The 223,284-nt window shown below is 39.1% G+C and overlaps 6 protein-coding genes across 12 annotated transcripts; 4 read left to right on the plus strand and 2 right to left on the minus strand.

Annotated features, from left to right (window-relative positions):
* The first annotated feature begins 6,315 nt into the window (after window positions 1-6,315).
* LOC102787293 (uncharacterized) lies at window positions 6,316-13,983 on the plus strand. Its single transcript, XM_087830913.1, has 7 exons — window positions 6,316-6,406; window positions 8,184-8,589; window positions 9,972-10,085; window positions 11,105-11,169; window positions 11,513-11,674; window positions 12,394-12,507; window positions 12,597-13,983. The coding sequence occupies exons 2-7, from the start codon at window positions 8,193-8,195 to the stop codon at window positions 12,630-12,632; spliced, it is 888 nt and encodes a 295-aa protein (XP_087687039.1). The 5' UTR covers window positions 6,316-6,406; window positions 8,184-8,192; the 3' UTR covers window positions 12,633-13,983.
* A 599-nt stretch (window positions 13,984-14,582) lies between these two features.
* rassf3 (Ras association domain family member 3) lies at window positions 14,583-90,019 on the plus strand. Its single transcript, XM_087830577.1, has 7 exons — window positions 14,583-15,084; window positions 26,746-26,858; window positions 83,632-83,739; window positions 85,355-85,513; window positions 86,088-86,175; window positions 87,923-88,038; window positions 88,593-90,019. Exons 1-7 carry the CDS (start codon window positions 14,583-14,585, stop codon window positions 88,740-88,742), a joined length of 1,236 nt encoding a protein of 411 aa, XP_087686703.1. The 3' UTR covers window positions 88,743-90,019.
* Window positions 90,020-96,085: 6,066 nt separating this feature from the next.
* zgc:194209 (adipocyte plasma membrane-associated protein) lies at window positions 96,086-108,600 on the plus strand. Its single transcript, XM_006780910.3, has 9 exons — window positions 96,086-96,129; window positions 101,778-101,867; window positions 102,289-102,410; window positions 102,499-102,600; window positions 103,220-103,372; window positions 103,451-103,566; window positions 104,696-104,856; window positions 104,998-105,193; window positions 107,051-108,600. Exons 2-9 carry the CDS (start codon window positions 101,779-101,781, stop codon window positions 107,258-107,260), a joined length of 1,149 nt encoding a protein of 382 aa, XP_006780973.3. The 5' UTR covers window positions 96,086-96,129; window position 101,778; the 3' UTR covers window positions 107,261-108,600.
* A 516-nt stretch (window positions 108,601-109,116) lies between these two features.
* On the minus strand, window positions 109,117-125,447 carry gnsa (glucosamine (N-acetyl)-6-sulfatase a). The gene is made up of 14 exons (XM_006780911.3): window positions 125,133-125,447; window positions 122,432-122,491; window positions 121,549-121,755; window positions 119,946-120,011; window positions 117,050-117,148; window positions 116,476-116,643; window positions 116,245-116,327; window positions 115,083-115,201; window positions 114,660-114,763; window positions 113,552-113,653; window positions 113,127-113,237; window positions 112,903-113,013; window positions 112,250-112,410; window positions 109,117-111,872 (listed from the first exon to the last, which is right to left on the minus strand). Exons 1-14 carry the CDS (start codon window positions 125,301-125,303, stop codon window positions 111,797-111,799), a joined length of 1,638 nt encoding a protein of 545 aa, XP_006780974.1. The 5' UTR covers window positions 125,304-125,447; the 3' UTR covers window positions 109,117-111,796.
* Window positions 125,448-126,617: 1,170 nt separating this feature from the next.
* tbc1d30 (TBC1 domain family, member 30) lies at window positions 126,618-155,865 on the plus strand. 5 transcript variants are annotated; one of them, XM_006780912.3, is made up of 15 exons: window positions 126,618-127,303; window positions 131,900-132,064; window positions 140,074-140,135; window positions 140,693-140,758; window positions 141,317-141,442; window positions 142,693-142,878; window positions 143,059-143,128; window positions 143,936-144,034; window positions 144,155-144,323; window positions 145,821-145,926; window positions 146,015-146,121; window positions 146,587-146,726; window positions 147,818-148,057; window positions 149,175-149,264; window positions 151,337-155,865. In XM_006780912.3, the coding sequence occupies exons 1-15, from the start codon at window positions 126,790-126,792 to the stop codon at window positions 152,608-152,610; spliced, it is 3,414 nt and encodes a 1,137-aa protein (XP_006780975.1). In that variant the 5' UTR covers window positions 126,618-126,789; the 3' UTR covers window positions 152,611-155,865. The 5 variants fall into 5 exon arrangements, with proteins under 5 accessions (XP_006780975.1, XP_006780976.1, XP_006780977.1 ...); XM_006780913.3 differs by lacking the exon at window positions 149,175-149,264; XM_006780914.3 differs by lacking the exons at window positions 126,618-127,303; window positions 131,900-132,064 and adding an exon at window positions 136,827-137,792.
* A 7,415-nt stretch (window positions 155,866-163,280) lies between these two features.
* prkcq (protein kinase C, theta) lies at window positions 163,281-195,879 on the minus strand. Of its 3 annotated transcripts, none has more exons than XM_006780917.3 (19): window positions 195,818-195,879; window positions 187,335-187,446; window positions 186,572-186,949; window positions 178,900-179,099; window positions 176,403-176,463; window positions 172,119-172,299; window positions 171,991-172,022; window positions 171,825-171,910; window positions 171,365-171,494; window positions 169,459-169,568; window positions 168,696-168,825; window positions 168,435-168,604; window positions 167,313-167,486; window positions 167,114-167,205; window positions 165,923-165,985; window positions 165,694-165,832; window positions 164,441-164,629; window positions 164,135-164,263; window positions 163,281-163,810 (listed from the first exon to the last, which is right to left on the minus strand). In XM_006780917.3, the coding sequence occupies exons 3-19, from the start codon at window positions 186,687-186,689 to the stop codon at window positions 163,652-163,654; spliced, it is 2,163 nt and encodes a 720-aa protein (XP_006780980.2). In that variant the 5' UTR covers window positions 186,690-186,949; window positions 187,335-187,446; window positions 195,818-195,879; the 3' UTR covers window positions 163,281-163,651. The 3 variants fall into 3 exon arrangements, with proteins under 3 accessions (XP_006780980.2, XP_087686568.1, XP_087686569.1); XM_087830442.1 differs by lacking the exon at window positions 195,818-195,879 and adding an exon at window positions 188,703-188,972; XM_087830443.1 differs by lacking the exon at window positions 187,335-187,446 and having other exon boundaries at window positions 195,818-195,842.
* Window positions 195,880-223,284: the final 27,405 nt, after the last annotated feature.

Genomic DNA, 223,284 nt, shown 5'->3' on the forward strand with positions numbered 1-223,284 from the left:
TCTGTTTAAAAAATGGGAGATTTAAAGTATTTTCGTTGCAATGTTTCTTTCAAACTAAGATTTTAACTTTTCACAGTTCGATAGTGTGTATCTGGTACTCCTGGTGTGTGTGTGTGTGTGTGTGTGTGTGTGTGTGTGTGTGTGTGTGTGTGTGTGTGTGTGTGTGTGTGTGTGTGTGTGTGTGTGTGTGTGTGTGTGTGTGTGTGTGTGTGTGTTTGCAGCATTTGTCTAAGAATAAATTAAAATCTGAGCCATATTCAATGCAATATGAATAGATTATGTCTTCTTGTTTTTGCATTTCTATGTTACTCATTTACATTACATTAATGTTTGTAACACGGTCGAGCATTTAGCACCGAGGAGTATTGAATGTGCGGTTTTGCTTCAGTGCTGGTTGGGAAAATGATTCTTGTTTCGTTCGTTCTTTTCTTTTGAGAACACATATGTCAGTGGACTGAAATGACCCTGTGAGCTCTGCAGTAACCTGTGCTGATATTTGCAGGACATGATGCTTTCCCAATTATTTAAGGGGACATTGTAAAGAGTCATGATCAGCCATCATAGAAGTCTGGCTCCCAAAGTCCCAGCTTACGTTTACTGCGGTGGCTTTTCTCCCTTTCCCTCAAAATTCAAACTATTAGTCGCCAACTTGTGTCCTCAGGTCTGCCCTCAGGAGGTTGGTTTGAAAGAAGGTTTCCGGTGCATCACAGATTGGCTCTGGAGTCCCTTTAGTGTCATAGAAAGCAGATATCCTAATATGGTTATCTCAGGAATGAGTAAATATGTATTAACAGGGTGTTGGTGCTTTGCAAGCACAACTATTCCTGTGCAAAGACAATCCCGCAGAGGCACCTATTTGTAAAATATATGGAAAATTTAAGAGCGGTAAAAACATTTGGAGTAGGAATACAGCTTGGGTCTATTTTCACTGCACTCTTATCAACCAATCAGATCGATCAGATCTCTCTGCCCTGTTTTACCAAGGGTTAAAACGTATGATGAGTAAAGACTCTTTTATTCCAGAGCTGTGTTGTTTAAACCCTTCGAATGTTCTTAGAATTTCTTGACTGAATCCACACTTTAAACATTCAGAGCCGATGTCTCGCTCTCTTTCTCTGCAGAGGTTTCTTGTTGTAGGATGGCTTCCACAAGCCAGATATCAAACTCGGTGGCCTTCCTCCGAATTTCAGCAGATTACGTAACGGACAAAATGTGTGTAAAATAAAACCACAAACTGATAATTTCCAGAAAGTGACTGTGCTCATGTAAGCTACGTTCATTCTGAGCAGCACACACACACACACACACACACACACACACACACACACACACACACACACACACACACACACACACACACACACACACACGCAGGCTTGTTATCACTCTTTCTATTTAGTAGAAACAAGACTTTGAATTAAACTGTGTCTATCATCAGCGTTGGTTATGCATGTTCTTTATTTTCTTACCTCCCTGGGATTCTGTTCTGGTAATGGCATAAAAAATGGCATTATTGATGTTTAAACTGTTCAATTGTTATAATTTTAAATGATTTATACTAAAGTTTCTTCTAAGGCTGGGCACGTGGTTTTGTTTTGTTTTTGTTTTTTTGCTTTTGTATTTTATTTTTCTGCTACTGATGATGATGATGATGATGGGATTACTTGAAGTTTGTTGTTTTTATTTTGTCATTTGGTAAAAGAAGATGTGACGCTGTTGTCTTGGTGTCTGACCTCATTTCCTGTTTGAGCGGTTGCCAGGGAAATCCCCTCAACACCAGTTGTTACTTGTCAAAACAAGCTGCTTTTTTAAGGAAGACACATCTTTGCAAAGTCATGCTGACAAGTGCAGAAATTTGAAAACAAACAGCAGGTGCGAAGGAGTTCACATGTGGCTCCTCAGTTCAAGATTACATGACAAAAACAAAAGCAACACATATATATAACTCGGTATGTGTTAGCAACACTCAAAAAGGCTGAAATATGCTGATGTTTGCTAAATGTAAGACAGCACTGGATAAAATACTGGATCAAGTGGTGACACATAATGTACAAATCTGACACCAAAACTGGGGAAATAGAATTTTTTTAATGGAATTTATATCTAATCATGTCTAATTAATATCAAGGCCTTTCTCCAAAAGAACTCACAGCCTCATGGTGGCAGTGAATAGAAAAGTCATGAGGTGCTTAAATCTCTGACGTAACTACTCTAATGACAAGACCATAAAAGCTATAAAAAGTCCCCAGGGTGCACCTGGCCTCCTTATCATTGTGTCGCAAAGGGCAGAATTAAATATCAGTGTTTGTGGGATGGAGACTCGTGGAAGGTGATGGGAAGTTGGAAGCAGGAATGACCTTCACCAGCTGTGTAATTTACTGGCAGGGTAAAATGGTGAATGGACTGATTCCTATATAGCGCTTTTCTACTCTCCTGGAGTACTCAAAGCACTCTGTACAACATGCCGCATTCACCCATACACACCCATTCACATACGCAGTATTATCTATACTTTGAGTGCTTTCTAACTATCATTCATACGCTGATGGATGGATCAGAGAGCAAGTCGGGGTTAGTATCATGCCCAAGGATATTTGGCATGCAAACTGCGGGAGCCAACCTTTCGATCAGCAGCTGACCTGCTCTTCCTCCTGAGCTACAGCCACCCCAATCTGGTTCACCAGATAAACCAGGCAGATGGTGGTTTTGAGGGTAAAACAAAATTATTAAGGAAACAAGCTCTCTGAACTCTCTGGAAGGAGTGTCTATCCCCACTCGTACATCTTAAGCTCCTCCTACCGTGACACCGTGCATGCTGTTTTATCATTTAACTCATTTCATAAAAAAGAAATCCAATGACCATTTCTAGCACAGTCTCACAGAAACATCCACAACTGTCTGCTGACAACATTCTCCCCTCTGTTTTCCATCTATCTGATATCCTGCAAAACTCTACCATAAACAGTCAAACAGGAAAAGAAATCCCTGTTTGATGGGCTGCTCTTCTTTCGCCTGCTTCCTCCAACCCTCTGCGTGGCCTTCACTACATCCAAGAATCTTCTCTCAGGTCTTCCTCTTTTCCTTCTGCCTGGCAGCTCCACCTTCATCCACAGCCTCTCCTCTGCACCATCCCAGCCTTACTTCTCTAACCTTCTCTCCAACCTTATGCCTTCCTGGTGTGTTAATCCTTTCCCTCCTGGACTTTCTCGATAAAAATCTTCAGCTCTTCCATGCAGCAGAATGATAACAACTGTGCAATCTAGTCTTCAGAGGTCAGGGGTTACCACCGTGACAAGCCTGGAGCCTGAGCCTCTGTTTGGATATTAAAAACCAGCCATGTTTAATATGATCATGAAGTTTAAAAGTGACACAGAATAAGAAAAAGCATAAAAGATCCAATTTAAGCCAACATTAGTCTGTTTGGAGCACCAGGCAGGTGGGTTTAAGTGCATTATAATTATATATGAAATAATTTTATTCATCATGATTTTATTTTTGCACCTTTGTGGATACAAAAGTGTCTTTGAAGCACTCTGACTGTTTCACATTCATAGCCCAGATGTTCTCCAGGATTCAACAAGCAGCCACTTGAAGAAATTCTGCCCCGCCTTTCTTTACCGTTTGATATCTGAGTCATAAACTTGTTCTTATACAACATCAGGAAATAAAGCAGTGTGCATTTTTAAGTGTTGTTAGCCCCTAAAGGCGACATGAACCTTCACCCATATTACAGTTTAATAAAGAAGAAAGAAAATCCCCAATGACACATGGATGAGACATTCCACATGTAGATATCCCTGATTCACACCTGGGAACGAATGTGGAACTTCTCTCAGCAAAAAACTGTTACTGAGTATTTTCTGAGCAGTTTAAGGCCTTCTTTTAAGAACTGAGATCGATTTGATTGGTTAAACTTTAAAAACCTCCAGATTTGGTTGCATACTTTGTGAAATACTTCCTCTTTTTAATTTAACACAAATTACAATGAACATCAGAGCCAGCTCACGATCATGTAGACTTCCTCTCTTCAGTGTGAAATGCTCATGCAGAAATCGATTCTTTTACTTCCCTACATCAAGAATCCATCCAAATTCCACGGATCCCAGTCGGTCACAGCAAGACACACATGCCCACAGTGGGCACAGAGTCACCGACTGACCCAACGCAGATTTCTATGTCTTCCTTGTGTTGTTTTAATTGCTTTTATGGGCCTAAGATCACCTAAACATGATTTGGTAACTGAAAGGAAAGTTAGATGATTATGAAGAATCCTGCAGACACTTCAAACTGTCCAAGTCTTAAGCGATTACTAATTTTTCAGGCTTTATTTATCCCAGTGGGATTGTTTTTTTTTCTTCATATGGTGTACAATCACCACACCCCACTTCCTTTGTCCTCCACTTGTCTGCTTTCAGACTTTGTAAAGGACACACTGCATGCCATGCTGAGATATGCCAAGTTATCAGATACAACTTACCAATGTTTGTTTGGTAAGGTGTCTGTTATCTGACTAAGTGTTTTTTGGTTTTACAAAAGGAAATTCTTCTGAACTTCTGAACTTCCTTATAAATAAAACCATGGTTTCTTGGCAACATTATACTCAAGCTCTCCTTGCAGTGACGTGCAGGAGCTTGGGGATTTTTTCCTGCCTTACCTGCTGATTGTGGAGCTTGATGATTGTCTGGTAAGGGCAGGCCTACGGAGGTCCTGGAATGTGGACACGACTACTTTTAGTCTGAGCTTTCATTTCTGCTCAGATCAATGTTTCTATGCACAGTGGTGTCACTCTCACCTTTATGTTGCAGCAGTTAAGCAAGCATGAAGGCAGATTTAGAGGTTAGCAGGGTAACCTGTTGCTGTAATAACAGGATGGGTTTATTTTTTTAAAAAATGAACAAGAAAACTTCCAGTTTATGATTCCAAACATTGGATAGACAATTATGGGCGCTTGTTTCTTCCACTAATACATCAAATTTCAGGTTAAATATCTCAAAATTTTAACTCAGTATTTCAAAATTGAGGTTACGATTGAGGTTAGTGTTCCTCTGAGACTAACTTGAAGTGCTGGAAAAATAAACTTGAAATTTTGTGCTATGTGAAGTTTATGGGAATTTAGAGCAGTTCAACTTTTGTTCTTCTTTTTCTGCCTAATTAAAAGGTGTAATACTAGCAACGAATCTGTGCACTGGGGACCATGGAGGCCCAGGCGGGGAATTGTATCTGAAGAAATAAAGTTAAGGCCTCCCTTGGCCTGTGTTTGTTTGACTATTTTTGTTTTTAATCGTTAATATAAGCTTCTTAAAATCTTCCCCTGATAAAGACCCTCCATATTATAACACCTACTGAAACCATCTAGTCAGTATTCCTTCATTTTTTTAAAAAAATGTTTTTTAAATAAACTAATTAAAACTAAACTTTCTTTCTATCAGAAACTAAACTGCAAGCTCTGGAAACGGACTGAAATCCACTCAACTAAAAACAAAAACTTGGAATTACCCAAGATTCAATTTTGGGTTTTTTCGGGAAAAACAACAGCAAGTTTAGTTGGAATTATTAAGCGATTAATCACGGAGGATAGTTGTAGTTGTGAAATGCACACTGACATTATCAAAAGATGAAAGTGATGCAAGTGTACAAACATGCGTAGAGGATTAGGGGGGTTATTTTGTCGTGAATTAAATACGTTTTTTGTTCATTAAATGTACAAGAACAGAAAAATGTGCAGATGATCTGTCATAAAAGAGTGCTCAGGAATGTGATCACCCACTTTTATCCAGAAATCTAGAAGCTGCGCTTTGCAGTTTCTAGCAAAGTGATTTATAGATACGGACTTGAAAAACATTTTCAAGAAAAATTTGGCCGAGAGGACAGCAGAATGTGCAACAAATACAAGATAACACAGGCAGCGTCGAACACAGGGTTGCTGAGTCATAATACCTGCGAAGCACGTCATCTTATTTATTCCATATAATTGATCATCTTTGATAAACTGTGCTGAATACTGCCTGTTTGCGGAAATCACCGTTTTCTGACATTTACAGACAACTTCTGCCTGTGTGCAAGAGAAACTCAGGTAAGAATATACCCTTACCACATGCATTTAAAAATGTTTATTTGTGTATTTTTTATGTAATTACTTGTAATCGAAAATTACCCCACCACGCTGCGCTGGAAAATAAGTTAATCCCCCCTCCAAAAAAGGTCTTACGAGATACGTAAACCGAAGAAAAGGTTTGTCTCGTCGTTGCGTTTTCAGCGGGGGCTACGTCATAGCACGTCAGCACGTGACAAAGTTGCTTAAAAATGGCTCGTGGACTCCGACCGGCAGGTAGTTCACTCAGTGACTATACGAGTTGGTGTGGCAAGTGTTTTTCCTTCGTTTAGCGTCTGTTTGACCGCTTGGGCCGTAAGTATATCTGTTTTTGTGTATTCTAGGAGTACTTTAAGTATTTAAAAGTGCTTCCGTGTAGCTGACAGGTCGTTTTAACTCACATAAAGTACACATTAAGTTTAACTCTCTAACTCTTCTTCTTCTTTTTATCGTGTTGTTAAACTCAGGGGCAGTCTCGGTTGGGTTGTTGTTGTCTAACATTTACAGCCACTTCAGCTCAGTCAAACAATGGCGACTCGAGTTTACAGCTACTTTTACACAAAAGTAAAGTTTCAAAGTCGAAAGAGTACAATAAAGTTTTTTTTCATGGCTAACGTAGAGTAGCTAGCTAGCTAGGTCGTCTTTACACGGTTTTATGACGGCTTTGACCCAAAGAAACACGTCGCATCACGGTTAGTTGTGGCTTCAGGAGTTCCCGGTGTATTTCATTGAGTTTGGTGAAACTATCAGCTGTTTGCCGAGACACGCCTCGACAAAGTCCTGAAGTCAAGAGGAGGAGCCACACAACAACACTTTAACATTAAGCTGATTTTAATTACAGGAATATTACAGATGTTCAGTTTGGACATGATGATTTAACAGGTACCAGTTGGACTACATTTAAACACGTCAGGGTGATTTATCCAGTAAAGTGTGTCAGTGTTCTCATTTTACATTTTAAACCTTTTTTATTGTATATTTTTGTAATCAGATGTGGGGGTTTTTAATGTTTAACTAAAGCTAAAAACTAAACTATGAGTTAAAGTCGTTTTTAGCAACTAAAGTAGAAATACTTTTTTTTTTAGGTCAGGGTTCAGATTGGTCAAATTGCTCAGGACAAGTTGCCGGATGACGCTTTGGCGTGTATTATTTATTTATTTCAGAGTGCGGATGACGACTGAGTCACATGTCTTCACAAAGTGAAACCAGGTGTTTGTCTATTTTAAATTGTAATATCTAATCTAAACTTCTTAAAATCTTCCCCTGACAAAGACCCTTCATGTTATAATACTTACTGAAACAATCGAGTCAGAATTCGTTTATTTAAATATATTTTATAAACTAACAAAAACGAAACTGAAACGAAATTTCTTATCCAAATCTAAACTGAAAGCTCTGGAGACTGACTCAAATCAGCTAAGCTAAAAACAGAAACTGGAAATAGGCGAGATTAAAACTTTTTAGACTAAACTACAGCAACCTTAGTTGGAGAGATTAATCACTGAGGATGTAAATTTGATCACATCTGACATTTTAAAATATGAAATTGATGCAAGTGAACAAAGAAAGTATGATTAAAGGATTCGAGCACAAAATATATTTTTGTTCATTAAATGGATGAAAGTAACAGGAAAATGAACAGATTTCAGTTTAATCTGTGTTACACAGTTATTACCTTAAATATTAAAGACACTTCATGTGCCAGAAACACTGAGCACACTTATTAATTATACAGCCAGCAGGTTGTGCAAAATAACACCAACAAGCAGAGTCATGCATTTGTTACAAATAACATGATATATGCTTAAAGGAAGAATTTTCCTTGCTCAAAATGGGATGTGATTTCTCAGGAAAGCATCATTGTTTTGCTAATACTTGAGACAATAAGTCTTTGTTGCCTCACTTAAAGGAAACCACTGCATTTTCTTTCATTTCTGCCTTTAGTCAGTAAAACCATGCTTAGAGAAAATAGTTCAGATATGTCTTTAGCTATTTGGGTAATTTTTACAGGAAACCCCCACTTCCATGAAGAAAAATACCACTCACATGATGGCTGGGTCTCAGTTTGACTCTTTTTCTTTTTTCGTAACAGTAAGCCAAGATGACAAACGGACACGTCGAAATCTACGACCCCATTCCCTGCCCTGCTGGTCGCTCCACTGGTACATACCACGACCCCGAGTCTACCCCAGACGTGGCGAACATGGAGGACACAGTGGAGTTCAGAGTCCTAATGGCCTACGCGTCGAGGAGACGACCAAACACACAGAGGAGCCCGGTCAGGGAAAGCGGTGGGGATGACGCAGATGGACATGTCAAAAAGCCCACAGAAAGGAAAAACAGAAAGAAGGGGAGGAGATTGAAACGTATACTGAGCATTTTCAGCTGCACCAGGCCTCAGACGAAGAATGAAGAAGACGAGGAGGAGGAGGAGGAGCAGCAGCAGCAGAAACCAATAGAGCCTGCTGATGAAGTCGCATTCAGATGTGCTGCTACAGGTGAGGAGAATAAAGGTGTAGCCTTAGATAACACGACAATTAGCCTCGCTGATTAATGTGCACCATAGTTTTGTTTATAAAATGTTAGTTCACTATCATAAAATCATTCACGGTGAAACTGATGCCTGAAATACACTAGAAGACTGACATCTGGCACCGTCTCACAGATAAAGACTCCAGGTTACATGTTTTAGTCTTAAATCAGCAGAGAGGGAAAAACCTGAGGTAATCTTAAACATGTTGGATTTTTATTGAAACAGTAAGGCAGGAAAAGTACCAGCTCCGACTGGAACTTAATCATTGACAACTTTATCAACGCTGTCATGATTTTTATTATAGGGAGGGGCATTGACATTGGTGTAAGGTTCACAGGAAAAATCTGACAACGTTCTAAATTTTTATGGAAACTGGAAGAAAGTTTTTGTGCTGCAGGAGCGCTGTAGAGGCGGGTAAAATGAAGAAGATCCTCTTGTTTTGTTTAGAAATAGGTGAAAGTCAATACCAGGTCGAAGATGTCACACTAAGAGTCCTAAACTCTCAAAAAGTGTTCTTTTATAAGTACGAGAGGACAAAAACACCAGCAAATATTTACTTGTTGCAGAACTTTTTGTCTTAAAAAATGTCTCTGAGTCGACTGTCAACAGCATGCCATAAAAATATTACAAAGGTAATTTTGTGGACCTCAGACCGTTTTATTTCTTTTTAGTGCAACGGGTGAACATCCTGCTGGTTTCCACTTAAACTAGTTTGAGTCCAGTTTGAATTCTGCAAAGTCAGCTGACCTGAAGACCGGTTTTAGTTTCTCATAAACGCTCATAATTACAGATAAGACCAACTCGAGGTTCTCAAAATGTAAAAGCATGGACGACCAGAAAGTGAAACTATGCTGTAACAAAAGTGCTGCCTGATACTTTAATGCTCTCCTTTATTTCAATTCAACTTGCTTTTTTGTTTTTGATAGACACATTTTTCTGCCGGAGCCAAAAAGTTAGACAAAGCTTATGAAATAATTTTAACCTGTTTTTGTTAGTCAGGTTTTCTTGTGGCAAAGCAATGAACAAAATCAGTTTATGAATTGGACATTTTAACCCCAGTAAATGTGCTTGTATATTCCACCCAGTTAAATAAGGTCAGTCAACTATTTGAGTCATTGCAGTTCCCTAAAAGGTTTTGAGCCTCTTTGTAAAGTCACCGGGATATTCCAGGAAACTTTTGAGGAGCACTGGGCTGAATCACTCACTTAACCATAAGATGTATTGGTTTCTTGCGTTCCTGTTTCACAAGCGTATACAGGCGTATATTTTACCCGGCCGATCAGCCACCGCCTGCTGTGATGCCATCCTTTTAGGGTCTGATTTGATATGTTTGTTCCATTTTTCCAGATGAGCCTGAAAAGAAGGACGAGAAGGCGAGTGAGATAGCAAGCAGACTGATGGAGCTTGTTGATGAAATCCAATTAAGTCCTCCAAATATAGAGTCGGATAGCCCAGAAAATGGTGAGTTTCTTCTTTTAAGCTTTTGTATCTCTTAAAAGGATTGAAACCAACCTGATGAGTGACACAGAATACGCATGTGAGCGCTCTCACAGGAAAAACCAAAGAATTACCCAGGAATGGTAAAACATTTGAGGCTGTCAGAGAGCCAATAGAAACATGGTATGTAGCCTTAGGAGAAGGAAGTTAAATTCTTCTGTGAACTCGGTCAAGATGGGCAGTGCTAACCCAGCAGGTTCTCTGGTAACAGAACAAACAGGAGTTCCTGGAGGAAACAAATCAAGCACAGGGGGAACGTGCAGAACAAAACAAAAGGGCCCCGTCTGGGTTCAGATGGCTGACTGCTGGGTCACTTTATGCATCTAGGGCAGATCAGATCCTAAATAATGCATGTGTAATGTTTGCACATCACATTGTAGTTTGCCCAGTTTAGCTGAAGTTAAGTCAATATTTGGGTAATTGGAAGACTTAAAGATAGTTGGCGTTTTAATAAGGCATCCATTTCCACCTTAATTTGGTTGAAAAGTAAAATCTGAAGAGTGTTTTCTAGCTTGTAGAAACTAATTTTGATAGTTTGCCCACTGAGAACAATCGGTTCTAAATGAATGCTGTAGTAGTTTAGTTTAAGATCCCCAACAGCAGCAGCTGTTGGTTTAGGTTCCAGATTCAGTACAAAAAGAAATGTGCCCACCAGTAATACCCCTTCATGTTTCATAGCCAGGACTCCACCAAACAAGTTTTACTAGTTTTACACGACAGACATTTATAGAAGGGACTGCGAAGTTCTGGGTCTAGATTCAGCGTTGTTTACACGCCCCACGTGTTTGTTTGTTTTTTTTGGTTTTTTTTCTGTCTTTGTAATCATGGCAGCTGAAGTTGGTGCCTTATTAAAGCAATCAGCAATTGCAATATATGTTTTTTCATATATATATATATAGATAAAAGTGTGCGCCTTTAATCCCATAAATGTTGGCTGTCTTGTGTTGTTGCTGCTGGTAATCGGGTCTTCTGTTCCTTTTTAGATGTGGAGGTGGAGACAATAATTGGTCTGCTGCTGAGAGAAACTGGAGACAAATATGACGGCAAGGTACAAAAACAACTTTGATCTGATGTGAAAAACAACAGAATATCTTTCTTTAGGAAGTAGTTTACCACCAGTTTGTGTCATGTGATCGCGCTTCTGCTGAGTGGTTTTGGTTTTTGACGCATCCTCACGTGCAGGTCACAGATATTTCCATTATTTGTGAACATATAATTAAAAAAATGATATGTTCACATTCCTCCAAATCAGAAACTTTATTATTACTTTGTTGTTGTTGGTGGGTTTTTGTTTGTTTGTTTGTTTTTTTCTTTCATCTGTAGTGATTGAACTTTATTTGTTTTTTGTTCTTTGTTTTGTCTGTGGTGTGTGTGTGTGTGTGCCTTGTCAGGTGCTGAAAGATGCCAACATAGCAGCAGAGCTCTTCTGGAATTACGATTTCTTTAAGAAGTTAATAAACACCTTCCTGATACGAGTGGGCCTCAGGACCCCCTCGCCCAACTCTCCAGGGCCGCAGGCGTCTCAAAAAACCCAGATGGCAGTGATGTGTGAGGTGAGAGCTTAAGCTATCAGTGAAACTATGAACGCTGGAGGAGTTACCAGAGTAGGAAACTCTAAGGGGCCATTATGCTTTCCATGTTGCTGGTGTGACGAGACAGCTGGACATGCACGTCTTGATTTGGCCGCCGCAGCTGGGTTAAAGACGCAAGTGTATGATCCTGTCAGTGTTTACTGCCATTTTTAATGACAGTGCAGTACAGAGGCTCAGGTATGCAGATATATAGAGGGAGATGTTGGAACTGTTCGAAGACTTCTCCTATATCAGGAAGCTGTCTCCACAGCAGCTTCCTGTGCCTTAATGGCGGGCATAAATAAGAGAGGCTGTGAGCTGCAGGAGCTGTGGTCAGGTAGCACAAATTGCTGTAGTTTCAATAACAACCACATATCGTTTATCGGTATCCTCGACTACGAACAAGTGATATATGCCCTGAAAAATTAAGAGGTCAGTCCCTAGTTAGCAGTAAGTAAACCTAGGAGCAAGAAGACTATTCACTTATAAATCAGATTCTCTCCAGGATAAAAACAGTTTTAAAAAAACAACAAAAACAAACAAAAATCAAAACTTGAAATGAGTCTGTGTATACTTGGGCAGGTGTGGCAGTGTGAGGGACACCTGTTTGCTGAGTTTTGGGAGTCATCTGCAGGTCTGCTGACTCATTTTCACATGACTGTCTTGGCTTACCTCAGACATCTGTTTTTCTTGTGTTTCAGGTCACCACTCGTCTGTCAGCTGTGGAAACGTTGCCCACAAACCGCCTGCTGAACCATGGTGCTCGATACATGCAGGATAACTTTTCAACCTGGGTGCAGGACCAAGGAGGATATGTACGTTTAAAACAAAAGCCTTCTTAATTAAACCATTAGCTTGACCTGTTGAAGTTTTGAAAACACTCAAGTATCTGCTTATTTTGCAGGATGCAGCGTTTGATGAAACTGAGGAAGTCGACTGAGCAGAAGGGACGTGGTTTACAAGCTCCACAGCTCCCCCTGTTGGCCAAAACCTGCATGGACTGTAGCTTCAGGAGCTGCTAACATTAACAATTAACTCTAACAACACAACAGGACATCTTGGAACTGTACAGAGAATAAAAATGAGTTTACAGACTGCAAAACATCAGAGCCAATTTCTCACAGATCATGTAATAGTTTTTATATTTAAGTTTCAGTGAGATTTAAATAAGACATTTCTTAAGACATTTGTTTTTTACATGTCTTAAATTGTTTTTGTATAAATGCATTACATGTTTTGCAAACTTATGCACTGATTTATTTTTTTTCTGTGATCTGATGGACCAGCACATTGAATTAAAAAAGGGAAAGTTGAATAACGAAGCACTTGCACTTTTCCCTTTAAAAAAACAAAAAAGCCCCCAAACAAATTGAACAGCAGTGACAAAGCATTCATGTGTTTCTAATGTTGTTTACTATTGTTTCTAATATTTGCACACAAAAAAAGAACTCAGGAGGAGACACGGATCCCTGTGGCGTTTTCATATGGAAGTAAATATCTGTTAAACATGTGAAGAAAGGCCCCTGCTTATCTGGGGAAAAAGTAGCAGCCAAAGAAAGTTTGTATCTGTGTCCTGTAACAGATTTTCAGTATGTAAAGGGAATATGACTATGGAGGGGGGAAAAAGCTCAGGTTAATTAAAATCAGTCTTTGTTTGTATTAAGTGCTTCCTGGTCACTTTAATGTGCATATTTATAGTTCACCTAAACCCAAATGACCATAAATTTAAAAAAGCCTTGTATTAATATTCATGTCAAAAGCCATGACCTCAAAATAAAAAGGCATATCAAGATTTCTACTTCTCAAATATGAGATAAGGAACTTGAAAAAGGCTTGTGGACAGTCGAAGCAAGCTTCCATAAGTTGGACGCTTTATAAAGTCTGGCTTTTGCTCACTGGATGTGAAGAAAAAAAAAATCTAAACTACTACAAAGAAATTCAGTTAAAACAACATCGAACAGTGAGAAACTACTTGTAGGTGGGTAAAAGGGCATCCTGAAAGATATTTTGTTTACTAGAAATTTTTATAGTCTAAAAGTCAAAGATGAGAACACTAAACATCAGGGGGAATAAACATGAACGATTTTTGCACGAGATATGAGGACAAACTTCAGCTTTCTTAGTTTAGTTAGTTTAGTTGCACGGGTTGTGTGATTATTTTTTAAAGCTGGAATATATGAAAATTTTGCGGTTGTCAGTCAGTGTGTAGTAAAGAAGTCCAGGACATGTTTTATGTTTTTTATGTATTCAGTTAAACAAAAAACAAAATCCAGATGTCTGGCCTTTGGTATGACCCTATCTTACCAATGTTCCCCTGCCAATAAACATTTTCTTTGTTTTTTACCTGCGGACACCTGATCTTTGTTCACTGAGTGGAATGGCACCATCCTGTGGTCAAAAGAAGGACTACAGAATGATGCTGCAGCAGTTTGACACAAATCATATTGACTTGTTTATATTTCCCCCGATGTTAAATGGTTACGCTCCGAGTACTTGCAGACATATTTGGTTTGCATTGTGGAGAAGGTTATCTGACAGAGGAGGCAACAAGTTTTATCAGGTACGAATTAAAGGGCCAACCGGAGAAACTGGATAAGTTGTTTCGGACTTGCTTGGGAGGGAGATGTGTGATGATAATGAGAAAGAAAGCTTAAATTTGCATGTCTGTAAACGAAGTCTGGGACGCAGTCCTTCCTGGAGCGCCTGTGTTTCATGTCTCCCAGTGAAATGAGATCCAACCCGTTCTCCAGCACACCTCCGACCGCCTCAACCTGCTCTCCGACTGCGAGCACGTTATCGACGGTGTCATCGTCACACATAACAAGACATCACCTGTGTGACTCTGGCGAATACACTTCCACGCAGCGGCGGACTATGAAAAGTGTGCGTAATGATTAAACACCACGCTCGGAAATACGCCCCCCCGCGCTCATCGGTCACAGATGACTGTTCGCTGGCCCTGCAGGCTGTCCATGTCAGCAAACACCACGACACGCTGAACGAGGGAACGTGGCCGCAGACGGGCGCCAAGATGCGGATCTCTAAGGCCAACAAGGGCGCGGCGGTGGTGAGGGCTGTCCGGCGGCAGGCGTCTCCTCAGCCGTCCAGTCTGGAGAGGATGTGGAGCGACAGAAAGCTGTCGAACTGTGGACCTGAGGGGAGAGACGGGGCAGAAGCTTCTGGGAACGGGATGGAGGGACACGAAGGGGGGCCGCCCCGTGGGAGGAAGAAGGCATCCAAACCACATGTGAAGACCATTTTCTCCCCCGAGGACAAGGACCCCAGGGTGAAGGAGGAGACCGGAGAGGGACACGCCTTCGAACCCGGAGGGGAGAGAAACTGGTGTGATTTGTGCTGCAAGTACATCTTCGAGAATGGTCTCACCTGTGCAGGTGAGGGTGCATGTGATTAAGTCAGGGGTGTGGGGGAGGTGGTAAAAGCCCACAAGATAAGAGGTCTAAATAGAAGGTGGAGGAATCCCAGAAGATATGGAGATTTTAATCTAAGAGGCTTGAAGCATTTAATGCAAAAGATCTCCCAAATATCCAATGTTTTCCTTTTGCTGAGCTTCACATATACTCCACCACAAGTCTATGATCCATATACATATGCTTTGGGAAATACTGTCAGTTATTTTGCTGACCAAAGAGGTAAAACATTTGCAACAGTCCTACATGATATTTATGTGGATAAATTAAAGAAACATGCAGGTTTTCAGCACTATAGGCAGAATTTCGCCGTTTTGCGGTTCGGTTATTTTTTGGCTTGTGTTTTGGGGTTTTTTTTTTACAGTCAACAATGAACCAGTTGTTCATCAGGTCTTTTAGGGAAGTTTAACTGATTTGAATGAACAGGTACACTATCAGTGACATCAGCATTTTCAGGTAGCGCCATCTGATATGTAGTAATCGCTCCTTGTTTCTGTGCTGGTGATGACTTAAATAGGCAGGGCTACGAAAGAAGCCCAGGCTGGAATGCATGTTGGCATCCAGAAGGACCGGTTCAGGTGTAAATGAAAACTGGGTGACTCCTCAAGGGCAAACTCTGGACCTCCCTGTGTGTCCACTTCTGTCGAGCAAACAATAGAAATAGGAACCTTAGAAACAATTTCTTCTTCCCTAATGTGTAGAGCTCCAAACATGGTTGCAGTAGTATTTGTTTTTCGATGGAAATTAGATGGAAGATGGAAATATTTGAATATCTGCTTCAAATACATTAACCCTTTGTACTGCATAACTACATAATCGTCCTTGTAGAAATTCCTAACTTATTTTATAAAATGATAAAACGCGTCATGACTAAGATTTTCTGTCAGATCTTCAGTTTCTGTTTCAACCTCAGTTGTGTTGTGGAATTCAAACAATGCTCAGTTGTTATGAAGGAATAAGGTATCTCCCCTACATTATAATACTACCAACAGCTCGAACTAAAAGGCAGGATCCATGCTTTCATGTTGTTTACAGCAAATCCTGACTATAACATCTAAATGCCGCAACAGAAATCGGGCCCATCAGAAGGATTTTTCCACTCTGATGTTGTGCAATTTTGGTGATTTTGTGTTAGTTGTAGCTTCAGTTTCCTTTTCTTAAGTAGCAGAAGTGGCACCCTGTGTGGTCTTCTGCTGCTGTAGCTCATCTGTTTCAAAGTTTCAGACTTTGTGATGAGTGGTTAGGCTATTTCAGTTACTCTTACCTTCCTATCAGCTCAAAGTAGTCAAGCCAGTCACCCTCTGATCTCTGAGATCAACAAGGCATTTTTGCCCAGAGAACTGCTGTTCACTGGATTTTATCTTTTTCAGACATTTTCTGTGTGAACTCTATTTCAACAGCTTCTGAAATACTCAGTCCAGCCCGTTTGGCACCAACAGACACGACATCTTCAAAGTCACTTAAATCATCTTTCTTCTCCTTTCTAAAGCCTGGTTTCAGCATCAGCAGGTAGCAGTTGCCTTAGTGCATTGTGTTGCTACTCTGTGATTGGCTGATTAGATAGCTGATTAAAGAGAAGCTAAACAGGTGTACCTAATAATCCTTTCAGGAGTTTGAGACTCAAATGGTTCTGATTTTTGAAAGGTTTCCAATTTTAAACCACAATTCACCTTGTTCTCACTGTACTCATTTACTTCATCTTATAAGGATGGATCAATTTAAATGTGAAGATATTTAAAATATACTCATTTGCCCATCTGCATATGTATCAATGATATAATTAATGTTAGAGACAGAAAAAAGTTTGCATTAGTCAAATAAACACTTTTTATTTTATAAAATATCCCATCCTCAATTAAGTATTATCATTGTTTTTATATTTTTCCTCTCCTATAGTAGACTGGCTAGCTATTAGCTAAAGTATGCTAATGTTAGCTAGGATTAACAAATTCAAGATCTATTTATCCCGGTTAGCTGAAAATATCTCACATAGAAGGCCTTTAATATCCAATATTTTCTGTTTTATTCCTTTATTCGCAATGTTTTTAATTTTTCTTATACTTGATGCTAGAAAAAATATTATCAAAGGACATTAGCTAGCTTTAGCTATAAAACTATTGACCTGCTAATTCTGATTAGCTAACATTACTCACTCAGATTTTATTAAGAAAATATGTGCTACTTTAAATAGTATCATTCATAACTTTGGGACAACCACAAACAATTCTGATAAGTAAGTAAAACAATAAATAAAATAAAACAACTAAATATGAAAAGAGAAGAAGACATCATATGTTGTTTGTTAGCATCATAAAATTGAAGTTGGTGTTAAAACACTAACTGCAGCAATAAATACGCTTTGCAAATCTCCAAAACTCCCTCAGTAGGCCTGATTTTAATATCAATATGCATTTAATCTTCTGTAATATTATACTTAAACCACATATTGTACTGCATAAAAATCTGAGAAACCCAACAGATACAAAACAAACTGTTTTACTACTCTATCTCTCGCCATTTAGCTATTTAACTTCATTAGCCTACTTTGAATGTATAATGAGTGTGCAGCCATGCTGATGGAGTTTGTGTTTGTGCCTATGGCTTTTTTCTATCAGCAGCCGCTCACAGAGTCTGTTACAGACCCATGATTTCACCTAAATTTTAACAACCCCCCCTCCCCCCAAACATTATTATGCCTTGCAGTTGTCCTGCAATCCTCTACAGAGCACTGTTAATATCCGTATCTGTCACTCGCTCACTTATTAACACACAGAAACAGTGACTTATAAGGTATCCAAGCCTTGCAAGAGCATGGTTCAGTTATTTCTTTCAAAGGTTAATTTTTCAGCTGAATGTTGAAATTAAAGTTTTTGCACAACACAGTGTTTGGTAAGACTTTATTGAAATATTATAGCTTTTACTGGGGAATACATGCTCATGGTTTTGTCAGAGTAAATCAGCAACATAAGAGAGAACTGAAGATCATTGTGATGATAATGATTGCTGAAAGGTAATATAACAGGAATCACTGTTCGCATGTTTTCCATTACACTCATAACTGGTACCAATAGAGTAATTTCCAGGAAACTTCCAAGAAAATTATTAAACCATGACAAGCCTGTAAAGGAAACAATACCAAGTCCTTGCTGGGGTTTTTTCTTCGCTGAGGAAGAGGTTGGTATTTTAAAGAGTATTTATAGACTTCATGTCACCTTTATGCTGTAGCTTCCTGATTGCAATGTTATGGGTCCATTTGGCCTTACATTTAAATGTTATTGCTATAAAAACTAGTCTAAATAATAAAGTAAGTAAAAAGAATAAGATTTAGGAATGTGAAGCTGTAATATAATAAAAAACAAAGTTTTATAATATAAAAAATAGTTTAAATAGCTCAATATTTTAACCTAATCTAAATTTAAATATTTAGAGTTTCTCTGACATTTTTCCCCATTTAAGTTAAAAATAAACTGGTTATCTTTGATTAACTTGACCAGTTTTTCAGATTAAGAAACCAGAATTTAAAAATAAACTTCACTGTACTGATTTCTATTGTTTCTCTGTTTCTGTTGTTGGGTGAGGATTCATGGAAAAGAGTCAATATTAGCTTAAAAGTTAGCTAAAATGCGTAACATCATACAACACTCAAAGATTTGTCCATAGTTGTTCTGTGTCTGTTAAAATGTTTGAGTTTCCAGTGTACTCTAATATTTTATGCTTTTTAAACAATAACTGGTTCAGTTGGAAAAGTGAAATGAGCTACAGAAAGGTATCGTGTTGTCCTTGGTTCAACTTCTGTATGAAAGCGGTTTAGTTCATGCTCTCTCTCTCTCTCTCTTCCTGTGGGTCTGTCATCCTATGGCTCTTTCTCCGAAGTAACAGGAACCACCGAAGAGAGCCGGGGATCTTTGTCTGATTGGGTTTAATGTTGCATTAGTGTGTGTATTCATTAGTCGGCTCTGTAGAAGGGATTTCTGTAGGCGGCTGCAGCTTGTTTCCAGTCAGTTTGCTCTCTATTTTTGATGTGACAGAATAGAAATAGCAGCACTTTGTCCTCTCTCAGTGTGATTCTTCTTCTTCTTCTTCTTCTTCTTCTTCTTCTTCTTTAAATGGCTCTTTATTGTTAAGCTTCTGCATCCTTCAGTTCAAGCTTGTCCTCTACATTTAAATATGGTTTAACCCACCGTTCTTCCTTTTTTGTCTACTTGTTCAGATCTAGAGCTCCTTTTAAAGAAGCCAAGTGCCTCTATAGCTTACTTAGCATTAGCCAATAGATGAAGCACTCAGGCTAATGGTTGCTGACATCCGTACTCCATATGAAGCTACAAGAGCTGTCAGAATACCAACAAATGAAAATATCCCATTAATTGTTTATTGTTGTTTACACTGTCTCCATTTTCACAAGCTCAAAAGGAAACACACAACAGTTTCTCAGCCGAGTGCAGGTTTTTTATTTCATGACTAATCAAGAAGATAAAAGACTCATTTAACAAAGTGATGACTTTGTTAATGGAAACCTTCAACATATGTCATACAATAGTGCCACTTTATTGTGTATACATACATAATATATTAGAAACAGATATATATTTGTACTTTGTAGCTCTTATTTATGGTTATTACATAAAAAAAACAATGTTTCCAGTTAATAAGCAATAGCAGCAAATGATAATTACGTTACCTTTAAACAAAGGAGAGATTTTAGGAAATGGTGTAGGATTAATTTCTTCATTGTAGTATAGTGTTATAACTAATGAAAACATCAATCTATATTAGTGTTTTATTATAAGGTAATAATACAATCACATTGTTGCTATATTAAGAATGTTTATTTCCAAATACTACACAGAAATGATGATTTTTATTGCTCACAAGTTGTTTCTGCCTGATGGTATTGCTACATTTTTTCACATTATCACTCCTAGTTATTATCACATTATGTAAGTTTCAGTCCAATATTACTCAGCTAAAACCTACAGTTGATACTAAGCTATTACTTACTTATAATTTGATATCTAGCGACTACTTCCTTTTAATTTCCACATCATTTCCTCATGTTACTACTGGGCTGTGCCATAAGAATAACAACATGCAAGTATGATCAAAATGATTTAAAAAGTAGCAAAAAAGTTGACATTTAGTCATTAATACCTAGATGGAGGTTTGTTAAAGAGGCGAGGATAAAAATCGACAGATTGGCGTCTGAGCCGGACACAGTGGAGAGGTTTCATAGTTCAGAGAGTCATTTAGAAGCACTGTGAGAAATACCAAAGCTCATTGTTCAAACCTCTTCAGTGTAGTCTGCCTTCACCTTGTGTGTGTGTGTGTGTGTGTGTGTGTGTGTGTGTGTGTGTGTGTGTGTGTGTGTGTGTGTGTGTGTGTGTGTGTGTGTGTGTGTGTGTGTGTCAGCTGCTGTCCTGTTGTTTGTTCAGTCGCTGTGACAGTTTGGCTCCACAAGACACTTTTAGCCTGTGGCTAATGACACACACACACACACACACACACACACACACACACACACACACTACAAACACAAATGGGTGACGGTGACTCTGGGAGGAGGGACCAGAGTAGAGCAGTTACTGCAAACAGAGACGCATCATGGATGGCAGTGAAGGATGACTATTTTGTGGAATTATATCAAGTTATATTTGGATATGAATCACTACCTGAAGCCTGCAGGAACCCAGAAAACCTCAAAGCAGTGTATGTGTGTGTGTGGGGGAGACAGAGTGTGTGTGTGCAATGGGGTTTACCAAAAACTTTGGGAAACCTCTGAGGAGAATGTCCAGATTTTTCTATCGCTTTCCAAAAGTGATGCGACGTTCTGGACGCCTGGAAGTCAGTCTGCTGTGGAGAAGCTCTGGTGAGTTATGAGCGATGAACAGGACAGACCATTTATGTGGCCAGTATTCACCACGGTCAACTTCTCTTACGCAGTTTCTTTTCATTCTCCTCGTCTGTTAGTGGAAACTTATCCTATAGTTTACAGTAAACTGAACTGTTCTCTGGTAAGAGGAAACCTGAAATATCATGCTGTGGAAACAAAAATTAAAATAACTTGTTAACCCGTTAACTTGTTAAACAAACACACCTCAAATGTCAGTGCCCTGCTTCATTTCTGCTGCTATTAGTGTGTGTGTGAATGTGCTGAGGTAATGTCAAACCTCTTCAGTCTTTATTTTTCTCTTATACTTTTATCCTTTTTATACTCTGACTGGCTCAAGGTTTGATTACATACGCCCAAGCGCGTGTCCAGACATGTTGACAGGAACAAAAGAGACAAGACTAGAAAGATAATGAGGGGATAGCAGATGGCTGCTGTATTCAGCCCACACCTGTCCTCATTCACGCACCTGTCTTTGTCTTCTAACTTGTGTACAAGTATTTGCAGTTAGTGGACACAATATGTAGTCCTACCTACATATTTCACGCCGGATACTTAACCCTTTCTGCAGGAACTGCATTGTCTGATTTTACATTCCTTGTTAATGCTTTCTCTTTAACTCCTAATGCACCAATCTAAGGGCCACCATACATGGCTTAAATAAACAAAGTCACTTCTATTATCCATCCATTCATCCATGGATGTGGAGCAGTAGCAACTACCTCCCAGTCCACTAGTCCCCAGTTGTGTTTAAAAAGTTATTCAGTTATCTACACAGCACCTGGATGAAAGAAAAAAAAACCAATATATCAAATATGTTTTTTGGCTTCTTCCTGGGCACTCATGCTATAATAAGCTGATTTTGGTTTATGTGGAAAATAATGGAGTGGAACAGCTAAACAGGTTTTGAGGAGTGGAAATACACAAGGACATCGCTTTTATTTTTATTGCACAAAGGAGCACGATGGTAAAGGGGAAGCTGCATCCAGGAGAGAAACAGCCGCATTTTACTGCATTTTTCAGCTCCTTTAAGCACCTGCACAGACAGCATCCTAATGCTAAGCTAGCCAGGAGCACAGAGTCGTGACAAAGCTGAGTGAATACCAACCCCATCCCAGCAGCTAGACTCTGAACTTCAACAGGTAAAAAAGAAGTGATGAGCAGTCAAGCTGCATTCCCATCACTTCACACTCGGCTGTGAGCTGCTCCAGTCTGAGCTGGAAGCCACCACCTGGTGAAGCCAACAGAACATCATCATCTGCAAAGAGCAGAGATGAGATCCTGAGGCCGCCAAAGTGGAAACCTTTCGGCAGTGGATGAAGTGGAAATTCTGTCCATAAAAATTATGAACACAATCTGTGGCAAACACTTTACCCTGGCAAAGTCCAACGCTCACTGGGAACAATCTGACCTCCTGCTGCTAATTCAGGCCAAGCTCTCACTGCATTTGTAAGGGACCGAATGGCTTGTAGCAACCGACCAGATGCCCTATATGCCCATGTTTACTTATGCCATAAGTAAACATTTTTCTCATTAGTTTATAGTCCCAGTCACTTGATTTAAGTCTTAATAAAAAAATGAAGATTATTTTATAAATAATGACCCAGTTAGAATCACAAAGGAAGACAAAGTAAGGCATGTTTTAAGCTAGCCCAACTTTATGATTGACATGTCTGTGCTGTGTGTGTGTGTGTGTGTGTGTGTGTGTGTGTGTGTGTGTGTGTGTGTGTGTGTGTGTGTGTGTGTGTGTGTGTTTCAGCACATGAGTGCTAAAGGAGCCGGAGCCTCATGGTCCCTCTCGCTGCACACACAGAACAAATTATAGAACTCGTGCTAAAAAACATTTCACTTTTCACACACGGGTGAAAAATCCATAGTGTCTAGCCAGTTTTGGATTTCTGACTTTTGACCTCTGATGTGAGACCCTGCTGAGGTTTAATGTAAGATGCTAAAACCCAAACTGAAATGGTAGTTTTGGCTGCAGTCAGTCAAGTTTCAGATTGTCCAGACTCATCAAAGCATTTTATTATATTTTGGACAAAATAAAGAGAAAAGTAGCGTTAAATACAACAAATGTATTTCTAATTTTTGATAAAACGTTCCTCAATCTGACTTTCCTAAATCAAGATTTTCATATTTGAGAGATTTTTTTCTATTATGTTTTGAAATTGCTGTCTTAACCAACTGAATCAGAACTATTAATTCATAAGAACACAACGAGACAAATACTTTTAATATACAACTCACTTATTAAAATCTCAATAAAAGTTGTACATTTTTCACTCTATTAAAAAATTGTCTCGTGTTTATCTTTTTAAAGTAGTTTCTATGTATCTTTAATTCAGTCACTTATTATATATTAATACAGTGACAACTCACTGTAAATGAGCCCTTTCTCAAAATGTGTTTTCACATGTTTGTAGGCTTAAAGTTAGGTGTAAAAACTTTACCATTCACGCTGCATCGGCACTGAAAAAAAGAAAAGGTTACAGAGTTTATGTGTGTGTGTGTTTGAGACATTCCTCCAGCGGACTGATTGAGTCTGATCGATTTGTGGAGTCTGGGAAATGCTTTTATCCCTGAGACAGCAGATGAGGCAGATGGAGAGGAAGATGATGAAAAAAGGAGGAAGAAAAAAACGCAAAAAACTATCAGTTATATTGCAAATGCAAGGACATTTTTTGGTATTCCTGTACACAAATTTCCATTCATCCATCTGTTCTATTTTCCAAAGCCAGTATCAGTATTGAGTGATACATAACGACTGAAGACTCCTGAGAACATTTCGCTTTGTTGAAGTGATCATGTCAAGTCATGAACACAAACTAATAGGTGCTTTTCACCTTTTGCTATTAGACAGGACTGTGAACATGCCATTAATTATTTCAGAATAAAATATGAATGCAGCCTTCACCCATTGGTTAGTTAAGACGATGACGACGAGGGGATGATGGCATCATTGGCTAATGATCTATGAGTTGCGTATAGCAAACAACATACCCATAATCCTCCTTTCTGACACTAATTATTTTGCCATAATTTACAAAATTAATTTTAACGGAAGTGAGCTGTTTCTGTTTCACAGCATCTTCCAGACTAAAAAAAGATGCAACACTTCTCACGGCATTAACAGCTGAGGTAAACAGTGGCCTGCCACAGATGGGGAAAAAGTCTGGGGCAAATGTGAACAAGCCAGATGACCGCGGCCTCGTGGACAATCTAAATTTTATTTTTTTGATCTCTCATGCCTGACTAAAACATGTTTGTCCTATAGCAGACACCGTAGCTAGGGTGATGCACCTGAACTGGAAGGGGTAAGACAACAGAACCCAGTTGACTGCAATCTGCAATCTACTAACATCTAGTGGTGAAAAATGTCACACACTGTAACGTTTAATTTTAGAATCAGAAACACTATTTTTCCCAAGGGGCAATTAGGATTTAGAAGCTAGATCCATCTTTTATTCTTTCTGGGGTTTTTCGTTTCAATTAAAAGTAGAAAATGCAACTTTATGGCGTAACCAAAATCTTTATCATGTTTAAAGTGGTGCACTGACTTTTATGTGGTTTGGTTTGACGCAGCACCTGCTATGTGTTGATATCTTCTTCATGTCCAAAAATAACCCTGCATGCTGCATAATGGTATTGATGGATGGACGTACAAGGCTCTTTATGACTTCCTCTGTGGATCAGGTTCATTGTCAGAAGGGATTGAGGTGGATGATTGGGCAGGCGGATGACTGGATGGGCAGGAAACTGGATAGGCCGACCCAACTGTAGTCATAACAAGCTACGAAAGAGAGCAAAAGAGAGAGGGGAGGAGAGAGTGGCTGCAGATGGCTGAGTCAGCAGTCCTACGTCCATCCATCCATCCACCACAGCCACCCCTCCTCCTCCACCTCTCCTGTCTGTGTGCCCATCTCACTGTGGCCTCCATTTGACTGTTAAATCACCCACTCAGCACAACAACAGAGAGAGAGGCAGACGGGGAAACGGGGGTGAATGGCACATCAGCATCTGAAGCACGGCCGAGAAACACCGCAAAGGGAAAGAAGAGAGAGTGTGTTGGCATGTGTGGTTCCATTCAGCGCGAGTGTGTGTGTGCAGGAGGATGTCACGTTGAGGCTCGTAGACAGGATTTCAGTGAGTGTATGAGTTGAAGATGGGAGATGGGAGCAGCCATGTGCAAACTGTCGGATAAAGTTGGACAGCACGTGAGAAAGAAGTCGACAGGTAGGATCATGGGACTAAAGACACACACACCTGCACGCACGAGGCATGTGTAGGGTTGTGTTGGAGTGAATAATGTTTGATAGATTACAAGAAGTGACTAGAAACAACCCTCCTCCTCGGTTCTATTTGTTTTAATGGTGCATTTGGGTTGTAGGCAGTTGTGCAGTTGTAGCTAGCTCGGTGTGTGTGTGTGTGTGTGTGTGTGTGTGTGTGTGTGTGTGTGTGTGTGTGTGTGCCACTTAATTTAAAGTTATAACAAAAGTTGGGCACCACAGGGAAGAAGATATGACTTCAGTGGCTACATTTAGTCTGCAGCTAACTTGTTTTCATGTTGATTTAGCCTTAAATATTTTTATATATTCCTGTGTCATGAGAACAAATCTGTAAACATTGCTTAATAAGCTCTGTTGTGAGGCAAAGACTTTTTAAAATGTGTTTTATGTCCAATCGCAAAAGTTGAAAGCCCTAAAATGATTGACTTAGTGATTAAAAAGATAGAGGAAATCTATATTTTCGTTGTTGGAACAAACATTTTCATGTTTTCTTTGATAAATGGATAAAAAGATGATTCATCTCTTACTAATTGCTTAATTTCTATCAAATGACTGGAGTAAAGCTGCAGCAAACAGTTTGATGTGTTAGAATCTGTAAGCTGTCTACAATTAGATAACTGAATTAATGAGATCATATGTTTATTCCTTAAAATATAAGAATGGTACATGAACATTGGAGGATCAGATGAGCTCATTCAGCCAAGCTGAAGCTTCAAAGCTGCTGCTCAGTGTTTTTGTCCCATGATTGTCAAACTTTTTCAGTTCATGGAAACATTTTTGTTTCTAAAGCTTCTCACGTTGTGGCGATAGGACCATCCTGTGGGATAGGCTCCAGCCCCCCTGCCACGCTGAATGTGATGAGTGGAAGAACATGGATAAATGGATGGCTGTTTGATTTTTCTTTTTCTTTTTTTTACGGAGTGAGAAAGCCAAACTTATTTCTTTAATTAAGAAAAAACACTTCTATAATCAAAGAAATCATGCTGTATTTGTGAGCCACCACTAGTTTGCAAAGAAGATGAATTTGACACAATCAGTATCATCCAGAAAAAGTCATTTTAAAATTTTCCTACAGGTTTTGCTCATCTGAAGTATCCTTTATGAATGTGGAGCCCAAATCTTGCTCACTGACTTTTTGTTTTTATTTAATGGTCATTTGGAAAAGAAATTGTCATATTTAATTCCTCTTTATTTGCATTTCAATGTTAAAACATAGTTTAATCTCACCGGATTTTATTCTGAAACCTCTCCCTCCTCCATGTCATCATTTGCATATCGTTGTTTTCCATTTGCAGAATAAGAACCTCAACCGACACGCTGCCCTTATCAAAAGAGCATTTGCATATACGTTACAGAAACTTTTTCCCGTATGCATATCTGCTCCTTACTGCTAACCCTATCATTTATACTTTTATTACCAGTGAATGAATCTATAATCAGGTCATTTCTCTGCAGGTTGCAAGTACGCGTGCCACACTGCATGTCGGGACAAAGTTGCACTGGACTGCCATCCTCCAGCGTCGCCCGTCAGCCAGGACCAGCTCAACAACAACAACACGCCGCTCCATGTGAGTACACAAAACGCTCTGACTGGGATTTCTCGCTTTTGTTTTCCAGTCAGCTCAGTCTAATCCAACTCACGAGAATCTCTTTGTGTGTAACTGTGGTCCAATTATCCACAAATATGTACTACAGTGTGTTTAAAAAAAAAAAAAAAAAGATTATTTAGTGTTATGTGATGGTGAAATAGTGTTTAAGGGGAACCACACCTGATTTTCAGCACTTCAGTGACCTCCCCTCTGTGCTGTCTGATGATTAGAGATTAGTGTTTTATTGTTAGCCAGTAACAGTAGTTAGTTTTATTATTATTATGTGATCTGTTATTCTTTCCAAAATCTTCTTTGTCTGTGGAAACAAAAACTACATACATTTATATGTTATACTAGAGGAGTCTAAAAAGTCTCCTGCGTTGTAAAACTCAGGTTATTTTAAATTTTATTTTAAATTTCGGTTTATTTGTCACTGTAATACTGTTGATCACCTCTGGATTGTGCTGTAGGCTCATTTTTTAGCTGGTGCAGTTTGCCGTTTCCCACTTTTGAGCTATCCACACACACAGTACAAGAGAAAAAAGGAAGCTAACAGTTTATTTCATTATCTTTTGTTGAATGGTGTTAATGCAGTGCTGTGCCTCGTTACCTGGCAGAACAGGCAGAGTAAGACACGCAGATCACAGGCATAACAGGAAAATATTTACTCTTTCATCTTCAGAGAGATGCCCTCTACCAAAGGATAACAACCAAATATTAGTTTGAAAAACATTTATTTAAAACTAAAATGGGCACAAATATATATTTTCAAAATGTCACCGTAGTTACCAAAGTTAGGATATTATTGCTTCAGCAGCCAAAACTTTAAGCACAACCTGTAACAAATTATCTTAAAGAAGTAGAAATAAACTTAAAATGACACAAAAAAAGACAAATACTGACTGTAAATCCCTAAAATAAAGTAGATCAATAATTTTATAGTTTTTCAGTCACTGATCAGACAAAACAAACGTTCTGATATATATATATATATATATATATATATATATATATATATATATATATATATATATATATATATATATATATATATATATGATATAATATAGGTTTTAAGAAACTTTGTTTTGTAAGTACTTTGCTACTTTTCTCTAATGTGTGCCTTTCTCCCATTTTTGTATATCACTCTCTTGGTTTTATTTCTGTTTCTTCTGTCTGCTGTGTGTTCCTGCTGTCTGTTTATACCAGCACAGTTGGTGTGGAGCACCCACAATTTCATTGTACATCTACAATAACAATAAAGGGCTATTCTATTCTATTCTATTCTATTCTATTCTATTCTATTCTATTCCTAAAGTGCATTTTACAGACCTAGTTCATGAAGTGATTAGTTAATTAGCTGATAATGTGATGGATGTGGTATAAAATGATATTTATCTGAGCTGGAAAACGTGTTGGAGTCTGTTTTTGATTAATCCCAGTCTGCTTTGATATAAGCTCGCTACACTCGCACACACCCATCATGCATCACTCACCAAGAATGGTGTGTGTGTGTGTGTGTGTGTGTGTGTGTGTGTGTGTGTGTGTGTGTGTGTGTGTGTGTGTGTGTGTGTGTGTGCGAGCGTGCGTAATTCCTAAAAGACAGCTGGGTGTGCAGGAGGCCTGGTTTATGTAAAGTGTTTTTGCAGACCACATGAGGCTGTAGAGCAACACCATACAACTGTATCTCTGTATGCCTTCAATAACTTTAACTTTGTGTGTGTGTGTGTGTGTGTGTGTGTGTGTGTGTGTTAGTACAGCCAGCTAGAGTTATTTCCTTCATAGGAAATAGTTACAGGATGTGTGACACTGGCAAAAAGAGAGAGATCAGCATGCAAACACTCACGTGTTCGAATCACAACACTTCTATTAAAATAAACAAACCACTCGTCTTTCTCCGGTCAACAGTCACATTCCGTTTTGTACAATGGAGTTAAAACCCTCCCATTATTGTATTCATGCACTAATACACATTTTAGTGGATAAATATTTATATATGCACAGATAAGTTAATGATGAGTCAGCAAATGAACAGAACACAGAGAGGAACTGTGATATAACAGCACTAAAAGTTAGTTTTTAAATGTATTTTAAGTGCAATAATCAATGAAGTCTTCTTCCTGAATCCATAAAAAGGGGTCCTATTGGGCTTTTTCTTCTTTTGTGATATAATATATCTAATGTACAAGTAATCCCTGTGAACAAACAGCTCAGACTTTAGATTGCTCTAAATGTTCAGATTCAGATATTTTTCTCTATGTTTGGCTACTGTGTGAATCATGCAAAGCTGCAAATAGAAGTATGGCTGGCTCTAAGTCCCACCCTGATGAAAGATAGCTGGGAATTAAATGGAAGTAATGTAATGCTTCTGGATTTTGAGTTTTTCTCTTGTTGAGTTTTTGATCCATCTATCCCTCCATACATACAACCATTCCCAAGCCAGTCGAGAGGCTTAATCTCTCTATCTTGTCATGGCTGTTTTCCTGGCATCTTCCCAGTAGGAAATGCTCACTGGTATCCACGATTGAGTTCTTTTGGAATGGGAACCTTTCCGTAAAGTGACCATCACCGTCAAACTTGGCTCTCTCTTCACCACAACGGATTGGTATGTCTACATCACTGTTGATGTCACACTGATCCATCGATCCATCACTCACCTGCTCCAGTCTCCCTTCACTGGTGAACAAGAGCGTGAGATACTTAAACTCGTCCACCGATCCCAGCAAATATTTAGACGTGGAATAACCAATCTGCTGCTGGTGGTAGTTCCAAAATAAAAGTTGCGCTGATGTCAGAGACACAACCTCAACATCGTTTCGAGCTGCTTATTGAAGGTAGCACACAGACCTTTGTTAGGCCTTTTAGCAGGAAAGCTGACACTGCAAAGATACCTCAGACTCACGCCCTCTCACTCTAGGGCCCATTTCTGATCCCACTGATTACACGGTCAATCCAGCACATCACAAGGCTTATGCTGCTGACATCAGGGATGATAGATAAGACAAAGTATAAGATAATATCCTCCATTATATCCTCTTTAGATTCCCATCATGTTCTTGATCAAACCAACGTCACACCTCACTGCTTACATCCCGTCTGGCAGTGACATTGTTGTAAACTCCACTGTGTTTCTAAGAGTGGTTTTGGCTCTCGTGTTCATCAACACTGGTGTGGGTTTATTCTTCGAGGAGGAGGAGGATTAGCTCAGCATAATTTCAAACCAATGCTGAGCACATTTGCTTTCTAATAGTGCTGAGTAATGCTGAGTAAAGAGCTTTTGTGGGCTTTTAGGTGTCAGTTATTAAAAATACATTTCTGGTGTGGTTGTGGTGTGTGTGGCCACAGATGTGTAGCAGACATGCATGTGTTTTCAGTTAAACGGATTGTATGTGTGCTGAGTCACTGATTGATAATGAGCATGTACTTTTCTTTTAATAATACATTTAAAATTCCCCTTTTTTTGTTGTTTTTGAAAACGTGTCAAAAATGCAATGTTGCCTGTAAGGTTTTTTAAGACAGCTGAATCATGTGAGAGAGCGACTGTCTGTCTGAGGTCTGTGGCGGAGACGTCGTCTACAAACCGAATGCCTGAGATAACGGCGTGATATGCAGTCGTAAGCTCTCGTGTTTTAGAGAAAGTAGCGAAGTCTGAGTGTGTCTTTGTGTATGTGATCAAGTCAGTTGTGGATTGTGAACCTGCAGTCATTTCTTCGTCATTTCAGGTCCATCCATGCATTTTCCTAACCACAAACAACCATTCACAGGCACACTACAGCCAATTTAGACTCACCAATTCCTCCTAAAGTCCAAAGACTGTACGAGGAAGCCACAGAGAACTCACACAGACACACTGAGAGACTGCAAACTACACACGGAAGTCTGATTTCAAGCCCTATTTTCTAAATTTTCACCTTTTTAAGTGTCAGAAAGAAGGATTAGCTTATCCAGGTTAAACTCATTGGCTAATGGCTTTCAAGGCAGTTTTCTTTATATAGTGATCCAATAACAGAGAGAAAACCCAACCCACTTGGTGACAGTAGGAAGGAAAAACTCCCAGGAAATCTGCATTATGGATGAACTGGAGACAGTTAGCTTTTACAACACAATGACAAAAATGAATTACAGTAGTCCAGCCTAGAAGTAATAAATGTATGAACTAATTTTACAGCATCATTCTGAGACAGGATATTTCTAATTTCTGAGATATTTCTCAAATGACAGAAAGCAGACCTTCATATTTGTTTAATATGCACATTGAAGGACACATCCGGGTCAGAAAAAATTCCAAGATTTCTCACAGTCTTACTGAAGGACAAGGTAAAGCCGCAAGGTGTAAGCATCCGGTTAGACTCCATGTTTCTAAGATTTTTAGGTCTGACTACAATAACCTCAGTTTTATCTAAATGTAAAAGCAGGAAATTAGAGGTCATCCAAGTATTTATGCCTTTAAGAAACGCCTGCAGTTTAACTAATTGGTGTGTGTCATCTGGCTTCATGGATAGATAACGCTGGGTATCATCTGCATAGCAGTGAAAATCTTTATCTTATCTCACTGTCACTTGTTATCCATCATTTAGAGCTGGTTTGTAACACCCTGGACAGCTCAATACAAACATAGTTACAGGTACAGAAAAACAGCCACCTACCTGTATGTATGTATGCTATACCTTTAACCTAAATTGGCTCACATAGCTAATAAAAATAATCCCAAAAAAGCCACAAGGATTTGGTACATTTGTCATCCAAAGTTTGCGTTGTACTACCACACAGCTGCAGTTGTCGTGAATCATGTCTGTTAGAGCTGCTGATTGGCTCTTTGGGGGCAGGAATAAAACAGCCCTCCCAGATTAGATTTCTATTCCGGGTTCTCGCTCTTGTAATGTTTATTGGAGTTGGAAGTGTAGATGCATGTGGATGCCTGTCAGCAATAGCTGAGCTACACACACAAACCCGCATACACACACACCTGTGTTAGTTATCACAGTGACAGTGATCTCACACAGCAGCCAGCCAGTGTTTGGAGGCATTTACTCAAGAGTGTAATACTAGCGTCCCGTGAGAACAGCGTATCAAGAAGTAGGTCAGCAGGCATCAAAAACAGTGCAAACACCGCACGCGAAACTCAAAACAGCTTGAGAGGAAACACTCGAAGTTTAATGTTAAACTACTGAGTGTTTAATTAGGTAAACAGTCAACTCAATAAGCTAATTCTTCTAGTGTATTTTACTCTATGTAGTATACTTTGTACATAGTACAATTTACTCTTTTCTCATTGATTTCTTTTCTTATTGAGTTTTCTTATCAATTTCTTTTTGTTGTATCTTATTTTTATGTCTTTTTTATTTTCTATTTTTATTGTTTTTGATAATATCTCTAATTTAGTTTTACTGATTCACTTTATAATATTTGTACTGCTGAAACAAGGAAATCTCCCTAGTATGGGATTAATAAAGCTTATATCTATAAAACATAGAAGTGAAAACTGTCACTATGTGCTTTTTTCTGTACAGTAGATTCACGTATGTCCTAAATTACCTCTAGTCATAACAGAACTCTTAACAGACAATAAATATTGACCAACCACAACAAGTTATTTTTCCCCCTTGAGGCCTAAAAATGGTTCTTCTTTCTTTTTTTGTGTATCTTTTGTTATTCTTGGACTTCTTTCTGCGATCCTTTATCACACTTTCCAATACAAATGTCATTTTTTGAAAATTATTACTTATAATCTCCTGCATTTGATTTTTATTCAGTAAAACTTTTGCAGAAACATCTGCGGGTTTGTGTTCCAGTCAACTGCAGGGGCGTCAAAACGTTAGTTATTTTTGAAACTGACAAAAGATACAAGCCCGTTATTGCTTTAAACTTTAGTAACCGGAGATGACATTTACATAACCTCCTCTGGAGAGGCCGTACAATATGTGTACCAGTTATAGTCCTGCCATGTGATAGGTTTAGCTGAAGGGGGAGACAGTTAATGAGTGATGGGGAGAAAGAGGGAATCAGGTCTATTTCCTCTGTGCTGGGAAAGACAAACATGGGCAGACGAGAGGAAACCAAGACAGCACAGGGAAGGAGACTGAACGAGGAGTCGGGACTGGGGATGATTGTTCATGTGTTTTCTCTTTGGCTCTGATGGAGCCTCTTTAACACCACCCAGTCAGTGGAGGATGATTTATTGGGGCCTGATGTCACATTAACTGCCGCGTTGGGTTTTCAGGAAAATAGCCGGAGTTACTGTAAAGACCATTAATGATAGGGAACACTGATTTCTTATCATTACCTTCAGCTTTTCCTCCTGTGCTGCTGTCCCTGATCATTACTGGTGACTCCCGCTGTCTTAATAAAATAACCACAAACAAAGCAGAAAGAAAAATGATTGCATTTCATAGTATACTGTACAATTAGCAGATGCGTAGTGGCTCAGACACAATATGGCACTGTATGAAAAAACAGATTTTCTGGCCCTGAAGTGAGTCCCAGCAGTTAACAGCTGTTTACAGATCATGAAGCCGACATTTAAAGGAGCTGGAAACCGTGGGAAATATTTCTGCACACAGGAGGAGGACTTCCAGAGTTAAGTGAAAGTTGCGTCAGGGCCACATGAAGCTCAGTTCGATCTCAAGTGTGCCAGAAAAGTAGAACCACTTACCCAACTCTACCGAAAACTCTCAGCAAAAGAAGGTATTTTTTTGTTTTGTTTAATTAATTGTATAAAAAGCCTAAATCCTCAAGGTGCTTCATATTATAAGGTAACGAGAGAACCTCCCAAAACACTGCAAAGATCATTTAGCAGGCTGCATGTTAGACACCATGTCTGGTTTCTAGGGGTGTGAAATAGTATGAGGCGATTAGCATTACTGCAGATGAATTCTTGCCCACTTGTGTTTACAAAATTGTTTTATTTCATCCACACAGAAAAGTTTTCCAGCATGAACAATCTCTTTAAGGTCACGCCAGCACATCTCAGTAGGATTTTAGTCCATTCTAAATCCTTAATTTTGCTGTTTTTGAACCACTCCGAAGTGGACTTGCTGGTGTGTTTTGGATCCTTGTCCTGCTAGACTAGCTGAGGGTGCTTGAGCTTCAGGGCATGAACTGATGGTGAGGGATTTTCCTCCAGGATTTTCTGTTAGAGAGCAGAATTCATGGTTTCATGACCATCACACTACCAACCCTTTCCAGACTCATGGATGTCAGTGACTTTCAGCTTTTTCAGCTGTTTCTTTAGATCATGGCTTCATGTGTTGGTCTGCTTCACTTTGTCACACGGGTTCTATTTAAGTGATTTTTGGATTCAACAGTGTAGTTTGTATTTACTCGGCCTGTCTTTGCCTAATATTAAAATTAGTTTGATGAACTGAAACAAGTGTGACAAATATGCAAAAGCAAAGAAAACAGGAAGGGGCAAACACTTTCACAGCACTGTAGTCCTCGCCACAACGTCACAAAGTCAGAGTTAACAGTGAGAAACAGCATGAATCTCAGTGTGCAAATATTTATTTGAAAGGGTTTTATATTGTAACTCAGTAGGAAGGAGAGCGGGAACAGAACTCAAGGTAATGGTTTTAAAGTTAGGAAGGCAACTTTAAAAAAGAAAAGAAGGAATTTTAATGGGTTTTCCCTCTGAGTTTTATGGTTGCTCATTAACAGCTATATGCTAGAGCCGGGGTGAGGTCACATTAAAGTAAATACACACAAACACACACACAAGCCAAACCAGTGGAGAGCAGCTGTAAAATCAGCATGGGAAAAGGTTTCTGCTCTTTTTTTCTACATTGTTCCTCCCAGAGTTTATTCTGCTGCTTAATTTGGGGCTTTATTCTGTTTCTCTGTCTGTCTTTTGTCAGTTGAGCTTTAACCTGAAACACAGCAGTGTTTGAAATCCTATTTTATGCTTTGACCTTGACGGCTCTTACTACTGTCTTGGTGTATTGGCACATTTTGTGAACATTATCCTGCCTGCAGTCAGGACAAAACTAAACTATAATTCAGTGTTGCCGACTTTAGACTGGAGCGAGATTCACAGAAATTGGTTAACAGCTTAATACTTTTAAAGGATGAAATGTGTAGGAGGTGAGACCTGTATATCCTGACCATTCCTGTGTCTGTGTCAGGGATAATTAAGGATCCTGCAGATCTGCAGATGTAAAGCTCCTCTGGCAGAGTCCAAAAATAAAATATAAATATATAGATCTGGTAATGAGCAGTTCTCTTTTCAGTAACATAGCCTTCCTAACTGGTTGATGAGTCCCCAACCTGTTGGTGCGCAGTTGGTTGAGGTTGCTGTCATTCGCTAGGAGAAATTGGTTCAAAAGAGGTATATGGTGCTGCCCTAAAAAACCTTGATTGCCCTAGTTACCTGTAGTTTTGTGAAAAACACTGGCTTTTCTGCAAAAAGTAGCTGATCAGTAGTGAAACTGTAAAAACTAGTCATTGTTTATAGTTATCAAATTTCATGTAAACTACAGGCAAGTCTAGCAGTGCTAGCAAACAAAAGCAATTTCAGGGAGGTTATTGATGCAGCATCCTTTCTGTGACTTATTCTAGTGACAGCCTCCAGCAACCACCTGTCAGCCACTTGGGGATACACATTTTCCCCAGTAACCAGTGGTTACCATAATCATTTAGAGGAAAGACTTCCACAAACAGCTGTAAACAAAAAAAAAAAAGAATTTCAGGTAACATATTTTGGACACTTGAATTATAAAACACTCTCTGCATTAATCTAAATTGCCAAAGAGTTTGTCTTCAACTTGTAGAACGAAGTAAATGAGATAAAACTATATGAAATATAATTTGACAGAAGTGTAGGTGCTCACGTATCTGCTGATTGAAGGATTCTGTGATGCAAGTGAACCTTTTCTGGCTCTCCTACTAAAGACACTTTGTTATATTTTAGTCCAAACCAATAGACAAATGTTGGTACTGTTTTGCAGATATGGAACCATATATGTGACACGATCTTCAAAAATCCTAATATGCAATTCAATTCAACATTTGTAGTATGAGAAGAGGATTTAGACTTGCAGCATTTCCAAACAATTTTATGACTTTTATGAGTTCCTAAAAAGCTGAGTCTGTCGGCTGCGGAGACGTTTTCATTAACAAACAGTGCCAAACAATTTTATGTAGACAGCAGACGACTGAGAAACTGTAACCGTTTTTCATTTGAAGTGTGTGTTTGTGTATTTCTGGACATAAATAAACAGTTGCTCAACAGTTGTGATGTTTCTTGGTATGGAAAATGTTAAACTGACATATTCACTGTGGCACCAAAATGTGTAAACTCAGCAGAAGCTGCTGGGGTGGGACACACACAAACACATGTGGATAAAGCTCATAACTACAACAACTAAATCATCTGAGACTGAAAAAAAAGAAGTTATTCAGAGTTATTCTAGATGTTTCACCTCCACACAACCTTTCAGCAGAGCTAAAACAGCACACACACCTTTTTTACTGCAGTATTGACACTTAAGATAAAGGTCAGAGTACGCAGACTTCATTCTTTTTTTCAAGAAAATAAAATACCACTAAAACTGTTAAAGTTTAATAGCTACTCCATTTTATGTTATTGACTGAATGTTGAACAAGGAGTTCAAAACATAGGCGGAGCACGCTTTAGTGTGTGGTGCCCATGGCCCCAAGTCTGGACACCTCACACAATCACAGACAGCATAAATACGGATGTAGCAACCATGATGTCACTCGCTGGTGAGCAAAGTCGTGTTGTGAAGCCTCATGATGAGTTTTCATCATCGCCATCTTTTGGAACTGGGCATGACAATCACTGGGAACAAATTGCCAGTCAACAAACGTTAGCTGCCGAGCATAAATGATAATCGTCTTTACGGACACTTAGAATACCTCAATTTACAGAATGGATTTAATGCCCTGTGTTAAAAATGGAGAAATGATAACTTTAGCAACTGTTTAAGATAATTTTTTTCAATCATCTGAAGGTTAAAACAAAACTTAGACGAGTCTTTATGTGGTGGGAAAATCAGTTTCAAAATCAGAAAGCTAGAAATAGCTAAAGCCCAGTGACCGCTATAAAATGTGCACTTGTCTACAAAAAGTTGTGTTGTTTAAGCACTTTTGGACATTTGTGTAGATTCTCTATACACAGGCTTTTCTGCCAATGCCACCCCTTTGTATCTAATGCGGCCAACACAAACAACAGGGAAGGAAGCACATTGAACTACGGTTCACGTTCATGTTCAAAGTAAAACAGGAAGTAAACTCAGAGAGACGAAGACAAACACTAAGCTAAACGTGATGGCAGAGACACAAAGCAGGAGAAACTAGAAAAACAATGATAAACTGGCACAAAAAGATAAAGAATAATATAAATAAAACACGTGTGAGGCCTTCACTCGCATGCTCGCTCACTAAATCTGCACTCAGATATCAGGAATATAAGAAGCTCGTGTCTCCAATGATATTTTGCTTCATGCTTGAATCGGGATTTACTGTGTAAATCAGACAGGATTAAGAGTTGGATTGTTGCACGGAGGCAAGCTGCTTTACCCTGTTTGTAGTCTTAGACTAGACTAAGCCGACTGTCTCCCTGGCTGCAGATTCACAGTTAGCGTACGGATACCAGGGAACTATCACAGCTGTCTTCTAAATCACTGAAAAAGGAGGAATAAACATCCAAAACTTGTTTACTGTTACATTAAACCTCTGAAACAGTATTTTAAACCTTGTTGGGGTATCGTGGCAGTCCAGATGAAGCCAAATCATTTAAGTGCAGCATTGAAACAAAACGTCAAAAAAGTATTTTCATCATGCAAAGCCGAATTTTTCCTCCTTTTTTTCCTTGTAAGCAGTTGTTCAATCAGTTAAAAACATAGCTGCTTCAGTGTTTCTTCTCACAGGCCAATGAAAGACTCTTGAATTTCAGGATATCCCTCAGCCACTCCGTCCTTATCTCACATCTGGATTCATGCAGTTGTCCCTGTAAACAAACATCATCACAATCCATCTTATCGTTCCACTCTTCCTCTTCGTGTATCTTTCCTAATCTTCCCTTTTCTCGGCTCCTCTCCTCTAATCAGACAACTATTGTGTTAAAGAAAACACAAACGGATCTGAAGGCTTACCTGGAAACAGATAGAGACAAGGAGATGGAGGAAGAGCCTGAGAAAAGGTCAAACCTGTTGAGATAAAATATGTTTGCATAATAAGCAACTAAGGAGTCTGTGGTGGCATGAATCAAGTTGTTGCTTTTCCACTTATCCGATTGGGGAGCTTGGAGCAGACTGGACGTTATTCCAACTATCATAGGCGAGGTACACTGTGGACAGGTCATCCATAACAGCGGTATTGCTGCTCATATTAAATATCAGTAACAACTGCGCTGTGATTGGTCTGGTTTAGCTGTAAGGGAAGGTGTCAGTTAAGTGTAGGGTGCAAATCTGTTAGCGATCAAAGGGATTGAAAGGAGGTTTTTGTGTAGTATTTAGAAAGAAATCACTTAGAGACAGGCAGCAACCTCCAGCAAGCACTCACCAACCAGTTGGGGAATATTCACTAACCGGTCTCTAGGCCTCTGTTACTGAGGCCTGTGGCTGAGAAAAAGATCTGGTTTTGGGTTAAAATAAAGCTAATAGCTCATTTTTCTTGGAAGTCAATGATAACACGATAACACATGTAGACTGTTGATTATTTTTTAAATTCACAATTCTTAACTAACAAGTTTACAGAAAACCATCTCTCACTTATTTTTGTAAGAATTGCTCTAATTGTTTTATATTTAAGGATAAGGGGTTTATTTTTAATGGTTTCTACTAATATTTTATTTGACCTTTTTTCAGCCAAAGGTGATGCAAAGAAAATCAGTCTAAAAACGATGATGAGGGTTTTAAATCAATAAACACAGAGACAAAGAAACTCAGGGACAGTATGGAGGCAGTGGGGGGTGAACTGTAGCAGCCAGCGTCGCTCTGTAATCTTTGTGGATTGTGCAGGATTAACTGCACAGTCGGATGCTGGTCTGACAGACAAAGCTCCCCCATCATCAGCTGCCTGTTGCAGAAACAGGACACCAGTCGACAGCTTAGAGACCCAACAACAGACGAGTCCCAGAGATTTCATTCATATTTGCCTCCCAGCGTGTCCTGACATGGCCAACTGTGCAGCTCATGCATTTTAGACCAAGTTAAAGAGAACACCACCTGAGCCCCGCGCTGCTCTGTGGGGACTGTTTCTGGTAATGCATCTCAGAGAGCTTTTAAAAGGTACGTAAAGGTGGCAAATTACAAATAACATGCTTTTCTTATAAATAAAAATCTCTGCTTTTAGTGGTTTCAGCCCCTATGCAAGTGATCTTTTCAAAGTGATTTCCATCCGTGAAAAAGCCCAAACTACCCAACCCTAACATATAAACTGCTTTTTTATACTGTTGCCTGGCCACTCTGATCTAATTCCAAGGGTGTCAAATATTGCTGTTTTATCCAAGCTGCAGGCATCACAGTCTGTCCTTTGGCGTTGGTGTCGTCAAGTTTAAACGCACAGGCTAAGCTCATCTTTCAGTGTGTAGGGTGTGTGCTGTTCTGATCCAAACCATTATCTGTTTCTATACCTAACCAGGTCATGAAAATCTAACCCACAGCAAGAGAAAATAAAAATGAAAACGTGACGGGACATTAACCATTCAAACTCTGTTATTGACACAGCCACCAAAGGACGCTGCTTGTGGTTTGCTTTTTCTCTTATCCTGCAGGTAAAACTTGTTCTGACAGTGAATCCATCCTCTTGTTACCCCGTGTTATGTTTGCGACTAACAGAGCACTGACCTTTTTTCCCTTTTCAAGCTATTATTTGAATACAAAGCAAGAGCTCAGCGTGCCTCTCTATGTGCTGCTTCTGCTTACGTGTTTAATGTCAGTTTTGGGATTCTTTCTTTTGTCAGGCATCCAAGCAGACAAGTACACAAGAGAGGTAAAGAAGAAAGTGAAGGCAGGGTGGAGACGAGCATCATGGGTGATTGGTGCCAGAATAATAAGAATCACTTTATTTGTATGGCACTTTTCAAAACACACAGCTACCTGCTTCACAGTTTGAATACAAGTCATGGGTTAAAAATAAGTGTACATGCTCGAGCATACACACACATTCATCCAAACAGACATGCACACAAATGCACGAAAATCTATCTTAACCTAAGTTGATTAACCTGTGAACCGTGACTTGTAGTGAGCCCGATGAGCTAACGTGTCACTGGTGTTGTGATTATTGCTTCATTCAGTGTTTGTCTGCATCTTCCTGTGTGTCTCAGTGTCTCAGTCCTCTCCTGTTTGTCCCCCAGTCTGCCTGCAGTGTATAAATAGGTCATCTTCTTCTTTATCACTCCTTCTTGTGTATGTTCGTGTCCCTCTTTACAGCCTCCCTTTGCTCCTGTGTTTTTGTGCATGATTCTCAGCCTTTTTTCTATCTCTGGATTTCTGTTTTACCAAATAATTTATATCTAATGATAAATGTACTCATCATGTTTTGGGTTTCATGCTTTTGAACACAGTCTTTAAATCAGCCATTAAATGTCTCACTTTTCTTATTCTTTTCTCTAAACTTCGAAACATTGGATCCATTGCCAACTGTACTCTGTGACCACTTTACGTGGCTGTAGACTTTGACCTTTTATCCTCATCTCTTCTCTCTACAGCACTCTCTTTAACTCACCTGTATATTTAGAAATTACATTAAAGTGGTTCCTGCTGGTTTATAAGGTTGAGCCTGCAGCTTTTAATATGGTGCCAGGATGTTTTGACTCGGGAACAAGGTTGTTAGAATTGGAATTGTCCAAAAAGTCGGCTTCCCAGCAGATTTCTTTATCTTCTCTTGAAGATGAAGCTGATGTTTTAATGTTTATCCAGTGGAGAGTTACAAAGAAACTACAGAATTACCAACGTTTGATAGTGTCAGCCTAGAATAAACCCAACCCAAGCCCAACACTCTATTAAGAAAGGACTGCAGCTATTTTATCAGAAAATAAACCCCAGTTTTATCTTGTGCATGTGCGCAGAAGTCAGGAGCAGAGCATCAAGGGGTAAACCGAAACCCATTGGAAGTAATTTTTCTGCTCAGTTTGTGGGCGTTTCAAAGGAAAACACAGATCTGCATCAGGGTGGAACTCAACGTTAGACTCCTGAGTGTGTTGGTGTGTGTTTGTTTGCGCTTATCTGTCCTTATCCAGGCGGACGATCTCAAACCAAGATACCAACGGGCCGAGAGGAGAGTGCACTGTAAATGACCCACATTCAGCATTCATAGAGGCCACACAGAGCAGCGGCACAGTGACCCTCCTGCCAGCAAAACGAAAAAGGAAGATATGCTGTTAATCGACCAAACTCAGATTAAAACAACAGACAGAGAAAGTGGGGAAAAGAAGAGAAAAAGGCATTTAAAGTAAACAGAAGCGTCGTTGTTAGTGTGATCATTTAAAAAATCCTGAATATAGCCAAATTCTAAAACTAAACAATGAATGAAAGATTATATTCGTTAATTTATTTATATGAAAAGTCTGAGTGGAGGTTATTATTTTAATCTGAGTGCCTGCTGACGTCTGTGGGAAGGAGGGATGGTGAAAAAGCAGGAGAAAGATTGTGTTGGCAAAGTCAGAACTTCTTATCGTACCGATGAATCTCCTCTTATTGAATTAAACTGTGTGTGTGCGTGTTGGACTTGTGACTCTCACAGATCTCTTATTATGCTGCTGCTGCTGCTGCTGAAAAGCGGCTTCTTTCCGAAGTCTGGCTTTTAGACTTTCTGTTTTTCCTTATCGTGTTTGAAGTAATTTAATTTAATATTCAGCTCAAAAATATTATTTTTTATGAAAGCTCTGTTTCCTGTGATTGAACCAATGCTATTACAGCTGCCAGCAGCATGAAAATGTTGTGATTGTACTGTATTAATGCTCACTTAGTGCTTACGTGTAAAGAGTTCATATCATCAGAGAGCAGCTGTGTGGTTTTTAAGCTATTGCACAGTTCACATGCACAGACTGTATAAAAAGATGGATGTTGTTATGCGCAGTCCATGTTCTTTCTCAGATAATTCAATTAATAATACCTCCAAAAAATGCAAAAATAGTCAACAGGTCCAGTCACCCACCATCCAGCTGTAATGAAGGTGGCAACTATTGGTCTTTAATTGAACTGAAAAGTTAGACTAAGCTTGTGATTTTACTGAAGGTGCCTGAAGCTGATGGGAATGTCATTTTTGCAGATATTTGATGAAAACTGAGCAAATAACTGGATGAAAGATGGCACTGCTTGACAGCTCTGAGGAGATTTCCTTGAAAACTACATGTCATATTTGCTGGAGTCAGTACAATGAGATGTGTATTTGAATACCATGGTAGTCAATACCACGTATTGTACCATTGAACACTGTTTAGCTACAACTAGCATAGTCTGAACTTGAAGCAAATAAGCAAAAGTGTCTCAGTTTTTAGTGTCTTCCCTTCATTTCCCTTCCCAGCCTGACCTGCGTTAACCTTGTTGTGTGGTTCGGATCATCCAGCTGCAGTGTAATCTACACGGCTGCTGTGTTTCAGTTTAAGCCTGCATCCCTCCTCTCGCTGTGTGTCAGTGATTATGTGATACACCGAGGCAACGTGTGATCCTCCAGCAGCATTCCTCTGCTCTTTGATCACGAGACTCTCGGTGTTTTGTCTGTCAGGATGAAGAGCTGTGGCTGCAGGGGAAAACACACACATGCACACAGAAGAGGCTGGGAAGCACTGAAATCCACACAAAAATATACTCAGTCTTCTCATATGTATATGCTATGGATGGATAATACTCGCGAAGTGTGACTTACACTAAAGCTTTCATACATTTAGAATTAGTTTCACAGTCCCTGAGGCAGAACTGAGTTTGGCTGGATATTTAACACCTTTTGACACCAAAGCAAAAAGTACCGGGAAGGCCTCACGGTATGCCACATTAATGTTAACTGTCCTGCACCCTTAAGCTGTGAATCTTCTTCCTTGCCTTCCTTTTATGTAAGACGTTTGCACCTTGAGGCTTTGGCTTGATTATATCCTGTATTTTACCAGCTTGAGCGCTCCCAGACCACAGTGGAAAACCTTTAACACAAACCCTTCTTCAGGATATAGAAGTGCACTTTTGACTCACTGCAGTTCTGAGCTACTTTTCTACCTGCATGTGGGGCTTTTGTCATCATCGTGGCACACAGAGTTGCAATTAGATTCACAGAATCTTTAAAATACTTGGCCTGCCCTTTGGTCTCATGACCACATAACTTTTATTCTTTTGGATTTATCCCTTTCATAAGTCTCAATGTGCTCCTGGGCAACTCCTAGGTGAGGTATTTCAGGCATGTGCAACTGAGAGGAGGCCCGGGGCCAGACCAGGACACCCTGTAGAGATCACTGGAAGGATAATTTATAGGATTAATAACCCCTAAACATTAACATCTCAGATGGGTTTCAGCACGATTTCTGTCACGTTAAAACAAAACCTGCACATTCTCCTTAAAGAGGCTTTTTAAAATAAAAATAAGAATTTATGTAAATACTTAATTTACATAAAAATATGAGGCTTTTGTGTCACTCCTGCCTTTTAAATTTTGGGGATATAAATTGAAAGTGTTAGTCTTTGATCTAGCAGTGATTTTGCCCTTTTACAGAAGTTCCTTTGGCTAACAGGTGAGGTTCTCTAGTTTTACAGCAGACACGCCCACCCCCTTTAAAACTCACAGTGCCTTTAAATTAGGAAACAGCTACACACCCACCACCTGCCCAAAAATAATCAATAAGCACACACCTGGACGTTTGTGCAAATAACAGGGTGACGACATCTTCACTCAATGAGGTCATGGGAACTTTTAACACTCCTCTCTCTTCATTTGTCTTTGTCTCTTTCCACTTTGGTTTTCTAAATATGACATACTCTTCACAGTTTGACCTATCACCTTCATCTACCTGCTGGAGCCCTGACTTCTAGCCTATGTACCAACCATCGTGCACCCTGTGAAGTCAACATTAGCAGTCAGTACCCATGCCGCAGAGCTATATTGTTAGACATAAAGGAATCCTTACTTTCCCCAGGCTCCCATGGCTATGCATATTCAATATCCAGTTTTCTGCTTTTCAAGTAAATCTTGATTTACTTACGTGAAACAAATCTGTTTACAATTTCATGAATATGTAACCAGCCTATACTAAATCGTATCAGTTCTTTTTAGTAATGAGCGTAACTTCTGGAGCAGCATTGCCATTTACAGGGTAAAGCCTCATCTAAGCTTAGTAAATTAGGGATAAACAGTCAGTTTTCTCTCATAAAATTCCCACAAAATTAAATTCCATGTTATCTTTTGGCAGGTTCAGGAAGTTGTGCTGATCTGCTTCCAAATTCCTGTCAACAGTCGTTACCCTACACTTCCACAGTATTTTGCAGTGCTGCTTACTGGCAATGGAATCAATGCAGTTAAAGTTGTTGTTTTGTTTTCAGCAGCAAACCCATGTGCCTCAAGGCTAACGCAGAGGCCATTGTTCAAGGCAAACCCCAAGGCAATTTACTGTGAGTTTTTCTGGTCTATGAGGCTAAAAATCCTAAAGAATTTAACATAAAAATATATATAATATTATGTAATATAATATAATATACCATTAAAAAAAAACGTAGCATTTTGTTGACCCGTCCATCCTCTCCAACCTCCTCCCTAAGGCTTGGATTGTACTCAGTTGTAGATGCCATGAAACCACTAGAAGGCGCTATCATTTCAACGTAAATGTGCTGTTTGTGGTATAAGCTGCTTGCCAAAACTCTGAGTTTATACCACCGTCATCTGGCATTGTAATTTTAACTGTCAAGGGATCAAGTGACAGCTACTCAAATGTACAAGCAAACCTTTGCTATTTAGATGAAAAGCCTTCAGTTAACCTTTGATCTTCTGGTGCTGCTTTCTATCTCAGCACCCAGGATACATGTGGGATGTGGGTACTGGGTGAAGCAGGGGTCTGCAAGAGCCTGCTCGTACTTTGGAACTGGATTAATGTTTAACTTGACATTCAGCTGCACAACAGACTTTCTCATCTTATCTTTGGAGTCATGGAGTTTAAAAAAAAAAAAGAAGCAGTTTTCTGTATGAAACATGCAAATACAAAAGCCAAGCCTCTGCTCCAGTTACATGCTATCAACTACAGTAAAAGCTTGATAAAATGGGTAATTAACCTTTTGCTGTAGATGTTTCTGCTCTAGTTCAAAAAACAAAACGGGAAGACATTAAAGAAAAGTAAAAACATCTAGAAGAGAAAACTGCACCTAAAAACATAAAATCAAGACTTTAAACTGTGTTTTAAACCAGATTTAAAGGAAATATGTGATTCTGCAACATAAGCAGCACTTCCTTGAACAGTTATTATTAAGTTAGTATTTATCTGTACATTTTTAAAAAGCTTTACATGCTTTACATTCAGACTCAAAGTCATGTGAATACATGAAAACAGAAAAAGGTAGCAGTGTTAAATGAAGGTAACATGTGGAATTTGGTTGCATGGAAACAATATTGAAGTTAATTCATCAAAGCACATGCATGAAAGAAACTTCAGAGTAGATTTAGACTTTGAGCAACATATAAAGAAGAGCTGTCCATCCCAGATTCTTCCAAATAAGATCTAAAATGAAATGGATGCTCTGAAGAACCAACCTGGAGAAAGTAATTCATGCTTTTATTTACTCTAGACACATCTCTAGTAGGTACATCTCACCTATCCCGGCTTTTCTTCATTGGCTCCCTGTGTGAACTGACCCAGTTGATCTGAAGATTTTCATACTTTTAAAGAAGTCTATGTCCGGCCACAAGCCATGCAGAGCCTTAGATCCTCAGGTGGAGTCCTGCTATTCAAAAGGAGAGCTTTAAATCTGAGGATGACAGATTTATTAATTATGTTGGAAATATGCATATTTTGTTCTCTTTTTTTAAACTTTCTTTGACATTATTCTGTTATATATTTGGCCCTAATATGTAACTGTCTCTCAAAGCATTTCATAAACGCTGGTTTTAATATAAATGTAATTATTACTGTTGCTTACTTTTGAATTAATGCAGAGACAGTGAATACCTCAAATACTTCCTGACTAGTTCTGTAGGCTGTATGTAATATATGTAGTGTAACTACGCCTGCAGTGCTGTAGATCATCCATCTCACAGACCAGCTCATAGTACTCCTCCAACAAAACTACTCTGCTTTATCTTGTCCATGATTATATAACTGTAACCTTTCATTCACTTCATGTATGACCATAGAAACCAGTTTAACAGGCCACAGTACACACGCAACAAATTATATTTCTCTTTCTCTCATTAATTTTTCCACACTTATATGAACTAAACATTAAATTGCTGAGAGGATGCATCTCTTTATGAAGGGTTTAGCATGGATTTAACTTGACGGGCCAGAAAGGAGTACATAATCCTCTAACTTATCTAGTAATTGGTTTGACCCAGTAGTAGAGGCAGTATTATGCATTCTGCATAATAACAGCTAAATTCCCAGTTTGACTCCCAATCTGTTGGATTTTTAGCGCATGCCACTTCCTCATTTCCTGTCAATGTACACTGCACGATCTAAACAAAATTGCCAAAAATATATTATAAACGTATCGGGAAATCTAATATATGGACAGTTTCATGTTACTGTCATTTGCTGATATTTAAGTATTTTTAAGGTATTTGAGTCCTGGAGAAATTTTTGTCTTGCGTTTTTATTCAGATTGAGTGCCGTGCCCGTTTTGGTGCTGTGGGAAACCTTTTAATCTCCTAATCGCTCCACACAGTTACAGTACAGTGACTGTATGTTAGGTAGAAGCTGCCCTACTCCTGGAATGTCAGTAATGTGTAACCAGACTGGCTCCAGGCCAAAGTGACTGGACAGCAGATTAATACCATTCACCACACGCACACATGCACATAAACAGAGCTCTGTGAGTGTTTGTCCTGGGTGTGGCTTTCAGTTCAACTCTCTGGTTTGACCACCTGAAATTTGACACCACACCGAGCACCAAAGACCTGTAGACGTTGTTTTATTCTATTTGTATTATAGTCAACTTTTTGCAAAGTTTTTTTTGTTCTATTTTTTTTTACTTTGTTAATCTTTATTTATACATTTTTTAAAACTTATTTTTCTGTGTAAATAATATAATTTACCCCATTGTACTATTTATTTAATTGTGTTTTTGGCTTGGTTGTGTTTTATGTTTTGACTGCTGTCACACAGGAATTTGACCTAATAAATTCCAGTTGCTAGGGAAAAATGTATTCTCTGGCTGGTTGGCAAGTGGTTGCTGGCCGTTGCTAGGTGTAATTAGTTGCAAAGAGGAGTACATTGGTGCTTTACAAACCTCTTTGTGCATTCTGAAGAAAGAAAAAAGGACTTTGATACTTGATATTTTTTTTTAAAGGTTTTTTTTATCTACTTGCCAGAACAAACCACGTTCTGATAGGGTTAAGGATTAAAGGACTTATCACTGATGGTGTTTTAGACCTCACAGGTTTTACCAAATCTCAACGCCTCAGTCTTTTTAGTTTGTTTTTGCTGGGTAGCATATATGAGAAACCAGATCAGGAGCAGACTAAATACAGTGTATTTGTCTTCCTCTAAATGTTATTATGCATTTATTAACATATATGACTCAATATGGCAATTGCACACCTGCTGTATGATAGTAAAACACTAAATCATCATATGAGGAAAGAAGTGCGATAAGCAATGACATGTAACAAAAATCCTTGATGGCTTTAAATCCCTGAACCTCTAGACCGGGATTCTGTCATGAATTAAGGCTCGACTAGGCTAAAACACAAGTCCATTTGATTTAATTCATAAAGGATTAGAACGCAAGTTGATCCAAAGTATGTTTTTCTTTATTTACACTCCTTCTGCACCAATACACTGAAGGCAGCATGGTGGCAAATCTGCTTATCTGTGTGTATGTGTGTGTGTTTTGGATGATCTCTACAGAATTTGAAAGGTATTTTTGGTTTGGCTGCCCCAGATGTGCCATATTTATTTTTGGTCTCTTCTCTAACTCCGCTGGTTTTAAATTAGAGCCTGTATGTCTAAAAAATCTCCCAGCTGTCCACTGGTTTTTCCCATGTGTGAGCGGGTTAGGCTTGATTTAGTGCAGATGTACTGTAGATTTCAATCTGATGCTTAACCTGCTTTGCTGATGTTTTGCACCTTTACTGCAGCTGGGTGGGCTACAAATGTACAGCGTGAAGTTAACAATCTTTAACTCTGCATGCAGCAGAGTTAAAGTACCCAGGAGGTACTCCCCAAAACAGAAGGTACTTAGACCATTAATTGCCCTGCTGCTCCATAATAGTTTCCAGTTGTAGGGTGATGAAAGCAGCTTTAACACCACCCGCTCAAAACACGAGTGAAACTCCATCCATTTAACAAGCACATAAACTCAGCTGTCGGTCGGGTTTCCTTTGAGCGGAACATAATGTATAAAACGATTTTACTCTCTGACATGTTTTATGACGCCGAATGACGGCAGCATACAGGCTGTAGCTTCATTTCTGGTGAAACTCATATTTAATTAAAAACACACAGCCAAAAAGGATGTTATAAATAGCTATACATTAATATTGCTTGCAGGTTATAGCTGTAGAATAAACATGTTCCTACATGTGAACATGGAGAAGTTGTAGGAAAGAGGAAAGAGTTTTATGGTGTAGGGAGCCTGCTGGTTTATAATTTACTTGTGGTCAAGCAAGCAAGCAAAACACTAGTAATCATGTGATGACCGTTCAGTAGATTCCATCCATCCATCCATCCATCCATCCATCCATCCTTTGTCTTCTGGTTATCCAATTCAGGGTCACAAAAGGGAGGGTGGAGCCTATCCTGTACAGGCTGCCAGTTTATTACCGGGCAAAAGACAGACAGACAACCATTCACACTCACTTTATACTTAGAATTACAAATGAATCTTTGGACTGTGGGAGAAATGCCAGGAGAGAACCCATGCAGTCACAAAAGGAACATACAGCCTCCACACAGAAAGTTCAGGCTGGATTTGAACCCAGGACCTTCATACAGTGTGGAGGTGCTGAACACTGGACCACAGCATATTGCAACTTCAGATTTATCTGAATTCATAAAAAAGGAAGCCACCAAATATTGATAACTGCCTATGGAATAAACCTACGCTATAGGTATGGTACAACCACAAATCCTTCTAAAATCCTGAGACCATGGAGTAGCTTATAACAATATAAAGTAGAAAAGTCTTTGGTGCGCTGTAATTTGACCTTTGTTAGGTTCTGGCTCCAGAAACGAACCTTCAGCACTGATTGAACACAGGAACTTTTTTGCTACTTTTATTTTTCAGTGACATTTCAATCCACTGTTTTTGTGAAATGTTAAATGTCTGGCTCCATCTCTCCACCAAAGACCAAGTCTTATGGTAATACCAAGACACACCCACAGAGACTTCTCATTTGGGTTTGGCTGATTTTATTCTGAGCCTCTCATTGTCCGGGGCAAACTTTTTCCTGATCCCAAATCACATCTTGCCTCAACAGATTTATACAATTGACATATTACAGTTATTAGTAGAGATAATACTTGAGCAACTTAGTTTTAACTTTGATATCTTTAGGATTCTGCCATCATAGTTGTATTTCAAGGAATTTGAAGTGAGAGTAATTGCAATGGAAAACTTAACTGATGTTGAACTGGGCTTAAAAGCTGTCAGGCAGCATCTTCTTGCCTGCAGCCTTATTTCAAGTGAATTAGAAAAAGAGCAGAAGGGACAAATGTCCTTTTAACTAGGATACCTACCCCCTGAGTTTCTAGAACATTCATCACAGGAAAGATCATCTCTGTGGATAATCAGTTAACCCTCTCAAGGCAGGCGTTGCAGATTTGCAACAAGTAAAAACTAACAACCTGATTACCCCACATACATATTTTATGAGTTTTTTTTACTCAGAAGTACCACTGCAGATATTCTTTTGTGCATTAGCAACAAAAACTTAATTTGAGCCTGAGAGGGTTAAAAGGCTGTAAAGACTGGTTCCACCCAATGACGACTGGCCTTTTTCTTCTTCTGCATTTAGATACTAGCTGGTACATGAAAAGCATGCTTAGAAAGCTATTGTTAATTTTCTACCTGTTGATTGAGGTAAGACACGGGGTTTTTCTTATTTATTTTTAGTGTTTAAGTAGATTAACGAGGAAAGGAAAATGTAAAAGCTCCAGCTGCAGATCAGTGCTCCATAAATGACTGACCTCTGACCTTTTTTGTGTTCTTTAGGAATGTGGGTAACTTTATTCTTCTCTGTAAAGGGTTTTTAAGACTTTTTTGCACAGTCTGTGGTTTCACAATGACAGTTTTCCTAGGTGACATTTTCAGGAACAAATGAGAGACGGTAAAAAGGCTCTCTATCTTTGCCTTTGGGTATTTTGAATATCAGCAGGTAGTGAAGAGGCTAAAAAAAATGCAAATTGGAATCTGCTCTCTGTGTTGAAGTATTTTTAGAAATATGCAGCATCCTTTCACAGATTAACTGTCAACTGTCAAAAAAGGAAAATAAAATAAAAAAATTATCAAGTGTAGAACAAATATGCTTGTTTTGAAATACAAGAGAGGGGAGATAATTACATATATATATTTTATTTTGCCAAATTATTTGATCCGCGCCACTCAAACTGGGCATCGGAGCGCTGATTGGCCAACCTGTTGTATTGGGCGAGGTTTTATTAACTGTCAGGCAGTGGATTGGCTGGCTGGAGTTATCGCACCTAATGGGCGTGGTCTTACTGTAGCCTCGCCTTGCTGTCACACCGACTCATGCGTTTAACAGTCGGTGGGACAGACAGCGTGTGAGTGGAACTTGTGGGATTTCTTCATTAGCACTTTCGAAATTGGTCTATTAGTTATAGTTGCTGATATTTCTGCTTCGTAGCAGCTACTAGCTTCATTTTCTGTTTAAAAATGGAGAGGTTTGATTGAGTTGTTTTGACTATGCCGGTGGAGTAAAGCGAGGAGGAGAAGAGGAAGGGAAGAACGGGAGAGAGTTGAGCGGATTTGAAAGAGGAAATCATCCCTTGCTGGTCGAACAGCGAAGCCTGCGGACAGAAACAGAGGGAGGTTTGGCCATTTACTGAGGCTGGAGTTTGTTTAGAGCTGATATTTGTTTTCTTTTGGGTGGTTTTTTGATGTGGCCGGTTCTCAGTGGAGAAGTTTTTCCCGCAAATGACGTGGAATAGCACGATGAGCAGTGGCTACAGTAGCTTGGAGGAGGACTCCGAAGAGTACTTTTTCACGGCCAGGACCTCTTTCTTCAAAAAACCCTCCGGAAAAATCACAGAGAAAAAGGTAAAGATTAAGAACACACACACACTCTGTCTACACAAACTCCCTGTAAGCTGCTTTTCCTTATAAAGAAGTTGTTCTGTGGTAGAGAAGCTTTAAAGTCCAGCTGTCTCATTCAGATATGGGCGTCGTTCCGTACTGCATTAAAAAAATCTCTCAAACCTACATTTCCCTTATTTCTAAGAGATGCTCATATTAAGAAGAAAGTAAACAAACAGATTTTTTACGTCTTACGTAGCTTTACTTAAATCCGGCATATAGCCAAAGTAAAACTAAGTAGCCCTTCAAAGTTTATCCACCACTTTTATATTTTATTCACCTGTTGTGTCCCTTTAGCTTCACCCAAAAGGTAAAGGAGCAGAGACACTTTCAAATCCTGCAATCTTGTGAATTGTTCTTTGTGCTGAATTTGTTAGCGGGAGTAAGTTTTCCACTTTATATTTTACCATGTTGAGCTGTCCCTGTAGCGTCCCTTTAGCTCGAGCTATGAAGTTGAAAACATAAAATCATCAGAATTGTTAATGGGGTTTTGTCAGTGTACAAGCAAGTTTTCGGAATATTTGCATAACAATCTCCCATTTGTGGCTTAATCCCTTTTTGACAGTTTTAGCAGCAGGTTTAACCTACATTAGATTTCATAACAGGTGTCCTTTGTTGGTTATTATATTACAGGAGGTCATTAAAATGAAGAGACATGTATAATTTCAAGGATTGTATCCATTTTAATCACTGCATATGGGAGATTATTTCAGCAAAACAACTCTTAAAATACATAAGTATGGGACTGTAATCAGCATACTGGTGATTAGATGGTGTCAGATGAGACCACCACACCCCCAAGTCAAGTCTTTTCCCTGCAGATTGTATAAATTAGGGCTGGACTGAACTCAGGATTGAAGTACAACCATAAACATTCAGCTTTATCATGTCTGGAACTTAATAAACAAGGTCGCTTTTCAGATCTTTGACTTACTGCACTCCTAGAGTCACACACAGTATCACAGACAGTCCTGCAGACACAGCTGGTTTGTTCCACACTCAGCATACTGTAACATAATAGAGCTATTCTTCTTGTCTGCCCACTTAGAGTGTGTGTGTGAGAGATGAGGAGCTTGCACATTCTGCAGCAATGCATGACCCTTCACGTTTCCATAACAGGCCTTTAACACAAGCCCTCATTCCTCATGGAAGTGTGTGTGGAGTGAGGAGAGGATGCACAATGTGGCCCACAGAGCGCTGCGAGAGAGTTTGGGACCTGTGGTGTCTTAAACTGGACCTGAAAAGGGGGCGCTGGCTGCTGTGTGGCGGTTTCCCACATGCCAACAGTAATTACAACTACAGTGGGGACGTGTCCCCTGGGGAAAATGTTTGCCACCGCTGTATAAAATTGCTGGTTGTGTATCGGAGAATAGATGGTTATTAAGAGAAGATGTATATTTGTGTTCACCGCTGAGCTGTGTGGAGGTAGTAATTGATTACTTTAAATACTGGCGATGGTTACAGCTGGGGAATGTGCTCACTGCAGTAAAGACGGTAGTGTATGAAACTGGGGTTATGTCAGTATACCCAGGGGAAGCCTGTGTGTCTGAGGTAGACCTAAAGACACTCACATAATGAAAAAAATTAAACTATGCTGGTAAATATGTCTCTTCTAAGTTGTGGCCACTCCCTGCAAGTCCTGATCTACAAATGCATTTATTTTGGGGAGGATGCCTAAGGCAGGGATCTTCCTCAGCCTCAGACGCAAGCGGCAGGTCATTCCTGTTAGACCTCTCTTAAGTCTGCTAGGAGGGTTCATGTGTAGTTGGTGTATTTTGCACAGTCACCTCTGATGACAAAAGCTGCTACAGCGGAGTGCCAAATTTCATTACACCGCATCTCAGGTCCTTTACTCCAAATGTTCTCCCTCAAATGCCTCAGGACAGTACTGTGATACTTGGCCCAGGCCTGCACAACCTTGTAAGTGTTGCACCTGTGACTCATCGTCCCTTACTTCTGTCCTGGAGGCTGCTGTTAGCTCCTAGGTTTTATTCGTAGAGCCAGCTCAAATCACCATCTAAGATGTCGTTACTTTCTGGAGGCAAAATATATGAAATAATGAAAGGCTTAAAGACATAAAGTGGCCCATAAAGTTGGTATCTTGGCCAAAATGATGCACAAGTGTAGCTCCAATTGAGCCTAAATCTGGTTTGTTATGTTGAAAATGTTATTTATGTGTAAAAAGTACTTCTTTTGCTGGCAGCAGTAATAGAAACAATTCTGCTTTTGCTATGTTTTCTATGCCTTTTCATTTTAAAATCTGCTGTATAGCAGCTGAAATGAATGGCACATTCATGTGTGTTTGTATGAATTAGAAAATGAGGAAGTCCAGTTTGTGAATGCAGTTCTATCTTCAGCTCCACCACCAAGTGTGATACTTACAGTAACAGTACAAACAGTAGCAGCACTACATAGCCTCCCCATTTATAGTTATCAATCAAGAGTGGCATTTTTCATTTGGGTTACGACAAAGTAAAATAAGCTTGAGTTTAAACAGAGAGGAGGAGGACAAATAAAGAGTGATGGACCGATTCTGGATGGCCAAACAGGGAAATGAGATGTAGCAGTCAGGCCGGAGGAAGCTTTATCTCTACACCCACGCCTGCACACATCCACCTTTTCAGTGTGTGAATGGCGTTTCTGTCGGGAAAATGTCGTGCTGACCAGTGGTTCTGTGTGTCTCATTCAAAAAACACACAAGGCTAATCCCACCCCAGCCCCCAGGACGCTGACACTGGACAGCTAAAGCAGCTCATCTTTAATTCAAATCATGCTTTCAGACTGTAGGCTCACTGTGCGCTGTTTTCCGGCAGTTTCTGACTCTTCCATAATTAGTCCGATTATAAGCTGCCGTCAAATGTTTTGTAAAACCTTTTCATCACTGCAGGAATATCACTTGATTTATTGAACTTCATGTCCCTTTGAAACTGGAAATAAATACACTATGGAGCTGCAAAAAAGGTGAAAATGTGAAGAAAGCCTCCCAGTTCTTGTTGGGCGAATGGTTTTGTCATTTCGATAACTGGATTATGCTTGATTCTGTTAGGCTGTCATATTTATTTGGAACATCTTTGGGTTTGTCTTGATGGTACAGATAATCTAATACACTTTGCTCTGACAGTGGTAGCGTTGTGCTTGAGTAATGCATGGATGGATGTCAGCAGTTGGGTCTTCACTTACCCGTTTCAGCTGACCATGAATAAGTTAATATCCTGTGGGGTCAGGTATCAGTAAGTGCTCCCACATGGAAAAGTTCCACATTTTTAAGAATTTGGGGGTAATTCAGAGATATATTTGACTAGATCAGTTATTCCCGAACTGGAAAAGGCCGGGGTCCAAATTGTTTTCTGAAAATCTTCTGCATCCATCTGAAATCTTAAAAACACAAAGAAGGAAGCAGGTACTTCCTTCCTTGTTTTTCCACTGATTCATTTTGTTGCAGTTGATTCAGATTTCCTTTGGTCTTCCTGCCCCATTTTTTTTTAAACTTTTATTTTATCAAATGAATTTTCCATCCTCTACATGATATGAACACACAACAGCTTACCCAATGTGAGCAAAAGAAATCTCTAGAATCCAAGTTCAAACCTTTTTATTACATTTTTAGACTCATTATCTGTAGTTTTTAAATACTTTCGTTTAGCAGGAGCCTATTATGCTTTACCTTGTTTTCTGTGGTTTATGTATACTGGTATAATAGGTTAAACATGGCCAGAGTTTCAAATAATGAATAACTAATCATAAACGAGCAGGATCAGACAACTTTTTATACTCTTGGATCTATATGATATCACTGAAACTGCATATCCTTGTATGGTCATGAGCACAGAAGCCCCGCCCACCTCCGAGGCTGCTCAGTTATGGCAAAAATCTTAATTACAGTTGTCTCATTCAATATTGCCCTGATTATTTAGCATGATAACTGTGTGATTAATTTAATAACATTTTTAAACATGTATTATAACTGGGGATTTCCTTGATTATTAAATGTTTATTTAAATAGAAAACAAACACAACAACATACAAACATTAATAATCTCTCCACAGATTGCCCCAATCAAACTTTGTGATGGTTTATCTAGATCCTAATTACTGCTGGCTCCCTGTTAGTTCAGTTAATGAACAGTGAAGGAGGATGGTTAAACATGTGCTGCCGTAAAAGAAACCAAAATAGCAAATCAAGACCTTATTTCATTCTAATAATCATTGGAACCCAGCTCTGCCCACCTGTTATTTAAACCTTCTGTTTAAGAGAGGCAGCCAATCAGCACAAGCCTGGCTTACAGAAAATTATTTGAAGCTCAGTTTTCTTGTGTAATGGGGGACTTAAAAAAAACCTTTAAAAAGATATGAGGCATACCTTAGAGAATTAACCTCATTACTTACTCATCACCACTCCTAATGCCTGAATTCCCAGCCCATAAATCATGAGTACTACATGACAACTGCAGTGTTAGACTCAGACTCATGAGAGGAACTTGAATCTTTGAATGTGCCAGTCAGAAGCAGGAAGTTGCTATTGCTCAGCTCGTGTTGATAAATATGACACTGTTAAAGGAGGTAAAGACAACAGTGCTCAGCAGTATGAGCTACATCCAGCCTGTGTCAGCGTGTTCGCCCATCAGATGAGCCTGACGTGACTTTGTATAGCACGGTGTGAGAGAATAGTATTTGATTGTGGATCCTCCCCCTACTGTTGATCATTCACTTCCCCTGCTGATAGATTTATGGTCCAGTATATTTTCCCGGACCGCACCCTGTAGCCCTCTCCAGGTGTTTTGTTTTTTCCCCTCTATTTTCTTTAGAATTGCAGGTATAGTAACAATTGCTTCATATGTCTGGTTAGACCAGTATTTGTGCTGCCGGATTTTTATCTTTACCTTCTAATCAGATGTGATTTTTATGGGAATTTCTTCAGGAATCCGAGTAAACATTAAAGTAAGGCCATTTTCTGCTATTGAGCTTAGATTGTAACCACCTTATCTCATATGTGTGCGGGGGGTGCGGGGGGTGGGGGGGGGGGGGGGAGTGTTTAATGTCATGGTTTTTGTCTTCAAGGGTACCTGATAGACAGACTGACTGTTGTAGAGGTATACAGATAAGGATTTTATCTTTCCTGTTCTTTCTCTCTCTTACATGCAGTTAACTCCTTTAAAGCACCACAGCCCAGATTGCAAATTATTCCCACTTTATTTTGTAGACTTCTTACATTTTTTTACCTGCAAACTGAACTTCCTTTCCTCTATTAGAGAACATTTATTGTGTTTTTGTTATGTCTAATAGCAGGGGTTCCTAGCATTTTTTTTACTTCACTGGGCCAAATAAAACTAAAATGCAGTTATGACTGGTCAAATAATTACATAGATGGAAAATTAGAATATCTGTTCAGGGATAATAGGGTTCAAAGTAGAGATGTTGCTCTCACATCTGAATGAGACATTTATATTGGTTTTAGGCCTCTGAGGCGAGATATTCTAGGCATGTCTGACAGGAAGGAGATCCCAGGGCAAACCCAGGGCAAGGTGGAGAGATTTTATCTCGCAGCTGTATTGAAAATCCTTCGGTGTCCCATGGAAGAGCTGAAGGAGGTGGCTGCCTCAGATCCACATCACCCACATTTTTTGGACTGCTGGCCTTAAAGAATAGTCTCCTTTAAGATTTCAGCTTATGAATACCTTATACATTAAACAAAGAATAATAAGATAATAAGATAATGTTATCTCTTCTAAAATCTTCCCATCAGATGAGGATGGGCAGATGTACATGCATACATGCTACAGTTGCTGTCATTCGGTTTTACATGGTCTCATGTGGGATTTGAACCCAGCTTCTCCAGATGGAATTTCACCAATCAGCCCATTATATCTTACTTGTTTGGATCTTCTTAAATATAGTTATATACAGAGAGGTTATTATAAACTACTGTTAAATACGCATTGTTTGCCTGAATTTTCATAGAATGAAAAATGACAAAGCAAATGTCCAACAGACTCAAGTTTAATCAAAATTAAACGGTCTATAGCCAGCCTCCTTTGTAGTATAAGATCCATGTGATGTGAGATTGTGCCGAATTGCACCAGTTTGAGAATAGTGCAGGTAACATTCAGTTGTCATCAACCCAAGGAGAACTTTCACTTAAATTAAAAAAGAGAGAAGAAAGCTAAAGTGAACTGAAGTGGAAACTTTGGCCAATCTCCTGGCCTTATCGCTATAAAATGACTATTTCTTTCCAGTTATGCCAAAAACCTTTGCCTACTCCAGCTTTTAAGATACTGATAATTAAACATGAGCATGTCAGAAATGTAGCGTCCTGCGTTTCCTTGTTTGGATTTTCACAGTCAGTTGATTTGACTTTGGGGAAGAAAGTAATTCTTTGGAAATTGTTTGTTTACTTTGAAACCTGAGTTGATGACCAATGGCATGTCATCCAGAAAGACTTGACGTCTGTGGTTAGAGTCAGCTGGAGAGACCAGAAGAGAGGAAGTGATTATATCATAGCCGTACTTCTCTTTCAGCGTTAAAAAGTCTGAATTGTTTGCACTAAGTTCAGTTTAAAGTCTTTTCACTGTGTAACCAGTGGATTTTTATAAAAACGTGTATACAGAGTCAGTGATTTCTGCTGTGGATGGCCAGCCTTGATTTATTTTTAAAACGCCACCTTTGTTTTAATCCTGTGTTGTCTTTCCTGTCTGTGTGAATCCAATCCATCTTTTCTCTCATTCCCCCTCTCTAGATTTCCTTCCTCTGTCTGTCCAACATGTTCTCACCTCCTCACCCCTCCAACCATTTCCCCTTCCCCCATCATTGTTATATGTCACTGTGGTCTGTTCTCAACTCTATATCCTGTTCTTTCTATAACAAGGCCACCCAAGTTTTGTTGGAGTTCAGTAACTGTAGCCATATTGCAGATTTAGTCTTTGACTTGTTCTGTTTGTGTCAGTCTTTTGCTCTTGACGCTGCTCCAGGATTGTTTTAAATTCTTTTCATTGGCATTGCCGTCTTGTCCACCTCTCACAAGAGTTGGTGGCATGCTGCATCATAAATAATTGTAATGTCAAATTGTTTTTTCTAGCAGAAGTCATTCTACCATCAGCAAATCCTTCTTCCTTTTTTTCTGCTGCTGCCACATTTGGTTTTGAAACAGTTGTCACAGTCCAGACAGTTGCTTGTACTAGTTCTTGGTTTTGTTGTACGAGTACCCAGTTTAAGCTTCTTGTCCAGTATCATGACCATTAAGTCCTAAAGGTTTTAGTCTGAATTAGAGCTGGTTTGTCCTTGGCTGTCTTTGAACCGTGCCAAAGACTATTGGGCCACATCCATAGATGCAGATTAAACTCATGGTTAGTGTTTCCCACACAGACTTTACTTTGGCGTGCTGCCTGGCTATACATATTAAAGGCTGGCCAATTGTTTTTCAAGTCATTTTGCATTTTGTAGTTTTTATTTTTCGTCTCTTCAAAAGAACAAGACAACCATATTACTAGTGAGCAATCCCCTTGTTCTTATTTTGAAACTTTAGTCATTGCTAACGATCTATTGGTGGCCGTTTCCACCCCCACCTACCAGCAGACCTCAATGTCCTGCATGTTAATAGGCTTTCTCAGAAAGTCCTTCATCCGTGGTTGTGAAAACACCAAATTATGCTCAAGTTAACACAATCTTAACTATGGAGACCAATAATGATTATGTTTACCCCACAAACAGGCAGGAATAACTCTGGATAGCAATGAGGCTGCCATTATTTGTTATCATTTATTATTTCTGTGCAAGCTGCAAAAATTATTGATTATTTCTGATCACTAATCAATATTCAGGGCTGGGGAAATACAGTAATAATGCAAACCAGTGCCCTATCCATCCTTTTATTAAAAAAAAAAAGATAAACAAGGACTTCAGGCGTGTCTTTCGTCAGTCTGTGATTATAACTTCCTCAGCTGCCACAGTGAGAGACCTCAGGTTGGTCATCTGGCAGATCAAGCATCATGTGATTGTGTGTGAATTGCAGTTGTGTTTAAAGTCCTCTCAGTTAACCTTTAGTGTGTTTAGACTCACAACTTTGCCATGCCAACCGTAAACACTGAGGTGGTGTTAACAGAAGGTCTCCTTTCAGTTTTGTAAATGCTGACATTGAAGGCCTCAAAGCTTTCATACAACTTGAATAACCAGGTGCTGAAAGTTGTTTCTAAACTGCAAATTGTGTTTCTATCTCAGTGAACTAAATCTTTTGGTAAATGAAGGCTCAACATGCCCAAGAAGAATGTCATCACCTTGATGTTTAACTTTTCAAGGTTGCTTCATGAGATCAGAATATTTTTTGTGATACTTTGACAGATAAGATTAATCACTGTAGCTGATTGTCGTAAAGTTCACAGTGAATCCTTTATATGATATAGTTGCAGGGTAGGAAGTACCTCAATAACTTAATAGATTGACTGGAATAATATTTTGTACAGAAATTAACACTTGTGTTCCCCAGAGGATTGATCATTCTCACATTCATGATCCCCTGACCTTGTCTTTCAAGGCTATAATAATGGAAATATTCATGGTTTTGAGTGCAGTATTTTAACAGCTATTACATGGATTGCAATGCAGTTTTGTACAGGCAGTCATGTTCCCCAGAGGATTGATTCTTCTGACTTTCAGGATCTACAGACTTTGCCTTTCAGGGCATTATTGGTTTAATTTATACAGTTTTGATTTAAACGTCCCACCAGCTATTGCATTGAGTGCCATGAATTAACATGTACAGGCTTCATGTTCCCCAGAGGGTTTATCATTAGGACTTTTATGATTTCCCTCAGGACCACAGCAGGTTAATCTTTACTGTTGTGAAGATTAGTTTGTGAAGCTTCAAGCTGAGTTGGGGCTTGCTGAAACTAGACGTAAAGAGCATAAAAATTCACCTTGGTGTTCTATTCAATATGACTTGACGCAAGAGATTGAGCGCATTTGTGTGGAAAGTGTTTGCAGAGATTATAAAGTGAGGGCAGGTTTCCCATACTTTATGGAGGCTTTATTAGACCTGGAATCCACATCCTTCATTTACATGGTGAACCCTTTGAGACCTGCTAGCTATGCTATCAAACCTGTCTTCACCATACTTTGCATTTGTCTGACTTCCATTTTGAGTTTAAATGGCCTCTCAGGGTGAATTCTTAGCTTCAGATGCTTTTAAACACTGACAGAAATAAAATGACAAGGCCCTTCTGCATACTTTACTGCAGGAGGGCCTTGTAATTATTTTAGAGTAGTTTCAAAATTGAACACATCGACTGCTTCAACTCTAAAAACTGCCCTTTAAGATATCACTAGTTGTAGTGTTGCAGCTCATTGTTCTTTGAGATCAATCTCTGTTGATTGCCTCCAGGTTATATAAAGCTTTTTATGAGACTCTTGCCTTTGCCCTCTCCTATGTTCTGCTTTTCCAAATGAAACATAAGTGATATTGTTCTCAGCCACGTGGCCCTCGCTATCTCTTCAAACAGAACCAGAGTGCTTTTATTCCTGGAAGCACACACACTTATATACACAGACACATGCACACACAGGTCCTCTGCACAGCAGTGTTGTATAATAAGATAAATCTGCCTTTGAATCGAACCACCTGCGTCATGGAGAATATGAGGTGTTTGTCAGGATTGCGTGCATGCTGGAGACAAAGTGGAAGAGGAAAAGGATCAGAAAAAGGTCTTCATGACTTTATATATATTTAGCATATTGGCCAGTGCAATAAAGCACATTATTTATTGCCATTTGCACTGTGCAATAAAAAAAACTTCTCCCATTGTTGTCCCTCAGATGTTGTAGGTGGCATAAAGTGTCCCTTAACAAAACTGAGGTTACTGAGGTTACCATTTATCAAGCATTAATGCATCCTCTCAAATGAGGACTTTCCTCTATTCTCTTCTTAGTGCATCAGTAACTAAAATAGATGAGTCCTCTGAATTTGAAGATATATTTTTTTTTATTGCAAAAATAATCATTAGCTGCTGCAGCTGCACAATAACTCTTTCACCCTGCTCTTTACTTGTGAGCCTGCTCATGGCTAATGATGAATCACACAACCAGCTGCCTGAAACAGACCCTCTGCTGCACGGCTATCATCCAAACTCACCGAACAGGTGGTCAAGAGGATCACAAACTATCACCACCACTAATTTATCATACCTCTCTGCGAAGAGACTGGCCACCTGTAGCATCACATTACAGGGTACCAGATGGAACGTGGATTTTACCGTGTAAAGGTGTATTTTTTTTTCCCCCAAAAGCATTTCTTAACTCAGGGGATTGGTATGGGAGCGGTTCCCCCAGAACTTAAACCTGATCCCAAAGTGTACAATCAATGTAACACAATGCAAAAGCAACAGGACAATATGTCGTTATTTATACTTGTTTGTGAGAAAGTGAGCAGTGGGCTTTCGTGCCCTGTCTGCTCTGTGTTTATATGACCAGTAATGAAGCATGCGTCGGCCGGTCCCTGCTGTTACCACCGTCTCAGATAGCACCCCTCAGTCACACAAGCTCATCTGGGAGTAGTTACGCCGGCTGTGATCTCCGGGGCACCATTATCAGCAAACCACAGCACACTTTGAGGCGGTCTGGAGCCCTCTTTGATGTGCAGAAGGAGAAAGTGAGACTCAAGTAATGATAAATTGTACCAGGTCTTCAGAGAATGTGTGCTGATGTGATGAAGATGGCCTTCTCTTGCAGGTTTTGAAGGTTCTCTTGTCGACAAAGGATTTTTTATTTTTTATTTATTTTTTGCACATGTTGTGGTAAATTAACGGTTACAGTTTTGGTAAGAAGAAGCTGCTTTTGGAAAGGCGGGTAATGAATAAGGACAGGATGAGTGAGCAGTGTTGTTTCTTGTATAACAGAAATAAAGGCAGCATTTTAGTTGGTTGTGATTTCAGATCAAGTGTTGTGTATAAAGCTTTGAAGTTGCTAAAGGCAAGAAATCTTTTTTTGTATTGGATTTTATTGAATTTCTCTTTGAGCCAAGCTCTGCACAGCATGGAAACAGTCCCCTGCACAACGGAGAGTAATCACACAAAGATGTCACTTTCAGACCAACATCATGCTCGACTTTGGCATGACTGACAAGTCATTAGCCAGTGAACCTACCTGACCAACTCTCCCTAATAATGACCATAATTTATAAGGTGAACTTGTTGTTTTTATTCAGTGTGTGATAAGAAACTGGCGATTGAACCCATAAGGCCATCAGAAACATTTTGTGCAACATAAAAATGATTATGAATCATGGCTGCCTCAGAGACATTTTAGATATGGAGACAGCTGAAGCTTATGGTGGTTTACAACTAGCTGTACTTCCTAATACGAACATGTTATGTTGTACAACTGAAACTCACCCCTAACCTGTTGCAGCAGATGGCTGCACCTCCCTGAGCCTGATGCAGCTGGAGGTTTCTTCCTGTTAAAAGGCAGTTTTTCCTTCCCACTGTCACCAAGTGCTTGGTCATAGAGGGTCGTCTGAAAGGGTTTTCTCTGTATTATTGTAAGGTGTTTACTTCATAGTATAAAGCATATTGAATTTTGAATTTCATGTAAAAGTCTGGGTTTCTATTTATTATGCTGCACTGTAACATTGTTTGCATAGTGTGTCCTGATTCTCTGTAATTTGCTCCTTATCATCAGAGTGAAATGCAAGACATTCATGCACAACTGTCCTTATTTTCATTTCTTTTTCCAAAACAACAGACCTGCGGCATCTGCTGCCCTTGGTACAATAGAAAAACAAGTTCTCCTCTTGCTGCCGTTAAAGTATTGAAGTAAATTAACGCCGTAAGAAATCTTTTCCCTACTACTTCATCACTGATCCTTGGCAGACGAGCTACCTCACCTAAGTAATCAGTTCATTAAAAAAGACGTGTTATTGGTGTGTCAGTCAGTAAATTTCCATATGCCCCACTCATTGCTCCATAACATGCAGAACGTTAGGTCTAGCCCTGATGACAGTATGAAGACTCACAGACTTGTGTGTGAAGTAACCCTTCATCCTGTGTGTCATTTGAAATAGAGTAATCTTGGATCTGTCACACTGAAAACCTCCACGGTCTGTGGGTTCCTTTTTTTTTTTTTTTTTTAATGGTCTGGTGATCATTATCTTGGTGTGTGTGGTTTCAACATTTGGGTTTTTGTTGATTATAACCGAACCTGTTTTCTAGCTGATTTAACGTTGGTGTATGCTTGTATGGAGATGGAGAGTTATTCAGACTCTTAAAAAGGATTTTCCATCATAGTGTAATTGGTGTAGGGCTGGTCTAACTATAGAGCAACATTACACTCTTCCTCATAACATCCACTTGGAGTTGCATATCTCACAGGTATTGTTTGCTTTATTTCACTATAATGCCCATCCAGACCCAGCTCATTGTTTCCATTGTATTGCCACAACAATTGTTAGCACTACTTTATGTAATTTAAGACTGTTTTTATAAAACAAACTATGAATCAGCTTAATGACTAGGAATATGCGTAAATGATATGATTACAACAAGCTCCTGACCTAGGTTGTGTAACTGGTTTAAACTGGAATTATAGTGATATGCTTTTCCTTATTTTCCTTCATATATGCACTGTTGTTGGAATCTCGTATAACATGGCCAGACTTTTGAATGATCATGTCAGTGTCAGGGCAGCAAATTGCTGTGATTTCTTAAACTTTCTTGTGTCTTTTCTAAACTGTTCACAGGTTTGGATTGTTAGGTTTGAACCAATTTTCAGCAAAGTTGTAGTGGTGCCAAAATTGGCCAAAACTCAGCTATTCATTGGAAATCAAATCAAACCTTTTGAAGCGTTAAAGATGGGCGTCGCCTCTGCGATGGCACCTATTGGCTTAGGATGTTTTACAGTTGAAGGCTCAAGCTGAGTGTAAGCGCCAGACGTCTGCTTTATATTTTTATTTACGATTGAGTTCATGTTTGCTTTATAATTCATAGATTCATTACATAAGTCATCTTTTCAGGATTAATAAATGTGAAAATATATGTGTTTACATAAAGTAATTTTAAGTCACTGTTTTGGGATTGGAACCTAAAAGGGGGTACCTCTCACTTTAAGTATGTAAGTGCAATAGTAGCATGAAACCCTGTGTGAGAGGGAAGGGGAGGAGCATGGACAGAGAGGTTAGGAGTCTCACGGTTTTCTGACCGTGTGCACAGGTAGTTTTGGATAACTGCTATTTTTTGGAACTTTCATGCTTATTTTGGAAGGAGTTCATTGTTACATCTTCAGTTTGTAATAAATAAACAGTCTTCAAATCATAATGCAACTGGAAGCATTTCTTTTGGAAACCAGGAACACGCGTCAGCCATAGACTCCCTTTTTTGAACTTGGTTTATTGGAAATTACCCTACATTTAGTCAGAAAACCCTCTTGCTCCTTTTTTGGGAAAAGGAATACTGAAAAGGATCATGTTTAGCAACGAATGGCCGTGCATGGTGGATTGGAGGTAATAGCCTACTTGGAGGAAGAATCACGGTAAGCAGTGAAAACAAGCTTTGCTACTGTGGAAATTTGTCATAATGCATGAGAGTGATGAAGAACTAGTGTGTGGAAAAAGAGAATCAAAAATGACAGAAAAGGCTGTCGAGGAAAAGCTGCACAGGTTGACCCAGTCTAGAAAGGCTAAGCTAGGCCACCTAACTAGCCAAGCTAATCAGCTCGAACGGCTAATGGAAGATGATGCTAACGTGAATGCTGTTAAGCAGAAATTGCGTTTAGACTACCAAGATTCATTTGGAGAACTGTGTAAGATAAATGATAGTTTGAGAGTATTAATGCATGAGGAAGAATTTGAAAAGGACCAAAGTTCTTGGTATGAACCTAATGCTAGTCGTATTCGTGGATTTATGCAACATATGGAAACATGGGTTAAAGCAGCTGAGGAGCGCACAGAACAAGCTAGACAGTGTGATGCGGACATCCAGCCTTCCGACAGTGTTTCTGTGATGTCTGCTGCATTAAGCAGTAAAAGCAGGAGGCGCAGGTCAGCCGTTGGGAGCCAAGTGTCCACTGCTTCCTCAGTACGCCTCAAAGCTGAAATGGAGAGAGCCGCATTGCTCGCACAAGCAACAGCTCTCAAACAAAAACAAGAGCTTGAACGACAGGAAACTGAGTTGAAAGCAAAAAGAGAGCAGCTAGATCTGCAAACTGCTATTGCCGCCTCTGACGCTAAATTAAAGGTATTAGAGAATTTTGAAAATGAGCGCTTGTCACATGTGAGTCCTGCATGCCCAACGACTATTGATTCTGGATTCATACCATTACCTGTAAGTCAAACTCCAGTAACCAACACAGAAAATGGATATGGGGAGTTCATGCCTTTACAAAATCACCCTATTGGTATGCAGCAGTCTAGAGTGGATTTTGCAGCAGATGAGCAAGCAGTTGAAACACTCTGTACTGTTATGACACATCAGAATAATATAACGGAGCTGATGGTGAAACAACAAAAAATGATGACATTGCCACCTTTAGACATCCCTACCTTCAGTGGTGATCCTCTAGATTACAATACATTTGTAAGCGCCTTTGAGCACGGAGTAGAGTCTCGCACCGAAAGTTCTAAGGACCGCCTCTACTTCTTAGAGCAGTTCACTAATGGACAGCCGAAAGAGCTAATAAAGAGCTGCCTTCATATGAAGCCAGATGTAGGCTATCACAAGGCTAAACAGCTCCTTAAAGAGCATTTTGGAAATGACTACAAAGTTGCTGTAGACTACATGAACAAGGTCTCAAACTGGGCACCTATCAAGCCAGAAGATGCAGAAGCTTTAAATGCGTTTTCACTCTTTCTGACAGCTTGCTGTAACACCATGGCTGACGTGAGTTACATGGAGGAACTTGATAATGTTGCAAGCTTGAAAGCCATTGTAGCAAAACTTCCATACAAGTTACGTGAAAGGTGGAGAACTGTTGTGTGTGTGGTATGCAAGAGCGAGGCGACAGAAGAGTCAAGTTCAAGGATTTGGTGGAGTTTATTACTAAACAAGCCAAAATTGCACTTCACCCTGTTTTTGGTGACATAAAGGATAACACCACTGCTAAACCATTCACCATTAAACAAAACAGTAACAAGGATCAGAAAAGGGTTGTAATGAAGAAGTCCTTCACCACCAGTGCCATACCATTGGACATTCAGGAGAAAGACACAAAGCCAATGGAAAACACAAATTATGTGAAACCCACTCCACAGGCATGTCTGTTCTGTAACGGTGGGCACATCATAGACCTGTGTGGTAAGTTTAAGGGCAAGCCACACAATGAAAAGTTGGAATTTTTGAAAGGCAAAGGACTGTGTTTTAGCTGTTTGAAGCAAGGTCACATGAGCAAACTTTGTAAGAGAAAGGTGAGCTGTGAGATATGTTCTCTTGCTCATCATACATTGTTGCATATCAAGAAAAGGGACACAGATGCTGACACAGAGAAGAAAACTAAGAACAGTGAAAGTCAAACGATCTTAAGTGCCTTTGTCTGTGCAGAGTCTGAGGATTGTGGGCCAACTGGGGCCGGGGAAGATGACTGCACACTTGCAATAGTTCCTGTACAGGTCAAAGCCAAAAAGGGAAGTGTAGTAGTGCAGACTTATGCCTTCTTGGACCCAGGAAGCTCTGCCACATTCTGTACAGAGACATTAATGGACAAATTGAAGATCACTGGAAGGAAAACTGACATACTACTGAAAACTATGAATGAAGAGAAACTTGTCTGTACTCATGTAGTGTCAGGCTTGGAGGTCAGTAGTTTATCTGGTGACAACTTTATTGATCTGCCAGATGTCTTCACACAAAGGACAATACCTGTAGGAAAAGAAAACATACCCCTACAGAAGGATCTCGAAAAGTGGCCTTACCTTAAAGAAGTAAAATTGCCTCGAATTGAGACTGACATTGGATTGCTTATCGGCGCAAATGTACCTAAAGCAATGGAGCCATGGGAGGTTATAAGCAGTGTAGGTAATGGACCGTATGCTGTAAGAACCAAGCTAGGCTGGACTGTGAATGGACCTTTGAGAGAAACTGGCTGTCATGCAGACAAGAGAAACCCAACCAAGGCTAATGCAAACCGCATATCAGTGAGTCGTTTAGAGAACCTGTGGCTTCAACAGTTCATGGTGGATTTTCCAGAGGGAGGAAAACATGATGAAGTGGAAATGTCAAGAGAGGACCATCAGTTTATGGACATGGTCATGGAATCTGCAAAACTGATGGATGGTCACTATACAATATGTCTACCTCTGAAGAACAGATTGGTCAACATGCCAAATAATCGCTCAGTCGCTGAACAACGAGCACGTAACTTGAGGCTTAAATTTCTCAGGAATGACTGCTTCCGACAAGAGTACACAGACTTCATGGAAGACCTTCTTAAAAAGGGCTATGCGGTACAACTGTCAAATGATGAACTGGCGCACAAAGAAGGAAAAGTGTGGTATATACCCCATCACGCCGTGTACCACCCTGTGAAGCAGAAATTAAGAGTTATGTTCGACTGTGCAGCATCCTATCAGGGCACATCCCTGAATGATCAACTTCTTCAGGGTCCAAATTTGACTAGCAGTCTCATTGGTGTTGTCATACGATTTAGACAGGAACCTGTTGCAATTATGGCAGACGTTGAAGCAATGTTTCACCAGGTGAAGGTGCCCGACGGTGACTCTGACTTACTCAGGTTCCTCTGGTGGACAGGTGGCGACTGCAATCAAGCTTTGACTGAGCACAAGATGACTGTGCATTTGTTTGGGGCCACATCCTCACCCAGTTGCGCCAATTTCGCATTGAGGAAGTGTGCTGAAGACCAGAGTAGGCAGTTCAGAGCTGAAGTTGTTCAAACAGTCTTGCAGAACTTTTACGTTGATGACTGTCTCAAGTCTGTTGCTACAGAGGAGGCAGCTATATCAATGTGTCAAGATCTAATGAAAATCTGTGCCAACGGAGGCTTCCGTCTCAACAAATGGGTGAGCAACCGAAGGAAGGTGCTTGACTCCATCCCAAAGTCTGAACTGGCAGCAGAAATGAAAACCCTGGACCTGGATCATGGCAAACTTCCACTTGAGAGGGCCCTTGGTCTCAATTGGTGTGTTGAGTCAGACACATTCAGATTTAAGATCAACATCAAAGATCGCCTATTCACAAGAAGAGGACTTCTTTCTGTCATTGGATCAGTGTATGACCCATTAGGCATTTTGGCACCAGCAGTCTTGCCAGCAAAGATTATCCTGCAGGAATTGTGCAGATTGAAGATCGGGTGGGATGACGACTTACCTGAGCACATAAAGAGGCGGTGGACTGACTGGTTAACCAGCCTTCCTGCTTTGGAACACTTCTCAGTTGCAAGATGTTTCAAGCCCAAAGATTTTGGAAATGATGTATTTACACAACTACATCACTTTGCAGACGCAAGTGAGGATGCATATGGCTCAGTTAGCTACCTACTCATGCGTAACAAGAGCAATGAGACACAATGTGCATTTATGATGGGCAAGTCCAGAGTGGCACCTCTCAGGCCCCCTACCATACCCCGTCTGGAATTGACTGCTGCTACAGTAGCCATTAGGATGGATAGTGTCCTGAGAAGAGAGCTACAACTGAACCTCGCAGAATCAGTTTTTTGGACAGACAGTACGGTGGTGCTCCAGTATCTCCGGAATGAGACCACACGTTTTCGTACGTTTGTGGCAAACAGAGTTGCAGCTATCCTGAAAGGCTCTGATGTGGAACAGTGGAAACACATCAGCACGGACAAGAATCCTGCTGACTGCGCCTCAAGAGGGCAAAGAGTAGATGAATTTATGAAGAACAGAACGTGGGTGTCTGGGCCAGATTTTCTTCGCAGTCCAGTAGAGTTTTGGCCTAACATTCCACTGAATTGTTTGGAAATCACTTCTGGTGATCCTGAGATCAAGAGAGCCACAGTAAACAAGATAGAGGTGGAAGAAAATGTTGCTCCATTCAAGAGACTGATAAATTACTTCTCATCATGGACAAAGTTGAAAAGAGCAGTGGCGTGGTTCCTGAAACTTAAAGCCTTACTTTGGAGTCTCTGTTAAAAACGTAAAGAGCTATGCATAACCAGTGTGGAGAATAGCTTTGACAATGATCGACAGCTGAGGCAAAGTCAGATTGACAGTTTCAGGACAAGCTTTAAGCCTACACAAATTTCAGTGGAAGACCTGAATCAAGCAGAGCTCGATATAATCAGATTTTGCCAAAAGGAGAAATTCTCGGAAGAGGTTTCAGCTCTACACAAGGGTCAAAGTGTGAAGCGCAATAGCCACTTATACAAACTGAACCCTGTACTACAAGAAGATCTGTTGAGAGTTGGTGGAAGATTGAGCTGGGCAGCTATGCCGGAAATCGCTAAGCAGCCTATTATCCTGTCTAGAGACTTCCAACAGATACATGAAGAAACTGGGCATGGAGGGCGCAATCACATGCTCTCTGAATTGCGACAGAAGTTTTGGATCCCAAATGCCAACACAGCCATTAGAAAGATCATCGCAAAGTGTGTGACATGTCGTCGCTTGCATGGAAGAGTTGGGAAACAACTGATGGCTGATCTTCCACAAGAGCGAGTGTTGCCAGATGATCCACCCTTCACCCGGGTTGGTGTAGACTACTTCGGCCCATTCGAAGTAAGACGTGGAAGAACCATCTTAAAAAGATACGGTGTTATATTCACTTGTTTAGCGGTTCGTGCAGTGCACATAGAGCTGGCCTCATCATTAGACACAGATTCATGCATAAATGCAATCCGGCGCTTCATAGCACGGAGAGGACAAGTGAAGGAGATTCGCTCAGATAATGGGACGAATTTTGTTGCTGCCAATCGTGAGCTGAAGGAAGCAATCACTGACTGGAACACTTCACTGTTTCAGCATCTATTTCACCAGCATGGAATTAAGTGGACATTTAACCCTCCCACTGCTTCACATCATGGTGGAGCATGGGAGAGGTTGATAAGATCAATACGAAAAGTGCTGAATTCTACTGTGAGAGAACAAGTTCTGGAAGAAGAATGCCTTCATACAGTCTTATGTGAGGCAGAGTCGATCATTAACAGCCGACCAATCACCAGGGCATCAAGCGACCCAAATGATTTGGAGGCTCTGACACCTAATCATCTTTTGTTGTTGAAAACAAAACCTTCATTGCCTCCAGGATTGTTTGACCAGAATGACCTCTATTCACGACGTAAATGGAAACAGGTGCAATATATGTCCAATCTATTCTGGAAGAGATGGACTAAAGAATACCTACCTCAGCTTCAGGAACGTCAGCGGTGGGCCACAGCATCAAGAAACTTTGCAGAAGGAGATGTCGTTCTTCTTGTGGACGACTGTGCACCACGAAACTCATGGATTATGGGAAAGATCATCAAAACAGTTCCAGACAAGAAGGGTCTTGTTCGCCGAGTCCAGATAAAGACAAAGACTAATGTTTTGGACAGACCCATCACCAAGATTTGTCTGCTTGTGGAGTCTGAATGGGCTAGTGGTAAAGACTAAGCCCCTACGATGAGCCATGTGCTAGCAACCTCTGGCTCTTTCCTTCTTTCTCTCTTTCCTTCTTTTCTTTCTTATTCTTTTTCATCTGTTCTTTTGGAAATGGACAGAAACCAGCCTTAATATACTTTGCAAAGCTGATTGGCAAAGTATTGGACAATTCATTTGTCTATAAATAACATTTTGTCATGTGTTTAAACATTGGATATGTCTAAACGTGGTTCATATTAAGTTTGTAAAGTTAAAAAGTGTGGTAATTGTTCTAAGGCAATACATTATTAGAACAATTAGGGGCCGGTAATGTAAGCGCCAGACGTCTGCTTTATATTTTTATTTACGATTGAGTTCATGTTTGCTTTATAATTCATAGATTCATTACATAAGTCATCTTTTCAGGATTAATAAATGTGAAAATATATGTGTTTACATAAAGTAATTTTAAGTCACTGTTTTGGGATTGGAACCTAAAAGGGGGTACCTCTCACTTTAAGTATGTAAGTGCAATAGTAGCATGAAACCCTGTGTGAGAGGGAAGGGGAGGAGCATGGACAGAGAGGTTAGGAGTCTCACGGTTTTCTGACCGTGTGCACAGGTAGTTTTGGATAACTGCTATTTTTTGGAACTTTCATGCTTATTTTGGAAGGAGTTCATTGTTACATCTTCAGTTTGTAATAAATAAACAGTCTTCAAATCATAATGCAACTGGAAGCATTTCTTTTGGAAACCAGGAACACGCGTCAGCCATAGACTCCCTTTTTTGAACTTGGTTTATTGGAAATTACCCTACACTGAGTGTTGGATGTGAACAGGGAGAGGTGAGCTTGAACGACTTGTGGTTGACATGTCTGCCAATGAGCCATTGGACATCATCGTAAAATGTTTAGTAGGGTCACAGTGAAGGGAAGGTGAATGCCGTTTTCCTATCGATTTCTATACTATTGGAAGTCTTTGTGTAACCAGAGGAGTCGCCGTGTGCTGGTATTTAAATAAATAAATAAAATAAATATATAATATATGCACAGCCATTATGGATATAGTTGAGCCTTAAGCACTAAGGATTTCAGTGGGGGTTTTATTTTGAATTTTTGCTAGCTTATTAGCCTGTTTTTAACCATTGTCTACAAGACTGTATACTTTTACCCTTTCACTGGCAACTATTCAACTACTCCTTTTTCTCATATGAGCTTAGCTGTTAGTGTTATCTGGTGGAGTCTGCCCTGGACCTTGTTATTGTTTATTATCTGAAGTAGCTCCATGGAAGACTTGCCTCGTTTCTGTCTCTAATCTCATTTCACCACAACTCACATGTTTGATTAGCTTAATATTTGCTAGTTAGCGTCACATTTGACTTTTGTGCCATTTTAATCAAAGTCAAGGTCAAGTTTATTTATACAGCACATTTCTAACAGCTCATGCTGCACAAAGTGCTTTACAAACGAAAATGCAACTAAAATAAGTAAAATGCACAACAATGATGGAATAAAATATAAAAGAGAAGGAATAATACCATAAGAAAATAAAAACAACTAAAACAATAGTATCGTCCCAACACTGTGTCCAACATGATCAGGTTGTAGCATGCTTTCCCTGTTCCCCACCAACTCTGTTTATATTCCTTTATTTATGGTGGTCTCTAGCACACTTGCAGCACTAAAGTTGAATCCAGCGAACCTACACTCTGGCTTGTGTCACTGCTTAAAAATCTCACTGTTTATTCAGCACAGCATTACTGAAATGCTGAAACTGGATCTTTATTTAACATGCTTCATTTTCACTTTAATCCATCTCATCAACAGTACAACACAAAGCTAACCACAGTTGTGGTGATGGGAATGTACCTGGTCACATGGTGCTAGTGGTGGGCGTATAAATTAGACTGACGCCTACAGTACCTTCAGAAAGTCATAAACATGTGTGCTTACACACCCAACAGGAGCTCAATATAACTTTCCTGGAGGAGGAGTGTGAGACTGCCTGAGGCTGATTTAGTGTTCATGTTTTCAGATATGACTGACTCGCTGTCCTGTTGCTTCATATGTGACTCAACTGAGACTGCTGTGGGGGGGTTTGCCAGCAGCGAACCTTGTTCCACAAACCTTCATTGCCAGCGTTGTGTTCGTTTGCTTTTGCTTTCTTTGGCTGTGTTTGTCTAAATTATGACTGTGGCTCTCAGAGAAGTTGTAACATCTCATTAAAGAATTTAATGAGGCTGGTTTGTTTGTTTTGTTTGTTTCTTTTGCATGAGAGTTGGCGATGTAGGACTCTGGAAAACTGGTTTGGGGTTCCTGTAGTCTTCCAGCTCTTCAGTAAACTTTAAACTTTTAAGTCTTATTGGTGTCTGGGTTTTTAACTCTATCAGACATCCTCACATTAACTTTGTTATTGTCGGTCAGTAACTTGTTTTCATGACCGTCAGGATGAAAATCTTGTTTTTTTAGAAATAACACTATTTTTGGGGCTGTGCTGTAACTGTTGATTCAAATCAAGGATAAGCCATGTGACAGGAAATTATATTAGTTTAACCAAAACTATCAGCTATTAAGGTCTTTTCTAACTCTGGGAAAATGTGAGATAGCCCTGAAAAAGCGCTCCGTTTGTGTTTAACATCACAAATTGTCCTCTGGTTGTTGTCTTTCGTTGTAAACAGCGTGACTTTGAAACTAATTTATTTACACAGGCAGCATATTTTGTAACTGCAGCATGAATCCAAACCTTATGCTTCATGTCTAGCACTGCGGTGTAGGACGCAAGTTTAAATTTATGGAACATCTGTGGTTGGGCTGTTGATGTCGATGCGATGGTGCAAATCAGGTTTGACCCACAGCGTAGGAGTACAAGTCCCCTGGAACCCTATGAAAAAGGTGATAACCATTGCGTTTGAACATTTTTGAAAAAATAATTTAAAGTGGTTTTTATCACCTAAACCTAACCAATTAATTTAGAATTAAAAACTCCACTAAAACTACTGTAGCAGTGAGACTATTCACACCACTGTCAACCCTTCAGCTTCCAAATGTGGATGTTTTTTTTTCCCATTTTGCTTTTTTTATGTCCTAAAACATGAAAAGTGTCCAGACGTACTAATCAATAGATGACTATTTCACAAAGTTCTGTCAGATTGGGCATTTCAGTGAATGTCTTGGCCAATAGATGACAAAAAATGTCATAAATAATAAAATAATCAGTAATCAAAAGTAGGAATGGGTATTGATAAGATTTTCACGATTCCGATTCCATTTTCGATTCTGTTTAACGATTCGATTCTTTATCGATTCTCTTATCGATTCTTTATCGATTCTCTTATCGATTCTCTTATCGATTATTTTTTTAAAAAAAAAGGAGAACACTAAGGTCAATTAGCTTAGATCTTTGTTTTATATCTTCTCTTTGAACAAGATAGAAATTTAGGAGTAACATGGCCTTACAAACCCAACAGTGAGATCTTAAGAGATCCAGCCTACGGCTCTTCAATGGGGTGTCACAGGGTCCCCAGGAAAAAAAAATTGTGAATGTAAAATAAATATTCTTCTGTAGCAATAACAAAGTATAACATAAATTATTCTGTAGCAATTACACAAGAATATCCAATAATGTCCCTGCCTGCAATTAAACACATTCACTTACCGAAAATCGGGGGCATCTGCTGTGGCAAATGGGTTCAAGCCTTTTACCACAAACTTAGTCACTGCTCGGTGACATTCGTCTATCCTGGCCTGAAAGGAGACGCTACCGGTAGACTGTAGCAAGAACTGCCAGCATCTGAGCCAGACTCTGTCTGTCTCTCTCATCATGGTCACCTAAATGTACAGTAATGGCAGGTTTTGTAATAAGGCAGATCGCGCTAACATAATATGCACTGTTAGTTGATTATTTACCTGCCGCATTAACGGGAGAGGACGTGCAAATGTTACCGCTGCTGCTGGGTTGAGATTCACAAGTCCGGAGCGGAATTAAAAACATGACATTCATTTAAGGTCATTGTGTGTTTTGTGAGCAAATGCTTTTGCATATTCGTAGTGTTTCCTCCCTTAAATGAAATATCTACTTTGCAAGTATTGCAAGTTGCCCTGTTGTCATCCGTTCTCGTAAAGTATAACCAAACTTTTTAGCGTTTGAGCCGCCATGTTTCTTGCCAGGTAAATGACGCTCCGCAACGTGGTGACGTCATTCGAGGCGACTGGAATCGATAAGGGAATCGTTTGCAAAAATGGAAAACAATTCCAAGGAATTGAAACAGTGGGAACTGGTTCTCAACAAGAATTTCGATACCCATCCCTAATCAAAAGTACATTTTAACAAAACAGTGAAAAAAAGGACAAAAAACCCTCCATATTCATCAGGTAGTGATCTTTAGCTGTTGGGATTTATATATTTCTCTGATTTAATTATTTTTTAGAAGTTCATGGGTCAGGCGATAAAAGGTTTATTCAGAAAACTAGTCATCAATAATAAGTGAAAATGATAATGAAAGTAATCTGCAGTTTGTTTTCGGTGGAATAAAAGTCTCGAGGGGATCTCTCCATTATCTTTGGCTCAGACACACCTCGTTTGTTTCACTGCCTTCCTCCAAGGTCAGAACTATGAAGTTTCAAAATCTCAGCCCACACATGCTTACTCACTCACTCCCCCCAACACACACACATGAACACACACATGAACACACCTCTTTGGGTCCGTTGCTCAATTCTTCTTGTGCAAAGCCGCGACTTCAGCAATTGTTCCTGGGAATCGTTTCAGCCTTAAAATCAAGAATAATAAGGTCCTAAAAATATCTTTTATTTGTGCTGTCATGTGTGGCAAAACCATAATAGACCATTATAGAATTATAATGCATTATTCCAACATCAGTCTTAATTTGTATCGATCGAGGGTTTGTTATAGACACGATTGCTTGTGTGAGTCTTTCCCCAGCAGTGTGTTTTCCCCTGTATGTAGCTGTGTTAATGAAAGCCATTTTTCAGGCTAATGAGAACATTTCTCAGCAGGCACTTAGGAGTTTGGGCTGATGACCCAAACGGTTAGACAGCAGCAACGTGATGCTTTCAATGTTGTATTCATCTCCAACGCAACTGTGTCAACAGCCTGAGTGTTAGCGGAGCCTGAGAAGTAAAGCGACCCGGCTTTATTAAACGTGGCGTCAGAATATGACAGCTGCTAACGACAGAAACGGTTTTGATTTATTTCATTTTTTTCTCTACTTTTTCTTTTCCTCACGCCCTGCTTTTTCGTCTAACCCTGTTCCTCCTTCATCTACTGCACGTCTTTGTCGGTGTTGGGAGCAGAGCGCTCTCCATCTCTGGGTGGCCTGGTGGTCTCCTCACTCGCTGATTGAGCTGAGGCTTAACTGTGTGTCCTGAACATGTTTTCATGGTGTACTTCCCTGACCGCACTCAGAACGCATTGTCAGCGGTCCAGTTTGGTTCACATCATTGTGCTGAAGTGATGTCTCTGTGTGGTCCTGCTGATTTAGTCTGCAGGTTTTTACCTCTTGGCATGCAGAGACAATAACATAATTTTCTCTTTTTTCTGACTTATTTCATATTTTGCCTCCTTTTAAACTTTACATTTGAGCTTAAAGCTGAATATTTTACTTGTTAACAACCTTATTTTGGTCTATAAATAAGTGTCTGGATTGTATTTAATGATATTCTGACTCTCCTCTCTTTTCATGAGGTTTTGTAGTTATCTTCACATTCATTTTACTGCAGATTATTTTTGAGCATGTTTGAATCTTCTTCAAGAAAAAGGCAATAATATATTTAATGATATCAGAAGAACAACAAAAAGCTAAAGTGGCTCAGGTTAGTTTGATTGAGAGTCAAAGTGATACACGTTTAATCACCTGGCAAGCATTTTTAAATTAACTTTATTTTTTCAGTTTTGTTTCTCTTGTTTTTGTTTATTTAAGCTTAAATTGCTAAAGTTTGCTGGGGGTAGCTGTGTTATTTGCAGCTTCTCTCCTTCCCCCTTCTAAATCATGTACATAATATCTTAGCTTTGGGCTGTGTTGAGGAGTAACACTGGATATTTTCACTCTTTTTTTGAAGAGTTAACAAAGCTTAAAATAACAGCACAGAGACGGCCTCTAGCAGCTTTGTCAGCCTCGAGGCCTGGAAATCCTCCAAAGTGTGAATGAATGATAGCTAGTGGTTATAGAAAATGGATAATTGTGGTTTACAGCTACTCTGCTGGAGCAGCTTTGCAAGTTTCAGTGTTCAAAGTAATCCTTATTTGTCTTATATGTAGCCTTGATGCAGCTTCTCAAATCTCCATCATCTCAGCTCTTAAACGGATGATTTGAACAGCAGGTAGGCGGGGATATCCCCTCACTATATGACATCATATAAAAACAAGAGTAGGAAAAAAATATTTAGAGCAGTTTGAGTCTCCCCAACCCTTACTGGGATTACTTCTGCATACGTCTGACCTCGATATTTGAAGCTTTGGTCATGTTTAATATAAGTATCTGCCAATGTAATATTACATAGACATGACAGAAATAAAGAAAAGCAAAATACCTCAACATGTATAGATGCACGAGTAACTCTGGAACGTGTGCATACGACCTGTCTGTTACAGAAGAACAGTATGAGGACGTCTGTGGGACATTTAAGTGATGTTGCACATGCATGTGCACGTGCATTACTGTAGGAATGCTGAGAGGAAAGGTGTGGCTGGGCTCGACTTCCCCCCATGGATCGGCAGGAAGTAACAGAGAGAGGGAAGCTGTGGAGGGGGGAAATTAATAAAAGGTGCTTTGTTTTGTTTTGTTATCCTAGTAGAAAGTGGCCTCAGCTTTAAAAGAGAGATTGGGAATAAATTTCAGTAGTTGCTGCTAGTTTCTCTTTCTTTTTGTGTGTGTGGGTGTGTAAATTATAAAGTTATTGCCAAGTATAGTTAATATAAACGTGTTCACCGTGTGGACTTTTGGTTAATTATTTCAGTTTAGTGGGAAACTAACATGATTTGTAGTCATCGAGTCAGTACAGAAATGTGAAGCTGGCCTAGAAGCAAGCAGAATTAATTTTAAAATACACAGTTTACAGTAAGAAATGAAGGCTCGTTGTTCATTTTTATAACATAAAACAGAATTTCAAACAATCTATGATTAAGCTTCTCCAGAGTGACGCTTGGCGCTTTCTTTAGTCTCATGATGATTTTCAGATGATAATGAAATCTTTAAAGATGTCTCATCAGACTTTAAAAGCTTGTAATGAACATTTATTACTTTTTTTTTCATTTAAGTTTTAAGAATTTGTTTAGGAAAACACAGGTGACATTAAAATTAGACCACAGATACTGGAGAATCTTCTAGAATCTGGAAAAAGTCAAGAGCTTTCCATGAACGCGCCAGCACCACTGAAGATAAAGGAGGGATAGAGTTTAGAGAATGATGTAATATATTGCACCTATAGAGGACTGTCCCGGTGTTAACTCCTGTCAATGTTTTGCTAAACGGACTTGCCTCTCCTTTAATTATCTCAAACATACAGATCTGAGTCAAAGATAAGGACAGAAAACTACCCAGCTGTACTCGAAGTGTCTTTGTTGTCCTTTAAAATATAGGTTCAGTTTAGGTGAATGACTGTGTTTAGTCTGCCTGTAGCACCTTTAACACACAAGTGCACAGTGTTAGTCTGAGCTAAGCGTGTTTTATCTACACGCACACAGTGATGTCAGTGTTTACAGACAGGCGATGCAGACGAGCGTGACGGTGCTAAACAGAGACGAATGGTGTGTGTGCGCGATAAGATCCAGAGAAAACAAAAGACCACTTTTCCTTCAGATTACTTCAACATAAAGCCTGATATGACTCTCCCCTTCGATGGTTTCCTCTGTTCGCTCTTCGTTTTCTGTCTCCTCACTTTTATACGGCCTTTCTCTTCCTTCTTTCCCCGCTGACTCAGTTCTGCTTTTACACTTGGTCTGATGCGCTGATTACTCTTCAAACATAAATACTGCCACTTTGTACTTGGAAAGAATTTTAATAGCCTGTCGTGAATGAAATACGTCACCTGTCTTGATACAATAAACTTAAAACAACCACAACTTTTTGGTGGTTTAACTGAGCATATTATTGCCTTTATCACCTTCCACCACTTTAAAAACCTCATTTATGCTCCTTTAGCAGCATGTTTCTATATAGCTTTTGTCCTTTTCAACCTGTGGACAGAATACACTGTCTTGCATACTCACAGTATTAATAAGACATCATGTTGATATACAAACTTAATAATACATGTTGGTGCCCTGTCTGTCTAAACAAGTAATGCAGGATCTTGGACTTTAGGATTCACTCGTCTGAATAAAATTCCAACAAATTTGGCCACAAAGCTGGAAAATATTCAGCTTTTAGTGCAAATCCATATTTCTAAAGAACCAGTCCAGCACTTCTTTAAAACCTCTGATGTCTTCTGAATTGACGCAGAATCAAGACTTCCCTAGAAAACACTGAAATCACTTCCCTCACATACCAACTGTAGACTTCAGTGAAGTGATAAGGGTGGAGCCTGATGTTTAAAGGCCTTTTTGTCCTTCTTTGACTCATTGTGATTAATAATGTCATGACAGACCTCTTTCTAAAAACCTTCTTTCTGTTCTCCTCTGTCCCTTCAGTGCAGCGTTGCTCTTCCAGCTTTGGTGGGAGGGTTCGCTGCACACTTAAATTGGACCATGACCTCATTGTGTTGCAGCTCCGCTGTGCTCTGCTTGTCCTGTTTGTTTGGATTGTAGTCGCTGTCTCCCTCCCAGTTACCCTTAACCCCGTCAATCCTGCTTGAAGTGGAGAAGCTGACACGCCCACATTCACATACTCTCCTGCTTCGTACTAATGTCACTTTAATCCTGCTGTTTCTCTGCTTAAACTGGTTAATTAGGACTTTTATCGGGAAACACATTAGAGGGAAGGTGTGTGGAGGCATTGAATTGACTATTTAAGATGAGGTGAGGACAGCTGATGTAGATCAGCAGGGTTATCTACTGACCTAAATGATCTCCCACAAACACAAACTCTGCAGAGTCATGGAAGAAAGGATTCCCCTTGAGGGAGTATTTCTTATCATATCCCCACTCACATCTTACCTTCTTTCATTTTTGTCCTGTCCGTGTGCACATTGAGATAACACATAATCTGCTTACCTGTCACTTCCTGCTAATAAGCTTTGACTCGTCTAACCTAGCAGCCACTTAAAGGTGAGACCGATGGTGGAAAACCCCCAGCAGGTCAAAATCAACATCACGACGCTCAGGTAGACACAGGTATTACGAAGTAGACGAAAGCATCTGTGAAACAGGGACTCAAACTGTTGTGACTTTGTTTCTGTGCCCGTGTGACTGATCAGATCTGCTTTAATCCCAATGAGTCAGTGTCTGGACTTATTACACGGACAGATTACGATCAACAGGGTGTCAGGAGGTGACTTCAGAGGTGTGTACTGTAAAGTTCAACATAACCAGGCTTTCTTGACAAAAGTTTCTGACAGCAGAAAAGGAGTTGTTGACTGAGGTGGAAAACTGAGTAGCAAAAATACCACATTGAAAGATCAGGTTGGGCCAAGAAATAAAAATAAATAAATAAAGGTTATTTTATGTGTCACAGATTTAAGGATAACAACTAATTATTATTAAGGTTTGTGTTGATCATAGTGTACTAATTGATGAAGGACTATAGCAGTACCATAGGGCTAAAACTGTACATACTTAGGTGTCACTATAGAGGCTGAATAATAGCTCAGTAAACATGCATGCATGATCATTTTTATTATCTTGTTTTGTTGTTTGCAGTGATTTCAAATTGCTTATTTTTATGCAACAACTTGAAACCCCAAAATAGTCAATTTATTATGATTTACATCAAAAGGTAAAACAGTAATTTCTTACTTTTGAGAACTCAAACAAATGAAGCTTAAAAACAATCTTAATTTTCTTTTAATCCATTTAGTGACCTACTTCAACTCAAACCATCAATAAATGCATGGGATTCATAATTTCAGGCAGTGACCGCCAAGTTCCCCCTGAAAAGATCCCCATATTTTCTTTTGTAATCAGGTGAGCATGCATTAGAAGAGTAAAGTAAATGTAACTGCAGAGAAGTAAATCTGTCATATTAGTGTTATCCTTAAACATAAAGCACTTTAGCGCGGACCTAAACTGGCGTTGCTGTTTTTTCTTAGAGCCATAAACCTCACAGTGTTTGCACATGCTGTATTGGCAGCTTGTCTTTACTTTGAGCACTGTGTGTGTTATCCATATAAGGGTGTATGTGCCTTCAAAGCCTGCCTAGATTCTGCTGTGCGTGTGTGCGTGTGTGTGTGGTTTTTAATAGATGCTGCGGAGAGCTGCACTATGCCCATGTAAGCTCAGACTGCTGGGGAATTAAAGTCGGTCTAGAGCATCTGGACTGGCACTCTCATATATAAACAGAAAATAATAGAAATCAGGTTTAAATTCTGCTTTGAACATCTGGAATCCACTGCTTTGAGACTTAAAGTTGTAGCTTTAAAAAATTATGTGACTTGGATTAAAAAACAACATCTGTGGAGAGGAGCTGATTATTTACTCCGTTGTTCTTTAATCTGCTGATAATTTTTTGGCATTAAAATTTGAAGATGTCAAGTTCTCGGCCACACAATTAATTTGTTTTATTATAGGAAGACAATGTTTGGCTTTTTAAAGAGTTTAGATGAGCTACAGTGAGCTTTAGATAAGTCAAAGCGGTTAGACCACAACTTTAAGGCCAGGCAGAACATCCACAGGATTTACCCCCTTATAGTTCTTATAAAGGAGGATGCTGCCCTTAGAGGATAAAACGATTTTTGTTTTACATGTTAAAATATTTTTGCCATTTTAAGATGGGAGTCTATGGATATTGATTCACTTTAGAGTTAGCCTAAAGTGGCAACTAGAGGAACTGCAGTCTATAGCACTTATATGTTGGTTGTTGCTTGGGTACTTCCCCTGTAACATATGGAGGCTTTCCTGAAATGTTTAAGGAAACATTTAAACCTTCCTCATAGTCATTTATAACTCCAAAACATCAGTATTCAGGTTTAAAGTTGGTAACAGCTGTTATTTGAGCTACATATATGGATATGAATCACTTTCTTACCTCTGAAAAGTGGCCGTGTGTCTTCAGAGGCTTCTAGAAACCATTTTATTTGGCTCTGAGGTCAACATCCCTGACTTTACAACCCATTATGTAACGTATTTGTTTCATGTGACCTGAATTACAGTTTTACACACGTAGCCTGCAGTTACATATAATGCATTCTCATTTAAGATTCATTAAAAGGGTTTGGATGTGTATGTTTGTGTTCTCATATTGGTTCTTTTTGTCTTTATTGTGAACATTTCCTATCAGCTGACCTAAGTTTGGACCTTCCCCACCCTCTGGCCTCCCCCTATCTTCTTCTAGGGTTATTTATAAAACCACAGTGCTGATGTGTGATCTGCAACTCTCACAGTGAGGTCTGTTGTGTGGCTGACTTGTCAAACATACATGCCACACACATCACAGGTTGTTTGAATCGGTTATGCATGCTCGTCAAGTCCACGTGGCCTCCGGTCAGTCAGACGAGACGTCTCTCTCCTTAAAAACACACTTTTTTTTGTGCTGCTTATGTTAGATTTTCAAATGCGATTCTCATGAAGTGTTAGCTCTTTCCTCCAGGATGTTTTAGTCTAAAATTAGGAGTCAGTCGCTTATCATGAGACCTACACTGATGTAAAAAGGTGTTTTTGTCATGTACTCGCCCTCCAGTCAGAGCTGTTAGTTAAAAAAAATAAAAAAGCAGACACTTGACACCTGTTCCTGTTTATATTCACAGGAAGGTATATTTTGACAAAATATATTCATGACAAATATAAGTGGGGATTACATTTTGTCTGTTGCAGAGCACTTATATCAACAAATATGATCTTAACAAGTTTACTCTTCTCAAGCTGATATGAGAGGGCTGGGCCACACGGAAACCCCCTTAATACTCGCTGGTGTTATTGTGATGACGTATTGTAAATACGCTTCTACTCCTTGCTGCCTTTTTTTTTCCTTCTGACTTCTTGTTATTGTTATAAATCAAATGGTAAAGAAGCAGCCACTTCCTGTCCTCTTTTTTTATTGAATTTTTTTTTCTCTGTAATAAAAAAAAAAGCTGGCTTGTTGCACGTATAAAACCGGGCTAAATAAGATTTGAGTTTAATACTATTAAATACCTTTATTTATTCATTTAATTTTTATTTATTTATTTTTATTCAATTTAATAAGCATAGTATAAAAATCAGATGATAGAGGTTTAAAAAATGCTTGATTTGATTTATGTTAGCATGACTTATTTGTTAGAATCCTTTAATTTTTTGCATGATGAGAAAAATATGAAACTCTACACATTTCGAGCTGTCGGGCTGCTCGTTGCTTTCCTTAATGAACTTAAACAGAAAGGAGGATTGTGCAGAGGCAGAGCTTCTTCTTGGCAGCTCTACACTCACCCTGAACACCTTGGAGCTCTGGTTATCTGTTTTAAGGCTTGTTTATAAAGAGATCTTCTTGGTTTTAAAGTTGTCTCACCCACTTGAAACCAACAAGAGATACAGTACATTATGTCAGAGTAATGTGCACAGCTTTGTAGTATTGCCGTGTATCATCCTGTAAAATCAGAAAATAAAACGCTGGTTCTTGATTTGGATTAGAAATAATTATTCCCTCCCTCGTTTTTGTGTCCCACCGCTGTCGTCTAAACAGAGGATGTATTGTGTTAATAATCCCGGCTGGTTTGTGACTTATCATGTCGCGTTTCCTTTTCTTCTTTGTCCCTTTTCTTCTAAGGATGTGGAGAAGGAGAGAGAGTTGCGGACAGAGTTCAGCAAAGACGAAATCTGGCAGAGAATCGAGCAGTACAACTTGCTAACCAAAGACCACCTTAAAATGACGCTGGTGAGTATAATATGCACACACGCACACACACTCATGCAAACACAACTTTTAAAAAACAAAACCCATAAACCAGGGCCGTCTTAATGGTTCCACTCTCCAGGCTCCTGCAGAGCTGTGCAGGCTCTAAATCTCAGATTTTGAGGTTTATAACGTTGCCGTGTTATCTCTGCCTCCCTCCTGCTGCCAGCATTCCTCAGTGCTCGCATCAGAGTGATGTGATGTTATTCCTGCTATTGTTCTCGCCCCGCAGTGTTTTCATTGGCAGCGTGACAGGTGTCTGAAGTTGTCTCCACTTCAACTCAGAGTGAATTTCAGTAGAAATGAGAGATGTCAGGTGAAACTGGGGTTTTCTGGCCGTTAAAGCGCCACATGAAAGAATGCAAACATTTTTAAAGGAGTAGCAGGTTACAGAGGATGTTTCCTGAGGGTTTTTTTTTCCCTTAGTCATGGAAAATCATCTATTTTCAGACAAGGATTTAAGCTGACCGCACTCTTAACAGATGGGAATCGACACATCTAAAGGCCAGTAGATTCTAGTCTGACACTCAGAGGGGAGCCCAGACATAATAACTGAGTCTGCCCACTAGAAATCACATTTTAACTGGCCAATAAAAAGTTTACATTCATTCATACATTTGAATATATGCGTTTTTAGAATATAAAGACAATAAATGGACAAAAAAGCTGCATAGACACATAATATCAGCTTATATTGGTCACTCATGGCCAAATCAGCATGTATGTAATGAGATCAAATGCCATACTACTAGAGCATTATATAAAGATTAAAACAAAGTGTTGTCTAAGGCTAATCTGTGCAATTTTCCAGTTGATAATAAAGTCTGGGAACTTGAGATACCTTTAAACACTCCATTGTTAATTACTCGTCATTGTTTTGCTTTTTTGTAACTGAGAAAAAAAGACAAGAAATAATGATGATACTTTCCAAACTTAATATTTTATGCTAAAATGAGTCAAAACTCAAAGTGGGTGTATTCATAAGATGCTCCTCGTGATACTTTAACTTTCACAGTCAGTTTGTTCCACAGTCATTATAATAATGTCTGTAAATGGGTTTCAGAGCTCACATTCAATCCTTTTTTTGGTTAAAAAAAGTCTAAATGTTTATTTTCATTTATATTTTAAAAAACTGAGAACTGAGAATATTTGTTACTTTTGCAGTTAATAGATCAGCAGGACAGTTTAGAGCAGATTGCACTGCATATTTTAAGTCGTGAGTGGATGAATGGGTAGTTTCGCTATGAGAAGCCTGCATATTTCTGTTTCAGCACACCTTTTCTGTCGAATTTCTGTCTTCATTGTTTAGGATTTGTCTTTCTTGTTCATCCCGTTTTTGTCTTTTTATCATTCCATCTTTGACGTCTACTTGTTTTTTTACTTCTCTTCATACTTGGCCTCTTTGTCTACTCGTGACCTCCACACACACTCCTCCCAGCCCCATATGGAGTAATGAGATTAAGATTGTCTTCCTCCATCTGGGGCCATCTGTCCCGCAGGTCACACTGGGCTTATTGGGTGAACTGGGCTCACTTGGAGATATCATGTAGCAGCTACCATAGTGGCCACATAAAAACATTAACTCTGTCTCTGTCAGGGTGCGGGCGGTGTGTACACGGGTTTCATCAAGGTCCAGATGGATTTGCGGAGGCCAATGACGGTGCAGGGAAGTCAGACAAGAGCCGGGGAGGCCTTCTATCTGCCCCAAGGAGTCTCCAACACCCTTCATGTCAGCTCCAAAACCACAGTCAAAGAGGTTGTTAATACACACGCAAACTCACATGTGAACACACTGCAGCCTGCTTAAATAGGTTAATTATGATCTGATGACAGACTGGTTGAAGTCGAGAGACAGACAGGGCTAAGTTTATTGATTTCACTCAGATTTGTATGTTCTTTATCCTTTTAAGCAGCGGTCCCCAACCTTTTTTGCGCCACGGACTGGTTTATGCCCGACAATATTTTCATGGACCGGCCTTTAAGGTGTTGCGGATAAATACAACAAAATAAAACTAGTACCGGTACCGAAAAAAATACAATTTATTCATTACACACGTGAAAAGACCAAGGAAAACCGATTAAACGATAAAAATGATAACAAAATCACGCTGAAAACCGATAAAAACCCTGAAAACCATACATTTCACACCTGAGCCTCAACTCTCGTGGCCCGGTACCAAACGACTCACGGACCGGTACCGGTCCGAGGCCCGGGGGTTGGGGACCGCTGCTTTTAAGCAATAAATTAACGACAAAGCAACACAAAAATCTTCTAGAAGAGCTGTCAGAGTAATATTGACTGAGTGTTTTTCTTTCTCGTGTGTCTTCAGGTGATCGTCGGCTTGCTGAGCAAATTCACAGTTGCAGACAACCCGGCTAAATATGCCCTGTACAAGAGATACCGGCGGGAGGAACAGGGTAAGACTGGTTGTGAGAGACGGGGTTTCATGCCACTATTGCCACGCTCGATATGAGGTGTGTGTGTGTGTGTGTGTGTGTGTGTGTGTGTGTGTGTGTGTGTGTGTGTGTGTGTGTGTGTGTGTGTGTGTGTGTGTGTGTGCGTGTGTGTGTGTGTGTGTGTGTGTGTGGGCCTCACCCTCATGTTGGATGCCAGAGGCTCTCCCTACTATAACAGCTCACAGGGATACCCACACATGCAGATATAAATACAGCGCACATCCATGCTGTGAATGAGCAGCTGTTACAGGCTGTTGGGTGTCACACAATGTCTTTCAGTGAGGAGAAGACGGTTTATTAACCGTATGCATTGATTTAAAACTATAAACACAACCCGCAGATGCTTGTTTGAAGCTTGTGAGTCATTTCAACTCAAATTTTTATAGATTTAGAGTGTTTTTTGTGTGTTTTCTCCCCCTTCTTTAAACGTTCCTGTTCTGGTTTGCATTCATGACTGGAGACGTACAGCTAATAAAAGACAGAGTCTAGACAGACGCCTGACTGCAGACACTTGAGGACTTTTAATGAACTTGTCTGGTGTTTCAGGCGAAAAGTTAAGTGTCTGAGATTTAACTGCGGTCTGGAAATGTAGAAACATCTTTGACTTTGTTTCAAATTGAGACGAGACGACTCACGATGTGGTCGAGGAGAACTTGGATATGTAAAGAAGAGAATCATTTGAACCAAAGCTTGTAGGGATGTACAGGGTGCAGAAACGTGTCCTCCAATTGTTTTGCTTCTGTTCACCGTTTTTTTAGTTCTTCGCTTTTATTTTAAGCCCTTCTGAAAGTTAGAAAACCTTAAAATAATTGTAAATCTTCTAAACCAATAAATGCTGGTCAACATACAAATATGTAGAATTTGTTAGGAAGAGACAAAAAATGCAATTGTAAGCGACACACAGAGTTAGACTGTTTTCATCGCTGTTGGTTAGTACTGCTTTGTCAGAAAACCGGTCTTTGTTGTGTGTGCTGTGGCATGCATTAAGGCAGAGGTGATGCTGATTGGTCACTCCTTTGAGACTTTGTTAACGAGCAGGGTTACTGGTATGCCAGTGAGGGTTTTAACCCAAACTGCAATCTTTTCCTAACCCTAACTAAGTACTTCTAAAACACAAAGTGCTCAAAAGGAGTAGGAACCAGAGTCTTCTGGCTGTTAACCCAAGAAACGATGCCCCCAGCACTCTCCAACCTCCTTACAAGGACTTTGCATCTTTGTTAAACATGAGCAATACTTTTGGGGCCAGAGGGCTAAAGGGCACCTTGCAGAAGGAACATCACAAAGTGTCACTGGGCTGAGAACACACTGAAGCAGGAGGTCTGTAAATGAATATACACACTACCCTGACATCCTAATTACACCGTAAGCCCTGAAAAATAGGCTTTTGCTAAGTCAGCAGACAAACCGATGGGTTTTCAGATTGAGGTTTGGAAATATGTGAATGTAAGAATAATCGAGCCTCTAGCACCTTCTACATCTTTTGCAGATGTAAATACATTGCTGGCAATAACAGAATCTGTCCCTCACTGTCTGTTCCTGTAAACTACCGCATGGTAATATGGCGCTCCCATCCTTTCATCCTTTGCCAAATCCGTTTATATTTGCACAGAGGAACAGCTGCCTGTGGTTTCATGCAGCGTGCATACTGTACAGACTAAATCTGTTGTGTGTGTGTGTGTGTGTGTGTGTGTGTGTGTGTGTTTTGCAGTTTATACATGCAAGTTGGCGGATGCTGAGAAGCCGTTGTTTCTTCGCCTGGTGGCGGGACCCGACCCAGACCTGCTCAGCTTTGTCCTGAAAGAACAGCAGACAGGAGAAGTCATGGTAAGACTGATTATCACCTCATTTCAGCTTTATTGACATCTTCCTGGCCTCTGTGCTCTTTCGTCTCCGAGTTCAGCCATTCCCAAATGAGACGCTGCTGTGGCCCATTTCAAAACTTTAAAATCTAATGCACAATTCTTTTGTGTTTTCAATTGATTTAGATCTTCTGAGGATTTGCTTATTGAGGCTGACCTGCCATAAACTGTTTGATCTCAAGTATCTCCCAGCATTTGCTCTTAACAAACCTATAAGAGTTTATGATTTTTTTTTTTAAAAAAGGCAGAAAATGAACAAGTACCTTTTTTTTTTTTTTTTTATCCCCATGACTTAAATATTCAATGGCAATTTTTAAGCAAAAATGACAAAAACTGGCAAACATAAAAAACATGTTTTTAAAAAGTAGTAAAGGTGCCATTGTTGTTATCCCAAGATGGATGCTACGCATAAAAAGAGAAATAACCACTCCTACTGTACTATCAAGCATCATCCATAGACATATACTTTATCAATTAAAAAGGGAAAAAACAGAACTGTTTTCTTGCTTTTCTCCTCAGTGGGATGCCTTCTCCATCCCTGAGCTGAAAAACTTCCTGCGGATCCTCGAAAAGGAGGAGCAGGAGCAGAAGGACGCAGTAATTCGCCGCTATGAAACCTACCGGCAGAGACTGCAGGAGGCACTGCTGGAGGTCAGGGGGCCTTCTTAAGAGGAGATATAACCTCCTTGAAAAAGGACTACTGCCCCCTAGAGGGACGAAGGGGATGTTTTGTTTTTCATTTTTAATCTCCTGGTGTACATTTTGATGGAGGGAGGGATGTGAACACAGAATCAGGAGAGAGGATCCAGCACCTAGAAGAAGGGATAATAAAGGATGACAAGAGGATAGAAAAAAGAGACTGCAAATAAAAGAGACGAACAGACAGAATTTTGGTTGCTGGATTCAAGATTTTAAACTGCTTCCCGCTCAGCTACGTCTGCCTGCAAACACCAAAGATTCACTCACTGTGCCATATCCGTTCATCCTCTTCACTGTTTGCCGTCCATCCCTCTCTTCTTCTTCTTCTTCTCTCACTCTGTCCTGCTGTCACATAATTTATGCAGTTCATCCTTTTTGTTTCCCTCACCTTTTTATCCTTTGAACTTGTGAAAGACTCAAGGCCATATGTTGAATTATTTTTATTTAATTTGTGTGTTTTAAAGGTCTGTACATATTTTTTTTATTTATATGGGTGAAGCTTTTTATTGTTTTTTGTTTTTCTTTTTAAAACAAAGTCTTATTTTTGTGTTATTGTAGAGGCGGAGCAACAATCTGCTTGTTGACACAGATGCTGAGAATAGTTTTTTCAGACTTCAGCAGGACACAGAAAATCCAAGCAACAGAGCATGAAAGACCATAAAATGGAGTTATTTTAACCCACAGTAGTTGTCAAATGTAAAAGTAAATACTGATTCCAATAATAACTCTAATTACAAAGAATGAAAATGGATTGGAGTTCTTCTGGATTTATCCGTTCCAAAAACACGTCCAATCAAAATATATGAATCTGAGAAGAAATACTTATTATATTCGTTATCCATTTATATGGAATTTAATTATCTGTTCATATTTTTTGGCACATTTAGGACTCCATAAAAGCCAGCCTGAGATTGTTTGCATGAAAGAAAGGAGAAATGAAAGGTGACGTGACAGAAAACAGATGCAGGAACTCTAGAGAGATTTTTAATAGGAAGAGTAAAAGAACGATAAGATGAGTCTTAACTGGAACTTAACAGGAAGTAGTTTAGTTTTGGGTGCAGTTTGTAAAAAAACAAAAACAAAACAAAAACGCTGTTTGTTTTTTCATGTGGAGTGAAGATGAACTGGTGGGATTTGAAGCCTTTGTGTTTTTTCCACCACCAGCAGAGTTTCGTGAAGCATGAGCTGAATAGACTGAAGCAAACTGCTTGAGCTTTGACTCCCCCCCCCCCCCCCCCCCCCCCCGGCCCCCCTGCCCCCCACCATGTGGTCAGTGTGGAGATTTGACAGGTTTCTGGAAGTTGGCTGAGCGGTTTAGAGGAAGTAGAAAAGAAACATTAGATGCAGGAAAGACAAAAACTAGGGGAAGATAAATGGCACGAGGAGCGATTACATGCGAAAGACTGTCATACAAGCAATGTGACTGTGGCCTTGAGGACAGTGACGGGGGTTTCCTCCAACCGCAAGTCACTTTGATTAACTGCTTGTTCACTTTTTGCATTATGTGAGCTCCTCGAATCCATGAGTGCAAGAAAAGGAGGTCTGTGAGTGCTGATAGCTGCTGAGACCAGGGAGGAAAAACAGCGGCATTGTGTGCGTTTCAACCCGTCTGTCAGCAGGCATTCATTTAAAACGCAACTTTTTGATACGCTTATCTGGAACTAAAATGTGCAGCCTTGACCTCATAAACCTCTCTTAAGAATAAAATAAGAGTGAGACACAAATCAAGGCACGCAGGACTGTAGTAAACATGAGGGTTTAAAGGCAGAAAAACTAAAGAAATGCATCAGAGTGGAAAAAGAAGGCTCAACGAGAAAAGGGTTTTCTTAAGAAAAGGCCTTAAAAACCCTTAATATATATATATATGCAATATTTTTTGTGGGGATGTAATTTATCATTTAAAAGTCAAAGAGGCTTTTTCTTGTTTGCTTGGAATATTTTTTGGGGGGTGAGGGGGGTAATTTTAAAGAAGTCAGTAATCTGTCAATAATCTGGACAAACAAGTCAAAACATTAATGTTCATTGCATTTTATCTTTATATGTTGCAAAATGCTGTTTGCTGTTTGAGCTGCAGGTACTAAATGATGTCAAACTGAGGGTGCTGCAGGGCGTTTCTGTAGGAGACTGTCGCCATCTAGTGGTCAAACACGCCAACTGTTCTCTTGCTTCTGTGTCAAACTTGATTTATCTTATAGAGTTATTTTGTTTTTATTTTTGTTATAACCAAAGATATTTTTTGTGTTGTTGCCTGGAGCAAAACATCTATTAGGGGCCTCATCCCACCAGAGGGAAAAACATACAGTATATATAGTTTAGAGGTTTTATTTAAAGGGGTTTTAACCCCAGTTTCTTCTATTATTAAACACTGGGTTAATTTTATGGAAGCAAAAAAGGGCGTTTAGAATTTAAATGAATTAATTTTATATATAATCTCTGGGTTATCATGGGCAAAAGTCCAGCATTATAAACTTTGACACGCAAGGTTTAAAAGAGAAGGCGGCCAACTGGAATATGTTAGAAAATGTTGGATTATGGGAAATATCTATCTATTGATTTGGAGCATTTCTTGGTAAAAGTTGGAACACCCTGACCCTTTTCTTCTCAGAATATCAGCGTTTTTTTATTCCTTTTTTAGTCTCTTGTAGAAATTTCCAACTTTTATGTAATTTCCAAAGAGAAATTAATAACTTAATGGTTACACGTAAATACAAAAAATTTAAACTTGGAGGTCTTTAAATGCTTAATTTTCAGTATGTCATTTGAAAACTTTGAGTATATAATTTTAATTATTGGTGGTTTTACTTTTTCAAGGTTAACAAATTCAGAAAAAATACAAATATTTTGGCCCTCTTTTGCTTCCATACTTTATAGTTGAAAGTGATGCGAAAGTCTGAATGGAAACAGTAACTGAATCTTGAAGCCACGTTGTTGCTTTTTGTGTATCTCATAAACAACTTTAGCTGTTAAAACACATCATCCCAGACTAGTTGCATGAAATTTAATTTTTGGGGCACTTTAACTTTGAATTCAGGGAAAACGGGTTTTTAAAATTTAATTTGTTCTCCTGTGTACCGCGATCACATGCTCTACTTTATCTTAACATCTAACACACTATAATCTTATTATTCTTTTTCTGTTTTAGCTGATGAAAGTATAGTGTGGCAGAAGTCGACGATTGTGAGGTCATTTAATAAGTTTTGGTCTCAGTGAGCTTCCGTAGGATTTTGCTCAGAGTTGGCTGTGAAATATTTTGCTTACTGTAAACAATCCTGGGCTGTTCAACATTAAAAGCATGTGTTATTTTAGATAAAACAGCAGTCGGACAGCGTCTGGAAAATAGTTTTCAGATGCCGTTTACCTGCTGCTGATAGAAATTAGGATTTCTGAGGAATTATGTCATGGAAAGCTTTTTGGGCCAGTAGTGTTCATGTATGAAGATCAGATATAATACCTTGTATGTATTCAGAGATGTTGTTTTTAAGGCTGTTCAAACTTACCTAGAGTCTGATAGCGTGCAAACCATTGGCTCCTTAGTCTTAATTGAAATATTCTTATACTTTCTGTCATTTTACACTATTTAAACCTGTTTTCCTTGTTAGCATATGTTTTATTTCTTTAGATGTTGCTGAAATTTGACTATTGTTCTGATTGTTAGGCTAATTTGGATTAATTCTTTATAAAAACATCACAAAATCATCTTCAAGCCTGTCGAATGTTAATATTTTTACACTTCCTGCGTATTTAAGAGCTTTCAGCCTTCCCTTTGCTTTTCTTTGAAACTAGCTTCACATTTTCACTTTTAGTATTTTTTGTCCCCAAACTGGATATAAATTAGTGTATTATATAGGATAATATAGTGTAAAATGACAGCTCAGAAAACATTCACGAACTTTACATGTAAGAATATGTATTACTTCATTGTTTTAAATCTTTAAATCTTGTTCTTTAAAAACAAACAAACTAAACTAAATTAGTTCACAAGCTTAATTTTCTGAGCAGTTTTGAAGCTTCTCTTCTCAGATTTGTGCGCTCGGGTCTCTGGTTTGAACATCCACAAACTGTTGTGTTAAATGCCAAAGATCTGTGTTGTTGAAGCTCTTTCTGATTTTTCCCAGTGATGCTGTTTTTGTTGTTGTTCACCCAGACTCACTATAGAGAAGCGATACACCTTTTCAGGTTTATGATGAGCTTGAAAACACAAAGCTAACTCTGTTGTTCTACACTTGAGTTAAAAAAAATCTAAAGGGTTTTCTGGGTAAAAGTTTCAGATCTGAGCTGCAGTTGGAGCTCGGTCTGAAATGTCCCGATCTCTGTGCCTTTGTACAGTTCAACAGCTGCGGGCAAACCTGAAGGAGAGGCTGAAGGTCTCATCGTGTTCTCTCTCCGTAGGCTGAGGCGGGTTTATTTTTGTAGGTGATTTCAATCGTTACCAAATGTGGCCTTTCCTCATGGCAAGGCGGGCTTCATCTATTAAAGGTGAAATTATAAAAGAAACTTAAAGGGTTGTGTGATTTTTGTCTTCTGTTTCAGTTGTTTACTCATTATTTTACTCAGTTTTACTAAGAATGTGACCCCCATTCCTTTTGAATTATCTGAGCACACCTACTTGTTCTTCAAATGGTCTCACTTCAGACTTTTTATTTACAAATAAGCGATGTTGTTCAGGGCTGTGGAAAAGTATTTGTCCACTTCTTAATTTCTTTGGGTTTTTTTTTTTTGCGTATTTGTCACACTTAAATGTTTTAGATCATCAAACAAATCTTAATATTAAACAAAGCTTAATGAAAGCTCCGTTTGTCTCGTCAGTCGACAGAATATTTTCCCAAAAGGATCCCCAAGGTGTTATTTGATAAATGTGAGATTAGCCTTTGTGTTCCTTTTGGCCAGCAGTGGCTTTCTCCTTGGACCCTCCCATGGATGCCATTTTTGCCCAGTCTCTTTTTAAAAATTTTTTTTATTGTTGAATCATGAACTCTGACCTTAACCAAGACAGATTAAGGCCTGCAGTTCTTTAAATGTTGTTCTGGGTTCTTTTGTGACCTCCTGAATGAGTCGTCACTGGGCTGTTGGAGTAATTTAGGAAGGCCGGTTATTCTGGAAAGGTTCACCACTGTTCCAAGTTTTCTCCATTTGTGGAAAACGGCTCTCTTTGGTTTACTGGAGTCCCAAGGCCTTAGAATTTGGTGTGATGTGTTGCTTTGTGAGATCATTTAGCGTACTTGAATTTGTCTCACAAGATCTATTTAAGTGATTGCTTGATTCAACAGGTCTGGTAGTAATCAGATGGTGAAATTGAATTTAGCTTTCCAAAATTTTTTGATTAAATCATGAATTAACACAGTTAATTCATGATTTAACAAAAAGGGGCAATTACTTTTTCGCTGGTTTGGATAACGTTTATCCCTTAATAATTGAAATGATGATTGAAAAATAGCATTTTATTTTTGTTGATATCTTTGTTTAATATTTATTTTTTTTGATAATCCAGAACAAATGTGACAAATATGCAAAAGCTAAGTTATCAGGTAGGGGGCAAATACCTCTTCAAACAGTGCCGTGGACAGAGAAGACTCGGCCAACAGTGCTGTTTAATAATCTATTTATCTTTAATCTGGACCAATATGATTACCTGTGGTTACCAGAGGTATCTGCTGTGTTTTAACTGTTCAGAGATGGGTTGTTTTCAGGAGTACTTTCTGGCAGCAATTAGTGATGTGTCGGTCGCGAACGAAATGGCTCTTAGAGCCGGGTCCTTATCGCCAGCCATGGGTTCTCTCTCTCTCTCTCTCTCTCTCTCTCTCTCTCTCTCTCTCTCTCTCTCTCTCTCTCTCTCTCTCTCTCTCTCTCTCTCTCTCTCTCTCACTTTTTTTTCTGCTTCACTCCACATGCGAGCCTTGTGCTTTGCACTGGGCAGAGGGGGGAAGGGTGGTAGTTACACTCAGTAGCACAGGAACAGAGCCAGAAGGAGAGAAAGAGAGCCAGGGACAACAACGTCACATTAGAAAGGTATAGTAATCATCCACAACTATTTTCAGTTGCGGATGATAAAGGATTCAGAAAGTTTATTCATGCAGGTCCATATGACAGAGAATATGCATCTTTTTTTTGTTTTCATATTTTAATTTATATTTAATTGTGTTGTGGTTTGCAGTGTTTTGTGTTGTTTCACTTTAAATTTGTTTAAAAAGAAAAAGCTGAAAATTTAAATAGTTAAAAGTTGAACTGTGACTAGTTGGTTTTTGTATTATATGATTTATTTATTACATTTTATGTGGAGTGAATAAATAAAAGTACATTTACGGTGGCCCCTAGAGACAAAGCACGTACAAACTTCAAAACGCGTATAAACTCAGAAGCGCGTACAAACTCAGAAGCGCGTAAAAACTCAGAAACACGTACAAAAGACAACAGAAGTGCTCCAGGATGCTAGGGGCAGTGTTGAGCTTTTGTTACCTAGAGGCTACACAAGGCAGGAAGTACCAACTACTGGATTTGGTGTGTGGTAGTAACAGGTAAATAAACATTTTTTTTTTTTAAATTATTTGAATATATATGAGTGCTTGTGTATAAATACACAAACAATACACATATGCTTTCAATTGTGTAATTTAAGTGATCTAGGTAGCTCTGTTTTGGAAGTTCAGTTAATGCTAGAAATGTGTTTTGTAGTTTGTAAGTGCTTTGTCTCTAGGGGCCACTGTATATATATTTATATATAAACATATATAAATAAAACCACTTTTTTTTTTACATTAGTAATTTCTTTTGTGCATAATTTTATATCATTGTAATAATAAATTAATTAAATCAACAAAACAACCTGAAGAGCCGGTTCGGAGCCGAAAGAGCCGGCTCTCTAAAAAGAGCCGGAAATCCCATCACTAGCAGCAATGCAGCAGCTCCTCCTTTCGTCCTCTGTTTGACCCCAACTCAAATAACCTCACATAAATGTGGGAGTCCCTCTTTCGAACGCTCAACCTCCTGTATGAAGTTGTCAGGAAAAATACGGGAGTAACGTCAATACCACTTTCAAAATAAAAACTGAGCAAGAGTGATATATTTTGTAAATCAATCCATTTTTGGAAAAATGTCCTCAATCAAAATTTTATACCAACTTAAATGACGTTAAAATCTTTGACGGTAAATTTTGGGGTTTGTAATTCTTTGCACTGAATTTCTGTTAAGCAAATACATAAATAGGTTCCAAAACAATCGCCGATGAGGCTTTTATTTTTGATGGTCCAAACCGGATAAGCTCCAGTACATTCCGGTCGTCTTGACGTTACCGCTTCGCCTCTGATTGATACGGAGGCTTATCCAGCAGACAGAGGAGTCGCGCGCTCAGAACTTCAGTCATGTAAGTTTGATACTTCGTTTCATTTTTAGCTCGCGCTCATTTAAAACAGTCACTAATCCACCGAACGCGAGCTTAAAGTGACCGTTCTCTGTGAGCCCTGTGCCAGATTTGCGCTTAAAAATGTGTAAATTAATTGAATCTGCTCTATTTTAGGAGAATAACAACTTGGAAAAAAACTAATTCAATAGTTTGTTGGACTTACTAGGCTCTGGACTACATTTCGATTTCGATTACACACTTCTAAAATGTTTTTATTTCCAGTGATTCATGTTACCACGCACGACCAGCAAGTGGGAATGTTCTATTTGCGCTCTACAAACCTCCCGTCAAACATCTGTGGCTATAGGTTTACCTGCTTTATCCTAAAAGATTGAAAGCGAGTTAAAGACTTTTTTATGACCCACTAAGAAAAAAAAACTTCTCGGGTGTAGCAGGTTTGATTGTAATGGTTTTCAGTTGAGCTTCCACTGGCCAGAACAAATGGTCTGAATACGTAATACATGGTGGTGAAAGCTGAACCTTAACGCACCGTTGCAACCAGATAATGCTTCATTACCTAACGATACAACATGGGTGCCAAACATGCGGTCCCAGAAACATGCTGTTATGTTATGTTATCTGGCATTTTTTAAGGGCGTAAGAAGACCCTGTCTTGCACTCAGGCATATTTTTTTTAGGTGAACAACTAAAGAATGTACCTTTTTACACTTAAAGGCACTTACTGTAAATTCATATGATTAAAAATAATTTAAAGTCTTACAGAATTAACTAAAGCAATCAACAGTGCCCAAAACATCCATATATTGTGTTGAAGAGAAATCAACAGAAGTCCAACTAGGGCCAGGCTGTACTTTTGTGTAATACCAGTTTGTACCAGAAGGTAGTGCAGTGAGTCAGCGTAAACTTTATTTTAAAGGCAATTTTTTATTTTACAATAGCGGCCTCGTAAAAATCTAAGCTTACCAAATAAAGGAATATCTAAAATAAGATGGGGAAAGTTTGTTTCATTTATGTGTGCGTTTTAAATACAGTTTTTCTACAGTGGTTTTTACTGATTGAGATGGGGTGATGAATTTAAAACGAGTTTAACACTGTTGATCTAGAATCTGTGCTGGCTCAAGCTTTCTGCATGTCAACGTGTCCCACAGCAGTCACCTTGCTAAGATGATTAATTAATCATTTTTATGTGCTGCATTCAGGGACCACTGTTCTCCTTATCACCAGGACTAAACCCTTTTGTGAATTAGTAAACTACTCAGACATGATTCTGTTACTTTACCAACTAACAAATACCAGCAAGAAATAAATAAATAAATAAAAAAAAAATAAAATAAAAATAAGGGAAATAATTGTAACAAACTCATTTTAACAAAGTCTCCTGACTTTTTATTTATTGATACGGGGCAGGAGAATGTGCAGAACAAGTTGTTATTTAGCCTCTAAATTTAAGGAGGCTAGCTGGAAATCCAGCAATCTGTTGCACAATTGTTCCCCAGAGCTCACTCTTTAGGATTTCTCTCATTCCTACAAAGCTGTCACAACTGCAAAATGTCACATTTTTTCCACTTGACACACAAATGCCACATCTGAGTTTCTGACTGATTAACATCACCTGATGTGAGGAAACAAGAAAAACCTCCACAGTGGCTGTATCCCAATTCAGGGTCTGCAGCCTTAAAGTACGCAGCAAAGACCGCTAAGGCCAGAAGTGCGAGGCTTGTGAAATGGGACGGTCTAGTCTCCGTCGCGCTGCCCAGGTTGCCTAGCAACCATGATAGCTGGAAACGTGTGGTTGACAGAAATGAAGGAGAACATATTTTGTTCGTTTGTTTGTTTTTACATGAGCTTTGTGTGATTTAATAAGTATCTGAGGCTGAGACCACAGGACTGTAAAACATGATTGTTGGGCTTCATATCTGTACTGAACAGTCATATAAGATTAGCTAGTGAATAACAAATAGTTAATGTTGTTCATGAGACTAAAGTCAGTGTAAATATGAGATGGCCAATATTATAGTTATTATACTAATCATTAGTTATTACAGCAGTGAGTTTGAACTCTCAAATCAAATCACTTCTATTGTCACATCACATGTGCAGGTACACTGGTACAGCACATGTGAGTGAACTCTGTGTCAAATACTGAGCTTCAGTAAAGATTCAAGTTGCAGCTATTTATATTTCCTATCACCTTAAATCTTCACTCAAAGACACTCAAGTATCTTTGACAGTGTATATATAGATGTATTATATATAAGAGACGAATATTGTTCTTTTAATATGTTGGCATTATTACATTTGGCTCAATGCTTACATATATGTGTAAAAAGCAAACTGTGTCTGATAGAATGAAGAGTAGACTGATATATTGAATATTCCTTTATTGGGTGAGAAAATCAGACCATGTCATAACTGCTTTCAGTCATACAGAATAGATATCAGAGCCTTAAACAGGCTGACTTCTGCTAAATGGGTCAAACTGGGCAGAAAGTATACGAACACATAACATCCTTATAGAATATGATGTAACACTATAGATCAACTTACCTCAGAATATATAAAGCATATAAACAATTACAGCAATATGATGCAACAAACACAGCAGTACTACTAATCCAAAATACTCAAAGCTTCATAGACCTGAAACAAACAATTATTTTTAGCTCCATTCTGCTGCTGATACATACTTTAGGTTTCTGAACATTAAACTTGTTGCTGCCTTTCATAGTGTGTAACTTGAAGGCCCTGAGTACTTTCTCCCACACTGCAAACACTGGAATGATTAAATTATTTGAACATTACCTAATAAGACTGATTCAGGACAGACAATTAGTTATTCTAAACTTTCCTAGCAGTCCTTCACAAACAGGGAACAGTCTGTCTATTCTCTCCATCTGTCAGCTGCTGCTGGCTCTTCCTCCTCCTCTTCCTCACACACTGCTGAGTTTGTCCTGGTGGATCATTGGGGGTGCAAAGCCTCACAGATGATGTGCAGCAGTGGGTCCCTCAGTCTGTCCTCACTCTGGACACTTGCAGTCGTCACACCTGGAAATCAAATGTGTGATAAGCTGCAGGATTCAAACACAAGTGTAACTTATAAACACATGTTCATACTTTTATTCCACAATCAGAGAGAAAGAAAAAGAGAGAGTGCAGGACAGACAGACAGGTGACAGTCTCAGGTGTATACACTGCTACAAACAGGAGGATTTAGTGTTTGTGTTATTACGAGTGCTAAACAAGAAGAGTTCCCAGATGGTACAGTGGACACATGTGTGACTGCTGTGATTAAAGCATCTTTCTTTCAGCTTAACGAGTGAACCGTCAGCTCGTTCAAACACACGTTAAAGTCCGTTTGGCTCGACACCACCGAACAGAGGAAGCAATATAACACAGCTAACATTAACAGTGCAGTGAATCCTGCTTGTGCTGTGATATTCAGGACTGCAAACCGAGCAGCATCACTGACTTTCAGCTTGTTGTGTTTGTGGATATATGACTGACTTTAATTATCCACAAAATCATCACATTCTCTGTAAGATTAAGGTCGACTATTGTATTATTATATTTTAAAGGCCTTAAAAGCAAGTAAAATCTGAACGTACAAACATCGCTAATGGCAAATAACTTTGCCGACATGTGGCCAACAGTAATGTTTTAATGTTCCTCATTATTAAACATTTGCACATAAATAAGTGACATAATATTCAGTACTTACTTTTCACAGTTTGTTCTTCGGCCGCTCCACTTCTGCCGTCTGCGGCAGAATTATCCACACCGACTGCCGCGCTATGAATTGTGGGATATATGGGACCAGGAAGTCTACACCGCCACAGCCTTAAAATTCAGGGAAATGAAGGACGCATTTGAGGGCCGCATTTCGAGCAGCCTTTGAATTGGGACAGCCTTCGGCGCGCCACTGTGACGTAATCGGCCTTAAAATGCAGCCTTTAAGGCTGCAGACCCTGAATTGGGATACAGCCAGTGTTTCCTTTATGTTCAAAGGAATCAGAGGAGCTTGGTGTAATCAACACTAAGCCAAAGTACACTCCGAGCACTCATTAACTGCAGGTCCTGTAGCGTAACCATAAAATGTGTTAACAAAGGCAGCTTGTTGTGCTGCATATTTGAGCTGATATGTGCGTCTTGTCCAGTCGATATTGAGCAGGAAGCGACATTCAGTTTTAAGTTTTAAGCTTTGCAGTTTTCCTGAATACTGGTGAACTTTTGTGTACCAGGTTGTACATTTTTCTGAAATAGCTTGAAGAAGAAATTGTTTTGTTTATTTAAAAAAAGTCCCTCAATTGTCAGTTGAAGACAATTAATCAGATTTACTTTATTTTTATTTACTTTATTGTAAGTAGCTTGTAGTTTTATTCTATTTATTGTTTCTTATTTTATTTTTGTCCAGAATTATTTTATACACTCATTGTTGTTTTTAAAAAAACATTTTTGCATTTGTATTTTTTATATATATATCTATGTATATTCTCTGTGACAGTTTTTTTGTTAGTAGTGTTGTTGTTTTATTACTTTGTGTTAGGACTGACCCATATCACATAGAGCAAGGCCATTCGTGAGCAACTCTCACAACATTAAGACAAAGCCGGGAATATCTGAGACTGAGAGCCACGTGCCAGCCTAAGACTACAATTTTGTAAAAATGAATCAGCAATCTACACAGGGGGAAACATGGCCACAAAATCCAAATAGGCTCTTTTTTTTTTCTTTTTTTCTTAAGTTAGCGAATATTCTCAGTTTAAACATTTGATTTGTTTTCTGTGTGCTGTAATTGAAAAAGGGGGATGCACATTTCTGGATTGACTGCTGTGTTAATAGTGTTGTGCTATAATGCAGCTGCAGCTTCCTGTAAGTTGCAAACATGGATAGAGATCATCATCAGAAATATAATTATCACACATTTTGTAGAAAAATTGTGATGGAATTTTAGCTGCATGAATGCTACACAAATAACGTTTTTAGTTAACTAATTAATAATAATTAATTAATTCTAAATCTCCTTGTGGATGTTAACATTTCTACTTTGACTTATGCTCAAAATTATCTATACATGCAAAATGTCTCGTTATGGGGGGATTTTAATCATGTACATCTCATCTGTGTCCATGAAGCTGCCTGAAAGCATGAAATGTCCTAATAGTGGACGACCTCTATTTTTTCTTTCCCTTCTGGCTCCTTCATGGTTAATGAAGCTGTCAGAGCAGATGAGGAGGAGGAGGAGCGTGTGTGGAGCTGCTGACTGAAGTCACAACATTGTTTGTGGTGGAGATAATCATGTTCATGGTGTTAGTATGAATGTTTTTAAGAACACGAGTCATGATTTGGCATTAAAAGGTCACTGCTGGAAAAACGTGTTATTGTGCTGGAACTCCACGAAATTCACATCTGTAGGCATCCAAAGTTCATAGTAACTGTCTCCCCTTTATGGATACTACTTTTTTTTTTCAGTTAAAAGTTAAAGTACATTTAAAACAATTCAGCTCTGTGGTCAATAGACCAGTGAAAAACAACAAAATATCAAAGGGTGGCAGAAATATTTGGTACTGTTGCCACAAATAGTTTGCAGCTGTGTTATGACGTCATGAATTTTGTAGTAACCAGTGCTTTTTCTTTCCTGTCTCACTCAGAATGGGAAGGCGATCTCTGTTAGTGGCTCTCCTGGCTGTAGCTGTTGGAGTTTACCTGCTGCCGTCTCCCATCGACCCCAAACCACACGTGTAAGTGTTCACACTTTCAGCTGGAGTCCCTCCAATGTGACTGCGGAGCGCTTCAGGCCCGCAAACATGGTTATAGTGGGAAGTGCAGCAGATACAGTTAACAGCCTTTTAAAAGCGGATACAAGAACCAAACTGCTGTTTTACAAGCAAAGTTAAACCACTGGATAAGATGTGTATAAGGAGAAGAGTTTAAGGGCAGACCAGTCGAAGTCAGATTGCATTTTTATGTTTTAATTCAATCAAAAATTATTTTTGCCTCTGTATATATAGAGAGTAGCTTTCGTAAAACCGTGTATTTACATTTTTCCTTTCATTTAATGTTCAAAAACTATTATAATAGCTCATAACACAAAGTTCATCTAGCTCTGTGCTGCTGTTCAGTTTTCCTGAAGGTATTGTTACCCACGGTTTGTTTCCCCAGACTGAAGGGGCCACCTCCGGCTCTGGAGGGGCCGCTGGCTGTCAACACCCGTCTGCAGAAGGGTCGCAGGCTGTTCACTGGGAAACTACACGGACCAGAATCCTTCACTGCTGATGAGCATGGTGAGAGAGTTTGTTTCCCCCCTTCTCTCTTATTCCTGTGTGAAGACATCTACGTGCAAGCTACATATTGATGGAGTGTGTGTTTCAGGTAATGTGTACACGGGCACAGTGGACGGGAAGCTGTGGAGAATCGGTCCTGACGACAGCCTGACCTTCATCACTCACATGGGACAAAATCTACCAGAATGCGGTTGGTGTTTGTTCAGGGATCACTGATCCTTCCTCACTTTCCTCTTAACTTTTTGTGGTCTTCATAACTTTACTGTGTAGCTGTTGTAATCTGTGACATTATGTCCTTCGAATCAGCAGTTCATCTTTTTTAAATAGTATGAAGATAAAAGCTGGCATTTAATAGCTGACTTCACATGACTTTTAAAGTTAAATTTTAACTTTGAGTATCAGAGGGCTAATAGGAGCTCTTATGTCTAAGGGGACAGTCAAAGTAGCTCAGTGCTTCATTTGGTTAGAAGAAAATTGGATGATAATGAACTTTGGCAGTTAACAAGAATTCATTTACCTCAGTGGAAATAACCCAAACCAGATGACTCGCTGCATTTAGCTACAACAACACTGGGAAAAATGTAGTTTGCAAAACACATGAAACCTGAATATTAAAGGTGATGCATTTAATTATTCAGTAAACCTTTATTTATAATTTGAGGTTTATTCTTTTTCCACAATTTGCTCTGAGTATTTAAAAGCTCTTATGAGACTAATGGAAATCTTTAAGTCAATTTTTACATGTCAAAAAGACACAAAAATGAACAACATTGAATGTTTTCACAGCACCACATGTTGTGTGTCTGCAGGTAGCAGTACAGACTATGAACCTGTGTGCGGTCGCCCTCATGGCATCCGTTTGGATCGTCTCGGTCAGCTGATTGTTGCCGACTCTTACTTTGGGCTGCACAGCGTGGATCCCAAAACCGGAGAAAAGACTTTACTCCTGGCTAATTCAGAGGGTACAGAGTGTGCTAGTTGTGCTCCACATGCTGTATGAATCCCTTTAAGACCAGTTAAGTCATTCTGTTTGTCCTCAGGAGCTGATGGCGTTCCCTTTATCTTTTTAAACGGGCTTGAGATTTCCTCCCAAACTGGAATCATCTATTTCACGGACTCCTCCAGTCGCTGGGGACGCAGGCACGTCAAACTGGAGGTGAGAAGGGGGTCTGGGCTTTAAAATAATAATCCAAACACAACTTTTACTGTAGATTTGCACAAAGAAGATTTGGAAACAAAGGTGGGCAGCAGTTCTGGTCTTCTAATAGATCGCAAAAAGGACTGCTGATGCAAGCAAGCGCCATTGAGGATTGTTTTTTTTCCCTTCAGAGTTGCTTAGTAACCACAGCACTCAAAAACACAAGAGGACACTTAAGCTTGTTCTTTGTCTCTGTCCATCTGCCCAATTTGCCAAAAAAAAAGGAACCAACAAGAGTCCATTCAGTCCTGCTGTTGAGGGTTCAGGAAGCACTTTAAAATCTGATTAACCTCTCACAGTAATTATGCAAATTAGAAATATGATTTCCTGGTTCACCGTGGCAGTCGACTGCCTGAGGGATGACCATGTTTTATTTTATGTGGAGTTTGGGTGGTAGATAGTGAGAACCCTTTTAACATAAGGTGGAACCTTTACTGTTCAAGACAGAGCTGATGTTATTCTCTAGTGAGCATTACTATGGTCATTAAATGTCACTCTCTGGATAAGGGAGTTATAACACAACCAGAATCCACCCTCTCTGTGCAATCTTGCCCTCAGGAAATGTAATAAAATAATGTAACAAAACCATTTTTCTAAATGTTTTTCATAAGCCAAGCAAGAAAACCACAACAATCAGATGGCCCCTATGAGCAAGTACTTGGCAACAGTGGGAAGGAAAAACTCACTTTTAACAGGAAGTAACGTCCAGCAGAACGAGGCTCAGGAGGGCCGGCCATCTGTCATGACTGGTTGAGAGCAGAGGGAGATAGCTTCTTCCTTATTTTCAAGTACTAAGAAATTAATAAATGAAGATAAAAGTAAATGTATCTCAGATAAGCTACGATTTGTTCAAATAAGCTAACTGAAGTGAAACAGGCAAAGAAACAAATGTAGTTTTTTGTATATTTTAGGTGGTGATTCAACAAAACAGAGCGATGATAAAATGAGCAGCATGAGTTTGTGTAAACTAAAGAGATAAACTGGAGCTTTATATGAATGCCGTTTGGATACATTAAATACAAAGCTGTACAAAATCAGGCTAAGCTGTGCTAAACCGTTCAAACTGAACAATTCTGATTTTTTTCAGGTGATCGAGCTGAACAGCCTTGGCCGTCTTCTCTCCTACAATCCCCAGTCAGGAAGTGTGACTGTGCTTCTGGACTCTCTCTACATGCCGAACGGCATCGTCCTGTCACCTGACGAAGACTTCCTGCTACTGGCGGAAACCAGCATTGGACGTATACTGAGGTTTGGATTGATTAGAGGATATTATACAAAGTTTCATTCATTTTCTGGAGGCCTAAACTAAGCTTTTCCCTTAAAATGATCTTTTTCCCCCCCAAAAGGAAGAAAAACTCAAATCAAGAAAAATGTTTTGTTGTATATCAGGTATTGGTTAAAAGGCCCGAAATCTGGTACCAAGGAGGTCATCATGGACAATATGATTGGTTATCCCGACAACATCCGCCTCAGTGACCACGGTACATTCCTGGTTGGCATAACAACACCTCGCTTTCGGAAGTTCATGCCACCTTTCCTGGATATGATTGCTCCGTACCCAGTGGTCAAACGCTTCCTTGCCAAGGTCAGTGAGTTTTGATTATGAGGATAATGAGCTGATGGGTGATAAGAAAAAAAAATGTGAGTCAAACCTTCACTTGTGTGATTATTGGCAACTAAACAGGATCTGCTTTAGTTTTAAAACAGCCTGTAAGATCTCAGATAAGTGCTGATTTCATCCTGGGTTTTGTGTTGAGAGCTGCAACTCAGTCCAATTAAATTAAGATTATTAAAATTTAATAATAAAGGCGTCAATATAAGATGTAAATACACAGAAAAAAAGTCTGTAGTTTCTGCAAAAAAGCAACCAGTGAAAATATTGTTTGGCTGCAATTGCAAAATGACTTCAGTCCCCCAAAGCAACAATAAAATTTGAAATTAGTGATGTTGGATTTAGTTGAGATCTTGCCAAAAATGCCGATGATAAAAACAAAGCTATTAAAAAAAAAGTTGTCAGTTGACTAATAGGGATAAATATAGATCAGCTTAAACTATCACCTGAAAATTTTAGTTCAGTAAAGTATTAATCACTTAAATGTTTATTTTTTGTTGTAAAGTAACAAATAAGCTGTTAGTAGCTGGGACATCTTTTGTAACATTTTATAGTTTATTGAGAAGCTCAATGCAGATTAATTAATAATGAAAGGTTTTAGCTGCTTCCCAGCTTAAGTTCAGAGGTTCTGTTGAGAAGCAGTGTAGTTTCATCTATTTTCCCATAATGCATCTGGTCTCCGTGATTCTCAGTTATTTATAGTGTGGTCAAGCTTTGTTGCTGACTGCACGGTGACGAGACAGTGTGAAATCTAACAGGACAGGGTCAGGGCCTCTTTAGCTGGACACACACTAACACTAAATACACTGCTCCGACACACACGGACACACTTGAATGAATTCATCCCAGGACACACATCTGAATTGTTGGTGAACTGCTTCAAGGGTGAAAATTAAATCAAAGACATGGCAACAAAAGAAATGGTTCAGCTCAGACACGGTTTGATCTCCCAGGAAAATAAAAACTCGCTGCAAAAAGGAAGTTTATAAGATTTTAGCACAGTGGACATTGATACCAAACTGTTGATGCCACCACTTTCATATCTCAATTTTAGTCTGAATGAAAGAAAACACTGACACGTCTTTGTCTAATGTTGTTTCCTGCCACTCCCTGCAGCCTGACACCATCTCCGGTTATAGTTCCACATTTATGCAAAGCTAAGTCAAACAAAGACAGAACTCCATGCAAAGATGTTAATAAAAAGGGAACAGGAAGTATTAATGTCTTTCTTTTTTTTCTCCTCTCCTTAATCATCATTTCGTGTCCTGTGTTGTTAGTAGCTGTAAGCCTCGGATCTGGTCTTTACATAAGTAAAGACAAAATGCAGTTTCTAAATTAAGGTGTTTGTTATTAAGGGGGGGGGGGGGGGGGGGGGAGCATAACAAAAAGTGGAAAAGTGGAAGACTGTAAATGTGTATAGTATTATTATTTATTATTTATTAATTAATTTATTTCAAGTGAACAAGAAAACTTTTGAAGAACTCTTTCAGAAGTCATTCTTTATGTCATGTGTCTTTTATTATTAGCAATTCATTAGGTTGATTATTGTAAATTCATAGATTTTTGTAGTCTGTAAGATGCACAAAAGGAGTCCAAATTGATGTCTTGAAATTGCTAATAGCAGTACTCCATTAAAGTTTTCTTTGTCTACTGTCATATGTAATGAAGTAAAGCAGGAAACTGTCACATTTAAAGCCTTGAAATGTCCTGTCCTGGCCCTTGTTACCAGATTTTAGACTTAACTCAGAATGTACAGCTATGTTGCTAAGTGCTAAAGTTATTTTACACTTTATCACTAATAGTAAACATTCAATGCGTTTGTGTTTCCAGGTGGTTCCCCTGAACTGGTATAACATTCTGCTGCCACGCTACGCTCTGGTCCTGGAGCTGGGATTGGATGGCGAACTCATGGGAACGCTTCATGACCCGGAGGGCCGCCTCACATGGGCCATCAGCGATGTCTTCCAGCACCGAGGGAGAACCTACCTGGGCAGCACCGACCTGCCGTTCCTTCCCATCTTGGAAGGCTGGGACAGCTGATGATGACATATAAAGACTCTTTTTCGTTTTATGTGGATGCAGGGTTCTTCACATTCACATTAGGACAACCACTAGTGTTTCCAGAGCAGTAAACTAAGAAAATAGGATAACCCGAAGACATTTTAAGACACAGTGAATCTACCCCTAAAAGTAATGAATGTTGAATTTTTTCCTCTAAAGACACGTAGTGTCCAAAAAACAGAGGGCTACGGATGAATCCCTGAAATACTGCTCAGTTTAAAGAAACAATAATAATTACACTCCCTGTTAAAAGTGAGTTTATCCTTCCCACTGTTGCCAAGTACTTGCTTATAGGGGCCATCTGATTGTGGTTTTCTTGCAAATATTTTAGGGTGTTTACCTTACAATATAAAGTACCTTGAGGCAACTGTTGTTCTTATTTGGTGTTATATAAATAAAATGTAATTAAATGATCAAACTTATGTTTGACTTATGTTCATATCTGACCACTGTAGGTTAGAAACGATGTAATTGGGGAATGGGATTACTGAGCAGATTAAAGTAAGCCTCCTTTTACTCAACAATCAAAAGCAGAGAAAGTGTCTTTTTCTAGACGTGAAATCAGATTAGAAACCTGCGATGAACGGGATAAATATATCCTCACGTAAATAGCTTACGAGTTGTTTTTGCACTGCAGGAGAAAAACTGGAACACAACTGTAGAGACACCTGGTGGCTTTCCAACCATCACTGACTTCAATATCATCACTCGTTATCCCCAGAATACTAATTCCAGGTGATTTTCAGCCATCCAGTTATTAAATAGGTGGCAATTTCCAAGAGAAGTCATTTGATAAACTAAAACTTTTATCGTCAGCTGATCAAAAAATTAAATTTTTTTGTTTCTTTTCACTGTCCCGGGCTTACATGTCCCAGTTATGTATGGACCAAAGAACAAGTTCCCAGTTCTATTTTTATTATTTTTAGTTAACCATTCCCTAATTTTTCACTAATTTTAGGGTACAGGGTCCCCGCATACCTCTTTTTTTCTTCTTTTTATGAGACTTATAGGGGGTAGTAAAAGAAGAGTATTTCAATTTGCCATATATTGTTGTACTTTAATATATTTTGATGGGAAGTATTTTTTGTCGGGTATATTGGGTAAAATTAGGTGATAGTGTTACTGTTCTTGGGTTAAGTCCATTAGGTTTGGTTCACCATTACTGCTGAATTGTCAAATTTCGCTAACTTTTCTTTCTACAGAATTTGAAATGAACCTAATAAATGTGAATTTTGGACTGTCTTAAAAAACTTGGAGGTTTACTGTTAATATCATGTTGAAAAGTCTTTTAAATAAAACTTTTACATTATTTAACATTCCATTGTGACTCAGTCCTTGGATTCAATTTTTTTTTTTTTTTTTTATACATTTTTAAACCACAAATCTTTGGATTTTGGACGTTTAGTTTTTTTTGTAACAAATTTGAAAATGACCAAAATTTTCCATCCAATTATAACTTATATTTTATTTTGTATTGTATTGCATTTTGTGTGCAAATTTACTGACACTGGAGATTCTTGCAAACGTTACGAAAAGAGGTAAGAACAAAATAGCTGTACATTAAATCCCAAAATGTTTAAATGAAGTTAATCCCTGTGAGCCATAAGCTTGTGCTTTACACAGCTCTAAATGCTGTTTCAGACAGTTTTTTCTATTCTTGGCTCTGTATGAGGTCACTAACAATGCTATTGTCTGGTAACATGCAGGATCAAAGCTAATGCTATTAACTGCAGTGATTGAATGACAGTAGGATTGAGGCAGGTCAGAAATGTAATTTAATAAATATTTCAGGCAGTGTGGGACTTTTTAAAGTGAAAAACTGAAGCAGAATGTGATTGCTTTAGAATAGATCTTTATTTGGACAAAAACACATAAGCCAAAAATACATAATCAAAAACTACTCAAGGGTGCCAAAACGACTGAACTGTTCTGACAGAGCGGAAAGTGCATCAGTGAGTCCAAGATACGATCAGTGATCAGTTGTATGGGGAGGCGGCAAAACAGTCCAGTGGAGGATTTCGATGATCACGTAAATTCAGTCCAGTTTTTTGAATACCGAGCAAGAGGCAATACATGAACACAATAGTATTATTAAAGAGTAACAAGACAGTAGAACATGGGAAAGTCTTTTCGGTTCTCAGTCAACATGACATGCAGTCTGTTTTAAAAACAGATGTTTAGCATTTTCCCTCCGAGGTTTCCACGTCAAAGTGATCTGCACACATCTTACTGAACATAAAGTTTACAAGTTTGAATATCAGCACAATGTTTTCAGTTCACGTAGGCCATGAATTTGTGTGTCTCAAGTTTGAGAAGTGCATCAGAAATGTAGTTTCGCTCCATCTTTTTCCCACTAGGATGGTTTTGGAAGGGTTGTTTGGTGCACAGTCTTTTATTTTGAAAAATTACAGGATGCTCTGTACTGTTGCTACATCTGACTTGCTGTCCTCCTATTTTTGGCAACCTGTGGCATATCTGGTCTCGTGCCAAGTGGGTGCAATGAGCTGTGGTTGTCACATCAGAGTTGGAAAGCATTGCAGCCACAGCTGCTATATTTTTGATGTTATGCTACAAAATTTTTGACCGTGTTTGTCTGTTCAACCTTTCTCAAACCAACAAAACAGAGTTTATAGCTGACACTTTAACCAGTCATTAAGAATGAAAAAGGATCCAATCGGAGTTTAATTGAGGGGTCGGCAGAATAATGTCAGCAAACTCTTATTTTTAATTTTAAAAAACCCTTATTAATTAAAATTAAAAGTTTTTTGTTTTGTGTAATCTCTCAAAAACAAACAGTCGTCATTTATCTTGGACATTGCGCTAAATTGGGAAGGGGGATCGTGTTAGAGTTACCAAATAAAACCTGGGAGACTGAAATGATCAAATTTTGTTTGCTACCTTCATCACAGGAGGATGTGCAGGGCAACTGATAGGGTAATGTGACTGTGGCTTGAACTTGAGTTGATTAATCAGTCTTATAATTCTGATAAATTAAAATTTACTTGCTAAATAATTGTAAGATCTATTTGTTTCAGCCTGTCAGAGGAACCTCTTTTGCTCTGAGAACTTTGCTCTAAACCTGATAAAATTAACCTGGATACATGAACTGTTTAAGAAAATCTTAAAGTGGAGCCTTGTTTGCAATTTAGAGCTTGTATTTGCCGAAGTATTTCAAGTACAACTTTCTGCAGAGCCCCCAGAGTCCCTTAAGGTGACATTTCCTTATTGTGCGCACAGGATTATTTATTATAAACTCCTACGTGTCTGTAATGAATGCATACAGCTGTGATATAACGGAGAAAAATCTGCTAAAAAAGTTTTAGTTTGACATAAGAAAGCTTTACAGTGTTAGGTAGTGGTTTGCAAGATTGGTCTTTGGACTGGAGGATGAACCTAAGTTTTCAGCTAACGTCAGCGCGTGCTTTTACTCAGGGGAAATATTGTAAGGAAAAAAATACTGTCTAGTCTGTTTTCTAGTTTTACGCAGATGGGTCCATTGATTGGATGACTGCTTTGAATAGAAACAAGTTGACTAATTAATGCAAAAAGAAAAAAAGAAAACAAACCCCAAAACAACAACAACTAAAATTGGAGTAGAAACTTCTTGGACAGACTTTTGTATCATTAACTACACAGCGGGTCACATTATTTGTCAAACAGCTACAATGAACAAAGGCATTAAAAATAAAGTTGAAATTCCAGTTTAGTTACTCAAAGTAGCTGAAGTAAATCTATGCTGGCATCCACCTGTTAAAGAGGGCCTAATCGTATAATCCTTATACCATAATATAACTAAAATAAATGGGTTATTTTTAAATTAAACTACCTTACAGTTGTTATGAAGAGTTAGATTAACGGTAAAGACCAGAACTGCTTTTTGTAGCAGCCTGTAAATGTTTTTATTTCTAGTGCTAAGTTTGATATTTTAACATGAGAATCTATTGGGTCTGCCTCACTTTTGAAGCCACCCTCAAGTGGCCATTAGAGGAACTGCAGTTTATGCCACTCACAGTGAGCAAAGTCATACAAGTGAATTTATAGTAAAATTTAAAATGAGTGCATGAGATAGGAAAAAAACAGTCACACCTAATGGGAAGGTAAGGGCTCTGTAGCTTTCTCTGATAAATTCAAGTGTTCAACCATAAATTAAACAATTAGAAGAGTGAGTAGTTGAAAGGAATTAAAGTGATATGTTCAGTGCAAAGTAAGGCTTATAGGAAAACAGGGTTTTAATTCATGGCTTGCCTCGGGTAAATCAGTTCTGAATAATCTGGCTCTCTTTCATACCTACTGACAAAATAATTGAAAAGCAGTCCAAACAGACAGTTTAAAGGTGGGCCTCCTATCTTCCAGCAGCGCCATAATATGACCCCCACCTGATCCCTTCTCCATCCTCATCTTACAAAGAGACTGGCTCAGGAGGCCCAACAACAAGGCAACAACATCAGGAAAGGCTGAACACATCACTCAACGCAGCCTTTCTTCCCCAGCTTCCCCACATCCTTCGCAGTCTTCCTACTTCAGTGTCTGCCTGAGTCTGCTGAGCCTCCAGCTGTGGCTGGTAAACATTTGCCGTGGGTCAAATTTATACCTGAGGGGAGGAAAATATCACAGCGTAGAATAATTAATGCTTGTGTGTTAATAGAGCCTGGAAAACTTCACTAGAAAGGTAAAGAAATGTAATTTAAAAAATTAAAAACTAATTGCTGACTTAAATAGAACTCTATTTTTATTTTCAAGGTATTTATCAGGAAATCACAACTCAATACATGAAAAATACTAAAAAGTACACAGTAATTGTGTATTTATGCTATAGCCATGATTTAATTAGTTTAGAAAAAGTGAATGCGCAGGATAACTTTTGGGAATTTAAACGTTTAAGTATGAGAGAATTCACATATAATTTTATTGATTTAAAAAAAAAAAAAAAAAAAGAAAAGATAAAATGCAGATTTTTGCTGAACAGACCTCGGATCGTACACTCCGGGTGTCCGACATGACTGTCCGGAGCAGGACTGCAGCATCATCAGCCGGTGGTTCATCTTCTCCAGGACTTCCTTGTCAATGGTTTTTGCAATGTTGGTCAGCTGGTACGGGTCTGCAGTCACGTTGTAGACTTCTACGAAAACCTACAGAACATAGACATCTGTGAAATACGCTAATGATTCAAAACTGAAGAAACTCAAGGACATGCCATTCTCCATTTGACCACTAGATGCCAGCAAATCAAAGACTTTCAAAACCTGCACACAGTGCTTTTAAATGTGCTATATGAAGCATTTTTCACATGGTAAATCCTCTTTTATCACTAGCACTGCAACAGATGTTATCTTAAAAGTGAGACATTCCCAACTGTCCCAGTTGCTTGACTGATTTCTATATTAAGGATATGGGATCAGTTTCTTACACAAAAATATAAAAAGGAGCACTTTTGGTTAGTTCAGCTTTATGAACTAACCATCACCAGATTAATGCAGCACAGCTAAGTTGCACAGCTAATCGTAGCCATCTTGCCAAAGATTAGTGCCAACAAAAATAACATTTGAATACAAATGTTAGCTGGCTAGCTTGACAAATTGCTAAAGACTGAAAATCAAAAGCAAATAAATACAATACTATACCTCATTGTCGTCAAATTCGCAGTACTGCAGGTTGGAAGAGGGGGCGATGGTACGCACACAGGCGTAAGTGTTGTTGTAAGAGTCCTCACACACACAGTCTGGGAAACACTCCTATAGAAAAAATGTTTGTTATTGGTGTTTAATTTTTGGTGCCGCTGAAAACCCCCAAAAAACAAAACAACCCACAACAACAACAAAGTTTTACTTCATCCCCGTTTCCATACCGACACTCCAGGTCCGAGTAGCGGGCAGGCAGGGTCCGACTTGTTCCTGCCCTCGCCTTCGTACTCCACCAGGATGTCTGTTCTCCAACTGCTGCTGTTCATCTTCCCCTCCTGGTGACACACACAGATATGAACAAGTGTGACTTTAAATTGATTTTGTTACCTAATAATCGTTACTGAGTTTTGTTGATAAGTTGTCACTTACCTCTTATTATATTATTAGTAATGTGTTGATGTGGCAATTGATCAACATTTGATGATGTAAAAATTGTTTGTTAGTAATATATCTACAAATAAAAGGATTTATTTGTGTACTTGGGTCTGACTAAGCATATTAATATTCAACCGTCCCTGAATTCATTACCACACCTCCTTTACCTTGTATTATAAACAACAAAAGCAGAACACAAACTTAGTTTTCTCACCATAATTGGCAGAAACGACATGCCGTCCATTTGGGTCTTGTTGACGTTGTACCCAGCGATGTCCAGGATCGTCGGGCCAAGGTCAACGTTCGCTACCAACATCTGGAAAGACAAAAGAAACACTCAATCCAACAAATGTGGCCAGCAAAATGGATGCACCATCTCTAAACACAGATCCCGTGCATCTGTTGAAAGTAGATTTTTTCCTCTCTTTGCTGCTTTTCCTCTTTTTGGGATCGATACATGAGGGCTCATGCTGCTACACTGAATATAAAACCACTAACAAGATAAAACAGGATATGCATTTATTTATAACACATAGGTGACTAATATTTACTGCTTTATTACTTTTACTTTATTTTACCAAGGACTAATACCAAAAACATCAATGGCAACAAAGTGTGAAACATCAATTAAAGTCAATGTTTTCTACCAGCAACAAGGATAATAATATTCAGCCAAAACATATGCAAGTAGAAGTAACTGCAAATGTTCTCAAACTTTCTGGACTGTGGGTGGATCCACTGAGTTTCTGGTGATATGATGTTAATCGTTTTAGTTTTTAGCTCTTAGTTGATTGATTTGATTTGATTTGATTTGATTTGATTTCATTGATTAGCATTCAAATATCTCAATGAATACAGAACAAAGACCTACCACAAAGCAAGAAAGCATGAGACAAGGCTAATCAAAAGGTATTGGCTGAAGCATTTGCTTATTATGCCAACCCTTTTACACCCCAGTTTACACCCCAATGTCCAAAATAAACGAAATATGTGTAAAATGCAAACAAAAACAGAATGCAGTGATCTGTGAGGGAGTTAGAGATAACTTAAAGTGAATGGAAACTTAAAAACTGGCCTGGATCTTGAAAGAATATAGCATCCGTTTAATTTTTATGATAGCAATGCTTTAAAAAACCCTTATACTGGAATCATTTCCTTAAATATGTCAGAGGTTATACGATTATAATATAGACAGAGAATATAATGTCAACAGTAACTGTATTAATAGAAGATCAGTAAATAATGATAAATACTAAATATTGATTAGAGAGCAAAGGCATCTCATCTTTCGTGTGTGTGTGTGTGTGTGTGTGTGTGTGTACCTTGCTGGTCTGGTTGGGTTTGATATTTGGTCCTCTGACCATGAGAGGAACTCTGATGTCAAACTCATACAGCTGCCTTTTATCCACTGGGAGAGAGAACTGACCTGAAACAGGAAGAGACATCCACGCTTGTCAAGGCTGCAGAGTCCTTTCATTTTCTTTACTCTGCGTCCAAAAAACAAGTCTCACGCACTTCTTACCATCTGAGACGTCACTTTTAGGTTGTGACTAAGATTTGGCCACATTTTCAACAGTACTGACAATTTTAAAGCAGTTTTGTTTCTCATGTTTTAAACCTTTGGAGGTATAAAAGGGTGGGAAACAATTAGCAGTGAGAGCTAACCAAACCTTGTGAATGTTAAACTATCCTCTGAAAAACTGTAGATGTTGAAATAAAAACAATAAGCGCTCGCACAGACATACCTGTGTGATATCCATTATCAGAAGTAAAGAAGATGTAGGTATTGTTCAGTTCACCTCTGACCTCCAACCTCTTCACTATTTTCTCCACCAAGTCATCCACTGACAGTAACGTTTGCCACCTGTAGGACGAGATAAACCAGAAATGAGGACAAAATGTGACATAAAAAGACCCCCCCCCCCCGACTCAGGTGGGCTGCTCAGGTATCTTATCAGCCATCCACATATGTCTGCCAATGCATTGTTCCATTCTATTTCATCCACATCCACTTTATTAATAGGAAATCGCATTTCTCTAATTGTGAAAGCCCCGTTCATTCTGCCTCATGTGTTCCCTCGTGGCTCGCTGCTGTTGTGGCTGGACACACTCCAAATCCTCTCAGTGGAAGAGTTAAGTCTTTACTCGTTATTTTGCTTTTGTTTCTAATTATTGTCGGTAATTCTCCTTAATTAATTCCACAACTTATTTGCCAATTTCCTCTGTTGTATTTTTTTAAGTAAGTAAGAAAAATGTAGTTATTTGCCACCTTTCAGAAAAAGTCACAGTGCTTCACAGTTTAATTTAAGGGTCTGTAAGGATCTACCTTACAGTATAAAGTGCCTAAGTCGACTGTTGTTGTGATTTGGCGCTGTAGAAATAAAATTGAATTGAACTGAAGCCTCGTAGCTGCATTCTGGATGATTTGCTGACCCTTTGTAGGACTGTTTTCTTGTCATTGGTCGGCTATAGCACAAACTAAGAGGTGTTCTCTGGGCCACTACACCAGGCTCATCGAGGCTGTAAAGCACAATGTGATGGAGGAGTCGAAGCAAAGGATGACAGACTCTGGGATGAAGCATCTGATTATATTTCATGTCAGAAAAAAACTTGGCCAATAAAATATTTACAGTGGAGAAATGTATAAATGGTATTTTTAAATTAATATTGACTCATTTAAGAAAGCTGGTGGCCACGAAAGGAGCTGCACACACACTGCTGCAAAAACAAGCTAACTCTGTGGGAAACTATGTTAAGACCCGAAGGTGAAAAGAAAGGAGGAGAATTAGGAGGATGTGAAAGGTGACAGAAAGCAGTGGTCTGGTAAGGAGCTGAGGAGGATGTTTCAAAAAGGAAATAAGGAAGTGGAGCAAAGAAAGAGGAAGGTGAGGAGGTGAAGCGACTGACCGTCCCCTGAAGGCATCATCCAGAAACTGAATGGAGGAATTTGACATGGGAGTTTTAGCCTGTCTGATCAACCAGTGTTTGTCCTGAGGGGAGAAACGAAAGTCACCATGATTATCAAGGTCCTCTTTAGCGTAGAGACTGATGTAACCCAACAGAACTTATTAACCGAGCGCTTTCTTCCATCTTACTTTGGAACCAGCGAAATTCAGCAACGACTTATAAAAATTCTACCTTCCCGTGGACGTTGAAGTTGGGATCTCGGGGAGCTTTGGTGTTGTTGAAGCGGTTCTGGTACTGAGGTGCTGCCGTCCAGGGGGAGTGGGGGGCCGGCGTGGACACCATCAAGAAGAACGGCTGGTAGCTGGTTTTATACTGGAGGAAGTCTAGAGACATGTTGGCCTGAGAACGAGGAAGAGAGTGATCAGAGCCTTTGATCGCTGATCATTTCTGCATGTGACCCTTACATCATTGTACATGGCTGTCTCTCTGTCAGACTGTTGGTCTTACAAACAATATAAAAAGAAGTTACCTCTTTTTCTCTGACATGATATAAAGTCAAACATAACAAAAAAAAAAAAAGCAGAGTAGAGCCCTCTCTCTTAAAATCTAGGGGGGTTTCACCCCAAAACCTTTAATTTACGGTAATTTATCAAGCAGACATGAATTCTGTCTTTTCTATTTTGTCCCTAAAAATGGAAGTGTGAACCAAAAACTGTCTTTAAAGTAACAAGACAAGGATGCTTTACATTTGTGGCTATATAAATGAAGTAAAGGAGGGTGTGCAGTCATATCAAAGGTCTCTCACCAGTAGATCTGTCAGGTAATCTTTGCTGTAGTCGGCTCCGTGCTTCTGAGCCTTCCCATTCACTGATAGTGTGTAGTTGTAGTATTTAGAGTTTTTATCCTGGAAAACACAAACGACACGACTCTGTAAAACACTTCAGGATTAAAGAGCCACTCGGATCATGTGTAAAGAACTGTAAATTATCACGTAAGCACATGTACCGTCCTCTTCCTTTCAGATTTCCCAGCCTTAAATCACACAGAATAAAACAGCTAGTGGAAGAAATCATTTCCAGGTGTGTATTATATGTATGTATCTATATAATCTTGGTCTAAGAAGCTGAAGTGAATTTTAAGAAGCCAATATAAAAAGCCTGATATTTATTTTTGAACCATGCACAGGGTTAGGGTTAAGAAACCTGAAAACCTTCAGGGTTCAGAAGAAAGTCCTAAAGCTGCAGTTCCTCTAATGGCCACTTGATGCTGCGACCAAAAAAACGAGTCATTCCACGTTGACACTGATGTCACAGAAATAAGCGAGTTTATAGGCTGAAATAGTTTTAGCTTGTATGGATAGTTTTACTTTCTACAACAAGTGTACAGTGGCTACATTGTTTTTATAATCTGCATCCATCATTTATATACAGTTGTTGCAAACTGATTTAATAACACAAATGAAATCCAAACAAATATGACAGCTTCAAGAATTATTTCCTTACAGTGTCAGTGGGTTTTCTTTCGCACTGACTAAAATCTAATTTTTTTTTCCCCTTAAAAACAGCGGTTACAACTGTTGCTCACAGCTGATCACATGAAGTCACCAATGATCAGAGACGAGCTGCAGTTCATGGAAACATATTGTTAAAAGTTTCCAAATCTTATAAACCGCATGAGTCTCGCTCTTTGTTATGATAAACTTCCAAGTCATGGGACCACGGCTCCAATCTGTGTTTGTTCATACAGTGACAGTGAAGATAAACCACGGCAGTCTGGACGTGACCTCCGACTTCTGCAAACCAGTTAGAGACCTTCTGTAAATCCACACAAATTTAATTTTAGCCTTTTTATTAGTCTGTCTCCTTATTTAGCCACATGACCGCCTACATTTCACAGTGGTGTATGAGGTAGCTTCATATCAGATCTGATTTAATCCGAAATACACATTTTTGCAACATTAAATATGAACTGGGAACTCATGAAAATAATAAAACTGTAATAATAATAATAATAATAATAATAATAAATAAATAAATAAATCCAATAAATATGGATAAAAAACAAACAAAAACAAAACACACACATTTCAAAACAAAGAAGAAAATGTCTCAGGTTCTGCCCCAGTTCTATGGTGGTTTAATCACAGCTGTGGACGTGACAGTGTCATTGTGTCTTTGTATGAAAGATGGAGATGGGAGGTATGAATGGAGACAGTATGAAAGATTAACACAGTCATAAAACGTGGAGCCGGTCCAGGAATGCATTAAACCTGCATTCATTCAAATGGCCTTCAGGAGGCGACTCCTTTGGTTCAAACCCAGAGAGAGGTTATTGAGAGGTCATTAATACATTTTAAAATAGCTCAGTTCACCTGCAGGAAGTAGGTTTTTTTCAAATCAACTTTCGTGTGTCAAGATAGTGATAAAACGACAATGAGACAAAGTCAGTCTGTGATCAGTTTGCAATTAAAAGGGGTCAAGTTAGCAAATATGTGCAATCTGTAATAGCATAGCAACTATTGGTAATAAAGCATTGATGTCCAGATACACAAAAATACAAATTCACTACTTAAATTTAGAGTCCAGCCAGAACCACATAGATTTTAAACAGAACTGCAGACATTCTGCAACCTCGCTTTAATAAAGAATATAACCGAAATACAACCAGCTGAGTCAAGATCTCTATTGCAAAGTCATGGAGATTTAAAAATTACACATATTGCTCAATTTTCTGATACTGAACTTGTTTTATTTCCCATCAGTAGCAGGGAAAGAACTACATTGGTTGCACTGAGCAGACCATCTGAAGCTGAAGAAGATCATTAACCGCAGAATACAAACTGCACTTTATTTCCTCACTTGAAAGGAAAGAGTAGCAGAGAGTTAATTCGATACGCTCCCATGGTACTACATCTAAAACTCTTATATGTCCTTCTCCCCGGCATTAACAGTTAAGGTTTGCACCTTAAGAATTAAGGGATAAGGTGCTTTGTAAACAACTTCTCTTCTGACAGATTGAATCCTAACTTTTCAGGGAAATTTGCAGTAAAAATGATGGTTTTAGGAAAATTCTTGGATTTAACCAAGCCTTCATTTCCGGGAGCTGAATTTTCCTTTGGAGCAGCGTTCAACTCAGATGTTGAACTAAATAAACTCAGTTTTATTGATAGTATCAACAGGCAGACGCCCAAAATGACCACATCATGTGACGATTAATACATTAATCACTGTTCACCGAGACAGACGAGCAGCTTTATCGCAGATGCAGAATTTGCTAATAGAAAACGTAAGACTCCAATCAGCAAAGGCAGCCGAGTCTCTAAACAAGTTCTCAGGAGAAGCAGCGAGGCCACAGACACTTTGGATTGTCTAAGAAAAATGCTGACGGATCAAAGCAGTAATAGAAGAGGAGACGAACACAAGGCAAAATGATGCTGCAGTGAAACATGACAGCTCAAATTCACGGCTGTTTCTTTACTCTGGAGTTTAACCCTTAGGTTTATAAGACCTCTAAAGACAAAGAGGGCCAAATGTTCCTGAGACCACAGGAATTTGAGTTTCTCAGAAACTTGTGGAGTCAGTCCAACTTGAAATGGTATAGTTTTGAGATAATAGCTGCATGACTGTCTCCGACAATAAGGTAAGCTCTAAAACTGGTCCATGATATCTATAAAAGCAAATAATGTGAACATTCAGACTTACCAGCCCGACCCAGTAACTCCAACCTGGAGGAATATGCTCCACTCCACCAGCTTCCGAGTGCCCATACTGCAAAATAGCATAAATGTTGAGTATGTGCAGTTCTGCATGACGAGATTTTTACCCTGCAAAAAAAATAGATGAGCACGACATATAAACGCATATGTTCTTCATGGTTTCCATTTCAGACCCTGTCACGTTTCAAAAAGATTTCCACTTTTCAGACAGAATCGATTTGCTCAGCCGAACCACAGTATTTAAACCAAATTTAAGTGTAAAAGTTTAATTTTTTGTTGAAATACATTTAGCTGAAAATCATTTATTTATTTGAAACATAAATGACATCACAGCTGATTTCCATGTAGAGAAATTAGCAAGATTTTTAGTTATCTTCCAAATTCCCTGCGAGCCACACTGTTTGACATTGATCTGCCTGATGTATGCGACTGTACAATGACGTGAATCATGCCGTGTTTATTCTGCAGGACTCGACCTGCTTAATCCAGTTGGAAAATGTTCTTTCATTTTCTGGCACATAAATGCTCAAAGACAGAGTGAAAAGGAGAAGTAGCAAAACAGGCCTAAGTGGTTTTTTTGGTGACACTTTAAACATCCTAACAAACAGGACGTTCTGGTTCTCTATTTGACCATCTGTTAATCACAAGGGGAGATGTAACCTTCACCCTCAGACAATAGATCGTATGACTGCACATCTAATGACAGTCTCCTGAACACTGCAGTAAAGATGCCTCACTTTTATGCATCTCTGACACATGCATACGATTTAAAACTTCAATATATTTTATTTGAAATTACAATATAATGATATTTATGTACAAAGTTTACCTACTCAGACAGAGGTATACTAGAAAAAGAGGCAACAAATCTGGTTCATACAGGAAAAATTTAATAAAATATAATGCAAGTAATTTTAGATATTGGATAACCAAAGTTATTTTATAGAAAAGAAAAACACATAATTATATTTTAAGTAAACTTAAGTAGTGCATAACTAATTTTACAGGACAAGAGATAAATGACACTGTAAGTTTCCACATTTTAAGTACTGTAAAGAACTGTAATTAGCTAATTTTCTGGAAATGTAGTGGTTAAAAACAAACAAACAAAACAATATTCTGTGCTTTTCAGGGCTCGAGCTGTATTACGGAGTGGTTCAGTGTTCCCTAACCCTCTGGGTATTTTACAGGAAAGGAGACAAAGTACTTAAAATCACTTGCAGTGTAATTTGTGTCTCCTTTTCTTAAATTCCCAGAGGCATGGTTAAGCCACTTTATAACATGGCCCAGGCCCCGAAAAGTACTGTGTATTGATTTTTTAATGCAAAATTATTATGAAATTACACATTTCTTAAATTTACTTACACAGTATTTTAAAAAATGGGCCTCGTTTCCTATAAACAAGCTGAATTATACCAATTATATTGTATTGTATTTCAAATAAAAGACATTAAAATTCCATTTAATTACAGGGGAATTACACCAACAAATTATTTTTTAGCTCCTTCATTCTTCAGATAACAGCGCAGTACAAGAACAACCTCTTACTAAAGGCAAGTCACCAATTCTGGCAAAAAAGCGACACTCACCTGGTTGAGATATTTCCCAGCAAAGAATGTCTGGTAGCCAGCGGAGGCCTTCAGTAAGGCGGGGAAGGTGTGCGGCTCCTCGCTCTTCTGCCAGGCTTTGCTGCTACAGTTTCCATCCAAGGTGTTGTTGATGACGTGGTGGTTGTGGGGGTATTTCCCCGTCAGGATGCTGGCACGACTGGGGCAGCACAGCGGGCTGGCAACAAACTGAGGGAAAAAGACGCGATATGAAACTGAAAGGATTTTCTTTAATTAGATTTGACTTGTGATTCTCTACATGCAGCTTTTATGTAAAGTCATTTACATTTAAAGTCATTTTAGATAATGCTACAAAATAATGTACAGACGCAAAGCAGGGCTCAAATGATACACTTAATAGTCCCTGAAAGCTGTATATAAAAGATGTACATAATTTTGGGTCTGAAAAGTAAAGCTAACGCAAAATGTCTTAAAATGTCGTTCTTTCTAATGGCCAGCAGGGGGCGACTCCTCTGATTGCAAAAAGAAGCCCGGTTATGTAGAAGTGGGTTAGAATTTTTTTTTCCTACTTGATTGATTTATTACCTTAAACACTTTCTCAATAAATTTACAGTCCCAGTTGGTAAAGTCAAGTCTCACTTTATATTCATATGGTTATTTGAAATTTTATGGTCCTATTTAGTGTCCAAAAGAACCATAAAGCAGGGTTTACGTGATTAGGAGCTTGCTGCATTAGCATGTAGCATATCTGGGGGGTTTTAACCTGGTCCTTCCTGCATTTGTGCCGTGAAGCTACGATCTCAGGTTTCACAAATCAAATGGGTGATATTACAGTAGCTAAGTCCATCTTTGATATACAGTCTATGCTGATGACAAGAGGAACATGTAGGCAGGCTATACTTACTGCATTTGTGAAGGTCATCCCTGCGTCACCAATGAGTTTTTTCGTCTTGTTCAGTGGATTCTGAAAGGAAAACACATTTTATATTTAATTCCCTGCACTCAAACGCTTTGTTTGCTTTTTGGCCATCAGCAATAACAGGATGTATTTTTTGTCCTATTGAGAAGGCCGCTGTCATAGAAACAGCTTTTTTTCTTTAGACCAGCAAACATATGATCTATTTGAAACAGTGCTTTCAGAGGGTGAAATGCTAAAATAAATAACACAAAGTTTAGTTCAGCATTGGAACAGCAAGTAAGTAAAAAAAGTAAGTAAACGTACATTCATCACATCTTCCCACTTATGAAATTATAATCAAGGATTTCAGATTAAATGCCAATGACTGGATCTCTCTAGAAAACACTTGTTATCAAAGGATTTTAAAAGATTTCGAAACAATTTGAAGAAACGCTTCAGCTCTAACGCTAAATCCTCAAAAAGTGCTGTCAGAAAACTGACAAAGAAGTCTCCAAGAAGCCCAAAGCAGACTTGTACATGTGGATTGGATTGGCTCAGAAGGAGAAATTGAGGTTTATGACATGATTAATTAACTGAAATGCTTTAGGACTATATAAAACAGGGAGTACTTCAATTAAAACCACCAAAATCTGTCAAAAGTGTCAGCAAACTGATTTCTGAGACTGGTGGACAATCAAGCAAAACATCCATATGATCTGTGCTAAATTGGGCAATCAGCATTACCTCATGATCCCAATGACAGAGTCTTTTCAACTGCAAAGTATTTTATCCATTGTTGTACTATTCACCTTTATCTGTAGATCCTGTTTTAAAGCAGACCACATGTTTGCTTGTGCAAAGATGTCAATAACACCAAAGGTTTCCATGTGGTGCCCTCACTTTTTCACATGACTGTGGTCTCAGACAGAGCTGAGATTACACACCTCTGGAAAAACACTGAGCATTTTGTGCACTAATCAGCACAAAATAAATGGATTAACATACTGTGGCTCTGTAATATAACTGCTGCTACAACTGAAGGTGAATTTGGTGTAATATTAGGTTCAGATACTCAAAACTGAAAAATTTGTACCAAAACAGCACAAAATAATCTAAAGTTGGACTCTTTACTCAAACTAAAGTCAAAAATAAGGCTCAGCATGTGTTATGATTTTTTATTTTATACATAAATTATGTTTAAATTAAGCTGTTCTTTAGGTAATGGCAATATCTATCAGTAGCTTTATATTAGATGTTGTTTGAAAGTCACCAGTGTGATGTAAATTTGATAAAAGTCAAGCATAAACATGTAGTCAGGAGTTTTTGGACACATACAGGTTAAGAGTAGAAATAAAGGCACATGATCAGCAACAATTCCTGACCTTCATTGATGATGTAACAACATTTAACCTGCGAAACACAGCAGTTTAATGTTTTTGGATGGCATATCTACAAGCTATCAGTCTGAGTACATCTGGGTTTGAATCAGCAGATGAAAGTTTTTTTTTTTGTAGTATCAGCAGTTTTTGTTTTGATTATAGTCTCACATCAGTTACTTTCTGCAGTGACTTTACGGAGTTATGTTTTACTCTTTTAAACAGCAGTGTCCATTAAACAGCATAAAGACCAGGAGTGGGTCAAAAAAATATGAACATTGTAGTGAAATCATTAATCACACTAATTTCTGAATAAAAAGATTTTCCGTTCTTGGTGTGATGGTGATGCTAGATTTACCATGGAGGGGTAAAAATGATCGGAAAGTGTCTTTAAATCAGTTGGTTTAATTTAAAGATGGGAAAACACTGTTGTTGCCGAGGTTTTGTGCCTTTCCCATCTGTAAACTGTAATGCACGTCACATGATCACAGGTCTATTTTGCACTTTTTTTTTAAAAGACATCTTGGGCTATTCATTACCTGTTTGTAAACAAATCTCTCATGAAATGAAAGTAAATGTAACCTAAAATAATGCTTTATGTTGTACACATTTTTAAGAGGGGTGTGAACCTGGCATGATCTTAAAATTTGGCAGAGTTATTTCTTTCGCACTCTTACCTGCAGAGGTGAATCTAAAGAAGGGCACCGCATTTACCTGGTCTCCATGACATTTATTTTAAAACTTTAAGTTGCAAACTAATTTAGCATATCTAGCTCTATACTACTAATTTAATTATTTTAGCATCGTTTTCGGGCCAGTAAAAGCCTGATTTAGTGGGCCCGGAAGCCCAGTGGGGAGAAATGAAAGGTGGTCAGTTAAAATCATTTTATACCTTCTGTAAGCATAACACTTCTTTCTTTTTAAATATGTGTATAAATATGCATGTAATAGTTTAACAGGCCTAGCCCACTTGAGATCAGATCTGTGCTGTTTGTCAGACCAGATTTAAAGTGTTTACTTTGTGATTATTATAATTATTATGTATTACCATTACTGTCAGACTGGTTATTATAGCACAAACAACTCATTTACGTAGACCCAGTCTTTATAAACATAACATCATCTGGCTGGCTAAAAACATTTCTTCTAGATTTGTTTTTTTTTAATTATAATAAAAACATTGGTGGTGATGGATTGACAAGCCTGCTGACTCTGTCGGATGCCTGCATGATGTTTGCTGTCAGGAATGTTAGCTGTCAGCTTTATCCGATCTGGTTTAATGTCATTAAAAAAAAAACAATGTCATGACTCTCAGATAAGCTCCTACTGACCAGACCCCCGATAGCGACGTCCAGGTCGTCGGTGAGGATCAGAACAATGTTAGGTCTCCGGGAAGAGCTGGCCCCGCTGCTCCCGCTTAGGTGGCTCCACAAAGTGACGCAGATCAGGAGAAAGCTGAACATCTTCGGCCCGGAGCAGCGAAAAGAGCCCATTTTCTTCATCCAGCTACAAACTTCTGAAGCAGAGTGTCTCTACCATCCGCGTTGCGCCTTATAACAGCGTGAAATGGTGAGGCCGCTCCTCCGTGACGGCAAAAACACGGGCACGAGCTCAACCCTGACTCAACGCTTCCCTGTTTGCTGGTCACGTGGTGTACGGAAGCCCGCATCATTTGATTTGTAGGCGTGTACCAATGACTGTCATTGGCGTGTACCCGCCCCTCACGACTACAGCTTTTATTTTATGCTTTAATTTTCTTTCTTTCGTTTATCTGTAAAAAAAAATAAAATTCAAGAGCAATCCTTCAATTAACTTCGCTTTTTAAATAAATTTGCTTCTTAGCAATCAAAATATAGCCAAAGATTTTATCGTACCAGACCGCGATAAACATTTAGTTTCTACTCTAATGCCAAGCTGACGTCAATTTAGAGATTTCTTTGTGATCACCTCTTATGTAATCAAATCACCTTTTAAAATGCATGTGCTTATTACATTTCTATGAATCTATGAAACTTAAAAAATCAGAACAGTTTCATATGATTTTTTAAAAATCCGCATTTGGGGCTGGGTTGTATACATTTCACTGCTGGGACATATTTTTGATTGCATTATTATGTTTCTTGTATCAGTTACCATGAAAATCAACCAGGCTCAAGAGAAATGTACCTTTTTAAACAAACACAAGATGTGCTTTTTCATGCTTTTTTCATCCTTTACCATGACACTGGGCTGTTAGAATATGAATATAAGTTACAGATCATTGAAATTTGCCAAGGTAAAAAAAAAAAACTCCTGTAAGCTAGACTCACATTGCAAGGATTTTGAAAAAATCTAAGGACCTGAAGTTATTTTTATATGAAAGGAAAGCTGTGAAAGATTCACTGCTAAAAGATGGGTCTTGTATTAAAATTTGGGTAAAAAGTATATGCTTCATATCTACTTCATTTTAGCCTTTATTTGTTTATTTAAAATAAATGTATCAATCCATATTGAAAAGTTGTTTTTATTTTTTTTTATCTTTATTTATACACATATTTAACGTTTATAGGAGTCACATTACGAATTTCCGTGCAAACGTTAATGAATTGGTCCTCAAAGGTGAAAGCGGATTGGTCGAGATACTTTTGGGCTCATCTCTGATTGGCCAATGGAGCAGCTCCCGGCACCTGTCGCACCTGTCGCGCGACCTGAAGAAAGTTTGGCAGCAGTTGGAGAAGTTCAGCGTAGTGGGCTGGTCCATTGTGTAGTCCTGGAGGGGGGGAGCAGTGAATTCCAGTTCTGAATATTCAGGAAGGAAAGTAAAAGCCGCCAGACGAGTCTCCACCTTTCTGAGGTGAGAAATGGAGCGCTCCAGGAACTCTATCCTCTTCGAAACGCTCTAAGAAAACTTTGTAACTTAAGGCAAGTCAGGAAAATGACAGTTTACTGTTAAAACAGCTGCAGCAGGATAAGAGAGCTCATTCGTTTTGTTTTCTCTTAATAAAAACAATGGCGTCGAGGGTGAAAGTAAACGGGAATGAACTTTTAGAAGTTGACATATGTGACGGTGGCTTGCGCTCCGAGGAAGAGAGCGAGGTTTATGCCCACTCTGCTGCCTCCCTGCAGGACGATTTCTCCGGCTTTCAGCAGTGGACGAGCCCCACCGAGTCATCGAATGACACATCATCATGTCCGGGAGAGCAGGAGGTGCCCAGAGAGCGTGGACAGCCGCCTGGCACCTTTACTGCCACCCAAAGGACCAACGCGGCCGGTGACAGCGACTCTGAATCTGTGGGAGATGCAGTCAGAACTCCGAGGGCTTCCATAGTGGACTGTCTCCTGGTGGAGCTTTATGATACATACAGCGGAGGCAGCAGGAGGAATGCGGACAGCTGGGACAGCTCCACGGAGGCGTCCGGGTCCGATGCCTTCCTGGGCCGCAGTAACTCCGGGTCCAGCTTCCTGCAGGAGTTGCAGGAGAAGCACACCAGGAGGCACCAGATGAACTACCTGGCTCAGAAAGGTACAGACTGATCATTCAAACTCAACCACCGATTATCTCTTTTTCCTCCTCTATGAATGATGCTTACCACGTGTTTGTTTTATGGCTGATATTATGTGTTTTTGGTCTGTTTTATTCCTGCATTACTGCACCAACAAGCGAGGAAACAAAGACATGTTCTTTAGCCCATTTATATAAAAAAGAAATCTTGCATGTTTTGAAGACTTTCCCCACTTCATCGCACAATTTACTGTCAAATCTTATTCACAACAACAGGTGTCTAAATGTGCTTTATCTGGAACGGTAAAGGCCCTGCAATATTAGAGAGAACCCCAAACAACAGATGAGCCCCTATGAGCAAGCACTTGGCAACAGTGGGGAGGAAAAACTCCTTTGCCTCCAGTTTGACCTGGCTAATGCCTATTCTCAGACACATAAACGGATGCTAATTTGAAATGACCATAGAGGTTGTATGAGGTAATAGAGAAAAGAAAACCGTACCGTGGAAATGCAAGGATCTTAAAATGTTATTGTATTCCTTATAGGTCAAATGGACAAAGAAATTTGGATATTTCATGAAGGGTCATTCCATACAAATCTTTCCCAAATATGGAAAAATTCAGAATTAGCATTCTTTTATTATTATTATTTTATACAGTAACTGTTGTATTTTTAATTAAGTAGGGGGAGGTTTTACCTCCTTACTATGAATATTTTCACTTTTTCCTGTGTGAGTGTGCATTTTACCTGACTGAACAGAAGTTGTGCATTTTTCTGTTTATTCATTTGGGCATTGGATCAGAATAGGGTATTTTAAACATGAGTACACTGAATCCCAAACACAATTGTGGTGGTTTTTGCTTTGAAGGAAGATCAAAAATGCTTCAGTGGGTGCCAGAATTTATTTGCAGAGATCACAAACCCTGTTGATTGGAGGCTTTTTATCTGTCTTTTAATTCACAGCTATAAATGGTGGCTGTAGCTCAGGTGGCAGAGCAGGTCAGCCACTAATCAGAAGGTCGGTGGTTCGATCCCAGGCTGCCTCCTGGCTGCATGCCAAATATTCTTGGGCAAGATACTAACCCCATGTTTGCCTACTGGTGGTGGTCAGAGGGCCCGGTGGCGCCAGTGTCCGGCAGCCTCGCCTCTGTCAGTGCGCCCCAGGGCAGCTGTGGCTACAATGTAGCTTGCCATTGCCAGTGTGTGAATGTGTGTGTGAATGGGTGAATGACTGAATGTAGTGTAAAGCGCTTTGGGGTCCTTAGGGACTGAGTAAAGCGCTATACAAATGCAGGCCATTTACCAAATGATCTAGTTACTGCTATCTTGCTCTCTAATTGAGACATTTAACAGAGCTTTGAGGTTTTCTTTGTTTGTTTTTGTAAAAGCTTCATCCCAAATCTTCTATAATTCATTCCAGAAGTCTCTGTAATGAGGAAGCTGTGTGTGTGTTTTCCAATTTACAGATACATTTTGATATATAGCTGATTTGTCTGTAAGTGTAATCAGATACTGGAGTGAGCTGAGCAGGCTGGGTGTAATGTGGGTAAAGCTCAGTGTTCAGACGGTTACAATGACAGAGACAGAGTGCACTGACAGCTCATTTACTCGTGTCCTTCATTGTTGCCCCAGATTCCCACTTGGCATGTTACTGTGAGGTCCACGCTGCCATTGTTTCCTCTGGTTTAAAGGAATCCTTCAGTCAACACGGGCAGACCTGTGACTTCAGTGTTTGCACTCTGCACTGCTGAGGGTTGGTATGAGTTAGACAATGCTCAGGGCTGCCATTTAGGAAGAGGAAATACTCTTAAATAATACCTGAAATACCAGCCAAAATATGCAGACTCGCTTTGCTCCTGTGTTTGGTCAGGAACGGTCCGTGGAAAAGTTTAAAAGCCTTTTTGGTAAATGTTACACTTTATTGATCGCTCCGGACGAGCACAGTTTATTAGCTATGCTTACACACTCTCGTTTGTGTAAGGGATCGACATATCCAACTTTTCCCTGCTTTGATAACTTACAGATACCTTGGCTTCAGGTGCCATTATGCTGGGAAAATATTAGTGTTATTACACTTAAAAAGGCAGAAACTTGTGCTTTTAATTAAGTACATTTCCTTTAACCTAAATTGTGGTTCAGCTAAAAAAAACAAAGTAAAACTGTAAATGCAAACTTAACTGAACTTCTTACACGCTAATGCGAAAGGTATAATGGATATGGGAAAAATTAAACAAAAAATGATTTTTTATATATTTTTTGTTTTTGAAATGTAAAATTTAAATAACTACACAGCCCTGAATTCACGTATGTGGTGATGGAGACCACTGATCTGATACAAGTGTTAAATTCACAAGCATATAAATGGTTGGGAATCTTTTTTTTTTTCTTTTTTTTTTTTTTTACAAATAAGGCTTGATGTAAACATTGCTCTCCTAACTTTGAGGCAGGCAGGGTGGGGATTAATATTTATCCTGGGATGTACAGTGCTGTGAAAAAGTATTTGGCCCCTTCCCGATTACTATTTTTTTTCTTTGTACACTCATATGTTTCAAACCATCCATCCATTTTCTTCCGCTTATCCGGGGCCGGGTTGCGGGGGCAGCAGCCCAAGCAGAGAAGCTCAGACCTCCCTCTCCCCAGCCACTTCCTCTAGCTTATCCGGGGGAACACCAAGGCGTTCCCAGGCCAGCTGAGAGATATAATCTCGTCCCTGACCCGGAATGGGCAAATTTGAACCATCATTCAAATTTTTATATTTTTCAAAGATAACCTGAGTATACACAGGTTTTCAAAGGTTAATTCAATTATTAAGGGGAAAAGGTTATCCACACCTACCTGAACTTGTGTGAAAATTGGCAGCAAGAACTGCAATCAAGCATTTGTGATAACTGGTGATGAGTCTTTCACGTTGCTGTGGAGGAATTTTGGTCCACTCTTCTTTGCAGAATTGTTTTAATTCAGTTACACTGGAGGATTTTCCAGCAAGAACAGCCTGTTTAAGGTCATGCCAAAGCATCTCAATTTAAACAAAGTCCTGGCTTTGACGAGGTTACTGCAAGACCTTAATTTTGCTTTTTGGACATGCCGGTTTGTTTCAGATCATTTCATTCTGTGTACCTACACAAGCTGACACAGTACAGTACTATGAATTCCCCTTAAAAAGAAAAGCTTCATCTTCGCCAGTGTTGTTGAACAGTTAGTTGGACATTTGAATACATGAAGGCCGTCAGTGTGTGTTTTACCACTCGCCATTCAAATCTGCAACACAGCAAAGCCTACTCTGGTTATCGGCGTGGTGATGTGGGGGGCTATTTCAATGAAATTAGAGCATAGTTTCAGGATCAAGGATCAGGTATCAGGCAGAATGAAATGAGACTACTGCAGAAAAGCCACAAGTGTCATCAACGGTTGTGCCACCAAACTGCTGACTCTTTGCTGTTAGCAACCAGCGCACTACTGGTACAGCAAACACAGAACAGCATATAATTGAATCAAGTAGATGGACAGATTTTACTGATACCAGATCCACCATTTTGAGTCGGGATCTGACCAATAACTAAATATCAGATCTGTGTGTCCCTAATTGGCAACCAGTGACTGGCTGCATTAGACTCTTTAGTCTTACAGTTGTGAAAATTGATACAATGTCTGTGGATATATTATTTTTATTAGCTTTAATCCAAAGGTATTTGCAAAAATAATACACACAACAAAAAGCTAAATGCATAACATCCAAAGTTTATGTGATTTGTCCGTGTGGTTGTTAGCAGGATTAATTAAAAAAAAAAAAAGTTATTGATGTATTTGAATGGCTTGTCCGTCCATCCTTCGATCCTTAATAGATGTATATCACAATCAAGTAAGAACTACTTTTAACTGCTTTTGTATCTGTTTTCGATTCGCTCAGAAGAGACGATTACTACAGTACATCCTCCAAGCTTTTCTGCTTGAAAGTTTGAATCTTTATTTTAAATATTTAGTTAGTTGGACTCAATTGCAAAAAGAGCTCATAAAATTTCTTTCACTTTCAGTTATTCACAGTGCTGTATGAGGCCTCTTATTTTACACATGAGAAAAACAACCAAAAGTGTCCCCTGTTTTTCCTTAAATCTATTGCTGTGACAATCAGATTTTAAACGCCATGTTTCCATTAATGGGTGGAGGGTTTGTGTTTATGTGGCGCTGCTGATCTGGTTTTCATTTCCTCCTTTGCCTGCAGCTTGGAAAACAGGCTAATGAGTGTGAGATTATGATTTATCAGAGAACTGCAGATATCACGGGTGTGTCAAAACTGTGCCACGGCTTTATTTGGAGTACATATTATTGTGGAAAATATGTGTATGTGTTTGAAAAAGATGTAGGTTAAAGAAAGACACATGTTCCTAAAATGTGATCATCTGAAAAAGTTAGAGATCAATAGATGATGTAATTTTGGGCTGTTGCTGGCATTTAAAATGATAATAATAATAATAAATGCTGTAAGGGCAGCACAGGTCGAGCAGTGGTTAGCAATATTGCCTCACAATAAAAATGGGCTGAGTTCAATTCTACCATCAAGCCAGGGTTTGTTTTTTTTGTGTGGAGTTTGTACCACCTCTTTTCTGTGTTTGTTTTCAGCCCCAGAGGAGCTGCATTCAATCATCCAGGAGGTGAAATATCGTACAGGCCTTCAGTCGGCCAAGTTGATCCGCCAGCTGAAGAGACGGGACCGACTTTGCCACAAACTGCAGAAGAACTACGACATTATCACAGCGTTTCTTCAGGCCGTGTCACAAAAACGACGTAAGACTATACACTCATTGTTTTTATGTAATAGCAAACCAGGCAGGGTGACACAGGAGGTGTAACTGTGTGAAACAACAGGTGGAGGTCCTCTTAGCTGACTGCACTGAGCTGGGAAGACCACAAAATCTGCACCATCCTTCAAGAAATTATATGAATATGAGTGGCTGAAAATGAACACAAATTATATTTATCATTATTCACATTCTTTCTCTCGAATAAATTATGAAAAGTCTCATGAGTTTATTTCATCTGAATTCAGGAGTGTGTATTAACACAGTGTACCTCTTAAAAAATCTACAGGTTAACACTAATTCCATTATGGCGTGTTATTTAGTTATTGGTCATTATGGATTATGGTCCATTTCAGCTCCAGATGTTTGTTTGGACTCATCTAGGGTAGCTTTGTGTGATTCACTGGATTCATGTGATTCATGGTTTAAAATCATCTGTATTTATCTCATGCTGAATCTTGGTGTCTTTTGAAGGAGGCTATTTTAGTTGCTCTATTGTTAAGGTGTTCTTTGTTCTTATTGGCTGCCCATCGTAAGCACTAGGTTTGAACAGCAGGTAGGTAGAAGGTGAGATGACCATATTAAGGATGGCTGTTTCAATTCCATGCAAGCTGAGAATAGAAAAAAAGGAAACAAAATAATTATGGATGGGTGCCGAAAGGACCTAAAATATTTTTGTGACACATGTCCTAGTCCGATATCATAAATCATGAAAGAGAAATAAAGTAGAATTTTTTTGGGGTTTTTTTTTTTCAATTTATTTTAACAAAAATACATTTATACAGGTCTTGTAAGGGTGCTCAGGTGTCTCTCCTGCACACCATTTTTTTGTCTCCCTTGTCCTACTCGCCCATATTATATATTATGTTATATGTTATATTATCTGTTATGTTCAGAAAGTATCCTGCATTTTGATTGGCTTTAGTGTAACGCTGTACATTAATTGAATTTCACATTTAGATTTTCAGAGCAACCCTTCGTTTGAAAGTCAATTCCCTGTTTGTTTGTTTTTTTAAATTTCATTTCACTGAAAAAATGAACAGAGGTCAAAGATTCACTTTTAAGAGGAAACTTTAGGTTTCCATGTTTTTGCCACCAATTTATGAATCATGAGAAGCTTGTCGCTCAAAAAAAGGAAAAAAAAAAAAAGAAATGGCAGTTAATGGAGGGCGTTCCTACAGAAACCTGAATAATTACCAGACAACACAGCAAATGAAATATGGTTACTAATTTCACTTTTTTCTGTCCTTTTCTGCAAATCAGATGCAGACACACATGAGAGCCATTTTGTTTTTTTAAATGGTCACATGTCAGCCTTGTTTCTGTGGCCTTTTTGGGGTTTAGATGGTTGAGGTTGCTCGTCCTGTAGGACCTTTTCTTTGTAGTCAAACTCCCTGAAGTATCAAAATTACACTCTTAGTTTTTATATTTTCAAGAAGCAGGTTGTGAATTAAGCAAATGGTAGACGCATGAAAATGAATATCCTGACTATACTGATTATCTTTTACATCTTGGAAACAGTAAGTTTGACAGCAGAAATGACAGTGAAATAATTCACCCTGAAATTCTCAGAGTGAAAGTACAGAAAGGATTGTGTCTGCATGTCTCAGGGGTTCATTGGTCTTTGGAGGTGCAAATAAACTAGAGCAACAACTTAAAACTGAGAGGTCCAAATTGTGGATGACATGATCCAAACCAAATTTGTCAAACAACAGGAGAAATGGAGTTTAAACCAAAACATGCCAATTTATGATCCAAAAAGAAGCCGAAATAACAAAAAAAGTAATGATAATAATCTTTAAAATGTATGAAAGTGGAGATGTCCAGTTAATTTAATTAAATTAGTGTAGGTGAGACCAAAACTGTTTTACCTTCTTATACCAGGCAATAAGCAGTTTTTAAATGCTGTAACAGCCTCATGTACGGAAGTACAGTACATAACTCAAAATTTCGAGTTAGCTCTGCCAATCAGTAATCTGTGGAATGCGCACTCAAAACTGAATCACAACAAATTGGCGCTTTTGAAAGTACGTTTGTTGATAGTAATACCATGTGATTCAGCTAATAAAACAAGGATTTCATCATTTGTGAAGCCACGCTGAAAATATCCAGCAATTTGGGCATTAATGACTGGCTGTAATACTGGTAGCTTAGCTGTAGCATTTGTAGCTGAGGGCTTCAGCTTCCAGGTAACAAGGAAATTATGTAATTCACGTAGATTACTGATTAGCAGCGCTAACTTGAAATTTCAAGTTACTTTTCTCAAAAGTTTGAGTTAATAAGTTGAAATTTTGAGTTATGGATACTTAAATGCATAATAGCTATTATGCATTTACTGAGACTGTTCTTTTCCATCACTGTGCATCATATTGGCTCCCATCATGGTCTCTATAGCAGAATATAAGCTTTCCAGTGCTGCTTTCCATTTACAGACTTCATGACCAGGCCAGTCGTACACTAGGTGGTCAGTTGCACAACACAGAACATTAATATGGTAATATGGCTCCTGTTGAACACTGCAAAGGCTGTGATTTGGCTGAATCATTTTTGCTGGTGACATAGAAAATACTAAACAATAAATTTCAGTCAATGCTTTATTACTTTTTATTGCATGAAATGACATGAACGTGTTTATATGAAGATTATGACTTCATAACAAATAGCAATTTATGGTCTAATTGTTCCTACAGGGGAAAAACAGACCATCTGTTACTACAGGATGTGTGTGAGTGTGTGTGTCTCTGCATTAGAGCAGTGTTTCCCAACCTTTTGGAGCCACGGCACATATTTCACATTAGAAAAATCACACGGCACACCACCAAACAAAAATGTCACAAAAAGGATATTGATAATTTTTCCCCACACGCCAGGCATAGCCGAATTGGCTCGGTTTGTCCCCAGTATACCCTTTTTGCTTTCTTCTGACACTACTCATGCTAGGGTCCCCAAGCGGTCCTGATACTTTTTGCGCCATGGACCGGTTTAATGTCAAAGAATATTTTCACTGACCGGCTTTTAAGGTGTCGCAGATAAATGCAACAAAATAAAATGATACGACCAAGACACAAACTGTGGTATTTTGTAAATGTAATAATAAATGCGAATTCACTGTGTAACTTTATTAGCAGTGTACTCCTGAAATGCAGCAAAAAAAATTTCTGGCACAACTTCACCTGCTTCCAAGGTGCATGGAGAGGATAAAAGAATTCACAAAGCCGGAACTCCAGCAACACTTGAGGAAGAAGAACAACTTTAATAATAGACCAACGCGTTTTGGCTTGTGGCTTGTGGCCTTCATCAGGGTACCTGGACCCTGATGAAGGCCACAAGCCGAAACGCGTTGGTCTATTATTAAAGTTGTTCTTCTTCCTCAAGTGTTGCTGGAGTTCCTGCTTTGTGTACTCCTGAAATGCGCCAACAACATTGAGAGTAACATCCTCCTCTCAGCCCTTTAATGCTCTTTGGTCGCTATGGTAATGCGTAAATATTTTTTCTATTAATATTAACATCAACAGCAGGCAAAGCAGGAAAAATGCTGTCAAAATGTAATCAGGTTGAATCATGTGTGGTATAATTTTTCATCTGCATCGTACTAGTTCATAAAATGTTTGATTGTACTTTTCCTGACTCCAATTAAAATTTCAGTTAATTTGGGCATGTTTGCCTGAGGGCTGGAAAGAGCTTTTTCAAACTGGGACATTAAAGATTTATCAGTTAACTATTTATCTTAAAGTATCTTTTAATGATGTCTGTCTGCTGTGTAACAGCAGCTTCTGTACATGAGCAGATGTGTACAGCCCCAAAATAGATTTCCATGATAGAAACACATTTGTTATTAGTGCTGTTCTTGGAACATAAACATCCAGAGCTGAGGTAATTCATCATGAAGCTTTACCAGCTGAACAGTTTCACCACAAAGGCCTTGATTTATTTTTATGTAAAGTCTGTTGCAGGTAATTTCATTTAGACTAAATGTTTTCCACTCAGGAAGCACTCACTGCACCTGTTAGGGCTGAATCATAATGCCAGCATCATTGATTTTCATTGCAAACATTTCTTTGATTGCTGGCCACGTTTTGTTGGTAGAACGTTTATGAAGATGGATAACTAAACGGAAGGAGAGAGTTTACACATTTTAGGAAAGGCTTTCTGTTTGAATTGTAGGATAAGTCAGTGTTTCCCAACCACTGTGCAGTGGCACATAGGTGTGCCATGAGAAATGATCAGGTGTGCCAGGGAAGATTATTTGGTTCCACCTGATTAGTAATCTAAGCGACAGGCGTGAGTAACGGGCAGAACAATTACCTTTTCTTCGACTAGAGGGCGGTACAACTACCTGCTCTAATCAAATGGATTGCCAACTGCCAGTAAAACAGAAGAAGACGCAGAAGAAATTACATAATAGTGATGCTGCGAGTGAGACAACACAGCGGTCCTGGAGAAAATTCCGACCGAGATGAAGGCCCTAGCATGAGTAGTGATCAGAAGAAAGCAAAAAGTACTGGGGGTATACTGGGGACAAACCGAGGCAATTCCGCTATGCCTGGTGCCTGTCAAAAGATCAATATCCTTTTTGTGACATGTTTTTTGTTTGGTGGTGTGCCGTGTGGTTTTTCTAATGTGACATATGTTCCGTGGCTCCAAAAGGTTGGGAAACACTGGGATAAGTTACCCAATGCCGAAAATCTTTAGAAAAAGGGTGTAATCGTTCTTTTCACTGTGTACTTTAAAGTTTTGTGGAAGAAAAAAACTCTTGTGTATCTTTGTATCTATGAGCTGCTACTTTAAGGAAGGGCCTTGCCTTTTTGGCACTTGACCTTAGCCCAGAAAGGGTTTTCCTGTCTGAGAATTAATCTTTGCCGTACTAGAAAGGCATTTACTTGGTTGCAGGTCTTCTGTGTCTTCGTGTGAAGTGTTGTGCCCTGCTGTCAGATAAAGTCTGCCAGCTGCTGTCTGCTCATCTCAGTTCACTGTGAAAGGAAATGTGACTTCTTTGTCTACATAGATGAAAGCAGCGAGATGACATTGTTGTATTAGGTGCGCTAGGATTTAGTGGGTTACAAAACTGAATCTCCGCTTCCCCTTTCCATGCGCTCTCCTCCACCATTACCTCATCCTTTTATCTTGCCCCACATGTCTCTCCATCCTACCGCATCCCTCCGTCCGTGCGCCTCCTCCCGGTGACGCCATACCGGAGGAGGATGAGGAGGCGTGCAGCATCAGCGGCGCTAAAGGAGCACAAACTGTTACTTTCGGCTATTTTTGACCTTTCTTATGTTTAATGCATCACTTGGAGCCTTTGAACATGGCGTGCTGTGTGATTTAGTACCGCACTCACTGATACGTCGGAGACATGTTGTTTCCTCCGGAATAAATCAGAAGAACGAGACATCACCGGAAGAAGGCTGAAACATCAATTTAATCGATTGATTTACAGGGGAGCGTTTGGAGGAGCGGCAAGAATGTCTTCTAGCCCTCCACCAAATGAGTGCCTGTAAAAGCGGAACCAAACGATGAGGTAACTGAGCGCTTTTACAGCTCTGGTTCCGGGATGAGACAGGAACGGCTCCCCGCCGCCGGCAGAAGGCCGAGAGCAGGCGTGAAGCAGCGGCAGCAAAGCTCGGGAGGGGTCGGTAACATCATCAGCAGCGTCCTGAAGAAGCGCAACGGGATATCCAGGAGTGCACCCCGGCTGCTGTGTACCTTAGAGCCAGGTGACCTTCGAGTATATGGGCTTATTTTAAACATCTGCAGGCAAAGCAGCGCTAAAAAAAAAAAAGGGATACGTGCCAAAATACTACGAAATGTTGGGCTGAAATATCTAATAATATTAATAAAGTCCACGCTGTTGTTGGAGATTTGGGTCATGTGGGTGCAGCAATTTTTTTAAAAAAAAATCATACTTTACATATCTTAAGCCAAAAAAGATCACATTCAAGAAATGTATATGTTTCCAATTATGATTATCAAAATAATGGCACAGCAAGAGCGTACAGTTAAGCATTAATGTGGTATTACAAACATTTTAAGAATGGATCCCAGGACTGTTTAAAACAATAATTTGTGTGTTAGTCGTTTTAAGAGATGATTAACCAGCATAGCTGAACAGTCATGAGTGACTTGGCGTATTTTCTGTGTATTTGCGGATGTCTTGATGCATCAGACATGTGGTTAGCAAATATGTGCAGGTGACATAAAACAAGCTATTTATTTCCAAAGAAATGGTATATATGGCATATGAGGTCATGGGAAAGTGTTGTGCAGACACCAGGTGCTAAAATGAATGGGCACACCTTTAGTGGCTGGGGTTGCTGTTGATTTGCATTCATAGTATTTACTTATAATGGGAGTAAAATATTTTTATATTTGTCAACCCCATGCACTGGGTTTGATTTTTGTCATTAAACATTATTATAATGTAATTCCTATAGTAAATGGCTGTAATATGTAAATATTACAGTACAGTTTACAGTAGTGAACTGTAGCACATTGTAAATGAAAATACAGTAATGTGATGTAAGCGACAAAAGGTCATGGCTGGATACATATATTAAAATGCCAGGCATGAATGTGTCCCACTAAAACTGTTTGACCCACATTTAGTTTGAATCTTGTTAGTTTGGAAATCATTATGATACAGGCTGGAAAAAATTTATAGCATAGCTCATTAAAGTAGAATTGACAATTAAAATGGAATAAGACAAAAACCTTAAAAATACTCGAGATCACTGAAATAGAAAAGGGGGTAACAGAGTAAGTCGAAATCTAAACGAGACGCAGTGAAAGTAAGAATAAGTAGATTCCAGGTTTGAAATAAAACTGAGACGGTTCTCTGGCACGTGCGGCAGTGTAAGAGATTGTTAAAACCGCTGCTGTATTGGGGTGGAGGTTTGTTACCTTTACCTTGATAATCGATCAAATTACAGACTTTCAGAATAAGATTTGAATCGCGGACTCTTCTTTTATCCCATCATTTCACACTCTCCTTGTTTGTGTTCGTGTTTACCGTGGTTATGTCACGTACACTGTGGAGAAACGGTTAAGTTTGCCCTCTGAACTTTGCTGCTGCCGGCCTTAGCTGCAGTTCTGTATCCACACTGAATCGGCTGCGTTAGACTAATCTGTGACGGGGAAGTAGGAGGGTTTTCCGCGTTAATCCTCTCCCGAAGCCCCGAGAGGACACTGCAAAATAAAACGGCGCTCATCCATAATGGCGCACGACAAAACGGCAGAAGCGGACCGTTCAGGTTACAAGCCATTATTTCTTATGTTCGGAGTTTCATCGTAGAGAAAAACCACGCAGGTGTCCCGTGTGAGAGACACAAATCCTCCAGAGGCTGAGCTTGATGGGGACGGGAAGGCAAATGGCCGTAGTCGGAGCTGTTGGCGTTGAGCCGAGAGAACTGGCATGTCAGGACTTTACGGCTTCTTAACTTCAGATGAGAATTTCTCTTCCGGGTAGTCTTCTCGTGGGGCTGTAATATGCTGTAAAGGAGGTTTTAGACGATATTTAAGCAGTGAAATGGAGACTGAAACGCGGATTCAGCACTACCAGGAAGTGGAGAGCAACCCACAGCTCCAAAGCAAACCAAAAAAATATCACAGTCGGGAAATGAGATGTCCATTTTTCATTTGGATACACGGGAAAATGTGTAAACTCCGCCATTTTGCCATTGGGTGTATCTGACTAAAACTAGCAGAAAAACTTAAGATCTTTAACATTAAACATTAAGCAGATTGTTTAGTGCAATGAGAAGTACACAAAGGTGTTCGGGGGAAAATGTTTCTCTGGAACGTTTTTATAAATGTGGGTTTTAAATTATGAAGATCAATAACTTGGGTTCATTAACTACCTTATGTTTTAAGTGTGCGATTTCCAGATAACATTTCTGTGCATGTGTACACATTTAAACAAAAACCAATTCTGTATCTGAAAAAAGTCTGAACATCAAGTAGAAGGTGCCTCTAACCAGCTGTTTGTTTGTTTGTTTGTAGGGGTTGACACAAGGCTGAAGTTTACCATTGAACCATCTCTGGGAAAGAATGGATTTCAGCAGGTGAGGGGTGACGATACACTGCTCATATATTAAGTACACCTTCAGATTATTCTGCAGATACCTCTTCCCCCATATTAGCAATGCATAATTTAGACAAATAGACATGTTAAAATAAAAATGTCTACCATACTAATACTGAATATATATTTTTTCTTTTCAGTTCATCTTCATTATAAAATAACTACACGTCTTTAAGCGCACTTGAACCAGTTAGAGAACCAGTGACATTAATCATCATACTAAATATAAAGTTGGATGAATGTAATTGCACTGAATATAATCTATATGCTATTAAGCCAGTAACTCTATTCGATACCACAAATATCCTTCCTTGATACATCTTCTTTTTACCACTTTAAAGCTGTTGGTCTGAAATTATGTTTACATTCCACTACGTGCATGTTTAAGCCATAGACTCTATGTAGAAGATGGACATATAGTGAGTGAGACTTGATAGCTTTTTCCTTTTTCTTTAATAGAGTAAGCATATAAAAATTATAATTCTGGGTATTTTCATTGATAAAATAATTAAACTGAGTGCTTTTTCTTCCCCACAGTGGTACGATGCCCTCAAAGCTGTGGCAAGACTTCCAACTGGGATACCAAAGGAATGGAGGAACAGGGTATGTTGCTCTAACCACCCAAATATAAGCTTTGTAAGAACTTTGTCATACTCAGTGAGTAAAACTCTCTGTTTGGGCACAAAATTGCTTCCATATAAAAAGGTGTTTTGATAAACAACACGTTACACATTTTTCCTCTCTAGTCGTGTTTTGAAGCCATCGGGGTGTTAAGCAAATAAAAGCGAGAGCCCAGCTGTGTTATTGCAAGAAACGTGTGTTCACTTTGTTGTCGTCAGCCTTCGGGCCAAGTTATTACAGTCATGAGAGAGAAAGCGTGGAATGAAAGAACAGCGTGTAGAGGTACTTTATCTATGCTCCATTCATCTCACATCCCAGTTTTATCTTTTTTGATGCAAGTATGAAGAAATGGAAGCAATTACTTTCATTTTGTCAGAAAATGAAAAGCTTTTCTCTTGCGTGGATGTAAAACAATGGGAGTCACAGTGAACAGGGGCTCCCAATTGAAGTAAAAGTACCATTTAAATGTTGGCTGGATTGCTACAAAAACCACAGCACCGACTGGCTCATTGTTTATTAGCTGCTGCTGTCATTATCCAGGTTTGGCTAACCTTAGCAGACCAGTACCTCCACAGTATCTCTATTGACTGGGAGAAGACTCTTCGTTTTGCCTTTAATGAACGCAGCAATCCAGATGATGACTCCCTTGGGATCCAGATTGTCAAGGTAACCAAATTGTATTTGCAGCATATAGCATAAAATACAGAACAGGCAGACCATTGAATACCTTTTGAAGTGTAATGTAGACATAGTTCAGGGTCACATGCAGGGGCATGGTACTACTCCACGGAGCACTCAAAGCACTTCAGTACTACATACAAACATTCATACAGCTCTTTTATTCTAAACATTTTGGATCCTGTATCTTTAAAAGAAAGGTCCACTCCTGGGTTTGATAAATGAAATGCCCAAAACTGCAGTTCCGTAATTAGCCACTTGAGGCTGGCTCCTAGCATACATTTTACATAAAAGATGGATGCGGTCACTAGGATGTATATGGATGGAGACCCTGAAGCTACATCCGTCTTATACAGCCATTCTGTGGTGCTAAAAGCGCGTCACCCCTATATTGAAATGTCCAGGATAATCTACAACTTCAAATTAAACTTGTAACTGCAACTAGGCTGTCAAAGGCAAGAATTTCCATTATGTATTTAATCCATTTATCTGTTTAAATTATTAGTGTTGATGACATGTAATCCTAACACAAAACCCCTGAACCTGTGCTATGAGAATATGTGAATGTATGATGCGGTTTTGAAATGTTTCCTGACAATCGGAGAAAAAAGCCTTAAAAACTTAAAAAGTTGTGATTGACACGAATTTAAAAATTTCATTTATTCCTGTAAAGTTTTTTTTTTTTTTCTGTAAAACTAAGGGCTAGGCTTAGTTCTTATGTCAGCGATGATGTAGACCTCAGAATATTAAAGGTAAATTATTCCTCCAGACTGGGTGTCATCAAACTAGCATTTAGTCCACTCAGTTCAGTCTGTGTTTGAAACTTTAGTACTACGCTGGATTCAAGACCTATAATTATTAACATTCCATCTTTCCCTTGACCATTTTTTCCTCAACCTGTTGAGCTATGATGAGCTGTTTTTGTGAGTGCATACATCCGTGTTGGCTGTTTATGTACATTCAACAGTTTATTAGAGCTACCAATAAAATATAATGTGTTTCTTGGAAGGTGTACCTGCTTAGATGCTGTTTGCTGATGACTTGTGCGTCAGAACACAGGATGACTCTGTCAGCTGAGTCGTTGCAGATCTTTGCTGTTCCTCACTGACTCATTGATTCAACAGAGGAACGGCTGTTTCCGTAAACAGGGCAAAGTCTAGTCATCATTTATCCTGTTTAATGTTAATGCACGTCTTTGTAATAAAATAATCCAAGCTGTTGTTCCTTTTTGTCCACAGGATCTACACAGGACAGGCTGCAGCTCTTATTGTGGCCAGGAAGGGGAACAAGACAGGGTGGTGCTGAAGAGGGTGCTTCTGGCATACGCCCGCTGGAATAAAAATGTGGGTTACTGCCAAGGATTCAATGTACTGGCTGCTCTTATACTGGAGGTTACAGAAGGCAATGAAAGTGATGCACTGAAGGTATACACCAAAATCTAACCATATAATCAAACTCAGGTCATTGAGTTTAGTCTGCTGTGCTGGTGGATTTTAAAATAAAACATTTTTAAGTAGCTTAATTTGCTTTGAATGATGATAACCGTGCTTAAACCATGCTTTTTATTTATTTTTTGTTCTTTTTCCCCACTCATCTATATCCAGGTGATGATCTATCTTATCGATAAAGTGCTGCCTGACAGTTATTTTGCCAACAACTTGCGAGCGTTATCAGGTAAACAGCCTATGACACTACACTTATACTGGCTGCCATAATATCTAATTTCCACACTTATGTGTTAAAAAGATGCTAATGACAATATCGTCGTGCCAAATGTAAAAATGTGAAAGTGGACACCAAACTGCAGGAACTCCATCAGGGCAGATACAGAGTGCTTAACAGAGCAGCAGCAATTAGAGATGCAGGAGATTATCTGTCTGCATTTAGAGTCATGACTGTTTTGTTTTTTTTACTCCATTGGGTACATTTATCTGATTTGGAGATGAAATAATCTCCATAAACACATTCCTGTATGTTGTAGTCCACACGTAGGCCTGGAGTAGTGACGTCTCAGCTTCAGTCGTATATTGTATTTCCTGAAATGTAATTGGCTATCATCCATCCATCCCTCCCTCCCTCCACCCTCTTATCCAGGGCCAGGCCCCGGGGGTTGGCTATTGTATGATTGAAATTAAGGTTGTTTCATTTTTTATTTTTTTTTGTAAATTTGTAAATAGGGAAAAAAGAGAAGCTTAATCTGAATTTCTTTCATCCACTAACACTTGAAGCCCTACAAAACCGACCGACGTCCCCAGAGTCTAAATCAGCAGATGGGTCCTACCTGGATGTGAAAACACTAGTGATTTAATGGACTTGACAGAACAAATTTTTATATCAAATTGGGTTTATTTTTCCAGTGAAAAATGAAAATAGTTATGTAAATTTAAAAACTGTGGATCTGGGGATCTAATCTGAGGATTAATGAATACCATTAACTTTTCATCACGCTGGATTTCTTACTCTGTTGTCTCCTCCTGTCAGTGGACATGGCGGTATTCAGAGACCTGCTGCGTCTAAAGCTGCCGAGGCTTTCCCAGCACCTCCACCACCTTCAGAAAGCAGCCAACCGAGAAGCTGGAGGTACAGTTGCTACATGGAATATTTGGTCACAAAGTCTGTAAACTATTTAGATGTTCATCCTACAGAGAGGCTAAGAACTTTTTCATGTATGTTTAGTGTCTGTTTGCCTCTCTGCTGCAGGCAGCTACGAGCCTCCGCTGACCAACGTCTTCACTATGCAGTGGTTTCTGACCATGTTTGCTACCTGCCTGCCGGCACCCACCGTGCTGAAGATCTGGGACTCTGTTTTCTTTGAGGGGTCAGAGGTGCTGTTTCGAGTTGGTCTCGCCATCTGGGAGAGACTGGGAGAGTAAGTGAACCTACCTGCAGTCACACCTGGTGTAGAGAACACACCCAAACACGTATGTTTTGTTAATTCTGCTGCAGATGTTACATCAGGTGTGGCTTGGCTGTTTGGTTGCAGTGTTACTCATGCATGCACATTATGAACACAGGTGGGGCGTGGCTTACGTGTAACTAAAAAGTGATTGGCTGCTGCAGTAGATTTTATATCAAGATTTTTTTTAGCCCTTTAGGATAGGGGAAAACTGGACATTTCACATCATCCATTCATGCATCTGGGTCAGTAGCTCTCCCTAGCCACTACCTCCAGCTCTTCTGGTGGGACACTGAGGCATTCCTAAGCCAGCTGAGAGAAGTCCAGGTTCTCGCCAGGATCTTCTCCCATTTGGAAATTTTCAAAACACCTCACCTAGAGGCATTCCAGTCAGAAGCCTGAACTACAGACCTCAGCTTACTTCTTTTGGTGTGTAGAGAGTAGAGGCTTCGGGCCCCTCCCAACTGACTGAGGTCCTTACGCTATCCAGCCCAGATATCCTATTGACCCTTTAGAGCACAGGTGTCAAACTCCAGGTCTCGAGGGCCGGTGTCCTGCAGGTTTTACATGTGTCCTTAATCCAACACAGCTGATTTAAATGGCTAAATGACCTCCTCAACATGTGTGTTTACCCAGGGTGATATCTAAAACCTGCAGGACACCAGCCCTTGAGGCCTGGAGTTCGACACCCCTGCTTTAGAGGAAGCAAATTTCTGCTGCTTATTAATGGCAAGGGCAATTAAATTCTCTTGCAAGCACTGAATATTATAATATAAAATATAAACTCAAATATTTAAAAAAAACAAACAAACAAACTGGGTGGAGGTATGTAGCCCAAAGCTACATACCTCCTTGAGCACCATGCATCTCAAGAAAATATCACAAAATAATCAAGATATTCTTCTGTGTCCAGGACTGCAGTTCATGCATGGTGCTCAGGGAGTTATGTAGCTTTGCGCTACATAACTCCACCCAATTTTTTTTCAGTGATTGCAAGAGAATTTAATTTCCCTTGGTATTAAAAATCCACTGAAAGCGAATATCACCCTTGCTATTCTATTTTATTAATAATAATTACCCTGGAAATGCACCCTGTGGGGTTTCAGCTGCTGGAGCTGATTGCATCCAAACAGGATGTGAGTCCACATATCAGATGGAAAGTGGTTTTGATGGTTTTGAGTCCCTCAAAATGCCTTCAAGTCTATTGTTTTGCAGAAGCTTCACAGAGCAGATGAAGAGGGCAGGACGTCAGACATGGGAACAGCACTGTTAATCTGGTTAATTTTCAAAATAAAAGACAACCATTTGCAATAGGCGTGTTTAAAGTGATAAAATATTCTGCTAACACTGTTGATAAATTCTGACATGAATAAAATTCACTAATCAACTTTTCACATGCATCCCACATCTCTGATGGTTTAAATCAAATTATGAACCCATCCTTGGTTCTCTCACTTCCTCTTTCTTCAGGAGGATAGAGTACTGTCAGACAGCAGATGAGTTTTACAGCACCATGGGTTGTCTCACTCAAGAGATGTTGGAGCACAACCTCATCGATCCTACAGAGCTCATGCAGGTAGTGAGCAAACTTCACACTCACTACTTGAATGCTGTAAATGTTGTGATTATGGCTTTCTCACCTGTCTCTTTTCTGTGTCTGTCAGGAGGTTTACTCCATGGCGGTGTTTCCCTTCCCTCAGCTAGCCGAGCTAAGAGAGAAATACACCTACAACATCACTCCGTTCCCTACCTCAGTGAAATCCAATGGAAGGTTTGTTCTAAACTCAGAAAATCAATAGTGCTGTGTTTAAAAAACAAAACAAAAAAACAACTCAATATTTTTCCACTTTACTACTCTTAAAGACATTTTTATGTTCTATGTGAGCGCTAGTGATGACCTGGAGGTATGACCATGGGACAGATGCTTGTATTATACTGATGGTCACTACTTTCAGAAGGAAAATAGCACGGTATAGGAAGCAGTAAAGCCTCTTTGTAATCACCAACTATAATTTTAATACAGAATTAACTCATTGTAAATTAAAGCAGTGCAACTCTGCTCACTGACACTAATGTTCAACATTAACAGTAAAATGTTGGTCGTCAGCAAATGTTCAGAAAACCAAAACATTCAGTCCAAAAGTGTGTTTACACTCTTTTTCTGTCTGTCTGAGATCTCGCCTCTTGTACACATAAACATGTGTATTTTGTGGTGGTGGTGATGGTTTTCTTGCAGTGGTGGTCTGGGCAGTTGGGAGAGCGATGATGATGCCGACATGGACGATGAAGATTCTGTGGTGACTGCGCTCGGCTGTCTGGGTCCCCTGGGTGGCCTACTGGCCCCCGAGCTACAGAGATACCAGAAACATCTCAAAGGTCAGTGCACACACACACACGGGATTTAAATGGTGACCCTCAGTGTGGGTGCAGTCAGGAGCCAAGCAGTTCCAGATGGACTGCTGCCCCAAATCCTCGTGTCCTGCCCTTAATATGACTCTAAGTACTGCCAGACTCTGATCTGTTTCCTCCAGACAAATCCCCACTTCCTGCTTCTTCAAGGACTCTCGCAAGCATGAAAAAGCTGAAACCAGCCAGGGGGCTTTAGTTAAAAACATTGGTTAAGATCTGTAAAAGCTGTTTTCCAAACCTGAGCTGAACTTTTAACCTCATAAGAAGATCTCAGTACAACTGACTTGACCTACTTCAAAAGGGAAACTCTGCTCATTATATTTGGAAGCAATGTGAAGGAAAAGAACATCAATCAATCGCCTGCACAGGGGCTCTGAGACAGCAGAGTAATTACAGTGAACAAACTGAGCTGCTTGTCTTTGGCGGGGATTTTTCGTTGCGTCCTGCTGGAAGAGCTGAGATGGAAAATAATTTCCAACTTTCAGTGAAGCTGAAGAGAAAACAAACAATAATTCACTCAACAAAATGCACTTTATGTCATCTTCAAAGGCTGCTTGTCTAAAAGCGCCATGATTGCGATGCCATCAGAGGCAAAGAAAACAGGAAAGAGTGACTCAGCCCACTGGGCTTACTTTGAAAGTCTTTGAAACTTGTAACTTTAGCAGATATGAAGACTCCATCAGACAAACACTATCAGACAATGCAGCATGTTGTGTACATTTAAGTAAATGCTCCAGATGTTATCATCTATCGATAGCATCAAGCAGCTTTTTTTCTCTTGCTTGTACTAAATCTGATGTTTCTAGTGCACAGCTGATTTTGATTTAAAGCCAAACTGGGCAAGTAAATAAGTATGAAAAGGAGCTTAAGAAGAGCCAAAAAGGCACGTTGGATTTGGTCTGTTTTGTATATTCTGCTTAAATTGCTCCATCTGCCTTTTTGAACCACCAGCTAATTTGACTCTAATCACTTTATTTCATGTTCAGTCATAAAATAGATCCAAACAAGCGGAAATACTTAAGCATGTGTTCTGGTTTTACGTGTATTCTTGCATTCAGACCAGCGAGGCGAGCAGGGAAGCATCGCAGAGCTCAGCCCCGGAGCAGTGGGAGGAGGAGGAGGAGGGGCTGGTAGTGGAGGATCAGGAGGAGGAGGAGGTGCAAGAGCAGATCATCAAGCGGCCATTAACGGCATGATGATGGAGAGAATGAGCACCGACATCTACGCCCTGAAGAAGCAATACGCACGCATCAAACGACGGCAGCAGCAACAGGCTATGCAACTCTACATCCGCACAGGTGAGTGAGAAATGAGTAACAGCATTCACACAGCAGGTTTACCAAGATGATGAATGTCTTTGAGCTTTTGTTTTGCTCAAAGACACTCATATAAAAAAAAAAAAAAAAGCGTTACATTATGTTCATTATTTATTTTTTCAGGATGTTTTTACATTTTTTTCTTCAGTGCATAAATCTTTTGTGTGTTTCTGCTGTTGAGACACACACCAGAACATTTCTTAAAGGGGACCTATTATACGTTTCCTATTGTCTGTTACAATTATGCATGCTTGTATCAAACATGACCAAAGTTTCAAGTAATGATGTCAGCAAGTACAAGTAATACCTGTGAAACGCTAGCTCAGGCTTCAGTTAAGCAGTTTTAGACAGTTTTTTTCTACTCCTTAGTCTTTATGATGTCATATTTAGGGGATATCCCTAAATATGGTCATTTTAGGGATATAGCTCAGCTTTTCCCACAGATTCATGTAGTATTTGTCATTATAAGGAGGCAGGAGAGAATACACATATATCAAAGGAAGCACACACCCAAGCTTTAGAATATAAAAGAGTGGATGACTGGATATGTAAAGCGCTTTGGGGTCCTTAGGGACTAGTAAAGCGCTATATAAATACAGGCCATTTACCATTTAATTAAAAACCATATATATATTCCTCCAAAGATCAATTGTCACTAGCCGAGGTCTGTTTGACCGTGGGATGAGATACTTGACACGACTAAATGACATCGATGACTGAAATGAACTTCAACAGCAACCTCACTAGACCGTGAAAATCTAGAGCAGGGATTTCAAACTAATTTTACATCGTGTGCAAGACCAGTGAAACGCCTCGTTTTATCAGTGCAAAGACATTTAACTAGTCAGAAGGCTGCCTTAAAAGGGAGAGGAGCTAAATTTGCTTCTTTCAGACAGGATGGTAAGATAGATGAGGCTAATTTTTTAAATATTAATCATGCAAAGCTACTCTAGTAGACTTAAAAGATAAATGTGGAGCTGAAAATAAGACTAATGGGTCCCCTTTAATAAATAAAATGCCAGTGAAATGGTACACATGGATGAGAATAAAGAAACCAAAAAGCCAGCTGTTGATGATGATTGTGACATGTGACTCACAGGACCTGGACCTGTAGCGCCCACAAGTCCAGGGGTTCTTCAGGGGGCTTCCAGCAAACAGAGTGGCAGCACTACTGAGCAGCACCCTGACGGTACTTGTGTCAACAGCCATTCTGAAATTGGGTGTTCTGGGGATTATTTGAGCAATCTTTGGTGTTCGACTTTTTAGAAATGGTCTTTATTGGAATCAACAGATTTTTACCACAGACACAACGAATACAAGCAGAGAGCTAAATTCTTCTGGGGAAATCTTGCAAGACCACTGAATGATTACTAGCGGTGTATATCTATAAAAATGATTGATTTTGACAAAATTCTGGTTTTCGTTGGCTCGGTTTTGCAGATAGATGATGCTCTCAAAATGCTGTGCAGTGCACACATGTGTCTGCAGTGCTAAGAAAGCGTTTATTTTTAAAATTGACAGTTGTTTGGTATTTTGAGAGCCTTTTGGAAACGGGTGTCACACTCTACTTTTATATAACTGATATTGTATCAAAAATAAGTGTGGAAAATGAACTACTGTAGCTACAACAACTGGTGATGGTTTTGCTCTGGTTACAGGTGACATACACAATCAACCACCTATATATGTATTCTGAATGTTTATTTGGAGGCACCTGTCACTGCTATGTATAAATAATATCCTTTACTTGCATAAATAATATTTGTATACATTTAACTGCTCTTAAATATTTTAATTCTTATATGAAGTGTACAGTATACATTATCAAAACACTCTGTAGTGACAGATGTTTCCAGTTACACTTGATTTGGTCAATGATTCACATTCTTTGCCTGCATGTTGGAGGATTTCTCTGTTTTGGGTAATCGTGACACTAACCTTGATGAGCAGCTGCAGCTCCTTCCATGTCGTATTCACACATGATTTATAAGGCTTGTGCAAAAGTATTACAGTCAGATTTGGTGTTTTCCCTCTGCAGCTGTAAAAAATTGTGCATAACATGCTCTGTAAATCACTTTAATCTGTTTTTAAAAAGTCCTGCTTGTACTGTAACATGGTTTATTTACATTGGGGATGGGCCTTAACACTGTACATATTATGTAATATGAGAAAAATAATTTTCACTCTAGTCCACAGCTTCTCTGAATCTCATTATTGCATAAACCAAAAGCTCCGAATGCCCCTAGTGTTTGATATCTTATATTGCTGCTTGGAATAGCTAAGTGTTTAAAAAAATGTTTAAAAAATTATTAAAATAGAAAACATGCAGTTATATACACTTTTTAAAACATCAAGCTTTACTTGATGGTTTCTGTATCAAATAATTATAAAAAATTAAAGTAAAAGTTGTTAAAATTGAGTTAAGGTTTAGTTATCTAGAGGAAATAAAAACAGAATGGTTTAATTGGGTCTAAATAAGCTAATAAGACTTAACAGTAGATTTTTTTGAGCTAACAGGAGCTGCCTTAACCTAACAGGAGAGAAAACTAGATATCTAGAAGAGCTAGCAGAAGCTAACTAAAGCTAACATAGGCTAATGGAAACTAAAAAGGGTTGAGTGGGATTGACAGGGGCTAATGGTAGCTAATTGGAACAAATGTGAGCAGAAAATAGGTAAAAGAAGCTAGCAGAACTTATCTGAACCCAATATTATTCAATATTAGTAATGGCAGCAAATGAAAGCCAAAAAGAGCAACCGTACCTAGATGTCAAACAGTAGGTACCTGAAGCTAAAAGCGTATGTTTGAAGGTACCATGAGCTAATTGAAGCTAAAAGAAACTACTCAGAACTAACAGTTATTTTGAATGAACAGGTGTTGATGGAAATTAATTTAATCTGGAGGTTATACGAGTTACTAAGAGCTAAAGGGAGCTAACTAGGGCTAACAAAAGCTTAACATAACTATCTGGAGCAAAAATCAGGCTCTAGTTTTAGTTATCTTTGCTCATGTTATCTTGTTTGTTTTTTAATCTTCTCCCCTAATTTTAATGGTGTTCATATAATGATAGCATGCAGCAGTCATGATTTGCACAGCAACAACAAAATTATGTTTAAGATTACAATTTATTTTATGCCTTATTTTTAAGTAGTAGTTACTTTGGTCAGCTAAATAAATTGTTTCTCTGGTTAAAGGGCAAAGTAAGTCAAAATGTCTCATGGAATTCTGTCATTTTTATGCCTTCTTGTCACCTCCCCTCCAGACAAGTGTCCTGCCACCCGTGTCCTGGCCTCACAGCTCAACCCTTCCAGTTCAGTGATAAACCATCTCCTCCTGGGCCGAAAACCACGTGGAAGTGCTCGAGGCTACAGACCCACTTCTGCTACAACGTCCATTTTACCAGGGGCCCGACCTAGTTCTCTGTTCCAGAGTCCGGTTCCTCCGGGTTCCCCAGCCAGGCAGCGCTGTAGCTCCCTGGCCTCAAATAGCACTGGATCTCCAGGAAGCTCCAGAGGAGGTGGAGGATCACCTTGGCGCGCTCATGTTCGGCAACATCGGAGGAATATAGCTAGGGCTAGAGCTCAGCTGGGATTTGGAGGTTCAGAGGACAGGGAAGATGAAGAGGAAAAGGAAAAAAGAGAATCAGCAAAGTTGGAGGTTGAGGAACAGGAGGAGAAACAGAGTGACGAAAATAAACGGGATGATGAGCAGAAAGAGGCGAGCGACTCTTTTATACCTCTGTCTCCTGACTCCTCTGGTACGGGGTCAGCATGTGAAGAGGCTTTACAAGGTTCAGATGAGACTAAAGGAGCAGAAGTTGCAGATGTGGTAGTGCAGCTGGACTCCCTGACTCTAGAGAGTGAATCAAATCAAAGTTCTCCCAACGACCAAAACCCAGATACAGTACCCAAATTACCAGAGTTTAAACCTGTACCCCAAGTCCCTCTCCTCCCTCCACCGCCATCCTCCATCAGACATAAAGAGTCTGACTCATCAGAAAGACACGCTGGCTCTGTCAGATGCTTTTCTCCTCCTACTACTCCACCACCTCACCACTCCTCCAACTCCTGCATCTCTTCTTCATCACCTTCCACACCAAGCACACCCCACTCTCCAACAGCTCTTCCTTCTCTTGATCAATCTTCCTCAGATTCTCCTACACTAACCTCCACTCCAAAACCCAACTCCACCTCTTCCTTACCACCTTCTTCATCAGCTAATTGCTTATCTGCGCTCTCTCCTCCTGCCTCCTCCACCTTTTACAAAACCTCCTCCCCCTCTACCCCCTCCCTCTCCTCTATCTCCTCATCTTCTAGATCCCAAGTCTCCTCTTCCCCGTCAACCCCGGGGCTCTCCTCCATTCCTAAACAGCAAGTCTTCTCCCCGTTCCCTTGTGTGAAGCAGCCCAGGAAGTCTGTCGCAGCCAGAAACCTGGGCCTCTACGGTCCCACCTCCAGAACTCCCACCGTCCACTTCCCTCAGCTCAGCCGCAACCTCAACCGCAGTAGTGCAGCCGGACTGACGGGCAGGCGATGAAAAGTCCTGACTGCACCATGTTGCCTCCTGCATATTAGGAAAAATACTTAATAATAACCGACAGTATAAGGTCTAAAAGATTGAAGCTCAGCTGTAGTTTAAGAAGTAACTAAGTGTTAACTTTGTTTGTTGGGGGGGGAATTCCCACTGCATTAGTACATTTGAGGAGCTTGGGACAGCATCCAGACCCTCACTGTGGCCTATGCAGGTCATTCTTGACCATAATGGATTTAAAAAAAAACAACAACAACAAAAAAGATTTCCATGGGTGGAGGCTCCATCTGTTAAGTGTATACACATCTCTTCAGTAGCAGCTTGTTCTCCTGGACTGAAACGTGAAGATGCTGTGGTCAGATTCTTCCCTCTGGACTTCCTTGGACCATATTTACCAATACAGTGGAGTATCTTTTCCTATGAGTTTGCACAATAGCCATCCAGTTGTTTCTATGCCAAGTATTTAAAAATAATAAGTACACACGAAACATGACATACCTAAGAATTTCTGTAATGGAGAAATGAAAAGAACTGCCTAATGATGTCCTGAAGCACTTAACATTTTTGTTGTAATGTTAAAATCTGTGCATGTGTTTGTTTGTTTCTACCAGTCATCAAGAGTGAATGAAGATCAGGGGCATTTTTTCTTAGTTTGTTTTGAAGGCTGTGTAAATGACATTAATCTAAATATAAAAAGCATTTGTTCTGAAACTGGTTACTGGAATTGATGGGCTCTTGTTTTACAGTAGTTCCAAATGTGATGATTTATAAGGCAAAGGCAGAAACACTTACTGTGTCAGCACTTTGAATTTTGTCAGTACAAGTATTCAACCACAAGAATGCTTCTCACTGGGCTTTTACTGCAATGCAGCTGCCTAAATCAGTGAGGATTCCTGCATGAGAAGCCACAGTACAGTTCTTATGATGTATGCTTATGACCTTTGAGAATTTTGAAGTTCTAATTCAGTTCAAGTCTCAGAAATCAACCTGATAAGTTGATACAAGTCAGACTTATACAAATAATCCAGACAGCATTTACTGCAGTGTGACAATCATTACACCGCTTAATAATGCTGCATCTGAAAGAGAAGAGGTTCTGATAGCTTATTTGTAATTTAGTCAAAACCTATAAAATATCCTCAGTTTTTGTGAGATTGGTTTATCTTGTGAAAGGATTCTGGTTCCTTTCACGTATTTATGCACATATTATTCATTTTATATCGGTTTATGACAAAACTGCCAAATTCACAGATGTGTACTGCACTTCACTTGACATAAAGACATCCAGTTGTTCTGAATCTCTTATCTTTGATTTTGAGGCTTTCTCAAGACTTCTTCAAAGTTCAGAAGTGCATATATCTATTAAGTGCTTGAATTTGTTACCCCCTGCCTGATTTATTGGCTGAGTTTTATTGTGGCTTAGATTGGAAACATTGGGAGACGGGCGTGTTTGTCAGCCCGAATTAGATGCTGCTGCTTGTATCCTGAGGTATTATTAGTTCAGCTGATGCCTTCAGAAACACTGCATTATCCAGCTAATAGCCTGTAACAGCACCATCTATAAAACTCAGATGCCCCAATTGTCTCATGAATTCAGGAAAACAGGAAATTCTTTATGCTTGCAGTCAGGTGAATGTTGTGTGCTTCTGTTTTTCATGCATTATCCAAGTTGGCCCAGAGGAGCACACTTTTTCTTTCATGGCGCAACTTAAAAAATAAACTTTTGCTTTTGTGATTCTTAATAAATAGCTTGCTATGCTTAGCTAACATTTAATTTAGCTAAGCATACGCATTTAATTTCAAATGTAACAAAAAGAACAAAAAGTGAGCTGGTTACGAATATAGGACAAACAGCTGCACTATGATGTAATATGTGGAGAAGGATTCGTCATTAAATGTGATACGGTTAGCTCAGTCTAAAGCTGAGCTGCAGAAGAGCTGGCTTTAGAGCTTTAGGTTTCTCTCATTTTCTTATTTTTAAATCTTCATTGATGGAAGTTGTGCGTTGCACAGAGGGACAGATGAGAAAAAAAACAGTTAAAGCAAGCTGTTTTTAGCATTCCCACTCCATCCGCCCTACCTGCAATCTCTTCTTCATTTCTCTCGTGCACAAACTCTTGGTTTGGGTGGTTGATAGGAATTTAAACTCATCTGCCTCCACTGTTTTTACTCCTTGCAGCTTCATCATTCCACCTCTCATTCACACACATGTATTCTATCTCACTTATGTTCCTCTTTATTCCAGCGCATACCTCCACCTCTTCAGCCTCTTTTACAGCTGTTCTCTACTCTCAATAAAGATCAGTCTTGTCTGCAATCATCATAGACCATGCATACTCTTGCCTGAACTCATCTGTCAACCCGTCCATTACTGTTGGAAGCAAAAAGGGCCTATCTTGAACGTCTCTGTCACTTCTGCCAACAACGTTTCCATATCTTCATCACTTTTATAGCCCCTCACTTCCTTCATCTATCTTCTTTAATTTTCTTCAGTAATCAGCTCCTTAAAGTACTCCTTCCAACTTAACACACTGTTAATTCATTTAGTATGTTTCGGTCTCTATCCTCATCCTAACGTGATGCACATCCTTTCTAGTGTGATCTCTCTCTGTCTAGCAGTAAAAGTCTTTTTCTCCTTCTTTATTGTCCAGCCTCACACACAGCTGCTGTTTTTCTCCATAGTTGCAGAAATTTGTGAAATTGTTAGCATAATGAAGCAAATCCAGTAATCCACTGGAGACGCATGGATGGTTTTTCCTACTGAAATTTAAGTCTGAGCACCTGTCTGGGACCACAGGTGTGATCCAGAGTTCATCAGTTAATTCATTTAGTATGTTTCTGTCTCTATCCTCATCCTAACCTGCTGCACATCCTTTCTAGTGAGATCTCTCCATGATCTCTCTTTATCTCATTTAAAACTTCATTTGAGTTTATTTTCTCATTTAAGTGTAAGGGGAAAAAGCATTTGGCACAGCTGCTGTATCTGGTTTCCACGGTCACATTTTAAAATCACGAGTCTTTGCCGTAGTATCATGAAAACATCTGTCATTTCTGCATAGCATGTCATCTTCCCCCCCTGATTCTCTTGCCAACAAAAACACTGTATTTGGTTTCATGTGACGCAGCAGCTGTGTGTCGTATGTTGTGTATGATGTGTTAAAGGGATATGTTACCACGTACTGTACACCAAACTATCCTCAGTTACTGTAAAGAGTTTTGATGTACTGTAATTTCCACACTCCAAATAAAGAAGTACTGCGAGAACAAGAGGTGGCTCAGCTTTATTGAGACATTTTTTTTTTCCTTATTGGATGTTATTGTCATGAGAAAAAGAGAGTGCTGTGAAAAACAAGTACACGGCTAAGGCTTCCATAGAAGTTAAGAGCAGCCAGGTGCTGCTAATCAAATGGACTTGATTAACTAATCGTCAGCAGGTGTGAGCAGCACTTGGTTGTCTGGAGCGTTTAGGTGTGTGTTAATGAAATGCCACAATCTTCTCAGGAGAGGATGGCCCAGCAAATTTACACCAAGGTCAGACCATGTGTTGTTCAGAAAAAAGCTGTAAAACCTGCAGCTCAGAACTTAACTATCATGTTAAATGTTAAAGATTATGAACACGTATGGCTTGTTTGGAAAGTTTTGTAGAAAAAAGCTGCCTCTCTCTAGAAATAAAATGTATCGCAAGCTGTGGAACAGACCCACAAGACTTGTGGAATGATGTCCTTTGGACAGATGAGACCAAAGTGGAGCGATGTGTAATAATGCACACTGCAATGTTTGGTGAAAACCAAACACAGCATATCAGCACAAACACCTACCAAAAACGAAGCACCGTGGTGGAAGGGTGATGATTTATGCTCGTTTACAGGAACTGGGCACCTCACAGCCACTGACTCACCCATAAAGTCTTCTTACCAAATTATTCTAGAGACAAATATGCAGTCATCTGCTTGACAGTTAAAGCTTGGCCTAAACTGGGTCATGCAACAGGCCAGTGATCCCAAGTACAGCAGCAAATCTATAACAGAATGGCTGAAAAAGAAAAGAATCAAGGTGTTGCAATATCCAAGCCAAAGTCCAGACTTCAACCTGATTGAAATGCTGTGGTCAGACCTTAAAACAGCTGTGCATAAATGAAGGGCTGCAAACCGCAGCGATAACAAGCTAAAAGTTCTCCACAATAAGACTGATAATTATACAGAAAAGGATTACTTCAAGATCTTATCAATAAAGGTGGTTCTACAAGACTGAATCATAGGGGTTAGTTAGTTTTTCTCAGAACTGCATAGGGGTTATGTTTAATTCTTGGCTCCTGTGATCCAGTCATTTCCCAACCTTTGAGAAAGTATTTAAACAGACAATTATTCTCATGCCAGGCCATAAGGCTATGTTGTTGCACTGGCTGCAGCTATGGAGGTCACTGAGAGGTAACAGCTCCCTGTTTAGAGGACAACTGTCTGTGCTAGGAGTTTGGGGGAGTGGTGGCTAAATAGGTCAAGGTTCATCAGGCCATTGACCTGTGTTTTGCATTTGGATTTGCTTTATCATTACTTAGGATTTCACTTGTTCATGAGGTTTAAGAAGAGGTTTTGATTTAGGGTTTAAAGAAAACCCTAAAAAATAATAAAACACCCTCAAAAATAATAAGGTGAGTCACAGGTCTGTCTCAGGTCAGAACACAATATGTTAAGAGCTCAAGTGAGCCACCCCAGCAGCCTTGATACAGCACCACTAACTGAAGTCCCTGGAATGACAATGGGATTTTTTTTCCCCGCTCAAAGTGAATTTTGGCTAAACTTTCCAGGTGGCTACCTGCTGAAAAAAAGGTTTAGCAGAAGAACAGTCTCGTGTGTACTTGCAGGTGAAATATGAAACAAATAGATTTTGACTGTCAAACCTGCATGTATAATTGATTTGGTTGCACTTTTAAAAAAAACATTTGTAATTTTACACTGTGTGTGTGAGTGAGCGAGCGAGCGAGCATGGATCTCAGCACAACAACTACAAGATTAGCATCGGTTGTATTGCGTGCAGCTGCTTGTGCCAACACAAGGACCATCATCTACCCACTGCACCCGTGGTGTCACAGCTTTACAGTGAATCTGTGTTACCTTGTTTGAACAAGGTATTCAGCTCTGGTTAAAACCTCTTTGGGGCCCACCAACAGTTTCTTTACACAGTAAAAACCCCAATACTACTTATTATACTGTACTATTTTTTTGTAAAGGAAGTTTATTTAGGTCACAGGTGCTACAGAGCACCTGATAGTGTTTGGTTGATGGGGACAACAGACAGGTTTTTATGCTCTCAAAGATTTAATGAGCAACTTAGAAAAATATTACATTTTTAAACCTTTAAACTTTTATCAGTGAATCTTCCATCAAATAAAAAAGGATCAGAATGTATCAGGGAATATTTGAAAGTTTAATTTTAAAAAAGTGTCTGTAAATATATAGCTATTCTATCACAGATATTGGAACATATATTAGATATATATCTAATAGATATATATTAGATATATATTAGACTTTTGCGCTAAAATGAAAATTTATTTTAAAATAAAATGTGATTCAGGACAATGATTGGAGGTAATCATGTCATCTATATTGATGTGTGTCAAAAAATAAATTTTTTGTTCTGTATTTCTGTCTCTGTCACATGCAAATATCTGGCTATGACTGGTGTGAAAAAACATGAGCAGTCAAGACGTCAGTCTAACTGGGGAAGCAGTAAGACACATTTGTTGCCAAATTAATAAATAATAATAAATACATTATCTTTTTAAAGAAGTGGTTCATGTGGCTGCTTGGGACTCATAGATATGTTTTTCATGTGCTGTCTTAGCCATCCTTAGCAACCTGTTAAATGTTTGACAAAGATGTAAGACACAGATGTTAAACATGTGACATGGGGCCAAAACTGGATGCCAAAAAGCTTCAGCATTAATAAATACATGTATTTCCAGGTCTTGAGAAGTTGTTTTAATCATAAATAATGCAAAGCAAAAATATTCATTTCTCTATGTGACAGTTTTATCTTTGTAGAGCTACTACAAATTGTAATGCACATGTAATACAGATACTGTTGCTATGTGTTTGTTTTTTTTTTAAAAAACTCTGACGCAGTGCGTAAAAACAAACTAAAATAAGTGTCAGACGTCAGAGCTAAGATATTTGGCAGCAGCCCTAAAAAACAACCACCGTTTAATGGTAAGTTCTAAACAAGCAAACTGAGTAAGATATGGGGTTTTGTGGTATTCTGACCTACAAAATTACTACTTGCATATAAACATGCATCACGAGCAATAAATAGTAACACTTTTGACAGGTATGTATGATCACTTACAAGGAAACAAGCAAAACCCCTAAAACTAACCCCCAACTCAAACTCATATTCTCAAAAATCAGAGAAAAAATACAGCTAAATACAGTAAAACAAAACCAATAACTGACTCATATCCATAGCTAAACTACTAGCATCAAAATGTCTTTCTTTGCTTTTAGGATTAGTTTTTCTTTCAGTAATCAGTGACTTACTGAAAAATGTGATAAACACTTTTAATTGGTTCTTACACACAAACAACAACAACAACAACATTTCTTCTATGTTCTTATTCTGAATAAATTGATTAGTATGATTTCTTTTATTTTCTTCTCTCCTTTATGTAATCACGTGGGAATTTCTTTTTTCAGGAACATCCCTAATGTGATTGGTGTCCCAGCAGAGGGCGACCTGACCCCAGTCCAAATATTGCTTGTATCTCCTCCCTGAGCAGACAGAGCTCCTTCATGTTGCCAAGTAAACAACAACCCAATCTTTTTGCAAGGTCAGTGTAAATCTTAACCCTGTCCCTCCCAAATGTTGTGTTACTCATGCATATTCAGATTATTTGTCAATATATTCAAACCAAGATTGGTATCAGGGATCTCAAATCCATAATCGTTAAAGCAGCAGTACGCTGGTATGTTTGAAGGAGTATTGTATATAGTAGGAAAAAAATCATTTCACATTTTGAGAATATCGAGTTTAACTTCAGTTGAAGCATTTTTGAGATTAAGCCAAAATATCCGAATGTGTTTTTTCCCTTGTCATTTTCATTTTATTTTAAATATTTTTAAAAATTGAGGAACCTGGAATGTTAGGCATCGGTATTAAAAATTTCAGGCTGGGGCAGCAGTTTGAAGGAGGACCCAAGTTGCAGACAGCGGCGGTAATGCGAGTGAAATTTATTTACAGTGTGGCAAGTGGCAAACAGGAAATGAGGAACAAGCTAGACATAAACTAAACTGGGGAAGCTAGTAACAAACAAAACCCGAAACCATAACTCACAGAATAAAACGCAGGGAAAAACATATGGAGGTAAGACAGAGGATGAGGAGTAGAGAATGAAGACCAGAGAGACGCGGACTGTCACCAAGTTACACAGAATAACACAGGTAGGCACACACTATAAATACACACAAGGTAATGAGGGAATCACACACCAGAGGGGAACACAGCTGAACCTAATTAAACACGAGGAGACACAGACCTTCAAAGTAAAACAGGAAACTCACAAACAGTTTTGCAAACAAACTCAGAGACACGAACAAAGCACAGAAGGGAGAACACTAAAACACCAAGAACTAATACTAAATAAGAATCGGCATAAAACAGAAGATGTTACTAAAATGAAACACAAAACGCTGGGTCACCGGCCCAGGACCATGACAAAAAAAATCTGTAAATAAAGTCAAACTTTTAAGAATAAAGTTTAAAGTGGAAATTCTGAAGAAAAATTAAAATACTTTTTTCTGAGGGTAAAGCCAAAATTTTGGGAATAAAGTTTAAAATTGGAAAGTAAAGCTATAAGTTTGAAAGTCATGTCAAACTTTGGTCTTGACTGGTGATGCATTGGTGGAATCCTACTTCTAAGTTTGTTTTAATGTGAAGGATATTTTCCTGTTTTTGCAGGTAAACACAGTGTGATAATAAATATTAGTACTATGACTTTTCTCAACATGTTAACATTATGTCACGGTTCCCAGATTTAATCCTTGTTTTGTATTTCCTTCTTTGTGTTGTTTATGATTTGGATTTTTGGTTTTCATTCATTCCTGAGCATTATGAGGCTTTAGTACTTGTCATGTTTTACATTTGTGGCGTTATTAGTCTGTCTTTCCCCTTCTGTTCAGTTCATGTATGCGTCGTGAATACTTGTTTCAGTGTGGTTGTTCTTCATTTCCTGCTTTATTTTAATAGTTAGTTGTCTTTTGTGCCTTGCATTTAGTTTTGCTTCCTTGTCTTGTCCTAATTAGTTTCAGCTGTGTCTTGTTTCCCTGGTGTTTTCTATCTCCTCATGTGTATTTAAAGCAGTGTCTGTCTGTTCCTTGTTTGTTTAGTAACATATTCTAAAGTTTGGATGTTGTTTCACTCAGACTACTACACTTAATTAAAGGTTTGTTTTCGATTATTTGTTTGGCTGTCAGTCCTACATCTAGGCCATCCGTAGCACCTTAATGGAAAAAAAGTGCCTCTGACATTCTTTCTTAGGGAGTCTATATTTAGGACTGAGTGCTAAAATAATTAAACCATCAGTTGAGTAAATGTCTGTAACAGTGGAAAATATGGTAAAGTTTCAAATTAAGTGGAAAAACTGAGATGGCTATTTTTGTTAACACCTCCACCTCTGGTCTCTATCATTCTGATGTAACGCTACACAATCGAGCAGTTTTCATGTTGTCCCTCACCGAAACAAACACATTAAAAAAAAAGCCCACAATGTGCACACTTTAATGAACATAATTCACAATGAGGAGAACATCAAAACTACAGTATGCAGGGAGTAGATCATCATTAAAACAAAACTCCTGAGATACAACAGGAAAACACATGTAAACAATAACCCAGTTATTAAACCTCAGTACATTAACAGATCTACAACCAAGTAACAACACAGCATGGATTATATAATTTATTTACATAAGAAAAAAAAAAAAAAGGCAATAAAATAAAAAATAAAAAGGAACAGGACAAGAAAACTAAGTTTCCATTTGGTTAAATCAACTTTCTCAGTTTGCTTTACTTGAAGACGTTAACTTCATTAAACTATTCTGAGGCACCATAAAATCACTACAAGCACATTTTCTATTTAAACACACAGCCCATTAAGTAGGAGGCCTGTATTACCGAATAACTTCAGCTTACCATATCTGTCTTCATTTACAATAACACTGCAATCGAAGGTAATTATAAAATGGATAAGCCCACTCAGGGTTTCCCAAGGTAGCTATTAGCATCTTCACAGGACAGCATATGACCAATGACACATGTGGACAGATCTACCACTTTGAAAAAGTTGAAAAGATCATTATACCATCAGCAAAACTCCATTTATTTATTTTTTTATTCTTCCATTTATTAAGGAAGAATAAAATATACTGTTGGAAAAGTGTGGAGAGTTAAAGGCTCTACTTGTGATTATTACTATTTACCCTGTTTCCGTTACCAACAATAGATGTATTAAAATGTTCTAATGTAATTAATTATGAAATAATTTGTGTGCAAAAAGACGTTAATCTTGCTGCTCTAGGTCTGTTGGCAAAACATCACCGTGCAGTAATTAAAAGTTGAAAATTACAATAAAATTAAGCCTATAATGTTTTTGTTTTGTTTTTTTTAAACAAAACACATTTCCATACAACTTTCATCCTTACCATTTCAGGTTGGGGAAAAAAAACAAATATGAAAAATTGTAGGAGAAGATGATTCACGGTGGGACACATTTTTTAGATTTAAAAAAATCTCAATGGCACATAAATATCTGGCTGGACTTTACAATCACTTGAAGGTTAATAAACCCAGTTTACTGGCCAAAGGACTGAATTCATTAGGCCTCAGTCGGGCAGGCTTAGAGGTCAGTCAGCATCACCCACGGCAACCACAGGTCACTTGGTAAAAATGTATTCCCTGACCAGTTGGCGATGGTTTGCTGGAAGTTGCTGGCTGTTAGGTGAAAGTGGTTGCAATGAGGTACAGGATGTTGCATTAAAAACCTTGTAATTACTGTGGCCAGTTAGCATAAAGGACACCAAGTTGCCTACAAACTCTCTGAAAGGGTGATATAAACAGTTCTGCTTCAAAGTAAAAGTTACACGTTTAAGGTGCAATGTCACTCATTGAGCATTTGCAGACAAGTTAGCATCTTCAGTGCAAACTACGGATGAACAAAGAACTTCATCCGAGAGGGAGATTTCTGATCCATCACCTTTGCAACCAACTTCACAAAGCAGCCCCTCCCCTGTTGGTTGGAGATTACATATTTTTCCCTCAGCGAGCTTTAGCTGCCGGTAATTACAGGGATTTAGTGCGCTATTGCTTGCAGAAAAAACCAGGAATAAAATTGTTCCTCAAGATCTGATTTTCTTATTGATGCTCGTCGTGGAAAGACAAGAAATATGAGTAAAAATAATTAGTACGAGGGCTCTTCCAGAAATAGTGGTGCTTTTTTTCAGGAAGTGATGAGTCCCAAATGTAACATGCTCTGGAGCAGGTTAGGTCTGTATCATCTGGCTTTGGTAAGATGAGAACTGGCTTCCTGACTCCATATAAACTAGACTTAAGCCTGAAGTTACCTCGCTAAGTCCCAAATCTAGCTTCACAGTACATGCCTCAAGACATGGAAGATGCACACTTTCTTTCTTTTTTTTTTTTTTTGAATATTTGCACATATTTGCACAAGTGTGCAATGTGTGAATAGTTTTATGACAGAATAAAACCAAACCAACTGCATGCTGTCAGAATAACACTGTAAGAAAATGTATGCCTTTAGTCAACTAAACTCTAAAGTATCAAAGTTGACTACAGGTACATTTTAAAGGTATTTGTGTGAAAGTTAAAGATCCGGTCACAGTTTGGTTGTATCGGTTTATACCCCTTTAGTGATGTTTGCATCATCATTTATGTGAGTTTTGCCACATTTGGGTTCTACAGTAGGTTCCAGTTAAAGTCACTGCTGGTTGTGACTGAGCAGCGTGTTTGTAGATTGTAGCCATTTTTTGTCCGGTGGTCAGCGTGCTGCGATCCGAACCATGCCAGGATTAACGAAGGAGAAGTTTCTGAACATCGTCTGGTCTACGCTGTTGATAAGCGTGCGGTCGGCACACGATAGTCTGGGCTTCTCGTTGATAAACTCTTTGTCGAAATTACTGCAGTCGCTGGGTGAGGTCTGCAAGGATGAAGGGCAAATATTTAATTACATGCAATATTTCATACACCAGCGAGTAGATTAACAAGTAAATACTGCAGTGATTTCCAAAGGCTGGGCCGTGGTCCCCAAATGGGCTGCGAACAAACTTAAAGTAAGGACAGTAAGGCTCTCGATGCAGACTCCAGTCTGCAAACACGTACAGCAGTCTGAAGATTGAAAATAGCCACTATAGTCAATTACTGTGTCGACAACTTTCTAGATGATATTTACTTTTCACCCGTCAGCCAAACAGCTTTTACTAGCTACCAGTTTTTAACTGAGAAAATTAACTGTTGTACTTACTATAGTTGGTGTGAAGGGTGCCGGCACCTGCCGTTGCTCTAAGGCGTTCCAGTCTGTGCTGCTGAAGAAACTGTGCTGTCTGATGTTTCCTTTGGTTCCCAGCCGCTCCTCAGGTTCCCTCACAAACAGCTGAGGCACAAACGCACAGAGGTTTAGCCATAGGGCCCCGAGAGCTATATGTATGCATTTAATGAACATACAGGAAACTCAGTAAGAATCAGTTTCATCAATTTAAAGACCAGATCCTTGCTTTCTTTTCTTCCTGCTTGATCTTATTTAAACTGGCCACTGAAGCACTTGTCTGACCTTGATGAGTATGTCCTTTGCAGCTTTGCTGAGCCAGTTGGGATAAATGGGGGTGTCTGTCCGTATGGACTGAAACAGCTCCTCTTCATCGCGGCCGTGGAACGGAGACTGACCGATCAGCATCTCGTACAGCAGCACTCCGAATGACCACCAGTCTACAGAGCTGTTGTACTTCTGACCCAGCAGGATCTGATACATAAAGATCACACAAACTGGTAAAATGAACAAGTTAAAGTGGGTTTTTCTTATTTTCTGTCATGTGCGTACTGTTACAGTGGCAGATGTTCACATTTAAATGGCCAGAGTTTTAAAGAATGAGGCCAATAACGTTTGAAAATACGTCCTTATCAGTCAGATCTTGGGTTTTAGATTGCTCTAGATGTCAAACTAATTTTACGTCCTTGGTCACATACAGCCCACTGTGATCTTTAAGCGGGCTAGACCAAGGAAACTCCCCTTTTCTGTCTGTGTAAATAAGTTTAACCACACACTAATTGCCTTAGATATCCTTGTATATAAAAAAGAAGTGTAATTTTAGTATAGCTCAGTTTTTTCTATATGACAGAGAAATGCTGCAGTATCTGTCAGCACAACTTTTTGGGACTGATTTGTAAGTAAGTAATGTGTAAAACTGCAGAAAAAGTAGCTCACTGCCCAGAATATCCTGTAGTAATAATAATAATAATAATAATAATAATAATAATAAGATTGTGGTAAAAATGTTTTTTTTTGTTGATCTATTGCTTTGTTACGCTGGAGAAGTGTGAATGGCTGTGGGGGAGGTCTTTATCAGCAGGAAAATCTGTAAAACTTGCAAATACTGTTAAAAGTCCAAAATGCATGTGCTCATTCACATTTTCTGAAACTGTCTAGTGAGCTGGATTTAATCATTTCGTGGTTGATTCTGGTCCCTGGGGCCATATGTTTGACACCTCTGTCCTAGATTATCAGCTTACAGTTTTTCCTACTCTTTAATATTTTAAAATGTGGTTTAACTTGTTATTTTAAAGGGGCAGCTTAGAGGCTTATTTCACTCAGGGGCTGCACAATAGCCTGTATAAGAAAAGCTACTCTAACAGAGTCCAAATATAAATGTACAGACCTAGCATCAAAAGCCGTCTTTAAGACGTCTCTCGAATTTAGACGTTTATGCGTATCACTTGGTGGCCAGCTGTTGTTGATTGATCCTTTTAATCAAAAGGATACCAGTTTATTACAACATTTGCATTACTACAGCATGCAAAAGATGTCACCTCTGGGGCGATGTAGTCTGGGGTCCCGCAGAAGGTGGAGGTCCGTATGTCATCCTGCATGTTCTCCTTACACATGCCAAAGTCTGCTATCTTTATATGACCATCTGAGTCCAGCAGCACGTTGTCCAGTTTCAGATCTCTGCAGAGGTGCAAGAAAATGATTCCTCTTGGACTATATATTTTGTGCCATGAATTTCAGTCCTGTTTCTGGCTCTCACTTAGCGCCTACCTGTAAATAATTCCTTTAGAGTGCAGAAACTGGAGCCCACAGATGATCTCAGCTGCATAGAAGCTGTAAGGAGACACAGATGTATGTGAGAAGAGAGGATAAAATTCACAGGAGTGATCAGATTTAGGCCAAACTAGGTCAATCTAGTTGAAATTCTGAAATAGACAAACCCAAAAAAATCAACAAACTTAAAAGATAATTATGTCACAGAAATAAGGATCACATGTCGACTGTATATAGAAATTAACATGAGGACCATAAAAATCCCCATAAGAGACTGGAAGTTTGAAGCCTGAGGGGGGCCTTAGCTTCTGGGGTAGTCATTTTTCCAGGACTGATAGCCATGCTTTACTAATGCAGATAGATTAAAGAAAATAACCGGTGGCTTCCAGATTGTATATCTGTAAGCCCCTTTATTTGCTCTCTACACAGACTATTTACCCACGTGTAACTAAAGGATGCTAAAATGTAGAATTTACACTAATAATGAAAACCACTGGCAATCTATAGATAACCAGATAATATGTTTATAGAGATTAGATCTATTAAAACCAAATGTGACGAACAAGAAAACAAGACCAAGAAACCAAGGACAATGCACGGCCATTTGGTAGCCAATTCTCAATCCTAAGTGGTTACTTGTACTTCAGTGGTTAGACACACTCTAACCACTGAAGTACACCAGATGTTTGTCTGACGCATGTCTCAGTCCTGCATCAAGTCACACCACAGGCGTGTCAGAAGCAGAACATTTAGTCTGCATTGGGTATTTTATTTTGAAAAATCGACCACATTCTCCATGCTGCCTTTATATCTGACTTCCTACCCTCGTTGCGTACTCTGTGTAGCAGCTTCTGGGATGCTTACAAATGTGGCGTCGGGTGTATTCAGGGGTCAATCAACTCTTGCTTTGTCTATTTTCCACTAAGTTGGACTGTAATTATCTAAATGAGTGTCATTTTTCTATTAAATATGATGTGAAACTAGTGATGGAAACCAAAAACTCAATTAGAAAATAGTTTACTGAGGTATATGGATGTTTTTTTGCCCCCATGCTGGTAATGATTAATCATGCAGGTTAAAGGCACATCTGCAGTGAAGGCTCTTTTCAAACCTGGCGGTTACATCCAGACCCAAACAGTGCAAAACTACAGTCGTGTGTCACTGTGAGAGCTGCGTCTTTTGACTCACGTGGCTCTGTGCAAGTCAAACTTGTGGCAGTTTTGGATGTGGAACATAAGATCCCCTCCATTCAGATACTCCATGACGAAGAACAGGTTTTCCTGGATGCGAAAACACAGAGGTCAGGGGAATATTTGTTTCCAGAGAATTATTTTCAGTGGCTACCTACTTGCATGCAATGACTGCGCAAGTGTACATGGGTCATCACCTTAGTTTGGAAGGTGCAGTAAAGATGTGTTAGGAAGGGATTTTCCCAGGCTAGAGACAAAACCCTCCTCTCTACCATGGTGCACTCAACATCATCATCCATCAGCACCACGTCTTTCTTCAGAGCTTTTACTGCAAAAAACTCCCCGCTCCTTTTCAGCTCTGCTAGAAACACCTGGAGAAGACGAAGGACAAATAAAAAGCTTTAAAAAAAACGGGTTTAGTTTGGACATATAGAGTTGTAGCCTGTTGCCCACTCATTTACCATAGCTAGCTCTTTGTGTTGCAAGACTTTGAAGTAACAAGAAGTAGGTGGTTTTCAGTGGAAACTGGCTGCACAACACACAACCACAAGCCTCAGAGTGCTGTGTAAAGCCCTCCGTGCTGTGTGAAGCTGCCCCCCCCCCCCCCCCCCCCCCACTGTGTTGTTATAGAAATTCCACTAAGAAAAGGGCAATAATTTGTTTTTGTTGCATGCAGTTTTTAAGGGAAGGGAGTATGTAATCACTTCTGTTTGTTTGTCTCTTTGTTAGCAGTTAAGCATCCACAGTTTTCAAGATATCATGTTTAATTTTTTTGTGATGGTAGATACCAAAAACAGCTCGGGCATATTCAGTTTTGATGAAAAGGTCAAGATCACACCAAATGTGAATGTCATTGAAAACTTTAAACCATGTCAAGTAATATATCATATGAAAGAACACGTGGAGAGCTGTAAAACAAATTTTACATTTTAATACGACGCCCTATGATGTCACAATAACGCCATAAAGTTCACAAATTCACACACTGCACCAAAATATCTTAAAACGTCAAGCTTGTAGAGGATTTCAGCAAATTCTGCTCCAATTATATGGGTAAAGATAATAAAGTACACCATTTTAGTATGTAATGCTCCAAGGTCATAGGTCAAAGATCAGACATCTGCATGTTGTAATAAAAGGTTTTACTACAGCCCTTGCCCTTCGGGGGAGTTGTGCTCTTTGAATGCTCTTGTTAATGTTTTTTTACATATTGATGTAAATATAAATATAATATAAATGTTGATATATAAAGTAACATGACAAAGATGCCACATCTTCGTGCACGCTCTGCTCCGTGCTGTACTTTTCGCCTCTGCTACCTTGCCAAAGCTGCCTTTCCCGAGCATCTTGTGCAGGGTGAAGTCGTCGATGGTAAATTTGGGTTGGTGATCTTTCCTCGGAACAGCGTACAGAGGCTCTTCTGGAAGCACCTCGCTGACCGACCTGCTGACATCTCCTGGTCCCTCCCATGAAACACCCTGATAATCTGCTACAAGAAGCAGGTTGAGAAACACAAATGACATAAAGTATGCAGTATGTATCCCTGCCTAACGGAAAGGAACATTTTAGAAGTTGCATACCTTTGCTTGCAGGTGTAGCTGTGGCTGGTAAACCCATAACTAGCCCGGATGGTGCTCGCACCACTCCCGGCTGGGCAACACTTACTGGACCTTCCCGACCAATAATGTCACTGTCTCTGGTACTTCTCGCCTTAAAGCAAAAGGTAGATCCAGTTTCAAAATGAAGTTTTCCACAGCAAAATATTCCTTAATTACTAGTATTAAAGGGGACAATATTATCTGTTTTCTTATTTGCTTTACTTTTTCTTATGTTATCTAGTGTTACACAGTCTTATGTTAGATCTTCTCAACAAAGTTTCATATAATGAAGTCTTCCTGTTAGATGTGCATGATGTCACAGAGATGGAATATCTCGTGCTATTCAAGTCTTCTCTTTGCAAGGAGCAATCAGAAAGTTGGCTTAAAGGAGGAGAAGTTAAAACTGCTGGCTTCTAATCAAGGATGAATTGAGGTGCATCACCAAAACTCAGTATCAGATAAATTGGGATTGGTAAATGGTAAAGGAGGAGCCAGGGATCGAACCATCGACCTTCCAATCAGTAGGGTGACCTGCTCTACCTCCTGAGCTACAGTCACCCCCAGATTATTTCATCAGATTATTTAATCATGCAAAGTTACTCAGCTGGAACTGAGGAGAACAGGTCCCTTTTAAGAGGTGTTTAAGTCACTAAAAGCAGCATATAAACGAGAAAACAATTGAACTGGTTGAAGGCATTTCTGAAAGACTGCACAGCTTCATGTACCGAAGGTTTGTTTGTCTCACCTGCTGCTTGCTCTCGATGACTGCCAGAGCTTCAGCCATCAGTTTCTGGTTGACCCCGCAGAGGTTAGCCACTTTCTTTTGGCATTTATGGTGGACGTTCATGCTGCATTCTGCACAACATCAAACACAATGTAAACTCAGTTGAACACATAAAGAACATTTAAAGCAGTGCAAGATGGCAATATTTACACTGTTATTAGTTATGCAAAAGGTAATGTATCAGCTTGTACTTCAGAATGGGGCAATATTAAGATTTATAATGACAATGACAGAAAAATGCACACTTATATGTGAAAAATGTTGCTAAAGAGTCCAATTTCTTTTTCACTTGATACCTTTTTTTTCATGTCACACATTCTTTAATGTTTGCACATGTTCCTTATATAACTGTGCTGTTTCTTAGCAAACTCTCACACATCCACAATAATAATTTTTCCCATTCCTGACCCCTCAGTCAGCTGGCTTGTACTGGAAATATGATTAATTTCACAGGGAGAACTTTATACTTTGCACCTGCTGTGGCAGCTGCACTGTGTTTCTGTGCAACAGGCCAACACATGCAGTGCATATTTATGCTGGGAAAGGTTTGAACGCCCACTGTTGTCTCAGCTACTGGAAATATATTGAGTAATGCTATGGATTAAATGAGCATATCTATGTGGTGAAAACCATGTTTTATCAAATTTTGTCAAGTTGAATTTTTCAGATAAAGGTAAGGGAGCTCCATAGTTTGCTTGCTGCATGTGTTTCAGAGTGTGTTGATGGTGTTGTGAAGGAGTAATATAGCTGTGCTGAACCAAGAAACCCTTTCGTGGTAACCTGTGAAAGCCACTGCTGCAAAATTCTTTGACGAATACTCTTTCTTCCTAAAAATCGATGATTCGGGCCTTAAAAGTCCAAAATAAGGAAACATTTGCAATGCAGCGTAAGCCATTTAAAACCCACAGATATCTGCATAATGTTGTCTAGAACATTTAATCTTTTGGCAAAGGGGTTTCCCTGCTGCTCGGCGTTTTTCTGATCAACTGTGCTGAAAGGCAGCTCCCAGAAAAACGGGACTAATTTTAGAGTTAAGAATTAAAAGACTGAATACCACAGAGCTTGTAACGTCAGTCAAAACTGTGCCATTTTAATTTGCTTTTTGTCACTTAGTCTTGTGTCTCAAAACACAATTTTTGGTAAAGAAGTCAAAATACCTTCATCCAACTAATCCCACATGACCACTCCTCTGTCAAACACACTCAACTGTATAACCAAGCACCAGAAGTTTGGAGGAAATGACATCTGTAAGAATGCCATGACTGGGGCAACCTGACCGAGATCATACCATTAGGATGCTGGAGCAGGGCGTTGCCAGAGCAATGACTCCTCTAGACTCAGCTGAGCTATAGTGCTTTATTTTCAATGATCCATCCATGCAACCAAGCCCAGGCTGCCTTAAATTCTTCCATGGGGAGACACTGACACATTCCCAAACCAGCCTGGGAATGTGTCCTGGGTCGCTGCAGGGTCTCTTCCCAGTATATGGAATAGAATGCCTGAAACGCCTCACGTAGGAGGGGAACAGGAGGCTCCCCGGCCAGACGCTTGAACCACCTCAACTGGCTCCTTTTGATGTGGAGGAGTAGAGGCTCTACTCTTAAACGACCATCAGTCTTAGTCTTTAACAGTATGCCAGCATCAATTTTCCTTAACTCTTAAACCAGGACCTTTCAGTTCCTAAACTGAGCTTGAAATAAATTTAATGGCGTAGTGTTGTGTTATGAAAAATTTCTGTTATGACACTGTATTTGTGGCTTTACGTCTGCAATGTCACTGCTGTGTTTTGTCTTACCCTGCAGACATTAAAAACAGTATAAAATCACACAAAACAAACAAACCAAAACAAAAAACTCCCGCCTCTCACCCTCACATTTGAGCCCCTGCTTGGCGAGCCCCCACAGCAGAGTCCCGCAGTGCTCGCAGAAGGTGGGACTTTTGTAGTTGTAGACTTTAAACCTGTGAGGCATGTCGATCTTGAAGCGCTCCTTGTGGATCTAAAAACACATTGCACACAGATTGACACGGAAGGCGTCAGTAACCAAACACCTCTCATATGTAAACGGCGAGCTTTATTTATTGGCGTTAAATCCTCTCATGCTTTCGTACACATGAACTCTCGCTGACATGGAGCTGAGGAGGAAGTGAAACGAGGGGAAGAAGACGACATGAGACCGGAGCGCCTGGTGTGGTGATACCTTGGCACAAAGCAGCTCTTTCATTAGTAAGCATCAGAACCATAAGCTCACACACTTCTTACACGCTCTGTGTTGGACTGGAAGAGATGTGCAGCGTCATGAAGCAAATCATGTGAAGCAGACACTCACCATTGTTTCCTTGCTGTTTATGGCTGAACCAGTGCATTTGGCGATAACTTTGTCTATGCATTTTTTGTGGATTGCTGCATTGCACTCTAAAAGACAGAGAATAACCATGTGAGGAAGAGTTACGAAGGCTAATCGGTAGATTACAGGACAATGAACCGACACTCACGTCTGCACTGGTAACCCTGCTTGTTAAGACCCCTGCAGTGGAAAGAAAGAGAGAGATGAAATGACTAATACGATTGGAAAAAAAAAAGACTAATGTGAAGATTTGTGACATCTTGGGTTTTTGCATACCAAACAAACTCTTTGCATACAGAACAGAAGGTTGGCTGAGGAAAGAATGTCGCGCTGAACTCGTGACACTTGACCACGTGAACTTTGGCCTGCTTTATGGCGCCACGTCGCTGGTGGAGGGTGAACAAACCCTCTCTCTCACACTCGGACTCCGGGTCTCCGTCCGTGTGACCCACAGCATCTGAAACACGTATTACAACTTTAATTTCAAAGAAGAAGAAAAAAAAAACAATGGAAAAAGGTGCAGTTTTATTCGGCTTCTGTGGACAGAGTGGTGAGACGCCGCTAAGAACACAGGATTTCACAGCAAAGTTTCAATTTCTCACCTCCTGAGATGTGTTTCTTACTAACAGCAGATTTTATGTTGAAAATAAATCTTTCCTTGCATTCAGTTTGGGAGTGTTTGTTTATTGTCCAGTTAATCTTTACTTTAGTTTTTATTAACAACATCGGAGAAGTGGGCTGGACATTGTTTCCAGGGAATACATTTCATGTTTAAGAATTCTTTTAAATCTTTTTGGCGATTACAAAAAAATGTGCTACAGAAAACATTCGTCGAGGGAAGAGTTACAAACGTTCTCCTCTGAGACGCGTTACTCAGAGTAAATGGCTTCAAACTGTTGCTTATATTTAAATATATAAATATTATATATATACATATATATATATATATATACATATATATATATATATATATATTTTGCTTTGTAATCGATGATCTGATGGGACCTCTGTTGTCTTTCCCACTCAGCTTGTGTTGCAGTTTCTACTGTCATCAACCGTCATAGTGTTTGGTATTAGATCAAGCACAGTCATCATCTATGACTAAAAACTGACTGACCAAAGCTCAGTATGACTTTCATGTGTTCTAAGAGAGCAAACATGCAGAAAATGATCCCAAAATGTTGAATTATTCCTTTAAAACTGCTTTAAATACTACATGTGACTTTGAATCAGCTCAAAATGTAAAATTTCTATCATTATCCTTCAGTTAGAGACAGGAAGACACCAGTTTGTGTTTTCACTGCAGTGATTTCCTGTTTGCTTGGTCTATATTTACAGACACACGAGACAGCTTCTTACTTCTGATTCTCAGTGCTTGGCATGGTGTTAATGTCAGGAAGGCACCAGTGAAAGCACAAAGCGCCCGCACAACCAGCTTACAGCCAGCAGGGGGCAGACGGTCAAAACTCTTATTTTTAGCTTAAGAAAATCTAATTATGATGAGACACGGGTGCGCCTTCGAAAATGAACATTCACAGTCACTTTCCTATATTTTTACACCTACTTGATTATTAATAATCCTCTAGGACACAGTAGCTGGCTGCCAGCTACTTGTCTGGCCGCACAAAAGTGATGAGCACGCCACTTTCGGCATTTATACAGGAATCTCATTAATACTGAGAATAGAAAGGGAAAAACAGGGTAAGACAGAAGTTAAAACAGCAAAACATAAAATAACTGGTTTCTGTATTTTTAACACACCTGCCTATTTACTCATAAAAACTTTCAAATAAATAATAATTTAGTGCATATTAAAGTTTAGCGGACCTATGTGCATAATTCTAGAAGTGAAGCTGATCAACTCTGAGGAGCACATAAAGAGGAACCAGGTGAGAATTTCACAATAATTAACTGCAATGCAAGAAGGCTCACTGTGAATTCAGTATATTTTGAAATGATCATTCTCATCCTTTCTAATTTTATATTATCACGTCACTCTTCTGCTCTCTTTACATTCTGACAAGCAAAGATATATCAGGCTCCTTTTAGGTCTTTCATAATCAAACTTACCTGTCACTTTTTTATACAAAAGGTTGGTGCTCTGACACACACAACGGTAACTGTCCCTTTTTAGAGACCTACACAGCTGGCAGAGGCATAATTTACAGGTTTAATAGCCAGGAGACTTTGTCTCGTGTCCCACAGGCACCCTTTGTTTTCCACTTTCCTTGCTTTTTGTTCATTACAGAATAATGTTGAGATAAATGGAAAAAAATATACAATTAACTTTTGGTTTTCAAAATAATAGATATTTTTCAGGGTAACAAGTTAAAATGATTTGATTTTGTTGTCATTCTTCCTCGTGGATCATAGAAGGAACGGTGTGAACTGGTTTTAGACTGGGATTTGGCAGGTGGGGGTACATTAACAGTCTGTACAGACTGTGATGCTACACCCAAACTCAATGCTCTTTGTGGATATAACCAACTGAATTCAACAAGATATAAGCAGATGTTACAGAAGCTATATGGCTGATTTCCAGCCCGTAGAGATGAGTGAGCTCGTGCAGCAGTCTGGAGCCATCTTTCATTTTGTATATTTTGCTATGAAAACGGGAAATAGGTGTAGAGATTTACTGAAATGTGTGTAAACCTACATGGCAACACAGTGTAATAGGAAAACAGTTTTTAAAATGTTAACAAGCGTGAAGGTCCATGTTTTGGTATTCCTTAGTTTTCCTTTGTCTGTTTTTTTATGCAGGTGTGCTTTTACTGCATTGGCAGTGTGTTAGGGACTATTGCCATGCTGAAAAATGAAGCTGTTGCCAATCAGACACTTTCCAGGTGGTACTGCATGGTTAAGTTACAAGGATTGGACTGAAAAAGAGCTAAAGACAAACTTTGGAAGACCTTCAGAAATACTACAGATCAATCACTCAAAACAATTTTAAAAATCACAAAAAGTTTGGCTTGTTGGAAAATATCAAGAAATGTGGGGTGGCTCAAAAAGTTTGCACAAGACTGTATAAACTGTAGAGTTCAGAGACTGAATCTAATCAGCTTAAATACAGCTTGACATCTGCTACCCTTAATGTAACCAGTCCAACATAGTGCATCATTGCAAACTTTACCACAATACCACAAACTAACACGTGTAGCGTGCACTAAACAGTTTCCATGCAACCACTGAATAACAAAAAAATAGTAGAATAGAACTTCTTCTGCAAGAAACTTCAATTTTTTTTTAATGAAAACAAAATTCAGCAGCACATGATTAATACATCCAGTATCTCATTATATTTGAATCTGGTACGGTCTCCATCAATCATGCAGGATTTACATTTCCCATTTATAAACTTTCACTTGCTGAGCAGTCCCCATTTCTGAAAATAATCTTGTATCTTACTCTTCCTTCCTCTCTTTCTTATATGCTTTTCCTTCCTTCAGTGTTGCACATAAATTTTTTTTCTCTCTCTAGGAAGTAAAGCATCGCTGTCTTTAGCTTACAGACACATTGCTGTGTGGAAAACTGCACAAAAACAGTTTATCGGCGGATATTTGTTGAGCTGTTTGAAAAGTCGCAAACTCCATTAATGCTCACTGCTCTGCTTCTTCTGCCACTAGTGAGATTCTTTGATACTGCAACCACAACTTTGCCTCTCCACTATGAAGGCATCACAGGGATAACACAAACCATGACCTTTAGATGTAAGTGGTTCTGAGATGCCATTAATTTCATGCACTAGGTTGCTTATTAGCTAGAATTAACCATCATTTAAAGGGATTCCCATTTTAAACCCTGCATAATACAGATGTGGGCATCTATAAGCACCGAGCCTGTTAAGTCATTAGTTGTCACGCAGTTTGAACACACTGTCTCTGTGACGACAGACAACTGACTATGTAAAACCTTTTTTACTTTCACTCACCTGTTAGATTCAGAATCTAAAAACTAGAGTCAGGAAAAGGTCACGATTTAAAATGGGTCTCTTCACACCCCGCTTACTGACAAAAGATGAGCTAGTAGTGACCATACTCGCCACAGCTGATATAATCCAGTGTGTCGGGCCAGACGCTTAAGGACAGGTTGTGTAAACAAACCACACTAGCGGTTTTGACAAGCGGGCACTAATTGCCCCAGGGGTGAGGTATAAATTAGTCAGATTTTGAAATCCCTGGACTTTAAGGGGTGAAATGGTTTTTCTTCCCGTGTTTAAATCTTTCTACACAGTCGAACCATGCCACACGTAAATCTGAGTTTAAGCATTAAACCCACAGGCAACAATACTAAGCAACACTTCTAAAGCTTGTCCTTTGTGCTTCTGGTTTCTCCGTCCTGTCTTGTTAGTGCACAACACCAGAGGAGTTGCTGTTAGGCTGCTTCCTGAGACTACAGCACTGTGTGTGTGCCAGAGACAATTATGTAAACCACATAAGAACAAGTGGCTCTCGCTGCAATTTTATCCGACTTTTGTGAGGCAGTTCTTCTTATTTGGCTGCGAATTCAGTAAATAACTACTGAGGGGCAGCAAGCTGAGGTTTGAAGGTCTGATTCACTCACCACTTTTCTCCAGATAATATCTAGCCTCCATGAGCATGCGTCCCTGCGGCTTCAGCTCCAACTGAGAGAAAAAGAAACAAAAGAAGAACAAAGGGAGACAGAAACACACAAAAAGAGATATTTTAGGAAAGAAATTCATGAGAAAATGACAAAATGAAAAGGGAAGGATGTGAATTCCGGAGGATGATGCATATACGTCATCCTCCTTAGAGGCAGTGACACATGCAGACAGTCTGGGAACAACACACACGCATAAAGAACAGGCTGAAGGAGCGTATTTGATTAGTTTGGTTTAAGAGATCATGCCGTGAAATGTTGTGTAGTGCCACTCACAACCGAGTCTGTCCAGGAAGTGATCTCTTGCTCTCTCTAACAAAAACAAAAGTCTTAAAAAACTCAGCAGATTTCACCGAATGACCTGCATCTAATTAAAAGAACAGCTTAGCCCAAATCCATGGCCCCAAAACAATCAGCAAATCTTATGTTGGACAGTTTCTTGGAGGAACTATTTTCTTTCTACTTAACTACAGAAGTACAAGATGCATCTACCCGTGAAAAAAAGTATCATGCTTGTGACAGCTGTGACGAGATGAAGACATTAATGAAGTCCTGCCTCGGCTGAGCTGTAATGTTAGTTCTTCACGCTTCCTTTGGTTGGCAGATGTAGTACTCAGCTAAGCTAAAAAGAGTCTTTTTGGATACAAGTCTGAGGGAAAATCAAGCAGCAACCTTGGGGAAAAAAAGACACACGTATGTAAAAAGAACAAAAACAAAAAACAAACACCTAAGCGGTTCCTCTAATGGCCACTTGAGGCTCACTCCAAAAGTGAGCCAGTCCCCATAGGTTGTTATCTATTGATGGTTTCTTTCTTTATAAAAACTGCACAGATGGTGACTTCTTTTTTATAACTCAGTCATTTGGATGCTATTAAATCTTAAACTTTGGGGTGCAGCATCTTTGAATGACAAGTGCGTGTCAACAGCATGGTGACTTTGGCGTCCCAGGCCACACCTCAGCGAATTCAGGTTGATGCAATTGGGGAAATGAAATAAAACTATCTCACAAATAACATGGCTTGCTGTGTGGTACAAAAAATCCAGCAAAGTTTTGTTTGGTGAAAAATTATAATTCATATTAATCCCACTTAAGCGTCAATTACATGACCTCTCAGCAACCAAGTAGTGAAAAATTCAACCAGTTGTTGTAAGAGTTTGGCTGCTGTTGCTAGGTAAAATTGGTCACAGCAAGGTACATTTTGTGTTTATATTGGCCACTAGTAGATTGCAGCAGTGCTCAACGTTTGGTGGCTTCTCTGTACACTGTTGCTAAACTTTGAAGAGTGTGATGCAAACCAGAAACTGAGACCATTCACGTTCAAAGTAAAGACTGCACCCCTTTGAACCATGTTGGTTTTTGCAATATGAATCAACTTTTACTTTGAAGGTGAACAGTCTTCATTTGGGTTTTTTTCAGGTTTCTCTACTACTCAGTGATTAGTTAGCAAGTGTTTGCAGACAAGTTGGTGTCGTCCATGCAGACTATGGATGACTGTGCCAGTCTGCTAGCAACTGAAACCCAAGGAGACTCTTTTCAACTGATTTCACCAAAAAACATCAACTTCCAACAACCCCCCCAAAACAACTCATCGATGACCCAAACACAAAGCTAACAAAAAGCAGCATTCAGGAACTAACGGATAATGTGACGGTGGATTATATCAGTCATATAGTCTATATATAGTCTACAGTAGAAACCTGTAAACATTTCCCAAGAGATTAAACCTGTTAATTTCTTCCATAAAAGAAGCTGGATTTTGCTGCATGATAAGGGGTTATTTCTTATAATGATACCATTGTGATGTAGCCTTCTTTTCTCATATTGAGAGCAGTTATGACGCCAATAACTATGTCACAATCATAATATGATCCAGAAAGGTTAATAAAAATGTAATAATATCTGTGGTAATTAGTTAAAAACACTAAAGTTGTGCTGGGTGTTGATTGTAGGACAATCTGTGTTTCATATCATAAGAAAATAACGGTTGTAATAAAACAGAAATAAAAATATTTTCTTGTTTGGCTTTCTGTGTAGACATGATATAAAATAATCTAAATGAGTTACCATGAAAATATGGGACAACTTTGTTCTCAGTACGTTGAAACGGTCACAGCAGGAGAAGCACAGATGTTGCTTGTTGATGGTGTTGTGTGCACTGGCTCATTGACTTTGCTTACTAGGACGTGGATTAGAGCCATCATTAAAGTAATTAATTTAACCGAGGCTTCTTTTGCTATGATCTAAAAGCAGTTAGTGTTTTGATTTCAGTGCATATGATGATGCTTATTACAAAAAAAACCTGTTATTTTTTAATAATTTAAAGGAGGATTACCCCTTTAAACGCATCTGCACATCTGGATTTCTTTTTGCTTGCGTAACTAAACAGCTGGTCTGTCACTTCAAACAAGCACACGCATCAATCCATCCTGATGCACTAACCCAAATCTCCAGCTTGCCGTTCTCCTTTTTGCACCGCGTTGCCAGCGAGTCCAGAGCTACCGTGGCCTCAGACTTGAGCTCGGCTGTCCGGTCTTTTACCATCACATGCATGATGCGCCCGCGGTGGACGTGGGCATCGAATGTGGTGCTCCAGGGTGGATACATGGTGGGCTTCTTCTGCTTGTACACTTGACCCTTCTCTGTAAAGAAAAAAAAGAAAAGAAATAAAGGCCACTTCTTTATAGGCAGGACATGAGATAAAATTGACTCTTATTTCACTGCACAGAAGTCTTTTTGACAGCAGAAATCACTTCATAGTTCACACCACAGAGCTCCAGTGTTGTGGAGAAACTATTAAAGAAACAGATACATGAAGCACACTTCTATACACACTCTTAAGGATATTTCGACTCTATCCTCCACGCGCTGTCCTGCTTCCAGAAATGCTGACTACATTTACTCTTGTTTGAGCAGACAAAAAGCAAACAGCGCTCAGCTGTTGGTGTATTGCTCAGCTTCATTTTCAAAATGAAAAATTTGTTATTTGTAGATTTTGCAAACACCTACATTTTCAATTGGAATAAGTGGCTGCATGTTTCTGAGAATGAGAATAAGAAAGGTGGAAAGCATTAGGTAGATGTCTGCCAGGTGACAGACTTTTTTTTTATCCATTTGCTCATGATGTGACATTTGATCAACTCTTACTTTTAAAATATTGTGTGGCATACAGTTTTCCAAAGTCTGGCTTTTATCCAAGAGTACCACAAGCATAACTCCTAAACATCCAGAACTGAGATAGCATTATTTGCTATGAATTACTTACAACATCACAATGTATATATATATATATATTTAGCTAGAAGACTGAAATACAGTCTCTGGTTATTACATGTTTTACATGATTTGTTCTGCAGCCTCTTATGAAGTACCCCACTCATTATCTTTGAAGCTAGTCGGTGAAGTCCCACAAAATGTGGTTGCTAACAAGTGGCTAAATGGTTCTGATGAAGTTGTTGGGAAAATTTACTGTCACGTAGGTGAACATGGGAACTTTACAGTGGGCTGTAAACTTTTGTTTACAGCCCACTGTTAGTGTTTTGCTTCTTGCAATTGCATTCATGCTTCAAAAAACATAAATGAGACACCTGTTCATCGAGGCTATCTTGCTCAAATCTCATTAGCTTTTAGCCGAGGAAGTGGGGTGATGCTAACTTCCAGTTTGACCTACAAAATAAAAGTCATGCCTGCAGCACTTTAGAACAGCTGCTGGGAATGATGACATTGCGTGTCAAGGACGGGTTAACCTGTCTTTTGCTACCTACACTTCGACCACTAGAGAAAATGTCATCACAAAATCACAAGCTCTGTAGATTTTGTCCCATAACAAATGTGAAAATACCACAAAGAAAAGAAAACACTGCTGTTTTTGGCTGTTTTTTAACCATTACAGACACTGAAAAAGCAAATTAATAAGTTAATCTTAAGTGGTCTGGACAATTAAAACTCTTCTATTTGTCAGTGTAGAGAGATTTAACTACATATTTTATTCCTGAGATATTTAATTATAAGAAAAAGTGCAATTTAAACATTACATCTCAGTTTTTCTACATGATTGAAAAAGAGGGATTTTGAGCTTGAATTGGAAAAAAATAAATGTCTAACATTACAGAAAAAAAACTCATCAAAAGTTAATTGCACATTCTGCCCTTTAATTATAAAATTCTAGTTAATTGACTTTTTAAAAAAAAAAAAAAACTTTGAGCCCACTGCGAAAAATCACAAGTTTCTACAGTAGACAGCGAAAAAACAGAAAATTTGTGTTATTTATTTGTTTATGTATCAAGCTGCTCTTTAAAGCCAGATTCATGACGGTCTTTGATCCCATGTGCTTGTTAGTGCTGTTAGACATTGCACTATGTTTGAATATTTGACCACCCAGCAAGCAGATTATATCATCATTCAGAGGGCCCGGTGGCGCCAGTGTCCGGCAGCCTTGCCTCTGTCAGTGCGCCCCAGGGCGGCTGTGGCTACAGTGTAGCTTGCCATCACCAGTGTGTGAATGTGTGTGTGAATGGGTGGATGATTGTGTATAGTGTAAAGCGCTTTGGGGTCCTTAGGACCAAGTAAAGCACTATACAAATACAGACCATCTACCATTCACTCTGAATGTTGACAGATTTTCAATTGCATCATATGGCCGGGAGGGAAAGAAAGCCTTTGTAATTCACATCTGCTGATTTTTCTCTGCAATAACATCCCATATATCCACTTACATAACAGCCACATGCTATCCTGCTGCTTCAACAATAAAGCCCTCTAAGCTTTTTACTCCCAAAGTGAGCCGCTGCCTTCTCCATCTCATCGGCTCATTGCCTTTCTGTCCATCGCCTTTGCCAGCTGCTGTCAGAGCTGATTAAAGCACAAAGAGAGGAAAATGTGTGTTTGTCTCCCCAGACGCACAGGATTTATCAGACGGTGTCTTTTTTATTTTAAAGGTTTCCTTGCAGCATTAAGCAAAGTGCATGGTGATGTTTTGGCTCCATGCAGTTGTCAGTCTGTGTTCTTTGAAAAAGCACAAAGTGCTATTTAGAGTTTGTGCTCTCATGTCTTCGCTCTTTTGAAGGGGCTTACATTTCCCTCTCTGTATATACTGTCGGTAAAAACGCACAGAAACACTGAATGGGACAATGAGAAAGAAATCCATCCAATAAAGCAAATCTGTCTGCTGTGTTTGAGCTTCAGATCCCCGGCTCATCAGGTTTGCCTCATTTGAATAAAATTCTAAAGTGGAATTCACTAAAAATGATTCGCTGTTTGAATGACCTGTTGAGTTTTCATGAATACATGTCTCGCTGTCAGCGTAGTTCGTGAAAAGCAAAACCAACAATGAGCTGATTTAACTAACCAGTACTGTCTGTGCTTCCAAGAACTGATATCTATGCCACAGAGTCCTATTGTTGTCCAGGCCTTTTGAAAACACATCAGTGATATGAGAAATTCTCCTCAATTACCATAATCACAGACTGTATATAAAAAATGGACGTAGCCACTGCATCTTGCTTCCAGTGATCTTAGGGCCTACCCTAACTCGTACTCTTGTTGTGTTCAGCAAGACTTAAAAGCAGCGATTGAGACCATACATAGTTCATATAAGAATTAAATAAGGGCTTAAATCAAGAGAGCCAAAGGATTTTTCTGATAGTCTTGTACTTGCAACCACCTAATGATTAAGTTTTTTTTTTTTTTATTGATGTGACTTAGCACTAACTAGCATGTATGCACATCTCTGCAGTTTACTGATACAACTGTACAGTCTATATATGTGCCTTGTTAATTAGACTGGAGAGCATGGGACACCATCCTCTAATCTGAAAAGTTTGGTGAACCATGCTGGTTTTGGAGCAGAAGTAGGCACAGTTCAAATGCTCTGCCAACCATCTTTCATATACAGTCTATGGTATTTACCGTTCTGCTTCGATGCGGAGTGCGGAGAGACACATGACTGGATTTCTCATACTGTTTTTACATGTACAGAACATGCTGGCCTTATTTTGAAAGTAAGAAAGGATTTTACTTAGTGCAGATACACATTTTGTATCTGTGTCTCTATAAGTATAAATGCTACTGATAATATATTTTAACTTTTCCAGACTAAATTAAGAAGAAATCTAAAAGTGGAATCATTTGAAGCCTTATAAACTTCATTATACAGGAACAGACACGAGTTATTTGGCACAGCCATGTATACCATCATGCCAACGCTACTTTTGAAAAAACAGTACTGTAAGAACAGAAAATCATGCGGCTTTAAAGTGTTGCACTTGTGGACGACTTGCTGTGCTTGGCAGAGTCGAAAACGGAGAAACCTAAAGAGAGCCTGAACACACTCGACTTCAGTCACTGTTATTTGAAGATGAAATAAGTCACAGTGAGCCAAAAAGGGCCTGATGGGAGCTATATACTGTTTTTTTAAATTTTTAATCAGCTCTTCATTTCACGCTGCCAGTGAGCATATGCTCCTCATAAACACTGGAACACTGTTTAACGTAATAAACGGCTTTTCCCTTTTAAGGGTACTCTTTGTGATGAAGTAGTGGATGTCTTCACTTTATGTGAGTATTTCAGTTTAAGCACATCATAAGATCAATGACGCGTCCACTCTTTGCTTCTTCACAATGTTATGACTCATGCATTAAAAATATATACTTTTAATCCAAAGTAAAGTGAAACGAAACTAAATTACATTTAGTTCCCTGGTGAAAGTGTAAGTGAAACACACACACAGAGTGTCGCTCTGCTACCCTGTAGGACGAGCGTTGCGGTTACATTGAAGAGGAAAAGAAACATAAGGACCCTCCTCTTTCCTCTCAGTCACACACTGTGTTTAACTTTATCCTGCACTCATACTCAGCAGTGGTTAAACTTAGCCAGATGCAGAACTAAGATTTCTGCTGTGAGGCTTTATCACGCTGGGAAGTTTCCCACAGTTGTGACACTGGATGTGAATCAACAACCCAAAAGAGAGCTTAAAAAAAGGGCATACTGGGCTTACTGTATCAGCCCATTAACATTTCTATTATTTAAAAATGTTGTTGAGTCCTTGAACATGTAACATTCCTGCTATATGAGCCATCCAATACCTCAGATTCTGCAGACTTAGCCGGAAAGACTTACTGGAACTGTATGTCAGCGTCCTTCAAAGTGAAAGTAAACATAGCTGATTCACTATGAAAACAGTTACAGATAATCAGTGAAGCGTTCTACGCTGTAACCTACTACCACAGTCACAGTCGACATTTTCTGTTCCCAACACACACTGTTGTTGCTTCACTGAAAACTTCCTGAGCATCACTTCCTGTGCTGCATGGAAAACCTTTCTTTCTTTCTTTTTTCTGGTAAAAACCCAGTGAGCATAGTGTGGGTTTTTATGGCAACGCTGTCTACAGAAGGGCTGCGATGCTGTGAAATATTAAATAATATTAAATAATATACTTAGTGAGAATGAGTGATTTATAAGATGTTTAAATTCTAAAGGGGTCAGTCCATCGCAAATCAACGTGGGCCTTCAACATGACCGTCTCAGATTTGCATTTAAAAAAGTCTGCAGATGTTTAATGAGTGCTCTGAAACTTGAGCTTCATTTACCAAATATGTTACACAACATATATTAAAAAGAAAAAGGTTTGTCAACCCACTTTTACCCCTTTGATTAACATGTGTGAACATGAATTTTTAAAAAAACTCTATTCCCTGATTTTTGTTCCCATCCAAATGAACCAAGATCTGTAATTTGGGACAGACGCATCCAAAAATGTCAGTCTATGCTAATGTGAGATGGAATGACCCACATGTGAGCTAGAATAATACAAAGATGACATATAAAAAGAAATGTCATCCTTACGATTTGAATGTAAGCAGCATACAGACCAGAAAAGTCACGTAAACGCTTGACTTTCCTGATCAGGTTAAGATTTAGTTGCATATAAGCAGGCAATTTATTTATATAGCACTTTCAGAACAACTCCCAGATGAACACACAGTGTTGTACACTTGACATGCCAGAAATGATACATTGAATAAGTTAAAAAAAATAAAATAAAGATAAAAATTAAACAAAAATTAATGATAATTGATGATAATTAAAATGACATTTAAAATAATAAATTAGCACAAATAGGAAAAAATAAAATAGTATAAAATGATCATTAGAATTACCTGTAAAACAATAAAATCAGGGTCATACTGTGTCATATGCCAAAGAGTAAAAATGGATTTTAAGACTTGTTTTAAAAGTGGACAGTGAAGGGGCCTCTCTAAAGCGCAGGGGCAGATTGTTCCAGAGATTAGGAGCAGCAATAGAGAAGGCCCTGTCCCCTCTGAGCTTTCTCTTGGACCTGGGTACCTCCAGGAGCAGCTTGTCAGCTGACCTGAGAGACCTGGGGGTGAGTAAAGATGCAGAAGCTCAGAGAGGTAAGTTGGGCCAAGACCGTTTAAACATTTAAAAACAAACATGAGAATTTTAAAATGAACTCTAAGATATACAGGCAGCCAATGGAGTGAAGCGAGGATGGGAGTTGTGTGTTCTCTTTTATGAAAAAAGATACCAGAGAGGTATTTAAGAGTCTTTAAGAAGGAAAAAACTGAATGTTTAAAAAAACTAAGAATTTCATTATATATGGTAAATATATAAACAGCATGACCATGTAGTGGAAATCACTGCTTGGGCTCAGGAGCTCTTTATTTTTAACTCTGCCACACAAACAAATTAAACTACAACAAGATCCTGAAATTCCAGATCACTTTCTCTGGACACGAGCTCGTTAAGGATGGACTGAGGCGACTGGAAAAACCTTTCTTGTCATCAGACTGATTAGAAATTTGAATTCATGAAAATCACAGATATCCGTGTCTTCAGAGCTGAAGGCTTGTTCAGTTAAAAAGTCTGTGTCAGTGAAGATAAAGAGGAGCATAGTTGCTTGCAGCCTGGGTAACATTTAGTTCTGAACATTTGTGAAGGCAGCGCTAATGATGAACCATCAACACACGCTGCCATCGTGACACCATTTGTTTCTCGAGGAGATTCAGTAAGATGGTGCCAAATCACATTTTGCATCAGTGTGCACAGCAGCATGTAAAAGAGTCCCGGTGTAAGCTGGGGGGCCCGCAGCTCAGACCTCAGATTTCACCAGTTTTTGAAACTAAAAAAATAGCCAAAGCGAGGCTGCTGATCATCTTAAAACCTACACCAAGCTTATAACACTTTCAGCACTGCAACGACTGCTCTCCCTAGGCCTCAAACACTTACACTCACAGTGTTGCTGTTAAAAGTGGTGAGCAACATTGCACAATGGTAACCAAGCCCATGTTCCCACGGTATCTGAAGCGAAATGAGGATAGATTTTTAATGAAATTAACATTTTTTAGCATTTAGTCTTTATGGTATTTCTGCAAAATTCAAAGTTAAAATGAGTTGAAAATAATTGGATTCTGTTCCAAACTTGTTTTTGTGGAAACATGCACAGAGATTATTACTGAAGTTGATTCCTATATATAAATATCTAATATTTCAAAAAGTTAAAAAAGAAAGGATTATGTCAACCACATGTAAAGATAATGTCTTCAAACTGCTTGTTTGTTAGAAATCTAAAGCGAACAGTTTTACAATCATACGTGTCAAAGAAAAGAAACAAAGTCACATTTGTGAACATAAAAGCAGTAAAAGTTTGGTATTTTTCTGGATCAATAGCTAAATTACTGAATCAATTCTGAGCTTGTGTGGCTACGAAAAAACACCCAAACAAACAAAGATGATGCAATCGCCAAAACCAAAACATAATTACACATGCCAAAATGTTCCACCTCACTGTGTAATTTAACCCTCTGAAGTTTAAGCTGTCATCGATGACTTTAATCCTAACCCTAAATCCAACACTGTGCTATCAGATTATGTCATTTTTGTCCTTTTTAAAAGTTGCTCTTCCAATTTTGGCCATCAAGGGGCAGAAAAAGGGTTTGGGGTGGTCACCAATGACCACTTAGACCTCAGTGGGTTACAGTCAGGGTCTTGTGGATCCACAATTCCAGTGTCTGTAACCACTGTTCAATTAAATGCTCAACTTTCACTTGATTGAATGGACTCAAATTAAAATGATCATTATTTATAGTCACTAACCTGTGTCAACGGCCTCCTTCATATAAACAGCACAGTATGGGTTCAGCACCTCCTCATGATAAGCCAGACCTGGATCAATCTCAAAGTGGGAAAATCCGATCCGCAGGAAAGGCGACATGTCTGCAGACTTTTACCGTCTGACCGCTGCACAAATATCCAAACAGCCTCCACAGATGCGCTCCGGATGAAGTCCTCTTAGTTTGAATAGATGAGAAATAGATGAGATTTGTGAGCTTTGAGAGCTCGTGCACTGCTGTGAACCACCTCTCCTCCACTGCAGCACGCACCGACTGCCCCTCTTCCTCCACAGGAAAGATGGGCTAGCAGAGGGGAGGAGGCAGGGAGTTTTTTCTTTCCACCCCTGACACTTTAAAGAACCTGTAAAAAGGAAGAGAGAGAGACAGACATTTCATCACCCGTGACGCCGTAACCACAAGCTCTTTCCCTGCAAACATGTAACTTTTATCTGCTCCAACTGGCTGTTACAGCAAGTTTTAAAATCAAATCAACAACAAAACTTCTTCTCGTACACTCTCCCCCTGATAAAATGTCTCAAACCAAACATTTAATGAGAGGACAGGAATGCATCTGCCATGCTTTGCAGAGTTTCACACATAAAGCACTGCGAGCAATGAAAAAAAAGCAGCCTGCTGAACCTAACTGCACCTAAAAAATACCCCAACCTCTCATAACTTTAGGGCTTGTAAACAAATAATCTCTTTGCTTTATGCAATCAGCCATGCCAATAATCACAGTTACACACCTATAAATCACTTCCTCCGACCGCTGCAGTGTCTTCGACTTGGTCAAGGCTGATGTGACATTTGAGTCCTGCTGAAGAGCTCTGTGTGTGTGTTTGTGTGTCAATGTCAGTCCTAGTGGTGGAGAGAAGACAGGGACTATTAATAGAGCTGAAATACTAAACGCAGATGTGGAATATATGACAGCATGCGCCTGAGTCTGCAATATTCATCATCAGAAACGGGCACGTGTCACCTTCTTTACTGTAAAGCTTACTGTCCTTAAGTAGCGTCATGTGAACTTGTGTACACTGCGTCAGCATAGTTCAACATCTTAACAGAGAGAATTTTTTAACTTTTTAGCTCCCAAAATAAAAGCACGAGGTGTTTCATGCAGAATTAGAATTTGAGATGAACAAATCAAACTACCTAACGGAAGCTTAGCCCGGGGTCCGAAATCAGCCCAATGATGACATTGGACAGATTTAGAAATGTGAACCAGTAAAAATTTTGAACTTTTAATTGACATTTTCATAAATTTTCCCTCTTATAAAGAGTGCCCACCTCTATTGCCAATCATACTACACCCAAAAAGTAAAAAAAAATAAAAAATTAAATACCAGCATTAAAATAACAAAAACATTGTATTTTATAACAGTCTGTGAACAGTCATAACTTTTTCTGTAATTTAACAGGTTTATCATGCAGTTTCACAGGTCCGACCACTGAAGATCAAAATCAATTTCTGCTATGTATGATGTAGGACAGTAATGACAACATGGAAGAGATGGTACATCCATTCCTGTTGGGTCCTTTTAACTCAACAAATCAAAAAAATGTTTGATTTCTAATCAACCGTGTATCATATAATTATCATTCAGCTCGACAGTAAGGCATTTTTGCATCTTTCACCTTATCGCCTTGTTTTAAGAGGCAACTTTTGTCCAATGTTTTGTACTTTGGTCACATCTGCTGATCGCTTTCAGCACAGACCTTAAATACCACACTGGACTACAAACTTAACACCTGACCGGCATCATCAGGTGGAGGATTCAAAAACTGTACATAAAAACAGCTGAAAGCGTGAGGGCTTTCTCTGTAAGAGGGCTTTCTCTGTTTGGTTGCTCTGTTTGACCCGCCCCTCCCCCACTGTCAGCGGATAGCTGTAATGAATACAGTTTTAGTTTTAAACCAAGGTGGGCATCCTTCACGTCTCTAGTGCTAGGCTATAAATAAAATAGACGTGAAAGTCAACACAAAAAAATTAAAGCTTTTTAATAGTGCATGTTAGAGGTATGTTTGATACAATGCTACTCTATGCGAACACAGTTTACTGGCATGCAGCTACCTTGGCTCATACCACATGCTAATGCCAAGCCATGTTAACTTGCCTTTTGAGTAAGTGGCTGTTGTCGCAAATACACTCTTCCAAACTCCAGGTACTCCCAGCGTGAAGCCCCCTCCGTCGGTGCCCCCCATTGTGCATTTTTGTAAAAATACTCCCATTGCAAAATATTAAATAAGCAGCCAGTTTCTGGGAAAATTTACACCCCCAAAGTCTGTGCATTATAAAAGTATAATGCTGAAGCTAAAGATATATATTCCCCAGACAGTTAGAACTAAAAGGAGAATAAACATTAGGCTTACAATCATGGAGGGAAACAAAAATATAAATTTGTCATGCACAAAATGTCAAGCTATTTGGCAGTTCAGAAGCCACAATTACAGTATTTCATGAGCCATTTCTTAAAAAAACAAAACAACAACAAAAAACAAAACGGATTTACCAGGTACTAAAATACTGCGCACTTTTAGTAAACCAAGTATAACTTTACTCTCGGAAATGTTGTGGCCTCTTTGAACTTGTGCTGACTGCTTGGTTTGTTCACATTACGTTGGTTTGAGTGGCTGTATAGATTCCATTACTTATACCATTAAATTTCCATTTAAACCACTGAACTAGTCAGCGTGGTATCACACAGGGTGAAGAAACCCAGCAGTTATTCCACATGTTAATCCCTGACAGTTTTCTCTATCACACATACAGCAGTTTCTGAATCATAGACCATTGGGTAGAAATCATTACGATCTAAACACTTACTTTTTTTGAGCTGTTACTACATAAATTTTGATTTCTTTCATCCTTTTTGAGAATAATCTTCATTTTACTTCAAGTTGCCATTTTTTTTCCGAACTCTTACATACTGAGAACTATAATACTGATAATGCTAAGCATGTGAAACTAGGACACAGTCATACTTGTGTTTTTAATACGTTTATGAAAACTTTATAGAGTCTCAATTTGAATAAGCCTGAAAGATGTGAAGGTTAGACTTCATTTTTTAATTTAATGTAGCATGTTTTGATAAGTAGTTCTGTCCCTATACACACAGTAACATTCGGTGCTTCGTCTGTATATCCTTGGCCCTGATGTTAGTATCACAAGTGCATGCCAGCACTTACGTTCACACACTCCCACACAATCCTAACATCACAGATTCAAACTTTTGAAATGTGCAGAGCAGCAGCCCTCCCTCGCAGTTTTTCGTGTAGGTTGAACCTGTTGTAAAAGGCTGCGTTCAAGCAGGAGGAGTTAGACTTCCGGTGCTCTGTTACATCAGTGCAACCACACTTCCTGTTTCTGAGCGGTTTAATTTTTTGTTTTTGAAGCCTGACAGGTGGGGCTGTAGCAAATTTGAGATTGAAAAACAAAATCAGACCCAAAACCCTGCTGCTCTAAATTTTTTGAAAAGGTGGGAGGAGGACAGAGAAAGCGACGTGAAGCTGAAAGTTTTCTTTGCGATGCGTTTGGAAGATTTAGGTTAGAAATTATATGTAGATTATCATATAAATGTGAAATGTAAAGCTTTAACCTGACTGCATCAAAGCAAGCTGTACACTGATCTTGGAACATCTGCATTAAACCTACAGTTGCGAGAAGTTTTCTATTAGACCACATAAAATAACATGTGGTCTGATTACTGATCTTTATTGGTGTTGCAGTAACAGTCAAACACGCAAACACATAATAACTGAATAACTGAATAATACGTGAACATAATGTAATAACTTTAAGTGCAAGCTGGAAAAAGTACGTGAACGTCTGAATTTAGTAATGTCTAGAACCTTTTTTTTTTTTTTTACCAGAAACACCTTTAATCAGACGTTTTCTGTAGCTGATTATGAGGCTTAGGCAACAATGATGACACATTTCTGGACCACTCCCTTTTATGTGACTGGTTTAGTTCAGCAACACTAAACCTCTCCTGCCAACGACATTTTTTTGAATTCCTTTGCTCTCCTAATGATTGAAACCCATCCAAGCCCTGAGGTAGGAAAGCAGCTGAAACCATGTTGCTCCCTCCACCTCGCTTCACAGTTGAGCTGAGGTCATGTTACGTGTGTGCAGAGTCCTTTTTACTTTTTTTTTTTTCCTCCAGGGATTTTCTGTCCACAGAAAAGTGTCCTAGAAGTGTTGTGAAATATCCAGGTGGTCTTTTAAAATTATAGGATGTTATCTAGCCACAGAAATGTCTCCAGGTGTTGTGGCGCTACTCTTGTCTTTGTGATCCTTCTCTTCTGAGGTCCAGTGAAAGTTGTTGTGACTGAGGACTGGTTCGAACTCCTTTAAAGTACAGACAGTCAGTAAATTACAGGGAGGGGCACCTGTATAACCTCCACTTTTAACTCCCACTGCTGTTTTTGTCAAGGTAATTAGCAGCAGAGGTTCACTTGGTTTTTCCAGGCACGACTGTGAAAGATTACTGGATGGGTTTATCACACACATTAAAAGTTCAACTGTTTTTTTTACTATTGGGGTGGTCAGATTGAGTTTGTATATAACTGTAACTTAAATAAACATCAGATAATATTCCAGTTCCAGTTCCAAAGGTTTTACAATGTTTTCTCAGAACTGTACAAATGAAAAGCTTTTGTTGTAATGAGCTGATACTCTATGGTGGTGTCATGGCAATGCATCATTTAGAAAGCAGCTGTCATACAACAAAAGCACTCCCTTAACTTTTGAGAAATTACAGCCATACAAGGTCACTTATTTCCAGTTGCTTAAATGTAACTGAACAGATTAAAAATAAATAAAATCACAATTTTTAATATTTGCCAATAACACTCTGCAGGGAATGGTGGCCTTTAGTCTATCACCACAGAACGAGTTTCCTCCTTTGTGGTGCTTTCTGGGTCTTCCTGTCTAATGGCCCAATTATGCTCTCCCTTTCGTGGGTTTTGCGTGCCAATTTTGGCGTGACATCATCTGTTGAAGGACAGTCTTTGTGGCGTTGGTCGTGCACCTCTCGATTCTCGTAACCACGGCCACCACAGCTGGATTGAAGATACGAGTGTACGATCATGATGGTTTTTACTGTCATTTTAATTATGTCCCAGTACAGAAGCTCAGAGACATACAGGTATACAGAGGGAGGTGTTGGAACAGTTTGCAAACTTTAGAGTTTGTCGAAAAAACAAAGTCTTGGCTTCCGGTTTTCACTTCTTCTCCTCCTACATCAGCGCTGATTGGGGATATTGTCTGAGTGGCGGCATCTATTGTTGAGGACAATACTGGGGCGGCTTCCTGCGTGTAACGGCGGGTATAAATACAACTGTGGAACGCGGTTACTGCGGTGAGAGGAGCGACCATTACAGCAGTTATACTGGGGCCTTTAGCCTTGTCTTCAGTGAAATGCAGCCTAGCTGGGTTGAGAACAAATGACTGATATTGGCCTGAGTCACACAGGTCTAGAAACCGGTTGGCAACCACTGGTTGCTAGGCAAACATGACTGTTACCCGACCAGTTGGCGAGGTGATGGCAGTCAATTTGAAATTGACTGTTAAATCCACAGTCGAGTAGGTCTAGAGAGTTGTCAGTGACTCCCTGCCAACCACAGGTTATTTTCTGAGTGGCTGCTGCAGGCTGCCAGCAAACCGGCTAGCTGAAATTGGTTTTCGTGAAGTTTACACAGCTGTACCAAAAACCTCGGTGCAATTACAAGAATGTTTTTGGTGCAGCGCACTCTTTGTGACCAATTTCACCAGCAACCACAATGGCAAAGACATTTTTACCCAGCGACCAGGTGATTGTCAGGGGGTCACCGAGCAGTCTCCAGGCCCGTGTGAGTGGGGCCGTAGACACTGCAGAAAAGCTCCTGGGTTGGTTTGACACTAATTCAGCAGGCTGCTTCTGTCTCCTGTCATCATCAATAACACTTGTGACCAATGCCTTTGGAAGGTATGCATTTCAGATATCGTTTCAGATCATAAAGTGTTGCTTCCAGTTAAATAAGAATGCCGTTCGGATAATGATCGGGCTTATTCCAGAGTAGTGGTCGGCTCTTGGCTGAGTGTTGTGAATGATTTTTTTCTTCCCTGTGGAAAGGATCCTGAGATCATCCATCCTTGCTGTCTCTGTGGTCTTCTAGTCTTTTTTTTGTGTTGCCAAGCACAAAATATTTTTAAAAAATCCCAATAAAATGTATTTTTAATTTTACCAAATTTTTTTTTTTTCTACTCGTAAAGTTGAAGCTCCACCTGTGATGGTGGAAGTAGGGATGCTTTTGCTTTTGCAGCCTGTTTCACTTGCATTACCGGCTCCATTGACCCCATGTTATAGTGTAAATACAGGTCATATTTTACTTGCTTAATTTATAAAGAACCGATGAAGGTCCACACAGGCTGCTTTTAAGTCAGATTTTTCTTTGACACATAAAAATAGGGGACTAACTATAAAAATAACTGTAATTCATCAACAAAATGTATTATTTTTGTTAAAAGCTAAAGCCTGCTTTTAATAACACCTACCGTAAATAAGGTTTTTGCTGAGTTTTGTACTTCTTAACTTCTCTATCACTATCTCTTGCTGGTTTTGATAGCTGTGAAAGTTATTTGTGAGGTGTTACTTCAGATTTGAAATGAGAACCAAGTTGACTTGATCTGATTAAATTTACATATGCCACATTTCCAATTACTGGCCTGGTGATATGAGTCAGTCACCTACCAGCAAAATCTTCCAGGCAGTGCTACACTGAAAATGCAAATTCAGGGTCGTATTAGATTGAAAAGAAGCATGTTAATAGGAAATGTAATTCTGCAACGGAATCACCCAGTAATCTGTCTGTTTCTGCAACTGCAGGTGCAGCGAGCCAGTTGTTGTTGTTTTACTGATAAAAGAAGAGTGAAGGAAATAAAGTGTGCACCCCCTACCCCCACCTGTAGTTTTCTTTTTAAAGCACACTGATCTGCATGACGAGCGATAACAAGCAGCCGGGGAGCTCATTACAAACTTAAACCCATTCTTTGAACCAGAAGAGCAAACCTTGAACTCCAGTGCTGTGAAATTTATAGACAATGAAGCAGAAATCATCGAATGTGTTTCCTTTTGAGAAGAAAATTGCAGGAAAAAGTGGCAGCGTTGAAAGAGTTGGAACGAGCTGATGCTGTCGGTCAGTCAGAAAAAGGCTGATTTTAACAACCTCAAGGCTTCAAGCTTGAAGATGTTTGTGTTTCCTACACCTCTGTGGTGTGATGCTCATGAAACACACGTTATTTGCTTTAATATACTTTCTAAAATAACACAATGGACTTCAATAAATAGCAGATGCTGCACAGCTTTTGAGCTGATGCCCATGATGACATCTTAAAGGCATTGCCCTCTTTTTGTCAGAGCAATAGCGCTCTAAACCTAAGTGGATTTAAACAGGACTAACACAGGGCTCATTGTTAAAATAAGCTGCCCCAATCCCATCGATCACTGTTTGGAACTATTTTCCCTCACATATAAGAACGCAAACACACTTTTGGGTTTGTCTTCGAACAGAAGCCGTCAGATCTCTGTGATGCACTCGTGCGGCTGATGTTTATCTACTTCCAAACAACCAAAATACAGAATAAATAGACTTTACTTTATTGTGCTTTCTCATAGCGCACACTGCAATGTGTGCTGGCATCTGAGGTGCCACCACCCGTTGTTGCTCAAATGCCACCACCCCCCCTTAGCCCCTGCCCATCCTCAAACCCACTCATGGTGGTACAAAGAAGGTCAAGTGCGAGTGATCCGGTGCTGGAGACCTTTCAGAAAGCTTTCATGAGAGGGGACAAAGTCTAACGAGCCTCCCACCTGACCCTCTGTACCCAGCAACATCAAAGCACAGCGTGTGTTTGCTTTCTGAAGCAGCTAAAAGAGGAGGCTGGAGAGCTTTGTTGTTACTGACAGGTGTCCGTGTGTGTGGCAAAGGCCTTTTACCATACAGTAGCTGCTGCTTTGACACTCAAAGCATCCCTGAAGCGGTCACTCATTTAAAGGCACACACAAAGAGTTGACCCTCAGCAGCTAACGTCAGCTGCTTAGTTTGACACTGGGACTACAGGCCAAAACCTTTAAAGGTCAACCTACACTAATGCCTTCATTAGAGGCTAAACCAGCTAGCATGAAGACACAATATTGCGCAGTGCTGGCCCACATTACAGACCAATATCAGCCTATTACAGACATAGTGGTGCAGGAGGAACTCTGTGAACTTTCTGCATAATATCATGGACAAAATTGTGGCATTGTGAACTCAACGCTGACAAAACTAAACAATAACACCATAATTGTTTAATTTCAATGTAACTCTAACAGACTGCATGAATATTTCTATTAAAAAATGGGCAGCTGAATAAACATAATTTCCCCCCCCCCAGTTTCTCAGTTTCAGACCCTAAAATCCAGCAGTATTGATCAGGTTCTTATGATTTACTGTGTAAATTGGCTCAAATGAATTCGCACTCAATCAGCTCCAGACAGTAAAATGCTGTGAGTGTATTTATTTACGTATGCTGATGCATTTTCTCATACTTTAAGTTGCACCGTTTGCACCGTTAAGTTGCACCGTTTGCAATTTATCACCTTTACTTGTGAGTTTGTTATTTATAGAATTATTTTGTTATTTTTATGTCTTGAAAGATACCTATAAATAAATTATGCCTTATATTGTTGTACAGTATTATGGCCAAAACTACCTAAATGCAGAAGTAGGTAACCCCAGACCAGCTTCCTGTTTACACAGTAGTAGCAATAATAATAATAATAATAATAATAATAATAATAATACAGTAGTTAATCCACAAGTAAACTCCTACATGTAAGTATTTTTAGTTTAGTATTTTTAGTGTATTTGTGTTCATACAAACCTATAGTTACTAAAGGTGTTAAGTGTGACTCCCCCCCCCCACCCCCCCCCCACCCCCCCCACACACACACACCCACACACACCCACACACACTTACACAACTTTATAATACTCTAAATACCGATGTTTTCGTGTCAGTGAATAAATGTAGATTATTTTCACCCGTTCTGTGTTTCTAAAAATAACATCACCTAATGGCAAACACGCGTTTCGCAAATTGCAAAGCAGCCGCTTAAAACCTAAAAAGTGTGGAGAAATGCTTTTCTCTAGTTATTGACTAAAGTTCAGAAACCTCGGGCTGGAAACCAAGGGAAAGTGTACTGACCTTAGAGACACAGCAATGCCCGCTGAAGTTTAGAGCTTGCAGCTGAAGCTGCTCTCCATCTGAGCGTTTGTAGACCGGAGGGAGCACAGTGGGCGCATTTAAGCGTGATATCACGTGGCGTTCACGGACTGTAAGAATATTCACACTTCATGAAAGCGGTCTGACGTGATCAATCAAATTTGATACAACAGCACAGATGACGTTTCAGTTTTTCCTGTTTTACTGCCTATTTGAACTAATAAATAAATAGTTTTAAAGAGGTGGTCAAAATTAAAATACTATAACCAATTAAATGAAATGCATCATAACAAATACGTTATCTAAGCACAACTCTGTCCTTCACTAGTTTTTGTCTCAGCTGATTTTCCAATTCGCTTAGAAATATTTATTTGCAGAAGTTACATTTCCGAGCAGACAGTGAATGCAACTACCCCAGCGCGCCGTACGAAGTGAAACTTATTGGTGAAACTACATAAAGAAAAACAACCTGACTTTAAGGCCACATTCAGAGATTTTTGATGGCAAAGTTTTATTTCTAATGTTTCCGAGGCAGCACTCAAATTAGCATATTTAATATCAAACCCAAATATCAGGGCTATTGGCCTGCTTTCCCTGTAAGTCGACTGAGAGACTACTCTAATACACATGTAGCTCATATGTTGTGGGTTTGTACAGCTGACCGCTTAATATACTGTGAAACCTTTATGAGTAAAGCTGGGCTGCTCGGTGAGTTGATAAAGGTGCAAACATCCTACAATATCAGAAATGCTGTTGTTGGTAGTATTAATACCCAGATCACGTGGTTACCTGGTGCTACCTGGTGGATAAACAGGAAAAAGACAAATAGATTTATTCTGTGAAGTGTATCAATGACTGGAGACCGAATTCAAGTGTATTTATTTTTTAAGTTGTGCTGTAGTCATTTTTTCATGTCTGTTTTCACCATTTCTCACTTTAAATTGTGGTAACGGTAAACATATATTGAGCAAACCTCAGACTTTTGAGTTCTTAGAAGCATAAAAGCTTCTCTATTTATAGGAAATGTAGTAAATAAGTCAGAAAAAAGGATATATTTGGGGTTAAAGTAGCGTGATTTTTATGTCTTCATAATTTCCACCATGCCACCATGGTTCATTTCTGCATTGAGTGATTCAGTAAAAGGAAATGATACCATCTGAGACTTTCAAGAAGACTAAATTTAAAATCTGGTGACCGGGCTCATTACTAAAGCGCCCAAGACCACTGGGTCAGAGAGGACCAGTGAATGAAACTATCAGTACTTTAACACACAATACTTCTGAGTGCAATTTTTTAATGTACTTAAAAGTATTTCTATGTGCAGTTGCTGTCTGATTGTGTCATTATATTTAGGATGCAAACACTGATCATATCAGTACTCAACAATATTACTTTACATTAGTCGTGCAAGTCATATGTGTGTGTGACACATGTGTGTGTGTGTGTGTGTGTGTGTGTGTGTGTGTGTATGTATGACTTTGGTTTATGGAAACTGGAGGATATCCTCTCTGGGTGCTCCGGCGTTCTGACAAACCATCCTACTTTGGCAAAATGTCCTACCGTAGGTAGTCTCTGCATATTTCTGCTGTCACAGAGTAATTCCAGCACAAATTAAAGTAGGTATGACGGTTTGCCACTTAACGTTGCCCATCAGAGTATGCTTGTAGCTTATATTCTTAAAGCCAGGATGGTTTGCCACTTCATTTTACCCGTTAAATTATGCTTATAGGTAACATTCACAAAGGTAGCATGGTTTGGCACTTAATTTCACCTGTCAGAGTATGTTTCTAGCTCTTATTAACAAAGGTAGGATGATTTGCCACTTAATTTTAGCTGTTAAAGTATGCTTCTAGCTTAGATTCACAAAGGTAGGATGGTTCACCACTGAATTTTAGCTGTTAAAGCATGCTTCTAGCTCAGATTAACAAAGGTAGGACAATTTGCCACTAAATTTTAGCTGTTAAAGTATGGTTGTAGGTCACAGTCACAAAGGTAGGATGGTTTGGCACTAATTTTACCCGTCAGAATATTTTTCTAGCTAATATTCACAAAGGGTAGGATGGTTTGTCAGGTAGGATGGATTCCCAGAACACCTGCTCTTCCCACAGTTCAAAGACATGCATGTTACAGTAGCTTAACTTGTTAAGCGTGAGTGTGAATGATTGTTTGTATGTGTGTTTTAGAGCCTCTTAAAAAACATGAAGAATGCAGTTTTTATTAAAACATTTTTTTATTTTACTTTAGCACGGCATAACACTGTGACGACTCAAATCTGAAACGTGAATGTAATACTTTAAACAAAAACAAAAACAAAACTTCTCCCAAATATAATGTCACCCAAATTAGATTAATTAAATTAAGGTTACATTATATTAGGTTAAGGTTACGTTGATGTGCTTTCTTATTAAAAATAATAATAATAAAAATAATAAAATATGTATTAATGTAAAGGAGGAACATAAAAAAGGACATTAAATCCAAGCCAATAAATTATCACAACATCAGATTTTCACCACATAATTATTGTAATCAAAACACTTCACATGGCTCATGAAATCTACAGAAATTTTAAAAAATAATATGTCAGATTTCTGTTTTTCTCTCTCTTTTTTTTTTTTTTTTTTTTTTTTTACCAAATAAAAACTCAAAATAAGACAAAGGTCCTGTTTCTGTTTTCTATAATGATGTACAGTGAAAATAAAAACAGGCAAATTGCTTCATTAAAGTCTAAAACCAACCTATGGATGACATTACATTTAAACAAGAAGATTTCTGCAGCAATATAAAAACGTCACGATTTGTAATTTCTCCACCAGGAGGTGCCAATGTTCATGCAATGACCTTGGCTGTCTGTAGGCAAATACATGGAAATTTTGGATGTCGTTAGAGAAAGCACAAACGATCACTCACTAGTGAAAAAAAGAAACCATATTAGTTTCATGTTAGATGTCAATATGTATAAAACTGAAGGTAATGCATGTTACTCTTATGTTTATAAGGTGATTCATCATATGTTTGTGATCATACACATGAGACTGATTCAAGTCCACTTATAGTTTTCTCAGTATTTGACCATCCTTCTATATATCCCTCCATCTATCGATCCATTCCATCCCATTCAGAGTCACGAAGAGCCTCCACAGCCAATCACTGATCAGATTACACAGCCTAAGTGCAGATAACACCGCAGCACTACCTGGCTGCCAAAACACTGACCCACTCCCCTTTTATTTAATTATTTATTTCACAAATCACATCTATCAAGCTTGCTGAAGCTCAAGTCTTCATGTTTAATCTCAAAGCAGAGCAGAGTTGGCCGTTGTGTGTGTGTGTTTGTGTGTGCTAATTGTGTTGATGAGGTCACACTTCCTTCCTGTAACTTCAGAGTGTTTAGCACCTTAAAGTGTTTTTTCCCTTTCTGGTGACTGTAATAATTGTTCAGACAATCCTACACATGCACTCAGAAGAAACAGTTGTAATTACAGCTCTCACAGATAAAAAGGGTGCCACACTCAAACCCCAAGATGGCCACTTTTGTCTTCACGTGAAGATATTTATTGTGCATCCTTATCCACACTGAGCTTTACAGTCCTTGATCAAATTGTAGTGTTTTGGAGCATTTTCACTGTCTTTCATTGTCTTCTAAAGACATTTTCTTCCTTCTTCAGCAATGATTTTCTTAATGAAATTTGACTTTATTTTCCATATTTTACTTCTGTCTACAGATGCATGCTTTCTTTTGCATCATCCATACTGAACTGCTGTGCTTTTCCTGCACTTTTCCATGTCGCATCTCCTGCACCTCTAGAACTCCTTTTCTTACCTTTTGCTACATCGGTTTCTAGCCCTTGTGCAGCTCGAGGTGTTGCAAGGTGAATCAGAATGATTGTGAAATAATTGTGAAAAGAAAAGGAAGACATTTCTTTTATCTACGCTCTTTTTCTTCAGTCTTTTATTTTCTCTCCTGTGTGTTAAGAAGAGATTAAAGAGGCAGAAGAGTTTTTACCACTGCAGGCCTCTAAATTTAAACCTCAGATGACCCAGTCTGAGAATAGCAAATGAGAAACAGCCTTGCACTCACAAAATGAATAAAAATGGTAATACAGGCGCTACATGGCGTACGGATCTATTCATTTTCAATCTGCTAAATCTTCTTTTTTCTTTTTTTTTTTGGATCTGGAACCCATGTGACTAAACACCCCAACACGTCCTCCACCATCCTGAATGTGTTACACTTTCTTCTACTGCTCTGTACCATCACGTTCAGCTCTCTACTGCCCTTTCAACCAAATCTGCCTCCCCTCCCTTTGGGCCACTTAATGGCCTCCACTGCCTTTTAATTTCCTATCTTGAACCGTCCTCCACTGTATCAGTGGAGTAGTGCTTCATAGGAGCCATTTTTGAGTACGTGGAACAGAACAGTAGTTCTTTAAACAGCCAAATATTGTTCTTGGCCTGCAGCCCATAGTGCAGTAGATTTGGAAACTAAGCTCTGCACTGCTTTAAATTCCATAACCTCAACTATGAGCTGAGAGAACACTGTGGGATTTAGATGTGATGCTGGGCAACGCAACAAAACCTTTGAATAAACCCTTGTTTGTGGTTTAAGCTGCATGCAGATGTCACAGGAGCATGCTGTATATCATAATAATAAAAAGAAACACAGTATAAAGGTTCTACCTAAAAAATCTACTGTGAGTATGAAATTTTCCTTAAACTACATTTTGCTGAAGCACAATAGTTGGATGTGCATTGTTTGCCAAACTGAAAAGAATTAACTTCCCAAAAATCTTATTAGCAGCCTGTTTCATGTTAATGCAGTGACGTGGCATTTCTCAACAATACCCAAAGGCATTTCTCTTGAATTCACTGTGTCTGCCTCGCCTTATTTTGTATCATTTCACAGTGGACGACCGTGTCTTAACACCAGCGTTTTCTCAGTCTTTTTATCTTTCCAAATTCAACAGAACCTCCAGATTTTTTTTAAATAATCACCAGCTGCGATGTTTAAGTCATATACATAGTAATGAATCAACGATCCCGATCCACTGATATAATCTCTGCAATTCTGCACTGTTATTGCTTTTACTTTAGATACTCCGAGTTCTTTTGTTCTTATGTTTGTTCTTTTGGTCTCAAGCTATAGTTTTATGTGATCCCATATTCTCTTTTGTTTAATTTTTTCAGAGTGGAATAGTCCTGATGCTTTTCTTTCCTAGCTCCTTAGACTATGATGACCTGGATGACTGAGGACATTGACATAACTTTTTGAGACACATCTGCAAGTTTTAGCAATTTTTATCCAATAACAACACATATACTGTGTCACATCACACTATATTTTCCCTCTGTGTGAAATTTAAAAATAACTCTATGTTGCCGCTTCAGTTTCCATCCTATGCAACCGCATCTTACTTTTTCGTGACTTGTGTGGCATGAGATTATAAAATCTTGCCTTCATATCACTGAATGAAACTGAGAGTTATTCCAGCACAACGAGATAAAATGTGGGATTCTGTAAAGAATAAAAATGCTCTACAGTTACACCTTACTGTAGACATGAGTGTGAATGTTGTGTCACGTGTAGCCAAAAACACAAGGACAATTTTTTTTAAACTGACATGCTTCTCAATCCAACCAGTGGATCCAACCAGTGGATTGAGAAGCATTTTTTTCCAGTTTGGCTACTTGCAAAATTTAATGTTAGCCTTGATATTTCTGACAATATTGCCCATATTACTTTGAATTTTACCACCCATTCACTGTGTTACCTAATCAAATTTAAAATTTTCAAATTTAAAATTCTGTTTGATTTTATAGCGCCAAATCACAACAAACAGTTGCCTCAAGACGCTTTTGTGAGAAGCACCACAACTGTCCGTGTTTATTTTTCTTTACTGCAGCGACACACTTCTGATAATTTCTTTTTCGTTTTTGGCTCGGCACCCATGCGTGCAGCTTTCCAGCTGCACTCCGACACACACTCTCCACTCTTGGCTCCGGCTTCACTAAATCACAAAGGGAGGGAGAGAGAGCTCAATAACTAAACAGCACACACCTGTCCAACCAACCTCCCTGGCACTGCACCTTGAGTTCACTACACCACCCCTCCGCTGCAGCTGCCAGTGACCACACCTCCGCCACTTTGAGAAAGCACTTGGCAACACTGGGAAGTAAAAACTGACTTTGAACAGGAAGAAAACTTTGTCAGAAGAAAACTATTCTAAATTGGTGTTCAATTAAACATGAAAACAATCTCCTTCTTTTTTGAGTAAACAAATCATTCATCTTTTTGGGTGCAGAAACTTACGAATGCACATTAAGTGGAAGCCAATAAACTGGGGGCTGTCACAATATCAAGGTTTTATATATTCTTTATATATTCTTTCCACACACAGAAACTAAATAACTTCTTTATTTTGAAAACAGCGAAGCTGCACTTCTCAGAAACACATCAAGACATTTTTTGATGAATCCCGCAGCATCCCTGCTTCTTCTCCTTTCTCGTCATTTTACCCTGTAAGTCCAGAACCTCCAGATTTTTTGTTCTATTCCCATAGATCAGCACACACAATTATCAGATTCCCTGCCAAACCTGCTTCGGTACAAGAATTGTTCAAGGCTGACTAATCTTTACAACAGTCTCATCCAGTTTACTCTCTTAGCTCTAAATCTTTATTCTGTTTCATACCTTTGTCTGTTGCTACACATCAACCCTTTGCAGACACATTTTATCCTAGAAAATGGTTCAAACCCACTGAATTTCATTTTTAACACAGGCATCCACTAATGCTTTTGATTCCTGATCTTTTTAGTCAACAGGCGTGTTTTTGATTTTCACAATAAAATAATTATTTCCACATTATCTGACAGAATCACACATGGTCATGTGGAAAACCAACCTTTACCAGCAAACACTTGATCCTCTTTGAAACTATACCAACAGATGAACGACATGAAACACTGACCTTCTTTAGTCTTTGTCAGGGTCGTTTTCTGAATGTTTCTCTGAGCTGATTTTTTACCAGACTGATAAAAACAAACATTTAATACTCAATAACTGAGACCGCAGTGACAACCAGAATCAGTTTCCCTTTGCATCGCTGACAGTGACAGTATCACACCACTTCTTGGTTTTAATTATTTAATAAGAAATGGCAAAAGTGGAGCAGTGTCCCAAAAGATGAACTATAGTTTTTACTGAAAGTGCTGTGAGTGCAGTGGGAAAAGGACTATATACTCTGATTTATATGCAGGACTTTGTGTGCTCTCAGTGCTGAACACAAAAACTTTAGCAGGTGCAACCACTTTTATGTAAAACTATGACATGAAGTACATTGTCTATTACGGTCTAGAAATTGTTTGAAATTGCTGTAGGATTCAAGCAACTGCCAGTTTGTTGTTGTCTGCGCAATAAAAAAAACAATCACTAAAAATGCAACTTATTGTTTCATAAGGTATTTCTACATATAAAATTTAACAGATACTCTCTCCCCCCCCCCCCCCCCCCAAAAAAAAAAAAACAAACAAAAAAACTAACTAACTAACTAACTAAAAATTTTAATCACACACTGAATTGTTTATTTATTTATAATTTATGGAAGTACCAATGAATTTCTGTTTTAAAAAAAAAGTCACAAAGTGTATTGACAGGAAACGACCAGGACACTTTCTGGGTTTTTTTTTGTTTGTTTGTTTGTTTTTTTTTACTTTCTGGACTTTTCTTTTTTCCACAGTGTATCCCAGCAAATTCATCCCTAATAGCAGTTAGCTGCACTGTTAAAAAATTTTTCCTGAAAACCCCAGATTTTGTCACAGAATCTGCAAGGAACTTTTCCGTGATGTAAAAGTGAGTGTGTGTTTACAATGATTGCACAAATCTGGCCCGTTTAGGAAGGTTTCTTTCACTCTAACAAAACCATTTACTGTGTTTATGTTCATTGTAAAAACCAAGCATTTTGTAATATAATGTGATCTGGACAGATGACTGAAACACAGAGCATCAGTGTTTGATACAGAAGATGTAAACCAGTGTAGCATGGAGATGGAAATGTTGTAGTTTTGGCAACTTGAACTCAACTCTTCTATGAATCCTCCATAATGTCGAAAAGTGCTTGAAGTTATGTGAGGTCATCCGTCTAAGGTTTCAAGCTGAACCAGGATAATAATCGTGATCACACTCACAAACCCATCGGGGACTGGCTCAAAAAGCAGAAATGGAGGGTTTAAGATTCTTGTCAAAGCAATTTGAATCCCACTGAAATGTTGTGGGAGGATATGAAACTGGCAGCACATGCAAGATGAGACTCAAACAAGGAAGGAATGTTGCAAGATGAGCGGTCAACTTCAGCAAGCTGATGTCAGGCTTGTGGGCAATAATGCAAAACACCTGCCAGAAGTTATTTCTGCTTCCATATTAGTTTTTTATACTCTCTGTCCACTTTTTCATGTTTCTATATCTATATAAATATAAATATTTAACTTTCAAGTATATTACCTTCATCTGTAGGATTGAATATTAACTAGTCCAGCTCATAGACTTCAAACCAGTGGGTTGAGAAGTCCTGTTTTGAAGCCATCTTTGGCTTTAGAAACCAAAATTCACAAGCAGGGGTATCTAACTGAAATACCAAAGGGCATCTTTGTATAATATGTTAGGAACTTGTCAGCTGGAAGGCAAGCTTCCTTTTTGACTCTAACAGCAACAAGAAAATCCTGATAATCTGCTAAATGAAGCCTGAAATGGGAGACTGGGACCTTAAGCTCATTGGAAAAGTGTTTCCTGAGAGCACAGATCAAGTGAACAGTACTGCCATTTTTCCATAGACTTCCATATGAACAGACTTCTTTCTCCAAGTAAAGGATCTGCCCCCTGTTGGCCACTGACTGCACTGCTCAGATCTGGACGTTACATCCACATTTAATCTGTAAGATCTGCCTAGTATTACAATATCTTGCTTTTTTTTTTTTTTTTTTTTTAAATGTCTTTAATCTTGTAAAATGATCTGTTTTTAACTTTTATATGCATAAACCAGAATTTCATGTCTCTTGCCAAAGGTTGAATGAATAAATCTTATTTCCTCTTGAATTGCATATTTTTCTTCATGATTTCAGCTTTTCTTTTGCTGTTTTTTGAAGGTTTTTTTTTTCATTTGTTACTGTTAAACAATTTAAAAGCTTATCAGAATGAAATGTTTTGTTATACGTGTATTAAAAGGTCAGTGAGTCTGAGCAGTATAATCAGCTGCGTCAGCACGAATCATCCAGCATTTGTGTTTGTCCACAGAGATAATATTACATTGCTGCAGGTCTGACGGGGACTCGATATCGTTTTCTCGGAGAGTCCCTTTAGTGGGTGGTTTTCGCAAGCAGAACCACAAGAGATATTTAGTGGGTTTTCCCATGCATTGTGCTAAATTAATCCTCCTGCAAGAGCTGAATCTGCAGTAAATCCACCAAAGGCCTTTCACCCCCGTCTAATGAATTCTGCAGAGAATATGCATTTGGCTGAGGAGATTAGTTTGGAAATACTTACTCTTAGACTGGCCATGACTGTCCACAAATTGGCTATTAATGAAACCCATAATTTAAATGTGAGGAGTTTTATTTAAAGATATAGTTCAGATAAACCAGTGAAGAGAAAGGCAGAGTGGAGGGCATGTCACTGTAAAACGCTATTCTTTTGTACAGAGCATCGATACGGGACTGAGGGACAGAGCCTGTACTCTTTTTACACACATTGCCATGGAAACCAGCCCCTCAGCCAACCAGCTGCTGCCCCCCTCCCTTCTCCCACCCATCCTTACACCACCCTCCCTCCCTCCATCCCCACCTTTCTTGCATATTTCCATTGCATACCAGCACATGGATTATGATAAGCCGACCACTCGGTATTTTTACAGTTTAAAGGGGGGAAAAAAGGGACAAAACCAACAAACACACGTATATTCACCTCCTACCTGACCACAACACACACACATATACACACCTTTGCAAACAATGCAATGCAGCGAGCTGGTGCATGGCTACATGCAGCAGCAGATGAAGACGCAGAATAAAGAGACAACAGGAAATGAGTCAGCCATTTAAGAGCAAAAGATAACCACAACATTTACATGTCGGTAAAAGTGCAGAAACGGATTGAAGTGATGTTTTCCACTTTTAACAAAATTAGCTGATACGCACATGTTCAGAGCATGATGACTGCAAACAGCTGAGCATCTGAGTGCCCACTCAGTGTACAGAAACATCAACTTTATCACAGTCTGCAGCTAAATTAGGCAGAAAACAGTGTGTTAATGACATCACAATAAAGATTTTTATTGATATTGATGCACAGAGTCATGAACAGTGTTTAACATTGTTTCTGGTTAAAATTGAGCTTTTTATTGGACTTTGTTCATATCAGAAATTACAGCTGCACAAAAAATGCCTCTAACTGTGGTCATATGTTTAATCTGCTACGTGTAGCACCCACAGCTGCTGAATAAGTGTAATAATGTTAAAAGGTTTGAAATCTTGTGAAGTAGCAATATAAAGCAACACAATAAGCAAATGCTCAGATAAAACACTTGATTACAGTGTTGTTACATTACTGGTGTCTAAACAGATACACTGATTGCACAGTTCTGTGCTGTTGTGGATGATTATTAATTATTTCCTCTTGTACCAAAAAAGCAACACGAAAACTAAATCATTTTAGAGATTTTGTTTTTTTTAATATCTAGCCACTGCAAAATTAATACAATGTAACACAATCGGCCACAATGGAGTAAAGTCCAACCAAAATATTGGCACACCACGATTTACAAAATATTGTGTAACACAATTTAAAAAAAAAAAAAAAAAAAAGGACCGAAGAATGCCTACAGTGTGAAATAAATGCATCATATATATGAATTTTTTTTTTAATATTTTTTAGTTTTTCTTATAAATGGAGCAGTTCTAGTTGTTCTGAAGCAATTAGCTTGAAAATAAATGGTCTGTTCATTTTATTATCAATTAGTCATGTAGTGGGCTGCGTTTATGCACCACAGATCTTCCCATGGAATGATGTGCCTTTGCTTTATTTTATTAGAAATGGTCTTCAATATCTTATATATTAAATAATGACTAAAATAATAAAAAAGAATGGAAATAATCAGTACTCACAATGTTTTGTTTTTATTTTAAATAATTTACCTATACCTATATATTATTATTATTGTTATTATTACAGTGGAGACCCCGGTGGTCTGATTTCTAACACTGTAAAGAGGTTGCTTTGTTGCAAATGTGACTCTAGTTGGTGAGAATTGAATTTCCCTGACACAGTGAGAAAAAGGAGAGCTGTAACACATCGACCTGTCAGAGCATCACCACAGGTTTGGTCTCGTGTTACTGCCAGTACCTCAGAGACAAGGTCACCAGCACAGGGCACCAAGGAGATTTGAGGCATGTACTGATAATTTTGTTCTTTACAAACCAGCGAGCTGGCCGATGGCGTCACCTCATAGTTTGTATTGTTGCGCTGCTTTGGTGTTAAATAATTAAAAGAGAAGAAGGGTGAGCAGCAGTCACTGGACTTAAACAATTTTTATTCGAGAATTCCCCCTTTTTTTTGCACAGGAGTGTGAGATTCCTAAAATATGCCTACTGTCGGTAAAAATCTTGACTCTTCGGCTTTTCAACACACAGTAGAAAGTAGTAATGTTAAAATGCTAATTTAACCAATGAGCCATCATAACATTCAACAAGATAATATAACATTGCTAACAGAAGATTGGCTGGTAATAGTTGGTATGTTCTGAATGTAACAGAGGCCTTTTACATGGTCATTAAAGGATCGGAGTATTTCTTGTATTCCTGCAGTGAACTGTCATCCTTCCTAAAAGGACAAAATATCAACAAACTGGTGGTTTCTGGTTTAAGAATTAATATTGGCAAGATGCATTTCAACATGTCCAGCTAACTCTTATTGTGCTCCCTCTTTTATTTACAATACCTCTGACTTAAATATTCTTACCCAGGGATGAACGCCTCTCTGCTGGTTTGCATTACCTCTCTGACCCCTTCGATGAATAATTTCAGCTCAGTGAAGGCAGTGGCCGTCCTGTATCTGGAATCAATCAAGTGTTTGATTAAAATTCTGATGTCTGTCAGTCAATATTATTTGACATGATGGCTGTGAGGCAGATGATTGATTGCATACATGCAACATGTTTCTTACAGTCATCAATCTTATATTAAGCTAACTCTTATGGTCGAGGCTGTTTTTGTTAGAAACAGTTCATCGCAGTATGCTGCAGAGCTTTGGTGAGAGTTTGGATAACGCAAATACATGCTGGTGTTTTTAACTGCAGCTTTAATGGCTTTCTGCGGTCCCTCATAAATGAAAAAATCAAAAGCAGCAGGCAGCAAATGCATAAAAATGTGGTCCAGTCATCGCCATTACAGCCAGAAGAGGGTTGTCAGTTCCACCTTCACTAATTTATCTTTTGGGGGTTGTGGCTCTGTTCTGGGACCTCCCTTCCTGTGCACACATGGAAAGCCTAAGGCAGAGAGAGCAGCAGCGAAGATCTCCCCCAAGATGGAGCCAGGAGGCAAAAATGACAGCAGAGATGATTACACTAAGAGTCGATGAAAAGGAGGTGCCAGCTTTGCAGATGCTCAGCGACTGTTAACACATTTATAAAGGCAGGTTTAGCAGGTTGACACGTGTATAAAAAGTGCGCCCCATTGGAGATGAGCCAGCCGGGTCAGTCTTCATCCCACATACAAGAGTCTTGTCTTTTGGCGTTGGTGGGGAAAGCCAACAGTTCTGTTTTGAAGACTTGACATAAAGAAGCTGGAGGAGTGGCAGTGGTCAGTCTGGTGGTTAATCAGCCAGAAAGTAATGGTATTACATTTGGTTTTGCTGTTTTTCTCCACCTACTGTTAACTTCTTATTCCTGGTTTGTCAGCTTAGGCACAAAAAAGCTATTTGGTTAGAGCTGGTTTCAATTCACTCGTCACACCAGTAGCCCACCGCACAGAAACATGACATGTTGGAAGTGACAACCCCGACTGACTAATGCCAAAACCCGGCATGTCACGCAGCCGCTAAAGTACAGTCTGTGTGTAACTGCAGTGGTGGCACCTTGGGGAAATCTGCCCTATTTTGCACCCCAGAAAAGAGACCGTCATGAACCTGAAGTAACACCATGCTCAGTTTAATGGCTTTAAATCTAGAAAATGTGTTGGTGATTGTGGCTACAATCCAGCAAGAAGCCAGAATAGTCCAGCAATAGTCCTTGGTTATTTAGTGAATATATTTCAGTTTGGGTGTTTTTATTTTGCTGTTTGAGGTTTGGAGGAGCATAGAGAGGAGCAGGTTTTTGCAGAAACGTCATTACTTGATATTTTTTACTCATAATTCACTTTTAAAAAAAAATCTTGGCCTTTGATTTAAGTTGAGTTTGAGATTCATCAGTTTTGTGTGTTTTTGTTTTCATCTTGTGACGTCTTTTTGATTTAATGTGTTTTTGGTCAGATTTATTATATTTGTTTTTAATGTTACTGCATTTGTTTTATTGATCTATAATTTAGTCTTATTTTAAACTACCCTGTAAAGCACTTTGATAAACCTTGTTCCTTTTAAATGCGCTAAATAAAACTGATGTTGTTTCCTGTGTGGCTTTCTTTTGGGCTTCTGTTTTGTGATCATGTGTTTTGGTTCATGTTTTTATTGTTATCTTACTTTCTTTAGCTTTGCTTCTATTCTATTATCTGATTTATTGAGTTGTGCACTCTTACTTAGTTTTTATTGTATTGCCAGGAATTTGAGAATTACTTTTTGGTTTTCAAGTTCTAGGTAAATGTTTATGGACTTTGAACATCTGTTTGGTTTTTGAACTTCATCTGTTCTTTTTTCTGCATCTTCTCTGTGTCTCCTGATCTTCCCGTGTCCTTATGTCCACATTTAGTTATTTGTCTTTGAAGTTGTCTCCTGCTTTCTCCTTTCTCCTCCTGCTTTCTCTCTGGTGTCTTGCTTTGGTTGTCCTGATTGTCTGCTCCCCTGCCTTGCCTGATCTGTAATCATCCTTTTTGTACTCTAGTCTTTCCTGTGTTCATGGTCATGGAGTTTGCTGAGCTGTGTGTTTCCTCTTTGCTCTTTGAGTTTCGATCTTTAGGTTATTTAGGTCCTTTGCAGTGCAATCAAAAACATTGATGTGAAAAAATATTTGCCTCCTTCCCAATTTCTTCATTTGTTTTTGCATATTTGTCAGACTTACTGTCATGGTGGGGAACGCCGATGTGTTTATGAAACAGACCCAAAATGCAGACACGGGAGAAATGAACTGGTGTGTAAACAAAAAGCGATACAAAAAACAGAAAAACAAGTAGAGGCGAAACAAGGGTGAAACTAAACTGAAACCTAAACTGAGAAAAACTATGACTAACTTTAAAAACGAAGATACAGGACAAGAACATGGAACTGAACAGGAACGTGCAAACATAACGAGAAAAAGTCTAAACATAAACCTGAGCAGTAGAAAAAAACTCCGTGACCTGACGAGATTTGATATGAAGACAACAGAAGACCCGACAAAGAACAGAAGGGGACTTAAATGCACAGAAGGGTAATGAGGGAAGTGGAAAAACCTGGGCACACCCAGCTGACACAAACATGACGCCACAGGGAACGCAAAACTAAACACACTGAACACGGAAATACTAGACTCTTCAAAATAAAACAGGAAAATAGGGCGATGTAAACATGAAACACGAGCTTGACAACGTGGGCACAACACAGACATGAAACACATGACAGAGTGGACAGGAAACATGACACAGAACCAACGAGACATAGATGAAACAAAAACCAGAATAAAACTCAACTAAATCCTAACTAATAATAACACAAGAACTTATTATCACCAACTTAACATAAGAAAATTAAAAATACAAAACAATCTCAAAACGCTGGGTCGCAGACCCAGCCCCTGACACTTGCTTCAATAATAATAACGAGTCTGGCCAATGATCTGGCCGCCTTGATGATCCTTTTGGGGCTTGAGTCCTGTTACATCTAAAATAAAACTAGCACAGCATTTTATAAAAAGAACAGTCAAACATGGTGGTGGCACTGTGATGGTTGCGGCTACTTTGATGCTTCAGGACGACTTGCTGTAAATGATAAAACCATCAGTTCTGCTCTCTATTCTCTTTGCCCTGAAGCTCAAAGTAGAGTCAAGTTATGCAGTAGAATGATGATCTGAAACACGTCCACTTTTAAATGGCTCAGAAACAACAAAATTAAGGTTTTGGAGTGGCCTAGTCAAAGTCTGGACTAAAATCATTTAAGCACACTTTGGCATCACCTTAAAAGCACCATTTATGCTTGAAAACTCTTCAGTGGGGCTTAATTAAAATTCTTTAAAGAAGAGTGGTAATTATTTGGGTTAGGTGGTGGTAGGTAGGTTTGGATAACTTTTTCCCTTAATAAATGAAATCATCACTAAAACAGCATTTTGTTTTTACTCGATGGCCTTGATGACGTGAACCATGTAAATATGCAAAAAACGAAGAAATCGGGAAGGAGACAAATTCTTTTTCCCAGCACTGTAAATAATCCGCTCCTCAAGTTTCAGAAATAACGTGAAAGAGTTAAAATGCTGAACCACTGATAAATAACAGCTTTACCTGGAAACAGACTCTCCTCAGACTTGAACTTATCTCACATCACGACAGGAAAAATTGCAACAGCAACAACTGAGCCCATGTTGTTATAAGTTTTCTGCAGCATTGGTGTCAGGATGATATAAGTTAAATGCATCTCTGGCTTCATTTCCACCTTACACTTTCTGAAATGTTACACAGGGTTTAGCACCCGAGTCACAGCCCTGTTTTCGTATACTGCTGACTAACAAACAGAAGTCATGGTACAAAGCTTGTTAATTTATCAAACTTTGCAGTAACACTGAACCCCAATTACTGGATTTCTGAGTTTTTCATGAATACATTACATCTGCAGAAGGTCGCAGAGGTCTATTTTAGTTCGATTTAAAGCCCCAAAATCCTGCTTCTGCATGCAAATTCCTATAAGAGAGTCCATGAGTGGTAAAACTAATGTTGAAATAGCAAAATGAAAAGACTTTACCGAGTCTTTTTAGCGTTTCCTCTTTCAAATTATTCAGTGTGATTTTCCATGCAGGCAGACTTTTCGGCCAGCTCCTAATTATACATCTATCTTTTTAAAATTCCCTCCCACCCACAGCACTCCGACACACTTCTTTCTTCCCACACGGTCCCGTTGTGTCCCACTACTGTGCTGTGTCTGTTCAAAGCGGCAATTTATTTCCATTTTTATCATTTCATCAGTTCCCTCAATGATAACATCAATGAATGCATTACCTTTTGAAAGAGAGATGAAGGGAGCAAAGAGAGATGAATTTATACCCCCCCCCCCCCCCCCCCCCCTTCTCCTTCTCTCTCACCCTCTCTCTCGACATATCTGATGTATGCCTTGCTTGGTCGAGCCAAGCATATGGAAATGGAGCCTCAGCAGATGGGAAAGAGCCACACAGGCAGTCCAGATGACATATGAATAATGAACAATAGAGAGGAAACTGCTCTGTCGTATAAACAGAGGTGTGATGTTCAAGATAGGCCGCAGTTCAGTCCTCGCTAAACATTAATCAATATTGAATCGTGTCTCTCCGTCTGATTCGCGGGAGCGCGGCATCAATTTGCTTCCACTCAGGCATCTATTAGCTTATCAAAAGCTCAGGGAGCGCATAATTTATGAGACATGCCTTGCTGGATTCAGATTGCGATCTGTGGATGTAGGGGACACGTGCATCTCTCAGGGCAATTCATTAGAAGAAAAGACAGATTACTCTCGCAGTTTGGATTCTGTCTGCACGGCTTCTGCTGATCAGCTACGAAATTCTCCTAAAGTGTTTGGGGTTTTTTTTTCACGTTTTTTTGGATTCTGAGTCCTATGCACCTGCTGCAAAGCATAAAACACTGCTCGACCTGCTGGGAAGCTTTGGCTGTCATGCAGATGTTACTTTGACACCCAGCTAAACTCTGCTGCAGATAACCCAAGGTAAAGTCACTCCCCAATAGCAGCAGCCTCTACCTACAGGACAAATGCCCCTTCCTCATTGCTAAAACTACTCAGAAACATGACATGGCGTTCCCCTGCCTTCAGACTCCCCAAATCCCAATCCAAGTGAGCTTACATGAAGGCTTCCGGAAACACCCGAGGAAAAACTGTTTTGTTCTCTTCAAAACATTGAAAACATTGATTTTTTTTTTATGCAGCAGATTTTGAAGGGAAAAGAAATGTCTGTTTGTGAAAAAAGCCCAAAAATATGAAACGGCACTAGCTGAATAATCTCTTAGTGGAACACTTGAAGCGAGAGTTCACGAGATGGCAACTAAACCGTTTGAGAAAACAGATAAAATGCAGATTAAAATCTAAAAAATGGCAGGATTTCTAAATTGATTAAAATACACATTTAAGTGAACAAAATATAAAGAAAACAAATTGAATAAAAAAAAAAAAAAATTTTAATATTTTTTTTCTTCTTCTTCTTTTTTTTTTTTTAGATATTTACTCATTTTGAACTTTGGTGCGTTAAAAAGAAACAAGACAACTTGAACATGAAAATGCAGAGAAAAAAATATACAAACAAGGTCTAAAAATGACACCATATTCTTTGGGCCTGAGGTCATACCTGATGCACTGAGGACTGACTCATAATAATCTAAATGCTGTTGGCTGTTTGTGGTTGGGGTGGGATCTGGTGAAGTCTATAAAATCTGATTCATATCATTTTCATATTCATATTAATACTTGTATTGATTTGCAGTGACCGTTTCCCTCTAAGGGAACGAGAGAGGCAGATAAATTTAAAAAAAAATAAAAGTCATTTGTGCAGGATAAAAGAGCAACCTAATCCCCTCACTCTAGGGGTCAAAGTTCAATACTTATACAAGATTATTTCATCTCAATCCAATTTAAACTGTATCTGTGTGTGTGTGTGTGTGTGTGTGTGTGTGTGTGTGTGTATTTTTAAAAATTGCAAATCAAAAGCTGAATCATCAGCATAAAAAATGACTATATTTGAGCCCCCGACCTTAAGACGCAACTGCCTTTTTCACAGCTGGAAAAACTTGCTTGCACCTCTAACCCACAGCTCACTGCAACAAGTTCACACATTTTCTGTCTGGTGTTACAAGGAATCGAGTCCCACCTGACACGAGGTAGGTTGAGACACTGGCTACAACAGAGAGGGGAAAAAAACCCAAAACACAGCAGCTCATCAGACAAAAGAGCCTCTGAGAGCCTGCGAGTGCTGAAACACTGATGAAATCGAACAGAGTTGTTAGCGAGGGGGGGGGGTTTGGTGAGCAGTCTGAAGTAGCTCAGTGGTGAGCTGACAGATCGAGCCTCATCTTCATCACATCTGATTGTTCTCTTTTTGCCGTGCCTTTAAAAATACTCTGTGCGTGTGTGTGTTAACATGACCTAGATTTCAAGTGTGCACTGCGATGCACAGTGATGGTTTGTGTGTGAAAGAGACAAAGAGCTCAGTCTATGGTTAACCATACACCTCTCCTTCCCCCACATCCATGCATGCCCACACTCACACACACACGCATAATGAAATTACCTTCCGACAGCAGCGGTTTGTGACACTCTCTGGGTGGAATTTATGTTTTGACATGTCCTCAATAGTCGTTTTTTTTTTTTTCCAAGGGTTGAATACATACATACATTTTTTTGCCACAACCATGTCTGTGCGTGTGTGTGTGTGAGTGTGTGTTCTTTTATTTATAATAAATGTGATGATGATTGACAACTGATGATTTGAGGATTGATGGCAATAAAAAAAAACAGAGTAGGTGCAAAACATTTTCAATATTTGGTATAAAAGCAAGGAAAAAAACATAAAAAGTCAAATTAAACCTGTTTGTTGAAATCTGGATGTCTGCTACCGGGATTATTATTATTCAATAATAACCTATAATAACTAAAATGTCTTTGATTTTTTTTTTTTTAAATTAACAAAAATGAAAGAAACAAGTAGTTGACTACTGACGTCCACCCAGACCTCCTCCCTCAGTGGTGTTTGTGCCTCTGTGGCACATACAGAGGAAGTTTGTCTTTAAGGCTTTGTTGAAAGAGTCTGTTGTCTGACCCAAACCTGGATCTTTTTCTAAACCTAACCAAGCTGAAAACAGTATAAAAATAAAATGAACCTTTCTGCCAGTAAGCCTTTGTGGCAGAAAACCCTGAAGGCATACTGCTCTCAGTTGCAATAATGACCTCTCTTGGTCCTGACATGATTACTGAGGTCACCAGTACATACACAGTTATATTGAAGTAAGCTGCTTTCACATGTGACCAATGTTTTTTATTATTGTTTTCAGCAAGACAACCTCCCGTCTACTCATTTCTGTTTTGTTATGATATATTATTCACAAACTTTGGTCGTTTATCTGTACAAAATATGTGATTATTCATTAACTTTTGTTAACACCTTATCCTTTAGATACTGGCTCTAACTTGCTGCTGTACTGTCGTGGATAAAGATCATAAGAGCGACCACTGCTGCTGTCATATAACATGCCTCTGGTTTTTGTGATATATGCCACACATTAGAGTATATCGTGTATTTCTGCAAAATGTCAAACAAACCACACTTTGTTTTTAGGTTTGTTTTTTTAATTTAGCATTGACACACACTCCTACACAATGTGGTGTATTATCATGCAAATAACAATAATCCAAGTAATTAAGTGGGCTAATAAATACTCAAATACTCATCTGTGCATAAAAAACAAACAGAGATCAAATATTAAATGATTAAAATCCACAACAGTAAAAAATACCCCTTGTAAAAACTGTATATAAGAGATGTAAAAGAGTGAACAGCCACCCGGTGTGATAGACGATCCAGCTGTGCAGCATGTCCTAAAGGATTTTTTCTCTTCCCTCTTCATTCGAGCAAGGGAAGCTTCTCACTGCGTCCCAACACACATTTACAATCACGGGAAAAAGAGACAAATCCCACAAAGACAGAGAGGGAGCGATGAGAAGGAGAGCCACCCTTGTAGTGCCAGTGGATCGACCTGACCCCAAATTCTGATGTTCAGTTCAGGTCAGCAGCTGCCATGACAGTGTTTCCTTTACTTCGTGCCTTTTTTTGATGCATTGCTGCAGCTGCATCTGACAATATTTCTTTTCACTCATTAACTTGCCATCAGGTTTTCAGTTCACTGTGTTTTGTCCCCAGGCAGGCCTTAGATGCTAGATGCAAACATGGAAAATCAGAAAATGATTATTACAGAATATTGTTTCCTGTTTTAAAGAAAGCGTTGAAGGACTTTAATAACCCTGAACTAAAATGGCATTTGCGGCACAGTGGTGCAGTGGTTTGCACCCTCAGCTCAAAGTGAAAAAAGGTTCCTGGTTTGGACGCTCTGGTTCTTTTCTGTGTGGAGTTTGCTCTCCCCCCGTGCCTGCAGGGATTAGGGATGCAGTCATCTTTCAGAGTGCTCCGGCTCAGTTATGTTAACTGCTGATTCTAAAATTAGCCGTGGGTTAGAGACAGATAAAGTGCTTAAAGCATAAAGCGCTGCATAAGTGTGTGGTTAAATGTGGCCAGCAGTCTAAAGTGCTTTGAATGGTCAGTAGGCCCAAAAGAAAGCATTATATTAAATGCCTGTCCATGAAACAAAATCCCTTTCAACTAAATAAAAAGGAAAATTGCAATTACCGGGCGACTCAAGTAAAAGATGAGAAAAGGGAGGGTCTGAGAAAACTGTCAGCTAAAAATGAACGCGTTCACTAACAGTGAAGTAACATTAAAAAAACCATCACAAAACCCAAACTAACAATCCCAAATGTCTCAATGTGCAGCTTTCCAGCGCGCCTGTAGTCCTCGGAGAGCTCTGATCGGCTGAAGTGTCACAAAAAGGCAAAAATCTTAGGTCAGTGTCTTCAACTCAGTTTTTTAAAAGTCAACATGCATAAACCTACAAATATTAAACTTACTCTAAATTTGCAGTGACTTACAGGAAAAACCAGTAAACCTTCAGATTGGAGAAGTTGGCATGTTAATGGATGCAAATCATAACAATAATAACAACAAAACCAAAAACTATAATGATGTATTTTGATGTGTGTCAGTCTTACTTTAAGACACAGAGTCCACTGATGTAAAGCTCACAGGGTTAATACTCAGCATGGACGAGGTCAGAAGAGAAGTTTTCTCCAGGGTTGATATTCTTCATATTTATTTGCAATCATCTTCCCTTTCTGTGCCACCAGATTAAAATCTGCTGCATGTAGCCTTTTTTTCTGTTTTCACTCTTGTTATAAGTAAAAGTCAGCACTACACTGCTTTTATCCTGCACTTACAGGATAAAAGTGTGTCTCTGGGTGTTAATACTGTGTGAATCACATATATCCTGTTGCTGCGGTTATCCTTAGTTTAATATGAGGTGCAAAGAGAGCTGATGAGGATGTTTGATGGGTCTTTGTATACCTGTTTCTCTGACAGTTTTCTGTGGCCACAGTTTAATTGTTTTCAGTGCATTTAGTGGTCATTAAAGCAGATAAGTGGTGATTATTATGTGGGGCTCTTCATCTTTGTACTCAGTGGGACGACTGTAGCGCACTTGTGTCTTAATGTTGATTAATATGCACCATCCAGAACAAATGAAACGAACGCAAATGTGCCTTTCGGTTTGTTAGCGAGCTTTACGTTTGTCATTTTTTCACATTAAATAAGTCTGTGGCACATTTTTCATCTTGACTCTGATCTATGCCTCTTTGTGCACTGATTATTGGATAAAGGATAGTTGCATGGTGTTTGATAATACTATGGAAAATTTACAAGGACCAAAAATGATCCAGAAACTGAAAGCTCAGATATTTGCGGTTGTGGTCAGGATTTTTTGTCATGCGTCTCACTGACAATTTCACTTTGAATTTTCTACTATTTTAAAACTAACTACTTCCTCCTGCAGGTACAACATGATGCTTATACTACTGACACATATGTAATATATGTAATAATATAGAGTAACCTCATTTTATTATATTTTTTATTATATTTTAACCACATGTGGATTTCTTCAGGATATTTTTGTCATTATTTTTATACTTTTTTAATATAATAACAGATATAATGTTTTTACGTTTAAATACTGTAGAGAGGGCTTCCTAATGTGACTGAAAACATTTTCACTTGACTGCTTTGTGCAAAGCAGATATGTTTTCCAGAGTCAGGTTTAATTTTTTACACAAAAGCTCAGTCTCACGTTCGGCGTCTACCTTCTGATACCAGTTCAAACATTTTCTGTATCGCCCTCCTTTCCAACCACCAGGCCTCGGCTTGCTCATTTCCCCTCCCCCTCACTCGTCCTCCTGTGCACTCCTCCTCTCCTTGAACCTCAGTCTTGCACCTTTTTCCTCTCAGAATCATCCACAGCAGAGTCCTTGAAGCTCTTCACAGAGCTGCTTCAGGATAATGACCCACTGGCAGCTCTGCTATGCAGAAAGAAGAATCGCTTTCACCGAGTGATTGTGACTTTAAAAAACAGAAGAGGATTCCTGCAGAGACGGGCAGGAAAACGGGGAAAAGAAATCATTTCATTTTGAAGAATGTTTTCAACATGGCAAACACTGTGGCTCGGTGTGCTGGTGGTTATCTGTTGAGCAGCTCCACAATCATTTCGATACGATCTGTGATTTCATACGTTACCCACAGAGAGAGAGGGGGCACACACTTGTTCCATTCAGCTGTGGGTTTAATACGTGGGAGGAGGGAACCAGAGAAATACTTTTCCAGTAAAGACCAAAAACATCACGCACTACAGAGCAGGCTCCACGTGACGCTGCCTCCTGGTCATTCGGGTCTGCAAAACACTGAACTAGTCAATGTTTGAAGAATGTGAGTGAGAGTGTGCTGGCTTTGGTTAAAGGTGATAAAATAGCAACAAACACACAAGAAGTATTCATGTATTCACCAGGTCAAGAAACTTTACTTTCAAACAAGGAAGGGCAAATGTACTGTTAAAGCCTTAAAATCCTTTTTAAATGTAAGTTTCAAAACACACCATCCCCTCTTGCTGTCATTCGTCTTAGAAATCTTATTCATATTCCAGACATTATTGATCTCTTATGTGAGTATGAAGGAAATAATAAATATCTTATTTTAAAAAATTACGATCTTTTAAAAAATTATTTATTAAGTAATTTACAAATACGATAATAGCATTTTACTCTGCTAAAAAGCAGATGCCTGGAGTTTCTTCGGGACTTTAATTTCAGCCATTAAAACTGGAGCACAGACTTTTGGATGGTTTCTTAGTTAATTAACTGCACTTCAAGCCAGACTGACTGAGGTTTTATATTAAAAATGTTTAATAAGGCATAAACACTAAAGAGCTCTGGATCAGTGACTCGGATTATGAGGTAAAGACGAGTGGACGCATAGTGGAAGGTTCATAACCAGCGTTTAGGTATTAGTGAGGTCCAAAATCTTTCTTATGATGTGTCATATTTGGGGAATAAAACAATAATTAATTACTTTAATTTTAATTTTAAAATGACACCCGTGAAGAGCCTTCAAAAAATATGTGAAAATGGTAAATGACTTCCTTCTGCTTTTGCAGGAGCAACTTACAGTAACTGTAACAAAACAGAATGTTTCCTTCACTTCACTAAAACAGCACAAAGGTCACCTACACGATGCCTCTGGCCCAGTTCTTCCTTGGGCCTAAACCAATTATCATTCCTCATGAGTCACGTTTGCCTCACCTAACCGAAACACAACCCAGTGAGAGGCTCTGTAGGACAGCCATAACCTTATAGAAGTCTTTGCAAATAAAAAGCAATTAAGCATCAGTTTTACTGTCAGAGTAGAACAGCTGGTTACAGCCAGGCTGGTGGTGCCTGTGACAGCACCTGTCAGTAAACGCAAAGGGTGCTTGCCAACATTAACTGACGACTTATTATGCCATCCAAATATGGTCACGCTAAAAAATAAACAAAAAACAAAAATAGATTAAAAAAACGAACTGAAAAAAATTTAAGTAACTTAAAAGCCAAAGTTCTTCTGGCTTTTTGAAGTTCTTCCAGTGTTTTTCTTTGTACCCTGCCCATTCTTAAGGAAGGGGAATGGGATTAAAGGCAGAAGTATGCCAAATCATACAAGACCTAGACTGAAAATGAAGGTACAAAGATGAATACAAATGTGAACTTTTTAGTTCAACAGAGGTACAACAGTGACACTCTACAGGTATCTGTAAAGCACAGCATGACAGAAGCTGTGTCATGTTATGGGCTTGGATTTTAGCCAGTGGTGCTGGAGACCTTTTCAAAATTCATAAAATTATGAACAATTTGATGACTACTTAATTTTTTCATTCTTAAAATGAAACCAAATACACTAGTTGTAACTACAGGGGTCCAACAAAGAATGGCCACGCATCATACTGATGCCTCTTTCTCTCTCTCTCTTATTGTCTTCAGACACCATGAAAACTTCAGAAACACAAAGTTTACAACATAAATGTCTTTGATCTTATCAGAGTCTCTCTCATGTTAGTGTCGTAAACAGTCTTGAGCAAGCAGAACAGAAAAAAAGCATAATAATGGATATTACTAAAAATGTCCTCTTATTACCAATGTAGAACATGTGTGCGCCTCTTGGACCACGTGCAGAATAACATTAATGTTGTGGCTGTAGCTGCATCTGTAGCTCTGTCTCCATGCTAGTTCTGACCCACAATGCCATGGTTGTGCTCTCAGCCAAACTCTGGTCATGTGACCATTACAAACTCTACCTAATACAAACTTTACAGCACTTTACATCTTTAACAAACCACATATTTTCTAACCACATATTTTAGACGTTTTTTAATCAATGCTACACTTTTATCATTTATCCAATAAATTTGTAATTCTTTCCAACAAATAAATGAACTAAATTAAGCATGAATCTATCACAGAAACATATCAAATAAAGAACTTTATTTTAACTGTCTCAGTTACACTAGTGTAGTGAAAGCATATAGAAAAACACACAATGGAAACTATCAGTCATGGATTGGCCTACATACATTTTCAGATATTTGAAGCACTTGATATTAACTCGTCTAACTGAGCAGTTTCCTGCGTGAACAAAAGAAAATATTTTGAATTGTGTTTCATTGATAAACTGTCTCGTATCAAAGACAAACACGAGCTTTGATGAGTTAGTCAGGCAGCGTGACTGACAATTATTTGATCTCCTGTCAGCCCCGTTAAACCGTTACATGTGTCACCACCTCTAACTGAAACTATTAAAACCACAGCAGCTGAATGTGAAACATAAACTCCGTGTCTGCTCTTACTCAGGGCCTCCCTTTAACTCAAACGTCTGTTTACTCCTCTGCTGTCATGACTTAGTTTGTATTCACACACAACGGGGTGGAAAACCATGCAAAGCGGACGTTTGATATGAGGTTGCCAGGCAACAGAATATAAGGTAGCAGCTTTTTCAGAGTGACTCAATACAAAGTGTCAGAGTTGGGTGAGCGCTGTGTGTACTTGTGTGTGTGTGTGTGAGAGAGAGAGAGAGGGAGCGGAGGAGAGAGAGAAAGCTATTAAATTAATTCAGTTGCAGCCATAGAGCGAGGCAGCGAGGCACGACACATCAGAATACACTCTGAATGTGAATCACTGCTTTTATGAATTTCTCTGTTTGACAGAGAGCGGTGTAAACTAATCAGCCCATCAGGTCATGTGCTGCATGCATGACTAACACAGCGTTACCTCCACTGATGTTGCTACATGAAACAGCCATCATCATCGCCACGCACAGGGTAATTGCCTTTATTTCGCCACCATGAACTGTTCTACCAATAAAACGCCTCTCCGTCGTCTTACATAGATGTAAGTCAGCTTGATAAACTGAAGCCAGCAGGTCATTTTCTGTTATCATTTCTTATTCTGTTAAAAAAAGATTAGCACGGTGTGTCTGAAAGATGGTCCACACCACAACACACACACACACACACACACACACACACACACGCACACACACACACACACACACACAGGAATCACATGGACAGTTTGTTTCTCAAAAACGTGGTGAAGCATGGAAGTGTGAGGCTTCAGTAATGCAAGACCTGCAAGGATGATTATGAATGTAATGAACTAACAACTCAGAGAGGAAGCGAAAGGATGCCCAGCGAGAGAGACAGAGTGGCGACCAAGTTCAATCCGTTCCATGCCAACCTCTCCAAGTCTGTGCTAAGAGTAAAGGCAGGAGAGCGGCTGTACACTGAATTTCAGTTAAACGTATCTTCACTTATTTAGCATCACATCACAAGGAATCTCAGAATTTACAAGTGTAAGCTTCAGGTGCACAAAGTGCACAAAACAGCAGTTTCTCTAATGGCCACTGAAGGCTGGCTCACGATAAACGTCCTGCTTTATAACATCTCAGAGTGGCGTGTAATCTTTTATAAATCATCAATCTGAACATAGTGTGTGGGCGCACTGATTGGCAGGCATCCTGAGACAGGCAGCTCCAGCTGATGGGTGTCTGCTAGTCCTTACCTTTGATGAACTGAACCCCCTTTTGATAAAATGAAATTAAATAACTCGTGTGGTGCAACTCCTTCTGGTCTAATTGTGCTATTTTAATTCTGCTGTATCTGTTTATCAGTTAGTTTATAGATAGCATTAGCTGATAACTGTAACTACATCCTTAACCACAAATATGGTCAGTTTTGGCTCTAAAAAACCACCATGGTGGTGCCAAAACACTAATGCTGAAGCTTCCAAAAGAGTCATAGCGGCAACACCCGTCAATACTATTGTGGGACTGTATACTGTGCTGTGACAAAGTGTTTGCCCTTGTCCTTATTTCTTAGATTTTTGCATATTTGCAACAATTAAATGTTTCAGTAAATACAAATTCCAGTTTTTAAATTGCGATTTCATTTATTAAACAAAGAAAGGCATCTCAACCTACCTGGCCCTGTGCGAAAATGTCAATCCCCCCTAAACCTAAAAACTGGTTGTGCTACCCTTGGCACCAAGAGCTGCAATAAAGTGTTTGTGATGATTGATGACAGTCTTTCACGTCAGTGTCGAGAAATTTTGGCCCTTGTAATTCAGCCACATTGGAGGGTTTTCAGCTTGAACGGCCAGTTTAAGGTCATGCCACAGCATCTCAATCTGATTCAAGTCCAGGGTGGCACAACCAGTTGTTAGGTTTAGAGACAAAGTACTTTTTCAAGCAGGGCCAGGTAGTTTTACATCACTTTTTTCCATTAATAAATTAAATCGTCATTTAAAAACAATCCCACAACAGAAATAAATATCTTGACCAAAGCAGTAAATTTGCCAGACCACTTCTGAGTTGATGAAGTCCAGGTGATCAGAAATAAAAAAACGTAAATTTATATTA

This window comes from Neolamprologus brichardi, chromosome 17 (assembly GCF_056152115.1).
Source record: "Neolamprologus brichardi isolate AB-2024 chromosome 17, ASM5615211v1, whole genome shotgun sequence".
NCBI classification, from domain to species: domain Eukaryota; kingdom Metazoa; phylum Chordata; class Actinopteri; order Cichliformes; family Cichlidae; genus Neolamprologus; species Neolamprologus brichardi.

Bases quoted from the DNA above. Each gene is read 5' to 3' on its own strand.
- LOC102787293 (XM_087830913.1), top strand. From the start codon at position 8,193: ATGACAAACGGACACGTCGAAATCTACGACCCCATTCCCTGCCCTGCT. The intron at 8,590-9,971 runs GTGAGGAGAATA...CCATTTTTCCAG, and splicing joins ATTCAGATGTGCTGCTACAG to ATGAGCCTGAAAAGAAGGAC. The intron at 10,086-11,104 runs GTGAGTTTCTTC...GTTCCTTTTTAG, and splicing joins GTCGGATAGCCCAGAAAATG to ATGTGGAGGTGGAGACAATA.
- rassf3 (XM_087830577.1), top strand. From the start codon at position 14,583: ATGATTAAACACCACGCTCGGAAATACGCCCCCCCGCGCTCATCGGTC. The intron at 86,176-87,922 runs GTAAGACTGGTT...TGTGTTTTGCAG, and splicing joins ATACCGGCGGGAGGAACAGG to TTTATACATGCAAGTTGGCG. The intron at 88,039-88,592 runs GTAAGACTGATT...TTTTCTCCTCAG, and splicing joins AGCAGACAGGAGAAGTCATG to TGGGATGCCTTCTCCATCCC.
- zgc:194209 (XM_006780910.3), top strand. From the start codon at position 101,779: ATGGGAAGGCGATCTCTGTTAGTGGCTCTCCTGGCTGTAGCTGTTGGA. The intron at 104,857-104,997 runs GTTTGGATTGAT...GTTGTATATCAG, and splicing joins AGCATTGGACGTATACTGAG to GTATTGGTTAAAAGGCCCGA. The intron at 105,194-107,050 runs GTCAGTGAGTTT...TTGTGTTTCCAG, and splicing joins TCAAACGCTTCCTTGCCAAG to GTGGTTCCCCTGAACTGGTA.
- gnsa (XM_006780911.3), bottom strand. From the start codon at position 125,303: ATGAAGAAAATGGGCTCTTTTCGCTGCTCCGGGCCGAAGATGTTCAGC. The intron at 115,202-116,244 runs GTCAGTCGCTTC...CTCGTCCTACAG, and splicing joins GATGATGCCTTCAGGGGACG to GTGGCAAACGTTACTGTCAG. The intron at 113,238-113,551 runs GTGAGAAAACTA...GTGTGTCACCAG, and splicing joins TGTCGTTTCTGCCAATTATG to GAGGGGAAGATGAACAGCAG.
- tbc1d30 (XM_006780912.3), top strand. From the start codon at position 126,790: ATGGCGTCGAGGGTGAAAGTAAACGGGAATGAACTTTTAGAAGTTGAC. The intron at 143,129-143,935 runs GTAAACAGCCTA...TCCTCCTGTCAG, and splicing joins CAACTTGCGAGCGTTATCAG to TGGACATGGCGGTATTCAGA. The intron at 144,035-144,154 runs GTACAGTTGCTA...TCTCTGCTGCAG, and splicing joins AGCCAACCGAGAAGCTGGAG to GCAGCTACGAGCCTCCGCTG.
- prkcq (XM_006780917.3), bottom strand. From the start codon at position 186,689: ATGTCGCCTTTCCTGCGGATCGGATTTTCCCACTTTGAGATTGATCCA. The intron at 169,569-171,364 runs GTGAGAGGCGGG...GATGTTGTGCAG, and splicing joins GCAGGGGCTCAAATGTGAGG to AATGCAGCATGAACGTCCAC. The intron at 165,986-167,113 runs GTGAGTCAAAAG...GTCTCCTTACAG, and splicing joins TTTGACTTGCACAGAGCCAC to CTTCTATGCAGCTGAGATCA.